The 288,358-nt window shown below is 40.9% G+C and overlaps 2 protein-coding genes across 3 annotated transcripts; both read right to left on the minus strand.

Annotated features, from left to right (window-relative positions):
* Window positions 1–527: 527 nt before the first annotated feature.
* Window positions 528–130,522, minus strand: LOC115572077 (cadherin-12-like). Of its 2 annotated transcripts, XM_030401875.1 has the most exons (14): window positions 130,357–130,522; window positions 83,149–83,343; window positions 82,668–83,063; window positions 68,152–68,276; window positions 64,215–64,384; window positions 59,503–59,622; window positions 58,827–58,994; window positions 58,476–58,663; window positions 43,254–43,507; window positions 40,848–40,984; window positions 35,908–36,029; window positions 31,091–31,205; window positions 27,104–27,355; window positions 528–1,423 (listed from the first exon to the last, which is right to left on the minus strand). In XM_030401875.1, the coding sequence occupies exons 3-14, from the start codon at window positions 82,968–82,970 to the stop codon at window positions 813–815; spliced, it is 2,565 nt and encodes an 854-aa protein (XP_030257735.1). In that variant the 5' UTR covers window positions 82,971–83,063; window positions 83,149–83,343; window positions 130,357–130,522; the 3' UTR covers window positions 528–812. The 2 variants fall into 2 exon arrangements, with proteins under 2 accessions (XP_030257735.1, XP_030257734.1); XM_030401874.1 differs by having other exon boundaries at window positions 82,668–83,343.
* A 58,051-nt stretch (window positions 130,523–188,573) lies between these two features.
* On the minus strand, window positions 188,574–197,334 carry LOC115572319 (general transcription factor II-I repeat domain-containing protein 2-like). Its single transcript, XM_030402253.1, is given in 3 exon segments — window positions 188,574–188,876; window positions 194,650–196,182; window positions 197,146–197,334. Coding segments are annotated over 3 exon segments (2,025 nt in total).
* Between the last annotated feature and the right edge of the window lie 91,024 nt (window positions 197,335–288,358).

Genomic DNA, 288,358 nt, shown 5'->3' on the forward strand with positions numbered 1-288,358 from the left:
AATGGGCCAACAGGTGGGCTTGAACCCTAGGGTGCTGCAATGGGGACACAGCCTCTGCACATGGGGAGCACACTTCGACAACTGAGCCCCCAGTGCCTTTCCTAGCATGGCTAATGCCCTGATTCCATTGGGCATGATGTCGTGTGCATTGTGTGGTTTTGTTACATCCTACCACAGCGCCAAACCTCAGCAGAAGCATTTCATATTGTTGTCTCGCTGATACTGTATTAATTTTGTCATTTTGCCTTCAGTTTTGTGACTCTGCCATGGGTGAGTACAACTGAAGTGAACCCCATCTGCACAGGGTGTTGTATTTTGAAAATTGAACAGATGTTCTATGCTGTTTCTGGGTCTGACTTCCTGGCTTGGTCTGATCTGTGAAACTAAAATTGACTTGGTGCATATTGTCTGGGAAACCACATCTGGGGCACTTCTGCCTGGTCGAAGGTCTAGAATAGTTGCAAGTGGTTGAATCACTTAGGAAATGTTTTGATGAGACTTAAGAATCTGATGTTGAAATCAAAATATTGGTTGAAGATATTTTTTATTAAGTTTCATGAATTAAAATACATGTAAACATACATATAGTACCTCAGGCACTTTGAGGAGCTATCAAGTTAACCTTTTCTCGCAACTGTAACTAAATTCTCAGCTCTCTAGGAAACCAGTCGACGACTATACTTACAAGGACAGTTTTCTAAAAAGTCCTCACATCATTCTAGCCAGTGCCTGCCATAGTAAAAAAACATTACTAGAAAAGAATGCTTATTCCCACATGGCTGCCCAAATTCTCTCTGCTGTGCAATTTCCTCTCAGCTCTCCTCAGTCAGAGTGGGCGGCGGTTTTTCTAGGATACTAGCCAGTGTTTTGAACGGTTGTCCCCAGTCACCAAGTGAGCTAAAGTCTCCTGTATCGTCAATTACCCACGTCTCCTCGATGGAGCTGAGCGAGCCAGCCACTGAGCCCTCACCCTCATAGGCGTAGGTCGCCAGAGAATCATAGGGCGGGGCGGCATAACCCTGCTGACTGTCCTCCAATCGCTGTTGGATGAACTCCTTGATCAGTTCAGTATCACCCTCCGTCACTCGGCCACGGTAAGACAGTGGGGCCTTGTTCATGCCAGCAATGACACTGGCTGTTTGACAGTGGATGTCAGGTGTCCTGATGTCGTCAGAGCGACTTCTGAGGTGCAGCAGAACCCCGTCTCCGTAGCCATTTTTTTCCTTTATGGAGGTGTTGCTGTGAGTGCTGGTGCGTTTTGAGTGTGTGTTGCGCAGAGTGCCCATGTCAAAGGCACGAGTGTCTGCCTCGCCGCCTCCCTCATCGTCATAGTGAATGACATTATCCCGGATGTCCTCTTTTGATGTCATCAGAGTCTCTTTCTCTTTGTTGTGCCTCTGGCTCATGTATAATCCTGCCATAACTGCAAGACACAAAGAGAAGCAAGTGACAGTTTATTTGAAGTTATGTTGAAGAAAAATTTGGACAGTCTACTTCCAATTTTTTTTCCTCTTGTCAATGAGTCAGCTCCTACTGAATGTCTGTTAAAACCTGTATGTATAAGTGTTTTTGATTATAGCGTCTTTGAATGAATAATGAATGAATGAATAATGGTTATTCGGACATGTTAAAAGACAACATAAGACAATAAAATAAAGCAAACAAGCTTTGAAAACATCAGGCATAGAGCAAAATCACTAAAGCCCACCAGAGAAAAGCAAACAAACAAACAAGCAAATATTTCATGTCTGAAAAGGAGCAGGAAGGAAGGGTGAACTTATCAAGTCCTACCCCTTTTATATCTTTATTTCATGTTGAACTTTATGATAAATCATTCTTTTTTTCTGTTTCAATTATCAGGCACAAATCAAGCATGAAATTAAGGATTCAGATCATAGAGATAATGAATAAGACATACTTAAATAAAGGAACAACCTACGCATCTTATTCCATCATATATTCGTTCAGTATGTTGTCTTTGAACATTTGTTTGAACTTGTTTAATGATGTATATGTTTTCAGTTCCTTGTTACAATTATTCCATAAGGTGACTCCTTTGACTCTAATACAGTGATATTTTTGTTCTCACTAGTTGTTTCTTGAATATATTGGTTCCCCTCATGCTGTACCGATTTTCTCTCAATTGAAACAACTCTTGGATACTGCTGGGTGATCATTTATTATTATTATTTTTGGCTTTATACATAATTTGAGCTGTTTTGTCGACCAAATCGTTTCATTTTAGAGCTTCTAACTTGATAAACAATGGATTCGTTATTTCTCTGTAAGTGGTTTTATTTACAATTCTTATAGCTCTTTTTTGAAGGATAAAGATTGGTTTAGTATTTGTAAACTTTACATATGCTGTTTATATATAATACAAACAACATTGGTCCCAGTACTGAGCCCTGGGGCACCCCACAACTGACCTTCTGAAATTATTAATATCATTTCTACACTCAAAGTGGAAACTGTTGCAGTCGATGTGTCTATCAACCAAATAATCTCCTGAGGTCACCAAAATTATACATTTTCTAATCTGACACAGAGTTGCCCTAAAATTTTATCTGCCTATTTCAGTGGTGGCATTGATCTCAACCTCGTCCACCTATTTATCAACTTTTTCCTGTAGTTCTACAATACTTTAGTTACTCCATCCTCATAAAAGAAAAGTGAACTGAATGAGTTCATAGTTACCCTGTAGTTAGCCATCTATTCTGGAAGTAAAGTGTTTCCTTTCTGCTGAGTGAAAACATCTACTATCTCATGGAAGAGTAAGCAGTGACAGTGGATTTGCTTAATTTTTGTAATCTCGGCGACAAGGGAACAACAGTGACTTCAATAACATTTCCTCCCCAAACATATACTTTATTTACACTGTGTGACACAACTCTGTGGAGGACTGAAACTGCCAAAATCCTGAATAAATAAATAGGTTTTGGTACATTTAATTGCGTATTCAGTGCTTCTTTGCAAATTTTATATTCATTTGTTGTTTGTTGTCATCAGTTGGTATTTGTCTACTTTTGACCACTCCCCTTTTCACATCATGGTCAGTCTGGTGTTGCCTATTATATTCCATTACAGAGATGTCATGCCCATCCAAAGTGGCAGTGCACCAGATTTTTGAGCTACACTGCCCGGCCTAAAAAAAAGTTGCACACTAATATTTCATTGGACCACCTTTTGCTCTGATTATGGCTCACATTCGCTGTGGCGATGTGCAATGTTACAACATTTATTTTCATCCAGAGTTGCATTCATTTTCCCACCAAGCTCAATGGGGTTGAGGTCTGGACTCTGTGGTGGACAATCCATGTGTGAAAATGATGTTTCATGCTCCCTGACACAATTTGAGCTGTTCTTCTTGGCATTGTCATCTTAGAATGTGACTGTAACATCAGGGAAGAAAAAAACAATTGATGGAAAAACCTGGTCATCCAGCTATATATTCAGCTCATTTTATGGGCACATAACATTGGTGAACCTCGACCTGACCAATTGAAGCAACCCCGGACCATAACATTGCCCCCACAGGCTTGTAGAGCTGAAAAAGTCAAGGAAGTCCTTCTTCTCAGACATTATCAACAAAAACAACAATAATGTTCATGCCCTGTTTACTACTGTCGACAGGCTAACAAACCCTCCTGTGCCAGTAGCCTCTGAACATCTATCTACCAAGGCATGTAATGAATTTGCATCCTTCTTCACTGCCAAAATACAGAAAATGTAACAAGTGGTCAGTGCCACTGTACTAGGTACAGGATGTGTGTTGTTGTTGTGTCTATCTAAAAACAACTTTAGTACCATGACACAATTTCATCCAGTTAATGCCAAAAACGGCATGTGTGAGATAAAATGAAATGTGAGACATAATCGCACTCCTGCTGCCTTGATATTTTACTAGCAGGGTTCTTCAAAAACATTTCAGACTGCATGACTTCAGATCTGCTGCAGATTGTCAACATGTCTCTTCTCTCGGGTGTCTTCCCCTAAGCCATGAAGACTGCAGTCTTAAACCACTCCAGAAGAAGAATAATCTAGACACATGATTAATGAATAATTATAGGCCCATATCAGGCCTCAAAATTTTAAATAAAATCAAAAAGCTGTTTTCAACAGCTGAACAATTTCTTAATAATAAATGGCTGTTTTGATGTCTTCCAATCAGTAATTCGACCACATCACAGCACTGAGACGGCTCTTGTCAAGGTCCTCAATAACATTCATTTAAACACAAACAATGGAAAAATTCCAGTCTTAGCATTACTGGATCTTGGTGCTGTGTTTGACATAGTCGACCATAATATACTACTGGACCATCTGGAAAACTGGGTTGGACTCTAATCCCATACAAACACTGAATAGATGCATTGAACAAATCAATGATTGGATGTGTCACAGTTTTCTTGAATTTAACAAAGATAAGACTAAAACAATTATTTATGGAGCCAAGGAAGAATGACTAACAGTGTCTGCTCGGGTTCAATCTGTATTATTGAAAACTAGAAACCAAGCCAGAAACCTCAGTGTAATTATGGATTCTGTCCTGAAATTTCTTTAGGCACACTAAGAAAATTACAAAGTCAGCCTACTATCATCCTTAGAATATATCCAGGATAAAGGGAAAAACGTGTCCATGCATTTATCTTCAGCAGACTAGACTACTGTAAGGGTGTCTTTACAGGACTCTAAAAAAATCCATCAGACAGCTGCAGCTTGTCCTAACAAGAACCAAAAAACATCACTCCAGTTCTTAGATCTTTACACTGGCTTCCTGTCTGTCAAAGAATAGATTTTAAAATCCTGCTGTTGGTTTATAAAGCCCTAAATGGTTTCGGGCCAAAACTACATTTCTGATCTGCTGCCACGTTATGAACCATCCAGACCTCTGAGATCATCAGGTACCGGTCTGCTTTCAGTCCCTAGAATCAGAACTAAACATGGAGCAGCAGCATTCAGTTAGTATGCGCTACATATCTAGAAGAAACTCCCTGAAAACTGCAGGTCTGCTCCAACTCTCACCTGTTTTAAATCAGGACTGAAGACCTTTCTGTTTACCAAGGATTTTACTGCACTGTGAATTTTGTCTCTTTTAAACTTTTTAATTTTTAGCCTACTTCCCTATTTCCTAAATTGTTCTGTTTTGTTGCTTGATGTCTTGTCACTTGTTTTTAAATGTATTTTAAATGCAATTTCTAATTTCTTGTAATGTTATTTGTATGCCCCTGTAAAGCACTTTGAGTTGCCTTGTGTCTGAATTGTACTATACACATAAACCTGCCTTGCCTTGCATGGTAGGCACTAGGCATGATGGGTACATCACTTCATCTGCCTCTCTTCTTACCCTGATGCGTCTATCACTCTGGAACAGGGTAAATTTGACGAAAACAAGACCTTTTTTTCAGATTCGCCTCACTCATAAGTGATTTCTTTAAGGCTCCACAGCTGTTTAGTCCCAATCCCTTGAGTTCTCTTCACACTGTGTGTGTGGAAATGCTTTTACTTTCACTATTAATGTGACGGCTCATGCCTGTGGGATGGCCAATTTACTGCCAATTTAGTGCTCCCACATAATAAAAGCCCAGCCCTGCTCTGGGCTCTCACTCTCTCTCACTTAGTCCAGACCCAGCCAGCATCATCCACTCTTTGCTTTGTTTGGTTTTGGTTGTGTTTTCCCACTACAACACCACGCACCTCATCATTCCTCCTGTTATTTCCTTTATTAAAACAAATACTTTAAATTCTCAGTCAACTATTTTGTCTATCCTGTATTTGTCATGGCCTAAGAGCCGGATAATGACATTTTACATATCTGCATGTGTTACTGTTGATTTTTTTATGATTTGATTCCACCAAATGTTTAAGTGATCTCCAATTTTGATAATTCAAGACTTTTTTGCGACTGACCCTGTCCTCTTCTTCGCTCTCGTATTCTGCGCCCCACCCCCCCACCCGGTTTCTCTCTCCTTACTTCTTATTTTCTTTACTCTCCTTCAAAGGACCATGAGGGGGTCCGTCGCTGCCCGTGTGCGGCGGTGGATTCTCTACAGAGCTTCCCCACAACGCACTCGAAGAACTCGAAGAACAAACGTTTTGTTCCTATTAAATTGTTTAAATGCATCTTGTTGACGGTGTGGTCCTTGCTAGTGAATCAGCTATCTATGGACGAGGAGACAGCAACTACCAGCAGCAGATGAAATTAGAAAAGGATGGACATGCTAATGTTGCCTGCTCTAAATGTGTACCACCAGGGTTTTATCTTGCGGGACAACCCTGTCCCATCACATGAGTAACAATATAGGCAGATGTTACACATTGGTCAGTGGGTCCTGAGTGTAGCCATTTTATACAAGGATATCTTCACAACCACCTTGGACAGAGTTAATGATTGCAATGACCAATAAATCTTTCAACAAACATGTGCCAGTTGAGTTCATATATTAAGGATCACAAGTGCAAAAGGTAAAAAAAGATTACTTGTCAACACTCGTCAGCATCCAGCTGTTCTTTCAGTTGTTATATGTCAGCTGACAAATGGAATATCCTGATGGTGGGGTCTAACAGGGTGACACTTTTCTACCAAGTCAGATCCAGGGTCATTTGCTATGCTGTGAGCTGGAGTCCGCATGTGAGTGATACAAACTGCTAAAACTGAGCGCAAGTAGCTTTGAAAATAGTGAGAGAATGAAGCACCGCTGCTCCCTCAAATCATGTGATTTCTCTTTAGGCACAAAACATTTTCACACAGAGACTAGCAAAGGCTCGCCTTTTTTGCCTGGCTTTGTTTGTTCGCACTGAACCAAGCAGCACCGATGTGAAGCCGCACCAATGTGTCAGTTCATACAGCATCACAGCGATGCAGAACCAAAAGAGGCATGACAGTACACATCATGACGTTGAGATCCTTGTGGGGTTTTTTTAACGTGTTTCCAGCTGTTACATGTCACCGGGTTGTAACCTGGAGTGCCACATTTATATGGCTGAAAGTTATCAATAAAACCTTTAAAATCGGAAAAAAATGAAGTTGGAATCCTGAGGGACGTGTCATAATTATAACAAAGTCAACAGATCCAAAGTTACTATAAAAATATCTATTAATGCAGCTTAGAAACCCTCCTTTCCATCATAAATGAAAATAAAACGGATATGTAAAAGGATAGAAAGGAAAATGAAGTCTGAAACAGTATTTTGATTACCTGGTATACAATAATACCTTAAAAACACTAGCACTGTTGTTATTGTGTAGGGGAGCTTGACGATCTGCCGATTAATTTCAGGTAGAATAACCTGCAGCTCAGTTGTCAATAATTTGCTGTTGCTGTAGGTTGTGAGAACCTATGTAGCCACTTGTGAGGGATGGACTGTATAATATGACCATTTATGCTTTGTATTGCACAGCTTTCAGTTCCCCTCACAGAGAAACATCAACCAGTTTCTGTGTTGTGTCGCCGAATTTTGCCACAACAACCAAAGAAAAGGCACAAACACGGATTAGTGAGAACAGAGAGCCGCTTTAGAGGCGGCTGTCTGAGAACAGAGCAACACACAGTGCTGTGGATTAGCTTCCAAACTTCAGATCATTCAACGTCAACAACGAGCCTTTTTCATTAAGCCTCTGCTGCAAGAATTAAAAGTAATTTATACAGAGAAGTGTTTGTGTTATTTAGTCTATCCTCAGTGACATAAGTGGGTATGGAAAAAATAATAGAAACAACCCTTTATATATAAATTAAACAGCACCACAAACTACATCCTCTAAAATGGGCATACAGTTAAGGCAACACCTCTCTAAAGTAATTTCAACAAAAGCTGAACATTATAACCTTTATGAAGTGAGAATTAATTGAAGATGTTGTACCTATTCAGTTAGAATCAGAGCAGACACATAACATTTTCTTACATTCATTCAGGATGTGTAACTGCTGGAGCCGATTGCAGCTGACTGTAGGCGAGCAGCGGGGTACACCCTAGTTCATCACAGGGCTGACAAACACGAGAGTGACCGATTAACCTAACTTGCATGTCTTTTAGATTGTGGGAGGAAACCGGAGTACCCTGAGAGAACCCATGCAGGCACAGGGAGAAAAGGCTAACTCTGCACACTGAACAATGCCACAGTGGGATACTGAACCCAGGAGCTGCTTGCTGTGAGGCAACAGCACTAACTAACCAACTATTCCGGAAAGGTTTTGAAATGATATATTGTAGGACTGATTTCTCGAATTGATGATGTTACAAGCAGCACAATGTCCATCATGGCATCTCCAGACTCTTTCACAGCTGTCACATGTGTTCAGTGCGAACCTGATTTCATCTGTGAAGAGAACGGGGCACCAATGGCGGACCTGCCAAAGCTGGTTTTCTCTCTCAGAAAACGCACATGTTTTGCAATGTTTTGGCCGACCGTCCACACAGATCCTGAAAACGCAGCGCCCGTAAACGCACTTTTTTGAAAACGGGTCTCAGGGTCGAAAAATCCAAAAACGTAGCCCTCCCGTTCTCGTGTGGACAGCGAATCCGCATACTTTCCGAAATGATGACTCCATTGCCCCACCCCTCGACCTCTAGCCTTCGACCTCTGAACCCTGCGACATCTCATAATAACAACAACAACAACAACAACGGCAGACTACATGCTTGTGTTCGTGCCGCAGAAGATATTGAGCCTTTCTTGCAACTGACTCGCCTTGTAGTTGAGTGTGAGTCGCAGCAGCAGTTCGACCTCATTAACGGTCCACAATCCACGATTCTGGTTTCCTTGCACTAGCCATTGTCATCTTCTTCTTGTTGTGTTTGGTTTCTCTGTCTACTGTCTGTTTGCTTACAGCGCGCAAGCTTTACGCGCATGCTCCATCTCTTCTTCTCTATTTTTGGTGAATTTCAAGTGCCACCTATAGGCCTGGAATATGAACTACAGCGTTTTCGGTCGTTTTCAGTGGATCCTTATGGACGCCAATATTCTTGAAATGACGCGGATGAAAAAAAAGATTGTTTTCATACGTGTGGACGAGCCCTTAAATGCCAGTCGAGCTGTAGGGTGCTGGGCAGGTCCCACTGGAGGATGTCGGGCCCTTATGCTGACAGTTTGGTGAGAAACGTGCACACCAGTAGCCTGCCGGAGGTCATTTTGAAGGGCTCTGGCAGTGCTCCTCCTGTTACTCCTCACACAAAGGAGCAGGTAATGATCCTGCGGCTGGGTTGATGCCCTTCTACGGCCCTGTCTTTCTCTCCTCATGTAACCGCTGGTCTCTTAGTATCTTCTTCACGCTCTTTAGACTGTGCTGGGAGACACAGCAAACCTCGTGGCCACCGCACATATGGATGTGCCATCCTGGAGGAGCTGGACTACCTGTGCAACCTGATTGGGCTGCAGGTACCAACTCATGACACCAGTAGTGACAAGGACACTAGAATAACACTACACTAGAGAAGAAACAGTCATGGAGGATTAGGAGAGAGCAACTGTCTGTGGCCAGCACATGCAAACCCATTCCCTTGACGGGGGTTGTCTTTTTGTTTGCCTCTCCATTGCACCTGTTGCTGATTGTATTTGCACCAGAGCAGGTGTACTTGATTCACCGAATCCCTTGTGCTTCCTAAATGGGCAGATTGATATCCCTGAAGTTTAACTGACCTGGTGTTATACTGTGATGATTAAGCCCTTAGTTGTTTTGAGTGGTGTATGTCAGTTGGCTCTCTGTTCTTCCCTTTAATCTGGTTTACTTCTCACGCTTTAAAATGCTAATTCACTCATCTTCCACTTTTGTTGACAGGTATTTATTTGTCCACTGTGTGTCCTGTCCACTGCTATATAATCAATAGGAGCAGGAAAACAAAGGCAGAGCTTTAACCAGACAATCAATGAGTTTAACCTGCTCTCTGGGGCCTCTTCTACACTTCCACTGATGCTGCTGACAGAAATACACACACACACACACACACACACACACACACACTTCACAGACACATCAGTTTTTACCTTTTAAGGCATTTTTACTTCATATGAAGTACCAATTTAACTGCATAAAAAGTCTATTGTGTATTCTCTTTTCTAATGGGTGCTGTCCCCCAACCCTGCAATACACACATTCAAGACCAGCTATGTTAAAATGAAAGTGCATTCCACAGTTAGTGGCTGATGATAGTGTGCAGTACTTAAACACATGTACACGTATAATTGCATTAAAATGCTTCCAAATAAAACTGTTATTTAGTTATCAAAAACCTTTTTTATAATGAAGCAGAAAATTAAGAAATGTTTGGTTGTCATCAGCAGTAATCTATCACAGATCCTAAAAAATAAACTGGAAAAAAGTGTCCAGTATACTCTTGTGTATATGTTATGTAACTTTTCTGAATTGTATACAGAATGGGGCCAAGAACCTTGGTATTCAGTACTTAAATTCAATGGCACACAGAGATCTTTGACATTTGTGGGAATTCTGCTTTACATACGTTTTTAAACTATTGGTGTTTTGTAACAAATATCAATAGAACAACTTTCCTTATATATCAGGAACATTTTTTACCAAGCAACATGAATCACTGCAAGCTGTTTTGAGAACTAAAAATAAATATAAAAAATACCAAAACATTAGATAGCTTACAGTGGTAAACACTGAACATTGCACCTATTGCAAATTGAAAATACATGTTAGTGGCGTGCCATGAACTGACCGATTCGCAGTACCAGCACTTACACATTTTTCCCACGAATCGGCACTTCTCAGAAGCTGCCAATACTATTATCTGTGCTCTCCATATCATGGCATGGACACCCAGTCAACAGAAGGGCCGCAAAGCATACCAGAGCGCTGCCCACCTTCTTTTGGTGCATGGAGAGCAGAAGTTATGCCCCTTCCGGTTTGCCTCATTTGGGGGAAAAATGTACAGTAGTCAACAAGGAGAGACAAATACATTTTTGGTCTTGTTTAAGTTTTGTCGTAAACTACATATATGAATTTGGCATTTAACAAAGTTGCAGTTTTTGTAAAAATGCCATTTAGTGTCGTGTTAAACCACTCAGTGAACTACAACGTCTGGTTGAACACAGGTCACCAACACCAACACCCACTCAGCACAGAGAAGAACTGAGAACGATGAAAATCACAACAAATGTAGCCACATTTCCTGTATGTGTAAGGAGAGTTGGTTAGTTCTGTGAGATGTTAATATACAGGAGAAATTCTCCAGTGTTTAAGTCACAGGTTTTGGTGAGATGTTCTACGAGACAATGTAACTGTTGGCTGCGTAGTCTTTATGATTGCACATTTTCACAGTCTTATATTTCATTAGTATTATGAAAAACTGTGACTTTCTTGACTTGAAATTGACCACTATCATATGTGTAGTTAAAGGAAAAATTCAAACAGGATCAAAAAAATTGTTTGTCTCTCTCTATTTACTACTATACATATTTTTTCCACCTGAAGAGGCGTGACTTCGGCTCTGTATTTGGGCTGTCATTTGGAGCTCCATAGTGTTGTGTTGGGCTCCATGGGTGGCTCATACTCTGCAGCGATTGTTTCAGTATCCATTCTATTTCTTCCATGTCCAAAGAGCACAAACACACTGATGAAAAATGATGTGACTATTAGTATTTGGTTGTCTTTATGCCTAACTGTTACGGCTCTGGTTCTAAACCATCATGGTCTTGGGCAACAGGAGACTCCAGAGGAGGTAAATCCTCTACTTCAAACAACATTCTGTCGGATAAATATTTGTGCTGCTGAGCTAAATCAAAGCTAGACAACCTACAAACCATAGCTAATATGCTAGCTCATATAGAATATTGGTGCGATTGTGTGTATGTATGTGCATATTTTATGTGTTTGTGGTAGCATGTGGTGGTGGTGCTGGCTGCAGCTATGGGTAGTGCCACAAAGGAGTGAACGGGCATTTGTCTTAGCACCCCCTCCAAACTTGCCAATGTTCATAACTTGTTTCAAGTTCTAGAGCCATTTGTGGAATTCCTAGAGAAGAGGCACTGCAGCTAAAACTATTGGGTTTAGTTACCTTTGCTATTCTTTGCCATTCAGACATAATTAAGTCTATTTCAAATTTCTGTCATTTCACATATGTCTGATGTTCGGAGGTACAAGTCAAATATCACCAAAACCGGTTTGAGTTTAGCAAGTAAAACTAGCGAACAATCTAATTACTCTCTTGCTTAAAACTCTATGTGGTATAATCTTAAAATAAGCCAAAGCAATTAGTATTTTCGGTAGATCTTTTTCAAGCTACCCAAGTACATTTTTAATGGTAATTCTTTATGAATATGACAGGATTTCTGCTGTGGACTGACTATTAAAATGACAGTATCTGGTTTCCATCTTAAAATCTTAAAAGATAATCCATCGAAGGAAGACAGGGCTGTGTTTTGGACTGAAGTCAGAGAGCCAATGATCAAAGATCTCATAATCCAAGATGATTTTACCCCATCTGCTGAAAGTCCTCACTAGAAGCCCTTCATGCAGATTTTATGCAATTATGCCATCCTTATATGTAAACTGCACCCCCTCACCTCCCTTCATTAGAAAACCAATTTCCTGATCCGTGGAGTAGATCAGTGCACTGGGAAGGAAACACAACAACATCCCCTAAGGCTATGTGCTATAGAAACTAAACAAGGTCATAGTAGAGACTAGGGGCTGGGTTAATGGAGGCTGCTAGTTTGTACTGTAGTATATTGATGTTTCAGCATGTTCAGCTCTTTGGGAGATTTAATACAAAAAAAACATCTTGTGTGAGCATGAGGGCTTTTTTGCAAACTGGTGCTGCTGGAAGAAAGACTCACAGATTGGTACAATTGAGGATTGTGAAAAGGAACCAGTGCTGTTCCAGAAATAACAACAAAGGAGCTATAGTAGGTCAGTGGGGATTTTAAATGAGAGGACACACGGCTGTCTGTTCACTGAAAGCCATGGGTTATTTATTAGTTTTCTTTGTGTTTCACGCATCACTAAATAGTTTTAAAAGTGCATGAAATATACACAAAATGGACCACATTGAAAAATATACAATCAATGTACATTAAAAGGCAGAATGCTGTCAAATCATGTATTGGATCCTGATTCAGCAGCATCAGCACTACTGTATCCTCGTGCAGGTGGTAGAATAACAGTGTATGAGCATTAGAGGAAGATTGATTTAGGGTTGAGAGATGGGGAGGGGGGGTTGTTGGTTTAGTAAATTACGGAAAGTTCACCAGGCTTTAGTGTAGCAGAAAGCCACTTTCTGACATAATAGAAAAACTCACAGCAGCTTCTGAGCCAAACTGAAGTTAAAAATAGAACTGATCTGACACTGGCAGCAATGAATGAAACAGAGATTGTAATTGAAAGTATAATTATTTTGTTAAATCTGTTTTTAATCATTCATTTTTGTTTATAAAAAAGTCTATAAAATGTCAAAATGTAATGAAAAAGTAACCTAAAAAATGCCCAGAGTAAAGTCTTTAAATGTCTGTTTACTATAACCAACAATAAAAAACTGAACCGACAGAGAAAAGCAGCAGACATGTGCTGGACATGTGCTCATATTTATGGGCATATGTTTCCTAGGCTCTCTGGAAACAAATGTATAGTTGCTGGCTTCACATTGCTTATGCCGTCTGTTACTCTGCTGCTTCAACACTGGCCAGAGCAACACCAATGGGTCAAAACTAAATGGGCTCAACGGTGTCCCCAATATTGGCCAACCTCTACATGGAAGAAGTTGAGAGCAGAGCCTTCACAGAAACTGCTCCTAGCTAGAATGTGGATGACACCTGGGTCAAAATCAGAACAAGGGAAGTGGAAGCCTTTAGAGAACATAAATGTTGTGGACAGTATCATCAAGTTTACCCAGGAAGATGTCAGAGGAGACAGTCTGCCCTTCTTGGGCTGTGCAGTCCACATTGAAGAAGAAAGAAGCCTCAACACTGAGGTGTACAAAAACCCTACAAACACAGAGCAATACCTGTTTGATGCTCATCACCAACTGGAGCACAAGCTGGGGGGTCATCAGAACCCTAAACCATGAGGCAGATGCCATGCCCACAAAGACAGAGGGGAAGGAGATGGAACAGAGGAACATCAGCATAATTGCCAACATTGGGTTGTGAAAAATAGTACTAAATAACTGCAATAAAATACATTTTGCAGAGGAATGCGTCTCCTCTATTCACTTCCATTCACAAAATTCACCCTGTGCGCTCTTTTTTTTCCTTCGTGCACTCTTTGTCTGTGGCTTAAGCCGTGACCTATAGCCTACCTGACGTCACCTACCAACGAACACAGTTGCTCGATGGTCATTTCCCCGGCTAGACAGTAGCTCTCAGCATTGCAAGTTTAAACTTAGCTAACATAATGTTGAATCACTTTTCTATTGTATTGTAGCATATACCACCAAAGGAGATATGAAACGAAAGCAAACTACACTGTTCGAGTGTTTTCGTATGCCTGGCCCTGATGCTGTTGCTGCCGCTTCGGATGACACTGCAGAAACGTTACAGAAAAGGAGCCTGATGCTAACGTTACACCTGCTAGGTGAAAGTCATATACAAGTTAGCAGATATTATTGTAACAGCAGGGGATTGTTGGTGTGCATATTGAATTACATTTACTGCAGTACCATATCTAGTGTAACTGAAGTTAACTATCTGCGAGCGATGATTTCAACATCGGGCCAGTCAGTGTTTAATTGTTTTACCGTGAAATCTAGCTAACTCACTAGCTAACCTTACTAGCTAGCTAGCGAACTAGCTAAGCTACCAAGATAACGTAGCTAGATTAAACACTCATTGTTTGTCTTTGTTCATGGCACATTGCTCTAATGAGCGTCTCTGTTCGCAAGCTAGGTAGATAACGTTAGCTTGCTAGCACCTTTCTTTATTGAGCAACCAAGGCACAGCAGCAGTATCAATCAGCAGAGACAGTGGTACATGTGTGTGTGTGTGTGTGTGTGTGTGTGTTGTCTAGTCAACAGAATAGAATGCTTTTATCCCTCTGTATATCTCCTTGTTTGTTTTAGATGAGAACTGGCCAGCCTTGTGGACAGAGAGTCAAGCTAGGGAATTTAAAAACAGGCATCCTAGGTTAGAGTGGAGGGACAGAAAGTCAGGTAAATATCAGCCAACCTGCAAAGCTGTGATATAAACAATTGAAATTCATAAAGTCAATTACTATATGCAAATGACAGTAATAGTTAATTCATGGTCATCTTAAAGGGTAGTGGTCGGCTGATATGGGTTTTCAGTGGCCGATATCATGTTGTTGTTTTCTATGTTGTTGTTTTTTAATCTGTTAACATACAAGACACAAAATTGCTAAACTTAAATGAACATTTATTTTATTTAACACTAATGTTATTGTCTGCATTGTCTCTGTTTGCTTAGGTGTTTGCATAAATCTGCACTCTGACTGCAGTGCACTTATTTTAAATAAATTTTTTTGAATAAATGTCAACAGGTAATCAAAAAACTAAACTAAACGCATGAATGAAAAATAAATAAAGTTTTAGCAAGCTTAACATCAGCATGTACCAGCAGATAGCAGCATCTCCTTGTTTGTGAGAGAGAACGTGTTACCTTACATAAATAAATAGAAAATAAAAAAAACAATGTTAGTGCACGCAGTAGCACCCGCAAACAGGATAGAAGCATTTATTATCTACCTATGTCCAGTGTAAGTTCTTTGGCACCCAGCAGCATCTCTTTGTCATTACATTATTACGTAGCATTACGTTATTATGCCGCAGATTTTTTTTAAATATATTTTTTAAATTGGCAGATATCTGTCAGATATCGGCTCGAATAATCAGCTTACAGTTGTGTACAGACTTTAACACCATTAAATTAATTTTTGGTATGTCAGGTATCAATAGTTGTCAGATAATTAGATCTACTGAAAGAGTGGAACATTTGTATCCTTTCGTCTCCTTGGTGTAAAAGATTGTAAAACAATTCATTAAATACTTTTGAGTAGATTATGGCCTTGTTCAGCACTAGGTGATATTGCCAATAAAGATACAAAAAAGGACAACTTGTATGATGATGATAGTCAAGTTGTTGTTTACTTCCAGGTTGTGCTATTTGCAGCACCACAAAATCAACTGGCGTCCTCACAGAAAAAAGAGTGTCCATATCTGAGGAGTGGGTTTCCTCCAAGATCCAGTCCTCAGGCTCAAACAAAAACAAAGAAACAACCCTGGCCTCCTTGAGGAACAAGATTCAACAACATCAGACATCCAGGGCACACGAAATAGCGCAGGACCTCTCTGAAAAGGGTGGACAACATTTACTTGGAAACATGGTGAGAGCTGTGTCTGAAACTGTGTTTTCTGAGACAGATGCTGTATTCAGACCGCATACTATCTAAGATGAACCGACCCTTCACTGACCATGACACTCTCATTGAGCTTCAGGAAAAAAATGGTGTCAACATGGGCACTAGTCTGCACTCAAGGTACACTTCCACAAAAATCGTGGAACATAGCAAAAGAGATGCAGAAAAAAATTGTTAGCAGCATTGTGTCTTCTTCAAGCAAGTTGTCTGTTCTCATTGACGAGGCTACATCTCTCAGCCACAAGTCTGCCATGATTGTCAATGTGGAAGCCTCTGTAGATGGAGCTACTCCTGAGTTTGTGTTTCTGGAGCTGGTTGAGCTGGAAAGCCAAAGGGCAGAGGGCATAGTGGAAGCTGTATTGGACTGTTTGGACACTGCAGGCTTCAGTAAAGAATGGATTCAAAAGAACTGGGTCTCATTTGTTTTTTGATGGAGCCAGTGTCATGTTAGGCAAGAACTCTGGAGTGGCAACCAGGCTGACTGCAAGGTACCCTAACATCTTGACAAGGCACTGCATGAACCATCCTCTGGAACTGGCTGTATCTGATGCTGTGGATGAGGTTCAGTCAATCAACCACTTAAAAGCATTCATGGAGAAGATCCACAATCTCTACAGTCAGTCCAATACAAATTCACAGCATCTTCTGGAAGCAGCACAAGAAGTGGGCTCACAAGTCCTGAAAATTGGCAGACTTTTAAATACACGATGGGTGGCCAGTAGCCTCCGTCCTGTAAAAGCTGTGTGGAGGTCGTATGAAGCACTCAACAGACACTTCAAAGATGCTGCGCGAGACTAAACAAGAAATGGCAAAGAGAGGCAAACTAACAGAAGCTTGGCACATCGTATGCAAAGCGAAGAATTTCTGTGTGACCTTGGACTCATGTACGACGCACTGTCTGAACTTGCAAACCTGTCTCAGCAACTCCAGGTCCATTCAGTCACACTTTTGAGAGCAGAACAGCTTCTGAAGCGCACCATCCGAGTGCTGGTATAATTCAAAGACTCTCCAGGAGAGATATCGGAGGAGGCATTGAAAGCACAGGCTTCAGGACATTTTTGATCTGTTTCACTGGAGTCAAATGCAAAGCTCACCCCAATCAATGCAAAGCAGTTCCTACAAAACCTAATCAACAACATGGAGAAGTGCCTCTCATTTGAAGGTGAAACACTTTGTGATCTCAACATTCTGGACACAAGCAACTGGCCATCAACACCTGGTATATGGCAAGTACGGTGTAGGAACACAAGCCTTGTCTCTGCATCTTAAAGTGGTCTCATTTCGGCCATGATTACGTTTAACCCAAATTGACTCCTTTTTACAGCATATGGGACTGAAAGCCCCCATATCCTGGCCTGGCAAATCCTCTCCTCTCCACAAAGTGAGAGAATGTTGTTTATCTTGCTATAAACAGATCACCAGAGATCTTCTTTGTAATTTACAACGACTAAAGCACATCTGGCCTGTTCCTCTTCCTCCAAAGAAGATGAACCCCTGTTCCTCAGGTCAAACAGGGTCAAGCCCGATAGAGTTTTCTTTGGTCACACCAAAAGGAAGAAGGACTGGTTTCTAACATAGATGTGGTGATTTAAGATGTTTTACTAATCTACGTGTCTCTTCCTCTGGAACATTCTCCAGTGGGGGAAGGCTTAATGGGAAACCTAATCCGTGTGTTCTTCTCCTCACATGTCCAACTGTTATTTACGACTGTTGTTGTTCCTGGGTCTGACATACCATTCCCCCCTTTCAGTCTTCTGTTCTCACCCAAAAGTCCTAAATAACAAATAAACTACATCTCAATTTCTTAAATTTAACGGATCCCGAAATAGAGTAAGAAGGTCATTCAACAGATCTTTCTTATGTTATTGTGAAGCCCAAATGAAGTTTATTACTCAATAAGTTTGAGGTCAACAGAAACCCCTCCCCTTTGTTGATGGAGGAGAGATTTGAAGATCATCATTCCTTGTGTAATACTTGTATTATTTACCAGTTAAATGTCTGATATGTTTTGTTGAAGATAGAACTACAAGGAATATGTATAAGTCCTTGGTTCTACTGTGTATTGTATACTTTATTGTCATATGTTGTATACTTAAGTGCTTCATGTCTTAATCAGGTTATAATTCTTTTGAATGACAAATGATCATTATCATGTTGCATCTTTTCACGAAGGCAAAAATTAGACTTTTAAGATGGTGAAGTTTTGGGAAGGTTAAAACACGATTTCAAAATGTTAAATACAATAGTATAGTTAGATTAACTTTTGGGAGCCTCAACTCAGATCACAGGAGGTGTGACACTGTCAGCCGGCCCCTGCTGCAGGTCATCAAAACAGACACTCTCCCCTTCTCATGCACTTCTTCACTTCTTTTCCTTTTTCTCAGGACACGTTTCTCTCCCTGTCCTTTTCTCCCCCTGCTTCTTCTCCTTCTTCTTTCTTCTCTTCTTTGTTTTTCATTTTTATTTTATTTTTATTTTTAAAGTAATCTTTACTTTTATTTTTGCAACAAGCTAAGACAAGCGAATTGAATCCCTACTTTAAGTATTCACTTTTATTCAAGTTTTTAATAGAACAAATTCTTTTCTTTTTGATTTTATACTGTTAAAGTATCACCGCCTGATTCAGAAGAAGTTGAATTAGTTTCAGAATCAGAACTTGAGTACCACTATTTGAAACCACCAACAAAAGTCTTTTTCAAGACTGTGATCATCTGATGAAGAACGTTGAAAGCCTTGCAAAGAGTCCAACGAAAGAGACTTTGTGTGCTCCCAGCCGAGACCGACTCTGCCCCCAGCGCTCCGGAGGCGGAAAACCCGCTGGGCCTTCGGACCAAGAGTTCCTCAACAGAGTACTGGCCTTCCCTCTGGCTACTGGACCGACGCGCCGTGCCGTGGTCCAACCCAGAACTCTCAAAGAGACCAAGCTTCTGTGCCTCCTGACGCCCAGACAAAACAGGCTGAACGTCTTCATACAGCTGGATCCACACACGTGAGAATGAGTGGTGTCTAAATTTCTGACTTCTGTCTAAAGCTCTGACTTCTGTCTCAGGTTCTGACTTCTGTCTAAAGTTCTAACCTCTATCCTATGAACTTAAAGTTGAGGTAGGGTCTCGTTAGTATTAAAAGATAACTCCCGTAATATTTAATATATAAAAACCCGACCCTTTAACTTTACCTTCTACCGACGGTCACACGACTTTAGTACTTTCCTAATTACAGTCTTTACCTTTTCTGTTATCTGTTGTTCGTCTAAAATTGTCATGTCTTTTATTTTACCCAAATTATTTAGTCAATAAATATATAATCGTTGTCTTTGTCTGGAACTTAATTTTAACGTGGAGAACCGATGGATACGTGCAAAGAATTCACTACTTCAGAATATTGAGACTGAATAAACTGATTTTGAATGGACTCTAACTGTCCAAGCCAACTTGTACAGTTAGGTGTTTGGAATAATGTCCTCCGGATTATTCCAATAACCAAACACGGAGGTGGTGCCCCTTTAACGAGTGTAATATTAATTGCCAGTGATTAATAATTATATATATATATCAAAGTAGTGTGTGAGCAGTGTCTCCTACATTATATATTTATGGTGCTGCCCATGCCAGGACCACATACCATAGTATCCTACAACGGTGAGTCACAAACGACTGTGCAGGCGGTTCAATCTTTGTGAAGACCAAACAGTTAATGGTGTGAGAGATTTCCTTGAGCACCCACACACTGAGCCTGAAAGCCTTAAACCAGTCATACGATGCATGCAGACCATTCCTTGCAGCATAGCTGAGTGTGAAAGGGGTTTCAGTCTTATAACAATATATGCACGGACAATTTTGTTGTCCAGTGTAAACAAATGGGTGATGATCAACATCAATGGGCCCCCTGCAAGCCTTTTCCAGCCAAGGAAGAACATCACAACATGGCTGAGAAGCAAGGAGGCAAAGCACACCTCAGACGCCTGAGTACAAACATATTTGGAAAGCTTTGTAGACTACCAGGCTAGTTACCCCAGTTACATAGCGATAAGTTACATATACATAAGTTTGACAATGAAGATAAGCACTGGTGGAAAGTAATTTTAGTACATTTACTTAAGCACTGTGCTAAATTATAATTTTGAGGTACTTGTTGTTTACTTGAGTATGTACATTTTATGCTACTTCATACTTCTACTCCAATTCAGAGGGAAATATTGTACTTTTTAGTCCACTACATTGATTTAACAGCTTTAGTTACTAGTTACTTCTCAGATTAAGATTGTATATAAAAAACATGTTTATTGGTAGTTGGTAGTTTATTGGTTTATTGACTACAATAGTAAAATGTGTCTTATAATAAATTGTTGATGATACATACCCAGTCCCAGATTGCTTTCAATTATGGGTGGATCCATGTAGCGTATTGTATGCGTTAGTGAGTGTGGTGGTGCTTATGGGGTGTCGGACCGGGACAGGTGTGTACGAGGCTGGGAGGGAATCATCACAGTATACCCACTACAATAAACTAGACTACACCACTGGCTGAAACGACTTCAGTAGAAACACCATGGAGTTTTTTGTTTGGTTAAAATAAATCTCTGCAGGGCACTTTCAAAAAAACTACATTATTGTTTATATAAACTGTATGTACAAGTATGACTTATGGCCATCATTTCTCTCAGAAAAAATATTATAAGTGATTTTACCTCCATGGTGGAATGGACAGTGTTTTAATCGAGCAGCACTTGGCCTGCACAGTCATACTCATGGATCCACACAATTTATATACAATGACTATATCAGATATTCTGTCAATTCAGTTTTGTAAACTATGATTTTGTTATTCTGGTCTGTACATGTGACATCTATTGCATGTTTGTCCGTCCTGGGAGAGGGATCCCTCCTCTGTGGCTCTTCTGGAGGTATTTTTTTCTCTCCATATGGCAAGTTTTCCTCACTCTAAGGATAGAGGATGTCGCTTACTGTACACATTGTAAAGCCCACTAAGGCAATGTGACTGTGATTTTTAGCTATATAAAATGTATCTGATTGGATAGGAAAAGAAACAGCAGCAGTCAGGCAGTCAGACAGAGTGAAAAAAACAGACAGCATATCTGAAGGGAAAAAATTATTGAATGGTTAAATCATATAATGAAATATTGAAACTGATTGGAAACATTTATCACAGTTTACATAAGAGCTTCATGCTACTTGTTTGACTTACTATAGACTACTTACTGTAGTTGTATGCTCAGTTTTCAGATGCATTCACTTTAAGTTTGACTTTACAAATGGTTTTGACAATCTGATCATCATTATTTTGATGTCTGGTTGTGTTTCCTATCTCTTTGTACTTAGTTTTAATGGAGGGTTAAAGGGGGCAGCACAGTGGCACAGTGATTAGCAAGAAGGTCCTGGGTTCGGAACCCAGCTGAGGTAGCCCTCTGTTGTCCCCGTGCCTGTGTGGGTTCACCCGTTCCTCTTTCTCCCACATTCCAAAGACATGCAAGTGAGAGTAATTGGTCACTCTAAATTGCCTATAGTTGTGAATGTAGGTGTGAATGTCTTTGTCCCTCCATCTCAGCCCAGTAATGAACTGGCAAGTCATCGGCTGGAAGTCAATCAGAGAGGCTATCAGTGATATTATTTTGGGTGGTGGCAATAGTATGATCAGTCACATAAATGATGAGCCATGCTGTAATAAACCACAATAATCATTTAGTGATGGTTTAATAAATTCAATATCAATTTCACACTTAAGTCTCTGTAAGTTTAGTTCAGTCTTTGATGTGGTATTTGATTTGAATATTAGCTTTGAATATCAGGTAAAAGGGTAGTTCAGTCATGTCGCCTCCAGACAGGAGACTTCTCTGTTGATCTGGAAAAGGTCATGTGCGCCTCAGTTCTTCATGCTTGGATTATTACTCCAACAGCTGTCGCCCAAAGTGCTGCAGCCCTTTAACCAAGACTAGGTGACAGAAACAGAAATACTTACAATGTCCTCCTCTGAACTGGTTAGGTTTTTAATGCCATGCTGCTAGCCCTTAAAGGTCAGCAGAAGTTCTAAGACCAAAGTTTTAATACTTTTTGAGCGTCTATAAGCCTGTAATAAATATGCAATGTTCAGTTAGACTTAAAATGAAGCTAGCTGAGAAACATTTCACATATTATGAAATACGACGACTTTTGGACTTTAATTTACATTGTGAAATGGCCAGATTTGGTTGGGTTTAGACACAAAAATTACCTGGTTAGGTTTAGGAAAACAATTATTACAATTACAATCCAACCACACCCCATCTCAGACTTTTCGCCTCAAGGAGTGACACTAGATGGGTGACAACTGAGTGAAACTTAGACCTCCCGAGACATGTATCATGTTTCGATACAAATAGGTGACTAATAATGAATGATGGAAAATAAAGTGACAACAATTGAAAACTGATGAAAAAAAATGTTTTTCTTAATTTCCAAAACAAAAATGCCAAAAATGTGTTAGTTGTAACCTCTCAAATGTGGAGATTTCTGTTTTTGAACTGTTATATACAACATAACCTCACACCTACAGTATATGATGGAATAGATCAATAGTCAGTGACTCCTTAAACACCATATCACTGTTCCCAAAGAAACATGACTGCTGAAGTGTATCAGCAACAGGCATACTGGCCTTTCGCTCACTTTTTGGTTAGGTTTAGGAAAACATTGTTTGGCTTAGAATAAGTATGTTACAATGTAACTTAATGTATGTTATATGCATGAAATGACTATGTTAATAAGTTAAAATATCTCACCGTTGACACTTGACATGAACAGTGGTATGCTGAATGAAAGTCCTATGTTTTCTTATCCTGACTGTCCACCCCAACCTCTCCCTGAGAACTGTTGCTCTTTATCAAACATAAAACTGTGACATAGCTAACAATAACAGTGTGGACTGACTTGGTTTATATCACTGAAAACTGATGACCGTGTTTGGGTTTTGAACTGTTGGTTAGACAAAACAAGTAATATGAAGAGGTTAGTTTGGGCTTTAGAGTGGTGGGGAAATATGGACAACACTATATTTTATTGACTAAACAACAATAACTGCAGAAAAAAATCCACAGGCTGATTAATAATGAAACTGATTTCCACAGTACGTCCAGTCTTGATGACTTTATGTTGTCTGGCTCATTTTTTTGTTTTTGTTCTTTTTACCTAGATCCCACAACTGCTTTTCTCTTAAAGGAGAACTTCAGTCGATTTAAACATGCAGCTTCATTGCTCAAGCTACCCTTGACTTGCCAGTACCGAAGACGCGAAAACATTTGGTCCAGCCATTACAGAGCTCCGTGAACGGAGACTTAGCATTGAACGCTAACAGCATGGGGTCAGAACTTTACACTGTGTTTTAAGCGTCTTAACATGCTCCACATCTCACACCAAAAGTTATGCAACATCAGCAGACACCTTAGCACACAGCACTGTAGCGTGTATGACTCAAACTGAATATAAAAGTAGTTAAAACAGTGTGTTTGTGCAAGCAGCTACTTACCTGTTTGTTGACATCCGCGTCTTCCGGTAGCTAGACCAAACTAGTCAATCTGTCGAGCGTGCACTTACTCCCTCACTGGCAGAGACGGAAACGTAATCCAGCATTTTCGTGTTTATATTCATAATGTACATGTCCATGTTACAGCCTGTCATGAGCCATGAGCCTTACAATAGCCTGTTAAGCCTGTTAAGTGCACACTCGGTGGATATGCTAGTTTGGTCTAGCTACCGGAACACACGCATGTCAACAAACAGGTAAGTAGCTGCTTGCACAAACACACTGTTTTAACTACTTTTTTATTCAGTTTGAGTCATACACGCTACAGTGCTGTGTGCTCAGGTGTCTGCTGATGTTGCATAACTTTTGGTGTGAGATGTGGAGCATGTTAAGACGCTTAAAACACAGTGTAAAGTTCTGACCCCATGCTGTTAGCGTTCAATGCTACATCTCCGTTCACGGAGCTCTGTAATGGCTGGACCAGATTTATTCACGTCTTCGGTACTGGCAAGTCAAGGGTAGCTTGAGCAATGAAGCTGCATGTTTAAATCGACCGAAGTTCTCCTTTAAGGTAACACAAGCTCACAGGAAGCTAATCAAACAATGGAAAATGCCAAACCAAAAAACAAGTTCTCAGGAAGACACAAGCTTTGGAAACTATTTCAGATTACTGTGTTGTTTAGCAGCAGTGTCAGTTGTATCTTTTCCAGTCAGCCTTCTTTTTCAAAATATGGTCAATTTAGTCATGCCATTCAATAAATGTTAAGAAACTAATACTTCAGACATTAACCCTATGCCAGGATTCCTTTAGCCATTACTTCAAGCCCCCCCCCCCCCCCCCCCCCCCCCCCCTTCTACAGTAAAGTGCTCTGTTGCCATTCTGATATATGAGGAAGTGATTCTCTCCATCAGGAATGAGAAAAGGTGGATGTTATGTGTTAGCAGCTATTAGCCCATCCTCCATCCTCCTTCTTTATGTCCTCTTTCTGTTAGCCTCGCTCTCTTCAGACACCAATAAAGAAAGCACAATGCCCTCAGGAGGCAGTGATTCTTCTCAGTACACAAAAAAACACACACATGCACGCACATACAAACACACTCACAGACAGACCTACATGCATGTGGTGAATCAGTTGCAAGGGCAGAATAAATAACTGTTTTTACACTGCTTTAATTTCATTTCTGCTGTCTGAAATGTAAAACACATATGACATGTGTATGCACAGGCACACAAACACACACACACACAATGAGATGCACAATGAGAGCCCTGTACATGTGGCTCCGCGTGTTTTCACTATGCTTGGACAGGTGGTTATGTAACTATATTTCTCTGCAAAAGGCAGAAATTAGATAATGGAGGACTCAGCCTCTCTGGGTGTACTTCAACATCGCCATGTGATAATTAGAGGCTTTTTGCAGATTGCTGGTGCCCTCTAGTGTTACAGCACATGGTTTGATCCACTTGTAAAATACCTCTCTTCATCATATACCGCCATGGACTAGAAACCTTTAAAAACTTTAACATGAACCAGCAGGAATATATTTAAGCAGTTTAAGGTATAAACTTGAGAGGACAGATAAAACTCTCCTGAATTAACATAATTAAAATGTCAATAATCTTGTTGTAAAAAGTCAATGGCCAGTAAAGTATATGTTTTTGGAAAACTATTTTACACAAAAGCTATGAATAAACTATAATACATGATTCAATTGAATTAATATGTTGTTATTTTCATAGGTATTTTGGGGTTTTTACGAGCACTGACCAGCTCATAGACAGACTCCCTCCTAGCATGCCTCAGCAGCTAGGCCACTGCCCTCAGTGATGTGTCAGCAAGCATGCAGAAGTTAACCCCTTAGAAGAAAGAAAGCTTGCTAACATCGGTCACAATAATCATAGCGTTTGGCTATTGTGTCACATGAAACTTACAGCCATTCATATAGTTGAGTAGAAGTGCTTTTTCAAGGGGGTTTGGTGTACAGTGGTGCTTGAAAGTTTGTGAACCCTTGGAAATTTCTGCATAAATATGACCTGAAACAACATCAGATTTTCACGCAAGTACTAAAGGTAGATAAAGAGAACCCAATCAAAGAAATTAGAGTATAATATTATATTTTGTCATTTATTTATTGAGAAAAATGATCCAATATTACATATCTGTGAGTGTCAAAAGTATGTGAACCTTTACTTTCAGTACCAGGTGTGTCCCCCTTGTGCAGTTATAACTACAACTAAACATTTCCGGTAACTGTTGATTAGTCCTGCACATCGGCTTGGATACATTTTAGCCCATTCCTCCGTACAGAAAAGCTTCAACACCAGGATGTGGGTCAGTTTCCTCACATGAACATTTCTCTTGGATTAAGGTCAGGACTTTGACTAGGCCATTCCAAAACATTAACTTTGTTCTTCTTTAACCATTCTTCAGTAGAACCACTTGTGTGCTTAGGGTCGTTGTCTTTCTGCATGACCCACATGCACAGACAGATCTCCTGACATTTTCCTTTAGAATTTGCTGGTATAATTCAGAATTCATTGTTCCATCCATGATGGCAAGCCGCCCTGGCCCTGATGCAGCAAAACAGGCCAAAACAGACAGATTTGATAAGGTTCTTATGCTGGAATGCAGTGTTTTCCTTTCTCTAAACATAACACTTCTCATTTAAACCAAAAAGTTCTATTTTGGTCTCATCCGTCCACAAAACATTTTTCCAAAGCCCCCAACGCTTGTCCAGGTGATCTTTAACAAACTGCAGATGGGCAGCAATGTTTTTTTTGAAGAGCAGTGGCTTTCTCCTTGCAACCCTGCCATGCACACCATTCTCCTGATGGTGGACTCATGAACACTAATATTAGCCAATGTGAGAAATAGAACAGGGCGTCCACTATTGGATCATTTTCCTCAATGTATTCAATACGTCTCATTTGTTTAATTGAGTTATCTTCATCAACTTTTAGGACTTGTGTGAAAATCTGATGATGTTTTAGGTCAAATGTATGCAGTGAAAGTTTTAAAGGGTAAATATGACCACTTGAAGCATTATCTGCAGCGTTTGGTTTTAGGTTCATGACAGCCAGCATTCAGAGCCAAAAGATTGGTTACAGAATTTTACAGCATAACCTGTTCCAGCTGAAAATTGTCATCTGTATAGTATGATGTGCTGGTTTTAGTCTTATTAACAGCGTTTTGGTGTTTTTTTCAATCACTTGTTGTTGTTACAGAAGAATGAAGGTGATAAGTGAAAGATAGACTTACCAATCAGCAGGATGACACAAAGCAGAATAGCCATCAGAGCTCCAGTGCTAAGGCCCACAGGCAGGAAGATGGCCTCAGCTGAGCAGGTGAGTAGTGAGCCTCCAGCCTCGCAGGAACACACTCGTATAGTGAGGGTGGTTGTGCTGCTCTGGGCAGGGTAACCACTGTCTTCAACCACAACCGGAAGTACATAAACATCCTGCACTCGCTGCTGAAAGCCCGAGCGTCGAGTCACAATGCCAGCTGTGTTGTCTGGAAACCAACAGAGGATGATATTACATCAGTGTCCCAGACAAACTCAAATACGGTAGTGCAAGTACACAGATAACACTGCTGGTTTGAATGTTGATGAAAACGTCTTAACAAAAAATGTCAGGCGCACACTGCGCTCTGGAGACGGTGCAGTCTCCACACACACACTCTGCATTCTCCAGTCAGTTCATCTAGACCATCCTCACCACCTGCGAATATGGTTCTTATGATTTATGAAAGTCATAGACAGCTCTCACAGAATTGAGACACTCCATATCCTCATTGTGAGTCCTAATTATGATGCAGGCTGAGTTCACCATAATAACACACCAATGAATAGATAGTGTTCACTTCTCAAACTTCCATTTTCAAACGATATCCCTGGCTAAGGGGTACCACTGATTGTCGTGTATATTCAGGGCATGTGAAGAAAAAACATAAGGTACATCTTTTTCTCCCCATGTCCCTTTGGGGGCTCCGTGAAATTAAGTATAGTCCTTAGAATCATTGCCGCATTTATTGTTCTCACTCTTTTCCCTCGTCCCTCCCGGGTGTTAGGTTGGAAGGTAAAATGAATTAAAAAATGTATTCACTCAATCAGCACTGAATTAGGAGACTAGTCAGTAAACTGAGATGACATCAACCCAGTCACAAGAATACATGTTGGCAGTGTATGATGATGATTATGATGATGATGATGATGATGATGATGATGATCGATGATGATGATTGATGGTTGATTTCTATTTTCGTGTCATGCAGACATAGTGTCAGACCATCATGGATTTACAGGACACTAAAAGCACAGTTGCAGGAGTCAAACAACATTCTATTTCATTACAAAATTACAAATAATTTCACAGTTCAGGTTTAAAAAATGTTTATGACTTCTCTCGCTTGACAAAGAGAATTTGCTACAAAAAAGGTTCTCTTCCTCAAGCACAGCTCAACTGTTTCATACTCATCCAACCTAAAGATATCAGCATAATGGAAGACATTTACATTTACATGTACATTTATGCAAACCATGTAATTGTAACTTTACTTGTCTTTATTTTACATTTAGTTTACATTTCGTGAGAATCAGTTTTCAATTTTATGTTGTGACAATGCTGCACTTATGGTCTTATTAGGGTTAGGCACAAAAACTACTGTGTAAGGGTTAGGAAAACATCATGCTGTTAAAAGATGCTTGTTTCGGTGAACACAAACACGACTGGAAATAACCAATGTCTCATCAAAAATATCCAGTTTTGGTTGCAACAAACCGACAGACATCGAGAAATTGCAACTACACCTGTCTAAAATATCCAGTGGTGTCACACTTAAAAAATCACAAAGTCTCAAACTGTGTCACTGGCTTGGCAGCTTTCTTGCCTTTAACTATTCCACTCTAGTAGTTTCACAACATACAGTTACAGTTTTTCACACTATTTTGCTTCTATCGTAGCAGCAATCATTCAGCACAAAACAATTAATAACACAAAGAAATATTACACAAAGAAGTGTAATACCTTTTATATTATACTTAAAAAGAGGATGTGCAGCGTCTATACAGTAGAGAGCACAGGATTCAAAATGTTTCTATCATCCAAACAGATGTAGACACGCGTGTGTGTGCGTGGGTGTGTGTGTGTGTGTGTGTGTGTGTGGGTGTGTCAGAAAAGATTAATTCTACTGCAGTGGACGGAAATGTAGCCTGACAAGGTAGACACCATTAAGGCACCTTGTTCCTGTCACACACACACACACACACACACACACACACTCCAGTTGCCCTTGGTGGCTGTAGGCCTGTGTGTCTGACTCTATCAGATGTGATGCTGACTGTATTGGTTCAAACATACAAAAATGTAACAATGCTTGTAGGTGAAGTGTTGCAGGGGGAAAACAAGAAATGTCAGGAGAAGATTTGTACAAGCTGAACATCCCACAGCAACATTCAGAGACAACAGAGGCAGACTCAGGGCCCTATCTTAACGATCTGAAACGCAAGTATCAAACGCAAAGCGCAAGTAGCCTTGTGGGCAGATCTCAGGCGCTGTTGCTATTATGCCGGCGGGATAAATGACTCTTGCGCCCGACGCAAATCTAAAATGGGTTGGTCTGAAGTAGCTACATTATTCATAGGTGTGGTTTGGGCGTAACGTGCAATAAACCAATCAGAGCGTCATCTCACATTCCCTTTAAAAGCAGGCGTGCTTGTTCCATGGCGCATTGCTATTATAATGGCGAATTTGCCAGGCGCACGCCAGGAGCGGTTCACAGCCGAGGAGACCGACGTTCTCGTCAGGGCTGTAAAAGACCGAGAAGTGGCCTTGTATGGGGATAAGAGAAATCCATCCAAATTAGCTTTGGTTAAACGGGCGTGGGAGGAAATTGCCACAATTGTTTCTAAGGCTTGCATCCCCAGGACATCGCACCTGGCCTCGGGAGCAGTGCGCACGGGCCGAGCAGTGCGCAACGGCCAGCTGATGAGGGAGCAGCGCAAACACCAAGGTGCAGAGGATCCGGACCCACTACACGCCGTGGCAGCATTGTCAGACCGGACCGCACTGTCCGGGATGCGGCAAGGTATTAATGCCCGTCTTGACCGGGTGGCGATGTTGCTGCGGCCGCTCAGGCGCATCGCCTCACGTCTCCAAACGCACCACCTGCTCCTGTTGTGCCCCTTCCTCCTCCTCCCCCAACTCCATCTCCGTCCACCCGCTCCACTAGGAGCACATCACGCATTGCCACTCCCGGACCCTCACGGCTACGGCGGGCGCGTCGCATATCAGAGGGAAAAAGAATTAGTTCTTCTGTTTAAATCTTTTCAACTTTTTTGTGTATGGGTTGCAAAAACGGGAGCTGCTTCCATGTAGATGAGAGAAGCAAAGTGTATGCACGTTAAGCACACGCTACATTATGGCCAAGCATGCGCCCTTAAAATAGCATCTGAATAAGCGCCACTGACTTTAGACTAGGTTTTTCCTGGTCTGTGGCGCAAGTGTTTTCTGAAACAGCAAAATAGCACCAGTGAACGTTTGCGCCGGAACACGCCTCCTCTTTTCGCTGAACCGCCCCCGGAGCGCAAAGTCATTCCCTAATTTAAGGACGTGCGTCTGCGGAGGGAAAATTCCAATGTGCGCCGAATGCAAAATAGGAATTATACAAGCGCCAGTGTACAAAGTCAGTTGCGCTGAGTGCAAGATAGAGCCCTCAGTGTTCATTCATCAGGAAAGATAATGAATGTGTGTTGAACAGCAGCAATTTTGTTTTGTTTTCGTTTCAACAACAGAAACTCTTTAAGTAAGATGAAACCATAAAAAGCAGCACTAAGCATCATTTCTCTCTGGTTCATATGTTTTATGACATGCTTAATTTACTTAGTCCCATTCTTTTCTGCTCTTCCTTGCACTTGAGCAGTACTGCATGTGCAGTATTTAGTGGAACTGTCCAGCAGTGAACAATAAAACGAGCAATGAAGATAATGCTTGCAACTGCAGTTAGATTAGTTATTTTATCGCAAACCACAAAGCTTTACTTTAAACTAACCAAGTAGTTTCCTTGCCTAAACCTAACAAATCTACAAGTGTTAAATAAAGGTCCCGTACGCCGGTCACTGGTACACTGCTAGTGCCATGTAGTTTTTGGGAGTCACGGGCAAATGACCTATTCAGGCATTAAAGAAGTCACAATACAATCAAATATTTCTAACTATCTTGTTCCCTTTTAATCCTTCCTCTTACTTACTTCCAAAATCTCGAACAGTGAAGTTTCTATTTCGAAGCTCTTTTGGGGACTTAAAGAAGAACCTCTGTCCAACAGGAGGAAGGTCTTTGTCCACAGCGCTGACCGTCTGGATCACCTGGTCATGGAGCAAACAAACAGAGAACCTGCTTAACATACCACGTGTTGTTGTCTTACGAAATGTTTTCTTGTCTTTTCAGTTCATCAAACACCATATTCGTCCAGTGTGCGTCAGCATAATTCTTACACAACCCTCAAAGTCTAAAGATTTAATCAAGCATTGTTTAAAACTAAATTAAAGCAATAGCAATTACATTAGTTGATCTATGGAAAATGAAACTATGATGGACATTTTCTTTTCACTCTTTTAAGATGGTTTTTTTAGACCAAACAATGTATTGAGGAAAAGGGGTTTATCGAAAATAAAACTAGTTCAGTTCACCAAAACCTTCATTAACTTTACATTTAGGCAACTTTAGGCAAAGTTGCAGAATTATGGCCAAAATGGTGAACGGTGAACCTGCTAGTTCACCTCATTGCCAATGCACAAACTTTTTTTGTTTGTGCATTAATGAGCAATTTGCACTCTGGAGTAACATTACCAGAGAAGCTCAGGAGGATGCCACGCACTACTATACCATGTTTGTTGTTGAAATAATTTCCTTTCTGAATCAAGACAAAGCGACAACACATTTGTTTGTCTTCCAAGTGAGGTAACATTATTAACGACTGTTCTGTATGCTGTTTTCTAGACTATTCTAATTATATAGGTGTGAATGCTGAAATTAGCTAACATTACTGAACTGTGGAAAAATTACTATTGCTTGCAAATAATGCTTTAATGGTTCAGAAAAAAAGCTTTGAAACAAAAAGGTTTCTGGGCAGTCGCTGCCAAACTTGTTCATTGGCACTTCTTTGTGGCCGGAACGTTTGTTTGTAGTGGCCACAAACCGGCCTTTCATGAGTACAAGAGATTTAAATTACTTATCAGAAATAACATCTTTCTACCGAAAGGCTATGAAAACCAAACCAGTCGAGGCAAATGGCAGCCCGCCCTGCTCAATATTTCTGACTGTTAAAAGGCTATACAAATAAAGATTGATTGATTGATTGATTGATTGATTGATTGATTGAGAACTGGTGCATACAGAATTTGGGGACCTATGAGCTAAGAGATCATAGAGAAAATGATTTCACTGAAATCTATGAATCAACTAATCAAGCAAATGTTTGCCTACAAAGTTTCAAGCAAGTTAACTGTCACAGCTAATTGTTTCATTCCAGTAAAGGAGGAGCACAACACTGAGCATCCGTCCCTGACCATTTTTCTTGGTAACCTGAGGGATGCTAAAGACCTTTCTGGACCTTTCTATGAACACTATTGATCACACTCCACAGTAGACACTCCACAGTAGATGTAATGTTAATGTCTATATCCCACTATGATTCATGTGTTTGAATGTCATCACAATGCGCCAGTTAGTTGTGTTTGTGAGTAAGTTGGATATAAGAGTGTGTCTTATTTATAACATGAAACTGAATGAATAGTTGAAGATTTTGGGAAAGTTAAATGTTCTGTGTGTATCGGGATTATGTGATGGGGCTGTAGCCCTACCCAATTAAGGATTTTAACATTTGAATCTGGTTTGGGTGCTCAATAAATAGACAACAATTCATCTTTTTTTCAGTTCAGCACCATACTTAAACATCTAGACCAGAAATGTTATCAGCCTATATCAGTATGTTTTACCTGCAGCTTCAGATTCATGTTATAAGACCTTTCCTTGTCATCTGTGATATGAAAGCATACAATTTTCACACAGTTCAGTAATAAAATCCCAGATGAAATGGAGTGTCTCTTTTCGTCGCTCCGACAAGGCTGGGGCTACACATTTTGGGGCCCTAGAGGAGATTGGGATTTGGTGCCCTTGAATTGCAGCTTCTCTCATCTGTTAAAAGCTATTGCATACTGTCAGTTGAGTCAGTCAGTTGTCAGTTTTCTATCTATAATTCCTTGTTGAGATGTTATCCCTGAGCACTTTTGTAAGCTGCTATGTTTTATTTTGTTTTTTGGAATGTGCTCCGACTGGCTGCCATGGATGTTTTGTTTTGTTTTCAGGCTTGGGATTTTATCAATTTTTAATTTGTTTAATTTTCAGATACATTTTCACCAAATAAATTACCATCATTAAAAACCATTTAACACTGTTAACATGTTTTCAGAAATCACAAATTTCATTGGAAACCAACCAAATTTTCCAGGGACCCACTCAGATGACCACTTGTGGAACTCAATATATGGAAAACATCTCACCATCACTGGATATTGGCACAAGAACCTGCTTAGACTGCTGCTTGCAAGATAGGGGGAACAAATGGGGAGGAGGCAATGTGATGACTATATAAACTTTAGTTGTTCTCCCTTTTGAGTGATATTATAAGGACATGATAAGGAGGGTCTTAATCCTATTTGATGATAGATACCAAAGATCTTACACTTTAGTGTCCAAAATATATACAAAGGATGCTGGACAATAAAATGGATGGAAAATTATAATGTGCGTCATAGACAAATTTGTGTTCCTTGAATGCACACGATATTCTATTTTAATTTGACTGACTTATATCAGAAATATATTCAGAGGGATACTGATGGTAATGTGAGGTTAAAGTTGTTTGTTTTGTTTTGTTTTTTGTTTTTTTAGAAAACTAAAACTGTTGTGTTTTCAGTGGGGAGTTGAGAATTCAACTAAATAAAGCATTTAAGTTGTGTCAGATGTTGGTGTTTTGTATTTTGTTAATACAACTTGGTACAAAATTGATTTCCTCAAATGAATTGAGTAGCCACAACAGAGTGTTGTTATGATTCAGTTTCTTGTTGTTCTTGTGTTTTCAGTTTTTTTTTCTTTTTTCATATCAAGCCCTCATGTTTCACTTCTTGCTTTTCAGTTCCTTCTGTCTGATATTATATCCGTCAAATTACCTGCTTGCCCCCGGTTTTTTATTCTAGGACTAGTCCCAAGTGAGAAGGAATGTCAGAGGCAAATAAAAAGATTATCATTCTGTGCTCCCTTCAGGCTAAACACTGTATAGCAATTTCTTGGAAGAGCCCTGAGCCTCCCACAGTTGAATATTGGTTAAGAAGCCTTTCCAATACCCTAGCCATGGAGAAATTGACATACGCCACCAAGGGAAAAATTCAGAGCTTTTTTAAACTTTGGGGACAATTCATTGAATTTCTTGAAAGCCACCAATCAAGAAGTTGAATATGTGTAAAGGACACTGAAATACATAAGTAATTGTGATATACATCATAATAGCTGTATAGGAAATACAGGGTAATAATTCTATTTTTTTTTTAACTTTCTTTTTAATTATTATTATTTTTTATTATTATTATTTATCTATTTTTCTCTCTCAATGTCTTTGTTAATTTTTTTTTTCCCCCTTTCAATTGAGGGCATGTAATCCCGCATTCACTTCTGTGTTAAGATAACTGTGAAAATTCAAATAAAAAAAAAAAAAAATTCAGTTCCTTCTGTGTGTTTTTCCCTCCCTGTGTTTTTCCGTTTGATACACTACATAGTGACTACACCATTTTGTAGTGCTGTCTGAATGTCTAGTGGGAATTATTATACCCTATATAGTGCACTCAAAGTATCCCACAATGCAGCGCAAAAAGTAGTGGATAACCGATGGTCACTAACCAAGCAATATTTACCATCATGCACTGCGCTGCGGATGAACGCATGGATGTCACGGAGAGGGAGCTGATCTCCGCATTTTCACGTTTCAACTGCACGACAGTAGTGACGTAATTAACAGCGCCTGAGTAATGTCCACAAGTGCGTTTTTCTTTCTTTCTGCTGATGACCTTCCCATGAAGTAAACTATGTTGGATTCCTTATGTATTGACTAGGGAGTAGAGAATGAGTGGGTGATTTTGGACACAGCCTTTGTTTCCCTCAAGTCCTTGTCAGTTCGTTCTGTCTTCCTTCACGTTACTTCCTCTTGCGTTGTTCCGTCTTCCCCGTATTCCTGCCCGAGTCCCTGCCAGTGTTCCAGCATCTACTTTATTTCTCATATTTGCTCCCGCCTGTTCCTCTTGTTACGGCCTGGCATGTTTCTGTTTTTTTGTTCCTCTTGTTTGGTCATGGATTTGTATTTTACTTTTGTTTGCACTTTGTTTTAGCTTTTTGTTGCTACTTTTTCTTTTGTCCTTTGGCTCATTTTTGGTTTTCGTCGGTCTCTGTTTGTTTTGTACTTTAGCTTTGTTTATTAAAGCTTGCCTTTGCTTCCCCTATTACCTGCCTCCTGTGTGTGTCCACAACATAACAGTTTGATGTTGTCACAGAATGATATAATTTGCTGCTGTAGAAGGAAACAATAAATGCATCGTTTGTATAAATAAGATGCATTCAAGTTACTCTCACTTTTTTATTCAGATTATATTAACATATTTGAAGTAAGTGTAGATTAATGCTGCATCTGAGTTCATTAATTAGACAGGATTCACACTATTACCTTAAGTCACCAAAGTTACCACAGCTATAAATACTTGAGTTACTTGTACTCAGGAAGTTTGTAATGCTTACATTGTTTGAGTTAATAAACTTAAATGGTTTAAGGCAATCGGTTTCCCCAAAACATTTTATTTGAACTAACTCTCAAGATTTTACAGTGTAGATTTCAACATCAAGTGGAAAAAAAACATTAAATTAAAACATGTTTAGTATATGTCCCACACTGTTGTCTTACTGTTGTCTTACTATCTTATGTACAATCATCATCTCATTTCAAGAAGATCCAGAGCTGTTTACCTGTCCGACTCTGGAGTTTTCACAGACGAAGGTATCTGAAGGAATGGTCAGCTGAGGGGGGAACTCATTCACATCCAGCACGTTGACTGTCACAGACACTTTGGTAGACAGGAGAGGTTTGTCTGTAAGAGTCACCATAAAGACATGTAAAACGTTATTTTATTTCTACACTTTGACACAGCCGAATGTGTTAATCCAACATACTGACAGTCTATCAGTGTGACCTCAGCAGAAATGATGGTGACAGTGAAGAGAAGGACAAGGACAGTCTATAATTCCAATAAAAATGCCTACACAGGTTCATCATTATACATTATTTTGTTTTAAAACTCTTGAAAAACTTCATTTTAAATCCTCTGTTTTCAATATTCATGACCTAATGTAAGGTGTCTAAGTTTGGAAGAACTGGAAGAAAACATCTTATAAGTTTTATTTATCGAGCTTTTAACAGTTTTATAATGAGTTAATATGCTTCCTTAATTCTGTGTGTGTTAGCATTACCCAAGTGGTCATTCAAGACGATGAAGATGTTAATACTAGATGTGAACAAGGTTAGGGTTAGGTTAGTGTTAGAACAGTCAACTTGGGACCACAGATGTATGTTAATACTGGTACCATTGTTTCATAGAGGAGACTAGCGTATATAACTTCTGCTATCTTCTGCTTGTTTGTCACTGTTAACACCAGTTGGCCACTATTGGGCCCATGGCACAGCCATGCTTCTGTCTGCAGAAACCTTCACTGTACTGGAAGTAGGTGACTAGGGCTTTCACAGAACATAGAAATGCTGTCGACAATAACACCAAGTTTACACTGGAAGATGTCAGAGGAGACAGTCTGCTGTTCTTCGACTGTGTAGTACACATTAAAGAAGACCGAAGCCTCAACATTGAGGTGTACAGAAAACCTCCCCTTCAAGGCTTACATTTTCCTGATAGATATGAACTAATCATATCTTTCAAAGTGCAAGTTAACAAATTGCTTTTTCTGCAAAAACGAAAAGAAAAACATCAATACGCCAAAACAAAGTTTTTAACCTCCAAATTTAACCAATTCTTGTATTCCCTCTTACCTTAAACTAGTTTCCAAAGCAAAAGTGAAAAGAGAGATGTGGCAGATTCTCTCTGGGAATGAGAGTGGCTGCAACTTTAAAGTTATATATTCAAAGTTGTGGCTCTGACTAAAAAGGGGAAAATAAAATGTGTGCTTTTCCTTTGAACTACTGTTTTCCCATATCAAATTATTTATGTAATTTAAAATGAATACATACGTAAGTTAAGCACTGAACTAGGATATTTTCAGCTATTAGATAACCTTATTGCCATACTTGTCCAACTTGTGAAAATCCAGTTATTAGACGTACATTAAGTCTAACATTTAGCCATCTGAAAATTAAGTCTTCATGTCGGCAAATTAATTTCTGTATTCTTCATATACTTTTATACCCCTGCCAGTCATTTAGATGTCACCACATCCATGAAGATGTGCAGGTATTTAATTGAGTGTTTTTTCCCTGCAGCTGTCCCAGCTGTCTTGTGGCCATTTGCTCCAGTGGTTTCTTCCACTTGAACTTGAATCCCAATCTTCTGGAGCACTGGCACAGCCTCTGATCATGTCTTAAAAAGTCTGTGTCAATGTCAGGGAATAGTTTTAGTCACGACCATATGAAGTCTGAGACTCACTGTTCTTTTCTTAAATTTTTTTAATGATGTCTCACACCTGCCCCCTTTTCATCTCTGTTTCATTAGTGTAATCCTGGTTGAAATATATGTTGTTGTCTTTCACATAATAATCCAGAAAGAGAAAGAAAAGTGTCATCCCTCCTTATGGCAATGGACATCCAGTGTGTTCTCTCAATGTGCACATTCTAATTTTCTGTTAGTTATAGTGAGGGCCAGATGAGTTCAGGACAATCATCTCCTACCAATCAGTACAAATGTTGGCATTTGTAGGCCCACCTGAGCTTCATTAAACAAATAGTTGAACATCACAACATTATTCAGCCAAACCTGTCTGTCATGCCAACGCCATCTGAAGCAACAGTTTTGGCCACTAGATGGAGTCAGCTACTCATCAGATATTCCCATGCTCCCTAGCTGTTTTTGTGTTTTGTTTTTTTTTTCCGTTTCAAACACCTGGCAATCATCTCCTCCAATCAGCCTACCATGTAGCTAACAAAGGCCTTGTGTTTCACTCTATAACTGACTGTAACAGAGTCAAGAGATTTATGTTGTTGTTAAATCTAATGAGGAGGCTTGGCAGATGTGTGACTCTACCGCCTCCTCCTTGCCTCCTCAAGATCCTTACAGGTGGAAATCATTTGGAGGATGCACAGTCTGGATTAGTTAAACTGCCTGCTTAAATTTGCTAAATTTAGTTTCAACCACGTCAATTCCCACAGTCATTACAGCTGAACTTCAACCAAAGGTATAGAGGACTGTGGGAGACACTGACACAACTGAAATTTCCCATGAGATTAGAACAGGAACAGTGGTTTGTCTTCATATCTTCTTCTTCATTCTGTCACATGTCACATTGCAGAATGCAGAGATTGTTAAAGTGAATACACTGTTTGGTAATTTGTGTTTTATCCCATACTACTAATCACTTCTTCCCTGCCCCATCAGCTGATAAAAGGTCACATAATAGGATCGAAAGCTTTACAACACTATATGGAGTGAGACTGCTTGTTGTTCAAAGTGGACAAACTTCATCTGCTAATGTAGGTCAGATATGTGATGTGACGCTCAAAAGCATCAGAACAGTGAGCAAATGGATTTGGGGTGTGACTGTTTTTCTATCCACAATTTGCTCTAATTATGTGATCAATTACAGTGAACATCAAGTCTGCATTAGTTTTAGACTGCATTTCCACCTGTTAGTACTAGTATGATTATTAAAGTTTTAATACTTCTGCTGTAAACCATACAACCTTTGATTCTATACTTTGTTGGGTGGTATGCTTACATTATCCCAAATGTTTCTGACAATGTTTAAACCCAGAGAATTTTGTATATTTATTAAAGGTAAAAGTGCATTAAATTTTGTTCATTTTTAACTTCAGGGGAGAGTCAGAGTGTCAAGTAGGTCAAATGTTGCAGTAGCATAAAGTAGCAAGTAAAGACAACATATCAAGTAGAAAAAGTAAATGGAAATACAAATTGAAATTGGAAAGATAAAGATAAATATCCCCAAAAATAAAAATAGGAGGTGACCTTGAACCTTAAATAACCTTTAATTCATTGGTCTGCTGTTCTCTGTGAATGATGAAGCAGATCAAGCACAGGAGAGACACACCAAGTCCTCAGACTATCAGACAGCAATACATACCAAATCAGTGGATTGAAAGTTGTCTTTGTGCACAAATAAGGGGAGAGAAGCATAATAACTATACAATTAAGAAAATCCAAAGACTGTGACAGGAGACTAGATCCAAACTTTGTTTCGGCTAACTCTCACACTCACAGAGGAATCATACTGTGGCATTGGCCCTCTTAGGAGAACAGCAATGTCGACCAATTAGTATAAATAGAGGCATGGACATAGTGTCAAAGCATTAAGATAAAATTCTAATACTATATCATAGGCAACTGGACATGTTCCAGTTCCTTGAAAATGTTTCACTTCTCGTTTAAGAGGCTTCTTCAGTTCTACCTAACTGGAGGGGAGTTTGCAGTCTTTTAAACTCTGTGTGGGAGTGTCCTTACAAAGTCGTTAAGAACACGTGTGAGCTCTAAATTTTAGAGTCGTTAGGGCCACGTGTGGCTAACCCAAACACCTTCATGTGGGTTGCCAGGCCTAGGTGAGCCCAGGTGTGAATGGTTATTAAGCTGGAGGGAACTCGGTACTGCATTGTAGGTGGGTGGTAAGTAGTAGTGCACATTAATTATGGAAAAGAAAAAGCCACTTGGATGAGAGGTGAGACATCAAAAACAAGTCCAACTTCATACGATACAGCACTTAAAATTACCATGACCTGGCTGACAGTGAGATAAATCTGTATCCTTTCCTACATTTAATCTCATGAGTGTCATCTGGCCTAATATCATCGTGTTGGTCTTGTTCCTAGAACATTAAAATGAATGCTGTTCCAACATTGAATTGCCTTGAATTGCATTGTTGTGATTGTTTTGTTTGGTATTGATTTTACCTTGTTAGAAGTTGTTAATCAGTTCTTATTGATGATAAGAGAGTTCTTTTGAATGAAGAGTTGACTGACCTAAAATGTACCTGTATGTGTTGAGTCAGTTTCACAGATATTTTTGAATGTTCTTGAGCATAGACCAGTCTTCATTTTGCTCTTACATTAGTCCAATGTAAGTTAGACAGTTTCACAGAAATACACTCCCCAGGGCAAATAATGGCAATGTCACCAATGTTATGCAATAAACAATCAGAATGGAGTGTTTTTAGAGAATACAGCAACCTGTTTGAAATATACAGCAGCGAGGAAATCATCAGTCATTTATTTGTCTGAAAAAATCCTGAGACTGATATGTAAGCAGAAGTCCTGCCACATTCAGCTCTGATACAGTCCTGACTGTTCTGTGTATTAATGCTACTTAAAGTTTATTGTGCTGTTGGCTATTTGTGATGATTTTTATTATGATGTGACTGTCTTTGTAGGCTTTTTATAAAGATGAATGGTTGGAACATCCCCAATTCTAATAAATACACCGCAGAGATTGAGCATCGGTAAGCAAGTGGAATTGCATTACAACAATGAAAGCAACTGTCTAAAGAGGTATCAGTACAAGTGATGGCTGTTGTATTTCTGAAAGAAAAATGGCAACTTTAAAGATTGCGAGAAATGGGGTTTTGTTTGAAGTATTCTAACTTCAAAAATGTGGAAATATGATGTCACAGACACATTGTTTTATCTTAGGATGAATGCACTGGGCACTCTATGATGGAGGATGTTTTTGTTGTTGGTTACTTACTGACTTTGGTTGCCACCACAGTGATATCGTGCTGAACAGCCTTCTCTCTGTCCAGATAATCATTAGTGGAAATGGTTCCTTCAACCGTGTCAATATCAAAACAGCTGTCTGACTCTGTGTGCCATTCCAACGAATACCTGCAGACAAAAGAGCAGTTCACATTAGTCCAGCTGAGAGGGAAACAAGTGACAGTGGTGGGCTGGGTACTTTGTCATCAAAGAAGCCACAATGAAAAATTCCCCTAATTCCAGCAGTGGGGCACAGTTAAGAAAGCTTTGTCACATAAGGGCCACTCAAAAACAACAGAGTGTATTTCTGCAGCAGCAAAACAATTTAGTGTTATATGGTCCACTTTGGGATGCCAAATCAGCTGTCATATTACATTGTAACACATGTACACAAGTTCATCTTCAAGACACTTCTGCATGTAAAGGTATCTACTTATTGGAGCAAATAAATAACAGTGGCAATGAGCCTGATGATGCGCTATTAATGAAACTATTTACACTTTAACTGTTGGGGAGATATAAATGCTCTGTTGCGAATGTAACTAATTAATTCCCATAAACTGAATTGGGATGACGTTTTTAGTTGTGTGTGCAGAAAATTCTACTTCCGAAGTTAAATAAACTCTTCAAGAACCCTGTTGGCTTTTTTAAAGATAAAATGCATCATCCTAAACAGGCTGTTTTTTACAGATCAGTGGTTCTCACAAGTAAGCCACACTACAAAACATAGGATGATCTTAGAATATGATAGAATAGATAGTAAACTGCCCAACAGCATATAAAGAAGTTAAAATGAGCTCAACCTTAAACATTCACATTAGTCAAATGCAACTTACACATTAATGTAGCAGTAGTAGTATTAGTAATATGAATCCAAAAGCATCAGATCAGCATCAGTTGTGATATCATTAGCTCACTATCATTTGTTCACTTGACTGTTGTGTCAGAATAATTAGTTCCTGACCATAAAGAAGTATTTTAACAACTTTTTTGGAGAGTTCATGTTGTTTCCAAAATAACAGCTAATGAAGGTAGTTAAATCAACAGAGCTCGAAGAATAACCTTGCAGGTCTGTGTATGAAATCATCTCAGGAGCATGTGCAAGCCACCAGGTCATGTATAGTCAGTGCTGGGTGTAACGCGTTACAAAGTAACTGTAACTGTAATCACATTACTTTTTTCAGTAACGAGTAGTGTAAGGCATTACTGTTCTGAATGTAGTAATCACATTACAGTTCGCCAAGCTCGTTGCTTACGTTACATTGCTAGGTCAATCAATTTTAACAACATAGTCGCATGCATCACACACAACGGGCTGGGGGGAGGGGGGAGGCCGGCAAAAATTGGAACAGTTATTGGCTGGGGTTTGGTATCTTTTACCATAACTGATTGGTTAGTCGCTACCCTTGCCTGAGAACCCCCAGCTGCGTCAAGCCCCTTTTGACGGTTGGAGATACGAATGTCACAAGTAATGTAACTAGTAATGTAACAAATTACTTTTTTCAGTGCAAGGCCCCCTGGAACTCATAGAGATGTGTTGCAAATTAAGCTATTATAACAGCACAATGACACGGGAGCACACAGAGGCAGAACTACAGTAAGGTTGAATGACTACTCTTTTTATAACTACATGATTGTGTTGCTACCCGCTGATCATTTGTCCAGGATCTTGTACAGCAGTACAACATACAGTAAATGCAAGCATGTGAAGTCACAAATACATTTCCTTGCTGGAGTTAATTGCTCTGGCAATTCTTATATCGAAAGTATATCTGTGAAGTCCAAGTTTTATAACATATATATATATATATATATATATACACACTGTATATAGCTATCCAATCATGCTAACCTAACATACGTCTAACTGGCTAGTCTTTCAGTCTGACATTTCGTAATTTTGGGAATATTGCATTATTTGTGAAATGAATTTGCGAAATAGAAATTTAAAAGCTTTACAGTTGACATTACTGAACAGAACTTTGATGACATGTCAACTTAAATATGTCGACTGGTCTTCGTTTAACCTCTTTTGCTCCTGACTTAAGACACTGGTTCTCAACCTGTAAGAAACACAGCTATAAAGGAGGTCATATTACCAAGCTAACATTAGCTATGGTAGTGTATGGTAGTGTGTTTGCTAAGTAACAATTAGTAAAAGTAAAATATGAAGCAATTAATAACTATTGTCTATGTAGGAACTACTTTATGTTGTGTAAACTATTTCAATAAAGTGAGCTAGTGCAACTGGCTCCATGGTTAGAAATAAATGAATACTCATTGCTAATACTAATTCTAAATCATAAATCTAATGGAAACTTTACGTTTTTAAGGTCTCTTTTGTACTTGGCACATGCGGCACAGCGTATTACTCCCACTAACAAATGAGGATATTTACCTGACAGCACTGCTGGTGGCATCCAGGTCGTGAGCCGTCACAGAGCCAATGATGGTTCCTGGAGGAGTGTCCTCGTACACTTCCATAGAGTAGGAGGGCTTGGTGAAGACAGGAGGCTCATCCATGTCCAGGACATTCACCTTGACTGTTGCTGAATCCTTGAAGGGCCCAAGATGAAGGAAACGGGGGTCCAGCTGTGTGTTTGACGTCTCAACCTTGAAGGTGTAGGACTTCTTTGTCTCATAGTCAAGAGTCTGCAGAAACAAAAGAGTAACGAAAGAGAGAGACAAATAGGGATGAAACCTTAAGAGATTAAAGCTGCACAAATAAATATATCTCAAACACATGTTGGATTTTTTAACATTTTTTTTTGTCCTTTTTGCCTTTATAAGGTAGTGGAGAAAAATAACCATATAGATTGACTATGAAAGCAGCTTAATATAGCCCATATATACCTTTCTTGTAAGACAGCAACCTATAGTGGCAGTGGTCATTACAACAACTACAAAAGAGGAAGTGAGGATAATAAGTATTAAGCGTGAAGAGTTAAGGAGGTCCGGAATGAACAGTTTGGTTAAAAAAACACTGGACTTTCATTCAGAAGACTGTTTGTGGCCACTGTGAAACCAACAGTCCACAATGACTTATTTTTAACATATTAACATGAATGTGAATAGAACGGAAGTTACTTAAGTAATGGAGGTAACTTAAAATACCATATGTAGTGGACCAAACACAGGAATATATGAAGAAACTTAATTATTTCATAAATAGCTTACAGAGCTAATTGTTAAATGATTTTTGCTGTTATTGATCTTAGTGAAGTATTCTCCTCTTTGCATTTTTCAATCGTTTTTGATAACATTCATTCATTAATTCATGAATTCTGTAGGCAATAGTTTAATTCATGCCTCATCACTCATCCACTCTAGTTGTATATATGTTCATATCTATATAAGTGATGTGGTCCTTTCCATTAATCATCCATCCAATTAAGCTGCTGTATTTGTGTTTTCCTTTATGACAGAGATGGAGTTCAACGTAATCATAAGTTCAAACTTTCAGATGTAAGACTGATTAACTTGGTGTGATTGTTTTAAAATAAATTAATAAATCCAGTCAATAAATCACTGGGGTGTGGAGTTCAGAAGGGTGACAGACGCAGGGAAAAAGCTTCCCCTGAACCTGCTAGTCCGGGTGCGGAGTGACCTGTAGCAGTCAGGTAAGGATGCTCTCGATGGTGCAGCACTAGAAGTTCACCAGAATCTGAGGAGACAGATGGACCTTCTTTAGTCTCCTCAGAAGGGACGCTGGTGAGCCTTCTTGATCAGATTGGAGGTGTTGAGGATCCAAGAGAGGTCCTCGGAGATGTGGACACCCAGAAGCTTGAAGCTGGTGACACGCTCAACCTCTGTTCCGTTGTTACGGATGGGGGTGTGTGTGCCATCATTTGACTTTCTGTAGTCCACAGTGAGCTCTTTTGTCTTCTTGGTGTTGCGAGCCAAGTTGTTGTTGGTGCACCACGCTGTTAGGTGCTGGACCTCCTACCTGTAGGCCAACTCATCATTGTTGCTGATGAGACCAATCACCGTTGTGTCGTCTGAGAACTTGACAATGGTGTTTGAACCATGTGCAGGTGTGCAGTGATAGGTAAAGAGGGAGTAAAGGAGGGGGCTCAGCATGCATCCTTGTGGAACGCCAGTGTTCAGGATGATGGTTGAGGAGGTGCGTGATCTAACCTAACAGACTGTGGTCTATTGGTTAAGAAGTCCAGAATCTAGTTGAGGAGAGAGGTATTGATGCAGAGGTCACTGAGTTTGGTGATCACTTTGGAGTGGATGATGGTGTTGAATGCTGAACTGAAGTCAATGAACAGCATTCTCAAGTAGGTGTTACCGTTGTCAAGGTGGGAGAGGGCGGAGTGAAGTGTCGGAGAGATGGCATCTTCTGTACTCCTGTTTTGGCGGTAGGTGAATAGATAGGGGTCCATTGTGGGTGGTAAACTTGTTTTGAGGTGAGCCCGGACCAGCCTATCGAAGCACTTTGTGATGATGGGGGTGAGTGCAACTGGGCAGAAGTCATTAAGGCTTACTGCAGTGGAGTGTTTTGGCACCGGCACGACGGAGGTGATTTTGAAGCACATGGGGACAGCTGCTTGGGCTAGTGACAGGTTGATATGTCAGTCCTAGCCTCAGTCAGCTGCACAACACAGGCCCTGAGGACACGTCCGGGGACACCATCAGGACCCGCAGCCTTCTGTGCATTAACCCTGCTCAGTGCCACACACATGTCACTGCATACATGAAGATGAGCACCTGGCTTTTGTATTGTAATTAACACTTCCTGGGACACACATGTTTCATACATCCACTCACTTCCAGTGACCTTGTTGGAAAGAAACATTCAGAGACCTCTGAGTGCTACTGAACGAGCAACATGCAGTCCAACCCATTACAGTAAGCAAATCCTGTTAGACTGACCGCCCCCCATACTGGACAGCAGAACACCGTAACAGAATGGTAGAGGAATGCAGACAGAAAGGAGAGAGTAAAATATTTCTTTCCAATAAAGTTTCTAATAGTGACCTGAACTTGTCTGGTGTAGACCTGCGACATGATTCAAAAGGCGAGAGCTAAAATCACTCCTGGATCAATCAAAATTCACTCTGCATTTCACTTGGCTGACCCTGAAACTTGTACGGTTTGGTAAGGTGAAAGGGAAATGGAAGAGGGCTGACTGGCAGCAAGAGAGCCAGAGAGGATTTAACTGATTGCCATCTCGCCCCAGATGCTAGAGAGGAAGAGGACAGTGGAGAGAGGAGAGTAGTTGGCCTGATATAAAGTGTCTGATAGAGCTGCAATACGCTACTACTCACATTGTGATTAAAAAAAATTCTTGAATCAGTTTGTGTCTGCTACCTGTGTGTTCAGCTTATTTTTCCCACTTGAATGTGTCTTTTCAGCGGTGTCTGCAATTTGTCCTGTTGACATCGTGGCTTTTATGATGAGGCTGGCGGCCATAGAACAGAGTCCTCTGAATGAGGAATGAATAAGGACACTGAAGTAAAGTTGATTAAGAAAAGGGCAACGCTCAACATATAAATGAAGCATCATTTTTCTTTTATTTACAGATATGCTGTGTCTGTTGACAGCCTCTTAAACCTGAAGTTGCCTGGATGCTGGCTGATGTCTTCTGCTCCTGGGTAAAAGCCAGAATGCTGCCTTTCTTTACCGTCACATTATCTGACTTTGCTCATCCTAAAATACCAAACCTTAATCAGATAAAGGTGTGTCAAAGAGGTGCATTAATGGTTTTTGTTTGACCACTTTGGGGGCAACAAGCTGTTAACTAAACAGTGACATAAATATTATCTCCTTCAAGTTGCTATGTATGAGTGAACAGGTGCACAATTACATCTCCAGCACATTTACATCCACATGGAGCTACATTGAGCAAGACACTAAACCCCAAATTGCTCCTAATGAGCAGCTGGCATCTTGCATCACTGTGTGAATGTGAAAAGTATTGTGACAGCTTTGAGCTGTCAGAAGACTGGGAAAGCACTATAAAAAAGTCAATCTATAAATGTCCCTGCTTGTTAATTCATACTTAATAACAAATACCTTAATTTGTCTCTTTCCGTGTGAAAAGTGCCAGTTTGTCGCAGCATCACTATATCAGCCGGTCTGTTTCTGTCTGAAGTGCATCTCACCTACCAACATTTAGAAGCTGTTTGAACACACTGTTTCAACCGTTTTTGCCTTTTGCTTTAAATTTATGAAAGAATTTAGTTGACAGTAGACACATTTTCAAAGTAACTATCATAGGCTACTTCTTTGACGCCCTTGGAGAAAATCATAGCTCAATTCTTTGAGTTACTGAGTTCTTGTTTATTCAGCATTTGTTACTCTGTGTGTAATTATAACATTGTTTTCCTTTGTTCCAGTAATATACAGAATGTGTTAAAGCGAAACTCTCGCCAAAAAGCAACCAAGGCTTTATTTGGGATTGAATATGAGTCAAACCTTAGTGTGAAAGCATAATTACGACGAAAGAGGCACTTTTAAAGATTTACTGTAGTAAGTGCATGGGGCAGGACATGCTAGCATCAAAATCGCTATTTTTAGAACACTAAGAAGGCTCGACACAACATGAAACTTTGCTCGTAGCATCACCAGGGTCTCTACACATGAACACGAGCATTGAGAACATTGTTTGTGTACACAGAGTTTACTAAAAAGAAGGTTTTTGAACAACTCACGTTAGCTGCTGCGCTCCTGCGCGTTGCCGTCATGCCAGACAAAAAGTGTTGATCCCCGAGTGCGACCTGACAGGCAGGAGAGTAATGGTGAACCGCTCCTCAAGCGTGCCTGTCAGGTCGCACTCAGGGATCGACACTTTTTGCCTGCCATGACGGCAACGCGCAGGAGGTGCAGCAGCTAACGTGAGTAGTTCAAAAACCTTCTTTCCGATGATGCTGCTAGCTTCCATTGTTTCTGTAGGTTAGGTCCCTGTACAGTACACGGAGGAGGCTCCCCTCACCTGCGTGGGCGTGGTTCCAGCGCCTCTAACTGACACGCCCCCAGTGTTTCACAGCAGAGAGAAGTGCTTGTTTTTCCATGATTTTGAGACCTAATTTTATATACTTGGCAATTTTTTTAATCTTTCAAATTTGGCTCAGTGGTCAATGACACATGTTTCTGTGGTGTGACAAACTCATAACACAAATTTATTTCTGCTTTACACGGACTTTAACTTCAACTTGATATGACAATTTATGGAATTTCAATTGAATTTTATGAGTTTTCAGTATTACAACTTCAGTGTTTAAGTCACCTCAATGAAATGTAAATTTCAGGGGCCAAATGAAATTCAGACTGTAAGTTGTACATATTGCTATGTCAGACTCTGTAAATGTAATGTGCTGGCTTTGTCCATTGGAGAACAGCACCCAGCTAGTTACTTGATGGCAGTAAACATACATGATTGTGAACCCAGCAGCAAAAAAAACAAAAATTCTGAAGTCAGTCAGATAGCTCCTTCCATTTTAGCCATCACGTCAGCATAGATTTGACGGCATGCTAAACTTAGCTATAATGTTTCTACTTTTTCAGCACCAAGCAACATCAAACAATATTTTCTTAACGTAAAGAGACATTTGAGAAATAAAGAGACTGTGTACTGCCCTTTTTTGGGAGGTAAATCTAAGGCATTTTCTATTTTTACTGCTCATTAATGTCAGTATTATCAGTCTACTGCAACCCTCTATGCAGCGCCGCTGCTCCCACCACGCGCATCACACCCTGTGCGTAGCGCACCAAGTGGTGAGAGGGCACCAAAAATAGCCTAATGAAAAATCATCATCGTCATAATAATGCCAATATTATTTCTGTATAGAAATATTAGGCACTTTTTAGGCATGTATATCACAAAACAGGCAGAACAAGAGATATGTTTAATTTCTCAAGATAGAAATGATGGTGCCCCCCCAAACATACACACTCAACTTCCCAGCTCCAGGTGGGTGCGCTGCCTATCTCAGTGGTCTGAAGGATTGCGCCTGACTGAGTTTGACAGCAGGCTGTCAACTTTTCTGGAAATGGCCCCGAAAAGACAGCAGGGGTCAGGAGCAGAGAAAAGAAAGAAGAAGAAACTGTGAGATGATTCCTGTGCAAGTCCATGTTTAATCATCCTTAAATACAGGAAATGTGTTGCTAATGTGATGGTTAGCTCAGCATACACCTCAAACTAGCTGACGTTATTGCTAATGTTAGCAAACTCTCATATGTTGTAACATTAACTTTGGTGCAAGCTAAATTGAGATTTTACTGTTAACATTACCTATGCATTTTACAAGTAAATGACACCAGCTAGCTGTTACTTTACTTCAGATATTGAGCAGTAGTTTATGGTTTATTTTGACATGGTGGTGGTCAGTACTTTCTCAGTAACAGTTAGCAGTCAGTGCACAAGGTAGGCTAACAATTCCTCTTGCTTCAGACCATTTATTACCGTGTAGCATCAGTTAATAGGCTTTAGCCAGACATTTAGCAAAGTGTACCTAGCATAGTATTATTTGAGAACACATATTTTGGTGTTTGCAATGCATAATAAGTCCACGACCATCTTTAAGATTGTCATTCATGTGGAATTCAGCAGAATGTAGGCTACAGTCTCACACAAATTAGGTGAGGTGTCGGATGTGCAGTGGGACAGACAATGGCTATTGATAGGTTACACCCTGCCTTTCCGAAACCTTGCTGTTCCGAACATAGACTTCAATTAATCGTAATGGCGGGGTTTCCCTCTTTTTTCAAAGACCCCGCTATTCCGAAAAGGCTATTGGGGAAACACCTCCATTCCGAAACCCAACCCCCCCCTCCGAACTAACCCTTACCTTAACCCACTTCAGAAATGTGCGAGTGCGGCTGGAAGTGGGGATTTCAGCACCACGGATAGCAGTGTTTAATTTCAGAACAGCTGTGTTTTGGGGGGAGGGTCGGAACAGCGGTGTGTCGGAGTGGGGGGTTTCGGAATGGAGGGGTGTCGCAATGGAGGGGTGTCGGATCTGAAGGCTGTCCCCCTCTTGATAATGTGTGAAGTCTGAAGAACTCAGACTTTTAGTGTTACTGCTACAGCTAGCTTAGTTACAGCTGAATGTGACAGAAGCTACATGATAAAATGAACTAGCGTTTGATTGCATTTATGTCAGGATGTAAAGGCATGGACAACATCTGCCAGTGAAATTGAAGAACATTTTGTAGTAGACAAAATGCTCTCATAACCATATTTAAGTTGTATTCAATTAAATGGTAAAATAATGTTTAAGATTTAGAAATGTTTGATATAAATAAAAAATGTCATTATGAATGATATAAAGCATTATTGTTGAATTGTGTGCACTATTGCAACTCATTCTATTATGCTTTTATATTAGATTAGATTAGATTTGTCAAATAGTTGATAAATATGTAATAAAGGGAGAGCTCCCGAACACATCTTGGACAGCAGACACAAGATGAACTGATCCAGTAGTGTTGTGTCGGTCTTGAACATGGCGTTCGAACGAACAAATCTTTTGACTGGACGAACTGAACGGAATCACTTCATGAACTGATTCGTTCCTTTCTCAGTTCAGTTGAGCTCAGCCGCGACCATGCCGGCCAGGAGTGGAAATGCATGCACATAGTGTTTGGTCTTCACAAGGGAATACATGATATAAAATAGTGCATATAGTACCCTTACATTAATACAGTCTATAAAATCTAACCGTCACTCACTCGCCTGCACACAGAGAACTGTGAGGACGTGATTCATGTTCGCACTGTGATCCGTTCATGATTCAGGAACCTACTGCACACAGAGAACTGTTGCTGAGGATGTGAGTCTCGTTCACGTACTGTGCTGAAAGTGGCGATGTGTCACTCACTCACTCAGGGCAGAGGAGTTGATTCATGTTCAGTAACCGTACAGCTAAAACTAGCGCTGTGTTGCTAACATCCGTGTAGCATCATGTTAAGTGATTTTACTGTGCACAGAGGACGAATGATTGTGTACTATAGTCCGTGAACGCACCGTCCCTCAGTAAGTGAACGTGAACCTCAGGGCTGATTAATGAACTGAATGACGGATCGTTTGGCTGCTTATCAGTTCAGGGAGTTGGAGAGCACTGAACGATTCGTTGAACGAATCTTTTGAACGAATCATTTTAATGAACTTTTTTAATGAACGGATTCTAGAGATTCAGTACAGTAAAAAGAACTGCCGTTCCAATCACTATGATCCAGATCATCTCCACCAAAACATTACAAACAATCCAGACACTGCTTCAAGAAGCGAAATATTTCTCCATTATTCTTGACTGTACACCTGATTTTAGCCACAAAGAACAAATGTCCCTCATCGTGTGCATTGTTGATTTGGTGCCAAAGCCAAATATCAAGGAGTACATCCTTAGCTATGTGGAGGTGGTTTAAACAACTGGCCTGAACCTGTCCGCTGTCCGTCAAGACAGTGTTGAAGGAACTTGACATTCTGTTTGATAATTGCCGCAGACAGGCCTATGACAATGGAGCAAACATGAAGGGGAAAAAGTAAGGAGTTCAGGCCCGACTGCTACAATTTAATTCGAGGCCATTGTGTGTTCCGTGCGCAGCTCATTCGATGACGCTTGTCATAGCTGAAGCTGCCAAGTCGTCCAGGGATGCCACTGGCTTTTTTGGTTATTTGCAGAAGCTATTTTGTTTCTTCTCAGGAGCTACACAACGATGGAGCATCTTGACAAAACACGTCAACCTGACTGTGAAATCATGGAGTGCTGTGAGGTGGAAGAGCAGGCTTAAGAGTGTCACAGCTGCCAGAAGTCAAATTAAAGAAATCAGAAATGCGCTCACTGAAGCTAGGGAAACTGTCGATGATTCAGTCGCAAAAATAGACGCTCAAGCCCTGGCGGAAGAGGTGGCCTCTTTTAGATTTCTGATCTGTTCTGTTGTCTGGTGTGAAATTCTTACGACCATTAACCAAGCAAACAAGCTTCTGCAGACTAGTTCAATGCAGCTCGACATTGCTCAAATTGACAGTGCCAAAACCTCCCTCTCCAGATACATGAGGAAGTGTCAACTGCCAAGGACCTTTGCAAGGCCATGAACATAGAGCCAGAGCTCAAGGAGAAAAGGACTGAGATGGTTCAGGAAATCACCAACCTTCCTCAACTGTCACCACAGACAACCTCCTTGGAGTTGCTCACATTTCTCCATGAGAATCGCCTTAAAGAGGTGTATCCAAATCTCTGGGTTGCTCTTTGAATTGCATTAACCCTCCCTGTTACAGTTGCCTCTGCTGAGCTAAGTTTTTCCAAACTAAAGCTCATTAAAACATACTTACGTTCAACAATGGGGCAGGAACGTCTAAGTGGTCTTGCTGTCATTAGCATCAATGGTGAAGTGTCTCAGAAGCTGTCATATGATGACCTAATTAGTGATTTTGTAGTGAGGAAATGCATATGTGAGCCTCTATAGAGCCTCCCAAAACTGGTGGAAACGCTTGATCCATACAGAATAGCATTACGGCTCTCTAAAAAATTATGTCTTTGGTTTATTTTGATAACATTTGGTCTAAGAAAATTTTGCACTGTACTTGAATGTGTGTTTTAGCTGTTCTACATAGCCTACTGTGTTTACAAAGTAAGTAAAGTTGTGACTTTTCTTCCTCTAAATCTTTGTTTTATTTAAGAAGATTGACTATTCTTGTTTGTACTTATTGATGATTATTTAATGTAAATTATTCAAAGTAGCATTGAATTTGTCTGGTTTATTTTGATACAATTCTGTTTACTGAAGAAAAGTTTGCACTTTCAAATGTGTTGTGTGTGTTGGCTATTCTACATAATATGTTTACAAAGTCAGCAAAGCTGTGAAGATTTTACTTTCTTTTTGTATTGCTCTAAAGTATTATACTTCGATGCTGCTATTGTGAGTTATCTGGAACATTTATTTCGCTTTTCTTATTTGATTTTATTGATTTGTGAAAATCTTTGGTTTATTTTATTTGAATGCGTGTGTTTTAGCTGTTCTACATAGTGTGTTTACAAAGTAAAGTAAAATTGTGTGACTTTTCTGCTTTTAAATCTTTGCTTATTGAAGGAGATTGCTCACTTGTATACTTCTGCTTTTAAGTTTGTATTTATGGAGGAATATTTCATTTCTATGAAGATTTTGCACATCCCAATACTTGTGTGTATGTATTGGCTGTACTGTGTTTAGAAAGTGGAGTTATATGTTTGGAAATAAAAAGTTAAACTGGCAAAAACAAACAGCGGCACTGCCTCTACATTTCCCGATTTAAAACCTGAGCTTGTTGTTAATTGTCACAGTCAAGCCTCTGTAAATAATGAACAGGATGACCTGGATGATGATGACAAGGCTGCAAAGGCATCTAATGTCTGCCTGGGAAGTCCTACACAGTAGGGCTGCACAAAAAATAGTTAAAAAATCGCGATCTCGATTCACACATACACGTGATCTCATATCTACACACAGCGATTCTGAAGCATTTTATATCTCGAGCTGAATCACAAACAAATGCTCCTGTTTTCCTCCCGGATTTTTTGAAGCGCCCCCAAACGCAGCACTGCCGCTGCCTCCGCCCTCAACCTGTGGTAAAGCGTCTTTACAACACGTGATTCAGTGGCGGAAGCCCGCCCGCAGTTAAGTGTATGGGAGGATTGAGTGAGAAGCCGTTTTTAGACGTGGCAGCAAGCCGCCAATCTGCCCGTCCTTTTGGCTGCTAGGTCCGTGGTTTTAGACAGAGGGCGGCAAACTGGGGGTCTGTTTTGGTCCGCCGATTTCCCGCCTCGGAGGGTACACTTATTTCCGCCTCGCCTGCTAGATGAGCAACTGGACAGCCGCTGAGATCAGGAGATGCTAGCGTCTCCTGGATCTCTAGCTGTATGGTTGTGTTAGCTTGTTGTTGTAGCCACAATCTAGGAACGGTCGCTACTTTCAAATTAAAAGCCCCACGCTGAGAACCCAGCTCTAAACTCCAATGGGGTGTAATGTAAAGCTCTTATTTTGAAGACAAATTCGTTGTCAACTGCTCACAGCCCAACGTCGGGCTTCACGTCACGTCACATGTTCACCTCTACCTCTGAGGCGGCTTTTGGAAAAGGAAGAAAATTATGCCTCCGTTTTAGAAAGCCGATCACAGCAGCTATCACATATCACCTAGCTTAAGATACGGCCCCAATAAACATTGTACAACATGAGGTATAAAAGGATGCCCTCTCATCTTGGGAGACTATTTTTTTTTTTTTTTTTTTGTGTAAAAATAATTTCTCATCCAATGATAGAACTTGAAATGAACAAAAAAACATTGCTTTGGCAGAGGCATAGTAGTATCTGCCATACTATCATGTTTTTGTTTTTTTTTGCTCAAGTTCATCAGTGCAATAAACATTTTGTGAAAAAAATCGTGCCAGAGAATCGTGATCTCAATTCTAAGCAAAAAAATCGTGATTCACATTTTTTCCAGAATCGTGCAGCCCTACTACACATTGGTGTCAGACAAGCTATCTTAAATAGATTCAGCAATGTTGACACTGTTGGGCTGACCCCTAAGACTTTCACAAATGGAACAAAGTATTCACAGGGAATGATTCTTTCTGTTGGGGGTACAAGTGGACCACCGGACTTTGGTAGTATTTTGGAAATATGCATCGTGCTGGGTGGTCACATTTGCTTAATTGAATTGAATTGAATTGATCATCATTGAACCTTTCACTGCGTACTATGTGGAGCATCTGCAGAGTTGACATCTTGTGAAGAAATGCCCGGCTGAATGCCTGTAAAACCAGAGGATCTTAATGACTACATGCCACTTGTGTCATATCTTTTTCAGGGGTGGATGTTAGTCACTCCCAGGACATTCTTGTCGAATTAAACCTGCTGTAAGTAACTGTTTTTGCCCAACTTGATTACAATGGCCAAATGCCTTGACAGCATTACGTTAATGTCTTGCGACAGGACACTTGTCACCCTGATCCTGAAGAATTGATGCTCTATGGCAGTGTTTCCCAAATCTCTCCTGGAGTACCCCTTGACCTGCATGTTTTTTAGATCCCTCCCTGATTCCTAAAGGTTCAAATACTGATTTCATTGACACACTTGCAGTACGTAAAAAAAATTGTAAGTTTCCTGATAGGAATCATAACGAGAGTGTAGCCAGAGCACTCGCAGACTACAGCACTACTGTCAGGATTCACCTGAAGAACGTATCCTGAAAATGTGCAGGAAACGCAGAAGTTGATGGAGGTGGAAATGCTGCCAAAAGACCTTTATCACCAGCTGGTAGACCTGATGACAGCTATGTTTTCCCAGCACATAAAATAGATTATTGGAGATCAACCACTCATCCCAGAAGTCACTTTCAGGTGGCTCTCCAGTTTAAGGCAGAGTTCAAAAGAATCATTACCACAGACATTCTCAAATCTTTTCTTGATGGACTTGATGGCCTAGTACCAAGACTGCTGGAGGTGTACAAAGCAGCAACCAGGTCGGGAAAGAAGCGGGAACTCAAAAAAGAGAAAGATGTAAGTGGTGGAGCTGATGGGGCACACATTAGCTCAGTTGGTAGAGGCTGTTGTACAGAGGCTTTGTCCTTACTGCAGTGGCCCTGGGTTTGAGCCCCGTACTTTTTCAGGCTAACAGTTAGACCTTGGATTCAGCCTTGAAGGGGATGCAAGTTGGCCTAATGATTGGCTACAGAGGTCCAGAACAGGATGCCTATACATGTGAGGTCTTCAATGTGGCAGTTGTCGTTGAGGAGACCATTATGCTACACAACTTCGAAGATGTGCTATTCAGCTTTGCTTTCCTTATAGGTATTATACTTAAACTGTGTGAATCTGGAGTATCCACAAGCCATGAAGTATTCCTTTGAGTTTCTACAGAGAATGGTGATGAAGATCAAACAAGACCAAGCCTCTGCCCAAGTTACACAGGCAAACTCCTGAGGTAAAAACTGTGAAACATCTGTCAACTTGCTTGGCGATGGGAATGGATGTTACAAGTTTAAAATTCATAGAATCAGACATTCAAATGCATACAATGAAGAAAGGGGATTGATAACATTTGCTACACACAACTTGCCTGTTGTGTGTAGGAGATTTATAGATTGTCTTTTAGACATGTATCTGTTGGGAAAAGTTATCGTTGCTTCTTTCAAGCAAAAAAATAAATGTGAGATTTTTGCATCAGGAAATTGTGGTTTGTTATAACTCTAACTTGTAAATTGAAACAATACATGCTTTTAGATAATCTTAACTAGAAACGTTATGTTGAGACTCATTTTAACTAAAATAGTTAAAGTGGTTTAAGTGGACAGAATGTATTTTAAAGTTATGCATATTTTGAATTTGCATTGCAAAGTTGAAACAAGTCATTTATAGTCATGTTGACTTACAGTGATAAATCCAGTGCTAAACTAGACTCACAGTAACTAATTAAAATTTGTGTTTCTAATTTGGAACTACATGGATTTTTATGTCAGTGAAGTTCATCTAGAAGCCACATAAATCACTGAGGGTTCAGGCAAAGCAACTGGAGGAAAGTAGAAGGAAAACCAGAAAGCGTTGTGTACATAAAATGAGATCCAGTTTCACCAAATCAGTAAATAAAGTTATTCATTTGTGGCGCGCAGGTGGTCGAGTGGTTAGAGCGCATGCCATAAACGCAGTGTGTTATAATCAACTGATATAACATATCAACCGTATTCTTCCACAAAATAGTGAAATTATGATGTTATCTGCATTGTAATGTTGTACTAGTCGTTGGCTGTTAGAGATCTGGTGAACTTAAATTATGGTTAAGCATAATTGGGTGATTTCCAATTTTGGGTTATAAGGCTATCAACTTTGATATTGCATTGGATTTGATTGAATTAAAGGGGATTGTTGGTATTAACATTGAGTGCAGTTCCAGTTCAGCATTTACATTCAAATTGGATGTTTCATCAAAAACGCCAAGATTTTGGCAGTAATCTCACAAGTAAAAAAAAGATGCAGAAACACTGAACATGAATATTGAACTGATGTGGTCCAACCATGCCTGTCTGTTTTATTACTATTTTCATCTTCACAATAATAATTTCTGCATTGACAGTGCTTTGAAAAAAGGAGTTTGTTTAAAACCACTTTGAAGAACATTTTGGTTCAGTCTTTCATAATAGTGGGTCAGCTTTCTTTTAATGCTCGCCAACTGCCTCTTTGTGTTAAAACAATCAGCAGAGACGTCAAATCAGTTCTGAGAGCCATGGATTTATATCTTATCTCATTTCTAAAAGAAGAGGCAAAGCTGGGAAAGTTTCGTGCTCAGAAAGTAGCTGTCGTGTCAGTTTTGATTTGGAGGACGGTTTGAAACAAAAGCCTTTGTAGCTCTCTGATGTTAAACTGCTTGATGCGATGTGACATGAGCGCTGCGTGTTCCAGTGTGCATTTCTGTGTGTTTGTGTGAGTGTGGTATAACGTATATCTGTGGTATCTCTTTAGTTGGAGCGTTTAACAGAGTTTAATTTTCTGGAGTCCTCATATGACTCCTTTTGAAAGAGCTTTACAGAGATCTGATTTCCAGTTGCAAGTTTTTGAGGAGTTAAAATTGGGACAAGTTCAAGTTTGTGCTTGAAGAAAAAGAAATGCAGGACCTCATCTGTCCATTCTTTATTTCTTCCCTCTTCCCCATTGTTCCAATATATACCACAGATGTTAAGTCATCAGTGTAACCCATTCGCTGACACTGCAAAACAAAGCCTGTTTCTTGCATTATCTAGTATAATAGCTTGGCTCAGTGGAAGGTTAAGAGGCAGAATAATTGGGATCATAGCCAAATCAGCACATTCCTCCCACTCTGAGATCACTGACAGTACAACACAAGCAAAATGCTGATGTTTGCAACATTTGCCTTTGGAGCTGCCTAAGATTTTATCATTGGATAATTCAGATTTGTATGTATCTGATTTGGGGGAATTATAATTTTCAAAGAAACTTTAAAGGCACAAAGCTGTTTTTTGGTCAGAATCCCCTTTTTGGACTGATGATTATGTATGCTATTTGGTAAGAGAGAGTTTATATCTTTACATGAATGAATCTAGCTTTCAATTACTCAGCATTTGTTCAAGACACCGTGTATTTTTTCATCAGCAAGATGTGACCTAATCCCAGTCAGAGTGTATATCAGAGTGGACCTACAACGAGTGCGACAGCACACACATGTGGGGGTAACCCCTGTTTTAACAGTGGCAAGTTTACATACCTAAGTCAATCATAACTGTCCCCATGATTAGATGTTACAATGACTTCTACATGTTAACAATATAATGTGGAAATCAGCCAAAACATCTGTTTTTTAATGATAACATGCATACACATACGTAATTTTACTTAGTGTAAGTAATAACTGAGAACATTTTATTTCTTCACTTCTTCGCTGAAATTTTCTGCACCAATTCTGTCAGCCTTAAATCTATTGGTTGAATTAATAATTGAAAGCAGTTTTCTGTGGTTCGATTAAAGTTCTGATACTTGATACCAGCTTTATTTTTTTAAACAAATTTGCTATTGGCCTTAAATGTAAATTGTTTTAGTCCATCGTCCCTTCATCATGCATAACAAGCTGGCGCAAGCCACCATATGTACTGTAAACAGCTACTATGCATGTGATTATGAGTAAATACCTTTTTTAAGACTACAACTCCATCTTGACTTTTGCCATCAGAGAAGATGTCAAACATGTTGCCCTCATCTCCTGGAACAATGGCATATTCCACCTCTGCATTGCTGCCAGCATCCGGATCATGGGCTTGAATCCGACCCACAGCTGAGCCAACTGACGCCGACTCTGGCACCCGCAGATGGAAAATACCTGGAAGAATGAGAGAGGCCAGGGACAGGAAAAGTGCAATTTAAAAAAGATCAAATAGAACCTTTTCGTTCATCCATCTTAAAAAATAAAACCAATCAACGACTTATTCATCCCTCCAATCAATCAATCAACCATTCAGACATCCACAGTGAGACTTTCTTACTCTTTGCGAAGCGCGGCGGGTTGTCATTGACGTCACTGAGGGTTATGTTGATGGTGGTGGTGGAGGCAAGCCCCCCCAGCTGACCTCCCATGTCCTTGGCCTGGAGAAGAACCTGGTACTCCCCTTTTACCTCGCGATCCATGTTTGATAGAGCTGTCCGGATGACCCCTAGAGGAGGAAAGGTTTTAAAAGGGTCCTCATTTTGTTATTTAGTAGACAGACAGACGCAGAAGATTGTAAATCTAACCTTCCTATAGGCAAGCATATTACTAATTATGCTTAAATGTCTCCTGTCTGTCTCTAAACAGAATTTTGATAGGGACTGATTCATGACAAAGTTGAAAAATTCAGGCAAGGACAGCCAAAGATACTGTGCACCAGCAGAGGACTAAAAGGTTGGTTAGTAAGACATGCTGCTCCTCAGAGTGAAAATGAAACATGACATTCCATGTTCAGAGTAATTACTGGTCGGTTGAGATGTCTGTTAAAGGACTGAACTCTTTAAGTGCTTGCTTTAGCATGCAGCGGACGGACTGAGCTCACTCTCAGAACCATGCACTGTGTCATTACCAATTGAATTTCATGTTTTCTGGTAGGCAGTGAAGACAGCAGGAAGTGTGTGTTGTGGGTTTATGCAGAAATCATAGAAGTGTTTTAAAAACTTCAGTCTGTTCACCTGTCTTGGGGTCCACAGAAAAGTATGGCTGACCATGAAGGATGCTGTATACGATACGTGCGCTGTTGCCATATGTAGGGTCATCTGCATCTGTTGCAGTCACCTGGGTCACATAGGTTCCTGAAAAAAAAAACACATGCACATTATGTAGTAGTCAGTCTTATCAGATATGCTTTCCCAATGGTTGACCAATCTCAATTTTAAAAATTGATTCTGGCCTTGTGGCTAACATTTTGGCTAGTAGCCCTCATCAAACCTTGGAGCCCTGTGTAGTTGCAGTCTGGATTTTTACATGACAATGGTTGGTTTTAATATTTACTAGGAGTTTCTCTTTAAGTAGAGGTGGCACTGTTGATAGAAATCACCGCGATGGTCAGCCCTCCTGACCGAGACTTCAGTGAACTTTCCCCCAGAAAACAGCCTCCGTCCCCGCAAGTGACAGAGTCACGCAGCGACCTGTTTACTGATGGTGATTATGTAATAATGTCATTTAGCAGGTTCTCAATCACAATACACATTATAAACGGTCCGCGGGTTTAGATTAACGGGGGAACACCTGGGAAACACCCCGACATCGTCATCATGACGTGTACCGTCACATCTCTTTAGGAGCGGCAGCGCAGTTTTCTGTGTGAATTACATGACGGTTCGTCTTTATTCCAGCGGTGCTCCGCAGGTACTTTTTTTTTTTTTGATTGGCCATCCCGATTGGCCAGTGGGTGCTCAACGTTGTCAGCGGGTGCTCGAGCACCGGAGCACCCACGGGATCGGCGCCTATGGCACTGGTTGCTCCTCATTTGCATAAAGTAGCCAGATTGCCCCACAAATATTTTTTTTCTAATTAATTGAGATTTCAACTGGAACTCCCATCATCGAAATGCAATGCTTCTCTACCAGAATACATTGCACAGCTTCCTACATTGACAATACATTGGAAACTTAGAAACAAAGGATCCTCTGGACATGAACCATGAGTAACAGAGGAGAGGCACGTTAGGCGGTCTAGGGTAGGTATTTGCAGCAACATCATCACACAGAAACCTATGTTACATCATGTGGGAAAAAGGTTTGGGAAGATAGCTTTATGACCAAAATTGAAATTTTCATTTTAAATGCAAGCATTTGAAACTATAATCATCCTTCAGTCCAGCAGGTGATCATTGTGCTGAGTGTCAAATCCAGCACATCTCTCTCTGAATGAAAAGCTTTAGTAGGTTGCCCCCTATGGCTGGAAGAATTACATACGCAAGTCGAATAAAGTCCAGAGTGGCTGGAGAGCCATGGTTGGCTTCATGATCATGTTTGGCAATAGCATATTAGACATAACGTAATACTTTTACACACTATTATGTAACAAATAGTAACCTATACCTATTTACTGTATTCATATGTTCAGTAGAACTCTTAACATGATGTGCCAGATATTCTTTTCCTTCAAGTTAATTGAGGTCTAAACATGAAGTTATCTGCTCCACCAGAGATCTCAAGTGCACACACACCGTGGGCTGCAGAGTGCAGAGGCTCTGTGGTAGATCTGTGCTCATATAGGAGTTAATGGGCTCTGCCTCCTTTACAGCTACAACGCAAATGCATGTTTTGGAAAAGTAAAAAGATTAAAACAAAACCTCAGCCCTGACTCAAACAAAATAAGCAAACCTGTGCTGTATGAGGCTCATAATCATTGAAAAATTACAAGTTAGTTACTCCTGTGAGAGAATTCTCAAATGTCCCTTCTGATTTTGATATTTTGTGCTTACATATGAAACTTAACAATATAGATAAAACATTATTATTTAAGGTAAAGTCAAATCTTATTGTGTGTGTGCTTCCAACATGAGTTCTGTCTTGTGATGGCTATGCGGTTGCAGAGTAAGAATGGATATATTCATGTATTGTATATGGTATAATGTGCCATGAAAATTAACATAAAGGAACTTAGATAAAGAGTTATCCTGAAGGGGGGCTAGTGAAGCCTCTTCTATGTACAAGTGTTTTGACTTTAGGTTGACTTACGACACAAAACAGTGGTTAAAGTGTATAAGAAGTGTCTGTGTATTATGAGCTGAAGGTGGAAATGATTGGAATAGTGTTTTGAGAGAGATCATATGTATTCTTGTGACTGTCACAAATGTGCAGTATTGTATTGTTTTATAATAATTATAAAGGCTGAGGAAAGACTGTCTCTCCTCAGTCAACATCTGTGCTCCGCTGGTGTGTGGCTCTTGTTTGCAGGCAATAAAGAACTTCTAGCACATAAATATTGTGTCTGAACTTGGTGTTTGACCAATTCTCATCTGCACTAGACAAGCGACTGGTTTTCAGTCGCTACGACATTTTACTGAGAAAAAAAAACAGAGCTTTGAACAGAAAAAATATGGCAGCATCTATTCTTGGTAGTCAGCTTCTCACAGATAGGATTATGTTTTCATCATATGGATACTTGTGCTGTTTGCTACCATAACTAATCCCCCATACAATTTGTTACTGTATTTGACAGCAACAGAGACATACTGGGGTCAAGCCTGTGCACTCTCAGAGCACTTTGGGTCTCAGCTGAAGCATTAACAGCTTAAAGCCTAAAGACCTTGACTGTTAAATTACCTCTCAGTAATGGTATTTAGCAGACAGATGGGCCACTAAGTCTGGCTTAGTGCACTGTGTGTGTGTGTGTGTGTGTCTGTATGTGCAGCTACAACTTAATACATGCAAACAGACTGCAAAGTGAAACTTAAGAACTGAACTAAACCAAACACCTTTTTAAAAAAAAATGTTTACATTTTATTTAAAGTTTAATTTAGTCTAACGTGCCATCAACACATGACAAAATATTTTTATTAAATGCAACATTTTAAAAACTAAAGATAGAAATGTAACTTTCTCATCGTAAAGACTTAATGTGAGAACAGTTAATACCTCTTGATTCCTCTAGTGTCATCTCCCTGTAAAGTTTTAGATTTTAGCACAAAAAAATTCAGATTTCTAGGAACATTGCTACCCACTTGGTATACTTGCTATATTTATCCTGTCACAGTATGTGAATGCAGGCCTTTGCATTTTCAGATGGTATAATATAAAGCATTTCTTTAACACTTGATTGTGTATTCATTATGATAACATTTCAATATGCAATTTAGGTAGGCTGGGTGGTGAACTGACAAACATTGTGCTGTCAGAATGAGAATGGCAGGAAGAGGCAGAGTTAGTAGGCCGGTCAACACGTTGGATCGATTTTATTTATAAAAAAGTCAAACAATATATCACACTTGCTTGAGATCCACACCACATCTACATGCTGTCTGGCTGTTTCATCATGTTATAATTGCAATACTTTCTGCACGTATTTACACCTGCTATAACATGTTTTTACAGTGACACATCACATGGTAATGGGAATTGGTTATTACTGAGATAATAGTGCCTGGTCCCTCACTGATAAGCTTTCAGGACCAACAGATTGCCGAGGATGTCGTAAACACTGCACTCCTCCCAGTCTTCACACAGATGAGAATAAGAACAGGTAGATCAGAATTCAGTTTCTTGACTTCAGTCAATCTCAAACATGAAACTAATCGGAAAATCTGAAATGCTTGGGTACGACACTCTGTAACTGGATATTCGACTTCCACAGAAAAAAAATCATTGGTAGCCATCTACCGTGCATCAGTGAAGTGACAAAAGAAATGTCTGCACAGATTCAACATCCACCCCAGCCACAGTATCCTCAGGGTGTGAGACTACTGAATTCATCCTCTACTCTCCACCATGAATAATTCTATAAGTCTAGCTTGATGATCATTCATTGGTTTTCTGTGTAACATGAGCACAAGTAACTTTTGTGTGTATGTAGTTTTGGGAATTACAAACAGAAATTTCATCAAACAATCTTGTTTTGCATAATGACAATAAAATTAATCTATATCGTTTGTTGCCAGAGCAAGCGGGAAATCAAACTGTCAACAGATGTTCTGAACTGCAGGCTGGCCTTAAAGTTGGTTGAGGTTTTTTTTTGGCCTTTCAGCTTAGAGAGGTGACAAGACCTGGGATGAGAGAGGGGGGATGATATGCAGCATTCATAGCATTACATTTGGCTGAATCCAACGGTACCCGTGAAGCTGTCCAGAGTATTGCAGTTGGTTGCTAATGAATTCAACCAGGACCGCAAGGTCAGTGTACGCTTTGCGACGAAAGAGTCCCTTTGCTTTTAGTAGTCTCTTCAGATGTCTCTCACTTATGAGAAAACCGTGTCTACTGCAAAGCACTGACTTAATGTCTTTATATTTGAGGCCAATCTCAAAATCAAACTCTATAAACCTCTCCCAAGGGTGTGCACGCTCCATTTTTGTCTTGTTTGTTTTGTTTTTGAAAAAGTACAGAGTACCAAACCCTAGATGTGACCCATTGCTTCTGGACTCTCTTCCCCGCCATTTCACAATCATCTGTCCCATCAACAACTTTGGGCATGGAAATGACAACTGCGTCGGTCTGAATGAAACTAACAATGACATATGGTGCTGCAAAAACAAATGCTAAATTGTCCATTTTGGAAATGTACAGAAATTGTCAGACACAGCCCCCCCCCCCCTTGAGAGAAGCATACTGACATTTGGATTTAATATTCATTTCATGTAGAATATAAATATACTGTATTCAGAGAGGCCTAATGTAAGCAGTGACAGGTATTTTCACCTTGTCTCAGTCTCTAGTTGTCCTACCTGTCGGAGACATCTCAGAGACATTGGCACTGTAGGGACCATCAGTAAATCTTGGCTCGTTGTCATTGATGTCCTGCACCTTGATGATGAACTCAGACTCTGGCTCCAGAGGGACACCTGTGTGCATGTCAACAGCCTGGGCTCTCAGGGTGTAGAAGGACTTTTCCTCCCTGTAAAATATCAAGTACCACATACGCTTAAAATTGATGTTAACATGTCATTAACAGAGGCCACCTGATGATAATGTAGTCCGGCCTAAGATATTTGTTACATGGCATTTAGGTGTCCATATGGTTTTGATGTGAGCTTGTGTTAATGTCAACACTGTGAGCTTAAACACAATAATACCAGTATGAATGAGCAATAAATACCAACAAGCAAAAGAGTTGCAAACTGCTACAACTACACCTATATAACCACACAGCAAGAATGTATGGGTTTTCAAGGGACTGGGGTTAAAGGTGTCATTGTCACTCAGTTGGACACTGAAACTGATTCCATTAGAATTGTATTTCCATGGCAACACCGGCACGGTTTCCTTTTATGCATCTGCGTCCCTCCACAGTGTCTCTGAATGTTTATTACACTGATTACAATTAGCTTAGACGTCTACTTTGTTGTGTGTTCACCATTTTGTAGGGTTAATCTCTACTACTGAATATTACCAGATATACTAAATAGGAGATTCAGAGTTTTTGTACAAGGCAATGTACAAAATAAAAAACATAATGCAATAGAGCAAAAAAAAAAAATTAATGGCAACTTCCAAAATGGAAGAAGAATGGAGTATTTTTTTTTTATATGAGTGTCATCTGACAAACAATATTTTATACAATATAATCATGATATGTAAATAACAGCAACATTCTGTATGTTCTTCACTACATTAGTCATTCCGGGTTGAGTGATTATAGAATATTTTAAAAATCCTGTATCTGTGGCTGTCAAAGCCTCCAGTGAGCCTATTAAATGGTTTCATTCGGTGCACGTGAAATAACTGGACAGGCTACCTGTCTGTCTAACTGTGTACCTGCCTGCACCCACTCTGCCTGTGCACTCATTTTACATGACTTAAGTCCTCCCCAAGGATGGGAAGCTATTATCAAGCTAGTTTTACAAGTAATGCCAAAGTTTCCCAATAGCAACTGAGTTGTTAAACTCAATAGCACAAAATAACCAGCCAAAGAACAGAGCCACTGGGCAGCAACAGACTCATTCAGCTGTGAACCCAGTTTGCACAAAGCTCACACCTACAACAGTGAGTAGCAACTGTTGCACTGAGATACCTCTTCAGACTGATGTTTGTTGTAAAGGCTATGACTATGGCTTTTAACAAAGTTCTGTATTTATGTACTTTTTAGACTACAAAGGCTAAATAAAACTTGTTGAACATAGTGAACTAGCCACTTTCACACATCTCCCAGCTTGCCAGTGAGAGCTGGCAGTGTGTGACTGGAACAAAAACTGTGATTGATCCATGAACCTCAGTCCAGGTTATGTTGCCATAGGGTCCAGTGTGTATAATTTAGTAACATCTTGGTTATAATCTGAGGTTACAAATTGCTACAAACTGAATACCCCTCATCTCATCCACATGAATGTCCCTCTCTAGAGCCAGTGTTTGGTTTGTCTGTTCTGAGCTACTATAGAAACATGGCAGTGCAACGTGGTGGACTGTGTGGGAGAAGACCCACTCTCCTCTGTATATGAAAGGCTGATTCTAGGGTTTCTAAGTTTCATGTGATTATACACTAACGAAAACAACAGTCATTTTGAATAGCGAAGGCCGCTATTGCCAAATCACACTGGACCTTGGGTCTAAACTTATCCATAAAGGTTTTGGAACATAAAGCCTTTGGAAGACCAAAATTACATAGCAGTGTTCATAGAAATCATATCAAATGATATCTAATTAACATACATAACTACCTGATGTTTTCTGCATTACGCCTGCAAGCTTAATGACTTCAAGTTGAAGGATGTCAAGATTTGCTACAATACAATCTTGTAGCTTGTATTACCTTTGTTGAAGAGACACAAAAAGTGAGCAAAGATGGGGAGCAACTGTGCTATTTTGCATATCTTATACAGTAAAAATACATGGCATTGATGATGCTATACATTTGCAATCATTGATTAGATTCCAGTCACTCTGGTGTAAAACATAACGTGTGCGGGGGATATAGATTTTGAATATTTAAATACATTTTGGATCTTATGGCTCCCAGAAAGGCTATAGAGGCATTTTATGTCCTGTTTTTTGGGTTGTTGTTGCTTTTTTATTTTTTTAAGACAAGTCCCCAGCTACTTAAGCTGTTTAGGAAAATGTTGCAACGCTGTTTTGCTGTGAAGATCCAGACATGTTTTGTAGACTATGAAACCTGCAGTGGTGGACAGTAACGGAGTAAATTTACTTGAGTAGTGTACTTAAGTACATATCAAGAGGATTTGTACTTTACTTGAGTATTAGATTTCTTTGGTACTTATTACTCTTACTTGAATACATTTCCAAGACAAATATTTTTACTTTTACTCAAGTTAATTACAAGAAGGCTGAAAAGTACTCGTTACTTTCAGGTCTGCTCTTTTTTTTTTTCTAAAATACTATTGGACACAAGCTGTGTTTGTCAAAGAAGGAAACCTATCACAGTGCATGCTCTTCACTGGGATCTACGTAAAACCGGAAATACGTCATCCCTCCCCATACGGATACCACCAAAGTAGCCACGCTCTTGACTGCGTTTGTCAAACACAAAACCGCGACAATGGCTGCATCAGATGTAGTTTTTTGTAAAGCAGTGATTCTCAACCAGTGGTCTGGGCACAACATTGGTCTTTGAGGGGGTTCCAGTTCCCAACTTAGCTAAATGATAGAGAGTTAGTTGGACAGTGCAGGTTCATTTGGTTACAGTTTTAATGATTGTTAATAAACATCTGCATCTGCAACATCTGCTGTCCTCCTGTGATCCCATTCATTTGATTTGTTTTTCTAGGTGTTTCTGCAGGCTTTATATAACATTGTGGTTCTAAAAGCAAGCACATCAGTGCAGGTGGTTTCAAAGAATTCTCAGAAACAAGAGTTAAAAGGTCCTTACATTCATTTAGAAAAAATTATAGTAATTAATTGATGTGAAAAATAAGAAATGTACTCTTACTCTTACTTTTACTTAAAGTAAATTTAAAAGCATGTACTTTTGGATACTTAAGTACCTTTAAAAGCAAGTACTTTTTTACTCTTTCTCGAGTAACATGTCAACTGAGCTACTTTTACTTGTAATGGAGTAAATTTTGACCAGTAGTATTTGTACTCTTACTCAAGTACTGGGGTCGAGTACTCTGTCCATCTCTGGAAACCTGACCTGACTTTCCATCAGAATAGGAGTGAGTAATGACTGAATGTTCAATTTTAGCTAAGCTATTCCTTCAAGGAGAATGGCAGCTAAGTGCATTTGGACAGTTTCAACCATCTGTCATTATCATATATTACTTTAAGGTTTTTATTTCTTCACTCAACATTGTTATGTCAGCACAGTATGTTACAGTTTATTCCCCTCTACTTGGCAAAGCAGTAAAGTAACATGCCAGTAACATGCTTACTCAAATATTAATTTTTGACTTAAATTATGAATGAATAAAATGTTAACTTTAAAACTTGAAACAGTCAATGTGAGCAGAATAATTCTCAGTGATACAAAACTGCTAATATTACAAAACTTCATAGCTTGATGTGTTACTTGATGTGCATATTATCTTTGTAGTGATTACAACATTATGAAAAGGGACAACCTAATGAACATTAATGATTCAAGAATCAGTCATATCTCTTTAATTAAGATCAATTGGGGGTTATTAAATGACAGGAATTTCTCTATTAGAAGCTCTACACTGCAAAATAGACAATATTACTTTATTGTTGTAATTATTAATTAGTACTGACCTGTCAAGCCCCACCAGTGCATGTATATCTCCTGTAATTTGATCAATGGTGAAGATGGACCCAGCTCCTTCTCCTGACAGAGTGTATTTGACCGCATTGTCTCCATGGTCCATGTCTGTGTGGAGCTGACAGAAGCAAATATACACAAAACATTAAATCATAAAGCTCCTGGATGGGCTGCAGCTGCATTCAGTCACAATAATGAGCAAAACAGAACATGTGCTGTATCAACACTCGTATCACCTGAAAATAGATTAAATATTCACACATAAAAAATATTCGCACAATGTATAAAGAACTAAAATCCAGCACTTAATAAAAAAATCTGAAGGTGATAAACACTGACATATAAGCAGTCGTGCAATATTAATGTAAATGAAACAATTATTGGTTTTAATAAGTGTCGTTTATTATGGGATAAATACATTCTTCATAAAACATGGAAGAAAAATGTATAAGCACATAATGTAAACAGTGAGTTCTTTCATTTGGAGTTATGTATCACATTATATACTAGAAAGGGTAATTAGTCAACATGCTCTTCTCCACCACGTATAGCAGATTGCTGAATTCTCAAAAACTGTATAAATCCTCAAATTAAATCATTTATTAATGAAACCCTTCAGGCAGACACCCATCCTCAGCTTACTTATAATTTTTGGTTACAGCATGCATACAAGTTTACTTAAATGTGTTATTTTTACTGCTGTCCTACAAACAACAACGTTTACTATATCTTATGTCTGCTGAATTACAACATCATATACTTGCATGTAAAAGCAGTTAGCAGACTCAAACACATAGTTTCTAGACTAAACTACCATTCAAGAACAATGACTGACTGAAAAAGACTACAAGACTTAACGTTTTTTTAGACTAAACTGCAATTTTAGATTGAAAGCTGTTACTAAACTTAACAACACAGTTCTAGACCTAACTGCAATTTAAGACTAAAGAATGCAGTTACACAACTAAATGACAGTTACTACATTAAAACTACTAGTTTAAAATACACTCAACAATTACATTTTTTCAAGACTTTATTACTTCGTGCTTACTAACTTAGGAATTCATTTCTAGGCTAAACAACTAAGCAGTACAATATATAGATGAAAGTCACAAACTATTTATACATTTATAACAACAAAAATTGCTTTACCAGAGGATGCAATTTGTTCAAAACCACTAATGCTCAAAGGGAGGTGATGCTTTCCAACAGCGAATTCATTACATATTTCCAAAAGGGGTCCACTGATGTGAAAGCCAACATTTTACCGACTAAGACCCAGTGGGTTACAAACACTGATGTGTAAAAGGACCTGAATATTGATGAAATTTAATGAAAATTCAGTGGAGATGAAATGTTGTTGGGAAAGTTAATAAGGATAAGAGGAGGCCAAACACACAATATAGGAGCTGAGCATTACAAAGTCCCCTGCTTGAGGTCAATGCACAGAAGAACTGATGTTGAATTATAGCCACACAGTCACTCACAGTAGCTAGTAGCTTTTAAATAATAATTTCTTAATATATATTTCAAAAGAAAAAGCATATGACTGATACATGCAGCAGTTGGGTTTAAGGACACTGAATAGCTGATACACTTGTGCGCTTCACTATCAAAAGTACAGGTTAAAGATGATTACATATATATTTAGATGTATATTTACTCCGATCAGGCATAACATTTTGACCACCTGCCTAATATTGTGTTGGTCCTCGTTTGCTGCCAAAACAGCACTGATCCATCAAGGCATGGAGCTGAAGGTGTGCCTAGGTATCTGGCACCAAGATCTTAGCAGCAGGTCCTTTAAGTCCTGTAAGTTGCAAGGTTGGGCCTCTATGGATCGGACTTGTTTGTCCAGCACATCCCACAGATGCTCGATTGGATTGAGATCTGGAGAATTTGGAGGCCAAGTCAACACGATAAACTTTGTGTTGTGCTCTTCAAAGCATTCCTGAACCATTTTGGCTTTGTGACACGGCACATTTATACTGCTGAAAGAGGCCACAGCCATCAGGGAATACATTTTTCCATGAAACGGTGTACATGGTCTGTAATAATGCTTAGGTAGGGGGTACGTGTCAAAGTAACATCCACATGGATGGCAGGACCCAAGATTTCCCAGCACAACATTGCCCAAAGCATCACACTGCCTCTGCCAGCTTGTCTTCTTCCCAGAGTGCATCCTGGTACCATGTGTTCCCCAAGTAAGCAACGCACATGCACCCGGCAATCTACGTGATGTAAAAGAAAACATGATTCATCAGACCAGACCACCTTCTTCCATTGGTCTGTGGTTCAGTTCTGATGCTCACATGCCCATTTTCACCGCTTTCGGCAGTGGACAGCGGTCACTTCACCTGTCAGTGGTCATAATCTTATGCCTGATCGGTGTATACTGTATATTATGGGCTGACTGATTACCCACCGTGCTGATTATCAGATCTGATATAATTTTTTTTAATGATCAGAATCAGTGGGCTTGTTGATTAAATAAAATAAATGTAATTTCAATGTATTCAAAATGGGGTGAAAGTATGGAGTAGCACAAAACAGAAATACTCAAGTAAAGTACAAGTACCTCAATATTGTACCTCATGCTTAAGTAAATGCAATCCTCGAATCTTTGCTCGACCCCAGTGTTCATGTCACAAAGTAATAAACCAAGAATGTGTGCTTGCGTGTATTTGATTGATCAATACAGCACCTTGTCAACTGACTGTGTGGTGCTTTGTGGGGATAATTGATTCAGTTCAACTTTATGTTGCAGCCTTCTTCTTTGGTACATTTTCTGCGTCAACGGACGGGCCTCATTCAAAAGAATTAAATCAATTTGAACTTCAACTCAACATTACTTCCAGTATACTAGAAGTCACACCCATCACTACTGGAAGTAATGTGCAGACTTAACGGTATTTGACCTTGAATGTAATGCGTTGTTGCATCAATAAATCATAATATTAACTTTACATATCAGCTCAGAGAGAGGCTCTGAAACTCATCTAATTAGAAGCATCCTTACACCTACTTACATCACTTCATCTTGATACTGAATAACTCTGACATACTGATGGCCTCACAATATGTTCTAGGTCAGGCATTTTGTTTTGCAATCATACTCTACAGTGACAGATGGAAGTGCCACAGCAAAGTTCAGATAGACATATGTAATGAGGGCAGTGAGGTGATATGTCTTTATACCCAAAAGACCACAAGAGCTTAACAAAAATTCTGCTGGGAGATGAACAAACATGAGAGTATATAATTCCTGCAGCAACACAACACACTCTACAGTGTTGCAGTATGACGGGAATGTAGAATATGAAAATACTTGACTGATGTAATCGTGTCCTTTTGTCAGTTCTAACTTGTCAAATGATGTTATTCTACAATTCTTTCCTGCTATATGCCACATCTTTATTAAAGAGTCACGGTTCTCCAAATCATGATTTAATTTGATCTTAGATATAAGCATTTTTTTCTCACGTTTTTCACACTGATGGCTTTGTTTTTGTCTGACAATCACGCCTAAGGATCGTGGGATTTATTCCCTGACAGCTTTCATTTACATTTTACATTTTTAAAAGATAGGAGTATTTTACAACCACAGCTTGACTTTATCCTGGTAGATTTGCAGGATAGGGTTAGGCGACTTCAAGTAATATTTGCCAAAATCATTAAACAAAAAAAAAGACACACTTGCAAGGCTCAAATGTACTGAAAGCAAGTCGGTCTGTTCCCTAACGTAATTGCCGTTCAGCACAGCCTCAGTTTTGAGAAGCAGAGAGCCGCTCCAGCCCAGATGCTCAGCTTTGTACTGCAGTGAACGGGGTCCAGGGAAAAAGCGAAATTTAACCACCTAAAACAAGGCCCACCTAAAAAAATCTATAACAGTTCAAGTGTATGTTATATAGAGAAAATTCACACCGCTTTACATTGCCGTCAGACCGCCCTTTCTTTTGGCACTACATTTTCTCAACCGTAGAACCTCCGGATCCCTACGCATTAGCGGACCGGGCCTCGCACTGTATTTCGCCGCCCGCAGATCACCTGTTTGGGTCAGAGTTTCAGCATAGGGATAACTTATGATATTTTCCGAGAAAGTTGCCACTGACACCCAGTGTACATATTTGGCATTACAGCAAATGCAAGGGCTTTCATCAGTAGGCCATAGGCTCAATCGCCATTTTGTTACCTCATTCGGCTATAGATAGTGACTTATAGTCATTGACATGAAAATCGCTGAGATTATTGCTTTAACATAACTAATGTACCATTCAAGTAACGTAATAAAGTTAATAATAACGTGGAAAGTTTTTCATAAAAATGTGATCATTTATATTGTTAGATTGTGCAAGGTATTATGTAAAAATGTAATAATCTATATTATAATTTCACGTTGTAACACGATAACTTACAATGTTATGACTCATATTCATGATTTGATTAAGTTCAACTTCATGCTTGAGTTGAGACGTTGCAAGATTTTGTTATTGAGCACGGTGGATGAAATAATTCATCATTAATGAGGAACATATTAATGACATAACCTGCAATGGACTCCAGCATCAGAAAGTCCGTCTCCCCCTTAAGAGAGAAGATGTGCATATTTACGCATGAGACGGAGTAGAGTTTAATTGAATTGACAATTGAAATATGACAACAGGACTGGTCAGTGTTTATTATTGTTCTGTGTTCTTCCTGATAGCCCAAAATCGTAGAGTGAAATGGTTTGGAGTAAAGCAGCCTGCTCCACCTGATAAATCATGAGCTCCATTTTCGCTGTTTCCTCTTGAGAGTATCCTATGTCATTATATACAGATTATAGTTTGCTTAAATGAGCCATGATGTTTGCCACCATATGTGTATGGAAAGGAAACCGTCTCTAATCATTAAAGCACAGTGTACATGTGTTGTAAACCCGCCTATGTAGGCCATCTCACTATATGAACACTAAGCCCTCTATATAGCAGGTAAAACACAGCAATGCTGACTTTAGATTAGGGGTCCTTGATATATCTGCAAACACTTTCTGCTGCCTTGTGATGCAAACTGCCTGATCACATCTCAATTTAAGACCCTTGTCTAAAACTAGCAATGACACTTCAGCAGGGAATGAATGGGCCCTGATGTTGGAGGATCGCTGCAGGTTACATAATTAATACTGTATGTTCCTCATTAAAAATGAATTATTTCACCCACCGACACCGCACCCCTATTAATCTGAGTGATGGACCTTATGACCTGGCCTACCCGATCAGTGGACTGAGATCTGCACATCACATAATGCACGCAGAGACATCACAACACTTCTCCTTTCTCAAGTAAAATAGGTCTTTGTGCCCTTACTTCAGATTGATAGAATATACACAGATGTAGAGTGTGTGTAACTCCAAATTCAGAGTACTTTCCCCAACAAACTGTACTCAGCTAAAGTACTTCAGTACATTAATTTAGGATAAACTAAACCTCTGACTGTGCTGCTATAATGGAGCATGTCTTCGGTTCTTCTGATCAGGCTCTATAGAGACCAGCATTTAAACTTTAACCCAAACTGGCTGATGATGATTGGTGCCAAATCAATCAGACCACCCTCACAAATTACTCTCCCTCCGGTGGAAGGAGGACTGATTCTTTCCTCTATACAGCTCCATGCATTTTGAAATCTCCACTTTGCTCAATTACAGCAAACTCTCGCCAGGTCTCAACCCAAACATGAAGTAGAACTTAATTAAATTATGAAAATGAGACATTATAACAATATCACATATCCTGAAAAATACATTTTAACATACCTTATCTTGTCACCAACATTGACTGACAAGAGGAAGAATCTGCTCCCGGCCAAAAGAACACAGATTTCCACAAACACACTTACACACAAACAGACACCAACAGAAATGTTTACAACCCTTTTTATCACCATTTGATAACCATTGAACAGAGAAATCCAGCTTCCACTCAGCCTGTACCTAGGATATGTATTCAGCTGAGTTTCAGTGTGTAAGAGCATAGCACATAACTTGTTCATGGTGTGTATCATGTCACAGTGCAGTGAATCTGTGCTGCCCACAGTACAGAGACCCTTTCTGCAGAAGTGTTTATGCAATGGAAGTACAGCTCTGTGAGTTTTACTCTTCACAGCTTTCTTCACTCCTTCAACACTAGCCCCATTCACACTGCCGTTTGGATGCTGGGATCCTGCGCCAATTCTCCGCCTCCTCTTCTGTGTGAAAGGTGCATCAGAGGTGCAGTATTGGCGAACCGAACCAGTGTGAATGGATAAGCCAGCGGCGCAGAGTGGGGGCGTGTTGGCCTGACAGTCTGATAACTACACCGGTCCTTCACTCACTAGGATTAAGAGAAATGTCCCACAAAGCAATGTTACAGGACCAAATAACTGTAACTGTCTTAAGTGAACTTTCCGCCAGAAAACATCCTCTCTCCCCACGAGTGACAGAGTCAGACAGCGTCCAGTTTACTGATGGCGATTATCTAATTGTGTAATTTAGAGCGAAAAATTTAACTTTGTCACTTTCCAGGATGTTTGGTGGGTCAGGATCTCAATCACAACACATTCTAACAGCATCCATGTGATTATAAACAGTCAACAGGTACATGTTTAGATTAACAGGAGGACACCTGGAGAAACACCTTGAAAAAAAAACACAGAGACATCATCATCATGACGTATATCGTCGTGCCTCTTTAGGCTCCGTGGCGCCGGCTTTCTGTGTGAATTACCCAGTGTTCCATCTTTACGCCGCAGTTGCTTGGTTCTGTGTGAACAAACAACGGTGGAGAATTGGCGAACCGCCGTTGCGGTGATGATGCAGCGTCTCTGTGTGAAAAGGGCTATGGTTTCTTCTTTCTTGCTAGGTTTCACCTGCCTGCCTTCAGTCTTAAAAAAGGAAATGTGTCTTTATTATTTTGATACCAATAAGATATTAAAATAATATTATTAATGTTACAGTCCCATTAAAAACGACCTCCAGATTAAACTCTGTAACAGCAGTAGGACATCAGATGCCTATGCCAGCTACACCAGTGCTAAAGTGTGCTATAGCCACATCACAAATCTGTATAGCCCCAGTTAAGCCCTCTCAAGCATATCAGTAGTCTCTTTTACCATTAAAAGTCTTTCTTTCCCCAATGTGTTTCCTGACAGCACATATACCCAGCTGACAGGCATAGGATCATAGGTGGTGGGTGAGGCTGATATAGGGAAACCAATATTTGAACAATTATTATACTTATTTTAACAACCCCAGAGGACACCATCATTATGTTCATCACCAAACTATCATCAGACACCATTAAGTATTTAGCAACATGACAGCATTGCTCATATGTACAAAACTCACTTTCTTCAGGCATCACTGAGCAAGCTCACAGTGTTCTCGCTTGTTCCTCTCTCGTTATTGCAATCCTTTTTTAAAATGCATCCAAAAAGCTAAAAGTGTGCATTAAAGCACACAGACGTCATACTTGCAGTTTCTGCTGCTGGAGGATCGCTACAGGTAAAGTAGGCTAATTAATATTTTCCTCATTAGAAATGAAATGTTGCACCCACTTTGTGACTCTACTGTGGGGTATTACTAATTTTGCTTCTTGTGTTCTGATATCCATCGTCCAGAATATTATTATAAATGTACAGTGACAATAATGTACCTGTGATAAATCTGAATGCAAGCCTGTACTCACTAGAAAAACAACTGGCAACTGGAAGTTGGGTGATGTAGTACAAAGAGCCACACAGTCTGCATAGGGAGGAGACTGCTGACTAATCAGACAGTTGTTCATGTTCAATGTCAAACATGAAGTTGACAGTGAGTAATATTAAATCACTAATGCAGTCAAGCACAGTACGTATCTGAAGATGTGTATGTAACATGCATACTTTCGATCCTTAACCTAGCAAGTCTTTATATAACTTCATTATCCACTGTCCAAGCCAGATACATTGTCTGTAGACATTCTGTGCTGGTTGCAGTTTAGTGTGAGGGGAATAGTTTTTTTTTAAGGGGAAGCAGTGTAGCAAATGTAAAAAGAAAACATGTTCCTTAATTTTGTGTGGCATGTTTGCCTGTTAGAGGTAATTAGTAATTGATGAGGTGTGTATGTGTTTAGTTGTAACTCCCTTTAGTCTAAGCAGGACTGCAGCTTGAACATAATCTTCTAAACCTGCCTGTCTGCCACAGATTCAACCAAAGGTTTTACCACTTAAAGCTCTCACTCAAATTCCAAGTGGCATAAGGTCATGTGAGTCCCTCCTCCTCCTCCCTCCCTTCAGGCAGCCCTGCACCCTCCAGTGATAATCAAGCTGTGACCCTGCTATTAGCACCAACAGCAGATTAATCTGAAGCCCCTGGGCACAAGTCGTCTCTGGCTTGGCACGAATGTAGCCAAGCTTAAACAGCCTGACTGTCCTGCACGTGTTCTCCCTGAGTGTAGTAGGGCCAACAGAGAACTATAGAGCTTAGAGAAGTTGGTTGCACAAGTACTCTCTCCACTGTGGTGTGTGATGTCAAGTGTGGTGATCCAGGCTAATAGTGCGAGCTCTCCTGATAAAAGTTGGTCTTAGACCGTATAAAGTGGGGCTTCTTAAAACATATACCATGTGCCAGATCCAGACTGTATGTCACTAACTTGAGTACAGACAATACATTAGCTACACAGAATTACCTTGTCTTAAATATATTTGTCTGCATTTATTCTGGTTCACAAAAAAGGTGTAATATCATAAATATTAAGATGTCTGTCTTAGTCAGTGACATAATCCCAGAACACCCCTTGCCCCTACCACCTACCCTGATAGAGTGAAGTGTGAAGTGTTAGAGCAGCATGGCCCTCCAAACAAAGGTTTTTGTTAAAGGAGGACATCAAACCAATGGTTAGGAGAACTCTCTCAGTTCAACATATTATGGTCCTTTTCTTTATAACGAGCATTACAGAATCACTGCTAGTTTGCTGATGCCTCTGTTGCTAACTAGCTAACTACTTAACTTTAGTAGCTTTAGAGGAGTCAGGTTTTATGTGTTACATCATTCAGTTTTTCCTGAAGCATTTAGCCTAAATATAGTTCCCAGTGTTCAAAAGAAATAACAAGGGTTATTAAATGATGATTTCACAATCGTAATTTCTCTGAATACAGAGGTTAACATGAATAAATATCCTGTATAAACACATTCTGCCAGTTGAAAGGGTTCCTGCGCCGTATAGACTACCGGCTGACAGTATAAATACAGACTGCAGGTTGTTCTTCATGTGCAGCTGTTTATTAAACAGACGCAGTTTGAACTTTAAGGTTAGGGGTTCACAAAAAAAATCCAGAAGAATTTTAATTTGTTTAACAGACGCTTCATTTGCACGGAAATTAATATTCAGGATATCAGTAGGTCCATCACATCCTGACATGTCTAATGAGTGATACAACTGTGACAATGAAAACTAAACTCCTACAAACCACAAAGTCAGACAGCAAAGATGCAGATCCAGCTGTAAGAATTTCTCCAGATATCAGCCTTTAAAACAGCAAAGTGATCATCTGATCTGTATTTTAACCCATGAATCAGGTTCATCACAATCCAATTTACCATCCAACTATATATCCTATAACCTTAATCATGTAAATGTTTGAACTTATTACACTTAAACTGCAGACACAAGTTTGCTTTTATCCCTTTAGTGATGAGCGGATCACAGGTATATCCATGGACACCATGGAAAATCTGTGGATTGGTTGGTCCAGGTCATAAAATTAAACATTGTGATTAATATCAGATGAGTTGCTGGTGGGTGAAATAATACCATTAATGAGGAAAAGACACCACATAACCTGCACCTTAACTTTTTTGATTATTTCAATCCCTCGACAATTTTTTTGTTCTGTGTTATAATATAAGAATTATAGATAATGGCATTTTTGGCATAAATTCATCCACCATCTCTACAGCTATAAGATCTGACTGACCGCGGATCCAGCAGGGATCAGCTGCAGCCATCATCAGCAACAGATGAAAACAAGACATAATGTGATCTCAGTTGGAACATAAAGTGGATCTGTGCTGTTCAGATGATATGTCGTGGCAGTTGATTATAGCTAACTGGGCAGCTCATTCACATGTCACTGTGAATTCTACTTCTATCTCCCTAACATGGAAGAGGACCTTTTGGAACTTTTGGGAAAAGCCACATAATTAACGTAAAGTAAAACAGTAAAACAAAGTAACATGGAGCGACATGTTTGTAGAGTATAATGGATTCGTAGTGATGATGAGTCATCCACCTAATGTGCCGCGACACAGAGGCTACTAGAGGTAAAGAATTCTCAGTTGCACAGTTATGGTGAATTAATCATCGAAAACAACACATACTAGTGTTATAAAGCACCTGCATTACATCATGATTATACAAACAGTTTTGACAGAGCAATCTGTTTGGGGAACTAGATATTTAGAGAATGCTCAAATTAGCATGGCAGCAACAACAGCAACACTGTAACCAGAATTGGAACAAAAATCTGTTTATATTTTGCTATACACAACCAACAGTTAGATGAAGGATCCATGAAATATAACTGAATATTTAAATGTCAATAGAAATGAGTCAGTGATGATTTGAAAATAATTCATGTGTGGAGTTTACATTGTAGAACGTTGACCCAGGTCATGATTCAGGTAACTGTGAATCATGTTGCAGAGAATGTTACAGGTTTGGCAAGAAACAGCTGCTAACTTTGAAAACAGATTTGAAAATAAGGCTTGTATCAAATCATCAACAATCAAGTCAAGATAATTCAGTCATCCTCATACGAAGAAAAGAGCCTGTGTCTCTTAAGAGTATTTTTTTTCTGAGTCGCATATGATACTGAAGTGTTTGACATAAATCAGGGTTACTTGAGTTACCAACAGAAATCCTGGTCTCTCTTTGCATCTGACCCTCTCTTTACCTCTTGCTCACACACACACACTCTCTTTCTGTGTGTTTGTGTGTTTGCCAGCTGGAGGTCTGAGATCTCCTGCAGAGAAAAAGCTGCTGCCGGTCTGCAGTGTTAGGTCGGCTGGTGGAGAGCTGCTTGCCAAACTGATCACATCAGCAGCAGCACCCTGAACTCTTCCTAATACTTTCAAGGATGTCATTTGAAGTTGGTGTTAGGGAATTTCCTTCTCAACTAACTGTCTTTACTTTGGTTAAATTATTAGAAAAAGGCAGAGCTGAAAACATTCTGCTTTCTTGACTTGGAAGGAGTTCTGCAGGGTTGATATATTTGTGTAGGCTAACCCAGATATAAGCTGGATCCCTTGTCAAAAAGGGAATTTTCAATGGGAATTTGAATTTTGGGAAAAAAAAAAAAAAGCTCTATGACAAACAAAAGTATATGAAACTTACACATTTTGTTGACCAAGATAATTTTCACAAATAAAAGCACTTTTATGATTTATGAAGCATACATGAAATCAACAGAAGTAGAAAGCTAACCTTACGTTATAAACAACTACATCCAGGTCGCATGACTCCAAAGTCACCTACATTGATCTTCCTACTACATTTTAATATACATTAACTGTATTATAAATTGATCAATCAATAGATGGACTTGCAATAGTCTGTGACTAAAGTACACCTACAAAGACAAACTAGAGAGCAGATGAATCTCTGTGTTTGGCGTGATGAAGTTTCACGTCCCCAGCATCGTCTTTCTGGCATCTAACTGATTCTCAAAAAAGCTCTCTCAAAAAACCCAGTGACTTCAAGATGAGGGAACCAGTCGTGTAAAAATGCTAACTTATTTCCAGGTTTTAGGACTAATACCTGGTACACACCATCAATATTTGTATAAATAAGGTTGTTTCTTTTTTTCATCAAGTCAGAATAGGCAGTACAAACTAATAATAACCATTAGCTACTCAAACCAGTTATTTTAGAGCCTGCTATTTAGCACCTTATTTATCTTGATTTCCAGCAACATATTCAATGTTCATAAATGGGTAAGTTATTTTAAGTACAACATTTTTTACATAAATTTTAAAGGTGCACAATGTAGTTTTGCGGAGGAAATTTTAATCAGAAGAGAAAGATCTTCATTGACTGATTTTCTATGCATTGATAAACTAAACAAACAATCTTCAATTTTCATGACCAAATAAAATAAATAAACAAACTGACCGTAAAGGACAACACACTTTCATACTGTTTTCTTTGTTTATAATTGGAGGACCCTGGCAACTTTCTAGCTACAATGTTCTGGGGACCTTATTTTCCTAAACAGCTCATTTATTCAGTTTTGGAAATATACACATTCTTTGTATCATTACCTCATTAATATTGTTAATATTAACATTCTGAGTTTGAATTTCTTGAAAGTACGTGGTGCCCCTTTAACATTGCAATCTGAAGAGCAGAAGTTTTAGATTTATGGAATTTTTACTGTCCCAGCACTCACTTTCCTTACATTCATTCATACTTGTATTTTAAACTCAGATAAGCAACTGTGGGAGACTCTCATTTTCAACTATTGATGGACAATCAGAAGCAAACTAGTTAAAATAGAAATACAAACACAAAATAATATCAGTTAAAAGATTTATAGGCTGATAGTGGATAGTTACTTAGTATAAACCTGAAGCATCCAAGTGATACAAGACAATAGTTTTAGGCAACATTGTAAGAGATTTGAAGAGATTGCCGGTAATTTATTTACCACTTAGATTCCTGCTAAGTATTTAAATGTTAATGTAAATTTGCCATCGAGCCAAAAGTAAAGAGATATGAATTCTGTAACCATTTTGATATTTGATTTGACAGTAGAGATATTCAGAGATATTGCAGCACACCCTTTGATACAGGCAAACAGTTACATCATTTTTTAAAAGCATTCTTTTTAAATCAAGTGTATCAAAAGCTTTACTCAGTAGGCAGTATATTACTACAGTATATTACACCTCTTCAAGTATGTATAACCCTGCTGTCATTATTTTCCATGAGGAGTGATGCACTCTCTCAAGCAGTCACATCAACCACAGCCCGATACACTGTCCTGACATTCAGTCAGGTTTCATTTCTAAGGTAAATTAATTAACCCTCAATGTCCAATGACATCAAGGCTGAATTCATCATCAAATGACCATTTGACAGGAAGTTATGACAACAACAGCTTCACTGTAATAATCATGATGACAGAAGCTCAGAGTCCTTTATTAATCTGCAATGGGGCAATAATGAGTCTTTTAGGTATCACTCTCTGAGATCACAGAGTGTAGACTAGAGTTGAGACACCAATGGCTCAAAGTCTTTGACTGCTGAGCTTTGTAGCCTCAGGCACACACACTCACATCAACTGCAGTGAGCTACCATGCAGGGAGTTGGTCTGACCATCAGGAGCATCAGTGACATTTTGGGGGGAATTATGGGAGACACATTTCAATTGAAAAGACTCACCCAAACACATCTCATGTGTGTTTGAATCAATGAAGCCAAATCCTAAGTGTAATTAGTGCTGTGCATTATTGGTATCCCTATGGAACTAGTTGTTTCATAAATGCTGTTGATGAGCCTAGTGATTCTTATTTTTTAATTGTTGTTTAAGTGTTACAGTCATTGTGGACCTTGTCTTAAGTAATCCCTGAGTGAGTCTCTTGTGGCTGTTATTTCATCTACTAGCCTTCCTTACTTCTTCCCCTTGGATGCTGACTTCAATTACTAAGCAGTGCAGCTATCGATCCTGGAGGCACAGTCTTCAAAGAGGAGACTCAGACAACAAAGGCTTCAGAACTCTGTCCTCAGCTTGACCCTAACCCCTCAAACACCACTGTCAAAGATAAATGGAGGCTTAAAAGGTTTGAAAAGGCATGCACTTCTGCCGTCATTATCGATGGTCAATAGGCTTTCTGACTCTTCATGAGTATGAAAGGAAAAACTGCAGGAAATTAGATTCAACTATATTCATTCTGTAAATATAAGAATAAGTGAACAAAGATAGCGTGACCTTATTGGTTTTTGACTAATTGCTTTAATGCCAACAGATAAATGAGAGGTTTTATCCTCTCTACAAATCTTCAGTCACCTATACAACTATACAACTACAACTTGGACTATACAAGTAATTAGTTAGTTCAGGTTTGAGCCATTCTCTGAACCCAATTAAGAGCTAAAATCATCTAGCTAACTGAAACCTATTAGGTGGGGGGCTCTGTGTGGTTGGTCCTTAAGCTAGATTCAGGTATTCATTTGTAGTATTGTAGTTGTGATGACCCCCTCTAAGTTGGACTCCTTCCTCCAGTAGGTGACATCTGCCAGTTTTTTGTTTAGATGACTTAAGGTCCTCTTAGTTTTTTTTAACTATAACACTAAATAATTTAAGGTACAAATTAGTCTAACCTTTCTTTTGACCTTTGAAATGGGACTTTTAGTTTAAATGTACCACTTGAAGTTCCGTTATTTGTTGTATTCCTCTTCTTTTTTTTTTTACCAGCTTCAGTTCAAGTGTCAGATGTTAACAGTATTTCCTTACCTTTCCAACATACTGAGGATCAGACCCCATGTACTCCTCAAGGACAAAGAACTGGTTCCACACCCATCCTCTTTTAACACGCTGGATTTTTAACCTATGTCTCCTTAGCCTTGTCCTGCCCTCCAATGATGTTACTTGCTCCAACGATGCCTTCACTGTCATACCTCCAGTCTGTCCCTGGGCTGACATTCCTCCAGCCTTAGTTCTGCTCTGGAACTGAGCCTGTAGGGGGACTTGGAAGCTGTAGTCCAACAGGAAACAGGAGCCCACCAGAAACAGAGTGACATATTCCCTTGTGATCATCAGGGAGTATCGTTGTTAAAAAGGTAGTAAAATGTTCAAAAGGCTGGCTATATCCAGGTTGGAGAGGGACATACATCCAAAGCTGGATTTGCCCTGCAGGTGAGCATTGGACAAATTGTTTAAATTCCTATATGATCCAAGTTGATTAGAGGAAAATCTTCTAATGTACTGTACTCACTTAAGTATGAGAGTTGATGATGATCATTGTGTTGCTAAGGGAGTCACTGAACACGCTGATTTGATGTTCTTTTTCTAAGGGTTTGTGTTGGAGAAAAAAGTCTTTGGTCTGGTTTTGTGATATCAAGGTGATAGTTGGAGTGTGAACACAAAGATGACCACCTCTTCAGCTCTTCTCTGTCAGCCACTTGGACACCTAGAGGGAAAGACAAAGATAAAAATGTTGAGCATCAACGTTTATTCTTATTCGTGATATACTTGCATGAATTCTCCCCAATGTCTAATTTCCTGTGGTATCCCACAAGGGTACTGCCTCATACCATTGATGTTTTGTAAACAAACAATCTTCCTTGAGTGTTAACTGTATACTTTATGTTTGCAGAGTAACTGAATCACAAACTGAATTGCATGAATATTTTTCAAATGACTTCAGATGTGTCATCAGATGGGTAAAAAATTATACATTAGAATTCAAAACATTATTGTATATACAGCAAAAAAGAGAACGCAGTTGGAGCCATGATACTTGACATATGGCACATGATTGGGAAGGCTATATAAGGTAAATACTTAGAGGTTAAAATACAAACTCTCATGGATAACTCATATTAGAGGATTTTCGAAAAAGAGTGATGATGGTGGGAATGGTCGAATGAAATGCAAATATTTTATTGCAAGCTATTGTCACAGTATCATGTTATTGTCTTATCTACAGTCACATTAAGTATTGCTGTGCAGTGTGGTGCAACGCAGCTTAGAAACATTTGAAGAGACTGTATATCAATTTCATTGTACCCTCCTGTACAATGACAATAAAGACTATTCTATTCTATCATTTCTATAATTTTGAGCTACATAATATAATGGAGTGGCCCACAGCAGTAGAGCATATGAGACAACATTCCAATGCAATTATAGAAACAATTAAATCCAGGGTAATTAAAGATAAGCTGTTACTAGTACATGATAAACATCAAATTATTATATAGACTAAGAGAAAAAAAACACTGTGCGCTATCAAATGTAAACACTGTAATAGGGAGACAGACTTTTATTTTCAGAAGTATTAAATTATGGAATTCATCACGATAAGTAACTTAAGAAGAGTACGGTTATTGTACTGCAGATTCCGGGTTGTTAGCAACCTGAAAAGTCTGTAACGCAGGGAAAATGTGAGAAAAAGCTAGGTCCCCAAAATGGATGGCCTTGTCATCTAAAAGGGGTAAGTTATGTTAAAGATCACAGTATCATCTAAATGATAATTAGTTCATCAATTAGCATTATGAACAGGGTTAGGATTCAACTTCAAATAATGTAAGTTATATTATTCTTCAAATATAAATTGTAGTCACTGCTGGCTGGTAACTGTGATGTTTTTTTATTCGGTTTATAGATTGGCTTTCTTTCCATCTTGATAAATAATGTAATATTGATGATACATTTATATTATATTTATATTGCTATTGATTAGCCTGTTTGGTTCAGTTGCTGAGATTCAACTCTGGCTAGGAGAAATGGTTTTAAATTTGTGTTGAGCATTGTTGAGAGAGTTTGAGAATAATGGATTTAGTTTTTATTTTGCTAGTACTGTCTCTTCAAACACCCTGCTGCTGTTAAATGGAATGTAACAGCTTTCTCAACTTTAAGAGACAATCCGTCCTTCCCTGGCACAGAGTGTCAAACCTGGCTGCCCTGAAGTCATTAGCATGTACATTTGAGTGAGTACAATGAAGAGACAGAGTCCCTACTTAACAGTGATGGGAATAAAAAAAAAGGCGTTACTTTTTTTCAGTAACGGGTAATCTAACTAATTACTATTTCCATCGTTACAACGCCGTTACCGTTACTGACTTTTAAATGTGGCGCGTTATAAACTAAAGCTACTCATTGAAGCTGTTGTCATCCGACTTGTCTCTCAGCCACAAGAGCTGCAAAGCTGTTTGTTTTTTCTTTTCGGTGAGGGAGGAGGGATCTTGGTGAGCCGTTCCTTTCAAAGAGCCGTTCAAAAAACTGGCTCATTTGACTGATTTTAAAATTTATTAAGTTTTAAGAAGCCAGCCTGGTGGTAACTTATTTTATCTTGGAATTAATCACTGGGAGGTATGATGGGGTGAGATTTGGAACAAAACTGTCCTCCTCCTAATTAAGACCGCTGCAGCTGCTCTGCTCTCCGAGGCAGGGCAGTCACGTGTTTCTGTTTTTTTGGGGGGGATTTTGCGCAAAGGCAGCGTGCACAACTCAGGTGGCATCATGCTACATTTGCATATCTAATAGACACCGTGCAGCTGGGCTGCGCTCCTCCCCATGTAACTTCTCTGTCCCACTTAGGGGGAGGAGCAAAGGAGGAGCACACAGTGATATAAAAAAAGAAAAAAGAAATTCAGAACAGTTCCCAGCTGCGACTCGGATCCCATCGTTCATTTTAACAAGCCGTTCAATAGAATCAGTTCATTCGTGAACGTCACACACAAACCACACACGTGCACACAGGCACATTGTTTCCATGTTTGCTTCTGATATTCCACAGGCAAACTAGCCCTGCTTTTCAGAGGAAAACAACCCTAGAACTGGAGGTAGAACTCCTTAGAGCACATTATTCTGGTTTCCTCCCTGTAGTTCAGATACAGTGCCTTGCAAAAGTATTTACTAGGGGTGGGAAAAATAATCGATTCTTAGATGAATCGCGATTCAGACGTGGAAGATTCTGAATCGATTCACAAATGTCAAAAATTTATTTTCTGCAGGTTAATTGACAACGTAATGTTGACGGAACGCAAGAGGCAGAACTCGGAAGTGCGGACGTGCAACGCCCTGACAGTCGACGGCGTGCACACAACAAAAAACATGGGATGTGTCATGAATGTCTATACTCACAAACAACTCATGGGTGGAACAGTCTGAGGCATTTGTTCAAGCCTAGCGGTTCGAGAGCAGCGTGGAGACCGCTGTTGGCTGTTAGCTGTTAGCTGTGGCATTGAGTGCGCAGCGTCCAGGTAAACTTGTGACACCTGTAACTATCGGGTATTTCTGTCATTCCGCACTGCGTTCAAATGGTTACTTAAAGCCACCGTTCCCAGCCACATACATTGTTATTAAGCTGCATCCAAGTCGATGTAAAACTGTACACCGTCATACAGCCCGCACAGTATGTTGAAATCCAGCCCGAATTCAGCGTGAGGTCAGTCAGCTGTGGCAAAATGTGAGACGTCCAGATCAACCTGTGATACAAACACCTGTATCGACCGTATCGATGTATGCTGCTACAGGAACACTTTTCTTTTCCTTTTGGTTCTTTGCAAAGCTGGATTTTTGCTAGCAAATATAACCTTCCAGCTGACTGGCCAAATTTCTTTAATTTGTTATAATAATTAAATATATTGGAAGTAAATTAAATATGGATCATTATAAATACTTTGCTTTGAAAGTACCAAGTAGTCACACAGTGAGAAAAAAGTAGGAAGTGATTAGCAAACTCAGATTTAATTATTTTTTATTTTTTAAAATCATGCATGGAAATAATAAATAAAAAAATTGCTGCATCAAGATGCATCACGAATCGGTTTAGAATCGAAACGTTGACCTCTGAATCGGAATCGAATCGAATTGTGAGGTGCCAAGAGATTCCCACCCCTGGTATTCACCCCCCTCGAACTTTTCCACATTTTTTTCACGTTTTAACCAAATGTAAATGTATTTTATTAGGATTTTACGTGATAGACCAACACAAAGTGGTGCATAATTGTAAAGTGAGGGAAAATGATACATTTAAATTTTGTTTTACAAATAAAAAACAGAAAAGTGTGGTGTGCAACAGTATTCAACCCCCTTTACTCTGATACCCTTAAATGAAATCCAGTGCAACCAGTTGCCTTCAGAAGTCACCAAATTAGTAAATGGAATCCACCTGTGTGTCATCTAATCTCAGTGTAAATACAGCTGTTCTGTGAAAGCCTCAGACGTTTGCTAGAGAACATAAGTGAACAAACAGCATCATGAAACCCAAGGAACAACCCAGACAGGTCAGGGATAAAGTTATGGAGAAGTTTGAAGCATGATTAGGATATATAAGGGATAATGCCCGATGAGGTGTCCATAAACAGGAATTAATGGATGACACGGAGGCCTAAGAACCGTCCGACGTGCAGCGTTTATGGACACCTTGAAGGGCATTATCTTGCTTGTACCATGGTCACTTGCCAAAGAAAAGAAATTAAGACCAATTATTTATATTTTCATGCGTTTTACAATCAAAATATAAAGTTTTTCACAAGCCATAACGAAGTTTCCCTAGTAACGCCTGAGGGTTTGACTAATACCTGGAACAATCATTACCCTCCCGTAAGGTTCTTATGCAACTGAAACATTGTTCACTCCTCCAGTAAATAGGACAGACCATAGATTCAACTTGGCAACGGGAGATATTCTAGTCCGCTCAGCGATGAGCCAGAAAGCTAACGCTATGCTAGCAAGATTCAAAGTCAATAACATTGCGTACGGTTGACAAACAGTAAATATAATTTGACAGTATGTTTAACAACAAGACTAGCTAGCTATTCAGTCATGTCATTGTTCCCAAATCAATATCAAGATTTTCACGAACAAATGATCGGCCGTGTGTAACGTTACTGTGGCTGCAGCCTGAAGTAGAGAGCTGAACAGCGAATGGGATGTGAGATTATTCGCGTATCAATAAGTTTAGAGTGGAAGTGTACTTTCTGCAGCTTGTGTTTTACAGTCGCCATCCTGTGGTGTTGAAATGATAAGGCACTGAAAGACTGATGGACTGCACTCAGTGTGGGAAACAAAATATTCAGATTTGATGCGCCAGCTAGCGCATAAATTTAGAGCGGTGAACAGACAATTTGACCGAACTACTTAGTAGGTGTCCATATATCAGCGGTTAATGGAAACCCTGCAGCCAATCAGAATCGAATACTCCCCCAGACCATGGTATAAGAAAAAATATCCCAAGCTTTGAACATCTCATGGAGCACTGTTCAATCCATCACCTGAAAATGGAAAGAGTATGGCACAACTGCAAACCTACCAAGACATGGCCATCCATCTTAACTGACAGGCCGGGCAAGGAGAGCATTTATCAGAGAAGCAGCCAAGAGGCCCATGGTAACTCTGGAAGAGCTGCAGAGATCCGCAGCTCAGGAGGGAGAATATGTCCACAGGACAACTATTAGTCATGCACGCCACAAATCGGCCTTCATGGAAGAGTGGCAAGAAGAGAGCCATTGTTAAAACAAAGCCATGCAGTTTGCCACAAGCCATGTTGGGGGCACAACAAACATATGGAGGAAGGTGCTCTGGTCAGATGAGACCAAAATGGAAGTTTTTGGCCTAAATGCAAAACGCTATGTGTGGCTGTCTGAACACACCATCCCCACTGTGAAATATGGCGGTGGCAGCATCATGCTGTGGGGATGCTTATCTTCAGCAGGTACAGAGAAGCTGGTCTGAGTTGATGGGAAGATGGATGGACAATCTTGGAAGAAAACCTGTTAGAGTCTGCAAAAGACTTGATCCTGGGGCGAAGGTTTACCTGCCAGCAGGACAACGAGCCTAAACACACAGCCAGAGCTACAATGGAATGGTTTAGATCAAAGCATATTCATATGTTAGAATGGCCCAGTCAAAGTTCAGACTCTCTGGCAAGACTTGAAAACTTCTGTTCACAGACACTCTCCATCATTTCAGACTAAGCTTAAGCTATTTTGCAAGGAAGAATGGGCAAATATTTCAGTCTCTATATGTGCATCGCTGGTAGAGACTTACCCCAAAAGACTTGCAGCTGTCATTCCCAACTGACCCTAATGGTCTATCATCCAGCAGGGTTGGTCAGTACCACCTGAGGGGACTACTGCTCATAGTGATTTTTGGCAAGGTATACATTCGTAGAGATATAAAATGTGTGATGGCCTTGCAGTGGTGGTAGCTTTATGTGTTTTACAAATAAATAAAAAGTTCTGGAAAGTGGCCAGTCGTAAGCGGCCAATAAGGATATTTTAATGCCAAATCAGTCTAAAAGCACCACACATTGGAAGGCTTCTTTTTATGATTGAATTAATCTGGACCCAAATTTGCATATTTCTAAGATGACAATTACCCGGGAATGTTTCACCATAACTTTCTAGAGCACTCCAATTTGCATGTTACCAATATGGCCGTCATCCCAAAAATTGGATTTAACATACATTCATCCAGATTGAGTGTAGAGCTGCAGGAACAAGGTAAGATCAAACTATTAACTTACAAATGCAATTTTACTAAAACAATTTTATGTATTGATACATATAATAGCCAGACATGATAAGACTTCTCTGTTTTCTAAACAGATAACTACGGGTTGATACTCCTCTCTTGTAACATGGGTAGCATGGAGAAGTAGGTGGTTATCTGCTTTTTCTTGTCGACACTGAAGAGCCAACACCTCTTCACTGTCTTGAGATGTGATTACGTAACATTTGTTATTCTGTCCCCTGCATGCGTGGCTCTACACGCAGTGACAGATAGCTAAACAGGTGTACTAGGCACTGGAGGGGTTAAATGATGACTCAGACAGGGAAATAAAGTTAAGGGCTGTTTACTTGTTTGCCATCACCATCTTGCTTTCTTGCAATGCTTTCAAAAAACTCTGTAAAACAAAACAAAAAAAAACACACAAGAAAATGTCCTTAATGTAAGTAAAGAGAGTGCAAAAAATGTACTGTAAATACTAGCTTGATACTACAGAATTAACCAGATGGCTGCTCTACACATGGCAGAAAAAATGTCTTGGTAATTAACCATAAATCTCCACAAATGTGAAATAAAACAAAAACTCTGTGAAGACTCTGCCTTGATGTTTAACTCTCTCATGGTAGTGATTTACAAGTACAGTAGCAACGTAACTGTGGTTGGAACAATGAGAGGAAGCCTCTCCTCCATCTCAAGTGGAGACTACTGAAGCCAGCCACCTATTCTCAGGACTCCATTTTCATCACAGACAGGGTCTAGCTTCCTCAAGGAATTGCCTTTGGGAATGACCTCAATATCTAACTCTGGATTGTTGATTAATTGTTATAGGATGTTTCTTCAGCTGTGTCTGTCTCCACAGAATCACCTTGCTGTCAGTATAGAACTTCAGACAGTCAAGTTTAATGTCAAGCTCACTCACAACCAACTCGGCAATCTCCACTGCAAGGACAGCAGCACCTAACTTAAGCCAACCAAACCAAGAAATAACAAAGGCAAAGCCGAAACAAAACAGAACAAACACAAGAACTAAACTGCTGCTGCTCATGCTGGACAAAGGAGAAGCAAGAGAAGTACAAGCCACATTCCTTCATCTTTATAGGTCCTCCCCTCAATCATCAAATTAGGGCCACCTGGGAGAAAGCGCAAACAAATCAAGTCAATAGAATATCAGGTTATACATATCCCATCCAGCAGGGGCGGGGAATATGTAACACCATGATGAAGCCAACATAACATTTCCTTCGGTATCCATCACCCTAAGATATACCACGGCTGCAATGGCCTTGATGGAAGCCTCTGACAAGATGTGGATCAATATACGTTTAGTGGAGAGGGAGGTTGTGGTGTAGGCTCAAGGAGTTTTGAAATGTTTAAGACATTTCCAATCTCGCCAAACAATCAATTCTGCCTCCTTTTCGGCGGGGAGGGGAGCATCCCAGTTGCTGGTGTCACTGTCATAGTAGGAGCTTCCCCTGGATGGTAATGGGAGCCACAATATCAAGTGGGTCGAATAGGCTGTTAATGGTTGCAAACACTGAATTGCTTCTTACTGTTGGAAACACAGACTGTGAAAGTGTCACCAATAAGGTCCCAGCTTAATCCGAGACTGCACTGCACGGGAGGTGAGTCAATGTCTAGATCAAGGTCTTTTATGTCCTTTGCATAGTCTGTTGAAGGAAAGGCTTGGATAACGACTGAGCAGTTGGCTGCTATTTTAAGGAGGCGCAGGTTGGAGGTGGCAAGCATCCCTTGGGCTGCTGTCAGTAGACTGATGGCTGCAGTTGCAGATGGCAGTGACTTGAGTCAACTTAAAGGTCCCTGTGTATGAGCTGCTTTGCATCCTCACCAAACTCAGCTTCCCCGTGTAGAGCTGCTCTCTGTAGCCCATAGGAAGCAACCACTGGTGAGGGGCGATTGCCAAACATATGGACGTTCATCCTGTATTCCACTGCTTCTTTTGTGGTGTCATTGTCTTTGAACCACAGGAATCTGAGGAAGGTCCTATGGTCCTCTCTGACAATGAAGCTGTGGAACATTTGTTCAAAATCTGCTGTGATGGCTACTTGCTCACACCTAAACCGCATGAGAACTCCCAGCAGGCTATTGTTTAAGTCTGGTCCTGTCAGCAGCACGTCGTTCAATGAGATGCTGAGAAGTGAAGCGCTAGAGTCAAACACCACTCTGATTTTGTCAGGTTTGCATGGGTCGTAACCAGTGTTGGGTGTAACGCGTTACAAAGTAACGTCACTAATGGAACAGTGATTGGTTGGGGTTTGGCACGAGGTTTCTTTCAACATCACCGATTGGTTAGTCGCCACCTACAAGGGGAGATGGGATAACAATGGCAGCGCTAACAACACGAGCAGAACATGCTGCTGCATGCGACTTGCCTGAATTCCCCCCGCTGCGTAAAGCCGCTTTTGATGGTTGGAATAACAAACATTACTTTGAATTTGTTGAACGTAAGGAAAATAACTGTAAGGTGCACACTTTGTCCGTGTTGGAAACTTCTCTCCACCGCTGCTAACACTACCTCAAACTTAACAAAACACCTACAGAGACAGCACGCACACACAAAGCTTGTTGCTAACATGAATGTGGAGCAACATGAATGAGACACCAAGCAAGCAGCCAAAACTTTCTTTTCAACAGAACCACAAGGTACTGACAACATCGAAATCTGAGATGAATATGCTTGTTACCTCATACATAGAAAATGAAATGTTACCTCTTTCAACCGTAGAATCACCGCTTTTTCGAAAGATACTCTGCAAAGTACAGATAGCAGGGAACGGCCAGTCGTATTCTGACAGGAAAACCTTTGCAACTTACTTAGATAAACGTTACGCCAAGATGGAAAGTGAGCTGAAGAAAACCTTTGAGAGCATTGAGTATGTGTCAAACACCGCTGACATTTGGACTTGTCACAACAAAAGCTACATAGGCATGACTGCCCACTGGATTGATCCAAGCAACTACCATCATGAGAAAGCAGCCCTTGCCTGCAAAAGAATCAAAGGACGACACATGTACGACGTTGTGGCTACTGAAATTGAGCAGATTCATTCAGCTTATGGACTGCCACAGAAGGTCACCGCAACAGTCACTGACAATGGCTCAAATTTTGTAAAGGCTTTCAGGTCAGTTCAATAAAAGCTTACCTACTTGCAATTGAATAATGAATGGTTTAATTTGATTGCATTTTAATCAACACACATGTGATATGATTGCATTTTAATTGAGTAGGCTACACATAATTAATGTATTTCTTTTTGTAACTTCCACTTCTCACATTCAGGGAGTATGAGCCCCAGCCAGGTGAGCCAGCAGCAGCAGCAGCCGATTCTGAGGATGAGGGGACCAGGGAGGATGAAGAGGTGACATTAACCGATGTGCAAGAAGTGCTCTCCACTGAACAAGACTCATGACACTTTACTCTCCCCCCTCACTTAAGATGTGCCTCTCACACGCTTAATCTTATTTCAGCTAATGACATTGAAAAATGGTTGACAATGACAACAAACACAGGCTCCATCCAAACAACACAGACAACCAAAACAGTCTACAGAAGTGCCACTGCCAAGTGCTCTGCCCTTTGGACTAAGGCTAGCCGGTCTACGGTAGCTGCAGAGATAGTTGAAAGTGTGTGTGGAAAAAAGCTCATCTTGCCAACAGCGACAAGATGGAACTCTTTCCGAGATGCATCAGCCCGTATCACTGAGATCCCCATGCCGCAGTTAACCACTCTCTGCAGTCAGCTAGGTTTGAGAGCCTTTTCTGAGCGGGAGTATACATTCCTTTTGGAATACTGCAAGATCACAAAACCACTCACGAAAGCTTTGGACTGATTACAAGGTGAGATGAAATACACGTAGGTTCCTGTAAACCTATGGCTTCTTGCCTGTCCTTTTTGTTTGTCTGTTAAACATTTGAATTAAACAAGTCCTTCATTTATTGATTGATTCATTCATTCCAGGTGAAGATGATTGCTATTATGGTAATCTACTACCAACAATAGAGTCTCTGATGTCGAAGACCCTGGCACTGCGTGCTGGCCTCTCCCAGATGACGGCAGGTCTGCCTGAATTCATAGTGCAGGTAGGCCTTGTGTAATTTCTGTGTGTGTGTGTGTGTGTGTGTGTGTCTGACTTACTGACTGTAACTTTGTGTGATATGGGAGAAACCTGTCAAAAGCACAATTGCACATCCCTCCACTATCACAGTATTTTAAATTTCACACTGAAATAAGCTCTTAAAGAATGTAAGATTTATATACTGGTACTGTGTTTCTGAAGACCTGGTATAGTCAATATGTGTGTTGCATCATTCACCTGAAATCTCTTTCTCACAGGCCATCAAAAGCCGCTTTGCCTCTATTTTGGACAGCAGGGAGGCTCTCTTGGCCGCAGCCACTCTACCAAGGTTCAAGATGCAGTGGCTGAGGGAAGAGGCCAGGAGAGATGCCCTGAGGACTCTGCTCATAACAGAGTGTTGTGCTTCCCCCATGGCTGCCCCACACAAGGAGGAGCAGGAGGTAATGCCTCTTTAGCAAAGCCCAGCCTCCAGCAGCAGCGAGGATGACTTTTTTGTGTTTGAGGGAGAGCAGGATGCAGGATGTCTTGATCCTGACAGGGAAGTGATGGACTACCTGAAGTCTGGGTCAGAGATGGGGGTCCTGGAAAACTTCCCCAGAATTAAGAACCTGTCTTTAAAATACAATACAGCGCCAACATCCAGTGCTCCGGTAGAGAGGCTATTCAGCCTGGGAAATCTTGTTCTAACTCCAAGGAGGAACAGGTTGGGAGACAAGCGTTTTGAGAGACTCCTCCTTATGAGGTATAACCACTGCTTTGATAAGAATCAGAGCAAATAAGCTGACACATTCAGAAGATCATATTTTGCACTAGAAATATGCACTACAGTAGTTACAAATGCCAACTTTATTTTCATTGATTTATTTTGAGGCTATTATGCTTTAACTCTTTCCAACAGCCTACCTCTGCACCGTGTTTTGCTTTTATTTCCAACATTTTACCTCTCCTCTACATAGTGTTGGTAAGGCCAGTCTTTTTATTTTTTTTAAGATATTTTTTTGGCATAGACACCTTTATTAAGCAGTAGACAGGAAATATGGGAGAGAGAGGGGGATGTGACATGCAGCAAAGGACCTCCGGCCGGAATCAAACCGGGGTCGGCTGCGTTTATGGCATGCGCGCTAACCACTCAACCACCTGCGCGCCCCAGTCTTTCTATTTATGGATATATTGTTTTGAGGAAGTTGATATTTGTTTGTTTCTACTTGTTTGCACTAGACAGTGTTTGTTAAACACTGAGGGAGTAAATATTTGCACTAGAGTTTTTGTTAAACGGCATACCTCTCCCCTCTGCCCAGTGTTGGCAAGGCCAGTCTCATATTATCATCATCATATTATAATGTTTTCATTTACAACATTGGACACAGTGAAATCATCTGATTGTTGGTTGTTCAAGAAATGGCCTGTTGGCTTAATGGTAATAAAGAGCCTAAAGAACACTCCTTCTTTGTATGTTCTCTTTCCATCTCATGCATCTCAGGCAATTTTATATAGCAAGTAGAAAGAATGTAACGAGTAATGTAACTAGCAATATAACTAATTACTTTTTTCAGGGAGTAATCGTGTAATGTAAGGCATTTCTATTTTTGAGAGTAATGTTATGTGTAATATATTACTTTTTTGAGTAACGAGCCCCAGCACTGGTCGTAACCATCGAAACATTCCTCTTCATCGTATAGCGGTGGAGCCAATTCTGCATGATCCAGTTCAAATATTTTTTGCATGAAACCTAGAAAAGGGCTCCTCATTTTAGGCTTTCTTTGGGAGTATGGCAGAGGCTAGAGAAGTGGGTCCAAGTTAGTTCTCTGTTGTTGGGGAGTCGTGGCCTTGGTGTGCGCAAGGGAAGCGGAGCCACCCAACTGTTAGCATCATCAATGAACATCCCTTTCTCCATCAAGTGAATGAACTGTCTGTTCTCAATCGATGGTACAACCTTGTTGTCATTCTCTGTTGTTTCGCAAATCTTACTTCCCAGTGTGCAGTCACCAGCATTCACCGGATTGTCAGAGGAATGAGAGCACCATAGGTTTTGAGAGTTTAGAGGCCTTGTGTTTGTCCTTACTGTGAGCTTCTCCTGTAAAACGTGGTGGTTGGGACATGGGCTGAAATAAGAGTGGCAGCCATTCTCCAGAACATTAGTCTTGTATGCACTGACTTCTTTAGGCTTTAGGCTTCTTTAGAGCTGCATCTAGACAGACATCTCCAACCACAACCCAGCCAAGTTCAAGCCTTTGGCCATAAGGGGCACTGTTTGGCCTATTACACTGGTCTCTTACTTTGTGGACTTGTAAGACGTCCCGGCCAAGGAGAGAGACGATCTGTGCATCAGCGTCAAGTTCAGAGATAAGGTGAGCAATAGGCTTAAGGTGAACATGATGTTTGGCAGCATCAGGAGTAGGTATTTCTGACTTATCATATGGCATATCGTTGCACTCTATGATTGTGGGAAGACCCACGCTGAGACTTCCATCTATGGGCTGAGGGACAAAGCCAGTTCCTCTTCTCCCTCTGTTACTTCAACACATGTGCGTATAGTGTAGGGAGACTCTGCACCTTCACGGTTGAACAAGTCAGAGAACTCAGACCAGGCAATAGACCTGTTACTCTGGTCATCAAGTACAGCATAGACTCTCTTCGATCTGCCCTTTTGGATGCACCTTTATGAGGCAGATATTAGAGCAGGAGCGAGAGCTACTGTCTACACCACACAATATTTGCACTTAACCCTTAGGAGACTGGGGTATAATTGGCCGTTTTTGACAATTTTTGAATTTTACCATGATATTTCACCTTAAAAACTATTTATCTTGGCTTGTTTGGTGTCATTATTTTCAGCACATCCTCACATGTGTGACTGTACAGTTATTTTTTCATTTTGAAATACTGTATTAACACAATGGACCTAAAATCACAAATAAAACATAAAATCCAAGTAGGAAAAACCAGAAGAACCATTTTATTACTTATAATGCAAATAAAAATTGTTGTTTGCTAAATCTGTGCTTTTTTGAAGTTTTTGAATTTTACAAAGTTATATGTAATATTTACATTTAAATGAAGGCAATGCTTCAGGCTCAGGTCTGCCTGAGCTCCCTCCAGCTCAAAGAAGAGCTGCACTGCCTGCTTGACATTCAGCAGTCTCCTCATTGTTTTGACTCATTAAACAGAAAAAAGACTCCACTACACACTACATAACAAACTAACTATGCACTCCAAACACGCTAAATGCCACAAATCTCTCAACTCTAAAGCTCGCGATCTCTGTGGCTGTCTCTGTGACCGGCATTGCTGCTTTCGACCTCAGAGGGTTAATAGGCATTTTACAGTCTTTAGCCATGTAATTGCCTGAGGAGCAGCAATGGAAACAGATCCCACTCTCCTTCAGAAATGTTTTGTGTTCCTCCAGTCTCTTAGCTCAGAAGCCTCTGCATCGCTACAGGGGATGAGGCTTTTTGTGCAGTGGACACTGTCTGTCAGTGTCCAAATTACTGCTGGCGGCCTCCATAGATTTTGTGGCAGGTGTGATTTCTGTTTAGTAAGATGAGACCAGGCCTTTAGTATATGTGTACCTTTTCACTGAGTTTTCTAGCTCTCACAATTTGAGGGGGCCTTTGTTTCTGATTTTAGGGAACCTCTCAAGCTTGTCCAGAAGAGCCTTTTTGATCATTTCTGGTGACCCAGACACACCTTAAGACGCGTCCATGCCATCTTGAGTCTGGCATGAGGGTTACTGAAATGAACAGCTCTGATTCCCCTAACCTGCTCTGCTGACAAAGGGCCCATTCACCTAGTTAGCAGGCCAAGCTCTTCATTGCAAGTCAGTTTCAGTCCTTGTATGACATTCATGAAGGTTGATTTCCAACCCAAATAATTGTCTGGGCGGTCATCAAACTTTATGCCTCCCAAAGGAGTGTGTGTGGGGCTCAGGTCCCTTCATTGACGAGAAACCGTGTGAGTCGCTAGCCTGATGCTTGACCTGAGCAGGAAGGACGTATGGTCCATCTTTGGCAGTGTGAATTGGATTTTGGCTGCTGTCTTGGTTTAGTGGAACATCAAGTGGCTGGGTGTGGGAGACTCGAGATGGGACAACTGAGGATTAGAGTGCATTTTAGAAACACATTCAACATTCAACATTCAAGTCATGGGGAATAGCTGCAATGTCCATAGCCTTCGAGTCTGCTGTAGCTTCTGGTCCTGCAGCAGCTGATTCAAGAACATCTGCCTCAGCTAAGGCAGCAGCAACATCTTTCTCTTGCTTCAGTGTGACTAATGTGGCCTCCATGCGCACCCCCTCTACTTTCAACTGGGCTTTTCAACCATGAGATCAGTCTCTCTTTTAACAAAGATGGAGCGAGCATGTACTTCTTCGGTTCTGGCAAGTGCTTTAGCTTCTGCCCGGCTTGAGCTGTTAGAAAAACTAGCAACAGATCTTGTTATATGTGACTTTACAGATGCACTGCGAGATGGAGAGAGTACACATGGCAGAAAAAGTGTCACGGTAATTAACCATGAATCCACAAATGTGAAATAAAACAACAAAATATACATCAGTACTTATCCATACAGGGTGTAATATGAACTTACAAATAAAGCTTCTACAAGGCTCAACACAGGTGGATGCAGAGGATTAAATAGAGGGAGTTCTGGAATATCTTACTAGGCAGATCTCCAGGCAAAATGGCTTCTCTCAAGAGTACACTCAAAATGAACTTTTTCAAAACAATCACTAGGAGGTGCTATAATGCACTGCATCTACATGTAACATTGTGTTTGTCACACACAGTGGCATACAGAAGTTCTCCTTGTACGTGTCAAACACACAAACTGTCAGAAACCGTCTCAGGGAAGCTCATCTGCATGCTCGTCGTCCTCATCGGGGTCTCGACCTGACTGCAGTTCATTGTTGTAACTGACTTGAGTGGGCAAATGCTCACATTCGATGGCGTCTGGCACATTGGAGAGGTGTTCTCTTCACGGATGAATCCCGGTTTTCACTGTTCAGGGCGTGAGGCGTCGTGTGGGTGAGCGGTTTGCTGATGTTAACGGTGGAGTTATGGTATGACAGGTGTTTGTTATGGATAATGAACACAGGTGCATTTTATTGATGGCATTTCTCATGCACAGACATACCGTGACGAGATCCTGAGGCCAATTGTTGTGCCATTTATCCACGACCATCACTTCATGTTGCAGCATGATAATGCACATCCCCATTTTGCAAGGATCACACCAGATATTGACTGGTTTTCTGACCCCCCAGACCCCCCCAATAAAGCAAAACTTCACATTTTAGAGTGGCCTTTTATTGTGGCCAGCCTAAGGCACACCTGTGCAATATTCATGCCGTCTAATCCACATCTTGATATGCCACACCTGTGAGGTGGGATGGATTATATCGGCAAAGGAGAAGTGCTCACTAACACAGATTTAGACAGATTTGAGAACAATATTTGAGTGCAATGGATCTTTTGTGTATACAGAAAAAGTTTTAGATCTTTGAGTTCATATATATATATATATATATATATATATATATATATATATATATATATATATATATATATATATATATATACATACATACATACATACATACATACATACATACATACATACATACATACATATATATATATATAAAATCATAAATATGTGGTGTTGTTTTCTCTGTTAAGTCTACATCTTTATCATGCCTGTGGAGATGTCCTGCTATATTTGTCATAATACCTGTGGACGCCACGGACGACAGGATGGAATGTGGGTGGGTGAAATAATAAATCTTTAAATAGGAACATATTAATAACATAGCGTAAAATTGAGTCCAGCATCAGACACATTAAGTGCATCTCCCCCCTAAGATAGGCGCATTTGCACACAAGACAGAGAATAGTTTAAATTCCTTGATTATTGAAATGTACCAACTTATGAACTCCATCACTGCCGTTTCCTCTGTAGAGTAACCTCTGTAGTCCTACAGATTTTAGTTTTGCTGTTTAAATGAGCTATGATGTTTGGTACACTTCAGCAGGGAATGAGATGGGCCCTGATGCTGTTATTTATATGTTTCTCATCAAAGATGAACTATTTCACCCACTCACAACCCTTCCCCAGTTGATCAGAATGATAGTTCTTATAACCTGTACTGTCCAATCAAAGGAAGGACTGAGATCTGTGCATCGCCTTACGCATACAGACACGAACCAGAGTGTTCCTCCTCCTCCAGTGAAATAGAGAATTTTGAGTCAAATATAGTCAAACAAAGTTGTTGTCATCATCTTAAATGATTGTTGATCACTACCGAAGGCAATCTCCATCTAGAAAGATATGACTGTCAGTTGCTGTGCTGGGTTGCTTGTATCCATGGTGCCTCCAACTGAACAGTGTGAAGGGGACAAAATCTGTGCGTATGGACTGTGAATCCAAAAACACTGTTTACAAATCCATTTGCACGGAATTCCAAATGCAGTATTTTTTTCTACCATGTGATCCAAGAGGGGCTCCGTAGATATGGACTGGGTCAATGAGGAAATAAAACAGTGTGTCTGGTTCCAGAGGGAGGAGAGAGAAACTCAGGGCCCTGATGTATTCACAGCTCACATGTGCCACCTGCTGGTTGTTGAAACATCTGTATTTTGGGTAGCTCAAAATATACATTAGACTCTACTTTTTTTTAATCAGACCCTCACGGAGAGGAACATACAACTGTAGGAGCACAATCCCTGTCTGTCATACCAGCTAGATCATCCCTGAAAATGTCCTAAATAGGTCATGGAAAAAAATCTCTAGAAAAGAGAGAAGACCATTTGATTGTAAAATGTAGCTGTTGTAATGTTGGTATAGTCTTGTTTATTGGTAGCAGAGGTGGGAGACTCGAGTCACATGACTTGACTCGAGTCGGACTTGGGTCGCAAATTCGAGGACTTGAGACTTACTTGACTAACACCGATGAAAGACTCGACTTGACTTTGACTTGGCATTCATGACTTGAGACTTGACTTAGACTTGACACAGATGACTCGAAAGTCTTGGCTTTTCTTTCTTTGTTTGTTTTTTTTGTGCATATTGAGACGTTCCGTTTTTGATACTCTGCCCTCTGCCACTGTATGAAGCGGTGCGTGCAAGCCTGGCAGGTGGCGGGTGTGTCAGAGTGGCACTGTGGTGGACAGGATCAGAGGAGGAGAGGCAGCATGGAGGGAGCTCCGAAAATAATAAAATTTTGATTCAAAGATTATTTCATGCCTGGGTGATTTTGGCCGCTGTCTTGGTTAAAAGCGTGTGTGTGTTTCAGATATAGCATCTTCAGTGCGCAAAAAGACATTATTTAAAATGTAGGCGCGCATAATGCGTGCTCACAACTCAACACGACACCGTATCTGCACAAATTCGGTGCGACACATTTGGTTTTTTTGTGCATGTCCACGATGGACCTGCTTCACCCTCAGGTGTCTTTCCTACTGTTTCTCACAGAGCTCTGCCCCGTTTGAAAGGAGAAGGGGGCCGTATGTGTAAAGACGTCGCATTTGAGATGTAGAATGTGTTTTATAGAAGAGAAACGCACATTTCAGGACAGAACAGACATGTCCTGTGATTTTCAGCCTCCTGTTATAGAGGGGGAGGGGGAACAACACCTGAGAGTAATATTCTCAGCTGTCAGGATGTGCAGTATGGTGCAGTTCCAGGGTTGATATTAATTTAAACTTATTCTTGTATTCATGGGTTTGAATTTTTTTTTTTTATTGATCAACTATGCAATTACATCATATTATTGACTAACCACCCTCTTCTGTTTACTGTATCTACAGATATGAAGAATACATTCATACGAACTTCTTGTGACTTGTTTGACCGTAGACATGACTCGACTTGACTTGCTTGAGTAATAGCAATGACTTGACTTGACTTGTTTGATTTTCATCACAGTAACTTAGGACTTGCTTGAGACTCGAAGGTTAAGACTTGAGACTTGCTTATGACTTGCACGTATGTGACTTACTCAAACCTCTGATTGGTAGGCTATTAAATGTGAACATTATGAATAGGTGTCTAAACAGTATATAGGTACATTAGAGTATGGGTGAAAATGTATAGGTTAGACATGTTTAAGTATGCTTGTATGGATATGATATGTATATGTCAGCAGTTACATGCTGACATTTTTTATACATACATATTAATAAGGACCCTTTGAAGATTAGCCGACAGGCTAAAAGAGACTAAAATCAAATCAAGCCATATACTAATATATTATATACTTAATATCACATGAACAAAGTTTCACTCTAATGTCCCATGATGGTAGCTGTGCCAACCCAATTTTAAGAGGGATTATTTACTTATTTTTAAAATCAGAATCAGAGTACAGAAAACTGTATTTTGCCTTCATTGTAATATATGCAGGACACATATGTCAATCAGAACTTTCCCCTCACAAATGTTATCATAGCAAACATGGACCTGCTTCATGAAACACTTGAAGTCAACTTGATGCAGGCTTGCTTTTTCATATTATTGTAATTCATGCAAGACATCACAGAGGTGATGTAAAGTGTTTACTCTGTTACTCAGTCATCACTGGAAACATTGACACCGACAGGCCAATGACCAAGCATCAAATCATATCAGAGGGCTCTAATTAGAAAAAAAAAGGCTTTAGCAGGGGTGGTTGGCAGCCTTGATGGATTAGTCTGAGAGCTGATGCATGGCTGAACGTGCAGACGTGTTTTATTGCATTGTAGCAGAGTGCTCAAGTCTTTTATTTAGCTTTTCTTCTCCACAGTACAGACCGTCCCTCACATCTACTTCAAACTAGGGCAACACTGACATGCCATCACTCATCAAATAAGGACAGAATGAGTTCTCTCATTTGTCAACATACTCTTAAGTACTGTAGGTTTGACTGTTGATTACTGGTCTCCAAAATCTGAATCAAAATCTTCAAGATGAGAAATGTTTGAGTCTGCTTTGAAATACCCAATGTTTTGATCACATCATTATTTATTCCAATATGATGAATAAAAATACAAATTTAAATAATGTCCCCTGAGGATCAATAAAAGGTTTATTTATGAACAAGTTCTGTGTACACATACATACACAAAAATGACACTGACCGTATGTTTTTGGAAATGCTATGCCAATGTTTGTATTTCCTTTTGCAAATACCAAGTTGTATGTGTCGGAGGGAATGTAATTTCCAAATAAATGAACATCGTATGCTTTAAGGAAACCCCAGGTAATGATCCCTTTTTTTCTGTTGTTGGTTTTTATTTCAAATGCCATCATTCAGAATGCTTGTTTTCTACAATATCTGTTCATGCCACCTTAGGTGTAGTATATATATATATTTTTGGCCTTTTATGGCTTTATTGATAGTACAGCTGAAGATATGACAGGAAACAGGGAGAGAGAGAGGGGGAGTGACACGCAGCAAAGGGACCCAAGACGGGAGTTGAACCCGGGTCCGCTGAAGAGCCTCGGCACATGGGACGCGCGCTCTACCAACTGAGCTAAACGGCACCCCACCTAAGGTGTAGTAAAGGTTGGGGCAAGATTAACAACATAAAGACCCATCCACCAACCCAATCTTTGTATTGTGAGCAATCTGTGTCTCTTTGCTGTGTTGTCCACAGTCAAATTAAATTCAAAGTGTTTATTTTAAAAGCACATTCAAACTTAACAGCTCATATGAATCATTAACTTTAAGAGGGTAGCAGGCCCTGACCACTGAGGTCAGCTCTGCCTCTGTACCGTCTAAATTTCCTGCAGGTTATAGTTCTACTTGACTTGATTTACAGTAAATCTCCTCTCAGCTTAGCAGAAATTCTACACTTTCAAGCTGCTCTGTTTCTATTATTGATCTGTCTGAAACTATCACATTCAGGATATATTGCTGATTGACTGGTGTTTGCCTGGTGATGCACAAGCATTATGAAATTGGATTGATAAAGGAAGATTCTCAATCAATAATACAGATAGAGCTGTTATGAAGAATAGTGCTATGTTTTCCAAAAATCCACTGTCATCTTTAGGATGTGGACCTCAGAGAGCCTTTAGCTCAGGCACATAACCTGTCAGAGTTTAAATAATTTTGAACAGAAAATGTAAATGGTGTGGTACTTCAGACTTGCGCCTACTTGCAGGTGTCTATGATCTGGACCTTTCGGGCACTTTGTACTATAGGCTACACAACAATTGTAGCCTATAGTACAAAGTGACATCACTTGTACTATATTTTTACTACAGCAAGATACTCTACACACCAAGGGAGTAGGTTTTATTTTGAGATTGGTGGGGACACAAAAGTGCTCCAAGGCAGCACTCCTGAAAGTTGACGTTTGTTTTTACATTAGCAATCATAATTTCACGTCATGCAGATGTTATAGGTTAAAGCAACTAATGAAAGAAAAGGAGGCAACTTCGAAGAGTTCTCATCTTTACTCCAGTGTTGTTTTTGGAAGCCATTTTAGATTTAGTCTTAGTTTTAGTCTTTTGGACTAAAATGCTTTTTAGTTTTAGTCAAATTTTAGTCACTTCTATATGTAATAGTTTTAGTCCAGTTCTAGTCGACGAAAACTCAAACAGGTTTCAGTCTAGTTTTAGTCAGTTTAAGTTAAAAAAACAAAACAAAAGAGGAAGTATAGTCTTTTATCAAATTAATTTAGGTCAATAAAAAGATCTACAAGCTCACAATGTGTTGCAATGTGTTGGACTTGTAGATCTGCTTTTTTCACAACTTATGTGTGACACTCTTGAATGATGAAGTAGGGCATCAATTCATGAAAAAACAGTTGAAATGTGCTGATATGTGCTGATTGTAATTCTATACCTTGTTCAATAAAAAAAAAAAAAGTGACTGAATTTGTCTTCAAAATAAGAGCTTTATATTGCACCCTACTTGAGTTTAGAACTGAGGTCTTAGCGGGAGGCTTTTAATTTGAAAGTAGCAACCGTTACTAGCTTGCTGCTACAACAGCAAGTGAACAGCGAAGACAGAGATCGAGGAGACGCTAGCATCTCCTGGATCTCATCGGCTGTCCAGTTGCTACACGAACATTAAGCAGAAATGTCATGCTTTTTGAACGTCTGACAGACCACCCACTAACATTTACGTCCATTCTCGTCTCGTCAAGGAAAACTCATACACATCTCGTCATATTTTAGTCATCAAAGTGGCATGTTTATTTCGTCACCGTCTCGTTATCGTCATGAAAAAAAGGGGCGTCAACGAAATAATTTCGTCATTGTCATCGTTGATGAAAACAACACTGCTTTACTCTTTAGTGCAGGGCTGTAGGGCTGTAGTGCAACTGTGAATACTGTCAATTAACATAGCCTACTGTCCATCAACATGGGAAATACATAAATGCAATACAACATTGTAAATAAAAATAAATGAAATGTAAATGTGTTTGTCACTAATACTCAGATACAAGCAGATTAGTGTCCACTGGTTGTTCCTATTTGAAAGAGCCAAACACATGCCTACGCCGGTCTGTAACAGAAATGAACTGCTGGCAGATTTCTGTCAGGTCAGTATTGTCCAGTTTTCCCTGATGGACATGGCACACAGCAAGATTGTTCAGTCTTACTTGTGTCATGGTGGTTCTAAGCCATGTTTTAAGACTCCTAAGAGCACTGAAACTTCTTTCAGCCTCAGCTGATGAAACTGGGATGACTAAAAGCAGCCTAACAAGGGATTCAACTTGATCAAACAAGCCTCTCAACTGTCAAACCTCGCATTATGTCAGCCACTTCAACACTAGATTTGAAAGTGTATTTGGACCTAAACATGGCTAGTTGGACCTTTAATCCGTCCCTGTTTAGCTCTGGGTATTGATCAACAATGTCCTTCACTTCTCCAGTCAGGAGAGTTTCCTCCAGCTTCTGCAAGACATCTAGATCTGGTTGGTTGAACCTCTCCTCAAACTGAATATGTACACTATCTAACATTTTATAGAACTCTGTTCTATAATGCTCCTCAGCTGACTTGGGACTGTGCTGGCTCACCTCACTAGTGTATCGTTTTGGTGGCTTTCTTTGGTGAGGAATCTGGATGGGCTCAATCCCAAGGGAGTCAACCATTACCACTGCTTTCTCAAAAACCTCATGAAAGCTCTCCACACTTCTTTTGCCATGTACAGTAGATCTGACACAATCTATGGCACTTCTCATCCCTGCAACAGTTTCAGTCCTTTTTTGCAGAGATGTGCTCAGACACTCCAGCTCCTCTATCACTTCTAAAGCCAGACAAAGTCCAAGTACAGTTTTCCATTTCTCAAATCTCTCTCGAAGACCATTTGCTCTCATGCCTGTGTTAGACCCACTTGATGCCATCTCCTCCAAGCTAGACAAAACACGTTCATACTGAGACAGCACTGCTCTAATAGCTTTTCCTCTCACTGTCCACCTGGTTGGGCAAAGTGGTTTGAGTGACTTTACTGGTCCTTCTGAACTTACTTCTGCAGAAAATATGTTCTTGAATTTTCCAGATTGTTTGCTTAAGGTCCCTAGCTCATGCACCCATTGCAAGGAATCATTTATCAAAGGACTGGCTCTGTATGCAGACTGTGTGATCAGGTTAGGGCAGTGTGCCCCACAATGCACAAACAATGCCAATGGCTGCTGTCTCTTCAGTTCTGCTTGTGCTCCAGAATATTTGCCTGACATATTCGCAGCACCATCATATGTCTGGGCTCTTAACCCAGAAATGGGAATATTGAGCCTCAAGAGGACATCCTCAGCCATTTTTGCAATCTCAACTCTCAACAGTGGTACCAGGGACCTCATACAAACCAATAAAAACCTCATGTGGTACCAGGTCATGGTCCACATATCCTAAACAAATAGACTCTTGCTCTGTTCCTGAGACATCTTGTGTGCCATCAATAATGAGTGAGTACTGCAAAACTGGTAGCAGCTGGATGGACTGTGCAATACTCCTGACAATACAGTTTCCTAGCATTTGCAAAAATTTCATTTTGCACTTGAGGAGAGGTATAGTCATGACAGTGAGCTAGCCAAGCACGGAGACGTGCATCATCCTTGGCTTTGAATTTCAAAAGCTAAAATAGATTGCTATCTTGTGTCTCATGGCCTCTCAGTGCTATGCCCTGCCTGGCAAAGTACTGTATTGATCCCACAATATTTTGCAGGCAGTGCCTAGCGTCCTCTTGTTGTTGTGCCCATGCACTCGAGAGTTGTGAATCTATTGGGCTTCTCTCTTGAGCACTAACTGTCATGGCATGATGGTGGGATTTGCTATTTTGATGCCGCTGAAAAGTGGCTAGTGCATTCTTCTTGTGCATTCAATTATTGAATCCCCTTGATGAAAAGGCAGGGTCTGCCTTTTTGGACAGTTCACTTTTCTTTATGGTGTATGTTTTCACACAGTGAAAACACAGAACACACTTGATGGAGGAGCTATAGTGCAGCCATGGATACTGCTTGTACCAACTCGCTTGGAAATGGAGGATCATGTTTGATAGCTGTTGAGCTGGAATGTTATTTGGGTCAGGTTGGTTGGGCTTGTCCAGAATATCCTCCTGATTACTGCCACTCTCCCTGCCACTCTCCCTGCTGCTCTCCCTGCCACTCTCCCTGCTGCTCTCCCTGCTGCTCTCTCCAGGTGGACCAGTTTCCTTAGGAATAAACCACAATATAAATTTGACGACTGTATAGCAACTACTGTAAACACATACACACAAGTAATACATGATGAGGCCTCTCATGAACACCAGACTTGATATTAAGCTCTGATTTTAAAGCCACATGGGTGAAGCATCTCTATTCAGATCATCATCACACTAACATTTTTCACAGTGCTGAGTCTCATGACTAACATATTCATCATAAATTTTAACCTCACCTGTGAATTTCCAGCCTCTCTTTCAACTTCTCCTCCTACATCTCCTCCAGCTTCTCCTCCTCTACCTCCTCCTGCCTCTCTTCCTCTACCTTCTCTGGCCTCTCCTCCTCCATCTCCTCCAGCCTCTCCTCCTCTACCTCCTCCTGCCTCTCTTCCTCTACCTTCTCTGGCCTCTCCTCCTCCATCTCCTCCAGCCTCTCCTCCTCTACCTCCTCCTGCCTCTCTTCCTCTACCTTCTCTGGCCTCTCCTCCTCCATCTCCTCCAGCCTCTCTGCTGTCTGTCACCTTACAAAAATATGTTGATGCATGACATATTAACAGATACATTAGGGATACAATGATCATAGAGCTTGATGGTACAGTTATTGCCTGAGCAAAAAGGCTTTTACTAAATATTAATATTACTTAATATTAATCAATTATATTTTATAATTATAAAATCACATGATCATCTAGAATGTGAGGTTTTATTGTATTTCCACCACAAAGTTTCTTCATTTGTGCTTTTAAACCGTTGCTCACTTCTACACAAATACATGAAAATAAGAATTAAAAATAACTTTAAAAAAGTGTATTTCTTTGGCATTAAATATTCTCTTTTATTCAATATATGTGTTGTTGAGCCTCTACCTATACACCTTGAAGTAACTTACACTTTGACTCCTAAAGAAGTCTCTTATATCCCGTTTTCTTTTCTTTGACATCCTTCAAGTCCTATACAGCACACATGTACGCACACAAGTACACGCACGCAAACATACACAAACACAAATGTAAATTACACCACAGATATTTAAATCCATCTAGCTGACGTGACCCAGGAAGAACAAATGCCGATCATGTTGACAACTTACACTTGCAGTTGCAGATGACATGCACTGCCTCTCGTCCGGTCCAACTAGCAGGTTGCATGTAGCTTTTACAAGCAGAAGGAGTGACAGCGGGGACAGCCAATAACATGTAAGTTAGCGAGAAACCGGCAGCCGATCAGGGAGCGATATTTAGGTTAGAGGCGGGACTTCTAGCAGAGGCCGACATTTAACCCTTTGTGTGCCATAATCAAAACACTACGGACAGCGGTTGTATTGATAGTGACTACACAGTACCGGTTGAATATTGGTACTGTGTAGTCTGCAACAAAGTGTTTTTTCACCTTATTCTTTGCTTGTCGATCACCTTCTCACTGGCCTTTCTCTAAGATTTGGGTTGGGGTCCTCTCTACCCCACTGCTACATACACAGCAGAGATTTTGAGTCCACAGTGAAAGATTCAGTTATTAGAGAAAGAGGTCTCCAAAAGGGTATTGTATCGGCCCATTAAGTGGAATCTCATCGGCATTAAGTGGGATTCAAAAAACAATTTTGTGGTGCGCCAGACTTTTCAAGTCAGGAACAGCCGTCCATATGAAACTAAGTTTCGAGGCGCTCTGCTGATTTACATTAAACAGTGCTAGGATCCCTCATTGCTTCACCTGCTGGATGATTACCTCCTCATAGATCCTCCTCATGACAGTGCAGGCTCATCCTGGCTAAATTGAAACGCTGTTTTCAGGCTCTTGATGTCCCCCCCCCCCCCCGTCAGACAAAAAAAACACTGGTCCCAAAAATTTTGTTTCTAGGCATCACCCTGGACTCCATTGAAATGAAAGCGTCCCTTCCAGTGAAAAATAAATAAATAAAATAAATGCGTGCATAAGTCATTCTGCTCGCTGAAAACTGTTTTTCAGAGATGCCACTCCATCTGTGGTGTTGAGGGGGTTCTTTCAAGGGCAGTGGTTGAAGTCGCTGGCCACCTTAATTGTCACATCTCAAATTGTCCTCAGTGCTATGCAAATGTATCCCTTGTCTTCACTTGCCACGTGTGGGTCAGCATTGGAAGTGCAAACGCACCTGTGATAATAAGCCATCAATATTAGAAGGTGCTCCACATCAAAGGATATTAAGCCTCACATGGTCATCTATTGCTCACAGCTTCATCATCATGGTCCGTTACATGTCAGTCATTTCAACACACTAGCTGATTCACACTCTGTTTCAATCTTCAGGCCTGCCAGAGCATCTGTCTAGAGTCCTACCAGTACATATTCAATCCCCCCTTTTCAGCTTCTGGCTATGTACTAAATCAAAGTCCCCTGCATAGATATTTGAAACTACAGACAGATGTATGAGGCTGAAACAGCTTCCACCCTAAAAATGCATGACTTTGCTTAGAATACTCTGCAATGCCTATCTCAATTTCTATGCCAATTAAACCAGTACCCATATCGTATGTGTTATCGTATTTTAAACTAAAGTACATCACAATATGTTGTCGAATTATAAAGCCCCATGTCATCATTGCGAACTACCCACCAAAACTACCTACTATCATTGCAAACTATCTCGTAAAATTCCTCAAACTTGAGCAGCCTGACTTAATAGTTTTTTTACTAAAGTGCACTGATACCATAGGAATGTAGCTGAGAATGGAACACTGGGAATAAACTGCTTGGAATTTTCATGGTGAAAACTTGCAGCCAAACGGACAGGTGTCCCGTGTAATATTCCATGCACCACTTAACACTAACTAGCTTATTAATGACCCTGTCAATCACACATCAAGGGCGACACCCACAGAAGAGCAGAGCAGTATTCCATATTTGGAAACTTTCCCTTCTCCTGAGTATTTGAACCAAAAAATTATAATGAAAACATTACAGGCACAGCAGGAAGGATGTCCTTTTTTTCTTTAGTTTTTACTATTACTTTTAATTTTATATTATGATCTGAATTTCCAATTTCAAGTTTACAATGGCATTAATGTAGTAATGATTTATGTTACCATGCGACACATTTTCACCCATCACTCACTCTTTCTCCTTAACACCTCAAGCACACACTCTTTACCCATCGCTGGTATCCAAGTATTATCACACTCTTTTGTAGTATGACACATCACAGAATGACCTCTGGCGCTGCTATAGGCTGTTTGTGTATCACAATTAAAAAGTGCAATACAACCCTTCAAATGTTTTAAGTATGATCCATAAATTACAGGATGGGTTATTATACAAAAACTGTGAGAGCTCAATAACTGCACCAGTGGCAATGAGATTATAACCACACAGATTTGTTATTCATATTATTATGTTAAACCTTGTCATTGTAATTGTGAAGAGAAAAAGAGGAGATCTTCTTACCCGTACCTTTTTAATCACCAGAGACTGATGAATAAGTAAAGATACAATTTTTATTACAGCAAATGATATTTGATGATGAGAATTGTCAGAAAGTCTTTTACACTTCGATTGAAAGGTGTCTGTCCTGAGTGTTAGCAAGAAGAATCTCCCATGGAGTCCAGACACTGGAAAACGGGGATTCCTTATTAGTTGCAACCAATTGATATTCTCAGTAAGTAAATGCCGGCTTTGCTAGGCTTTTCACTTGTTATCATAAACCTATTTTAAAATGTCTTTAAACGCAAAAATGCTCACAAGATATTTTGTCTGTAAGTCACATATCAAAAACTGCATTGATCTAATCTACAATATTTAAGGCTCTGCCACATCAAGTTTTCATCTGAGAAAAAGAAAATACTGTGTTGAAGACGCTTTTGGACTGTAGGTCTGGTGGGACAACATCTTAAAGCAGCCATCTTACCAACAGGAGCTTTAACAAACATCAAGGGAAAAATATGAAATAACAAAATCTGGAGAAGTCAACAATGTCAGACTGGCACAATGCTCCACTTCTGAAACAGTCCCAGTGAGATATGAAGGCATGTAGAGTACAGAGAAAAACATTGCTGCACATGCAGGTAACAGAGCAGTGCCCTGGGGAAACAAGGTGTCAGACCCTATGCTAAACAGTAGGTTTCTGTAAAGGTAAGTCCACCTTTCTGACATTGTATGTAATAGGGAATTTAAACGACTTAATCTCTGAGTCCCAACAAATTGAATCAAATTAAACAAAAGTGTCTGCATTAATGGCAATGTTGGAACATTATCATGTTCCCAGTGAGACAGTGATTATGTGTTTCTTTACATTTTTGTTTTTACACAACAATGGAGCTCTATGGCACAAAGGAAGAAGATGGTGTATTTGAGGCCTTGGATAACACATACAATACTTATTAGGAGGATACATTTACTGTTAGCTTGACTCTGCACAGTGGACTTTTACCAATGAGAATTTACAATCAATGTTTTGGACAAAACTGAAAGTGAATCTCAAGTGTTCCTCCTTCTTTTTGAGACACTCACAGCAGAGTGTACCAATCACGAGTTCTTTTTCATGATTGGCTCACTTCATGAGGACTGCTGTGATAAGCCACCCACTGGCAGACTATGTTTCATCTCCAGCCACCCTCATTTCTGGTTTCCCTGTTTCACCATTTTCTTTCTGCCAGAACAATAGCTACAAAATGATGATAAACTCCAGCTTGTGTGCTTAAGCATGCAGTAGATTGTAATTTTCTTCTTTTGAACTATCTGATAAAGATATTAAATTTACACACATCAATTAACGTTACACACACTTCATATGCATAATGTGTGGGTGAGTATGATGAACATAAAGTGTATAGATTATTTGAATGTATGAAAGGGATCTCAAAAGTGTGTATAAATAGACCTCAGTGAAGTATGTTGTTACAAAGGCTTTGTTTGGCAAATGGCAGTTTGCTCCTTCAATATGCACCCCTTTGTTCTTATGACAAGGCAGAATTTCTTTTAAAAAAACTGTGGTGTTTTAAGTAAAGGTCTCCTATCACCCTGAACACCTAAACAGGGTATTTAAATTCAGTATTATAATCAACAACTTCATACACACTGAAGAACCCAAAAAAGTACATATGGCATACAACATATGACAGTCATTCAACTTAAGCATCTTAACTAATTCATACATAATAAGAACCATTTAATTATCTCACGGAACTATTAACATTTAAAAAGTAAAAAAAAATTATTAACGTACTAATATGATTATAATATCAAATCCTGTGTGTACAACTGAACTAACTAAAACAATACGTGTATCTTTGTGTGTGTGAGTAGTGTTGTAGTAGTAGGGGCATCCAGTCCAGTTCCACTGCAGTGATCTTTAAAGACCCAGACAGTGTCACAGTGATTCAGGCTCAGCAGCAACCTACCAGGCCACAGCAGCAATTTATAGCTTTTTAGGCATGTGTGTGTGTGTGTATATGTATGTGTGTAAGAGTATATAAAAGACGTACTGTTATTCCCTGACTTTACAGATGCACTCTGTTTGCTGCATATTTTATTCCATGCTATATTTAGGTTGTGGGCACGATTCAGCTCATATCCTATACTGTGTTCCTACAACAACACATTCAAACAAGACCAGGAACTTGCAGCAAAAATAGATTATATCAAATATTTAAAATGAAGGGCTGTCACATGTTTGACATGTCATACAACAGGTACTAGAGGACTGTAAAGTCTTAAAGAGGCCAAAGAGTACACCGAGGCTCAATCACATCACCAATTTTAACTGCTACACTTGTTTAATTCTCCTATGAAATAAGATCACTTAGGAAGAGCTTCATTCATCATCAGTTGTGGTTGGAGTTTATGTAAACAGACGGTACCGTCTTCAGCGGTGAAGATTTATCTTGCGTTCCCACTACAACCATGGTATTGTCACAATGAAAAGCGTGGATATTAACAATTGATTCACAATTTCATACTATCAATTAAGTCTTCAAATAAAAAATATCGCTGCTTTATTACATGGCCACTAGCAGTGCTTTATAGGCTAACATTAGCAACCTGTGTGCCTACCCTGCCAGTCTACACTGATAATCAAGAAGCAATACCAAGTGAAGCAACTTCACCACTGGACTAAATTGCTGGTGTCATAAATCATGCACAGATCAGCAATAACAATATAGCCTTAAGGTAACTTGCTAACTAGTTAGCCACCAATACATCATCAAAAGCAAGTACCAATTGTTTTACGCATATTAAATAACTGAAAAGAATTCAAGTTAAAGGATTCTTATATATTGAAACCATTGCCACAGAGCAAAATAGATTGTGGTATCATGATACTGCAAAATAACATTATTGTCACAATCATATGGCTGCAGTGTGTGTGGGTGTTGTGTTTTTGTGCTTGTGTATTTTTTGTCTGCTTGCAGAGGTGCATTGGAGAGCTTGGCGGAGTTACAGTCTCTGGACTGCATTGAATACCGCATTCTAGCAGCAGAGAAAAGCTGGAACAAGCCTGTGCTCGTAAGCTTCTTTAAACATGGACTTTCAGAGAATTTACAAGACGAGTTAGCAGCCAGAGAGGAGCCAGCTTCTCTGGAGCAAATTATTTCTTTAGCTATCCGTCTTGACAATCGTTTAAGAGAGAGAACGAGAGAGAGAGGCTCCCACAGCCGCAGACTATCTAGCTCCACCCCCAGTCAGTTCTCTCACTCTCCACCAGGACCGATGAATACCTCACGTTCCTCCGGCGTTCCCAGGGCTCTCCCTGCTGTTGTGGAGGAACCGATGCAGCTGGGGAGGTCTCGCCTGACTCCTGAGGAATGACAACACTGAAGAGATCTTCAGCTGTGTATCTACTGTGGCCAGGCTGGTCACTTCCTCGTCCTCTGTCCAGCTTTGCCAAAAGGTCCGGTTTGCCATTGACAGAGGGCACCTTGGTGAGCCAGACATCCTCCTGCCCCAGGCCTTTAGACCGCCCATGTCCCTGCGTCTCTCCAGTGTTCTCTTGAGTCCATACCCATCCAGGTGTTCGTGGGCGCCGGTTCCGATGATAATTTTATTGACAGCCCCCTGGTCGAACAAGCTCTCATCCCGGTAGAAACCCTCGACATCCCTAGAACTGTGAACGCCCAAGACGGGCGAAGGCTGGCGGTGATCACCCAATGCACATCACCTGTCACCCTCATAATCATCGGGAGGTAATTCAACTCTTTGTCATCCCTTCCCCCTGTTCTCTGATGGTTCTGGGACTCCCCTGGTTGTGACTCCATAACCCCCACATAGATTGGACCACAGCTGCCATTTCCAGCGGGAGCCCCTTTTGCCACACCCACTGTTTTCGCTCTGCGGTTCCCTCACATGGGGTGAAGACTCCGCCCGTTCCTAAACCCCAAGATTTGTCACTAGTTCCTCCAGTTTACCACGACTTGTCTCCTGTGTTTGTAAAGAACGTGCTCTGTCCCTGCCACCTCACCGCCCATACGACTGTGGAATAGACCTGCTCCCCGGTGCTACTCTCCCCTCCAGCCGCCTTTACAATCTGTCGTGCCCCGAGAGGGAGGCTATGGAGTACACTAACAGCTCCAAGGATGCGGGCCTCATTCATTCATCTTTGTCTCCCTTCAACGCAGGGTTCTGTTCTTCTGATGTTACAGAGATTGCTCAACAATAAACTATATGTTAAGCCGGAGAACTGTGAATTTCATGTCCCAGAGATCAACTTCCTGGGTTTCGTTATCACCCAAGGACGGATTCAGTGACGTCGGTAATAGAGAGCTGTTAGAGGTTATTTTGGCCCTACAGGAGTGGTGAGATTGGTTATAGGGAACATGGGAGTCATTTCTAATTTGGACGGACAACAAAAATCTCCAGTACCTGCGCTCAGGCTGCAGATTGAACTCTCGCCAGGCGCGCTGGTCTCTTTTTCTGAGTTAATTCAACTATACCCTCTCTTTTTTCGCCCCGGTTCCAAGAATGGGAAGCAGGACGCCCTTTCTTGCCTCCACTCCGATGACACACTTCCTACGGACCCTGAACCCATCATGCCCTTTCCCCAAATAATTGGAGCCACTACCTGGGAGATTGAGACCATTATACAGACGGCCCAAAGCACTTATCCCGACCCTGGCACCGGTCCACCTAATCATTTATTCGTACTGGAGGAGTTTCGTTCCCAGGTGCTTAAATGGGGACACTCCTCTAAGCTGAGTTGTCATCCCGGAGCTCAGCGGACATTACAGTTCCTTCGCTAACATTTCTGGTGGCTTGGTCAAGCCAGAGACGTGGTGTGGTGTGTGCTAGATGTAAAGCATCTGATCGTTCCCCCACAGGTCTCTTTCGACCCCTACCCATTCCTAGTCGTCCCTGGTCCCACATCGAGGTGGACTTCGTCACTGGGCTTCCACCCTCAAACGGACACAGTCATTCTCATGATCGTGGACCGTTTTTCTACGATGGTCCGCTAGCCAAACTCCCCTCCGCCACTGAGACAGCTAATCTGCTAGCCCTACACGCTTTCCAGCTCCATGGACTTCCAGATGACTCAGATTGGGGCCCCCAGTTCACATCTGGGGTCTTGGCGTTTGGTACAACATGCAGCATGACGTCCACCCACAATCCAACGGACAGACGGAGAGGGCTAACCAGGACCTAGAGACCACTCTCCACTGTGTAACGGCTCAGAATCCCTCCTCCTGTTCCTCCTTCCTCACCTGGGTGGAATACTCGCACAACTCCCTTTCCAGTGCAGCTACAGGTATGACTCTGTTTATGACTGCCTATGGTTATCAACCCCCTCTCCTCTCTGCGCAGGAACAAGATGTCGCTGTCCCCTCCATTCAGGCTCATGTCACCCGGTGTGCGGAGGTATGGAGGATGGCACGAGAGGCGTTTACTGTTGCCAGACTGTCACCGCATCCCCGCTCCCATATACCAACCTGGACAAAAGGTGTGGTTGTCCTCATTGATCTCCCCCTACAAATGGAATCCCAGCAGCTGGCTCCACGTTTTGTTGGCCCAAAGTGGAGAGGTGCCCTGTGCTTCTCCGAGTGGCTCGACCACGCAGCGCTCCAGCTCAACTACAAGCACGCCGCCTGATCTGATCTGAGCCCATCTGAGCGGCTAACCACAACGCCGCTCTCTAGCCGCCATCAGCTCGCTACCACTTCTGAGTATTCATTGGTTTTAATAAAGAACCTTTACAACCTGCTCCAGCTTTGAGTCCAACCAGAGTCTCTGGTGTAACAAATATCAAATTTGATATCCTGGGCAACACTAGGGCAAAATCCTCTTGATTTTTCAAAAAACACAATTAGAACAAGGCTTTTTTGTTTGTTTGTTTGTTTGTTGTTTGTTGTTTATTAAGTATGACAGCATTTTATTTAATTTACTTTAGACCAAAGGTATTTTGAGGCAAACCTGCCTGAAAGCCGAGTGTTGCTTTGATTGGTCAGCTCAGCTGCCTCGCCTGACCAGGCACGGCTCACAACCAAATTTGCTGTGTGAGCACCTTTCATTTGCAGAGGTACACTATATTGCCAAAAGTATTCACTCACTCATCCAAAAAAACTGAAATCAGGTATTCAAATCACTTTCATGGCCACAGGTGTGTAAAAGCAAGCACCTAGGCATGCAGACTTTTCTACAAACATTTGTGAAGGAATGGGTCACTCTCAGGAGCTCAGTGAATTCCAGCGTGGTACTGTGGTAGGATGCCACCTGTGCAGCAAGTCCAGTCGTGAAATGGAAATTGGAACCACAGCAACTCAGCCACGAAGTGGTAGGCCACGTAAAATGATGGAGCGGGGTCAGCGGATGCTGAGGCACATAGTGTGCAGAGGTCACCAACTTTCTGCAGAGTCAAACACTACAGACCTCCAAACTTCATGTGGCCTTCAGATTAGCTCAGAGCTAGAGATTAGCTGCGTAGAGAGCTTCATGGAATGGGTTTCCATGGCCAAGCAGCTGCATCCAAGCCATACATCAGCAAAGCTGATGCAGTGGTGTAAAGCAAGGTGCCACTGGACTCTGGACTAGAGCAGTGGAGATGCATTCTCTGGAGTGACAAATCCTGCTTCTCCATCTGGCAATCTGATGGACGAGTCTGGGTTTGGTGGTTGCCAGGAGAACAGTACTTGTCTGACTGTATTGTGCTAAGTAGGATAAGCAAAAAAAATCAAATAAAAAAGACAAGACAAACAAACATAACTTTGTTAATGCCGCGGTGATAAGCGGTTGTTGAGCAGCCTTCGTTTTCACTCCTGTCAGTGAAACACTGATGTCGCTTCAAATGCATGGCCGTGCTTGATGTGTTTCCACTGTCATATGGCTTTCTTGTGCCACAGTGCCTACACACCGTCACGGTTTTATCCACTAACCTCTTTCCTTCATCATAATATTTGACAGGGAAGCCAAAATGCTCCCATACAGGTGATTTAAAAGACGCGGGGCGTTCAAGCTCCTCTGTTCCCCCGCTCGCCATGACCACGCTGCACAACAAGTGTGTGGATTGAACATGCACACAACTTTTTTCATAAATCAATCCGCGGATCACGTGTGTGCCGAACCGAAGATATTGATCCAAACGGATCACGGATCAGTGATGATCCGTTGCACCACTAGTGCTAAGTGTAAAGTTTGGTGGAGGGGGATTATGGTGTGGGGTTGTTTTTCAGGAGCTGGGCTTGGCTACCTTAGTTCCAGTGAAAAGAACTCTGAATGCTTCAGCTTACCGAGAGATGTTGGACAATTCCATACTCCCAAATATGTGGGAACAATTTGGGAATGGCCCCTTCCTGTTCCAACATAACTGTGCACCATTGCACAAAGCAAGGTCCATAAAGACATGGATGAGAGAGTTTGGTGTGGATGAACTTGACTGGCCTGCACAGAGTCCTGACTTCAACCTGATAGAACACATTTGGGATGAATTAGAGCGGAGACTGAGAGCCAGACCTTACTGTCCAACATCAGTGTGTGACCTCACAAATGCACATCTGGAAGAATGGTCAAAAATTCCAATAAACACTCCTAAACCTTGTGGAAAGCTTTCCCAGAAGAGTTGAAGCTGTTATAGCTGCAAAGGGTGGACTGACGTCATATTGAACCCTATGGATTAAGAATGGGATGTCACTTAAATTTATATGTGAGTCAAGGCATGTGAGCCAATACTTTTGGCAATATAGTGTATGGAGCTTTGCTTGCATATGGGCACTCTTGTATCCTTTCCCTTTCCTATACATTTGCCTAAAATGCTAAACATTTCCTAGCAGCACTCCTGTTGCAGTCTTTGTCAAGCAAAACCATTGCAGAGATTCTGCACTTGCCATCTTTCAAAAACCAAAATCCAAAAGAGCAAATGAGACCAGTGACAACAACCCTTTTCACTAAAGGCATTGACACCTTTATTTGACAGTGGATGGATGGGAAAGGGGGGAGAGATGGGGGGTGTGACATGCAGTACGGGTCCTCCGGCCGGATTCGTACCGGGGTCCTTTGCTGACGTGGCATGCACGCTAACCACTCGACTACCTGCATGCCCACAACAACCCTTTTCAGATAGAGATTGCGCAATATTATCACAAGGAAGGCTCACCTCTACACACCGTTTGTATTTTCACACTGAACCAAGCAGTGCCAGCATGAAGCTGCCCCAGTGTGTCTTTTCATACAGCATGCGTATGGTTCGTTTGAACCAATAGAGGCGTGGTTTTGTAATGTGGGCCCACCCAGTTTCCACCTGTAAATCTAAAAATGTATCCACTGACTGTTTATAATGATGTGGATGATGTTATAATGTGTTGTGATTGAGATCCTGAGCCACCATCATTGTGGAAAGTGACAAAGAGAAGTTTTTTGCTCAAAATTACATCACATAGTCATTGCCAGTCAACTGCGAGAACCACCTGCTGTAACATCCCTGTCCTTTGCTGCCAGTTCACCCTTTCACAAATTCAGAAACTATATGTATTGAAAATATGCAGTCTTTTTTTCCCCAGGCAACCACAGAAATTTGACATTTTCAGCCCTTGAAGCAGAAAAATAATCTGCACAGAGCATGAAAGCACAGAGCATATTAGGAAACCAGTCTATTTCTAATTTGCACGAGATGAAACAAAAGCGGTTACAGTGATAATAATGAAGTCATTAATAGGCCTGGTGAAACTGAACAGAAAATGTTTAAGTGGCTGTGAGCTTCTGGACAGGAGACAGATTTTTGTTTTTACATATAGTTACAAGTATGTTACCAACAATTATTAATAAACGAGATATGGATACCTAACAGGTGGAGTTATACTTTTTACATATTCATGTACCTTTTTTCAGTTGTACCTTTTCCAATGTTCGCATAAGCATCAGTTCATGACAAAACAATGTGAACTTATCCTTCAGCTAGCCACTAAATAACATGTGCATCAAGCCTGCTGATGAAACGTACGTGTACTCACTCTCTTTAAATGTAAAGATGACATTTTGATGTATTACACTAATAGTGACTCTCTCATTAATATTTAATAATGATAATAAAGTCACTGAACAGGAGAGAGAGCAGAACATGTAGAGGGAAGGACAGGGGAAGAGAGGGAGACAGCGGAGGATAGAGGAGTAGAAACCGGTGTGAATCCCAGATCCCAGAAGTCATCAATCTTCCACTGAGGCAGAACAAGGCGAGCTGGCCCACTTGGAGCCACACAGAAACTCTCCACACTGTCAGTGTGTTACTCTCATTCATTTCCATCTGCACCAGCACTCCCTTCACCATGCCAAGATCAATCTGACAGGAAATGTAGATAGAATTTTAAATAGAATTTGTTTATTTTTTTTTTTACATATCCATGGTCTACTTATTTATAGTGTTGCAGTCTTGATTTACAACGGATTGTCCAGGCCTTCCTGACTTGACAAGACACTTCTTGTACGAACGCTATGTATTCAGGCTCACTGTCTGAATGCTTACTGCTTTATTTAATCTATAGGAGATGGCTGCTGAAGTTCATCTGAGGCAAATTACTTGCTTGATCATTGAACTTCATAGCATGTCGAAGTAGAAATAAAGCTATGAACTCCAGGAGTCTCTCCAGGAACCTGAAACATGCAATTATCAACAGCAACAAACAGCAAAATTAAATTGATTTATCCTTTATTGACACAGCACCAGGTAAAAATATAATATAATATAATATGATATAATATAATATAATATAATATAATATAATATAATATAATATAATATAATGTAATGTAATATAATAAAATCTTTATATAGTTATGATGTTAAAAATTTTACATTAAAAGCTGATAACTTATATTGTTTAAAAAGTTTCATGTTAAAACTCTTTTGGTGCTGAATGTTAAAAAAAATAAATAAACAGACAACAAGTGACCCAGCCCCATGGTGATAACATCAACCGGAGGACATCTGTGTACTCCAGAAGCATGCCTAGCATTTACCTCTATTGACTTGAGTGGAGTGCCACTTTTCAGTTTTTTACTGCTGTAAAGATGGCTTTCCCATAAAACATGGCTGGCTCTGCAGTAGAGAGTCACACATAGGCATGAATTGGTGCAACATGACTAGAGAAAAAGGAAAAAGACATTGGTATTCCCTTTTGCTTAAAAGGATGAAAACCTACAACAGTGCTATGCACTGTGCCACACCAGACCAATAAACACATCTCCTGATGGGTAACCTACCACTTGGTTTTGGCTTGTCATGCATTTTGAAACAGGAAACAGTAAGTCAGCCAGCTGGCCGCAAACAATATTAAATCTCAACAGTCTAAACACAAAAATGTGTTTTTGAAAACATTTTAGACAATAAACAGAAAAAAAAAACAGGATAGTGGTTCAGATTAATCATAACTGCCTTATTTTACAGTTTGATCTGAATTTTTCAGTCTCTGGTTTTACAATACAGAGGCAATAAAGCAGTCACTTCCAGTTCATGATCTTTCTCGATTGCAGCTAAACAGAAACTTTCTGAAAACCTTTTAGGTAAGAAATAGACAGTGTAGTAAAATAATCTTGATTTATAGCTCTCAGGCAGTGAAGACGAACCGGAGTGACTGAGTTTGTGTATATATGTGTATTGTCTGTGTGTTTAACACCCACTTATTTATGACAGAGAATCTGTTTTTTGTTTTTTTTTATTCTTACTATAACTTTAACTGGTGTACATTCTGTCACAAATATATAATGTTTTAAAGTTGTCAGGCATTTTAGCGTGAGTGGCCTATAGTGTAGAGGGCCTCTTTCTTTTTTTTTTTTTACAAAATTACACATAGTGGTGTAATTTCACCATGTATTGTTCTGTAGTGTTCTGAAAAGGGAAATACTACTACAGAATAGTAGAGGACACAGAATAAGTGGAGTGGAGTAAAATGAGACATGTGCCTCGAGGTTTCAAGCCAGTGTTCTTTTGAGGGAGGGATAGCTGAGATGCAGGTCATTGTCAGGCTTAGTTTTTCTAGGAGGTGTCCCAGTTTTTGTCTATAGCCACAGCTATAGACTCAGTCAGAGCTTTCAGCGATTACTGGTGTTTGACTGTTTCTTTCGAGAGGTTGAGAGACTGCCGATTATTAGTCATGCTCAAATGTTCAACAAAATTAATTTCATCATTAATAACCACCTCTGAGCTCCCCCTGTTGATGAAGGCAAACACTGCTGAATTTGCACTAATATCACTGTCATTCATCTGGTCCATATGGTCCACTGGGGCATGAAGTCAGCCGTGATCAGAATCTGTACATTAAAAGTGTGGAGTAAAGACATTTTACCATTAATAGTGTGTTGTACCCGGCTTTTTCTGATACTGTGATTGAGGATGAACTTGAAAATAAGAAAAAATCACATTTGGACATCTTCAGAGAGGTTGTGAACCAACTTTATGTGTGAATATCTGCTGGGGACAAGACATGACTGATTTAAGATGGCATTGAGACGCGCTGTCGAAAGTGTAGATTTCAAACTATATACCAGTTTTTAAATTGCGTTGATTTTATCAAAGATTTTTTAAGTGCATAAGTGCTGTGATTGAAGTGCTAACAATACGAACATACAAGTGCATGCATTTTATTTTTTGACATTGGTTGGGAGTTCGTTCCACCACTGAGGTGCCAGTAATGCGAACTCCTGTTCTTGCTCGGCCTTGACTGCCATTCCGTCTGCCTCTTTATGCATGTCTCGATGCTCTTCATTATTCTTTGCTGTTTTGTTGTAACATTTTCCATTTCACGGTGAAGAACCTTCTTTTTCTTTGCAATTTGCAGTTTGTTTTTTCTGTTCTTTTCATCCTTCAGGTACTGCACACTATTGACAGAAGAGCTTTTACTTATATTAGCAAAGCTTAAGGCTACATACATCCGCATCCTGTGGAATCAACCAGCCGGAATATGGACAGTGCCACCCTGCCATTGCTGAGCACATTGAGGTCCAATGGAGTCATCAGGATTTTACAATCATCGTCAGGATTCAAGCCCTCTGCTGCCAATTAGCGTTTATAGTTATCAAGTGCAGCCCTCCTTTTACGACTGCGGGTCACTGCAGTCACGCAGCAGCAAACAGATCAAATGAAATGAAAAACATCTTTACTTCTCAGGTTTTCTGGAGGATTTGTCATGGCCCTAATTAAATTGCATTACCTGGGGGCAACAGGTGATCCGTTTCTCATCTGCCTGCTTTTCTCTTTAGGTGCTTGAGGCAATTTGTGTGACACACTTTAAATATCTGCCCCACTAATGTTAAAACCCACCCATAAAGTCATGCATCTGTGGAAGAAAGTAAAAAATGAACGACCCTAATTGACCGAGACAAGGAAACAGGAAATGTGGGAGAGAGAGAGGGATGAATAAACCTGTTTAGAAGTAAGGTTCACTCTGGTGCTGTCCTTACAATTTATATGGCAGCACTGTTACTGCATAGGAAAAAAGTTTTTGGTTCAACCCGTTTCTTTGTTGGTTTCCTCTTCCTGATTCAGCCCCCTCCCACATTCCACAGACAGACAGGTTAGTTGGATATCTGTTTATGACAAGAATACCAAGGAAAATAAGAAAAAAATAATTTGGTTCAATCATTTTTTATAGTTTATTCATAGTTTTATAGTAGCTGATGTTTAAAATAAGGCTTTAATTTGTTTTTTATATTTTACTTGGTATTGACCTAGGTTTTCATTGCTTTTAGCTTGTCATATTTGCTTGTGTTTGATCTGGTTTTTGTAAACTACTGAACTACTTAGTTGCACTACTGTAACTGTAATAGTGCAATATAAATAAAGTTTATGATCATCATTATTACTTTGAGGGGTGTTGCACACTCTCTAGCAACATAGTTATTTCTATCTTTTTGTATTTAAATTTTAGATGTTCAATTTTTGTCAGTTTCTCTAGAGACAATAATGAATTAGAATACAATGAAGGTAAGCAGGAAGGTAGAGCTGAGGATTCCTGCTCAACTTTATTGTCTCAATGTTGCCTGGAAAGCATCTATAAATGGTTTCTATGAAGACAAACATATGAAATGACAGTGCAGTTTGCCGCTCATCTAGTCATCGATTTCTCCCTTCCCTTGCAATCAACTTAAAACAAATCATAATCCAGTCAGAATGTCTACAGAATCTGCATTTTTGAATGTGCATGCTGCTTGTTATAAATAAACTGTTGCTTGTAGATAATTAGCTATCTTGGCATTGAACATGAAAAAGAGTCATAGATGCCCTAGTTGCTTTTCACAGCTTGATGCCCTCACTGTTTTAGACTGGAAACTGTCAGAAAAATTATATTATATAGATATTATTGAGGCCTAGCAAAAGTTATTGTGGCTCACCCAAAACTGAAATCCTGGCACTGTACCTGGTCCACTTATCACTTGTACCAAAGCTTGCCCGGTTCAGAGTCTTAGTCCAGAAGTTATTTAGACGCAGATATCAGAAACGAAAATGGTTCATTGTAACCCAGACTTATTCAATAATATACATATATCAGGGCGACAATGCTTACAGCAGCATTAAACAATTAATCAGTCTGGTCTATCATGGATGGCTGACAGTCATGAGGTTGAGTGAGATATTACTGTCAGAGCAACAGTTTGAAGCCTTGGTGTGTACAGTGGTAAACTGATAAGCCACTCATGCGTGAACCCTGAAAGCCCATACTACCCCCATATGCAGAAATATTAAACCCACAACCCCCACCCCAAAAATACAATGAAATCCATCATGATTTTTCAGTATGGACGTTGTCAAATGCCAAAATAGTAGTACTCACCTTACCCTAAATTAATGTTACAATTTTTGATACAAATTTATCATTTGATTGACCTTTTCTATCACCTCTAATCAAGCAAGTGACAGTTCATGTTTTAATCAGTGTTTCCATGGGCATTCTTTTAATTCCACTCTGTTCCTCTTTTGAGTTTTGCTTGCTTCCTTACCCACTTCTTTCAGATTACTTACAGTGTGGTTGAGCCTATTCAAGTGTCTTGACTGTTTACACTCTAATTGCTAATCGAACATTTATGATCACAAGTGAGGAGTATTAACTCCTCTGATGCAAGTTTCAATCCATTCAAAAAAAAGCTTTCATCCTTGGATGACAAACAGATCCCTCTCAGCACTGATCGAAACTTAATACAGTTAACACAAGAATACATTTTTGGAATTAAATGAATAATACATTTTTAGAATTGGTTGCTGAGGCTTCAGACTTAACTTACAAAGTTTTTTAATCATGAACAGCTATCAGACAATGTAGTCACCAGAATAAAGTGTTGGCCATTAACTATGAAAGTATTATTGGTGCAAGAGGTTTGAGCACCTGTAAAAGGGGAATTTGTAGTTGTGTGCAGTGATTGTGTATGTGTATCAGTAAAAAGGTCCCATACTCTATGAGTTGTGTACTTGTAGATTTTTTTTTCAGCTTCACACCGTACACCTCAGCAGTAACCCAGGAAATGAACAAGCACCTCTTCAGCTACCAGTCCACTTTCCATATTGTGGTCTGTAGCAGGACTTGAACCAGCCACCCTGGTATGAGCTATTGCTGCATATCTCAATGCATTCGTGATTTGTAGTTGAAGGAAACCAAATATGTGACTCGTGGGGAAGATTAAGCAGTTGTTGTTCTTATCGATTTGTGTTTGTGTTTTAAAAGAACAAAAATATTTTTGTGAGAAATTATTTTACATACATTGAACATTTATTGCAGAAGTTCACATTCAGATTTGCACATATTCAAATTTTGTCCACAACTTAACATTGTTTGAAACAGGTACACAAATATGTTTTGCACCAAATATACTACAACAATAGGAGCAAAAATATGAATGTGTCAGTTTTTTAGTCTGTGACTTGTAAAGTAAGATTTGTGCACCTGTAATTAAGAATTTGTGAATGTGTAAGTGTTGTGTTGTATTTGTAGAGAGAAAACAAATCTACAAGTACACAACTCATAGAGTATGTGACTTCAAATGTATTGATACACATACACAATCACTGAACACAACTACAAATTCCACTGTTACAGGTGCTCAAACCTTTTGCACCAATAATACCTTCATAGTTAATGTTTCTCCAAACCACTAATATGTTCATATTGATATTTCTACAAATATGCCAAATCACATTCACATAACATGTGTATGACCTGACTGTCACATTGGGAGGTTCAGGACAACTTGTGGAGACAGAAACTGGGTCAGGTAGAACTGAAAAGTTCTGACAAACTCACTTTACAATGCCCTCCCATTTGACCAAGTTCTCAACTAGCTGGTGAATTTTACACACACACACACACACACACACACACACACACACACACACACACACACACACACACACACACACACACACACACACACACACACACACACACACACCACATCTGGATCACTATGTTTTTGGGTCTGTGGTAGATATAAGCATCTATACTCATATCTGTATACTACATATACATAAAATTGATACAGGTATTTGTTTTTTGACTACCATAATTATGTTCAGTTGTTATTTAATTTTTTAGTGAGCGGACAAGTGAGAAGGCTGTAAAGAGACACACCTCTAAATAAAATACTAGATATAAATCTATTCTGTGCAGACAAAGTGCCAAGAGATGCATTATTCAACAGTGCTGTGTGAAAAAATGAAAGTCATATGGGTGAGAAATGAATGTGAATGTTAAACAGTAATAAATAACTGTGCAACTGTGTCACAGAATAGACTCAAGTACTGAAACACACCAGAACAAAAAAGACACAGTAGCTCTATTCAAAGAGGGGAGTTAGGATAACAAACACATTAAAAATATGCAGATGTAAATGCAAATATCAGATTGTTTATTATCCAGATAATACATCTGGATACAGATCAGATTTTAATACCACATGTAAATGGGGTAAAAGTGGAGCATTTAGCAGCTCAAGATACATTTCCTCAAGAGCTGGTGGAGACCAAGCTCGCCTTAAACGAGAACATACGACTGTCTTACTACAAATTTGGGATCACAACACTTACCGCTTACCAGATACATGTGTCAGTTTATTGAATAAACTTAATTTGCATACCGACACACTGTATGCTAACCCAAAAGCAGTCTGAGGTAAAAAGTTAGACACACTAAAAGAAGCTCATGATGTCAAAATATGTAATGCTGCAGTTTAAAAGTAGCGCTATAGTTAACTGTACCACATTAAGAAGACATGGCCTGCAGCCATGTCCAAGGATGGCTTGCTGCCAAAGATCATGTTTCTGTGGGCCAGGGGAGAAAGTGCGATGCACTGGTCTGAGGAGTAGGGCTGCCAACAATTAAAAGCTTGGAGACTAATTAATCAAAATTAATTGCACACACCAATATTACTTAAGTATTCAAAAACTATTTTAGTGCAAATATATTTTGGTCGATGAGTGAATCAATGAATAAATGGACATTCTTAACTTTGAAAAGAAGTGATATTTCAAGTCTGAAGTACTACAAGGGTACAAAAATTCCTTGTGGGACTTTTATGTCACCCAACAAGCTTGTCTTCTTGCGTTATAATAAAAGCTGACATAGGGTTGTATGTAGACTCTACACAGGGCGGTGCCATAGCCTACACAAGGGCCGACAGAATAGTGAGCAATTATGCATGTGAGCTGGCGTTTCTGGCAAAGGTGAGCAGACAGCAAGCTGACTTTCCCATTTAAACACACCAACCCATCCGTCTCACAGCTGTGTCTCTGGGCTAAAGACAGCAGACAGGTAGAATGTCTGCAGAGAGGGCAGTCCGCTCCATACAAACCCAGGTCGAGGACTTGGTTTTGGCAAGCCTGCTTTTGCCACTAGGCTGCCCTTCAGCTCGCAGCCAAGAGAGGCTCTGGAGGAGGACTATAACCCAAGGAGAGCAGCCAGCTGGTAAGGAGCGACTGCAAAAGCCGATTAGTGCAGTGTATTTATTGGGGAAACTTTTCCCAAGTGAACCAATCAGTCGGCACAGCCCACGTTGTTGCAATATGCAGTTGCATTTCTGGGGAGGTGCACGTCAGAATAGGATGTTGATTTGGCATCGATTCAAATATAAACCACATCTCTAAGTCTTGGTTTGAGAGGCATGTTAAAAGTCATCTGCCTCCATCATGTTTACAAAGCTGCTGGTCAAGGGGCATCAAAGGGCATGATTAATCTGCGTACATTTTTTTTTACAAGTCATTTCTTATACAATGCATTAATCAAAATGCATGATGCAAACAAATTATTTTACTGCTCTAATTAAAGGCTGGACATCCTCGATGTGTGTTCAGCACTGCTGCACGGCATTATCTTTCACTTTTCATTTAACAGGTTAGACCGGTCACACTGGACACCTGAAACATGCCTGAGACACGCATGTGTCAAGCATGACTGCTGCATTGCTTCATCTACATTTATATTTAGGACACTTATCAGACGCTTTTGTCCAAAGCGACTTACATTCATTCATACATTCATTCATTCATACACTGATGGCGATGGCCATGCAGAGTGCCGACCAGCAAATTGAGAGTAGTTTTGGGGTTCAGTATCTTGCCAAGGACAATTGACATGCAAACCAGGGGAATAGAACCAGCGACCTTCCACTGGCACTGGCTCTACCCGCATTTGTCAAGTGTGGCTGCTGCCTATCTTTATCTAGAAAGTCTTGCCTGTTTAGTGTAGAATATGTCACAGACATGGAGAGAATACACAAAACAGGTGAGGGGCAGTTTATTTCCTATGGACTCTCTTACTTTCACTTTGTCTTTCAGAATCAGAAAGACTTTATTGATCCCCGAGGGAAAATTGCTTTCATTACAGCTGCTTCCATTCAGAAATCTTAGAAATATGTAGAAAAATAATAATAGCAAGAATAATAGAATACAAATATAAGAAATGTACATTCTACTACAAATATATAGTATAATAAATAATGCACATTATTTGTCATAATTATTGCACATTACTTGGTTTGTCAACTGAAACAAATCGTCCAGAGTCTTCCTATTGAACAGCTTGATGGCCAAAGGCGGGAATGATTTCCTGTGGCGCTCTGTGGTGCATCTTGGTGGGATCAGTCTAGTACTGAATGTACTCCTGTGGCTGACCACCATGTCATGGAGTGGATGAGAGCCTTTTTCCAAGATGACATGCAAGTTGGACAGCATCCTCCTCTCTGACATCACTGCCAGAGAGTCCAGCTCCACCCCCACAACGTCACTGGCCTTGCGGATCAATCTGTTCAGTCTTTTGGCGTCCGCTACCCCAATAAAATGACCCCAAACTGACAACCCTACTTCACATGAAGGGCTCTGTCCATTGGATGAGTAAATGTGCAACTGTAAACACATATAATTATGTAACAGTATGTTGTGTTTAAATCTATTTACACTGCACAGAAGTGGCATTACACAATTAAAAAAGAAAAGAAAAAAAACAGCTAGAGACCATCTTGCAATGGGATCACAACAGCTGTATCAGCAATATTGCAAGACAACACCTTTCTTCAAACCTGGTCTTCATTATGATCCAAACTACACACCTGTAAAGTTTCCTAACTGCTTATGTGGTAGTCTTTCTACAACTGGTGTCTCTAGTACCACATTTTTCAGTGACTACACGCACAAACACACACATCGAGACTCACACACGGAAGCAATACCATCAACTGTGTTGCAGCTGGTAAAAATGCTGTGATTCTTTTGGCTCAGTCAAACTGAGGAACCAACCCAGCCTCCAACTCCACTGTGACACCTGTTGTATAAACCTATTTACTATTTTCCCAATTCCTATCATGATGTACATCCATAAATGTTTACTATGAGTTCTATATCACATACAAGATACAGACAGTGATATTGGGGATATCTCAAATACAATGTTAAAGATAAAATAACTCTGAACCGTTACAGTGTTTCTGTGAAGAAGAGTAATATTCTTTATTCTGCAGGTGAGCGCTGCTAAAATTATTTAACCATCAATATAATGTAATGCACAGAAAGATTTAATGTGTGAATGTAATGATGATAGTAGTGCAATCTGATACGCTATAACATCTGTTCTTCCAATATAAGATGACTATACAGATACAGTAACAACATAAATGAGGGTTATTACATTACTGGGGAATGTAAATGATTATTGCAAAAATTGCTCATGACCTACTGTATAAGTTAAAGATGCCAGTAAGAATGTGGACTACTACATTTCCCTGCAGCTCAACTCAAGTCATATTGAAGTTATCAAAGAACAACAGTCAATGTCTTAATGTTTCATGAAAAGGAATTATATTGCACAAACAAGTAGAAACAAGTCATAAAGAACTGGCTGAGCTTCACCCTTCTGTTACCATCAAAAAGTCTGCTCCACTAAATGCTAACTTCTTCCATCCACTTGACTTATAAACAAGCCCTACAGCTAGCTTAAAGAATGCTGGACTTCCTGAGAAAAACATAATAAGAAACTCCAATCAAGCATCGCATCACATCACATCACATCACATCACCATAAACTGATCAAAGGGCTTTAATCACAGGCATGTTCCTCCACAGGCTTTCCCTTTTAGGGATGCACAACATGTCCTGGTTGCAGCTCCTCTACTCTAGCTGACACTTCTTTAATTGATTTAAGAGAACCTAAAAGCCCCAATCACCTCTGACTTAATGTCAAACCTCTCACGTTGAATACTTCAAGAATAACCTTGATACTTGGCAACACGTGACAGAAAGCATTATTTAAATTTCTGTGTAGAGTCAGTGCCCTTTTGTTCAATTTCTCATTAACAAGCAGTGTAAGGGGAGGAAAGCAGAGCAGTTACCTCGCTAAGCCTTTCAGTGTCCCTCGGTGCCTCCAGTGTCTAGGTCCAAATATTTCCCATTAGTCTCTCTCTGTGGTGATTTCCCTGTCCGTTAGTTCACCCTGTTGAACTAAAAGCACGGTCTGTCAGCCCTGCTCCCTCTCTTCCCTTCTCTTATCTGTGGATCCTCAAGCTCACTCTCTTTTACTCTTTAAGTCCCTCCCTCTCTCTCTCTCTCTCTCTCTCTCTCTCTCTCTCCCCCCCCCCCTCTCTCTCTCTCTCTCTTTCTCTCATGCTCTCTCTCTCTTTCTCTCATGCTCTCTCTCTCTCTCTCTCATGCTCTCTCTCTCTCTCTCTCTCTCTCTTTCTCTCATGCTCTCTCTCTCTCATACCCCCCCAACCCCCACCCTGTCCATTGCTTTACTTTCATCCAATTCTCTCCAGAGTCATGTCCCTATCATTTTCTCTCTAGGTTTTTATCTAGAATATATATTTGTTGTTAGTGGTTGGGCCTTATTAAGTATTGTGTTAAAAATCAGGTTGGACAAAAAATAAAATAAAATGTTAAAAATGTAAAAAAAAAAAAAAAAAAGTATTTTTTTTAATATTACATGAAAAGGTCAAAATAATTTTAACATCTGTGTGTAGATGGAAGTTATGAAAAACCTTCTGTCCATTCTAACTAGAATTTATTATTTCTGAAATGTATACATATTGGTAGTGTAATTTCATTTGAAAGTAATTTGTGTTACCATTCACTGTAGTCCAACAAGGCCAGTATAATGGAATTAAGGAATACGGTTTCAACTACTATAGCCTCAGTGTAACCTATGGAACTTTAGGCAACCGTATGATTTAGTTTTGGCTAATTTTGCATCACACTTTTTAAAAGCTTGTGATCTAGCCTTCTGTAGGCAGCTGCATATCTCTGACGACATTCAGTTGCAAGAGTCCTTACTGGTAAAATAAATTAATAAATAAATAAAAAAGTACCTTTAAACAGACAGGAACCTCAGAGCTACCTGACATTCTAGACTGGTTGGGTCAAGAGAGAGAAAGAGAGAAGAGAGAGAGAGAGAAGAGAGAGAGAGAGAGAGAGAGAGAGAGGAGAGATAGAGAGAGAAGAGAGAGAGAGAGATATAAGAGAGAGAGATAGGAGAGAGAGAGAAGAAGAGAGAGAGAGAGAGAGAGAGAGAGATAGAGAGAGAGAGAGAAATTCAACTTCTGTTGCTTCAGCTTGCTCTCACAATCCTCATCCTGTCTCTACTGCCTCTCTTGCTGTTCCTTGAATGTGAGGCTTAACAGTCTTCCAGTGATTCTTCAGGTCACTTTTGCCAGCTCTTGCTGCAGGTAGTTCCCTCAGCTTCCCACCACATAGAGTGGACTTTACTGTGATATTTTTGTCCTTTTCTCTGATTAACTAAGGAATGGAAGTGGCCAACATAATTTTTTTGGGAGGATATTTTTCTGGTGGCACATTGGTAGAAGTGACTGATGTGGAAGCACACTTTATTGTTGGTGATAGCCTGATACTACACATAGTGACTGTAATCTACCAAAATACTATTACATTTGCAGGGCATTAGCACCAACACTGCTGATGTAGTTATAGTGTATCATAGCTACTTTTATTGTTAGGATGTTATTAGTGTGGTTCATTAACAAGTGAAACCAGATCCAATTTCAAATGAACTTATTTAATTATTTTTAATATTATCATATAATATTTAAATGGTATAATTGGAATTCTTTATTTTATTTAACTTGGTATTGCTAGCAATGTTAAAACAAATGTCTTTAGACAACCCTGTGGTTCAAACTGAATGTGAATTTTAGAGATGGCATGATAACATACATTTAACTGTCAGTACCAGGAGTGTACACTGACCCTGCAGGGTGAAAATTAGGGTGACTATTGTGCAAGCTGAGAAGGTTTCAACACGCTAACAACCAACTGTGGAGGCCCAAAGGCTTTATGACTATACTGAATATGTACTGTAACAAACAAAACAAGTGCACACCATGCTAGCTTGCTAGAAATAAAGTCTATATAATCTGTACATTGTGACAAATAAACAAATTATCTAGGCATCACATTCGGACAATTTCAACCAACGATGAAAGACTTTCAAAGGGCACTTTTTTTGGGCTGCTTTTAGCCTCCTCACTCAGTGCAACCACAACGGGATGGAACGACCTGTAATTAGTCAGCCACGCTTCATGTGATGCTGATTAAGACTTATATATCATGCAATTTGATGTTGATACGGGTAACATTATCAACAATCAAGTTCCCTGAAAATACATGTATAGGGATATTGCTAATTATAAGTGCCAAATGAAATTGAAAAAAGTGTATGGATGATGCTGTAAAGCTCAGTTTATGTCTATAATCTCCTGTCATTGCAAAGGCACGCGTTTATCAGCATATTCTGTGATTGGAAACATCCAGAGTATCTGTGATCATGGAAAGAGTGCAGAACAAAGACATGGGCTAATAACATAGTCAGAGTGGACACTTCCTTTGCTGCACAGTGTAAAGCAGAACAACAGGATCTGAAAAGGCCTTCAGACATGTGGTCAATGTAATCGAAATTTTGGGAGCGTAATGACTGCCCAAGGTGACAGAAACTTGCACAAATGAAAGCATTTCGGTCTGCTTGAATGAACAATGTGTGAATGCTTTTTAAAGGAGCACATTGAGAAGCATGGCAATAAGGCTACAGATTAGCCCTTTTACTTGTCTGTGACTGTATGTGAAAAATGTATTTCAGTCACGCGTGAAAGAACTAAACAAGGATTTGCTGAGGAAATCAGACAAATGTGCCAAATTTTCAGGTTAGAATCAAATTATTGGGGTCAAGTTATGATTATTTGAGCAACATGTCTGGCAAATACACCTGACACCTGAAAGCCCACTACCTGATTATACACCATGCTCTGTCCATTAGTTGAACACTGGGGTCAGCAGCAATGATAATTACTGTGATGAGGTCAACTCTTGTCTTGTCTATGTGTAATAAGCAGTGACTCAACCCCTCTTTTCATCTTAATCTTGGAAAGAAAGTATCAAAGCATATTTCCCAAAATTATCAAAAAAAAATATGTCAATGTGTAGGGTATGCATTCTTGGACAGAAGAAAAGCCGTAGTTAGTTCAAAGTGAATCATCACATTAATAAAATAAAAGCAGGAGATATATTCTGAATGTAACAGATTCTCTCCGTCTCTGTGTTACTGGTTCTCTTTCTGCTCAGTCCGTGTCACAAAACTTCTATTTCTCTCTTCCTCTGGCAGAGCCTCTGCCTCTTCCTCTCTTTTCATTTTATCTCATTCCCTTGTTCCCTGCTTCCCCTTCTTCTCCTCCCACCGCACAACACCCCCCCCCACGCATCCCTCCAGGTAAAGATATTTCAGAGTTGTTGACAGAGTATCAGTCGTGAAGATTCCAGGCAAACAGTCTGTTTCTCTATCGGCTGTTTCGCTGTATTGTAGCTGAGACGCTATCTGACTGCCTTTCCCCTGAGCTTCTCAAGCAGGGTTTCTCTCCCAGCACTTAATCACACACACACACACACACACACACACACACACACACACACACACACACACATACACCTACACATACACACAAGCACAAAAATACTCATAGAGTTACAACTGTGCCTGTTATGACAGCCAAGCACACAAACATTGGCTCTGGCATAAATATGAACACACACACGGGATGACTTGTGTTGATGACTTATGTTCTTTTATGTATGCACACAAAAGAACATAAACACACTAATAAACATTAAATAATCCAAAGATTTGTTATGTATGGCTTGCATGCAGACGTGTGCACACTGAAACGCACACAAACAAACTTCTGATGTGACATGCCTTCATGGCCACACATGCAGCAGGTGAACAAACAAAAACAAAGACTAATTTGTGGATTAGCATCACCCCCCTCCCCCATCTTAAACCCTGACACTGCAGGTCTCCTAAAGACCATGTCTTTCTGAACCAATTACAGACTTAACATGTGAAGAAAAACATGTGTGTGTTTATGGGGAGACCTTGTTGTCACAGCTAATACATTTTTCAAATGTTTATGTTGTGGTTAAGTACATGCAGCCTCATTACATGACAGCAGCTCCTTGGCCGAGTAGTTTGACAGATGATCAGGTCAGCTGTATATCTATCTGCTATATCTCTTTTTAATCTAACTGCTAATCAGAAAAGCCGCAGCTCTTGCGTTTTTGATGGAAATGTGATGGATAACAGTCATTCACACTCACAACATTTAAAAAAAAATGTTTGTTGTTGTTTTGTATTAGATGACACGCCACTGAAAGTGAGATAGAGGAGGGGTGGGGGCTGGACATAGCAAGAATGGCTGTAAAGGCAGCGCCGCCGCTCCCACCACACACATCACGTCCTGTGCGTAGGGCACCACGTGGTGAGAGGGCACCAAAAATAGCAAATAGATGAAAAATCATCATAGTCATGATAATGCCGATATTATTTCAGTATAGAAATATTAGGGACTCTTTTGGCATGTAGAACAAGAGATATATTTAATTGCTCAATAAAGTAACGCTAGGCCCCCCTCCCCCACAACACACACACACACATACACACACACACACACACACACACACACACACACACACACACACACACACACTCAACTACCCAAGCTCCCCGTGGATGCGCTCCCCATCTCAGTGGTCTGAAGGATTGCGCCTGACAAAGTTTGACAGCAGGTTGTCAACTTTTCTGGAAATGGCCTCGAAAAGACAACAGGGGTCAGGAGCAGAGAAAAGAAAGAAGAAGAAACTGCGAGATGATGCCTGTGCATCATTTGCAGGTAAGTCCATGTTTAAGCAATCATAAATATGGGAAATGTGCTGCCAATGTGGTGGTTAGCCCAGCATACACCTTGAACTAGCTGATGTTATTGCTAATGTTGGCAAACTCAAATATATGATAACTTAGGTGCTAAATTGAGATTTTACTGTTAAACTTTATCTACAAGTAACTGCAGCTGGTAGCTGTTACTTTACTTTAGATATTGAGCAGTAGTTTATGGTTTATTTTTGGTCAATACTTTCTCAGTAACAGTTAGCAGTCAGGCTAACAATTCCTCTTGCTTCAGACCATTTATTATAATGGATTGGATTTATATGGTGCTTTTCAAGACACCCAAAGCGCCTGACAGGGTTCCAGGCTCCATTCATTCACACACAGTCAGGTGGTGGTAAACTATGATAGTAGCCACAGCTGACGGAAGCGTGGCTGCCATTCAGCGCCCCTCCGACCACCACCTCAAACATACAGCAGTCATACACATTCACGTGTCTTGCCCAAGGACACAACATCCATGACACAAGTGGAAAGGGATCAAACCGCCGTCCCTCCGAACATTGGGGCAACCCGCTCTACCGCCTGAGCCACGGTCGCCCCAATTACCGTGTAGCGTGCGGTCAATAGTCTTTAGCCAGGCATTTAGCAAAGTGTACCTAGCATAGTGTCAATCAATGTGATCTGATAGTATGTGGAGGGCTTTGTTGCTGCCGGGAATATTTGCGTACACATGGTCCAGGATATTTTCAGAGTCATCAGCCGAGACTGGAGAGGGACCTCAACACCAACAATAACAATATGCGGCAGGCAATTCAAAATGTCACAGGCTACAAAAGTAGGAGTGCCCCTTTCATGTGAGAGGCCACAATGCAGATAGGCTGAACACAATCCATGCTAGGTTTGATCTCCTGAGCAAAGACTCACCGGTAATGTCTACTCTGCCTCCAGAGGACCAGCCACTGTCAGTAAGCACAGTGGATGTGAGAAAAAAACTGCTCAGAGTGATTACTGAATAAGGCCGCTGTCCAAATAATACTGAATACCTGGCCGGGTACTAAAAACATGTGCCAATCACCTAGCTGATGTTATTACTGACATTTCCAACGTCTCACTGTCACAGGACACTGTTCCCTCCTGCCTCAAGACAGCCATCATCGTTCTTGTACCTAAGAAGTCTGCTGTGTCTAGTCTTAGTGACTACCGCCCTGTGGCTCTCACCCCTACCTGATGAAGTGCTCTGAGAGACTGGTTCTATAGCACATCAAAGACAACATCCCCTGGGTGCGCAGGTGGTTGAGTGGTTAGAGCGCATGCCACATACGCAGCCGACCCTGGTTCGAATCCGGCCGGAGGTCCTTTGCTGCATGTCACATCCCCCTCTCTCTCCCAAATTTCCTATCTGTCTACTGCTTAATAAAGGTGTCTATGCCAGAAAAAATCTAAAAAAAAAAAAAAAAGACAACATCCCCGCCAGCCTGGACCATAACCAGCATGCTTTTAGAACCAACAGATCCACAGAGGATCTCATATTTACTGCTCTTCACTCAGTCTTCACGCACATGGAGGGAAAAACAGCTATATCAAAATTCTTGACTTCAGCTCTGTATTCCACACAATCTCACCCATGAAGCTGATTGGAAACTTAAAACTCTGGGTTTCAGTACAGCACTCTGCAACTGGATATTGCACTTCCTCACAACCAGACCCAGAGATTGCACTCCTAGACAGTCAGAGAACTACATTGTGAAGTATGTGGATGACATCGCCATCATCGACCACACTATAAATAATGATGAGAGTTCATTCGGGGGTTTCGGGAGGAAATAAAAAATTTGCACAGAGAAGCATCTTTTGCTCAATGGCAAAATTGACTGTTGAGCCGATTGTTGATTTTAGAAAAAAGTAGACAAACAATCACACCCCTGTCCATGTCAGTGGAGATGAGGTGGAACAGGGGAATAGTTAAAGGTGCCTTTGAATTACCACCACAAAGAACGTATCCTGGTCATCACACATCACTACCCTAATTTAAAAAGTACAAAAAAGGCTCTATTTCCTACGGAACCTGGGGAAGGCTAAATTCTTTTTTTAAGTATTTTGGGGGCTTTTATGGCTTTATTGATAGTTCAGCTGAAGAGGGTGACAGGAAACAGGAAGAGAGAGAGGGGGAGTGACACGCAGCAAAGGTTCCCAGGCCGGGAGTCGGACCCAGGTCTGCTGCAGAGCCTCAGCACATGGGACGCCCACTCTACCAACTGAGCCTAACAGCACCATCTGTCCAACTTTTAAAGAGGAGCAATAGAAAGCATACTGACTGTAAACATCACAAACTGACATGGTTCTTGCACGGCCCAGGACAGGAAGGTTCCACAGTGGATTATTAAACATCACTGGTACCATCTACAGAGCATCATCCACATTGGTGAAGTAAAATGTCTGCACAGAGCCCAAAGGATGCAAAACATTTTCAGCAGATTATATAATTTTTCTCTCAGCTGGTGCATATCTCTTGGTCCACTGCTGATTTGATGCTGAGTACACAATGAATTTGGGGAAAAGGATGGTTAACAATTTTATTGATTTTTACTAATGTAAGGCATTTAGGATCATCCACCAGGTCTGTAGCAGTCACACCTGGGCTGTCGGAACCTGCCATGATGACCATCTGGAGAACTACCACAAGGAGTTCATCCAGGAAAACTCAACACAAGGCTCTCCTAAATATAAATGAGAACAAACTTTGACAGAAAGATGTGCACAAATACTAGACCTTCAGGTTATTTTGTTATTATACATATACAATGTCCTAATGATTATAAATGAATATATTTGAAATGTTTTTTCTGCTCATAGATTGACTGCTAAGCTTGAGGAATTCCAGAATAGACCACCTATGCTGTCCAAAGATGGCATGAAGTTTTTAGTTTCATATGCACACAAGGAAATTGAAATAAAAATGTCCATACGCAAAAAGTCAGATGTATCAAAGTGGATCCAAGCACTTTTCCTTTGTACATCCCAATCAATGTGGAATTGAGCGCACATGTAGAAGTGCAAAACTCCTCCCTGTCTACGCCCCCACTTAAATATGCAAATTAATTTAAATAGGGCCTGCACCGGGGATTCCCCTCTCTGCACCATCAGATTTACACGATGAGTAAAGGGGAGAAGCGCAACTTCACCGAGTCTGAGCTCAAAACTCTATTAAATGAAGTCGAGACACGAAGATCTGTATTATTTGGTAGCCTCTCGTCAGGGATAAACACCAAAAAAAGAAATGTGAGTGGGAGCGTGTGTGTGACTGAAATTTAATTTAAAAAATGGTCTGACGTGAAGGTGGAGGTGAAGCGGAGGATTTAGGCCCACTGCCGAAGCGTGACCGCAACGGTTGGGACAGGAGGTGAGGAACTGACCCCCTTTGAATGGCAGCTATTGTGGGTGACACAGCTCTAACCAGAGTTGTGGGGGCCCATGAAGGCGACACAGATCATCCCCAAGGTAAATGTGTTAAACTCAGAAATGTTGTCATTATACTGGTCATACACTAGGCTGCTCACATTACACATGCTCGTGCGTAAAGTTGCCAGGATATAAACACATTGACTCATGTTTAATTACTTCATTTTCTTATTATCATTATTTCTGAATAGACGATGAGCCAGGAGAGGGCACCTCCACCTCCACCGGCGTCTCCACCGGCTCCTCCGGCTCAACCAACCCCACGCGCCCTGGCGACTCCACACCAGCTGCTGACAGCCTGACTGGCTGTGTCCTCACACAAGCGGTGCTGTAATCACAGGAGGAAATTGTGAGAGCAATCCATGGCGTCAGCGATTGTCTATATCAAATTATCAATGTCCTTGGAGATGTGTGTTAATTGTCCATTAATGTGTCTCTGATGTGGCCATTACTCTGAGGACTAATTGTTTTTATATAATCAACAGTTTCCCAGCATCACCTCTAAGTGTCGCCAAAGGAACAATAGCTGTAGAAACGTGCGTACACCAGCCATGAAGCTGGCGTGGGGCACCGCACATTTCCACAGTCATTTCACTTTTGATACATCTGAACGTTGGCGTTGAAAATGAGGTACGCCACGTTTTTTTTGTGTATGCAACATTGATATATGAGGCCCCAGGTGACTACAGGCCAGGATTAAGGCAAAGAAACTGTCCTCAGGAATGGGGATACCCATCGCCCAGATGACCCATCTAAATTAATAAATTGTAAATTGTTTTTTTTGCCTCAGAAAAAATCCATCTTGACACTTACACTTACTGGTCATACATTCTAAGGGAAAGTCCGGTGTATGAACCATCCAATCACCCCTACTCAGACTTGTCTTATTTTCTACTTCTGCATTTGAGGGGTGCTTCCAGAAATAATACTAGAGGTGCAGTCATGTGAAAGAATTAGGACACCCTATGAAAGTCTGTGTTTTTTTTTACATAGCTGGACATATGGATATTTAATATCAATTTCAACAACACAGAGATTCAAGCAATATGACTTAGCAATTAAAGTGAATTAAAAACGTGAAAAAAAAATCTGTGTCACAGTTCATGACTCAATGTCTTTGTGATGCGTCTTGTTTTGTCTTACGTGTTGTTTCTATGCCCTCTTGTGTCTTTTCTGTCTTTGTAGTGTCTCCTCTTTGTTCTCTCCTCTGTGCCTTCCCCTTGTTATCTCACCTGTCCTCTTCCCTCCTCTCTCATCACCTGTTCGCTGTCCCCTCATCAGTGTGTCTGTGTACTTAAGCCTTTGTTCCCCATGCACTCCTTGTCAGTTCATTCTGGCAAAAGGTGGGGGAACTTGGAGGTGGACCCAAATGCAGAATCAAGGAGACAAGATAGGGGAGAACAAAAAGCAAGCTTTATTTACCCAAAGCTGAAATCTACAAAAAACAGGAGCACATATTAAAATGAGTCCAAGGACTAAAACCAAAGTAGCAAATTAAACAGTTAAACAAAGTGCAACAAAACAGCTTCCACAAAGTTCAAAATCCAAAAACACATACCGGGGAACAGGAAACGCTGGCAGAAACACAAGGAACTTGAAGTCGCAAGGAACTTCAAGGAGCATCACACCAACAGAAACAGAAACTTACTCCATCCATCCATCCATCCATCCATCCATAAAATGGCTAAAATCACACACAGGTGTATCACATCAAGTGCACATGATTAGAACATTGTTCATCAGCATTTTGAAGGAGGCTTTTACTATTTCAACCTCAGACATTTAGTTTGGTATGCTCCTGACTGTTGAAGTGAGGGTGAATGACATGGTGAAATCGAAAGAGCTGCCTCAGGCCTTCAGAAAACGATTGTAGCAGCTCATGAGTCTGGTAAGGGATTTAAAATGATCTCAAAATACTTTCAAATCAGCCATTCGACCGTCCAGAAAATAGCCTACAAGTGGAGGACATTCAAAACTGCCAGCATGCCCAGGTCTGTCCGTCCAAGCCGATTCACCCCGAGAGCAGACTGCAAGTTGCTAAAAGAAGTCACCAAAGACCTTAAAATGTCATTACAAGACCTACAGCAGGCTCTTGCTACTGTTGATGTGAAAGTGCATGCCTCTACAATCAGAAAGAGACTACACAAGTTTAACTTTAATGGGAGGTGTGCAAGGAGGAAACCTTTGCTCTCTAAGAAGAACATGTAGGCCAGACTGAAGTGTGTCAGAGAGAAGGTAGACAAATACCTTGACTTCTGGAATAGTGTTATGTGGACAGATGAGCCTAAAATTAATTATATGGACACCAGAACAGAGGAATGTTTGGCGTAAACCAAATACATCATTACAGGAAAAGATCCTCATACCAACTGTGAAGCATGAGGTGGAAGTGTCATGGTTTGGGGATGCTTTGCTGCAGCAGGACCCGGCCAGCTCACCATCATGAAATCCACCATGAATTCTACTTTGTATGAGAGGATGCTTGAGGAACATGTGAGACCATCTGTAAAAAATGTAAGCTGAAGTGGAACTGGACCCTGCAACATGAACACGACCCAAAACATACCAGTAAATCCACCAGGGACTGGCTGAAAACTAAGAAATGGAGAGTCATGGAATGGCCAAGTCAAAGCCCAAATTCTTCTCCCGTGAGATGCTGTGGAGTGAAGAGATTGGTCACTGGGATCAAAATGCAGTTAAAGATCATTGGTGGGGGTAAGTCACACAAATGCATAAGTCAAAAGCAAGTCACGTCATGTCACAGATATTTTAGCAGAAGACCTTGCATACCAAATGGGGAGGTCAGAGGTCAGGTTTATAAAGTCTGTATTTTCTTAGTTAATGGTCTAGCTGTCTATATTTTTCCCTGTTTTTGTTTCTAATTAAGAGTAACCCCTTCTTTTCATTATCTTCAAACTTACAGGAAAAAAGCCGGTCGGCTCAATTAAGCAGTAGTTGTCTAAGATTGCCATACTGACTTTTAATGAAAACAAATTAACATAGAAAGACAGCGTGAAGCACATCGACAAATCATCAGTCATACACAGAATTGGTTAATCTATGCTACGGCAGAGCAGGTTCTTTGTGTTGGCAGAGGTATTATACATCTCTGAATGGCATTAGTAAAGCAAATCTCCTCCATCAGCACAAATGAATTAAAAGCTGCCTATAGATTGCACTTAAGCCACACTATATAGTAGCTGCTGAAATGTGTGAATTGTCTTCTCTGCAATGTCAGTTAAGGTGTTCTACGATCAAGCGATTATGAGTAGACTCGTGTGTGTGTGCGCGCGCGTGCGTGTGCGTGCGTGCGTGCGCCTGTGTGTGCGTGTGTGTGCTGTAGTCCGCCCCTGCACAGATGGTATGGCATGCCCCTTAAGAGATGCACAACTTAATCCCTCAAACACATGGTGGGCTTAATCAGTGTGTGTGCGCGTTTGGAGGGTTGCTGGTATGTAATGCACACAAATAAGTGGTAATGGCTGTTAATATGAAATGTTAATATTAGTATTCTGGGTGTAACACGAGTATACACCAGCTTGTCAACAAACCTGCGGTATTACATGATGCTCTTTGGTTTCTGTGTGTGTGCTCCCCATCCACACACATGCATACACACAGCTTTCCACAAGTGTGCAATATATTGTATAATCCTCCAACTTGTAAAATAACTAGAGCAACAGTGCCCCCTAACTGGTTATCAGTATAGTAAGTGGTGATGGTTTGTTTGGATGAATGAAATGCTCTGGTTGGAAATGCTGCCACACACTTTATTCTACCGCTTTGGTCCTGCCATACAGTGGCCAGCAAAGGCAAACATGCAGCAACTTAAGAAAACGAGCAGAATAGACAAAAGACAAACAGATTAGGAAAACATCAATTTGTCAACAACTGCGCAGCATTAAGGAAATGAACTGCAAATACACACAATATAACCAAACACACTAATGTGCTGCAAAGGCCTGAACAATTTAATTGAATTTGAAAAAAACATGCAAAAGCATTGCAAGGTAAAAAAAAAACAAAAAAAAAAACACAAACCCAGTAAACACATGCAACAAAAATATGCTGCATATCCTGTCAACACAACAAAATTGCTCTGTGAACAGAAACAGAATAGGGCTTTCCTCCAGATTTTTAAATCTGAAAGCATAATCAGATACGTTTTGAACACCAATACAGCCATACACCAGCTGTTGGCACATATTATACGGTGACACTTCTTATTGTCCAGCTCGTGATTGCCCCTGCTGTTGACTTTTTCACGGGTCAGTCTGTCTTTCAGATCTGCTTTTACACCACACTGACCTGTGTGATGTGAAATACTGTCTGTGTCTGTACTCCTTCACACAGGGGACAGGTTAATATGAAAAGATCATCACCACCTGTGACTTGGCAACAAGGATGGCAAGGGTGCACAAACATGTTGGGATCTTTCAGCTCTAACAGCCCCTTAGATGCTGTGAGTGCATAGAACTTTGGTTAAGAAACATCACTATTGCCATAAACCTTTCCTACTTAACCATAACTAGAATCACATTATGTTAACAGAACACTTGATGAGAGTGATGTGTGCATGATAACGGTGTAAAATATCAATATAGTTGAAAAATAAGTCGACTGGTCTTTCCTTTGAATGTGTGTCTTCTGGGCCACAGTGTATTGATTTCTATTAAGACCTCTGGAAGGGGAGAACACACTCCTTTTCCCAGATTGGAACATGCTTCTTTACTTTAAGTTTAGTAAATCACTTGTCTTTGACCTGAGGTGGCCTGCCTCCATCCCAGAAGACACAGTGTCTTCCTGATGGAGGAGCTATCTCAGTTCAGTTATTGTGCTTTGTGCTGCAGGCAGACATGGAATGGGAGTAAATACAAGCTTTAAGCTGTTAAGATTATTTTGGTCATCATGCCAGACAGAGGTATATCTTACTTTCTTGAGCTCATACTCCCAAAAAGGCTCACATTTCATCAGTCTTGCTCAGACTGCTAAAAGTCTTTTCAAGTACAGAAAAAAGTTGGTTCACTTTTTCCTTTCATGCCTGTGCGGTGGGGGGAAAGAGTATTTTTTTTTGTCAAATAACTCCTCAGAAAGATAACTAATGCAGCATGTAGCATGTTGTCCAAACATTAGCATGTCAGCATTCTTTGGACAAATCACTGAATTTAACAATACACATTTGATTAGCACATTGTTATTTTAGCCACAGCTAAGTGATGATTTAGTTAAGCTGTCTCAAAATCCTGACTGTGTTGAGATCTCACCGTATGGTCCGAACAATAAAGACCACCAACAAAGCCTGAGATCAAAGGAAAAGGGCGCCAAATCCCTTAAAGAAATTACTGACGTCCAGATATTTAATTTATTTTTGTTATTGGAGCTATATATATATATATATACATACGGAGCCCTGGAGGTGACATGGATAGGTTTTTTCTTTTTTTTATCTCGCGAGTGCGACTTACTATCTCGCACGCGCCAGTTACTATCTCGCACGTGCGACTTGCTCGCACTCGCGAGATAGTAAGTAAGATGCAGTGGCACTCTGGCTCAAATGATTGAATGAAGTGAACGTTGTGGTGTTAACTCAACAATGATGGGACGCTGGAATCATGAACAAGTGCCGTTTACTTCAACAACTTATACTGTAACATTGTTCTCAGTAGCAGCGTCGTATCGTACATAGTCGCCATGTTGTTGCACTCTGACCTCTCTACGTGCAGCGTGTTAACTATGACCTGTCTTATATAACAGCGCCCACTTGTGGTATAAAGAGCAATAGTATATCTGTTTTATATAAGAACAGAAGACAACAAACATGTTTATTGTTACTGTGAAAGCCGAGAGAATGTGGTCTGTGTGAGAATGTCGTGGAAAATTGAAGGTATTTTAGTAAATGTAGGTTTTCTGTCACAACTTTCACATGAATATGATACTATATGCACCTGCATCCATTGTTATTCGTTTGTCCTGATTGCCAGTTGTGACTGCTGCAACGTTATTTCATAAATTAATTATAACCAAACTACTATTACCTTGACAACTCCTCCATCATGGCAAGCATAATAGCCATTAAAACAGCTATTAAAATAGCTATTAAAACACCTGAACACTCATCGTGGATCATCAAAATACCTGTTACATGTACCTCTTACCGTTACACAATAACAATAACACACTTTACTAACTTTAATTAATTCATCAATTAAAATTCTGAGATGGTCTCGATCCATGATAATAAGCATGCATTTAACCGACTGCACTGTTTAATTACGTCAAAATGCGCTTGAATTAATATCTCGCACGTGCGAGATAGTAAATCGCACTCACGAGATAAAAAAAAAAAAAAAAAAAACCCATCCATGTCACCTCCAGGGCTCCGTATATTTATGTGGATCTAACTGATCTGATTATTACAACCACAGATGGTCTTCCGTTGGTTAAGGTTATGAGGTGAACAGCCATCTCTATTTATTTGTGATGAAGTGACAAATTATTATCTGCTGACTAGATCAAATGGCAGATATACACCAGGATAATAGTCCCTGTTTGTATCTCTCAAGTGTGAACAAAATATTACCTATTATGATAATGAAACTCTATTAAGTTAAAATTATATTGTTTGCTTGTTGCCTACTATATTATTGTGTGTATGTGTGTGTGTGTGTGTGTGTGTGCGCGTGTGCGTGTGCATGTGTGCATAATAGACCATGTCTGTTATGCCGAAAATAAGGGTAATAATAACAACAAAATTCCTTAAACTTTGATAAATCCAGTATAGATGACCCAAGTCGCAGTGTGACCCCCCCACATCTGATCTGTTCAATCACAGGATGACAGTAAGATTAGAGATGTGGCCACATCAGTGTATTATCTTTCTGAATATGTCTCATGAGATGACTCATCTGACTTCATGTCTTTACTTTTACCTGAAGAACCTCTGTGGTTGAAACATTATATCACTAGTTCTATTTTCTTGTGCATAATTTGGTGTCTGCTTTTCTCTTCATCAGGCTGCACTTATGATTCTGACTAATTAAATGCACACGTTAGCTGGAATATTTTGCTGAGATATGGCAGAAGGCAGGAGTGATATAAGTTTTGAATCTGGACCTTGTGTCCTATCGCATCATAAAAGAGAGTTGACAGCTGCATCATGTAATAGGTTAGATGGGAACAGGTGCAAAGTGTACATTCAGTATGTCTTTCACAAAAAAGTAGAAACTCCTCCAATGTCAAAGGGGGCTAACCTCAAAGTACAGAGGGAGGTCAAACATCAGGAACATAATCATGTTTGCCTAAGGGAAGAACATTTAAATTAAGTGTTTCTTTGAGTTTAGAATGTGACCGTCCACCCAGTGCAGGCGAAATCCACCAGGGTACATTGTAAAATATCCTTCACCTGACAAGGACATCGGAGGATATATGAACATTCCTTAATCCTCCTTGGCAGAACAAACAAAAAACAAACATGTTTTAGGATTAAATCTAGAGACTATTGTAATCCTTCTTGGCCATCAGCAGGTCAACATTTTTAATTATACTGTGAATTATCTCTGCATCTTCTGGAAAGAGTGATAGTTAATAAATTGATACGATTGTTATGGTTTCCAGATGATTAAACAACCCAATTGCCAGAATAAATTACAACTTTTGTTGCCACAAACCAGGTGTAGCTTGAATATGAGATCTTATTAAAGCTGATGTAAGTGATACATTTTTATTGAACAGTAATCCAACAGAGTGTTTCGTCGGTAACCCATGTCATCCCTCACCCTACTCCTGTAGTAAAAGAGAAAAGACAGCAGAACATACAAGTAAACTAAAATGAATATAACATAATATATAAGAAAGAATATCTGGTGGTGTCATGCTACCAAATGTTGAAATGCCATGTCTTGCACAGTGATCACCAGCACCCACCATCACCTTCACTTCCCAATATGAAATTCAGGTCATAAACATGTATCATAGAAAGACATTTGAGATGTACAACCTTGATGTATCAGTGGTTTCCAAAAACTTTAACCTCCAACATTTAATTCTGGCAAGTGGGCTTGATCGCTGCAGGTTATGTCATTAATATTTTCCTCATTAAAGACGTATTTCTCCCCTCTCATCCCACTGTTATTGACCAGAATAATACTTTTTATGACCTGTCCTGCCTGAACCAGGATACGCCCTTTCCCCTCTTCAGTTTATTTTTGTTGTTGTTGATGGGACAAATGACTGTTAAACAGTGGAGCAGAGGGTCCAGCAGTCAAGGATCAAATCCATGTCCCTCACTAAAGACAAGTGCCACTGGTTAATATGTGCCAGGCTCTGGCACACCTCGCTCATAAAGGGAATGAGAGACGACACTCGGATTGGTTTGATTTATGTTCCACCCAAAAACACCCATGACTAATATAGAGCTTAAATACAATCCCTTTGCACCTTGTGCATAGTCTGCATGTATAATTATTTAAATGAGAATATCAAATTAAGAAATATTTTTAGAAAAAGGTAACATGTTTCATTACATATAACTCATCCATTTAGGCACACATTTAGTTTGGGATTGTCATCAGGCTCACCTCAATAAGTTAATGTTGCACAAATTGGACATACAATAGTTTTTTTAAAGGCTGATTACACTTCATGACCCGTCCCTCTCAATATTCATTCACAATAGTAATACTTGCATTGATTACGTTTCATTTTATCTTCAATAACAATTTGCTGCTATCAACCTCTGCTCATCATTCTGAGCCAATCAGGTCACCTCTTCTTTTTCTTTTACAAGTGTGTGCACTTCCCACTGTGGTGCTCTGACAGTTTTGTAATGGATGAGGAGACCAGGCAGCCTGCAGCAGAAAAGCTTTTCCCAAGAGGGAACTGATGTCCTTGGATGCAGATGGCCTGCCGCCAAGGGCAGATGTTCTTTTTGAGCTGAATTCATATTTCTGCAGGCACCGTATTTCTCATCATGTTTAGCATTACTTTGTCATTTCCCTCCAGTTTGTTTTACTTGAGTGATTAAGATGGTTACATTCACTTAATTCCTGAAAACACTAAAGGCAATAATGATACAACATCCAATATTGCAAGCAATGGCTGAGGCTACTTTCACAAATCATTAATTTAAAGATAAAAGAAGAAAGGTTACAAAGAACATCAAAAACAAAGTTTATAGAGCTCCGGACATCACACGATAGTTTATAATGCAAAACTTGGCAGATTAAACATTACTGACCCTTACAATGCTCCAGGTGTGCTTTTCACAAGTATTGAGCAGGAAAATGTTGCAGACCTGCAGTATCCAGATATCTACAATTTACCTGATCAACTTTCCCTCGTCCTACTCCAGAGAGTATCTGGAAACCTACAAGAACCTTGAGGGGTACAAATGGACCCAATCTGGCTTTTTGATGACTATTCATTTTTGGAGACTATCAGATAAAAACTGTGTTTTCGTCACTGGAAGGGTAAGTGTCTGTTGATCCCAGTGACAGACAGAATATAAGCACTTATGTTGATTTTTACAACCAACAACCGAGCAATTTGCGTGTCTAACTCTGAGCGACGACATTGAGAAACACTGCACTGCTGGACACACTGAACTTCACCACGGGGATGAACCCCCCCTCTCAGATGTCTCCGGGGAGAGGGGGGAGTATTTTCGTGCAGAGGAGGCCAGCCTATGAACATCTCTCCTTTCGTTACATAACGACAGGAACTGAATCTGAACAGCCAGTAAGAGCTCTGTTTTACCAGTGGGTGGGCTGCAGAGACCATGCAGGACTTGTTTGCTTTCCTCATTCTGGGAGTTGGTAGGCTCAGGGAGGACCAGCTTATATATGTAGAGACCAGGGGAAAACATGCTTTTCATAATATGGGACCTTTTTTAAAACATCCCAAACCTGTAAAACAGGTGATGGAATGAGCCAGGCGACAGATGCTTCTGTTTAGTACAGCTTCCGTCCGCAGAATGAGAAAGCAACGTCCATGGGAGAGAAGCAAATCGGCACACTGCCTCCCGCTGGCAATACTGAAATGCTGTATCATAAAGAAACCTTATGCTCTTACCAGGAAACTATAATTCACCATTATGGCTCATATTACAACATTTCTCTCATAGAAATAACACTCCCAAAATAAAAACATAAACAAAATTACATAAAATGTGACCATACATTCGGTGTGCGTCACACACACAGACAAAAAAATCAAGTGCTCTTTATTGCAAGATAGTACACACCAGCTGTGTGTACACATACATTGTTTACTGTTTGTCAGCAAAGTATTTTTAAGAGAAAGAGACGGCCTTGCTTGTATCTTTGTCTTAATTTCTTTATTAACAATCACAACTTTTGTTGCGTACGGTGCAAGTAATTACAGTGCTTCCGTTACTACAGAAGAAGCAGTCATATTACACTAAACATACTCCACTACAAGCAAAGACTGAAAAACTTAATTCAGTGAAAGTATGCAAGTCCAGTCATCAAAATGTATGCAATGCAACAGTGCTGCTGGAGACGTTTTACTAGTGAGCTAGTCTTGACAGCTTCATGTAATTTTGGTATGTGTTAATCTACAGCAATGCATCACATTTATCATATGTTTGCTGCAAAGAAAATCTCTAATAACAACACAAATTAACACTTTCCTGCGGTAATTTCAAGTATCTTTTCATCAGGGATTTTTATCAATCCATTGCTGACAGCTACGGGTGTATCCACTTTGTGAGGCAATGACCAGTAAGTACAAGTCCTGACCTTTTGCATAACTTGGTGGACAACTTCATGCTGATGCCCAAATGGGTTGATTGGAGGGCAATTGCAGAAGACTACTGTTGCGTGTGGCCATGACATCACTCACTTACTCACTCAGACATTCATTCAATAACTGTGCTGTGCCTAAACCACCTGGTCTTTCATTTCTCATCAGGCTGGCACACTCAGGCTGACACACCTGCAGCAGATCCAAAATCGCTACCGCCCAATTACCAGCCTGCTATATAAGCCAGCAAGTTCAGTTGCTTGAGAGACACAGACCCAGCAACATCTTAGTCTCACATTATGATTCGTTAAATACCCTTTTCTTTCAGTAATCTTTGATTTAGTTATTTTATTTTGGCCTGGAGATGGCCGGCAGTCCTACTTTTCCGTTTCGTTTTTAGTTTATAATTTGGTTTTGTCAGGCAGGGAGGGGGGCCAGCTTCGACGTCCCTATAGGGGGTGGCCTGGTCCCCCCTCCATTTTGCTGAGTTTGGCCGGTATCTCCAGGTCCCTTTTGGTTTGCTGACTTCTTCATCCACTAAAGTATTTATATTGCATTCCAGTTATGGTTTCATTTGAAGAATATGTTTTTCTTTGTGGGAAAAGTTGGTTAATAAAACCCACTAAAATGTCCTATTTTCTGGTGTCCTTCTTTTATGTTGAGGTCTCCAATTTGAGCCACGGATTAATTTATTGTTTGGATGCCGTAACACTACATATAGCTGAGGAACTTTCCAAAATGCAGTGGAGCTGTGTGGCACTTTGTATCAAAGCACTGGTATATTCAGGTTCTTTGTTGTACAACCGCACAGGCTACTTTTCAATTCTCTTTATGGCAGTGGTTGTACCAGTTCCACCGGGTGGACAGCGATGGAAATACACTGTCAAACTTGGTTTGACATGAATATATTGCTATTGATCAACATGAGCGTCCAATGCATCAGTCTTTCCACTCGATCCTTTTCTCAGAGCTCTGCGTCTGTGTTTCTATAGCCATGAGATTCATTGCTCTTCCTTGTTGAGAGTATGCACAAATTAATACAACTCCATACCAGGTTGGAACTACATATTGACACATGGCACATACAAACAAATGCGCCACAAATGTAAACTGGTCATTGAAGTGCTGAGGCCAGGCAGCTGAGTTGAGGCAGATTACGCAGAGAGAGAAACAAGGGATGAAATGAAGGGATACATAAGAAAGTGAACCAAAAACAATAAGGGTAAGGAGGTGCTCCAGGTGACCGGCATAGTGGGTCAAGAGCTATCTATACAAGAGATCCCAATATGTCAAAATGGGTGATAACACATCGACTAGCTTGGACATAGTCTGTGGGGTCCCACAGGGGTCAGTTCTGGGTCCAAAGCTGTTTATACTATATATAAATGATATATGCAAAGTGTCAAATATTCTGAAATTAATATTATTTGCAGATGATACAAATATTTTCTGTTCTGGGACTAACCTGAACCAACTTGTGGAAACAGTAAATCACGAAATGGCCAAACTTCATGTGTGGTTTAATATAAATAAATTATCATTAAATCTTGAGAAAACTAAATACATGCTATATGGGAAAAAAGGCTGCAACAACAGTACTAACATTCAAGTAAACGGAGTGAATATTGAAAGGGTACATGAGAACAAAGTACTGGGAGTAATCATCGACGACATGTTAAGTTGGAAGCCACACATAAGACAGCTAAAAAGGAAGTTGGCCAGGAGTGTGTCCATACTCTGGAAAGCACAAAAAATATTAAATCAAAAAGCACTTCACCTGTTGTACTGTGCACTCGTCTCTCCACACCTGCAATACTGTGCAGAGGTGTGGGGACACACATATAAAGGCTCCACACAGCCTTTGTTAATACTCCAAAAAAGAGCTCTGAGAATCTTACATTATGCCAACTATAGGGCACACACAAATCAGTTATTTATTGAATCAAGAATACTTAAACTATATGACTTAATAAACTATCGCACACTACAAATGATGTACAAAGCTGCTAACAAAAGCCTCCCTCATAATTTGCAAATACTCTTCCTAGACAGAGAAGAGAGACACAATCTCAGAGGGAACATGATTTTCAGGCAAAGTAAAGTACGAACTACGTTAAAATCCTTTTCTTTATCGGTCAAAGGTGTTAAACAATGGAATGTGCTAGAAGAAGATGTCAAAAAATCAGCAACACTAAGTGGCTTCAAAAAAAAGTATGTACATTCAATCGTTGATCAGTACAGATCAATACAGGAGGGTTGATAAAGGTCAGAGGCACGAATCAACAGACACTGTGCAGACACTTTGTTGAGACGGCATGTGAGCATAACAAATACCATTCTGTACCCAAACAATAAGTTGAACCTGAGAAAATTGTATGGTCCAAGGCCAATGCCAGTTGTACATGGCAGGATGTTGTTATAATGTGTATCAACAATGTGAGACAACTTAGGTACGAACACTGTGCCACTACTGTGAGTTATCACAAGTTCTTTTGAGCTGTGAAGGACTCAACCCTGTAAATCGGCACACAACAGTCATTCGATTGAGATTCGTCTAATATTGTCCAACTACGTTCTTAACCAATCAATCAATCAATCAATCCACGATGGAGTTGCTGAGCTGGTCAATGAATGCCATCGACAGAGTGTTCTCAACACGGCGTGCGGGTTCTGGTGAACCGACATGCCCGGACGGGACCTTTATGTCCGGCTACGTTAAGGATGGTTGGGAAAATTGGAGAGTCCTCTGCCTGGCCGCACTGGATGTGGAAGATGTCGAGGACGTGTACATGTTCACGTTCATGACAATTGGAACGATCGCTTTGGGATTTGGAATCTTTATGCAATATTGGAAAATGAGAAAGATCGCTACTGAGCAGACCAGTGCGAGGGCGGACAACGCCAATACTCGGAGTGCTGTGGTCGGAATACGCTCTGACATCTCAACAATCCGCGACTTCATGATACAGATGCGAGTTGATGTAGCCACCAATCGGGAGGACATGGCGAAGCTAGCAGCCATAAAAGCTGCAGAGGAGACTGATGAATAACATGAAAATGTATTAAAGGGCTCTTACACCATCCCAACACCATCTCAACAAATAATAAATACACTGGACTTTTGCTCTCTCTCAATTGGATATTCTGACTTTGTGGCAAGCCTGGCTATAAGATGAGGCCATAAGATGAGACTGTTGTTCACTCATGATGGACTAATATGGACACATGTGCAGACACACATGTAATCTGTATGTACTGTCTAGAGCTTGAATTCAGCTCTATATGCTACTGCTGTAATATGTTTTGTCAAAGGTCATAACAAAAGAAAAAAAGAGAAGAAAAGAAAAAAAAGTAATTTGCAAAAGACAAGAAAAGATCAGAATGAAGATTTTATCCTGTGGGTAATGGGGGCGGGACTTGATAAGCTTTGGCTTCTCCCGCTTTTCCCTTTCGGCCATGTGTGTTGTATTATTTGAACAATGATGAAATGTGATGCTTATGAATTGACATGTCCGAAACAAACAACATAAATAAATAAATAAATAAATAAATAGGATGCTGGTGATTGGATGCTGTGACCAGCATAGGCACATGAAGTTACAATGAACACTGAGCATGTTTGGGATGCTCTGGATCGGCGTATATGACAGCGTGTTCCAGTTCCTGCCAATATCCAGCAAATCCGCACAGCAATTGAAGAGGAGTGGATCAACATTCCATAGGCCACAATTAACAACCTGATCAACTCTATGTGAAGGAGATGTGAGGCAAATGGTGGTCACACCAGATACTGACTGGTTTTTTGACCCCCCCCAATAAAGCAAAACTGCACATTTCAGAGTGGCCTTTTATTGTGGCCAGTCTACGGCACACCTGTGCAATAATAATGCCGTCTAATCAGCATCTTGATATGCCACACCCGTGAGGTGGGATGGATTATCTCAGCAAAGGAGAAGTGCTCACTAACACAGATTTAGACAGAATTGTGAACAATATTTGAGAGAAATGGTTCTTTTGTGTTTGTAGAAAAAAGTGTTGCGTTTACATTTTTGTTAAGTGTATTACAATTCATCTTTATTTCATATATGCTACAAAAATAAAGGTGCCAGTAAGTCATTTAAAAATGTCATTTTTAATGACACTAACAAAAATACAATCCAACAGGCCAAAGTGCTAAACATTCAGAAATTATTGAACAATACAATAAAACAAGGTCATAAGAACAAGCCTGGGGTCCGTTTCACAAAGCACGTTCAACAAACTCTGAGTTGATCTACTCTGAAATAGGAAACTCTGAGTTTTCGGTTCCAGAACAGCTGATTTGAGTTAGTTTAACTCGAGGTAGTTTCACATGGCGTTAAGCGCGTGCGCCACAAGTATAAAAAGACAGCATCAATGGAGCCCCGATTTGACGAGTCACCATGGCAACGGGGAAGAGGAGGGCTACGTTTTTCACCCCACTGGAATTGGAAATATAAATGCGCTCATACGGTGAGTTTGAGCACGTTTTTTAGAAGGAAGAGCAACACCGCTGCAGCAGCAAAAGAGAGGGAGAAGGCGTGGGAGAACATTGGTGCTCGGGTCAATGCGTAAGTTTAAATGTAGTCCTTTGCAATCACAATAATATTACAGGGGGAAACTGCTTGAGTGGTAGCCTATTAATTTATTTCATTTAGGTGCAATCCCGCGGGGGAGAAGCGCACTTGGCAGCAGCTTAAGATGAAACATAAAAACATTGTTTAAACAGGTAAGACCTCGGCATAATCTCATGGGGGTACCTCATTTTGATCATGTTTTACATTGTAAAGTAAATATTAAGTGGCTGTTTTATCCCCAACATATAATGCTGTTTTCACACACATAAATGCCTTCTCATCTATATCACGTTCTGTTAAATAATTAAGCCTATTTAAACTAACACAGACTTCTACTTAGCCAACAGAAAGAAAGCAGATGCCCGTAAAACGGGTGGTGGCCCAGCACCGCCACCTCTAACGGAGGCAGAGGAGCTGAAAATGATAAAGATGGGTAGTAGCCGTTTCAGGGCGAGGCACACTTTTCTGACCGCTCTGCATACAGTTGCCTTGCTCAAGTGCTCTGCATCTCCGACATTGTATAAAAAACTCCCATTTGCAAAAAAACGCAGTGCAACACACAATATCTGCTGGGATGTGAGAGCATGACTTCGGTTGGTAATGTAAGGACGGATTAGGTTGTGTATTTAAATGATGGACTGTGACGTGAAACGGTACCACTCAAAAAGATAATTGTCTGGAAATGCAAGAACATCTAGAATTAAATATTTGTCAGGAGATGATCAGACCGCGCTGATCATCTCCTGACAAATATTTAATTCTCTGCGCAGTAATGCTGCACTTTCATCCACAGGATCATTATCAAAAGGACATGCCATGGTAGTGAAAATAGTCGCCACCTAATATAACTTCTAATGTAGGCCTACTGACTGATTTTTGCAATGATTTTCTGAAAAAAACAGATGGCAGAACTATACTATGCCAAAACTCGCCTGCTAACTGAATGAATGAGGAAATCAAATACCGTGTGTGGCTGAAAGAGGGCGGAGACAGAGAGAAACTCAAGGTTTGTTAAGAAAAACCTGGTCCTGACCAGAGGCCTGTACTGCGAAGCCAGTTTAGTGGGTTAGCGAGGTATGTTGAGTCTAAAGCCAGGCTTCCCTGTACTACAAAGGTGGCTCTCTTTTAACCCGGCTAGATCACCATGGTAACTTATGCTTAGCTCATAACCTGGTCCCGACCAGGTTATGTTCAGAGTTTCAGCTTAAAATCGGCTATAAAAGCGCCGCTGTTTCACTGTGTAATCATTCGGAGATGGCGTCACCATTCATTGAGAACCCGGTGGACCTGGGAGCAAGAATAATTCTGGCAGCACTACGATGTGAGCGGCTTCTTCGAGATCGCGCTGATCCGCTGGCATTTCCTGATGAAATTCTCTATGAGCGATATAGATTTTCAGCCGAGGGAATACGGAACATTTGCTCACTTATTGAGCCGAGTGTCAGGAATGCCACTCGAAGAAGCTGTGCGCTCACTGTAAGGCAAACTGTTTGTGTAGCCCTTCATTTTTTTTTGCCACGGGAACCTTTTTACATTCAGTTGGTGATGCAGCAAATCTGAGCAAGAACACTGCGTGTTGCGTGTTTGTAGTGTTCCCAAGTCATTTGAGCACAATGCTTGTTAAGGAAGGATTCTATAAAATATCTGGTAATGTAGGCTACTTTCATACCCCTCTACATCATCAGTATTACTTGCTTGCATAATGAAATCTTCCCCTTTTCATTCTTCTTCCTGTTGGCTTAAGATAGTGATATATTAAAATAAAATGGGAAACAGTATGTTATCCACACTGACAAAATGATGGGGCAGCTTGGCTACATACCACTTTGAATGATGTGTTTGTATTTGGCTCTAACTTGCTGCCATGTCCGACTGCTGCTTCCACATCTTAATAAAATGCAATATGAAATATTAATTAGGCCAACCTAGTATTTATTTGTCACAGATAATGAGCAAAGTTAATTATTTCTTTGATGTGGCTTGAATAAACTGATGAACTGATCAATGTTTCACCCGTTGTAGGGCAGTGTACACCCAAACACAAATCTTACAGGCTTGAGCGATTTTCACTGTCAGGAAGCTCTTTATTGTCATTGTACAGGGACAGTCGCTACATTTGCTTGTTCATCCCGACACAGTAATAAAAAAAAAAAAAACACCGAGCCTACGCACACTCGACCCGCTTTCAATAAAACACACACGCGCATTCTATAACTGAGATCAGTAAAATGTGAAAACAATATAGACATCATTCAAAAATGAAAAAAGATAGTTGTTACTTCAGTGTATTTATTTTTTAAATGGATGAGGGTTAATATGTAAAAGTTGCACAATGTTGAGCTTTCAGAAATTAAAACACTAAGGGCTTAATATAATATTTATCTTAATATTAATCATTGTTAACTTACGCATTTACACGGTCAGCTATTTTCTGCCAGCAGCCCTCCCTCGCTCTACTGGCGGCGACAGTGTTACTTTTTGCCGTGATTGTGTCCTTGAATTCTTCATAGTCCTGCATAATAAGAATCTGCTCATCTTGAGTAAAATATGTGGCCCGGGATCGATCCATTTTCGCACGGAAGTAGAATAATATGACGTCAAACGCCCCCTTTTACATGTACGCGCGCAGAGCACAAAGCAGAGAACCGGACTTGACAAAGTAAGTTGATAACCACCGTCACAGTACCGTTTAACTCTGTTTGGGGACTTGGGGCTTTGTTGAGCTGCATCATGAGCACAAAGCCTGGCTATGTTGAGCCCCCTTCGCAGTACAGGCCTCAGGTTAGGTTCATAGAGTATGTTACCCAGTCCTTGACATCCCACAAAGACCATGTTGTTGTTATTATTGCTGCCAAGGATGACATGCCTATCAGCGTGTTGAGTTTAAGGGGGTAACGGCTGCCTGGTGGCGTTGGTGGTGGGGCACTCCTTCCCTTTAAGGCTCCTTTCCCCTTGTGATTCAGTGCCCCAGATTGCCACTGCCAACTCTTCTACAAACATGGGATCTCTATTGTTGCTTTGGATCCTGGACCAGACCTCTCTGCGTAGGCGAACCTCTCCTCCCAGGTGAATCTGAGAAAAATCAGAAAGAAAATAATCAAGGTTTTAAATATTACATATGCCTACAAATGACAAACACGTGTGTGTGTTAACCAATACAGAGACACAGAGGCCTTTTTTTTAGTTCTGTACACTATATTATTAGTAGTTAAAGTTTTGCAGTTATGCTTGCAGTGGCAATGTGTATATATATATATTGCAAACAGGACAAATGTTGTACCTTGTCTCCTTTGGAACCAGATATGGATGCATCCACCGATTGCTGCTGCGAGATTCTGCAACTATAGAGCATAATGCAAACCTACCCACTTGCATCAGAAAAATATATACATTTTTTTGATTTATAGGGGGCCAGAATACCATCGTTGGTAGACTGGTCACCCTCCATCCACCACCAGTGCAAAAGCAGCCTGTAGCGTCTCCGTACGTAGCCCAGAATACCATCGTTGGTAGACTGGTCACCCTCCATCCACCACCAGTGCAAAAGCAGCATGTAGTGCTCTCCGTACGTAGCCCTTTGTTTTGACCATCCGCAACATCACGTTTCCGGTCTGCATTCTTCAGTTCAGAGGATCTCATTGAGGCCTATAGGTACCCGTTTTTAGTTTGGCAATCCAGAGCCTCTCGGCCTGTATTCTCTGGGCTGCAGGCCAGTGGGGTGGGCTCTCCAGGCCCACATTGGCTTCCACCATCTATAATGTTGTGAAATGTTATTGCAAAAAGATGTTTGTCTGTTTTTCTAGTTGCTGTGTTTTAGGGGTGAGTCGGTCTGAACATTGTATCAAAGGCACATATTTGTGCATTCGGGAACGTCCTCCGAGACAGAGCCACCAACTGTTGAAACTGTTTAGTAATAGAATCCAACACATTTTGTAACAGGGTAGACCTGTATCGGTAATAGATTTGGTGCATTTTGTGTGACACTAGTGGTGGATTTTGTTGTGCATGTGTGGGTGTGGCTTTACAGAGGGAGTGCGTGTGTGTGCGCAGTGATTTAATGGTGATGGGCTAACCTGAAACAGGTGTGCTGGGCATGATTTCAGCCAGCTTAACTACCCACACACACACTCCTCGAGTCTCCCTCTGCGACAGTGTGTGACGTGGGCTGGAGTAGTCTTAGGACGGTGGGTCGGACTAGAAGCAGCAGCAGCACCTTGCAGCCACACAGTGGAGTGCAGCAGTCATCAGCAGCACAGCATGCGGCGTCGGCAGCAGTAGCACAGCCACAACGAGCCAGTGCATCAGTCGATGAGCCGGATCCAGCCTACCAGCCTGGTGACAGTGAAGCCCGGCCACTCAGACTGCTCGCCCTCCATCCACCACCAGTGCAAAAGCAGCCTGTAGTGCTCTCCGTACGTAGCCCTTTGTTTTGGCCATCCGCAACATCATGTCTCCGGTCTGCATTCCCCAGTTCAGAGGATCTCATTGAGGCCTATAGATACCCCAGTTTTTAATTTGGCAATCCAGAGCCTCTTGGCCCGTATTCTCTGGGCTGCAGACCAGTGGGGTGGGCTCTCCAGGCCCACAATTCTCAAATTATCTGCCCCATGTGTCCGGAAATGATCGTAAAACACTGACACCTTAGTTGTTTTAGCCGGTCCAGCAACTTATTTTGTGTTTATCTGACGTACAGTTTCTTACACATTCTACAGTCAAATAAACCACATTCTTGGACTCTTTGCCAAACCGAGGCATCCGATGCTGTGTATTTATCTGAGGCAAATGTGATCGCCCTAAAGTGTTTGTTTTTATACTGTGGTGTGTTAGATTGTAGGGAGGCATGAACCAACAAATCTTTTACATTTTTATTCCTTTTGAAAGCAGAAATGACTCTAAAGTTTGAGAGTAATTCTGTGACACTTTGTAGCCTTTTAAAAGTTGTTTTAACACGAGTTTAGAAGGATTGGAGGCTGAGGAGAAGTTGTCACCAGAGGAACCAAGTTTTTATTCTGTTCTACTCTCCACCCTCGAAACCTCTCTCCACATCTACCTTAATTGACCTCAAAAAAGTGCCAAAGAGTGTTGTCGTAGCCCTATCAACATCATGTTGCCTAATACAAATCCTATGAAACCTTATGAGTTGTGATTTTACAATCCCCTTAAAGGTATGTGTCTGATGAAAACTATTTGTATGTAACAAAGCGCGTGTGTCTTGTGGGTTTAAAAAAAACACACTCGTTCCTAGTGTCCACTTTATGGCGGCATCTTTTATGATAAATCTTCAGTGTCCAAAAACTCAATGTTTGAGACTTGTAGATTGTAGTTAACTCTTATAGAGTCGTGATGGCTGTTCAAAGTGTCAATAGAGTCCAGACTCCAAATATATCATCCAGATACCTCACATAGAAAAGAGTTTTAAGACACTTGGGGAAGAGAGTTTGTTCCTAGTTAGCCAAATAAATATTGGCGTATGCTGGGGTGAACTTCTTTCCCATGGCCGTACCGTGGATCTGGAGATAAAAATAAAATCATTTCGTGTGAGAGCTGGAGAAGGGCCTCATCAGGTCTCTGTGAATCTGGATCTCTTTCAAAAATGTGCTTCACTGCCTTCAGGCCAAGTTTCGTATCTATATTTGTGTACAAAGCATCAATGTCCACACTTAAGAGCATAGCTCCGGCAGGGACAGTAATGGTTCGGATTTTATTCACAAACTCATACATATCTTTAATGTAACTCTCATGCCTCTGGGACAAGGGTTCAAAAACTATCCACATACTCCGCGACTCTACAGGATTCACTCTCACAGTCGGAGACAATCGGCCGGCCCGGGGGAATTGTGTGTCGGACTGTCCAAGTGCTCGGATCCTTATGAATCTTTGGGAGCAGATAGAATTTTCTTGGACGTCGAGGATCTTGACCAAACAAATAAAATCTTTTGTTTTTAAGAGATGCATTTCTTCCTGTACAAGTCCTCCACAAATCCCTCGGCCCAGGACATGAGTCTCCGACTTTAAGGGGGAGAGTGTTATGGCTCCTGCCGTCATCTGTATGTAGTATATGTGCGTGTGTGTGTCTGTCTGTCTTTTTTTCGTGCAGAGGGAGCGCTCCTGTCAGCCAAAGATTGTGTTGCTCCCACACGTCATTGGCTCCGCATTCCTGGCGTGGCAGTGAGGGATTGGCCTGCACCAGGAGCGGGGGATTTAAAAAGCCGATGCTGGTCAAGCGACGCGGGTGTGGATCGCTATTGCGGAGGCATCTACCCCTGACAGACTGTACTAAGAAATTTCGTGTGACTTACTTAGAGTGTGTTTGTGCGCCTGAGTGCGGGAGTGTTTGTGAGTGTGCGTGTGCTCTGGGTAACCAGAGCAAGAGAGTCTGTGTTAGAGAAGCAGTAGGGGTGAGCTGCCTTTTCTTTTGATTCTGTTTTCTCCTGTTTTGTATTAGGTTAGGGAGTTAGGTTTAGCACTTGTCTTTTGTTTCGTTTTGTTTTCTGTAGGGTTTAGATAGTTTTCGGGCTCTAGAGGTTAGATTGATTTTGTTTGTTATTTTAGGCCTGGGCTCACCCTGAAGCCACGCTTCATCACTGTATATATATACCGCACCCATCACTGTACATATTGCACCTGTTGTCTTGTAAATAAATTGTTTGTTTTCCCTGAACTTACACCGTGTTTGGGTGTCGGTTATTTATGTTAGGCTCGGCTCCCTAGATCGAGCCTAACAGGTGTGAGAGAGTGGTTTATAATGAGCCACATTATGTAGCTGCCTGTTTGTCTCAATGAGATACTGGCTCTCATTTATCAATCTTGCGTGAAAACGGGTGCAGATCTGAGCGCAGAATTGGTCGTACGACAGGACACGTGATTTATGAAACATTCGTATCTGACCAATCTCAGCGTACGAACGAGCAGGTCTTGATAAATGCGACGGCTGAATTCGATCGTCATTAACATGTTACGCCCTTAAATACGGACTCCGGCTGATGTGACACAGACGCCAGAGCAGAATGGTAACTAACAACCCCCTTTTGCTTGCATTGTAAAATCTATCAAACTCTGACTGTTCACATTTCTTACACATAATTAGGCTTACACATGTTAGATGGGTATACATTTTTATTGTATTTTTAAATGTTTCAGAGCCAGGCACCAGCATCATGTCGGGGAGGTCTCCTCCCCAGAGCGCGTGCCCTCTGGCCCCGGTGCTGCGCCCAGACCAAACATCACGGCAGAGGTCCTGGACAGACAAACAGAAATATGCAGTTTATTGGCCTCAGTTGTCGGCACACTTGAGGCAATAAATAACACATTAAAAGAAACTAATGAAACTCTAAAAAAGCCTTAAAGTGTAAAAATGACTAAATGTTGTCCATTTTCTGTGTTTATTATGCCTTTAGCCAATTCCACCAATACTTCACATTACTGATTAAATACTGCAGAGCATTTGCAAGAGTTTAAGGTATGCTTTACGTTTTAAAGGTGATGAATGAGGTCCTGTCTCCTCCGTATAGCCCCCAGTGGAGGCTGTGCTGGCCACGGTTCCATGGGCATTGGCTCATCTGGCTGCGCGGCACATCAAAGGCTCCATTCACTAATGCGATGTTTTGCAAAACTTGACTGGCCACAATAATATCGCACACTTTCTCTGGGGTATACAGCAGCGTTCCCCCTGCTGGTCCGAGACAGAGCCACCTGTGTGCGCACTATTGAATCTGCGTTTCTGCTCTGTAGCAGGTTTGGCAGTGGGGTTATTAGGTATTCTGTTTTTTAGTTATCATGTTAGGCTAAATAGCCTAACATATCATATTTTATTTTACAAAAAATCAGTAAAAACGTGGGCTTTTTAAAAAAAGTTTTTGTTTTAAGAATCCATTTTGATCTAATCTAAATATGTGACTGCTTATGCTTAATGAAAGCTGAGGTTTGTTATTTTCAGACTCAGCCAGATATTGCTGTGCTGCACCGCAAATCCACAGACTCAGATTTGCGTACACAAGCTCAGACCTGACGTGAGATTTGATCATAGCTCCCGCTCACGTCCAAATTGATAAATGCTGAAGTTTGCGTGGAAATGGTCGTACGCAGGGTTTTCTGCCGTACGTTTGTTTGATAAATGAGGGCCATTGTGTTTTGTCCATAATAACGATCTTGGACCCCTTGTGTGCAGACTTCACAACTACATGTTTTTTTAGAAGGTTATTCAAAGCTCCTCTCTGTTCCCTAGTTAAATTGTCTATATCTTTCTTAGGGCCATTGCTCCTTTTTTAGTTTTCTCCTGTCCCCGCGTATGAGTTGTTGCAGCGGTTCTAGGACCAAGTCCCATTCAGGTTCCCATTTAGAGTGTTCAATAAAGGGTTGAGGGGTGGACTCCACAGAAAATTTGAAATGATATAACAATTTAAGACGCCTGTGATACTCGAGTCTCGTTTAAGCACATTTTTATCCAGCTGTAATGGTGTCGGGACAAAAGAGAGGCCCTTCTCCAGCACCTCCTGTTCTTCCTGGTCCAACACAAATGTTTCGGACAAGTTTAAAATATATAAATAAGTTTATCCTTCCCCCAACTTTTAGATAAACTGTTTCATCCAATTTTTAAAGATCTCTAAAGCAGTTTTGGCTGTCCAATGCACAGGATCTCGGTCGTGCACCGTGAAAACATTGGCTTCCATCTGTAATGTTGTAAAATTTTATTGCAAAAAGATGTTTGTCTGTTTTGCTAGTTGTTGTGTTTTAGGGGTGAGTTGGTCTGAACATTGTATCAAAAGCACATATTTGTGCATTCGGGAATGTCCTCCGAGACAGAGCCACCAACTGTTTAGCAATAGTATCAAACACATTTGTATCAGGGTAGACCTGTATCAGTAATAGATTTGGTGCATTTTGTGCGGCGTGTGTGTGCAGTGATTTAATGGTGATGGGCTAACCTGAAACAGGTGTGCTGGGTATGATTTCAGCCAGCTTGACTACCCCCACACACACACACTCCCGGAGTCTCCCTCTGCTCTTCTCTGTGACAGGTACCTGTGTGCATGTGTTCTGAGGCTTCTATCTAGGAAACTAAGTTGAATGTCTTATCTTGTGTTGAGTCTCTCTCTGCTCTTCTCTGTGACAGTGTGTGACGTGGGCTGGAGTAGTCTTAGGACGGTGGGTCTAACTGGAAGCAACTGCAACGGCTGAGCAGCAGCAGCACCTTGCAGCCACACGGTGGAGAGCAGCGACAGCAGCAGTAGCACAGCCACAATGAGCCAGTGCATCAGTCGACGAGCTGGATCCAGCCTACCAGCCTGGTGACAGTGAAGCCCAGCCACTCACCAGGCCACACAGAACCCACACCTTCAGCTATCCCTCGCTAGTATTTTTTTATTTCCCCTGGATGCAATTAAGCTTTTTAGGTATTTATGGATGTGAATAATAAAGGACTCATTTAAATTATACCTCTGTCTTGTTATTGTCTTGCCCACTATCCACTGGCTGGTCGAATGCCCGAACCAAAGAACACTTTACAAATTCTCTCGCAGGCAGTTAAGGTCAACTGACAACACAGCTTTCTGAGTAGTAGTGCTCCCTTGAGATGATGGATTTGGGCTCCCGGGAAGCTCTCAACTTGGACCGACGGATAGCCGTGAGTGGGGATCCGCAAACAAATCAGAATAAAATAACACTTCTTTGAAATCAAAATCCAAAGAACACACCATTGGGAGACAGGAAGAGCATGGACGCAGACAGATACATACAGTGACCGGACAAAGACAAGAGGGAAAGCAGAGAGTTAACACAGACACTAACGATCAGACAAGGAACAGGTGAGGAGAGAGAGGCGGGAGGAGGCCAGGTGTGGTAATGAGCGGATTGAACGTAATTCCCCTCTCCAAAACTTCACTTTCAGCTTTACTAAGCTGGTATGACGCACATAAATTCATTATGTTGGATGAGAGGGGATAGGATATTTCCTCATTCCCCTCTATAAGTTTAACTGATCTGTCCAAGCCTCAAAGATCATTTTGGCTGTACTAGGGGTCCAATGGACATTATCCTGAGGATCACCGTATAGGCCCACCGAGTTTAAGTTAAGAATTGGAATGACAGGTAGGCATTCTATAGAAAACTTGAGAGACCTAAAGAAAGTATCCCAGAAGGAGGAAGGCAAGGTAACAGTAGGCGATAGTCCAAATGAAGGCTATTATGTGAATGTATTCCAATCAAAACGGGAAGCAATCCTGGAGGGCCAAAAATAGATAAATTAAATTAATTTCATATCGGATATCGTATTTCAAGGAATCTTAAAGTATTTAAGGGAAAAATCATGCATAAGAGATAAATCACAATCAAATGAAAAATAAAACAAGCAATATCTCAAATATATAATATACCTACAAGGTTCCTATAAACAAAGAAGTCTGAATATATTAATTAATAAATAAATCAACAAATAATAAATATTTATTTATTATCTTAGGTGTATAATAAATAGAACACCTGTTGCTATATACATTATAACAGGATAAATAGAAGACGTTCTGTCAAAGCTCCTTTTCCTAAGACCACTCTCCTAGTAACCATACACTCTAAAGCCACCATATAAAAATAATATCATTCATAAATCTAAGGTTTTTCATTAGGCTTCCTGGTGTTATTGTAGATAATTTCTCAATTATAATATGCTCCCGTCGTTTGCGCTGATTCGTGCTCCACAAGGGGTTACTCTCCAGGCCGATGTACTTAAAGTTTTGGATGCCTTGTGATGTAAAATGGGCATACAACGTTGTCTCCACACTAGCATTACGGATCTGATTCAGATGTTCATAAATGCGTGTCTTTAAACTTCTACCTGTTTCACCTATGTAGGAGACACTACTTTGATAAGAGGGGTAATTAATTACTGGTAATTAATCATACACTTTTAGACGGGGCACCACCTCCGATGGTTCTATGTGCGACTAACTCAGAGGGAATTAGTCGAAATATTAACTCTCCAAGTTTGGCTTGAACACAAAAGATCAGTCTCGAATTGATCTGTTGAATTAAAATTTGCCCTTATTCTGAAGTCATGAATTCTTTCCACAATACCATCGATTTCCCACTTCAAATTAAAAGAGCACAGACAACGACATACGGTTAAATATGTTTATTTCATTCAGGAACACTCTCGTCATTTGCTTGAATCATTTATTGTGACAAATGATATACAGTGTGACTTGGCGCTGAAGGCTCCGCTCCCCGGAATTGACAAGCAGCATGCTAGGTTAATCTGGGGAGCGCAATGCATACCCCCGGGCTGGAGTCAAAGCTGCCAGATAAATCAGGCCGTTTTGGACTCGGAATAAGCAGGTGGAGGCTGGGGTGGTGGTGGCAAGCTTGCCGGCAGCAGTGATGTGCGTGCAGCGGTGTTGAAGGGGAGATCAGTGAATGACGGCTGGTTTAAATGGACCGCCTGATTTGAAAGCGCGGATATGGTTGGTCGGAGACTGGTGCTGATCGGTCAGCTGGCTGTCAGCTGGCTACAGCTGGGGCTTGTGACTTCCGTGTCCTGCATGAATTTGAGCTTGAGCTTCATTTACTAAATAAATGCAGAGTAAAGGATGTGAAAGAGTAATTCAAATATGTGACAACATAACAGAAATTGTGAAATAAAATGAGGACAAGATGAATTCGAAACAATGGTGGGTTTTAGTGTAAGTAACCGATAATTTACCACTACGGAATTAATGTTTATTCTATCGAGGCGATATGGCGAGGGCTTTGAATTTGTGATATATATATATATATATATATACACATACATATATATATATATATATATATATATACACACATACACATACACATACACATATATATATATATATATATATATATATATATATATATATATATATATATATATATATATATATATATATACACACATACATATATATACACATACATATATATATATACACATACATATATACATACATACATTTTCGAAGCTTCCACAAACACCAACTCTGATCTCATTCGAGTGTGACTCTTGTCATGTGAAATGTTTAGCCTACTTTGGTTGAAGAAGAGCGGGGTCCCGGACTCCGGACTGTCTAGAGCAGCTTCGTCTCTGTGCAGAAAGGCGGCGGCGGTTTCAGAGCCGCTGTAGAGTCTCTTTCTTGAGCTGATTATTGCGGAGCTCCGAACATATATCGATTAGGTTTCTTGTATAAAAATAACGGGGAAAGAAACGCCGGCCGGACGAGTCTTAGTTAATGAATACAAAAACAAAAATAGCTTCTTATGGCTTACTGAGTTGCAATACTTGACGATATAAAGAAATATAAAAAGGGATTAATCTCGTTCTTGCTTTGGTTTCGAAATGAAGTTATTTTCAAAATAACGGCGTGTTGCTTGGGCTTCTTTTAATGTTTTGCTAAAGGCAGAATCGAGGGCGTACTGGCACGCCTCTTCCTCCAGTGACGTCACAGCTCATATTACGAACTTATTACATATTGAACCCGATTAATGGTTTAAAAGTATTTAAGATCGCGATTGTCTTATTCATCGAAATCCACCATGGTCTTTACACCATCATTTGTTATATGAAAACAAAACAAAGAAGAACATGACAGAAATTGCCTAATAGGAAAAAGGGAAGTTATTGGTTATTGCAAGTCACACACACACAAGTACATACGTTTTTAGCAGCACTGATGGCTTAAAAACAGTTTTCTTTTCCGCTTTTTCCGTGAGGGTCGCGGAGATGTTTTATCCCCCCTTTTTCAGGGGAGGTTACTGGGGCCAAATCCAGTGACTGTGGGCGAAGGCCAGGGCACACCCTGAACGAGTCGCCAGCTCATTGCAGGACCCTTGCTGATGGCAGTGGCTGCCACACAGGTGCCAACTGCGCATCAGGAGCAATTTTGGGGTTCAGTATCTTGCTCAAGGATACTTCGGCATGTAGCTCAGTTCCACCCCAGGGGAGCTGGGATTCGAACCAGTGACCTTCCGATCACTAGTCCAGCAGCTCTACCCACTGAGCTACAGCCGCCGCCGGTTCCATCAAACTTAAAGAAATTAACCCTGGAGTCCCTAATTGTAGTTTCCTTCAACTCCCAAAAGGGAGAGAAAAGGTATTTGAGTTCTCATCCAGCTGATTAAGAATATTTTGTCCTGCAAAGGATGAGATTACATTTTAGTTCTTTTTAGCATTAAGACAGAAATTAAGCTCTTCCTTTCTCCTGCTGGGAATGTAGAGACACTCTGGCCGGGTTAAGTGTAGTAATTCACAGGCGCAACACTTTGATGGCTCATGCCAGATGTGGGGGAGATCTGTGGGTGACAAATCTGCTATGGACACAGGAAGGTTAGACTTGATCCACTGCGCACTGAATTATAAACAGTCCGTCAAAATGAATGTAGTCCAGATGTTTAATGAGACCTTTGAGTCTTGGATGTCCAGAGTCTGTTAACCCTCTGAGGTCGATTGACGCGCCGGCGCGTCAAAATCACGTGACTAATTTCAGATGACGTAGCAGCGAGACAGAGCCTCTGTGAGTCTCCGTTCCGACTCTGTGTTAGAGCAACCTTCAAACTATATGCCAGTTTTTAAATCGTGTTGATAGGCCAAGTAAAACCGGAGTTACGATGTATTATGTACGCCACACTTTTTCGCTAACGTTGCTGTCACGTTTGCTGCGCGTTTGGTGCAGGAAGAGACGGAAAAGAGATCGGGCTTTCCTCACGAACGTGTCCGCAAGCAGGAAGTGCAAGCAAAAAAAACATGTTCCTATTGGTGGAAAAAGGCACCACACCAGCCAATCACAAAATTACATGGCAAATCACGTGATTTGGTTGCTGAGGGTGGGGGGGAAGATTTGGAAGGGACGGGGCGGAAAAGTGAAAGCAGCAGTGCCGGTCAGAGAGGCAGTGACAGAGATCGCGAGTTTTGAGAGTTGGGAGATTTGTGACATTTAGCGTGTTTGGAGTGCATAGTTAGTGTGTTATGTTGTGTGTTTAGTGTGTAGTGGAGTCGTTTTTGTGTTTAATGAGTCAAAACAACAAGGAGAGTGCCGAATGTGGAGCAGGCAGTGCAGCTTTTCATTGAGCTGGAGGAGCTCAGGCAGACCTGAGCCTGGGGCGTTGCCTGCATTTAAATGTAAATAGTTACATATAACTTTGTAAATTTCTAAAACTTATGCACAGATTTAGCAAACAACAATTTATATTTGCATTATAAGTAATAAAAATGGTTCGTTGAGCATATTTGTGGTTTTCACAGTAAAAAAACTAACTTTTTCCTACTCGGATTTTATGTTTTTTTGTGAATTTAGGTCCATTGTGTTAATACAGTATGTCAAAATGAAAAAATAACTGTACAGTCACACATGTGAGGCTGTGGTGAAAATAATGACACCAAACAAGGCAAGGTAAATTGTTTTTAAGGTGAAATATAATGGTAAAATCAAAAATGGTCAAAAACGGCCAATTATACCCCAGACCCCAGAGGGTTAAGATAGGCTCTATATAAGTCAAGGAAGAGAGAGTTTAAGGTGACAAATGATCGTCTTCCCCTATTCAGTGATAATCCTTGGGGGTCTGGTGACCCCCCCCCCCCCCCCCTGAACTCAGGAGACAGTTTCTTCTGTTTATTGCCCAGCACATGTTGTTGTTGTTGTTGTTGTTGTTTCACAATCAGAGTGTGAACGGAAAAAGGGGGAGAAAGAGAGCCAGGCCATTATAGTGTCACACAAAGTAGGTCAGAGGGGAATCTGCATGGACATGAAGATTGCATCTCCTGTGATATAAAGATGAGAAAAAGGACATGTTCCTACACCTATATATAATAGTTTACAGTGTTGGCATTGTATTGCATAAATCACATTACTTGTCTGCGCCGTCAGGATCTGCTTAATCGGGTGACCCGCCCCTGAACCTGCACTAGAAAGAAAGGGAGTGTGACTCAAAAGCCACGGATTTTCCCTTGTCCTCTTCTTATCCAACAATGTATGTACCAACATGTCCTTTAAGTTTTTATTCCTCCTATAAGCTGTAATCATTCTGAAATCATTTAAGGGTAAACAAGATTTCTGTGCCTGTGTAAAATTCGCTCCAAGTTTGATGTTAAATCCTCCTAGACGGTGTGAAAAAGTCTCCACAACTGGGATTAGTGGGAGACTCTCCCCCTCCCTCTTATACTCCTTTTGATTTATAAAGATCGAATTTACGTCAGCTTTGATTTCACGAAGGAAACGTTTGGAGTAGCCCCTTTTGTGTTAGAGCCGCAAACAGGGTTCTTGTTGCCTCTTCCACATTGTCAGGAAAGGTGCAGATTCTATGAAAGCGAATCAATTGGGATTTAATCAGCCCGCGAAAATTGTGCTGAGGATGATAGCTGCTTTTGTGTAAAAGTGCATGCCTATCAGTAGCTTTAAAGTAAACCTTAGTGGCAATATTTTTGCTACCGCCGCCTAAAACCAGATTGAAAAACACCTCAGTATCCAAAAATTCGACTTTCTGTTTCTGCACATTGCACTTTAACTTTAACTTTATTTGGGGATCATGGGAGTGAAGAACAGCTACAAATTCCCAAAAAGGATGTCTCTGAATCCGACCACAGGCCAAAGATGTCATCGAGGTACCGTAAGTAAAGTAAAGGCAATTTAGTACACTTGGCAAACGCAGAACTCTCCCACTCCGCCATATAAATGTCTGCATACGCCGGGGAATATTTCCTACCCATAACACACCCACATACAATCAAAATCATTACATGTTAAAATAATCTTTAATAACTCCAACAGCTCTTCGTCTGGTCAGTCCTGTCTCAGATGTTGCTGAAACGCTGATTTAATAGCTAATAAGCCCCGTTCTGTTTCAATATTAGTGTAGAGTGAATCTACATCAATCGAGAAAAGAAAGGTGTTCGTGGGGACAGACAGTGATGACAATTTCTGGACAAAATCATACGTGTCTTTGACATAACTCTGGTGTAATTAAGCCAAAGGATTAATATAATAATATATATATTCAGCCACCGGATATGATTCTGACCCACAATCGCTAACTATTGGTCTACCCGCAGGAATCCTATTTGGGGCCAGGATTCTGGGGACTTACGGATTTTCGGCAGCAGATAAACATACGATGGCGTGGGTTCTCGGGACCGTACAGGTAAGAGAGCTGTTTATATGTTAAAGATTATATTAATTTTAAAGTATTAACTATGGGTTGTATTTTCTGGTGGGTTTCAGGTTGTAAAAGCTGAGCCAGCGGGATGTAATACTTCCGGTCGTCCAGCTGTCTATTTGCCTCTATGAGGTAACTAGTGCGATCCTGGAGGACAATCTGGCCCCCTTTATCTGCCGGCTTGATCACGATGTTATCCAGCTTCATTAAAGTTGTTAAAGCTCTGCGTTATTCTTTTGTGATATTACTTGCTGGTTGATGCTGTTTTTTACGAGGTAATTTCAATGACTTGAATGCTGCTAGATCCTGTTTAAATAAATCATTAGTAATTGTGGAAACAATATTATCTGGTTCCCACGTTGATGGGTTGGTAAATTGTAAATGTAAACAATCTAAATTATAAGAGAAATGATCAAGAATCTTTATTATTATATGATAGTCATGTTAATCCCTTCTAAGTTCTAACTTATTAAAAAAAGGTAGATGTCGGGATAAATGTAAGTCCCCTCTCCAAAACTTCCCTTTCTGCTTTGCTAAGTTGGTATGACGCACATAGATTCATAATATTGGATGAGAGGGGATAGGAAATGTCCTTATTCCCCTCCTATGAGTTTAACTGATCCATCCACATGGGTTAGGTAATGGAGATGAAAGTGTATTCGGACTCTTAAGAGTCTAATACAGCATTGGCACAGGATTCTCTTTATGTATTCTTATTAGAAACCTGAAATTATGAGGTCACAGTGATTCGAAAAATAATCGAATTTAAAAAAAAATAAAAACAAGCGGCGATAACATAAAACCAACCAAGGAACTCAAAGGAGGGCGTGATGTTGGTGGGTTAAGTTTAGATATAAGTTCAGTAGGGTTATGTTCAGGACACCTGGTCCGGCGATGGTTATAATTAGGATAATTGGAGAGGTGAGGTTGTATTAACACCTATGGCTGAAAAAAAAGGGAAGATAAGGAAGAGTTTTATGACGCCAATCACCTATAGGTTATGTTTAGGCATTAAAACAGGATTCGTTAAGAACGTGATGGTGATTTGGGTTTAGGTCCGGGTCCAGAGAGGCTCAACTTGGGTCACACAGTCCAGCAATGATCGATAATAGGAATAATTATAAAAGCGAGATTGTATTTGGCCACTAAGACTAATGAAAGAAGAAAACACCAAATACCTGACACAGATCAATACAACTTATGATTAGGCATTACTACCAAAGCTGTTTAAGAATCAGGGGTCAGGGTCGGGTCACCACTGATATATAGGCCCCTAAACATAAGATTTGAGAAAGAAGATTTAAGAGGAAATGGAACATATGCGGAGGCAACTGGACACACATCAAATACATCCCACAATACTCTATAATAGATTATATTTTTTAATAATTTATGGGGAGCTCTTCCAAATAATGTAATGAGGAATCATCAACTGACAATCATCTACACAATAGCACAAAAATAAGGTTAAGCAATTCATAAGATTTAATTATTCAAAATAAGTACTTTAAATCATTTGAAAAGTACAAAACAAGATAATTCATGCAAACTTTCACCATAAATCATATAAATTAATAAATCATGCTATGAAATCCTAAGATCCAGGCTACCGGATCAGGATTTAAAAGGGAAATTACAACCACAAACAAAGCAAAATACGATAATAATTTTAATCATTGTCAGTTGTAGTTTCCACTCCTCTATGTTAGGGGATTTCTCCAATTAGATTTTCTAAGTGCTTTTATTTTGACGGTAGAGAAGTATGGACCGACAAGTAGTTGCCTAGGAGATATGTCATTAATATCCAATCCTACATGTAATAAATTATATCCAATCCTACATGTAATAAATCATAAGTGCTGTCATTCAAAAATAACATTCAATATAATTGAGTGAATCAGGAAAATCTTTAGCAAAATCCAGTATTTCATAATAAATAAACATGCATACAAAAGATCACGCTGAATAGAATAAGAAAATATTGTAAAAAAAATAATTCAAATATACAATTAATTATGCATTTCTGTAAATAAGATCCTGTTTACTCAAATAATTATCAGAAATGTAGGTTATCCATATAATGAAGAGGTGTATAATTCATAAAGCACCTTCTCCCAGAAGCATAGTATGCAACTATTCAACATGTCTATCAAACCTCTACTTATAAATCCTTGTTGTTTATGAAATATATCAATGCGCGTCTCATATTGCCATCCCCGCTCCATCTCAAAAAGAAGAAAATGTCAAAAACCGGGAGGAGTGGGCCATATTCAGCTGTCTCTGAAAAGCATTGGAACAGTTAGTAGTAAGCATTCTAAGGTTTTTCATTTAATCCTTTGGGTGTTATAGTGGATAACTTCTGAATCATAATATGCTCGAGACATTTCCGTTTAGTGCTCCATAACGGATTGCTATCTAAGCCGATATATTAAAAGTTATGTATACCATGTACAGTAAAGTGCACATACAAAGCGTCTCCCTACTGCCCTTTCGAATTTGGTTAAGGTGTTCATACATACGGACTTTAAGAGGTCTGCCCGTTTCACCTACATACAATAACTTACAGTGTTGACATTGAATGGCATAGATGGCATTACTCGTTAGCGGAGTTAAGATCTGTTTAATAGGATGACCCGACCCTGATCCCCTGTTGGAAATAAAAGGAACATGATTAAGTAGCCAAGGATCCTGTTGCGGTTTCCTCCTATCCAGAATTGTATGAACTAGGAGGTCCTTTAAATGTTTGTTCCTTCTATAAGCAGTGATAGTTTTAAAGTTGGTGAGTGGTTGACATACTTGTTGCGTTCTTTTAAAGTTCGCCTTAAGTGTCGTATTAAATGTCGTATTAAATTTTCCTAAATGATGGGAAAATGTTTCAACCATGGGGAAGAGCGGGAGGCTCTCACCCTCTCTCCTATACTCGTAATGATTCTGAAAAGTTGCATTAACGTCTGCTTTTATCTTCCGAAGGAACTGTTTCGTATAACCCCTGTGCGACAGTGCCTCAAACAAGATGTTGATGGCCTCTTCCACATCATCCCGGTAAGTACAAATCCTGTAGAAACGAATAAGTTGCAATTTAATTAACCCTTCATAAGTGTGTTTTGGGTGATAACTAGTCTTATGTAAAAGCGCATGTCTGTCTGTGGTTTTAAAATAGACTTTTGTAGCGAGCTTCTTACAGTCCCTGTGCCACACCAAGTCTTTCAGTCTTTCAGCAAAAGACTCCTCCGTGTCCGCCCAAAGCCGAAAATGTCTTCCAGGTACCTCAGATAAAAGATTAGCAAAAGCAGATCTCTCCCATTCAGCCATGTAAATATCCGCGTATGCCCATCGCACAACCACTAATCTGTAAATAATATTTGTTGTTGAATTCCAAATCATTCCGGGTTAAACAGATCAGATCAGTAGCTATAAAAGTTTAGAAAAACTGGCACAGCGGCCCACATGTTCACAAACACAATTTCAAGAAGAAGTAGCCTACTATGGGCCTACTCACCACTGTTTGAAGGGCATATGACAAGCCTTGCGCTCTGCGAACTCTTCCGCGATGCTCTGTATGTCCATTTTCTTTGCTCTCTCATGCTCTCCTGTCCCGCTGTGCTCCTCAAGTGGTTTTTAATGAGTTTTAACTTGGAGAATGAGCGCTCAAAGGTTGGAACGGTGATGGGAAGAGTAAAAAATAAAAGGAGGGTGGTGCAAACATCACTGAATGTAGAAGTTACTGCTGGGTGGTTGACAAGGAGCATTTTTGCCAGATCCGCAACAGACTTTTGCTTTATCTGGTCCCTGAAAGAGGTTCTAATACAAAGCAGCTGGCCTGGGAAGCTGTGGGCGATGTCCTGACTGTAGTGCTCACTAAGCCGCCGGACAGCTTTGTGTAACTCCTCATCTCCTGCTTGCAGCAGTGTTGTTGGGGTGATTTGCCTCAAACATATTCATAGTTCCATTTAAGCTGGTGAATCTTTGGGACAGTTGCTGGATGGTAATATCAAGACAGGCATTGAAAACGTTCACCCGAAAGTTGCTCTCTGCGTCACTGAGGTGGCTGTCTTCAGAAAGTTCATCAAAGTGACGCTTAAGTTTTCTGGCCCTGGTTGCTTCAAACTGCGTTTGACTTCGCCATTTTGTAGTGTTATGGTCCAGCTCGGTGAACACAACAAAACAACCAAACGAAGAAAGGATAATCAATAATAAACATGTGAATTGTATTTACAAATTAAGGAATAAGTGTGAACTGAACCATAACCAGAATGCAAAAAAAAAAGGAAAAGCAAAAGTGGCTTGGGCCAAGCTTCCAGCTAGTACTCAGGAGAGAGAGCCAGAGCAGAGAGGACAGCCATCTTTTATAGACCAGGAATCACGGCCGCAGGTGTTCCCGAATCCGCCTCAAACTACCGCTACTGCAGGGGGGAAACACACAGACAGACACAGGCAGCACAGACAGCCCTGGGCCGTCACCCCCCCCCCAAATCAAAACAATCAGACAGGAGCACGAGACAAGGCATCAGCCACCAGGTTGTCCTTCCCTTTAATATGCCTTACATCCAAAATATAAGCCTGGAGAGACAATGACCAACGAATAAGCCTCTGATTCGGACCCCGCAATGAGTTCAAAAATGTTAGAGGATTATGATCAGTATAGATCACATTACACATACACTTCAAACTGTTGTAACGCCCATATGAGAGCCAAGGTCTCTTTTTCCACCGCAGAATAGTTCAGTTGATGTCTATTAAACTTCCTGGAAAAGAAACACACAGGTCTGTCAACAGCAACATCATCTTCTTGTGATAATACTGCCCCAGCACTGACAAAACTGGCATCAACCTGCAACTTAAACGGTTTATCCAACCGAGGTGCAGCCAGAACAGGAGAGTCGCACAAAATCGCTTTGACATTCTCAAATGCCTGCTGACACAAAGGAGACCAGATAAACTTCACTTTCGCCTTCAGCAGGTCAGTCAACGGCGCAACAACAGTAGAAAAAATGCGACAGAAACACCTGTAATAACCAACCAAACCCAAAACATTCAGAAACAGCCTGGACCTTTGCCAGCAGAGGGCGCACCTGGCCCTGCCCAACCTGTTTACCAAGGTAAGTTACTGTGGCCTGAGCAAACTCACACTTTGCCAGGTTAGGTGAAGTAAAAGAGTACTCAAAGTCTCTCCCTTAGTAGCCCAACGACAAAAAAGTTTGTGTGGTGAGACAAAGGCAAGGCGCTGGCCGACACAAGTTAGTCCCCATCCCACCTCCCACTTGCCAGCATGAACCATGAGAGAGGAGAGAAGAAAAGATGGAGGAAGAGTAGGCTGAGAGGGGGAACACATTAAGCTAACTTTATGCACAGTGGCACGACAAATCCAAAAGCACACTAGAGAGTCCAGCGGCTGAAGAAATAGTTTCATAAATATAACGCAAAATCCTGGCTCAGGCGTGTCCAGCGTCAGGCCCAAAAAGGAAGAAGAGGTTGGGGTTAGGCATAAAGAAAGGGAGAGGTTGAGGTTAGGATAACCATCTGGTATGGGCATATTTGAAACCCAGAGGGCCAGAAAAACGCCGAAAGAGAGTATTGAAAGTCGAAAGGCAAAGAAAGTTATGGAGATATCATGAGATAGCTGAATAAAAGTAATATATAATTAGAGAGTGTTGTTTGTGAGGTGAGTTGGGACAGTGCCGGAGGTGTCACCCTGTCAGCATACGGCACAAGTGGAATACTCTGAACAATGCCGAGGACCACGGCCTGTCACCCCGAAGGGAGCAGGAATAGCCCCAAGACATCATGACAGACATTTCCACCCGTTGTCTGAATTTAAGGGAACGTGGGGCAGTATGTCGGCCTGCGATGCCCCAAAAGCGAAAAACCAGTAGGGAATTTCGAGTGATGACGTGCAAAGTCTGTGCTCACTGGGAAAGTATTGGAGATAGGAGCTTGTTGAATAAGAGTAATGCATAATTAGAAATTGTTGCTTGCTAAGTGAGTTGGGACAGTGCCAGAGGTGTCATCCTGTCAGCATATGGCACAAATGGAATACTCTGAATAGTGCTGAGGACCATTGCAAGTCATCCGCAACAAGCTCTCATGAGTCCTCCAGGCACACCTGTTAAACCTGAATCCCTCCCGTCGGCTAAGACACCAGGGGTACACACAGCCGTAACGGGGGATCTGGCCGCATGCGTCTGGTGTGCAAAGCCCCAGGAGAGAATGTGGTGGGTGCAAGGAAGAGCTCAATGAAAGCTGAAGGGAGCAGGAATAGCCCCATGACACCATGACAGACATTTCCATCTGTTGTCTGGATTTAAGGGAACGTGGGCCAGTATGTCGGCCCGCGATGCCCCATATGCGAAAAACCAGTTGGGAATTTTGATTGATGACGTGCAAAGTCTGTTCTCACTGGGACACATCCTCAGTTGTGTGCCTTGGGATCATTGGGAGTTTCGACACCTTACCACAAGACACCCTCACCCAAGGAAGGTCCCGCCGAAGGTCCGCCTTCTTCGGGGTGTGTCCCTTCCTATGCTGCTCTACACTAGCCACTTGTCGTTCAAAAGCTTTTGTTTTAGAAGAGTTGAGTTTTTATAAACATGAACGTGGGTTCATTTAAATGCGAGCGTTTAGGAAGGTTTTTAGTGTCAAAAGACTTGAGTAGAAGGAAAAATGCCAATCCTGATAAGTACAAGCCTATGGTCGTGTTGCATCCAAAACTCAGTCTCTAAACCAGACAGAGACAGAAAAACCTACGTCCCGGTGCGTCCACGACTCAGTCTCTAAGTCAGACTGAGGGACATTAAATTTGGAGGAGAATGACAATTTGAAAGACGACCAATTGAAGTGTTTAACAAAAAGGGATAAACTCCACCCCTGGATTATGTCCTGGTGATCTGGTGACCTTTTGTTACAAAAGGGAGCCTCCAACATCACCTTGCCCCCAGTGTCCTGTTATGGTGATCTGGGGGCCCCACTGTGAAAGATAAGTTAATGTCTAAATTATTTTATAAGTTAGTTTATAAAGATAGAGTTTGTGAGGAACGTATTGGTTGGGTTTAGGCATTTAGTGAGGTGGAGGTTGGGGTTAAGGTTAAGTAAACTATAGAATCACAGTGAGGGTGTTTAACAAAGTTTGTAGTACGTGTGGGTTGGGTTTAGGCATTAGTAGAGGTGGAGGTTGGGGTTAGGGTAAGGCAATCGGGTCAGGGATAGCCAGTGTGTGGGCAAAGAGGTTAAAAAGTGGAAGAGTGAGAGACAAAAGCAACCAAAGGGAGGAAATGAGTAGCAGAAAGGGGTGAAGCCGGCCAGTACAATGACCCAGGCACCCAGGTAATGTCAAAAATGGAAAAGAGAAGGTGTAAATTGGAAATGCAAAGTGTAAGAGATAATGTGGTGGTTTGTTAAGGAAAAAAAGTGAAAAGAAAAAGAAAATGGGAAGGATCAGTTCATCTTCATCTCCGGTCCCATTTTCAAGCATCACCTTCCGGTATCGTAAGGATTTAAATAGAAGGGTGCTGTAAGTGGAAAAAAGTGTATATTATAAAAATGTGTTTTACAATAAGTAAAGAAAAAGAAAATGGGAAAGATCAGTTTAGCTTCATCTCTGGTCCCGTTTTCAAGCATCACCTTCCGGTAATTTAATTTAAATGGAAGGGTCCTGTAAGTGGAAAAAAGTGTATATTACAAAAATGTGTTTTAAAAGAAGTAAAGAAATTAAAAAGAAAAAGGGAAGGATCAGTTCAGCTTCATCTCCGGTCCCATTTTCAAGCATCATCTTCCGTTATCGTAAGGATTTAAATAGAAGGGTGCTGTAAGTGGAAAAAAGTTTTGTATAAAAAATGAAGTTAGGAAAAAATGATAAAAAAAATATATTCAAAAGTACTGTCAAGGACAAATATAAATATAAATAGCTAAGAAAAAGGAAAATAAGAAATGTGTTTTAAGGTTAGGGTTTTAAGGAAATAAATAAAATTGGGTTAGTAGAAGTAAAAGGTAGTGCAGCGCGAATATTCACAGCATGGTGTGTCAAACACCGGGGTTGGGGCAAGTCAGAAGTCATTTCCGACTGTTGCACGGCTTCCTGTTGTTTAGGCCGTGTGGGTAGTAAGTGTTTAGGCGTTTGATCCAGGTTGCTTGGCGACGTCGACGTTCCGCCACTGTCCAGTGTGGGTTATGTTCCAGTGGGCACATGAGCAGGTTCTGTAGACCGTGACGTTGAAAGTGGGCCACTAAGTGGGAGGAGGAGCCAGTACGTGTTCGGATAACGTACTTGTGATGGGTCAAGCGTGCGTTGAGCGGGTTTCGCGTCTCTCCGACGTAGAGCTTGCTGCACTGACAGCATTTTATGATGTAGATGCAGTTGGCTTGCGTCCACGAAATATGTTGGGGTAAAGTGTAGGCATAAGTATTGGAGGTGTTCCTAACTGTCCTGAGTGTGTGGGCTTTTCGCAAAGTCATCTTCACAGGAGGAAGTTTTGCCCGCACTAGGAGCTGCAGTAAATGGGACTCCTCCGATAGGCGGATATGAGTCTGAAGCATCGGCCCAGACGAGTGGCTGAAAGAGTGCTGTTAAATGTCGCTTTGAGTGTCTGAACAGCCTGTTGTGCAAAGGAGGAATAAGTCACCACCAGTGGGATGAGCTGTTTGTCATCTATAGCTGGCTGTGTGCGCGGAGAATGCAAGGATTTCCAAGATGTCCGTAAAAATGATCACGAGTAGCCACGTTTCCGAAGAGCTGTAAATAGTTCCTTCGTCGCATAGTCTCGATCTTGAGGTCGAGTACATATGCGAGAGAACCGTAACAGCTGTGATTTTAGGATGCCGGTGAAAACATGGCGGGGGTGGAAGCTACGTCGGTGCAAGAGAGCGTGCGTGTCGGTTGGTTTGATGAAGAGTTTAACGTCTAAAGTGCCTGTGCAGGTGAAGTCACTCCCCTTAAAGGTAGTGGTGTCCAAGAAGTTGACCTGAGTGGCATGAATTTCAGGTTCGACTGTAATTGAAGTGTGACATGCATTTCAAGTTTGCACAAACGCATCGAAATCCGTCTTTGAATGGGTCCAGACTCCCCAAATATCATCCAAGTAGTGCAAGTAGATCACAGGCAAGAGCTGACATTTAGGAAAGACACTTTCTTCCCAGTCAGCCATGTAGATGTTCGCATAGGCAGGAGCAAAGCGTTTTTGATTTGGAGATAAAATTGATCCTGAAAAACAAAATCATTTTGTCGCAGGCTGATGTCAAGTAGGCGTAAGAGGATGTCATCTGGTCGAGACGGGTCGGGGTAATGTGAAAAAATGGTTCGCACAGCTTGTATACCGAGTGGGATCTCTATGTTAGTGTACAAGCTGTTAACGTCCATGGTGAAGAGAAAACGGGGATCTCGGAGTTTCAAGGAAGCGACTTGTGCCAAAAAGTGTTGCGTGTCCTTCACGTAGCTTTTGTGATGTACACATAAAGGTGTAAGGAAGTAATCCAGATATTCTGCCACGCCATAGCTTTCACTGCCACAATCAGAGACTATGGAACGGACGGGGGGGACGCGGTGTGGCACGGTCCACTTATCCTGTGGTTTGTGTATTTTTGGCAGGAGATAAAAGTGGTGAGGTGGGGATTGGCCGACAAGGTATGTGAATTGTTTTTTGGTGATAGCATTAGACTGCAGAAGACCACGCAGCTCTTCAGCAATAATCTCGGCGGTTTCTGTGTACATTGGTGTAGACAAGGGGATGTAGTATTCTGTGTTTTCAAGTTGGCGGAGTGCTTCCAAAACATAGTCTGCACGGTCCATAAGCACGACAGCGCTGCCTTTATCAGCGGGCTTTATTACTAAGCCTCTTGTACTGATAAGGTCGCCCAGTGCTTGTTGTTCCTCAGGCGGCAAGTTTGGAGCATCCGGAGTATATGATAATGTGGAGACGTTAGCGCAATTGTCCTTCAGAAGTTGAAATAAAAGTAGGGGCAAGCGCGAGGAATGCGGTTCCCATTCGGAAGGAGCTGTAAAGGTTTTCTTCCGGCTGTAGGGTGAGGGGCCAAAATACGAGGTGAGTTTTAGACGGCGATGATAAAGACGCAAGTCCACGGCCAAGTCCTGGCATGCTGTTTGGGAGGCAGACTTAGTGGGAACAAAAGAGAGGCCTCTACTGAGCAGGGAGAGTCAAGGTGAAATGTTGAGAGAGGTTTAGGACAGATTTATCCGAGGTGGAAATGCGCAGGCGATTTGGACGCGGCGTTACTCTAAAAAATCCCTCCAGTGTTTCCACATAAGCCGTGCAGTTTCTGGGATCCAGTGGATATTATCCCGAGTTGTTTGAAATTGTTGTTTGGTCAAACGAGGAATGAAGGAGTTGTGGGATTTTATCAAGTCACTGAGTTGCGCCACTTAGGTTAGGGTTAGGGTTAGTGCCTTGATGTCGGCAGACCACGAATCCGTAAAAACGTCATCCAGATACACCGCACAACCTTCAAGATCACCAACTACTTTATTCATCATATGCTGGAAGGTGGCAGGCGCGTTTCTCAAACCAAACGGCATGACTTTATAGGAATACAACCCAGCCGGAGTGACAAAAGCAGAGATCTCCTGCGCTCTCTGGCACAATGGGACCTGCCAGTACCCTTTTAGGAGATTGAACTTGCTGATAAACCTGGCAGAACCCACTTGATCCACACAATCGTCCATACGGTGCAATGGATAGGATCCGGTTTGGTAACGCTGTTAACTTTCCTATAATCTGTGCAAAATCGTTGCGTTTTATCTGGCTGGCATGGTGACGCCCAAGCGGAGGATGACGGTTCCGCAATGCCATTTGACAACATGTAACCAATCTCAGCATCCAACAACACACACTTCTTGGCACTTACCCGATAAAAATGTTGTTTTATCAGCTTGGCTTCACCCACCTCAATGTCGTGTTCCAACACATGTGTGCAGGACGGAGTGTCCCCAAACAGACTGGGAAATTTAAGAATGAGGTCGACCAACTCTGTGCGCTGCGCCTCAGACAGATGCCCCACAACGAGATCCAAGTTCGCCAGCATCTGGGAATTTTTCAGCCGACCAGTCAACACAGCGAAGTCAAGCTGGGGTAAACCATCCTCACAAAATCTGTCACCTTTTCTTTTGGGCTGAGCCCAATTTTTCTTTTGCCAGTTCAGTAGCCACATAAAGACGGTGTCTGAACCCATTAACATAGTGTATTAGATTTTGAGGAGGTTCTTCCTCCTCCCAGCCACTCTTCAGAGCGGCCAGTGGGCCTCTCAGTGTGTGCCCAAAAACCAACTCATTAGGACTGAACCCCGTACTCTGTGTAACCTCCCTCCCCACCAGCAACAACCATGGCAAACTTTCCTCCCAGTCAGCATTCAACTGCACACAATAAGCCAGCAACAAAGATTTTAATGATGGATGGAACCGCTCCAGCGCTCCTTTGCTCTGTGCGTGATACACCGAGGACTGATTGTGCGTAACGTGTAGTTGTTTTAACACTTGTGCAAATAAATGTGAGGAAAAGTTAGAACCCTGGTCACTTTGAACAACCTTTGGTATGCCAAAGATGGAAATTAACTGGCTAAAACACACGTACCACTGCCTTAGCTGACAGCATGCGCAATGGATACGCAGCAGGGTACCTACTACTTTGACACATCACTGTCAACAAATACACTATACCAGATTTAGAAGGGGAAAGAGGGCCAACACAATCGAATATCAGCTGATCAAATGGTTCACTCACAGCAGGAATGGTACACAATGGAGCCACTTTAATGACCTGGTTTGGTTTTCCTGTCACTTGACAGGTGTGACACATTTTATGTATGCTGAGACACTTTTCTTAACACACGGCCAAAAAAAATGCAGCAGAGACCAGTCAAATGTTTCAGTGACCCCCATGTGACCAGACTTATCATGAGCGACACGGATAACCACTTCACAAAATTTGGAAGGTATCACAACCTGATACACGGGCTCCCCCATTAAAACCCTCTCCATGTGGCACCCACTTCCTCAACAATACTCCTTTCTCAATGAAATATCCCTGTGCCAAATCCTTCACCTCACCCACAGGACGCACAGACTGGAACAGCTCTGCTAATGTGGAGTCGGCCTTTTGTTCTTTCACCAACTCACTGTGGGACACAGAATATGGACAGTTAGACAAATGTGAAATCAAGGATTCAGCAACCAAGACTTTCTGTTCAGACTGATCCGCACCACCGGCGTCCAGACCAGCTCTCATCATCGTCCACGTCACAGCGCATGCCTTAAACACCTCAGGAAAACGTTTTTCATTTTCATCCGGCCCACAAGTGCCAAGCAGTACCGGGACAACCAGCGTATGGGCTGGCTGATCAGGCCAGACGCGACCCCCAGGAACATCATTCCCCAAAATGACCTGGATCCCTTCTACAGGCAGAGCAGGACGCACACCCATTTTCACCACCCCACTGAGCAGGTCAGAATGCAAGACCAGTTTGTATAATGGCACACGGAAAACTGACATACCCATGTCCCTTACGGGAACAAAAGAACCTGTATCCGTCTCATCGGAAAATGGCAGAGTAGACCCCACAATGAACGAATCAAATGCCGCCGTATACCGAAACATTACCGGGACTTTGTAATGGCTGCCCACGAGAGACACGTGACCCTTTGAAACAAACGGCAAAAATGATTTCAAATCAGGATTTAACAGAACGGACGATGGAACATCCCCACTCTGTTTCACAGCACCAGCTACTGGTGCAGCCATGGCAGCTGGCTTCACAAATCCGCCACCATGCGTAATATGTGCTTTACGTACGGGGCATTTTTCCAATGTCCTTTTTTGTTACAGAAATTAAACAAAAATCATACTCGCAGCCCCGAACCCCTCTCTGAACTCCAGGCCTGTCCCAGGAGGACACCCCCCCACTGGACCATCAGCACAGGCAGGGAAATCCCCTCTGCCTTTCTTATGGGTCAAAAAGTACTCATCAGCAAGAGCGGCCGCCTCTGCCGCCGTACTTACTTTCTTTTCACTAATGTACATTGCCAATCTTTCAGGGACCAAGTTTTTAAACTGCTCAAGCACGATCAGGTCACATAGCCCACCAAAGTCTGTTACACCCACAGCTTCACACCAGCGGTGAAAATGCGTCCCCAACTCGCGTGCAAACTCCAAATGAGATTTATCCCCTTTCCTCCAGCTCCGAAACCGCTGTCTATACGCCTCGGGAACAAGCTCATAACTTTTCAAAACCGCAGCTTTAACCTTTGAGTAGTCACCACTGTCAGGCGCAGGCAGTGAGGAAAATGCTTTCTGTAACAACACAACCCTTCGGGACTAACCGTAGACTACTCACAATATCACCGGAGTCACCTCCCCGGCCACCAGGCAATCTGCCCTCTTTGATGAGAGTCATCCTCTGAGTCTCCAAGTCCAATCTAGCCAACTCAGTGTGCTGTCTTCATTTTTCCAGTGCCACAGTCTTCTCCAAATCAGCTTTTCACCTCACCTGCTCCAATTCCAGTTCCTTTTGTTTCTCTAACTGGAATCTTAACATCAGCAACTCATTTTGTTGTCCAAACGTTAAATTTGAGCCTGCATCCTGCGCACCAACACTCACCGCAGCCGTTCTCTCATCAAGTGGCACAGTCGTGGACTTCAAAACACCCAGATCATACAAATTTGCCATCACAATTGCTTTCACATTTTCTTTCAACCTTTTATCCAAGACATACACGTTATAATGCTCTGCCAGTTTCAACAACTGTTCCTTTTTGCACTGTTCCACAAACTCCGCTGAGGGAGCCCTCACAAAATCTTCTACTCCTGCCATGATAACAGACGCGCAAAAAAAACAGAATCACCAAGGAAAACAAAGGAAGATACGATTATGACCTCAAACCATACCAGACAGTACAGTCACAAGAATCTCAGTGGATGGACACCCCAATCTCCACAGAAGCAACATTATTCCACAATCGGACGAGCCCCCAATTGTTATGGTCCGGCTCGGTGACCACAACAAAACAACCAAACGAAGAACGGATAATCAATAATAAACATGTGAATTTTATTTACAAATTAAGGAATAAGTGCGAACTGAACCATAACCAGAACACAAAATAAAAGGAAAAGCAAAAGTGGCTCGTGCCGAGCTTCCAGCTAGTGGTCAGGAGAGAGAGCCAGAGCAGACTGGATAGCCATCTTTTATAGACCAGGAATCACGGCTGCAGGTGTTCCCGAATCCCAGGCTCCGCCTCAAACTACCGCTACTGCAGGGGGGAAGGGAAACACACAGACAGCACAGACAGCCCTGGGCCGTCACAGTAGCTAGAGCAAGAGCGGCAGACTTGGCCTCATCAAATTGCTCCCGAAACTTCACCAAAACACTGATGGCGTTTTGCAGAAGAGTAGAGGCTTTCAGAATATCCGCGTCCTTAGCTTGCAGTAACTGTGAGGCAGCGTTTATACACTCAAGAATCTCTGGTCAGGGATATTTTGACGAGGGCTTTTATAATGTCTCCATATCTGTGCCTTAATGCAAAAAGCGCATCATGTCGAGATGACCAGCGAGTGGGACAGAGGTGTTTTAATGTGACAGTTCTGCTCTCTGGCGTCATTAACTCACTGAGGAGCGCCCATCGTGTGATACCGTGACCAAAAAAGTTGTACAGGTTCTCTACAGTGTCATAGAACTGCTTCACTCCAGGGACATTTTTAACAGAGTCGTTGAGAGCAAGGTTGAGGTTATGAGCAGCGCAATGAACATAACGGGCAAGGGGCTCCCTCTCTGTTATTCTTGCCTGTACACCTGAATACGCACCACTCATATTTGTGGCCCCATCATAGCCCTGTCCACAGCATTATAACAGATCTATTCCATTTTTCTCTATAGAGCCCAGGAATTGGTTTTCAAGCTCTGACACTGATGAGCCCACAGTCGCTTCAAAACCCAAAAACACTTAATTGATCTGTATATCTGTTGCACCATCCATGTCATTTTTAACAACAGTTACGTAACAGTACACCTGGCTTAGCTGGTCTATCTTTGACACATCTTGCGTTGTATCCATGATAATGGAATAAAACAGGGCTTTGTTTATTTCATTAATTATGTCAGCTTTCACACGTTGAGACAGGATGTAAATAATCTCATCTTGAATCTGGTGACTTAGGTATTCATCCCAACTTTAGTGGTAGAGGTGTAATAACTTTCCGAAAAACTCTGATTGTCGTTATCAGTGGGAAATGGACCTTTGGGTCTGCATGGGCCCATCTTAAGGATGTATCTTTTAATGTTGGCGTCCTGGATGTTTTCAGCAAAATTGGCCAGATCAGTCAGAAAACATTCCAGAGGAGGGTTTTCATCATCCGCATTTACTTAAGAAGGGGATATAAGCTAAGCGGCTGGGCTACTACAATTTACAACCACCAACAGTTTACAACTAACTCACACATTGGCCCTCATTTAGCAGAAAAACTTGCATACGACCATTTCCACGCAAACTTCGGCATTTATCAATTTGGACATGAGCAGAAGCTATGATCAGATCTCACGTCAGGTCTGAGCTCGTGTACACAAATCTTAGTCTGTGGATTTGCGGTGCAGCGCAGCAAAATCTGTCTGAGTCTGAAAATAACAAACCTCACCTGTCATTAAGCATAAGCAGTCACATATTTAGATCAGATCAAAATGGATTCTTAAAACGAATAAAACAAAAACATTTTTTTAAAAAGCCGTTTTTACTGATAGGCTACCACTTTTTTGTTATATAAAATATGATAGGCTAAATAACCTAACATGACAACTTATTAACGGAATACCTAATAGCCCCGCTGGCAAACCCCGCTACAGAGCAGGAACGCAGATTCAATAGTGTGCACACATGCACACGGGTCACAGTGGAGTGCTGCTTCGGGTTGCTGAAGGGCAGGTGGCTCTGTCACTGACCAGCAGGGGGAACGCTGCTGTATACCCCAAAGAAAGTGTGCAATATTATTGTGGCAGGTCAAGTTTTGCACAACATCGCATTCGTGAATGGAGCCTTTGATGTGCCGCGCAGCCAGATGAGCCAATGCCCATGGAACCGTGGCCAGCACAGCCTCCACTGGGGGCTATACGGAGGAGACAGGACCTCATTCATCGCCATTAAAACGTAAAGTTTACCTTAAACTCTTGCAAATGCTCTGCAGTATTTAATCAGTAATGTGAAGTATTGGTGGAATTGGCTAAAGGCATAATAAACACAGAAAACGGACAACATTTAGTCATTTTTACACTTTATTAAGGCTTTTTTAGAGTTTCATTAATTTCTTTTAATGTGTTATTTATTGCCTCAAGTGTGCCGACAACTGAGGCCAATAAACTGCATATTTCTCTTTGTTTGTCCAGGACCTCTGCCGTGATGATGTTTGGTCTGAGCGCAGCACCAGGGCCAGAGGGCACGCGCTCTGGGGAGGAGACCTTGCCAACATGATGCTGGTGCCTGGCTCTGATACAATACAAATACAATAAAAATGTATACCCATGTAACATGTGTAAGCCTAATTATGTGTAAGAAATGTGAACAGTCAGCGTTTGATAGATTTTACAATGCAAGCAAAAGGGGGTTGTTAGTTACCTTTATGCTCTGGCTCTGACGCAAGTGCGTCTGCGTCACCTCAGCCAGAGTCCGTTCCTCTGGCAACGCTGTTGACAGCCTCAGTTATTCTCTTCCATACAGCGTTTTTATGAGCTCCATTTTTCAGACTGCCAAAAAGCACATCTTTGTTTTGCTCACCTCGGATGTCAGGATGCCAATCTCCATCTCGGAAGAGTTTATTTTCTTGCCAGTGTTTCTTCTCTCCATGTTTGACCTCAGTGGGCGAGGCCTCCGAACTAGGAACATTTAAGGGCGTAACATGTTAATGACGATCGAATTCAGCAGCCGCTTTATCAAGACCCGATCATTCGTACGCTGCGATTGGTCAGCTACGAATGTATCATAAATCACGCGTGTGTCCTGTCGTACGACCAATTCTGCGCTCAGATCTGCGCCCGTTTTCACGCAAGATTGATAAATGAGGGCCAGTGTGTATAGTGATTGTTAGAATTGCTACCTGTAATTAGCCTGGCTCCCTGCCTGTGCTGGCAGTTTTGGCAGGCCTGAATCGCTGCCAACAAAAAAGTTTTGTTCATCTCCAGGAAGACGAACAAAATATGTGTCCAGTTTTTGTAACTTGGCTTTTTCTTGCTCTCTTTTTTCATTTTCTTTTCGCTTTGCCGTCCCACTTTTATGTTTATATGAAGTGCCACTCATGTTAACTTAGTCCGTAAAAATCTGTTGACAAGTGACTGATGATGACGTTGGTGGACGGTTGGTGACAAGTTTTACCCAAAATACACTTGGAGACAATAACGGCGATCCACTTTCCAAATTTGCACGTCACAAAGTTTAATGTGAGAGTGAAAATAAAGCCAGTCATGCAGCACAACATTTTATTCAATATTTTACAGCTACTACATCACTGAAGTCAGTCGGTCTTGTAAAGTTTTTAGCAACCATGACTCAATGCTGACTGGGGCAACCTATATAACCCCTGTATGAATCTGCATGACAGGTGATATTAAGCAGACTGCGCCCATACTCAGGGCTCCTCTGGGGACAAGTAATGGGATAGCCAGCCTTCTCCAGCTCCCCTGAGCTGTGGTAGAGGGCCCGGTTTCCTCAATTCCTGGGCCGGGGTCGTGCCGCCCTCCCAGCCCCCCCTCGAAGCCCGACCCCTGATACATGCATAATAAATAGATATTAATATTCAATGATAATGACATACGAAAGGAGGATACGAGATAAATAAGTGCCTGGGTGCTGGTACCAATGAGTTGACCCAATAATGAATAAGTGCTAAGATGGTTGAGGTGACACATAAAAAGAGTACTTAAAACACATTAGGATGAATAAAAAACACACTAGGATGCATAAGAACCCGAGGGTAAAAAGTGAAAGGTAAGTGCATAAAAGTCATAAGGATAAGTGCAATAAAAGTCAAAGGCACGTCTAGATATGTAAAATAAGGGTTTGTTTTATAAATATAAGTGCATAAAAAGGTAAAACAATGTATACACAATCATAAGAGAAATGTAAGAGGGGGCATGCATATCTTGTAGAGTGTGTATATTAAATCAAGTGCTGGGTTGTTGACCGGCAGGCATTTAAATATCATAGAATTATATATACAAATATATACGTAGATGAACAAGGCGAAGGGTTAGTGAGACAATGAAACAGGAATGTATACGAGTAATAGAACAACACTGCACACAAAAACAGCATTTCTTTAATATTAGTCATAAATATATTGATAGGGACGATACGACGATTCGTCACCATGGGGTTGATTACGGGGGCCGCAGGAGATGGGGTACCCGGTGCGGGAAGGATTTTTGTTTTGTAAAGCCACTAGTGGTCATTGAGGTTGTGGGGGAAGATGGTGCCCAATCCCTGGATCCAAATTCTTTCTGCTCTTTTTCTCTGCCCGTTGGTCCAGCGGTCATTGTTTTCAACTCCTGTGATGATGAGGTTATTGGTAGAGTGGGTTTGGAAATGGTTGACCAGGTGTGTAGAAAGTCTACCTTCCCTGATGTTACGTAGGTGCTTCTGGAGTCTGGCGAGGATGGTGTTATCTGTTTCTCCTACGTAGTGGTTATTACAGGTGGTGCAGGTGATGATATAGACTGTTTTGTGAAGTGAGTGAGTAGGTGCCTAGTGATGGGAGACCGGTTTTGCTATGTGGGTTCTGGTACAGGTTCTGATGTAGTGTGGGTTGTGTCCTGCTGTTGGCCGTGAATTTGGAGTGGACCAGAATGTCATGGAGGCTGCAGTTCCTACGGTGTGCGGCTATGACTCTGTGGTTTTGTAATGTAGGGCGTTGTTGTTGTGTATGTCTGTAATTGTTTTTGATGATGTGGTGTAATGCTGTGGTTCTGAGGGAAAAGTTGGCAACCATAGAACCCTGGACAGAAATCCCCTATGTTGTTTACACATGACATGATTTGGCGTTGAAAATGAGACAAATGTCAACGTCAACAAATGCAAATTTGAACCATGGAATCGTGCTTTTTTAGGCCAAGGCTTAGCGACAGGAAGTGCCAAAATTTCACACATTGTGCATCGATGCAAGGCCTATAACCTATGACTTATCGGGTGATGCTGAAAAATTCACCTGGGAAGTATCCTCTGGAAGTCGATTTAGACTTCTGAGTTAGGTTCGGGGGATGGAAATGATACATTTTTGAGGTGGTCTATCTCCTCAATGGATGCATCCTGGAGTAAGATAAAGACATATTTCGAGAGCTCTTCATGAGCTCTACAACATATGCCAATGACATGTATGTGGCGCTCTCCTGGAGCAAAGTCTTTAATGGAAAGAGATATAAGAAGGGGAGTAGAATATTCTGAAACGCCTCGAAGAGACGAACGCGAGGATACCCCACTTGTATTCCTTGGTTGTAGCATTAATGTTTATACAACTCCACTTCCATATGTTCATGTACATGTGTCTGAATAGATGCAAATGAGGAGGTGGGAAGTTTTCCCGACTCCACATTTGAGTTTAAGCAAATGAGGCCCCCCTTTTGATGTTAAGCACCATTTGTGGGGCCCTTCCTGTTGGTCTATATCAGGAGGTCCCCAAACCTTTTTCGGTGGGGGCCGCATCAACTTTCCTTTCTGTGGTGGGGGGCCGGTGTCAGTCTATAACAGGAAATGATATGGGCCAACTACCACAGTTCAGCTATTAAACACCAAGTCCTTACCACGGCACAGAACAATTCCCCATTAATCTCAATGTCCCAATTCAAAATGTTGCACCATAACTGCATATGAAAAACAATACAAATGGATCTACCATGTTAAATCAAGTTTATTTAACATTTAATTTATTTTCATTAATTGTATATATTAGTAACTGAGGAAAACATCAACACTTATAGAGAAAATATAACACTTATAACATTGAATGAAAAAATGCAATACTGCTGTTACATGACTTTTCCTAAAAGTGTCTGTATTTTAACTTGGAATAGTTTGATATGTTAACCTGTTTCGGCCATAAGCGGTCAAACTGACCACACATCACTTTGCGGGGTTTCATTTTTCCATTTTTCGCATGGTTTGCTGCTTTCATTGTCTCTCTTGTCTCTAACTGTGTTAGTGGTCTCCAGCTGTGCCTCTTTGTGAATTTACTTGTGAGTTAATAATTATATAGCTAGTTGTATTAAATAGCCTGGGTGTCACCAGGTGCCTCGCGATACGATACTATCACGATATTTTGCCCACGATAACAATAATATCACGATACAGCGATTCTGTGATAATCAATATATTGCAAGAAATTTCATCCACGATACATCACGATATCTGTGTCACTGAAGAAATTCAGAATTCATTGACTGCACTGAATCCATTTCACAGGAATTACAAAACATTGTCAATCAATTTCACATGAATGACAGCCAAGTAAACAAAGAGTGTATTGCACAGTGTCGCTTCTTAACACACACACTGACTACAACTATCATTAAAAAAATTTTTTTATTTTATTTGGTTGTATACCTATGTTTGAATAAAGATAAAGCTGTCCTCCGAAGAGGGGTGGTGGTGGTGGGCCAAAAAAAAAAAAATATTTATTTTTTTTCACAATTTTAAATATCGATATTTGGCACCAGTGTATCGATAACGTACCTCAAGACAAAATATCGCAATATATCATAGTATCGATATTTTGGCACACCCCTAACATAAAGGTGCTGAAATGATGCGACCCTGACTGTGTACCAGCCAAGGAATAATGTCTGCATCTTGAGCACCTGCACACAGGTGTGGGCACCTTTAGTGGGGAGAAGGCAATACCAGAGTCTGTGATGTACAACAACAGCAAGTATGGCATGGACGTCCCGGACCAGATGGCGAAGCCATACTCCGTCAAAGGCGGAAAGATAGCCAGTGGCGGTCTTCTATAACATCCTCGACCTGGCTGGAATCAATGCCCGCATCTCATTCAAGGAGCACCAGCAGCAGGAGAGGCCGGAGGAAAGTCTTGCAGCAGCGGGCAGAGGAGCTGAGGGCAGAATACATGGAGGGGAAAGGGGCTGCGGCAGCCGGCACAAGGTGGGCAGCAGCGAAAGCAACCACCGCAGCAGCAGCAGCAGCAGACACGGACACGGAGGCAGTGCCGGTCCGAAAGAGCTGCAAACAGAACCAAACCTCGGACACTTGAAATGCCACAAGCCCGTGTGTGGTGACTGTGTGAGGAGAGCCGAATTAATCTGAGTAGACTGTGACCAGTGATCACAACAGCTCTTTTTTTGTTTGAGATCAGCTCGTTTCCAGCTTTTTCGATTATTATTATTTTTTTTAACTTATATATTATTATAAAATCATTCATAATCAAATAAGTTACTTTTAATTGTTCTAACTTTTCACTATTCAATTATTGTGTAAATATGCAAAAATAATGGTTTACTATGTTATTAATAAATGTATAATTAAACTTGTTAAAATGTACATGTACATAAGAAAAATATATCATGACATAATGAATGCATTCATCATTCAATCGGGTATTTACATGAGAGATTATAGAGTTTAAAATCTAGCAGTCCAAATGACCGCTTACGGCCGTTCAAGTAGTTTGTAGTCAAGTAGTGGATTTCCGGCCTTCTGAAGTCCAGCTGACACTTTGGTTGAATCAGAAACATATAATTTGACCGGATCTAACTCTTGGGTCGTGTAAAGCGCACTGTTATCCCTTAACCAAAATATAGATCATTAAGATTATTTCGATCAGATCTGATTGGAATGAATCCGTCACAGTTGCTGATAAACTGATTCAGTTCACCCACCAGGCGCCAGCACACAAATTCCCCCACATTTGGTGGATGACGGGTGCTAATTTCGATCCCTGCAGTGTAATGAAGACATACATTCATTCTTTCCCCGTTACATAGTTAGATATGATTATCGAGAGCTCTCTCTCTCTCGCTCTTGCTCTTGCAACGAGGATGGCGCCCGACACTGCAACACGTTGCCAAGCTCTATAGGAAATGCTATTTTAAAAAAATAGGCACGTTTAGAGAGATTGTTTGGGATCGTTAAGCGTGCCACTCCAGTTGTTTAGTTTGTGGACCCCTGGTGTAGAGGAAGACAGTATAAGATGGCAGAAATGCAGCCTTTGGTCGGGAAGAAAGGTACAGCGAATTCTGTGGTGTTGAACCACTTCAGTTTCGAGAAGTCTGAATTGGAACAAACAAAGATATTGTGCAAGATATTTCAAGGGAACACAAACAATTTATTTAATCATTTAAAGTCCACACACAGAGTAATACATGACCAAGCAGTGAAGGAACAAAAAAACTCAAAAATGAAAAGCTACTCGACTCCTGCCACCGCCACACAGGCCTCAATTAAGGACACACTTTACAATGCCACCACATATCCACCACATATCCACCCAGCTCCCACAGGCATAAAGAAATAACAGATGCCGTCACATACATGATTGCCAAAGACATGTGCCCTATCAACACCGTAAGTGACCCGGGGTTCTAATAAACTGATTAACACATTGGACAAGCAGTATGTGTTACCATCACGTCACCATAACAGCAGAATTGTTCTGCCTGCCCTTTATGAGGAATGTTGCAGAAAAGTTGCAAAAGAAGTGTCAACAGCATTATATTTTGCCACCACAACGGACCTATGGTCGAACTGCACCGGGATAGTGTTTATTTTTTATTTTTACATATTATTTAATTCATTTTATTGATATATTTTTCTCTTATTTATTTGCATTTTTCTTGTTTTTAGGTCAAACTTATCGTGTTAAAGAAATACCAGAGTTCAAAGTTCAATAAGTGCTTGATCTCAAATCAATTAATAATCTTCTTTAGTAATCGGGATTACAATATCAATCAAAATAATCGTGATTCCGATTTTTTGCAATAATCGAGCAGCCCTGCAATATAGTATAAAAAATACAAAATACATAGAAAGCTCAAATAAAGAAAAAAACATGTAGTCTTTAAACTATTTGTGTGCTTCAGTGTCTTTTTGTATTTCTGACGACATGCATACCAATATCAGCTGATAATATCAGGCACCAATCATGGTTTTCATCTATCAAATAACCACATATTGATTTTACATTACTTTGTTTGGTTTGTTTGTAAGTATGTGATTCTTGTATTACACTGTATTTACCCAGTTCACCCGCCCAGACGACTCAACCACAAACTAACTAACCAGCCTGCACAAACCAGGTGTGGAGTCGCCGTCAAATGAACTCAACCTTTCCACGCTATTTTCCCCAGAAGGCCCACAGCTCACGCTATTAGAGAAAGGACTCACCTTCATCCCAAACCCGCACAACTGGGACCGTGGGGAACTCCAAAGGGACCTCCACCAATATCACGGCAGAATCAAACTCATCGACTACTTCTACTCCAAACCCGACAGAACCCCCACCCCATTCACTAACTCATCCAACTGGGAACCACCACTTTCCCAGTTGGGAAGACTTGATCTGTGCCGACAGACGGGCCCTGCGCACCTATCGACCCCCAGCAGATGTCCCAGACAATCTCACTGGGGCCAAGTGCAGGGCTCTGAAAGAACTCACACAGCACCCAAACATCATTATCAGAATGGCAGACAAAGGTTCAAAAATAGTCATCCTAGACAGGCAACAATACCTACTGGAAGCCAACAGACAACTGCTTGACACTAAGTACTACAAACCCATACCGGAAAGCATCCAACCCGACACACAGACGAAACTTAGGACAATTATAACATCACTCCACGACAACAGACAGATCACCGCTAAACAACGTGATTTTCTTTTTGGACCAGACGACCCACGCCCCCGCCACTTCTACCTCCTTCCCAAAATGCATAAAGATCCCCAGACATGGACGGTTCCCTTTGAAGTTCCTCACGGTCGACCCATAGTCTCTGATTGCAACAGTTGCTCATAAAACATCTCCCGCTTCATTGACCACTACCTTGGCCCCCTCTCCACTAGACAGCCCAGCTACATAAAGGACACTTACCACTACTTGGAAACAATCAGACCCATTACTATCCCCACCAGTGCCTATCTGTTCACCATAGACATAGAAAGCCTTGACAGCAAAAGACCAGACACAGCGATCATACAACTCCTCCAGATATGCCTCACCAGTAAAGACTTTCTCTTCAACCACAGACATTACTTAAAGATACACGGGACAGCCATGGGACAAAGATTCGCACTATCCTACGCACATTTTTAAATGAGCGAATGGGAGTGAGAAGCACTTGCCAAATGCAACAACAAACCCTCTTTCTTCCTCCATTTCCTAGACGACATCATTGGAGCCTGGCCACATGACATTTCCGTCTTCCCCAACTTCATTAACAAGTTAAACAACCACCGCTCATCCATTAAACTCAAATACACAATAGATGCACACCAGGTAAACTTCTTGGACACAACCGTTTTCTTCGAAGCAAATTTGTCCTTCAATTCTACATCACACTGCAAATCAATGATTTCAAGTTGCATGTCAACGGGCACATCAGAAGCTCTGACTGTGAATGGTGAGCGAAAAACTGCGAATTCTGTCTCGAGTTCGCTAAAGACCTGAAATCGTTTCTCAAACTCCCTCAGCAACCCTGAATTCTTGTCTTTGTACTGTTTCACGTCAGGATTAATGCTTGCTGCGCACACATCTCTGAGACAGGGAAAATGAGCAGGGTCACCGCTTGCCATCTGCGTCTCCCTTAACGTGAGCTTTAACTTGAATGCACGTATGCTGTCATAATACTGTGTTACAATTTTTTTGCGTCCTTGCAACATTTTGTTCAGATTATTCAAGTGCTCTGTAATATCAACCATAAATGCAAGGTCCTGCAGCCAAAGTGGGCACTGTAATTCCTTAACAGGTTTTCCTTTTTTCTCCATGAATTGTCCGATTTCCACACGGAGATCAAAGAAGCGCTTCAGCACAGCACCTCTGCTTAACCATCTTACTTCAGTGTGGTATGGCAGACCATGGGTAATGTTACAGTCACTGAGAAGGCTGTCAAACAGACGATGATTGAGACCTCTGGCTCGGATGAAATTAACAGTTCGGACAACCACCTCCATGACGTGATCCATTTTTAACGCCTTGCAACATAATGCCTCCTGATGCAAAATGCAATGAAATGTCCAAAAATCATCCCCTCCATTTGTGGCTTGTACTTTCTCTCTGAACTTTGTCACAACACCTGCCTTTTTCCCGATCATTGACGGCGCACCATCAGTAGCCAGGCTTACGGCGCGGGACCAGTCCGCCCCGACTCTGTCCAGCGCTCCAACGACGGAGCGGAAAATGTCCTCAGCTGTTGTGGTGTCGGTCATAGGCACCAACTCGAGAAACTCCTCTGTGACAGTCAAAGTTTCGTCAACTCCACGAATGAATATGGCCAGTTGAGCGATGTCCGTAATATCAGTACTCTCATCAATTGCAACAGAAAATGCCAGAAATGACTCCGTTTTGCGTTTTAGTTGGCTGTCCAAATCTGCCGATAGTTCCGAAATCCTGTCTGCCACGGTATTTCTCGTCAAGCTAATATTGGCAAAAGCTTGTCGCTTCTCAGGACACACAATTTCGGCAGCCTTCAGCATACAGTTTTTGACGAAATCCCCCTCACAGTATGGCTTTGAGGCTAATGCTATTTGGCTTGCAATTAAGTAGCTGGCTTTCACCGCAGCATCAATGACCTCTCGGCTCCGGGTGAAAACAGATTGCTGTTTCCTCAGACCCGCCAACAATTAATTTACCTTCTGTTTTCTCAGTTCTCCGTGCAAGCTGTTGTATTTTTCACCATGCTGAGTTTCATAGTGGCGCCGAATATTGTATTCCTTAAGCACCGAAACTTGCTGCATGCACACCAGGCACACGGGTTTCCCATTCACCTCCGTGAACATATAGGAAGAGGTCCATTTTTCTTGAAAAATCCGACACTCTGTGTCCACTTTTCTCTTTTTTGACAAAGACATTTCACTGAAGAGGGTGCCAGGGTCAACAGAAAAAGCGGGTAAAGCAATAGAACTGACTAAAACACAGCGCCACTAGCTGACAATATAGGAACTGCAGATTTTAAAGAAAATTAAGTTTATTCTTATTTTTTTCAATAATGCAGATTTATCCCGCGGGCTGGACTGAACCCCCTGGCGGGCTGGTTCCGGCCCGCGGGCCGTACGTTTGACACCCCTGATCTAAACAATGCATAGTGTTAATTGTACTCCACTCATGACTATTAAGTTTTTGTAAGATCTGTTGTTGGTAATTGTTATTTGGAAGCAAAGCAATTGTCCTGAATTGTTTTTTGTATTTGTAATGCATTGAATTAACAGTTTCTTGAGAAAATGCACAATGTCTCTGCTTCTGTTGTTCAGTGTTCACAGTGGCCCTAAAAAACACACAAATCCCTCATTCATTTTCTGTTTTCAACTTACTGATAATACATGGATAAATTGAAGCCATAGCAGAGAATCAATATTCCAGATTCCCATCTAAAGCTTCCATATTCCCATCTATGAAGTGTTATGAAACTATTTAGCTGCATTCTAGATTAACATCTTTTGCTTCCACATTTCAATCTACAACAATAGCATGTCGTAGATGAAAAAGTGGAAGTTAAAGCTAGTTAGCTGCATTCCAGATTAGCATATTTAGCTTCCACATTTCAATCTACAACATGCTATTGTCGTAGATTGAGACGTGGTGCTAAAGCTACTTAGCTGCATTCTAGATTAACATCTTTCGCTTCCACATTTCAGTCTACAACAATAGCATGTCGTAGATGAAAAAGCTTTCAATGCAGTCTGGACAATGTCTTTGCGTACCCGTGATGTTACCCGTTCCTCGGGCATCAGGTATACAGACGTTCTCTTCTAGATGAAGTAATCTTCCGCTGCTGTGGGCATCCGCCAAAGTCTTACTTCACACTTCAGACCTAGTTTAAGTTGCTCGGGGGACTTGTTACTTTTAGTGGAGAAGTCCAGCTTCTTCTTCGATTTCGGTTTTGGCTGATGATGGGGGGTTTGGGGGGAGTCGTCCTCTGATGATGAAGACTCGTGTTTATCTCTGTATTCCATCGTCTTCCTTCTCTTTTGGGCCATCTTGACCATCTCCGACTAGGAGGACAAAGAGGAGCCTGAGCTGGATGCATCGTCCAGGACAGGTTCCTCTTGCTTGGAACTGGTCTCTGGGGTGTCTTCGGTGTGATCTTCACCCAAAGTTGACGAGTCATCTGAGCTGTCCTTTGGCTTGTTTGATTTTGCCAATGCCTGTTTAAGGGCCTTCATGCGTAGTCGCCTGGTTTCATAATCCATCTCTTTATCTTGGAGCGCCACGTTGAATCTTTCTGCAGTTGCCGGATCGTGGCATATGGCACGTGCCACCTGGCTCCGCTCCTTCTCTGTCAGGTGATGCTTGGCCTGTAAACACAAATGAAGACATGTGTGTCATCATCTGAAAGGCTTCCAAATTCCCAACTGCCACATCCAGATTCGGATCAAGTAAGCTGGAAACTTGGAAAATTATAGATGACAATTGTGAAGTACTTAGCTAAATTTCGGGAACGATTCCATGACTCTAACAACTATGACATTCCTGAGTACTTACCTGAGTGGAGACACTGCTCTTCCCATCTTCCCAAAGCTGATCGTCCCCGTCAACCCGCTATGGGCCCAGGCCATGTGCAGGAAAAGAGCAGGCTTGACGACCGCCCTGCCCAAAATTGTGTGAAAGACATGGGTGATGCCGTCTTTGTTTAAGCAGCAGTCGCCCAATGCCAGTTTACGCAGCCACTGGTACTCTGTCTGGTTGAGACAGAGGGCGGCCTGTCCGAAAGACCCAGACATTTTGTGCTCGTCCACCTAGGGAGAAGATGCAGAAAATTAGCTTACTTCTGTGGATAGGCAGATTTCTCTCTCTTCCAAAACATAGTTTAAATACTTACCAGAATCCAAAACTTTGTACCATCGCTCCAGGAGTCTGCCCCAACACCTGCTCGCGGGTCATGTTCGTGAAGACTATGGACCGGTGCCCAGTCAAGATACTCAAGTACCCTATGACGTAGCCCATCAGCTGGCAATGCTGTTTTCCATGGCTGCCGTCGTCGGGCAAGAGTTCTACAATAGATAACACAGATACAAGAAGTTTAGTGAAGTCAGGTTTATGTTAATTCTCCTCTCTCTGTCTACAAATTTAAATATGCACTGAATTGTACTTACGAAACAGTTCTGGGATTTTCACTTTTGCCGCCTTGAGGAACTTGACCTCACTGCTTACTTCTAACTGTTCATCTGTGAAAATAGTGTCATATACCACCCATTTTAGAGGTTCAAAATCCCAATTTTTGAGATGACAGAATATAAACACAACAATAACACAATAAAGACATAACACATTACCTGTCTTTTTTTTTGAAACCTTCTGTCTGTGGATGACCACCTTTTTATGGACGTTGGCGAGGAGCTGCTTCAATTCGTAGAGGATCTTGGGGAAGTCAGCCGGTAGGAGTTTGCTCTCCGCAGCGAAGGAGCACTGGACATGTTTTATGAACTGTTTGACGTTGTTCATCATATTGCGCACGGTCGTCGGCACGTACCCCTTCTGCCGCAGGTACAGTGGCCAACTACAAAAGAAGGTAAGCAGGTAGAAGTGATGAAAGCTACCTACCTACCTACTTCACAGCACCTAATTCCATTGTCTGATCATTCTAACCAAAAAAACACACTTACGAGCGCAACTTGTCCGTCTGCATAATAAATTTCAAGTCCGCCGAGACGGTTTTCGGCGGAAGTGTTGCAGCCATATAAAGACAGAACCTGAGGGCATGGCTCGCCGACTGCCTGGCTTTCTCTTTCTCTTTTGCAGCCGTCTTCGCGCCGAGACGGAAATTTCGGAAATCGTCTATTAGCCACTCTGTAATGAAACATACAGAAAAAGTTAGCGGAAGAGTTCAAAAATACATCTATTGTAATACACTGGAACGTCGAAGCCATACATTATAATCTGGAATATTCTACATTGCTATGTAAATACATGTGAATATGATAACTGTAGATAAGAAAAAGGAATCAGGCTGTTAAAACTCACGAAACAAGCGCTCGGACTTGGCCAACTTGCCCACGTGTTCATATTTCTGGGCGGAAGTGGTGATGGTGGATGGCACGCCTCTAGGCGTCTCGGGGATCATCGCACATGCTTGGCGTTGCATTAGTTGGCTCACCGTTTGCTCTAGATTCTTGACTCTTGCTGCCATTTCGGGGCAATTGCACGTGCATGTGTGAGGAGGCCGACCCGAGGAGGAGGTCTGGCTGAATGATGACACTAGGCCACTGGAGGAGGCAGTGGTAACGCCTGAGAAGGAGGAAGTGAGGCCACCAATGATTACCTCTGAATTATCAAATTTAGAGGTGAGATCAACAACATTTGAGGCTTCAACTGTATCAGATTGTTCTCTTTGTGCTTTATTCAGTCTGGCTGGCTTTTCATGGTGCCCATCAGAATTGGTCTGTCTCTGCTGCTCTACTAGAGTGACACCAACCTTGTCCATTTTCCTGTCCACTTCTGTGTCAGATGAGTCTATGAAGCATGTCGTGTTTAAGTAGAACTGTAAAATCCTGAATTTTGACACTGTGTACAACTCACCAACAGTACTGCTCTCATCAAGGTGTGACCCCTTAAAGTCATAAATGTCATGTAGGAAGTCTTCCCATTTTCCTTTTTTCAACTCAACACCTGGAAAAAACAGTTCTTTGGCATGTGACAAAAATGTCTGTTTTGGTTGAATATTTGGATACCTCAAGTACCCTCGTGCCACCACTAAAACGTTTCTTCATTTGTTTTCCCTCATGGATTCACCCTAACTAAAAACTTTAAACTTTTTATTGAATTCTTGACAGCATTTTTAGAACGATCACGGCTTGTTTTTTTTTTGCACTCTTTGCAGGCAAGGGTTCCTGTTTGGATTCCTCATCTTGACTTGCTGTTGCTGTCTTTAGTTTCTTTTCAAAGTTTTTCAAGAAGGGACTAACCTCCTCTTCTGCTTCTTAACCTCACCCCTCCTCCTCTGCCTCTCTCCCCTCCTGTCTTTCTCTACCTCTCTCCTCCTCCTGTCTTTCTCTACCTCTTCCTCTCCTTCTCCTCTCCTGTTCCAGGACAGAGATGGCCTGATCTAAAATCATATTTGACATATATGACAGTTTACAGGGACCTGTTTGGTACAGATCCCTGTAAACTCACATTAGAACCATACATATATACTTCAATAATACATATTTCAATTTAAATTGGAATGATATGGTGTAAAAATTAGTGGAATAACAGTCAAAATAATTGCAATTAGATATATTTTTGTTTAAATTGTGCAGCCCTATTATATACCAAACAACTGCAATCATGGCTTTCCACACTTTTTTTCAACGTTGTCATTTCACAACTTTTACCAGCAGGAAATATTTAGCCACAGTAAGACACAATAAAGTTTTAAAACTACACACAGTCCTGGATTATTAAGTTCCTCATTGCGTCAATACGTGTAGGCTATAGAAGGCTTTGTAATCATACAGGAGAATTTCGGATGTTCAGTAAAGCCATTTTTTTCTGAAACTCCAAATCTTCTCTCTCCATATTCAACAACTTCACCCCTTCTTAAAGTCTACAAAGAGTAATACACAGACTTTTACTCCACAGACTTTATCAGCTCATAATTGAAACTTGTCCTAAGAACTTGTTAATGGCTAATAAAGTTAATAACACTTAGCGTTATTAACTTTATTAGCCATTAACAAAATAAGCCTTTAAAAAAATATGAGGTTCTACTTTATGCTGCAGTCACACAATAGCATTACATTGACATATTTATTCTATATTTTGTGTATGTGTGTGTGTGTGTGGTAAGTTATCGTGAATACAAGGTGAGAAAGTGTGCTTCATGTGCCCTCTAGATGCAGCAAACACAGGCAGTTCACCTCCAGCTGATCTTGCTGACTGGCCTCTTCATGTAACAGACCTAATGAGAACAGAGTGGGTTCAGAGAGGGCTGTATCTTGTACCACCTGATTTCATTTTTGATATCTGGGTTCTTGCCATGAAAAGTGGAAATAACCTTACCTGCAACACCTTGCTTTCCAAGAAAATCCCATAAACCATTGTCATGCGACGTTTGACCTGCCATTTCCTCGGCTTCCTGAAAATGTTTTGCTGCTTCATCAACAGTCGCCAGTCTCCTTGTTAGCTATGCTAGCTTAACAACAATAACAACAACTCAATCATACATGTCAGCCATGCCAGCTTTTTTGGTGCCATGGTAACATGGAAAAAGGTAACAAAGCCACAGTTGTAAATAAATAATTATTTATTAATAAATAATAACGTTTTTAATTTACTCATATAGACATTTATATGAATTTACCTCTTCGATGATGTGCAGTTACTGTTTCTGAGTGAAGCAGTGGCCAATGTGACACCATTCCTCATTCCTCAGATCCTTTGCACTTCCGTAGAATGCCAAATTGACAGGTTGCATTGGGTAGATGAGTGTGGACAGTGGGGTACGTCATGTGTATAGAAGAGCAGCTCGAGTATCCTGCCTGAACTACCTTGCAGACATCGCTCCGTTTCAGTCAGACAATCCATCCTAAAATGTTTATTAGTTTGGCGTCCAGGCCCCGACGCCATCACTCCCTGTGGATATATTTACGTAAAGATAATCAGAGGTCATCTTGACTGACTTTTTTTCCACATGTTCATAATTTACACAATCTATATGTGCTGGTTGTGAAGATGCACCGAGTGAGCTGACTGGAGCTGAGTGTGTCTGTCGCAGCCATGGCCTTGTCTCACGTGCGCTCTGTGTGGACAGCATGCACCTGACAGCAGAGTTGATGGTGTTCACTGCGGCGATTTTACCTATAATTAGCCTACATAAAAACTAAAATCATACCTGTTATGTAATATGTATACAGTATTCATCATTTGATGATATCTGATGTAATCATTGATTTATAAAACCGATAATGATAATTTTGTTATCAAACAGCTGGCCCCTCTCCGCTGAGCTCCCGGTGTTTGAATGTGATAGTGAGACAACGCTGAGGAAATACTGATTTCAGATTTGAGTTAGCTGATATCTTTAACATTTAAAAGGTTTGTATGAAATACAATTCACTAAATGCACATGTACAAATGACATTGCTGGTTTGAATGTTTATGATAACGTGGATCTGTAATTAATGATGTGAAGTGAATCAATTGTGAGATGTATTGTTATGCACAGAATCATTATATCATTCAACTCTCACATTTAATTTGTACAGTCTGCTTCAATACACTAACCCACCGTTTGTGTAGCCAATTCCCCTTGCCTCCAAAATGGTTGTATGTATTGGTCAGAGTTTGCTTACAGGTGTGCACATTGTCCCATCAATTTTGATTTTATAGAGCACAACTTTTGCCTGGGAAGTGGTGTCCGTCTCTTTCATGTCCTATTTTGCGCAATGTTTTTTAAATGAGAACCCTGTCCATTAACAAAACGGCTTTCTAACATGGAATCGATATATGGTGAAATACAAACTTTTCTCAACCTTGACATCAACTTGTGGTTAAAAAGCTCCTTAGGCTGTGTGCCTTACTTTGCAACTAGCTTATCCGATGACTAACTAGAAAAAAAACACGCCCAAGGAACACTTACGCCATGCGCTTTAGATTCACAGATTGTTAAAATAGGGTCTTAAGAGATTCCATTGAGGTGAGTGGTGTAAAGTGTGGGAATATAGCACAGGGAGAAAAACATTGGCAAGATCATTTTGTGTGTACATGTGCTCTCTTGATATTCATAATTCATAGAGATTTGGTCTTATGTAGCTCAAAGAGGACATAGGCCTCTAATCCTGCCAAGGGGCTGAGAGTTCAATTCCCTCTGGAACCTCTAACACTAAAAATATAAGCACTCACCTTGGTGAGAGCCAGTTAAGGGTCTAACAAATAGCCAATGTTAAGTAACACAGAGGAGAACAACAAAAGATGGGTTGTTTAATGACTGCTGGTGGATAATGAAAAGTACAGGCAAGGCTGAAGGACAAATAAACAAGACTGTATCTTCTTTTCTGTACATCACACTTATATATACAGCTAGACCCTTACATTTCCATCCCCATTATGAACTACATACACAGAACATTGTATATTCACAGTAATACTAGAAAATACAAACATTCACCCTCTGATGGGTTAGGGTTATTTTCGGTACAATGCTATTTTGCAACATTCTGTCTTGTGAATGGTAAAATGGGTGACTTTTGACAAGATTGACATCTATTCCTATCATAATATAGTCTAGTGTGCATCTTTATTACATATCTGCAAGGAGGTTCTGATGTTGGATTATATGACTAGCTTGGATTACTAGCCAGGCAAAGAAATCAACTGCCATTGTCCCCAAAATCCATGGTACCCCTGAAAAATCTAGGCCCACTGGATGGTTATTGGATTTGCTGATAAGATTAACGTAAGGGAATTGCCCCACTTCAGAATAATTTTTACTAAAGGGTTCTACATTAAATCTCTTCTTGTGGCCTTGTCTTTTTCACTGTGCCAAAAATTAAACCTAAATATGAGAAGGCTAAATCACTGATAAAATCATCATTATCAATGTTCTCGATAGGAGGAGAACCAAAGAGAGATGAAACTCCAAAAGAGAAAATACTGTATGACGAACATAATCTTTTTTATTGAACCTAAAACACATTACAGATGTAGATCACTGCCATGTTTAAGACACTTGTGTTGCAGAAGATAGGTGGACACGAGGGTTTGAGGATGCACAGTTGGGGGGAGGCAGCTGCTGAGATTGCCAAGGGCACCAAATATGGCAGGACCATGAGTGCTGCTGACAGTCTGATGCTCATGAGACTCAGATGCTCTGATCTCTCCACAAAAACATTCTGGAAACTGCAATGTGATGCTGAGCGAATAATGTCAGACCACAGACATGAAAGACACCAGCTGGTCAGACTTTTGGCAGTCCAACCCTGCCACTTGTGCAACATGAGCATACACACACACAGACATATAAGAAAGATGTATCTGAAATCACCATGTTGGTATTCCTGGAACATCATGATCAATGTTGCTCCAGGACCATCATTTCCATCTAGGAAAAAAACTATGAAGTCTGTATCTATAACAAGACGTTATGGCTGATTGGGTTGACGTCAGGAATCTCACACGAAGACCAGGCTTTGTATCTTGTTTTGAACATATTATTACACTGTTTACTTATCTTTTCTACAGGTTCAGTTATTATTTTCAGTTTATTTCCATTTTTGGCCGTTTTATTTTGTTTAGGTAACAAAAATACTTGGTAAGGTTTAGGTCCCAATAATATCTGGTGAGGTTCAGGTGACAAAAATATTTGGTTTTGTTGACATGACCCTTTCAAGCACCTGTTTGAAAGAGTAACTTCCTGTGTGTATTTCTCTTGTCTTTTTTATTTCCAGAGTCACAAGGCTATGACATTGCAAATATGGATCAGGAGCACCAACACACTATTTTTGGTAGAAATTACATTTCTATATTGCCAGTAAGGTATAGTAGAGTAATAGAAAACCAATAGACCCAACAGTCATAAAATGCATGCTGCTGATTCTGTGTGAATCATAATTAAAAAGGGGCACGTTCAAAATAATAGCAATGTGGAGTTCAATTAGTGAGGTCATTCATTCTATGAAAACACGTTCCAGACACTGTTCAGAAGAACAGCATACTTTGATTAAAATGTTGATTGGAGAGGGAAAAAGTGCAGAAAATGATAGGCTGTTCAGCTAGAATTGTCTCAAATGGCAACCAAAACCAGAAAGACTGAGAGAAAATGGAAAACTACCGTTCAAATCGATCGCAGACTAGCCGAAATGGCAAAGACTCAGCAAATGATCAGCTCCAGGGTGATCAAAGGAGGTCTAAAGTTACCTGTGAGTACTGTAACAATAAGAAGATGCCTATGTGAAGGAATGTGCGGAAGAGGTTACAATTTGTCAAAGAACACTAAGGGAAATCACAACAATTTGTGGACTGATGAAAGCAAGATTGTTCTTTTTTTGGGTCATCACGTCTCCCAAACACTGAATTACAGCCACAGTATACTGTGAAGAAAGTGAAGCATGGTGGCGCATGCATCATGATATAGGGATGTTTCTCATACTAGGGTGTCGGGCCTATTTATCACATGCAAGGGATCATAAATAAGTGTGACTACATCAGAATACTTGAAGAGGTCATGTTGCCTTTGCTGAAGAGGGAATGGCCATGATGAGGAATAGGTGTTTCAGTCAACGACCTCAAACACACCAGTAAGCGAGCAGCATCTTGGTTCCAGACCAACAAGATTGGAGTGGCCAGCACAAAACTTGTTGGGTGACATCAGAGAATGCTGTTTCCTAGGCGAAACAAAGAAATGCAGAAGAATTGTGGAATGTAAGTCCAGTCATCCTGGGCTGGAATACCTGTTTGCAGGTGCCATAAATTGGTAGACTCCATGCAACACATATGTAAAGCAGTTATCAGAAAGAGTGGTTTAAACTAAATATTAGTTCAGTGACTCACAGGAAAGCTAAATATTTAAGCACTGTTCAGTTTATACAGTAAAATGTGGAAAAAAATTACACGCTTTCATATGCATGAAAAAACAGCTAACCACACATTTAGTCACCTAAGATGTGGACACAAACACACACACACCAGTATGCCTCAGTGAAGTAAATTAGAGGCATTTGACACGATTAACTGAAGGCTCATTATTTGATCAGACTGTCATTTATTCACCATATACACTATTCAAACAGACGCACTTTGTATATTTAGCTGTATGAGTTAAAAGATGGGGTCAACTCTTCATCTATACCCCACCTTTAGTACTGCTAATGACACTTGTACTGTACAATTGTATCTTCATTTAGTACTGCCAATAATATCTATATACTGTACATACTGTACCTAGACATAATCCACTCTATTTATATACTGTTAAATAGATAGATCTGTGGTAAGAATGTGTAAAGTGTTTCATATTGTATTATAATATGTTTCTTACTTTTTGTATTTTGGCACCTAACTACTGTGCATGTTCAGCATCACAGTTGAATCCAATCAATAAAGTTAAATCATCTAATTTCATTGTATGTTACAACATAGAACTTATTGAAGACTGCAACTAAAGATGTTTGGTGTTGCTGAATCGACTTTCATATTATGTACAATTCTGCTCTCTAGTGGGCAATCTCTAACATGGTTTGTCAGCCAAGGTACCTGTGTTCTGTTAACATCACTGGCATTAAACTAACATGTCAAAATTCTCAATATTGTAATATAAATCGATATTATGTAGGGTCCCTTGCAAAAACAACAACAACAATTTTATAAGATCTTCTAAGAAAGTGTACAGCACTGATTACTGGCACCTGTCTTAATAAAACTCAAATACTGGATAGTTATTGATAGTCACAACACAATATGGAGATGGTAATAATACTGTGAAGGACGCATTTGCAGTATTATTAAATATGTAAATAGATTACAGATACAGTCAGTAAAAAGGAGATTGCTACAGGATTACAATTTCAAAATAAAGATTGTTAGTCTGTAACCATGTACATGTTCACACAGGTCAGCACCTCACAAGTCTCACACACTATCATGTTGGTCTTAAGTGAAACCAACTACACAAGTGTGTATTCTTATAATCAGCTCATGTTGATGTAAAACACTTGACTGTGGACACTGACAGCTGTCTTCCGGCAACTTCTAATTCATTGCAGACTTGCTTTTTGGGGTTTTTGGTTGAATCTTGACCACCCTGACCAGTTTTCTCACAGGAGCAGGTGATAGTTTGTGTTTTTTGTTTGTGGCAGTGACACAAGTGTGTCATGCACTTCATACTTACAATTGTTTGCACTGTTGATCTTGGGACCTGTAACTGCTTTGAAATGGCTTCATGTGACCTTCCCATTAGAATGTTTGTGGTCAGTGAGTCTAATGGGTGTATCAAACAAGCCCTATTATAATGCGCCCAGAAAAAGCAAAACGCTGATTTTGTTCACAAAGCTTCTATGATCACCAAAATGGGTTTTTCAATGTATACTTTTGATCAGTCACATTTTCAGAGGACTTGTAATAAATTAAACTTTGAACCAATTTTCATTAATGTTTTTTTTTGTTTTGTTTTGTTTTTTGTGACAAAGTAGTATGTGTTCTTCTCAGTCCCTCACAGATAAATGAGAACTGTATAAATCACTGGAACTATATTCATGTTCTTTACAAGTTTATGTAAACTTTTGACCACGACTGTATAGCTAAAAAAATGATTTATGGAACATACTTGAGTAAATCTACTCATACTTACACTCCATTACTGCTGGATTACTGATTCAAATTTGTTTTTAAAAAGTTTAGACATTTATTGGTAACATCTCCATCCATTTAAACATGTAAGCAACCATTTTCTTCATAATCTGGTGGAAAATCACTTTTTATTCTTCTGTTGTTCTTTATGCAATATCACAGCATCATACTACTGCATTCCACATCATGGAATGCCTGTTTTCTATTCAAACTGTGATTTAAAACTTTATTTAATCAATTTCAACTACTGCTGCCATTACTTTTTAGACATTTCACTATAGAATGTTAAAGATGCAAAAACGACCCATATAAATAAAATAGGTCATTCTCTCGATATTGGCCAATTCTCTAGTTATTGGCCAATATCGGCACTGATTGGGCCCTGCTAAGAGAGAAGGTCAAGGAGTCCCAGCCAATATTATCAGATTATTCACCCACTTTTAACATCTTTAGATGCTACAATTTCTATTAAAACATTGCTAGCTTGGTGAGTAAAGATATTAAACTCAAAAAGCTTGATGTACTTTAAAGCTGCAATATATAATACAATGTCATTTATTCTCAGTGTTTTAAAAAGTACCCTGATTTTGAGTAAAAAGTCAATGTGTAGTTCAAAATATGAATTTGATAATAGGGAAAATCACCAATATGAATAGGACTTAAGTAAAACTACACTGGTATTACTCTTGACACGTATCAAGAGTAATGTTCTGTCATGGGGCACTATGTAGTTCAAACTCAGAATTTTGTGGCAGGGTCCGGCAAATATAAAATAAAGTATGGAAAACAAAATGTGAAATTGTGTTGTCCTTTATGGTCAGTTTCTATCAGTCTAGAAATGTGATAAAGGAATTAAGAAATATATTTCCACCTGTTATCAGAACACACAAATCTGACATTACAGACCAGAAATGTCCTTCCTAAACTGTTGCCACAAGGTTGAAAACATTGTTTAAAATACCATTGTCGGTCGTAGCAGAAAAAAAACAGAAAACCAGACCAACACTAAAGATACACAAAAGTGGTCACCCCTGTCCACATACTTTTGGCCATAATACATTTTAGGGCTGCTTTATCTTACCTTGACAACTAGAGAGCACTCAAGCTCTTTGCTCTCAAGTTCTTTACTAGCAGCATGTTTTCATGTAACCTTGCCAACAGCACACAGTCAAATACCACCATACTTACAGCTGTCATTGGGATGCTAATTGCCTCTGTGCTGGTAAATGTTGAATGTCTCAGCATTAAAAGTGTCTAAGGGTGCACTCACTCTTGGCAATCTGACTGTGCCCATACATGTTTGACCCTAAAAGGATGAAGTGTGCTTCAGCATTGTATGGTTGCTCCTGCAGGAGCCCAAACACATGAGCAATGTGGACATGAAGTATAATCATGCCTATGATTTGCCTTGCTTAATCAAGAAATCCAGGAATGTGAGAGGGCCATCTACGGCCAAAACGACAAAATAAGCCACAAAAAAGTCAGTAAAGTCATGTTCTCTGTGTTGTTCTCCATTGGACTGTGACTGTGCTACAACGTGACGACGTATGTACAAGAGGTTTGAAGCTGGAATGGTGACTGGTTCAGCATGTAATATAAAGTAAAACAGTATGAAATTGTGTTGTCCCTTAAGGTCAGTTTGTTTATCAATTTTAACAGATTCAATAGGTCTTCGCACTGGTCAGTGCTCGGGCCCTAATAATCCCGACAGACGCAACACAACTAATGACTGACTGAATCAGATGTTTGCAGTTCTACAGTACATAAATGCTCCAGTATCGAACTATATATTAGAACAGCAATATTGATACTTTGCCAATTATGCTAGAAATATTTAATTGCTGGCCGCAGTGATTTGGGAGTCAAGTCATGTATAACAGCGATTTGGAAATACAGTATCTAGTCTGTATTTGGTTCTGTGTAATTCTGTGTAGTCACTAATATACACCACACTAAAATGAGAAAAACATCCAGCTTAATTATTTTTTTTCTCAAGTTTGTTCATTTTGCAAGTTAATTTAAAAACTGTGTGTTTTCGTATTCAGTGCAGCACAGCAACTTCAGATAAAAAAAACAAAAAGAGGTATCACACCCACAACTATTTTTACCCTTGGTGTCATCAGTCTTATTACCAGCTGTCATCAAACTTACTTTTATGCGAGAAAAAACAACCAGAATAACCTTACAGTTCATTTAAAACATTTTTTCACACATTTTTATACAGAGCCGTGGAATCTGTGCGATATAAAACAGGGTGTAATTAGTTAATTAACACCTGAGTCACAGGTTCGGACCTCAATTAGGTTATCAAGTGATGCTGAAAATCAGATGAAACAAGACATTATTCAAATAAAAAAAACAGACATAGGTATATAAACACAAAAGAAAAGCAATTTTCCTTCCACACCATCCTCCTGTCTTGCTACTTTGCAGATGGAAATCAAAAACAGTTTTCTACACACAAAACAAGCAGCCACCGACTATTTTTAAGAAATAATCAACAAAGAAGAATCAACCAATGGAAGCTCTCTTAATAAATGCACTCGTATTTCTATAGCGCTCAGTCTACTGACCACTCAAAGCCGCTTCACAGCACTTGCCAGATTCACCCATTCACACACACATTAATACACTGATAGCAGAGGCTGCCATGCAAGGTACTGTTGGGACCATCCACATGGTTCTGACATCAGAGCTGCGTGTAGCCCACAGCTCAAATGCAGGCTCTAACAATGCACTAACAAAGGAAAGTGCATCCACCCTTATGTCGAGTAGGTGGCGCCTGCTTGACACAGACACCCTGGATCGAAAACTCCCATCTCCCATTGTCAGACAGCGCACCTGAATCCATCGTCAGTTGAGTGGATGGATGAACGGAAAAAATAACAGCAACTCTTCTCTTCAAGGCCAGCTGATTTACGTGTTGCTGGAAGCATCAGCTTTAATCAGAGCAACCATTACTCAAAGGGAGCAACCAAATGTTTGGATTTTAACCGCCAAAGGCTGCAGTCTTTCATCCTGCTGGATGAGTCAAAACTGCCCTGTGTTACCGAACAGGCTCCGGATCCAGAAAAGTCGCTGTGCAACCTAGACCTAGAAGCTAGTATTTACTAAGGGGGTCCTACAGAAGATCTCTAAGCTACTTACACTTAAGCTACATCTTCTCGTAAATGCTGACAAGATCTTTAAGGCCCGCAAAAAGAAATATTATTATACGGAGCAGAAATGATGTACTACATACGGTATGGTGAGTTGGCATGCGGATATCCTCATGCTGTACTGACTTAGACTTAGACACTTTAAAAAATGTTTTGAGAGGCTGCCTCAAGGAAAACTAAAGCTCATGTCACAATGGCACTGTTATGCACATATAGATAATATAGAGATATAGATATATAGAGATATGAGATATATATATATATATAGATATATATAGATATATATAGAGATATAGATATAGATATATAGATATATATAGAGAGATATATATTATATATAGTATAGTAGATATATATATATATATATATATAGATAGATTATATATATATATATATGAGATATATATATATATATATATGAGATATATATATATATATATATATATGATATATATATATATATATATATATATATATATGAGATATATATATATATATATATATGAGATATATATATATATTATAATATATAATATATATATATATATATATATATATATATATATATATATATATATATATATGATATATATATATATATATATATATATATATATATATATATATATATATATATATATATATATATATATGAGATATATATATATATATATATATATATATATGAGATATATATATATATATATATATATAATATAGATATATATATATATGAGATATATATAGATATAGATATATATATATATGAGATATATATATATATATATATATATATATATATATATATATATATATATATATGAGATATATATATATATATATATATATATATATATGAGATATATATATGAGATATATATATATATATATGCATTTTAAAGACTGGTCTCCTGCATGTTGGTTTCAAAAACTTTGACCTTTTACATCGTTTTGAAAAAAAGGGGAACTTGGTGTTGGACAACACTCTGATCCAGGGATCCATGGATTAATTTGTCTTGACTTCTTAATGCGGCGCAGCAGAGCCGCAACACAAAACAGAGGTAGCTTAAATTTTCTTGATGCAGTTGTTATCTTCTATGTTGTTGTTCTATGAAACAGTTTGTTTCAAACTTTATTTTCAGACTTGTTAAAAAATGCACCAGCGGCACAGCAGAGCCGGCGCACAGAATAAGTTAAATACTGTATTCGAGTTATGTCTGTGCACTGCGCAGTAATTAAACTTGCATGGTGCCTCTCAATAGGAGCATTTGAAACGAATGTGTCTGAAACCATAATTCAGTAAATGCTGAAGCTGTCCGTTTCGTTCGATTTTTCTCATTGAAAAAACGATACAAATGGCATTTAGGTGATATTCTGCATAAAAAATGAAGTGAAATAATAACACTATAGCAATCAACCGCTTATAGTGATCAAATTGGATCTGGACCAACGTGATCACTATAAGCGGTTTCCACTGTATATATATGCAATAATATACATACGTACATATAAAATATACATATAATATAAAAATATGTATAAGAATAGAAATACGGCCGTCGATGGCACCAGTAGTCTGGATCCAGAGGGTGGCAGAAGAAGAAGAAAGGGAATCAGAAGAAGAAGCAGGGTTGGGAAAAACGCGGTGGACTGAAAGGTGAAAGCGAAAGGAAATGGAGAAAGGACTTATGAACAGCAAAATCACTTTCACTGCCAGATGGTTTAGTCAATAGGACAAAGGTTATCTGCGCGTACTGTTGACATGAAATGAGTTACCATTGAAGTACGTCGAGTCTCAGATATCATTTGCAAGCCCAACACATGGCAGATACAGAGAGCTAGCTCTGGGTTGTTTTGATTATCTAATGCTTCAATCACGAAACTCTAGCGTCGTCCACAGGTTCTCTGGCTGGGCCAAAATGTGTGTTATATCCTGGAAATATGCAGCCCTCAGGTGCCTATAGTATTCTTTGGTAGAGTCATGCTTCTCTTGCATGGTGGCTAAGCCACAAAATATGGCAGAGGCAGGGTCGTTGTACAATGAATACTCATCCCACAGAGCATGACAAAGTGCAGAATAGTGGTCTCGGGTTCCTGGTGGGAGTGTCTCCATGAAGACGTGGATGCTCCTGGTTGTCGTCTTCCAGACCAGCTTAAATTTCTGACGTGTTGAATCATGAGGAAGTTTGAAGAGACAATGCTGGAGCTCACGAAGTTAGTTAACAATGTTTGACTCTGGACTGTCTAAGTTAAAGCGCTCTATGTCTCTTGCCAGGGACTCAGTCTGATGAGTGCGCAGGTCATGTTTTCAGGATGGATCTGTGTCATCTGAACTGCTAGAGTCCCTATATTGTTTAAAGCGATTAGAACAGTGCTCCCCCATTTGCGGTGGGGATGGAGTCCGTTCAGGAGCCGGGTGTGAACCGCAATGTGCATACAAATCACATGTGAATGGGGGTCCAGAACCAGTGATGCTGTTCTGGACACTGTAGTAACCTTGTTCCCTTTGGGCAAGGGTTGCAATGTTACAGCATACGGTGGCCCAGCCGTGACTTGACTCGGGCACCCTACGCTTGGGTGGAGCACCTGTGTCCACCAAGCGGGCCCTTGGTGGTGCTGGGTGGCCGTCAACTGTCAACGGGTCAGGGGCAACACCACTGCAAGCAGTTGTGATCCCTAAGTTAACTAGGGTTTCCTGCTTGTGTGTGGATTGGAGTTCAACTGTCTGTTGAACTCCAAACCGATATTTCCATATACTGGAGGTCTCATCCTTCAGGAGGGAGTTATCAAGCTGCAAAGCAAGCCGTTTCTGATTCGCTGCGGCTTGCAATTTGGCTTTGCGCTGGGTGCATAGCGCTAATTGACCAAGCACCTCGGGTAGGGTGCATTGCAGCTTTCCAGCTGAGTTATTGATATAGCTAATTAGCTCCTGTAATTTCTCATCACAGGTGCTAATGTCAATGTCAATGTCAATGCTATTTAGGTGGCCTCTCTCCTTGATGGAGAGGCAACGGAGACCAGCGATCGCATCCTGCAGGGCTGGGTCATCTGGCTCATAAGGAGCTCCGGCTCCTGTCACACTAGGGTTTTGTCTACTCATTTTACTGAAGTAGCGGCGACAGCCAGTGGGTTCAATAACTTAAGCGAGTGGCTGTTATGTTGCTGATGCACAGGTGGGAGGCTTAACCTGTGACTACTACTTAGTGACTGCAGAATCTAAATAGCATACAAGCTATTTAGGGTTTAAAAAAAACAAACCAATAGTACACTAAAGCACACCACAAACCACAATTGAAAATTTGGCAAGTTGAGAGTGCTTAATCTCCAAGCAAAAATTAAAACATTTAATTCTGGATTATTGTGCATAAATATTGCAATAAATCTGGTTTAAGATCACATGGAGCATCATTTTTGGGAACTGATGGTAGGGCAGGTGCGGTTATTAGAAAATAGTAATTATTGATCATAATTATTTAAATGAAATCAATACAAGTTATCAAAATTATAATGAAATCATTAAACGGGGCACCATCCTAGAATCAGGGACCAATAACCAGACCAAAATAGTCTCAAAAGAAGGGTTCACTTTAAATGTAGATTTTGGCAAAATATTTACACTTCAAGGAACAGTAAAGGAAATTAATCTGAGTGCTGACCATCACAACCAGGAATTATCACAAAACATATGCATAAAATAATCGCAGAAAACTGCTATGTACAATATAATATCATTTATTAACATAAGCACATTGATCAAATCAATAATACTTCCAATGAAGAAAGTCCATCACTTGACTAAAGCAGCTAAACTATGAAACTAGAACAACAAACAAATTCAAGCACAGATAACAAACAAGCATTTAGAGAGCCAAAATTTGGGTCACTGAACCTGTGTTGTTTGATTGATGTCAAACAACTGCAGATTAGTGCTCTGCATGACTGTGGTATTACCCTGGACCAGCTGCCTGATCTTCCCGTACTCAGTGACAATCACAGTCCATCTTGTCAGAGCGTAACTGCCCTGTTTTTTGTGGTTCTTGTGAATGCTACACAGCTTGACACAGATGGACTACAGACGACTAGGAGCAGAGGAGGTATTAGAGGAGATACAGGAGGATCTGGCAGATGACACTTCTTATTTCCTATTTCATAATTCAAAAAATGTACTTATATAGACATGATTACAAGCCACTGATGAAGAATGCTTGTTTTAAGTGTAGTGAAATGTCAATGTGAAGAAAACAAGTTCATTTGGCTTCTTACAGCTCTGGCAGTGGCTGGTGGAATGAAGGAAGGTGAGGCAGTTGAATGCACAGGAGAGGGAGGAAGTGAAAGAGGAGAGACAGTCTGAACATCCAGCGGGAAGGAGAAGTTTGGATCGCTCAGACGTTCCACTGAGGAGAGAATAAGAGCACAGTTATATTAATATAATACAACATTATAATAAAACAATTTGGCATTTATAGTTAGAGGACCAGATTGTTTAACATATCTTTGCTGAATGAAAATCCCACTTTAGTCACCCAGGCATGAAGAAAAACAATGCATATATTGCAAAATCAAATTCAAGCTGTGTCACTCTCCTTACATTACCTTAGTTGTTTGCTTCCCAGCCACCAAACTGTGGCTTTGTAAACTACCAAAAAGAAAAAAAGCAACCTTAAGTGGAGACCAGTACATTTTAATATAGTTGAATACATTAACAATATAAATATCACTATAGGTAAATCCTCATTACTCACCGATGACAAAGTTAAAATGGGCTTTTGAGGTATCTGCCCAGGTTTTATGGTGGCTGACATGGGAGATGCAGATGAGGGTCCTGGTTGTGGTGTCCCTGAAGAAGACACAGGAACAGAGCTGGAAGGCTAGAGGTTCACAGACAAGAGAGTGAAATTTTAATAGTGCAGAATGCAACACCAACACCTCATAATCATACAAGAGACCTCTGGTACCGTGTTTGTATGGAAACCACAGTTAGAGGCCTGCGTCCCTCCAAACACAGACATTCATCCCCTGTGCTGCATCGGCCATTTCTCAATCTGTAATATTGTTTGACAGTGAATCATGAGAATGTGTCTCCTTTTAATATGACATAGCTTTGTGTTTTGCACAAATCCCTTCTATCCAAGTTTACCTTCAGATACAGATCATGCAACTTTTTCTGGCATGGTGCCTGTTTCCTGCCTCAGAGACCCAGACCTCCGAGGCAGCAAACTTACGCAGGTGGGACATCCACTCATTATAGCCCATAGATCTGTGCTTCTTAGGTTTTGAAGGTTCCGTCTGTCATTAATAGAGAAAGAAAAGTGGCGTTTAAACCAAACCAACTAAGGTTTATAAAAATTAAGCTCATTACACAATATAACAAAATTGATGTGCACAGTTATTACACTAATATATTTCTATTATATTACACTATTATAAGAGAACCTGCATACAGAGAAACACATTCTAACACATTTCAGCTCAGTGTACAATGAAGTAGTACACCATAAGTGCTTGTTACATACAATCACACAGTTTATTATCAGTTAGTTTAACACATTCAAGTTAAGCATTGTCACAACAGGTTCAACATCCGAATACCATACAAATCTCATTCATAATATATACTGATTTGCTTGAACATTATACTAATGTTATGCTGTACTGTTGAGAATGAATGAATGGAGGTACTGCAGTACAGTAGTGTTATGACTATATATTGTTCTTGGAGAAAAAAACAAATGTGCACTCTCACATGCATGAATGCTTAACGCTTCAAAACTGGCGCTAAAAAGAGGATTACTGTATACATGCCATAATATACAATACTCACAATAAGTTAGGGATATTGTGAGAGACTCAGTGGATTTCATACATACAGTGTTTGTTTCACTTCAGAGAGTTTTGGGATAGGGAGGCAATTGTATTGGGGTGATAGACACACCTCATTTTGTGTTTTCCACGTAATGGTCTGACTGGGTACAGTGTGCCTTACATATCGGGGCCAATACCAAAAAACTAAAAGACAACCCTTTTCAATGTGGCATCAATTTCAACATTCTGTTGGTATAAAAAGCTGGTATTGTCAGTAAGTCATTCGAAGTTCATCATTCAAACAGCCATGAACACATGACGTCACTTAACGGATGAGCAGCGCCACCTGGCCATAGCGCGCCTTCGGGTCAGTGGCAGGCAGTCAGATGTTGCTTGTGAACTTGGTGTGTCTCAAAGTGTCATCAGCAGACTTGCATCAAGACACAGAACTACTGGCAGAGTTTGTGACAGACCCAGGAGTGGAGCCCCACGAGTGACAGACCGCAACGATGACCAGTACCTAAGGACCTATGCACTCAGACATCGTTATGTAACTGCCACACAGCTGCAGGCCCAGTAACGAGATGTGAGGGGTACTAGGGTTTCCAGACAAACCATACGAAACCAACTCTTTTGGCCGCTTTGGCTTTAATGCCAGACGACCGTTGCAGGTGACTCCACTGACACCAAGACACCGCCGTGAACGTTTGCAGTGGGCACAAGACCATGTGACCTGGACAATGCAGCAGTGGTCTACCGTCCTGTTCACTGATGAGTGTCGGGTCACCTTGCACAGAAATGATGGTCGTCTGTGTTGCTGGAGAAGGCGAGGTGAGCGATACGCCGAGGTCAACATGGTCCCCAGGGTTCCCTTTGGTGGAGGAGGTGCAACAGTCTGGGCAGGCATCACCAGTCAGTGCAAAACAGATTTGGTTATTGTAGATGGCTCAGTCACTGCACGTTCTTACCTCAGAGACATCATAGAACCCATCATCATCCCCCAATTCCGCCAGCACATCCCCAACTTTCTGTTCATGGATGATAATGCTTCACCACATCGTGCCAGAATTGTCACAGCTTGACTTCAGGAAGTCGGAGTGCCTCATATGGTATGGCCAGCAATGTCCCCTGACCTGAACCACATAGAGCACATCTGGGACCAGCTGAAGCAGAGACTGGATGATCGTACCATGAGGCTAGTGAGGAGCATGAGACGTCGCTGTCAAGCTGTCATTGCGCCAAATGGTGGAAACACCCGCTACTGACATTATCAATTTTTGTTATTTGGGGCTATCCTTGTTATTGTCTAAATTTTTGGGGTAATAAATATTAAACTAATGAAAATGGTGTTTCTTCTCATTCATTATTTGTAATATCAAAGGGAACTTTTACTTATTTCATTAAAATTCATACCAAATAGGAAAAGCACTCATGTAAATAACAATATCCCTAACTTATTGTGAGTAGTGTAGCTTATCATGAGCGTAACGCGATAGTAAATGAAAGCAATGTTATCTTGACCAACAGACACTGTGATCGTATGCAATGCTAGTGAATCATATTGATATAAACATGTACATACAATGTCATACTGTGAATTATAGATGAAACCCCTTTTAAAAACACAACCATCAACAACAGCGATGTGAAAATCTTTTCTCTGTATATTCGTTTCTCTCTGTAATAAATACGTAATACCTATCGGTCTAGCGAGTTGACTAATATACTAATAATACAATAATATAAACGGTACCTTACTTTTTTGTGGTTGAAGATGAAGTTCAACTTTTATCGCCGTCTTTTGAATTTGAGCCAGCCGGTCTCTTGGAAAAACACATTCTGCGGACTTTCTGCGGCTGCACAAACCCAATTTTGGAGAAGGGCCACTATGATTGGCTCTCAGCAATAATGGAAATAGCAAGCCCCAAATGGTCAGCCATCCAAATTTTCACACTCCACACACATGGAACATTTAACCATGTACATTTAAACTTGATACAATTATACCTATAGGTCAGTTTAAGACCTTGATTTTAAACTACTAAGCATTTGAATGTAACTGTTTTTAGCTATGTTCTGTCCTGTATGGTTGTCTGCTATTTATCTTTAATGCACCTCAATTTTATTTGTGTTAGCTTGCAGTCAATCATTTTCAAGCACTTTTTTCAGTTTTGTTGGTATTCTGTCAAATTGCTTCTTATCTGTTATCGTTTTTATGCACCTACTCTGTTTATTCGCTATGTGATTATATTCGTTTCTGTTTGATATCACATTTTAGCAGTTATTCTGTTTTTTATTTGTGCTTTCAACATCATTGAAAAAGAGGGTTTGCCCTCTGACTTTTAGAGACTTAAATAATCTTGAGGTTGAGTTATATGCCCATCATGACAGGCTGCCACCGTCACCACCAGTAGCAGCCGCCATGACCACCAGCATCAGCCGCCGTGACAACCAGCAGTAGCCGTCGTGACCACCAGCAGCATCCACTTAAAATAAAGCGCAGTAGCCTACATGAAAGAGAGTAACAATGTTAAATTGAACACGGAACAGTACAAAAAATCAAGTACAGCCAAAAACATGTCACATAATGACAAGTTAGTATATCCCAAAATTCAATGAAATATGAAATGAAATATTTATCACAAACGCCCCCTTATTTCTACTAGTGCTAGCAGCTAGAACTAGTTCTATATCACACACATAATCGACTAATGATGGCTGACATCGTCAGGTTCAAAGATAAAAGCCAAAATAAATGAAACCCCTTGATAATACATGTAAATCTGCTTGTAAGTTACCAAACATCATTATTATAAAAGTTGCTATCGAGCTAGGCTAGCCATAGAGCCAGTGTCCCTAGAGTTTGCCATTGACCTGGACCTTGAATCACATGGAAAATCAGCATGGGCAAGAGGGCTCAGCTCAGTCTGGTTTACAGCCACAAGATGACAAGGTAGGCATGCAGTTGGAGAAGAGTGAGAAAGAGTTGGGATTCAGCAGGTGAAAACAGTGTATAGAGCCGTAATATTTTACATTTTAACTGAATTGCAAGGGGGGTTTTTTAGCTAGAGGAAATTGTTACTTTGTTCATGTCGAGTTTGAATGACCTGTGCTTTTCAGTAAGTTAACAAGACAGTTAAGCTTGTCATAGATTGGCAAAAGAGAGAAACTTGAATTCAGAAGGTGTACTCTTGGGCTGTTTTCTTTTCTTAACATTTTGTGAAATGTTTTTGTTAATTTATTACACTAAAAGCTAGGAGAGCGTATTAAACTTAACAAATATCTGCCAGCTGAAACAACATCTGTCATCTCTTGTGGCACAAAGTGGTGTCGACAGACTGAACAGGCTGGGGCCTGCTGGTTAGCATGCTGTCGTGGAATCTCCATGCTTTTGCACGCGTTTTAGGGGCACCTACTCCAGAGGGGAAAATTGAAATCGAATCAACAGTTTCTGAAGTTATCAGTCAAATATCGAAAATCAGGACTTCTACATTAAATTGATCTCTATACTCCATTTCAAAATATATAAAAAGAACAATGACTGCGTCTAAATGAAAGTGTTTATTTACTGAGTAAATGCTAACAGAACTAACTTAAATGAAATGATTATCAGACATTAATTTTTACCATCTACAAGCAATCAAAATGATGATGAATGAGGAAATGGAGAATGGTGGAGGAAATAAGCTGTTTGCTACAGATTCTAGTAACTAAACCCGATGGAAGATGTGAAATTGAAGGTTGAATTACTGACATGTAAGTCAGTTATAATAGAAAGTTATAATAGAAATATTCGAAATTCTAGGTTATTCAAACACAGAGTTTTGTGTCCTGAAAATACATACATATATCTTATCCACCATGACCCAAACAAGGAAGACCAAAAACAAGTATTATGGGATTGAGCTTTATGTGGAAAAAATATTCATGAAATTTTAGTTGATATACCAAAAAAAAAGTTAAGATGTGGATAAACAATCTCATGGGAGTGCAATCCAAGATTACCACTGTAGCTGTCTTGCAGGAACCAGAAACACAAAAAAATTGAGGACAGTCTCTACTTTAATTGGCTCACAGCAGCATTTTCCCTCTCTTTATCTGCATGTGTTTCCTGGCAGACAAAATCCAGAAATAGGCTGATGCAATGACATGCTTAGGGTTGTCATGGAACAATTTCTCTGGGTGTTTTTTTAACGAGTGGGAGGGGTAGGGTGTGGAGGGGGTTTGAGGGGGGTAAAAGAGGAGAAAAGGGCAGAGCAAATATTGCATTTCTGTTTCTGTCTGTCTGGCTGGCTTGGACTGAACCTTTGATGTGGTATACAGGGTGGATCAAAGAGAGGAAATCAATACCAATATTTCTGTAGTCTGACCATCTGTCTGATCGCCTGAATGCTTGTTCACCCACCTGTCTTTATCACTACTTTTCCTTTTTCTCATCTGCCTGTCTGATGACCATAATGTATGTACGTTTATTCACTTGCACGTGTGATGGTTTCATTTAGCTGTCTGTTGACTGCCTACAGGCTTGAATATGTGATACCTCACATCTGTATGATTAGATGCCAAGATACAAATTTTTTGACATTTTTTGCTTTTTTGTTTTCTCTTTCATTTGGCTTTCACTTTGAATGCATCTACCTAGATAGTTAACTTTGTTTAGCCTTCTTGTAGGCTATAAATTCATCCCATTATCTAATTGACATAACTGCTTGTGTTACACCCCTGAAACAGGGGAGAAATAATCTCAGCAGTGATAAAGCGTCTTTTCCTCTGCTCATAGTTTACTGCAATGAGGAAAATTACCTTGAATCCCGCAAGTATATGGGTGGAGCCAGAAGCAATCGATCTCGGAGTCTTAGTCAAGACCACTCCATAGATAACAGATCAACACTACTTTGACTACAATTTAAGAATACAGAACTGATATGAATAATATCAAATAAGCACTCTTTTGGCATTTTAACCAAATTTTCAACTCTTATGAATAATCTTCTTTACTTCAACACATATTTTTATATTATTACAGACCGTGAATGTATGTCCTTTTAATCTGTAACAAAGTCTAAGTGTATTAGCTTTTCAACCGGTCACACTTGTCCTTGAGGGATACTGGACAAGACAGGTCTGAGTTACAAGACCTGGTATCAACATCCATCCTGATTATTATAGAATGCCTTCATTGTCACTGCACAACATTGCTATGAAATGAGTGGATCCACTTGGTGGCACACAGAATACACAAACAGTAAGACAAGGCAAAGCTGCTGCGTCTGCATGAACCATACTAATGTGACCTTATCATAAGTGTGAGTACAGGTGCCCCTAGGACACATTGAGGGTGCATTTGAGACCTGATCAATCAGACCACATTCAGAGGCACATGTGGACACATTCTTTTAGCAGTATGTATGCACATCCTGTGCCACATTGAAGGACCACCTACTCAACTGATGTTCTCTGTGTAACAAGAAGAAAAAGCCACAACAACAGGCTGAATGGATTACTCTTTGTCTAAAATGAAGCATTGCTGTACCAGCCTGTCTGCAGCTGTGTCTAAAGTGCATCTGAACTGCCAATATTTAGCAGTTGTTTGAACTTACTGTTTCAGCTGATTTCACCATTCACACTAGATTTATGAATAAGATAAATTATGCAAACGCTCACCAATAAAGGGTATTTTGTTGTCTGGGAAGAAAGTTCCCAGACTTCCTTTAAACATTATTTGTTTTTGTGAGCTGTTGAGTTCGGAGAACCTTTATAAACTTTGTGAAATGCTGTCTACAAGTCTTAATTATTTGTGACTTGTAAATTAAGCAACATGTTAAACATGTTGTCATTTTTTGATTGATGATTAAGCTTACAAGACTTTATATAAATACATATATGCATACAGATAGACATGTACATATATACACACACACACACACAAACATCCATCCATACATGTATACATACATACAGTGTCATGATACTATGTCCCCCACCTGTTTTTTCTTCTTCAATCAGCCCTTCTCTTATTCACTTTTTGTCTCTTATTTTTCCTTTCTTTTTTATCTACCCATTAATAGTTGCTGATTTTTATTTATTATATATATGATATTTATTTATCTACCACCACAAACTATTAATGCTAGCATAACTGATGGGGCTGTCCCAGGCTCAATTTGGGTTAATACGGAGGTTTTCTCTGGAATGGATAGCATGGCGAAGGTTGGCTGGGTCAGGCTAGCTACTCATTAACCAACCGCTAATTTAGTCATAAAATACATTTTATTTACTGTAACTTCTTTACTACAAAAGCCGCCCCATTATTTCATCATCTAAAAGCATTTATTATGAAGCAACATTACAGGAAACGTTTTGTTTTCACCAGCAGCAAGTTAACATGACTCCCAAAACAGCAGAAAGTTATGTTTGAAAGTACAGGACAAGAGAAACTAAATAGATTCAGCTGGAGGCTACAAAAGTACTGAGCACTGAACATACTTTTGATAAATGTCTTTCTCTCATATTGGCTGTCTGCAGGTGTGCTGCTGTCAGTGAGGAGCAGCTAGCTGCAGCTCATCTTCATAATCAAGTCCACTTCAAAGACTCTGACCAGTCATCTCCACCCTGCTAGTTTGTCGTTGCTCCTGCTCTCCCGACTCCAGCCCATAAAAAAACTTACACTGATTTCCTGGCTCCCTTGTGTTGTTTGCAGTAAATTGTACAGCAGTAATCTGTACATCACCTGTACAGCCAGGTGTGAACTGACAGGCTTAGAGCTGTTCACTTGGGATCTTTTTACTCAGGATGGGTGTTAATACCATAATAAACTTTATGACTATAGCACTTTTCAAAACCAACGTTATGAGGTGCTTCACTGAATAAAGTACCATACAATACAAGAAAAGCAAAGAGCAGTAAACAAGAAATATAAAACACAGAGATAAGACAAAACATAAAAGAGCAAGATTAAGACTTTCAAAAACACACCTGTACAAACAGGCATTTTCATTTCATTTGCATATGCTCTTTTCAAAGCTTCTTAAGTTTTGGCACTGACTGAGCTGCTCTGATATTGAGGTGGAGTTTGTTCCATAGTGGTGGGGCGAGAACCATAAAAGCATCCCCATCCCCCTTTGTTTTCAGTCTGGACCTGGTATTGTTGGCACGATTTGGTTCCCTGATCCAAGGAGTGTTAGAGCAGGATAAAAGGAGAGTGCATTTTGCAATTGGCCGTTTTTGACTACTTTCGAGTTTACCTTAATATTTCACCTTAAAAACTCTTTACCTTGCCTTGTTTGGTGTCATTTCTTTCAACACAACCTCATGTGTGACAATAGTTATTTTTTCATTTTAACATACTGAGCTAACACATAAAAAAAACATGTTTAACAAACCTTTTTTATAACTATGAATGCAAATATAAATTGTTGTTTGGTAAATGTGTACATACACTTTTTTAATTAACAACGTTATATACAACTATTTACATTAACATGCAGGCATGACTCAGGCTCTGCATCTCTATCAGCTCCTTCCAGCTCAAAGAAGAGCTGCACTGCCTGCTCCACATTCAGTCGTCGCCTCATTGTTTTGACAAACACAGCAAAAATGACTATACTACACACTAAACCCACTACACACTACACTACACACTAACTATACACTCCAAACACGCTAAATGTCACAAGTCTCTCAAATCTCAAAACTCACTATGGCTAAGCTTTCTCTCTTTTGCCGGCCGCCCCTCCCACAGCTTTTTCCTCCTCCTCAGCAGTGTTGGGAGTAACGGCGTTTAAGTATAACAGCGTTACTAACGGCGTTATTTTTTCAGTAACGGAGTAATCTAATGAATTACTTTTCCCATCGTTACAACGCCGTTACCGTTACCGACTTTAAAATGTGGCGCGTTACAAATTCAAGTTTCTCACTGAAGTTGTTGTCATCCGACTGGGCTCTCAGCCACCGGAGCAGCAGGGCTGCTTTATTTTTCTCTGGTGAGGGAGGAGGGAGGGGCGGGACAACCGCAGAGGTGATGATTGGCTCTCTAAGGTAGAGTGAGAGTTCGTAAGCCAATCAGAGGCTGTGTTCGGTTTACACACAAACCACACAGCCTCGCAAACTAGCAGAGGTGAGCTGCAGCAGTGGCCAGTCCAGAGGGAAAGTTTACGTTTTCAAAGTGGAAGTACAGACACTACTTTAACCTCCTTTGTCCACGACCGTTTTAAGCAACTCTAATCTAATGAAGCATCTCTCAACTGCACGCGGTTCTACAACACTAGTGGCCCAAAACTCCGTTGTTGACACTGTTGATGATGATAGCAGGTGTGGCTAACGTGAGCTCCGCTAACACAGGAGGACACGGAGCTGTCCGAGCAGCTAAAGCTGGATGTTTCTGCTCCAGTTTCACTAAAACTTGTGACACAGACTGAACTGAATGCAATGATAGGCAGGTATGTTGTTGAGAACATGCTCCCGTTATCAACAGCTGACCCAGACTCCTTCATTGGCTAAATACTAGGGAGAACAGGTGCCGGTCCGCCATGCAGAAAGACATTTTCTAAATACATAGATGCAGAGTACATTAAAATCAATGCCGAGCTCAAAAGGGGAAGAAAATAAAGTAACGCAAGAGTTACTTTTCCTGGTAACTAATTACTTTTATATTGGAGTAATTCCGTTACTAACTCAGTTACTTTTTGGGAGAAATAACTAGTAACTATAACTAATTACTATTTAAAAGTGACGTGACCAACACTGCTCCTCAGCAACCAAATGTCGTGCATTGCCATACAATTAGTCCCCCCAGGAATCTGCAGAGAAAAGTTTAAATTCTGCAGAGAGCAATTCTTGATTCCGTGGCTTGAAAATTAAAATTCTGCAAACATTAAAAAAAAACATACTTTCTTTTAAAAAACATACTTTTTTAATGTAATAAGGAATTAAATATTCTCTTATTAAATTAATTGCAATACCAGAACACCGCAAAACATTGTGGAACCTACTATTACTGGGTTTAAAATAATCAACATCAACATTTTCTTTGTCCCTGTTGGGCAGATTTATTTACAAGATAAAAAGTGCAAAACTTTTCACCAAACTATGGGTGAAGGTTTAGGAACTAGCGGTGAAAACAGTTCCTCTGAAGTTCTGGTGTCACTGCAGGAGAGCTGGTGTCAGTGAACACAGAACCAGACTGAGCTGCTCATCAGAACATTTCTCCACACATTGAGTCAGCCTTCCAGCAGTGGAGTGATTGACAGCATGTAATTAACGCGAGCTCGACAGCAGTTCAAACTGTGACTGTACAGTCAGAGCTGCGACACGTTTGCTTGACGATGATTCAGGTGTTCTTCACTCACCTGGTGGATGGAAACTTGAGTATGTCGCTTCACTGCACGTTGATAATAAAGTTATTTTCATTATCAATGTGTACTTCTACCGTGAGTCTAGAGCCCAGTCTATCTGACAGCGACATCTAGCGGCCGGGATGAAAACTATATGCAAAATGTGATATTCCGCGGAGGGTCTTTGAATCCGCGGACGGCCGAGAAATCTGCTGTAAATTCCGCGATTGCGGAATCACGGATTCCTGGGGGGACTATATAATGTTTTGATTGGGTGAAGTGGTGCATTTTTCCACCAATAGGAAAGGGGAGTCACATATTTTTTTGCTTGCAAGCACTTTCAGCTTGCGAGTACTTTCCTTAGAATAGCCTGTTTTTACCACTTCTTCCTTCAAACGTGACGACAATATTCAGGAAAACATGATTTTGACCAGTAACCAGTAGCCTACTTCAGTCTTGTCTGTGGTCAGCTGTAGGAAGTTAGAGGACATCCAGTCCTTAATGGCAGCAGGGCAGCAGTGCAAAGATCCAGGTTATTGTGGTTTTCTGGGATGAATGAAACCTAAGCCAATCCAGTTTCCAAGTCTGTTGAGTAGGATTGCATGATCGAGTGTATCAAAAGCTGAGAGTCTGTGCTCATTATTATGTCATTCACCCTACGTAAGGCTGCTGTTCTGTGGTTCTTTCTAAGACCACATTGGAATTTGTCAAATAAATTGTTTCCTACCATTACTTCTAGGAGTTGCTTAGCAACCACTTTTTCAACAATTTTTGAGAGTAAATTTTATATATGAGATGGTAGTTATCATGGAGAGTTGGGTCTAAGGGTTAGGGTTAAGTTTAGGGTCCCGGTTTCTTAAGAAACTGGATACAGCCTCTTTCTAAAGAGGCTGGATACAGGCCTATTTCAAATAGTCTGGGACCATGCCAGATAAAACATATTTAAAATGTTGAGAAGCCAGGGGGCGATCACTCCAAAAGTCTATCTGACTTGAAGAATGTAAAGTTTGCAGTTGGTGAAATTAATACTGGAAACAATGTCAGCCAGATCCTTTTGGGTTATGGGTTTGAACTTATTCAGCAGTGTGGTGGAGGGTGGGGGCTCAACTGATGGTAAAAGTGAACCAGCTGGAGTTATAGAGGTTTTAATATTTTCCATCTTTATAACAAAATAATTGAAAAACCTCTGACAGTCTGCAGAGGTAGTAGAAACAGCATCTGGAGCGAGATTTACTAAGCTGTAAACGGCATTAAATACAAATCTTGGGTTATCCTTTTTTGATTCTACTAAATTAGAGAAGTAAGAGTCTCTTGTTCTTTAACAGTGAATTAAAAAAAGATAATAATTCCCTCATGTATTCTGTGAACTTCGATTTTTGTGTTTTTCTATCTATATTCAGCTCTTCTCCATTCTCTTCTCCACATTTTTCTTGTTTGGTTTTTCTAATATTCTCATTTATCCAGGGTCTTTTCCTCTGTCCTAAATAATTAAATATATTTGCATTGCTCACTTTCTCTTGAACATGTCAAACCAAATACAACAAGTCTACACAAAATGGTCTACAGATAAACAACAATTTTAATTATTCAAACACTCTCTGTATTTGTTATATTGTGTTTAAGGTCTAAGGACAGAGGATGTCGTTAACTGTACAGATTGTAAAGCCCATTGAGGCAATGTGATTGTGATTATGGGCTATATAAATACAATGTATTTGATTTGATTTAAACCATGTACTTTACCTTGTTGCACTTGGTAATGCAAATCCAGCAAAGAGAGGCAATTAATTTCAAAACCCAAAGTAAAACTAAATCGAGCCTGTTGCCCAGGTCATGTGTAGGAGATGATACATGCTGTTTCACATTAACAGATGTAGTTAAAAATTTAGATGGAAAGCTGTTATTATAGGGTTGTCAACATGGATAATAAAATTACAAGCCAATAAAGTGTGATCATCACTGAGAACAATGGAAATTCAGATTAAAAACAAGTATTTGGTAAAGGAGGGTGATAGGCAATAATACAGCACACAGGATATTAAGAGTGATTTTATGATTGTGAATTATGGTTTTGTGAATGATTTTGACATCATTATTTCGAAGCTGGGGGGTTTTTCCGCTGAGATGAGGGGACAGTGCACACGTTTTTATAGGCAACTGCAAGTCCCTCTCCCTTACCACTGAGACTAGGGGAGTATGATGAGTTAGTCCGGCAAATGAGCTTGTATTCATGGTGGTGAAGAAAGAAAACTTGAATTCACAACACTCAGATTGTGGAGTCAGCTGGCAAGCTTTGTGTCACAGCTGCTGGTGCTAACTGAGCTGGAGTTCTAGCAGGACCTTGTGTGACTGCTGTAGGGAGAAGTTCTGTGGGCCTGCTGGAACGGCAGCTGGCAGCTCTCAGCAACTGTTGAGCCCAGGAGGATTGGAGGAGAAGATAAGAGATGAGAAGAGAAGACGGAACTGGAGTTTTGACGACCTGGTCTGTGGGGGGCTCTGTCACCCTGACCAATAGGGTGACAGACCCCCACTGGGTCTCTTGGCAGCCTTTGCACCTCGGCTTGCACTGCACGAGTCGTGCACACAACAGCACAGCAGTGGAGAAGTCCAAGACAAAGGAAAGTTTGGAATGCTCTACTTGCTGATGAAATACAAATATGCGAGTACAACTTAGAACAGAGAAACTGAAACAAATCCCTTTGTATTGATCCAACTGACACTCAAATTGATATACAAAAGGCGCACAGAGTATTGGTAGTATCAATAATTTGGGATCAATCCACGTACCCCTAGACTGTAGCCTGATGCTACTTCAGTAATTAGCAGGTTTCTATGATTTTACAGCAGCCAGCAGCACGAGGGGCACAGATCGCTGTAAAACTAAAGAAACAGATGGATGGCTATAAATAAAATGCTCATGTTTTTGTCCTTTTCTCTCCTATGGCCCTCTTCCCCGGCTTTGTCACCATCTCTCTGAGGGTTTGTGCAGTGCATGGCAGCTGCATAGAGCTGCTGCGACTCACTCATATGTTTGTGTTTACGCAGGCAGAATAACTGCTGCAGCTCGGCTCCTGCCTGCCCTCTCTGTTTACATGGAGTTCACCTTTGATCACTATCAATAAATATGATGTGATGACATAATTTTCCTTTACCGCTGATGAAAGAGTGAGAAAGCCAGAGGGTGAAAGAGAGAGAGGGAGGGAGAAAAAGAAAAAGAGAGTATGCAGGGTAAAACTGACCTTCACCTGTTCTGTATATTCTCTTCATGTCTGTGACATATTCTACAGATTCAGACATGGTGATATTCTGCTTTTTAAGTTTGTGCCTTTCCTTAATTGTCTGTAGCAGTTTTGTGCATGTAAAAGGACAGCAAAGTGAAAAAGTCGGGCAATTGACAGTGATCCTCTCCCACAGAAAACACTGCTCCAGCACTGCCTAAAACTCCTGGAGCCTTTACGTTCGTAACTTGCCACTTGTTAGATCATAGTCTAACAAGGTTTTTAAGATGTAGACAGAGAAAATAATTGTTTCACATTCCTCAATTTAAAAAAAAAAAAAAAGTGACTATTTTGCTGACCACTACACTTCATGTCTATAATCTAAACCACGTACTCTCTGAAACTTTTTGTTGTTTCTGCCCCAACTCAAAAGGAACATTGCATTCCTTTTCAGAAGAATAGACTACAAATGACAGACAGCAACATCTACCAAAAGGTCTGGGGTTGCATTCCTCCACTCTGAAAACGTGAGTGTCAAAACCAAAAAGGCTTCCCATAAGGTGAGCCAGGCAGGAGACCAAAGATATCATCGGTGAGGGGTAGGGGGAAGGGGGGGTTGAAGGAAGGGAGATGGATTGAAGGAGGAAGGTTTTGTAGTCTGCAGCCCTCCGCTCTCCTTGCTCCTTTTCATCTAATCCTCCTCACTCTGGCTGTCAGCTTCACTTCCCTGCACTGCTCTGTCTAATCTGAGTAGAAGGCAGGTGAGACAGGCTGATGATGAGACATCTCCCTGCATGAGGGGGAAGAAGAGAGGGAGGATGAGGAGGAGGAAGAAATGGAGGCAAAGAGACAGAATGTGAGATACAAGACCAGTCCAAGACCAGACTAACCAAAACTTAAACAGGCTGTTAGCTTTGTACAGTTTAGTCAGTACAATGTGTTGAAGACTAATACCAACATTATTACATTAAAGCTACAGAAAGTTTACACCTTTGTATGAACTGTGGGGGGAGCAGGTATATGAGCTTTTACCTTCTTTTGACTGAAACACTGTGACATCCTGCGGACAACAGTGACTTCAGGGTAGACAACTGGCAGTTAATTTGCAGTGTGGAGATATGTGAATCAGCGAACTTGTTTATGTATGTTGTCAATTTCAATTTCAAGATATATACTTAAACATGATGACATTTCTGCTGTGCTTATTTTATGTAGTCTGTTGCATTGCTAGCATCTTTGCTAGCTACCCAACACTAACATCTCAGGCTGTGACCGAAATCACTCACTCATTCACTACTCCCCAGTCACTACACAGGGAGTCCAACATAATGGACTATATAGGGAACTCATCCGCAGGAAGAAAAAAACACTTTGGGACACTACTCAGGCGCTGTTAATTACGTCACTGCTGTCGCACAGTTGAAACTTCATACATCAATGCAGGTTGTGGACTATCCATAATAAATACTTAAATATATGATAAAATGTGTATCTAAAGGGTTTACCGTTAATATCAAGTCAAAACACAAGCATTTTTATGTACATCCTGATTATATATTGAATAAGCCTATATATATTATACACATGTATATATGTATACACACCATTTTTTGCACCACATCTTTTGTCTCCTTTATCCTTTTCTTGTACTGTGTGATCACAGAGCTATAGTTCAGCCCATTTACCTCGCATTTGCAAAGAGCTCCCCAAAATGCCCCCAAAATAAATGTATCTCTATTCTTACTTAGCATCATCCAGATGATTTTGATCATAAGATTAAGAATAGAGCAAACAAGAAGAAGAAGAGTGAGATTTGCAGCTCTTGCTCATTTAGCAAGACGTCGTCAGATTGTAAGTATAAAGATGAAGGATTTCACATTTATACAAGACATCTAAATCATTGTATTGTCAGTGTCAATAATTCAGTCGTATTGTCAGACCACAGGGTTGTAATTCACAGGGTTGCTGACAAAATAATAAAGAACAGAGTCATCCGCTTTCTGCACCCTGATGACCTGCAACAAATTGGTGCTGGCTTTGCACGCTTGGCTGGATCACCAGCATTCACCAGGGTTGTGGACAGTATTGATGGCTGCTATGTTCACATAAAGCCCCCTAGTGCAGATGCTCAGTGTTACTACAATCACAAATTGTCCTATTCCATCCAATTGTGTGACCACCAGTGCCAATTTTTGGACATATTTGTCGGCTATCCAGACCCAGTGCATGACTCTAGAGTCCTGAAAGATAGCCCTCTTTATGTCCGGAGCCTGTATCCACCTGAGGGCTACTGCATTCTAGTGGATGGTGGATACCCCTGCATGACCCAACTAGCTACCCTTGTAACCCCCTACAGAGAGGCAGTGAGAGGTATAGTCGCTGGACGTTTTAACCAGCACTATGCAAAGGCCCGTTCAGTCATAGAACGGAACAGCGATCGTGAAGGTGCACCCTGCATTTGCCATCAAGGTGATTGCCTTTTGTGCCATTGTGTAAAACCTCTGTATTAGGGATGGGGACATACTAGAGCCTGTGGAAGAGGTGAACAGCCTCAGCAGGACCTGCATTATGGGGAACAGCCACGTGGGCGTATCGCTGCTGTTCTGTCTACACTCCTCAGGTTCTTCGAGAACATGGCAATTGTTAAAAATAAAAAATAAGAGAGTACAAAGTCAAGTTTTTTTTTTGTTAGTTTATACTTCTTGTAAATACTTTCAAATGATAGTGTAATGATTGTGATTTCTTAATTGATTTGAATTGATAAATGTTCACATTGTGGGGTGACATAAAAAATGCTGTTTCTGAGGCACGCACTTCTTTTTCACTGTCACAAACTGTATGCGGGAGAGAAGAAACAAATTAAACAGGATAAACTACACATTTATAGAGTCGATGGTTGTAACAGGACAAATGTTTTATACACGTATTTTAAAGTCTATGGCTAACATAATCGGCAAAGTATCAGCAGAAGGAAAATGGATCTGTCTACTAAAAACCATAGACCGACAGGTATGTAATTATACATCTATTTGTTTTATGTGTGATAAATGCATGGCCCTGCTGGCACTGATTAATGGCATTCCCCTCTTTTATAGCACTTACAGGTCCAAAACAGAGAAGTCACTGTTTAAAACACACTAAAATTTCCAAGGGACTTGCTTGCACAGGGGATCATCTTTAATCAGCTCTATACTTAAACTATATTTATACTTAAACTAACCCTATACTTAAACACTAAAGATAACCTTAACCTTAACTGTATCCCTATTACCTATAGGACAATGACAGCCAGACAAGGAGAACAACCTCAACAAAGACTCCGCCTCAAGAGGACCACCCACTGTCACTAACCATGGTGGATATGAGAACAATCCTGAAATGAATATGTTAGGCTGCTGATCAAGATAGTGTACCTGGCCATGTACTAAAACATGACTGCACTCCCAGACATCAGAAGAACTCTATCGTGAAGTATACAGTTGACACCTGGTTCATACCTGGAGGACATAAACAATCTTGCAGAGTGGTGCGTAGTGAACAGTCAACTGCTCAATGTCAGCAAACCCAGGGGGCTGATTGTTGAAAAGAAAGCAAAGACACACACCCTTGTTAACATTAGTGTAGTCAGGGGGTACCAGGTGAACAGTTAAAGGTTCTGTGAAATTACCATCACCGAGAATCTTTGTAATCACACATCACCAACATTTTTTTTTTTCAGTTTTTCAGTTAACCTGAGCACGTTGGGCTGAACCCTCTCCAAAGTCCTTGGAGACTTGTGCTGAGGGCATTTTATGACAGACACTGCCTCCGTGTTGCTCCTGTTTGCATCATTCTCTTGCTTTCCCACACATGTCCCTGAAAAACTGAATTAAGTGAAGATGGTTAGGAAAAAAATATTTGTTGTGTTTCTGACAGATATTGTCTCATATCAAAGGCCAGTGCAGACGCTTGGAGAGCTGCTGTATGGTTGATGCACAAATATGGTTGGAACAGGCCTAAAGGACCACAACCACATTTGCCTATACTGATTAAGTTGATTTACTGTACCTCTTTAAAAAATAATACAGTCATTAACACCCTCCAAAAGTGAAAGATCCATCTGCTGTCTGTTTATAAAGCTAAATCTGTGAATTTTGTACAATACAAGAAAAACAAAAATGCCAGAGAGTGATGAGCCTGTTCATTTTTACATGATCTATATTTTTCTGTCTCTGAATATGGGATAGTATTTATTTCACTTACATTATGTTGTATTCAAGCATGGAGCACTCTGGGTCCCTGGCTGTTTTGGTGCATAGAAACACATAAAACAATACTTTCCCCACTGACAGCTAATGCTTAAGAATTCCAAATGCAGATAAGTCAAGAACAAGACGATGTCCGTGAATCACAACTATTATCTTCAAAATCCATGCATAACAACAAGGTTATTATGATGCCTGTTTCACCCATCAAGGTATTGTGAATATCACATAATCCTTTAAATCCATGCAGCAGGCCAGAACCTTGTTAATCTCAACAACATGGGGATGAAGAAATGTTCTTTGAAGAAGAAAAATGGAAAATACACCCTTTATTCTATTCTGTGTCTGCAGTACAGGAATCAAACCTTAACCCTCTAAGACCCACTGTTGTAATATTGCAACGTTACCTTTAGCCACCCTAAAAAACAATCTGTTATATTTTATCTTGTTTTTGAAGTCATATTTAGAGATGAAACTTCAGTGTAATCGGCATAGAATGGAAGTTCTAGTAGTTAGGTTGTCAGGTGAAACAATATGAAATTTAAGGAAACAACATAAAGAGTTCTTCATATATAGAGCCAGAACGGTGACTTTAAAATTTGGCATCCAAAAAAAAAATTGGCATTGAAAACAAAACCAGTACTGAAAAAAGAAACATTGTCATTGAAACATTTGTATTGAAAACAGTTGTATTGGCATTGAAACAAGTATTAGCACTGAAAAAAAAAAGTAATTCAAATAATTCAAATCCGAAAATCTTATCATTTTATTTTATTAGGATTTTTTTTTATTTTTCAATGACAATCTTCAGATTTTTTCTTCATGTCACTTTTTTTTCAGTGACAGATTTTTTTTACAATGTCAGTTTTTTTTTCAGTGTCACTGATTTTCAGTTTCAACTTTCTGTCACTGTTTTGGCGTCGAGAGGGAGGGGCCTGAGGGGAGGGGCAAGTAGAGCGTGGTTTGCATATCATTTGAGAAGGTAATGGCAGCAGCCTGCAGGAAGGCGGGGCTGGACAGTCCAGCCATAATACCGTTATAGCCGGCGGTCTCTGAGCAACACAGAGTCCAACTTCCTCGCAGACTTTTCTTCAAGCTCTCTCCTGATGTGTCCAAGTCTCTGTGTATCTGGTTCTGTCCCGGAGCTCCCTAGCCCCGCTCCTATATGCGTATGGAGTGTGGTAGTAGTAACGGGGCACCGAGCACGGAGCATTAGCCACAGTTAGCACAACAGTAGAACAGCAGGCTGTTCTCGCTTGTTGTGTTGCTCTGAGCCAGGGCTGCAGCGCCGACAGCAGCGCTCTGGTCTGCTCTTCGAGCTCTGTGCCACATACCGCTGTACACACATACAGAGACCGGACAATAAAAGAGAGTGCTTGGAGAAAAGTCAGTCAGTTATGAAAATATGTGTCTGTTACTTGATTACAGCCGTCTGTTGTACTTTACTATGAACCACAGTAGCACAATCACAGCTGACTTTACCCGCATACTGACTTGTTGTGTTTATTCGCTTCAACTCAAAGGAGTCATTGTAGGAATAGTGATATTATTTACATGAACTGAGTTTATAGGAGAGCTCTGGTCTCTGGTCTCTGGTAGCAGAGCTCGGGGAGCAGACCAGAGCGCTGCTGTCAGCGCTGCAGCCCCGGCTCAGAGCGACAGGCTGTTCTACTGTTGTGCTAACTGTGGCTAATGCTCCGTGCTCGGCGCCCCAGTACTACTACCACACTCCATACGCATATAGAGACCGGAGCTCCGGAGCTCCGGGACAGAACCAGATACACAGAGACTTGGACACATCAGGAGAGAGCTTGAAGAAAAGTCCGCGAGGTAGTTGGACTCTGTGTTGCCCAGAGACGGCCGGCACACGGATTGTACATGGTGTCTAATGGCTGGACCGTCCAGCCCTGCCTTCCTGCAGGCTGCTGCCATTACCTTCTCAAATGATATGCAAACCACGCTCTACTTGCCCCTCCCCTCAGGCCCCTCCCTCTCGACGCCAAAACAGTGACAGAAAGTTGAAACTGAAAATCAGTGACACTGAAAAAAAACTGACATTGTAAAAAAATCTGTCACTGAAAAAAAAAGTGACATGAAGAAAAAATCTGAAGATTGTCATTGAAAAATACAAAAAAATCCCAATAAAATAAAATGATAAGATTTTCAGATTTGAATTATTTGAATTACTTTCTTTTTTCAGTGCCAATACTTGTTTCAATGCCAATACAACTGTTTTCAATACAGATGTTTCAATGACAATGTTTCCTTTTTCAGTACTGGTTTTGTTTTCAATGCCAATTTTTTTTTGGATGCCAAATTTTAAAGTCACTGTTATGGTTCCATATCCTAGCCCCTATAACCTACACATCAGTCTGCCAGAAATGTACGGAAGCCCTAAACGGCCATGCATTCATACATTTTATTTCTTTCGTTTTCCCATGATAACGAGATAATTTCCTCCATTTTCCTGAGATAACGAGATCATTTTCTCAAGATCTCGAGATAACGAAACTTTGTTTTCTCGTGATAACAAGATAATAAGGTGTGTGTGTGTGTGTGTTAATTAGTCAGTCAGTTAGTGTAACGACTGTAAATGACCTTTAATGTGAATTGTTAATAAGAACATCTTGTTTTCATTTAGTTAACTGATATCCTTTGAAGCCAGGTTATTATTTCATTAATTATATTAGAAACCAAATGCGGGACTTTTATTTTGAAAGCGTCTCGCTGTGAACCGAGAACATCTGTGTTCCTGTGAATCGTGCGTGTTTGAAGTGTGCCTGCATGATTTTTGCTGAACGTTATGAAATGATTTACTGTGCACCTGGCTGATAGAGGGTACAAGCTCTTACTGTGTGTCTGAAGGTGTGTTATCTCGGGGAAACAAAGTTTCGTTATCACAAGTTCTCGAGAAAATGTTCCCGTTATCTCGGGAAAACGGAGGAAATTAACTCGTTATCTCGGGAAAACAAAGTTTCGTTATCACGAGATCTCGAGAAAATTATCCCGTTATCTCGGGGAAAACGGAGGAAATTAACCTGTTATCACGGGAAAACGGAGGAAATAAAATATATGAAGGCATGGCCGTTTAGGGCTTCCGTAGAAATGTCCACATGTACCGAAACAATCATTTTTTCCTCCGTCTTTCTTGATATCATTTCAAGAATATTTGCGTCTGCACAGATCCACTGAAAACGATTCAAAACGCTGTAGTTCATATTCCAGGCCTATAGGGGCGCTTGACATTCACCAAAGACGGAGAAGAAGAGACAGAGCATGCGCATAAAGCTTGCGATCTGTATACAAACACACAGTAGACGGTGAATCAGAACACAACAAGAAGACGACGACAATGGCTACAGCAAGGAAACCAGAATTGTTCGTGTGGACTGTCAATGAGGTTGAACTGCAACTGCGACTCACACTAAACTACAAGGCGAGTAAGTTACAAGAAAGGCTCAATATCTTCTGCGGTACGAACACAAGCATGTAGTCTGCCATTGTCGGAGGCTAGAGGTCGAGGGGTGGGGCGATGGCGTCATTGTTTTGGAAAGTATGCAGATCCGCTGTCCACACAAGAACGGGAGTGCTGCGTTTTCAGATGTTTTCATCCTGGGACCCGTTTTCAAAAAAGTGCGTTTTTAAGGCGCTGCATTTTTTCTGAACCGTGTGTACGGTCGGCCAAAATGATGCAATACATGTGTGTTTTCGCAAAAGAGCGTTTTCGTGTGGACAGCCTCTGAGGAAGAGGAAGAAGAAACACCTTTTCCCCTCTCTACCCCGTAGAAGATGAACGCCCCCACCCGCGGTTGTTCTGTCATTTGAAATAACCGTCGCTTCGCGCTTGATCCATTCTGGCCTGTGCTTCTTCGGTGCAACTTCGTCGTGTATTCAAGGTAAGCGAGTATTTTCTGTGTTGATGTAACGTAAACTTTTCCATGTCCATGTCTCCGTTGCTAGTTTAGCACCATTTGCTGAAAAAATTACCATGGCTTAGTTGCTTCGTTGAGACTAGCGTTAGCCGTGGTGATTCTGTGATATCACACAAATATCTGTTCATTTACATATTTGTATACAATCATTTTATTTTCCACACACATACTGATAACTAGAATATTGTTAACCTACAGATGCCAAAGGGTAACTAGCTCTAACACCGCTACCCACCATGGTGCCACAGGCCTTCTATAGGGTTGGGATGAATACTATCTGGCACTCCACTGAAGAGTCCCGGAGAGCGTTCATACACCAAATACATGTAAGTGCAATGGACCAGTTTCTCAGCACCACTCTAGAGAGAATATTCTTAATTCTAACTATACTGCATGTGTGAAAGAAGACAATCCAAGTGACATGTTTTATGTTAAAGCTAAAGGGTGAATCCTGATTTTTTTTAAAAACCAACTCTAAGGTTCCTCACAGTTGTAATTCTGTTTTGGGCGATTCCATCCAAGGTAAGAATCTGACTAGAAAGTGAAGTTAAAGATGTTCAGATTTATCACTCAGTGGGTCTCAACCCACATTTTCTTGTACACATTCATAACCCACTCAAAATGAACACACCAATTAAGAACCGCAGCTCATTTGGCTTCCTTGTACAGTTAGTATCAGCATTATAACACAAACTTGTAGTCTATTATCTTGCTTACAATTCACCTTCTCCACAATTTTCACTTTCTTTTATCTATCTCTCTGTCTCTGTCTGTTCTAGGTTGGAACAAATATGGGGGAATACCTCCAGCAATCGAAGCCATTCCCTTCTGTCCTGGCACTGGGAGATCCCAAGCAATGTGGCTCTCAGGCATTTGTGATATTAGCTGCTCAGGCACTCCCTCAAAGCACACTGCTTGGGGCAGTTGATGTGTGCTTCAAGGCATGAACATGGGAGTTTCTGCAGCAAGTAGTGTATCAGATTGAGGGATCTGAATCATAACCAGTAAAATGTCTTAAGACTGCCTTGTTAATTGCAGAACTGTTTAATTGTGTTAAGCTGCAGTAAATGACACAACCAGTGTTTGAAGACTTTAAGCCTTAAGTCCAGTCAAGTTATTGAATGTTGTCGAATGTTTGAGAGAGAATGTTTGAGAGTTGTTTATTTTTCTAAAATTCCCATTTACTGAATATTATAATATCATACATTTTTAAAATAATTTAATAAACATGTAATATAATGATTTAATATGTATAATTAATATTGTTATTACAGTGTAACATAAAATAAATAGGAAAATAAATAGGTCAGAGTGTTTTTTATATAGATTTTAATTTGTAGATTTTGGGCATAGTAACCCAAATTAACCCAAGTTAGGTTATTTTTGATCCAACTCCTGGGTTAAAAAGGGACCAAATAACCCATTATGGGTTACTTTGGCACACTTTGGCACAATAACCCATTATGTGTTATTTTTGAACCAGGGGTTTTTAGTGTGTGTTCTACTCCCTTCAGCATGGAAACGTGTTATTTTAGCTTCCTAAAATGTGTGACTTGTTTTTTTGTTGTATGTCCCTAAAATAATATGTGGAAGTGCATCAGTACGATGCTGATTTGATTTATCATGATTTTGTTGAAGATGAGTTGGAAAAGATTAAGTTCTTGCAGAGCCACAGAGCCTGCATGCAACATTTTCTTTCAGTTAAAATGCAGAAATGGAAGTTACATGCTAATATGTTCTGCTCTGAATACAGTGAGGTGTCTCCACAAATTGAGTCATTAATGTAAGATATCACACTTTCAAAACCAGTAAATTTGCTTTAAAATATATTGACACATTTCCATTTAGGAAATTTAAAGAAATTGGTGCTCTAACATAGGTTAAACTGTTGTAATAACTCTGAGGAACTCTAATTTCCCTGTGGGGAGGGCACAGCAGCTGTAGTCTACCTGAGAAAATGAAGTCACATCTCTTTGTTCATTAAAAAGTTTCTGGTGAACAAAAAGAACATAGCCTTTTTTTCCCCAGAGGAGACAGCGAAAGCCCCTAGACCTACGTGACACTACAGCTCATTAAAAACACTGACTGTCCCCACTGCTGTTTTATAATCGACCATTTCCTTTCTCGGTCAGTGCCAGTCTGACACCTTAAAGGAATACGAATGTGTGTAAATGCAAGTGTATGTGGGGGAGAGGGAGGGGGAGTAAGAGCAACAGAGTGATACAGAGAAGGTCTAACAGAGCCTTTGTGGACTCTGCTAAATCAACTTAACCTTCATTTTGTTTTCCTTTTCCTTCATTTGTTTCCGCTAAACAACAAAATGGACATGCTGCAATCGTGGATTACTTCACACAGGCTAAACCACTGTGTGATGGTAATAAGACAGATGTGGCTGGACCAGCACATCCCAGACGCTGCGGTCGCACTAGTCGGCTGCACTGTTTACTGAGCGGACAGGACTGATAACTCTGGTAAGAGCAGAGGAGGAGGACTTTGTATTTATGCGAACAACGCCTGGTGTAAAAACGCCATGGTCAATGAAACTGACTGCTCTCCGGACATAGAGTACATCATGCTACAGTGCAGACCTTTCTACTTGACCAGGGGGTTTACATCAGTAACTATCAGCTGTTTATGCACCATCGCAAGCTAACGGCAGACAGCATTGTGATAGCAGTAAGGGACTTTAATCATGCCAACTTGAAGTCTGTCCTGCTGGAATTCCACAAATATGTGAACTTCTGGACAAAAGAAAGCAACACACAGCAGGACAGACCTGGAGGGATACATGTCAGCTGTCCTTTCATTCATTAACTTCTGTGCTAAGACTGTTTCTGAGACAAAAACTGTCAAAGAGGTCCTCAACCAGATGGCAAGGTGAGGACACAGAACTCTGCGTTTAAGTCTGGGGACCTGCAGGCCTACAAACAAGTATGGTGAAGCCTGAGGAGAGGCATCAATGAGGCCAAACGAAGGTACAAGCAGCGCATAACACTCCAGAGCAGACTTCTGGAGGAGGGAGTGGCCGTACCAATTTGTTTTCCCCAAGAGCAGCATGTCCAGGGACCGGTTTGAGGCCATCTTTTGGTCTCTTCATCTGTCTGATGTTACAAAAGATGAAGAGAATAAAAGAAAGAGAGGGACACCTCAGTTCGACAGGCTATTCAAAATTAAGCCACTCTATGGCGAGATTGTGAATGCTTGTAACTCCCTTTTTCAGCTGTATCAGACCATCACAGTTGTTAAAGATAAGCCAACAAAATTCGGCTACAAAGTGTTTGTTTTAGCAGACTCTAAAACTGGCTACACTTCCATTTTTTTTTGTTTTTCAGGGTAAAGATAAGAGTAAGGTCAAACTGAGGGGACAGAAGGATGATGGCCTCAGTGCCACATCCGTCATGGACCTGATGAGGTTTGACCTCCTTGGAAAAGGATATCATCTTTATGTTGATAACTTTTACAGCAGTCCACTCCTTTTCAATAAACTTTTAAAAAAACAAACGGCAGCTTGTGGCACCATTAGGACAAATAGAGAGGGATTTCCAAGGACGACAAACAACGACCTCCCAAAGAAGCCTGAGAGGGGAGACATGAGGTGGATCCGTGAGGGCAACCGCCTATTTGCACGGTGGATGGACACTAAAGTGGTCAATCTCTGCAGCACCTTTCACAAGGCGTACAGTGGAGCCACTGTACTGAGGAGGGTGAAGAGGCCAGATGGACACTGGCACAGGGCTCCTGTGGATGTGCCTGATGCATGAAGGGATACAACATCAACATGGGTGGGGTGGACCTCTCAGACACCCTCATCCACTACTACTCGGTGCATGGCAAGACAATGCAGTGGTACAAGACGTTTTTTTATCATTTCATCGACATCGCTATCGTCAAAAGCTACATCCTGCACAAAGCTGTATCCAGCAGTCACAACCAGACCCCTGTGTCCCACAAACACTTCAGAGAAGTTCTGATGAGGGAGATGGTTGAGCAGGCTAAAGCTTTGATTGCTGAAGCCACCCCCAGCCCGAGCCACACCAACACCTGCATGCCTGTGTTCAGAGGGAGCACTGGCACTCAGGACCGCAGGAAGTGTGTGGTCTGTGCAGCCAAGGAGAAGGTGAAGGCCAAGCAGATGCCGGGCTACAAAATCAGGGATATGAAGACACCCCTGTACTGCTCAAGGTGCAATGTGTCACTTTGCCTTGTTCCTGACAGAAACTGCTTCCTCGAGTACCATGGCATGGGACTTCAAAAATGAGCCTGCTGCTGGCAAGCCATCCCTCCCACCCCCTTATAGCCCATTGTAAATAGTTGCATTTGTTGCACTTTTTTACTCTGTTTGTTGCTAGCTGTTTGTTATAATTGCTGTTACAATTGTTCTTTTCAAGAGTACATTATTTTTCTCTAATTGTGATTGTTGTTTGTTGTTTGGTTTACTTGCACATCGACGTTCTTGCACATTGACATTCTTGGCCATGTAAACAGTTTCATTTGTTGCACTTTATTTTTACTCTGCTATTGTTCTAATTGTTGTTCCAATTGTTTTATCAGGTTATTACTGCTAATATCTGTTACTGTTTTCATAAAACTACTCCATGTGGAGACAAAATGATACATTTTGTTGTTGTTTTCATTGATTTTAATTATACAAATATTATGCACAATGGTACAAATTGCTGAAGCACAAGGTAAATGTTATATCAAAAAGCTCCAGCAGATGGCATTACACTAGTCTAATGGACATAAGTTGTATTTCCCAGCCAGTTTCCATGGGAAGTGGAAAGTAATCCATTTGGCACACTTTGGCACAAAGTGTGCCAAATTGTGCCCAAATGAGTGTCCGCTTGGTCCTTACTAAAACCTTTGTGGAGGCTTAGCCCTTTGCTCAAATTCTATCAAATTTGAGAAATATGTAGTCAAGAATTTGCTGAAGGTAATCAATGGCATCTGTCTGCTTGGAATCATTGTTGGCATAGTTTTAGCCTCTGTCAAATAGGGGGGAAAATCAGGCGAGGATAGAAATTTCACATTTTTTCACTGGTTTATTTCAATTTACTCAGGCATAGTGGCAGACACAAACATTTTTACACTGGGAATACATTCTGAAGTCCCTAGATGTCCAAGGACACCAAGAACATGCATATGAACGTTTTTATAGTGGAGTAATTCTTCATTTACTTTGGGTATGTCTTTTTCAGCATTTTTTCTGAAAATATGGCCAGGGCTTAAGACGTTTTAATGTGAAGACTGTGGTGTTTAAGCTCTAGGACAAGATAGTTTTCAAAGTAGGCATGAATTTGGGAAAAATGCCACCACACATCAAAATGGCTGACTTCCTGTTGGAGTGACGGTATCGGTCCCATGACTTTTTTGTGCGTCTGGTCATGAGGAATCTGCGTAACGAATTTCGTTCATCTATGCGCATGTGGAAGGCACGCAAGAACAATAGGGGGCGCTACAGAGCCTGCAGGTCATGCCCACGCCCAATGACATTGAATTATAAAAAATTTTGCCAGGTGTGACGTATGTTCAAAATTTTGTGAGTTTTGGGGTATGTTCAGGCTTCCAAAACAGCAGTTAAAGCACAATTACAATAGGGACCTCACAGGTCGATGACCTGCTCGGGCCCTAATAAGCACTGCATTTTGAAAAAAATAACAGTTATTTCAAAAATGATTCAACAGTATAGTTGATAATGTAGATTTAGTAAGGTGGAGGCCGGGGTGGTGGCGGCAAGCTTTCCAGCAGCAGTTGTGTGTGGTAGCTTTAGAGTAGAAGCGGTTATGACCAAGAAGTGAGCCATTTTAGAATGGACCTCCTTGTGGTGAGAATTGCTGTGATTGGTGTGCAACAAAGTGAATAATCTTTACTTATTGGCAGGAAGTCAGATGATTACAGCTGGCACGTATGACCTCTGTGTCCTTCATGAACTAACACTAAGCTTCAGCTCAGTCAGGAACACTGTCATCATAAGTTTAACATTTCATTGCAACAAATGGAATACAATAATGCTTGGCGCTGATGGCTCCACTCTTAAATGCTTAAAGCCTGCTGCCTCAGTAGACCTCAGAAGCATGAGATAATCCCTGGTTTACATCGAGCAGGTTTCTAGGTTTCTATGTTCATTGTAGCCACGGAGCAGAGAAGGACCGAACATGGACAATCCCCTTTGATTGTTCTTATAAATAGAATCATGGTCAAATAAATGTGGCCTTTTTTGATTAATTTATTGCTTAAAAATACTTAGGATTCTAAAGTACATTTAATATCACATAATACGTTACTCAAGTACTATTCATAAAGGTGACTATCAGTAGTAGTAAGTATTTATTTATTTTTCATTTATTTATATCACAAAATCTTTAAGATCAAGTATGACTTTGGATAGGCTATTTTATTCAACACTGCTTATTAGGTTAAGGTGGAATAAAGACAGTTTGGGATTGTTTTCTTTAAGGACAACTCAGACTTCCCCACAGTCAACAAATTGATGGCCTGGGGTCTTATTACAACAGGAAAACTTGATGAGAGAATGCGTACACCTGACCAGACTCTGGCCCATTATGATTACATGTGGGAGGAATTAGATGGTGAGTTAGTGTTCTGAAGCCATTTGTAAAATGAAGTTCATGAGCCATATTTATTCCAAAAACACCTGTCAATTGTACAAGATATAAGAAAAGCCAAATCTCAAATCTGCTAGATATTTCATCGGTGCTGTCACACCATCACATTACAGCAATGGCAGGTAGGAGGAAAGACATATGTTGAAGCTGCGGAAACTGCGCTTCTGAGGGCATTATGCAGAATGGCGTCAAATGGGAGTGTGTCGGCTGTGGGGGACAGTGAAGCTTTTTGAATGTTGCTGTATCCGTAAAGTAATTCATCTTCTGTGTGACAGGTGATGAGCAATTTGAGGCATTAAAAAAGCTTTCTGGATAAAATGGAGCAGATATAACCTAAGGTTGATGCTGGGACTACAAAAAAAAAAGCTCTGGGAGGCAAGAGCTGTCTCCAGAAAGTGGCCTCTTCCTGTCGTCTACCTACTGTCAAGCACTTGTCTATATTTCTGAGCTGCTCCATACCTATCTCCTTGATAAGTCATTCAGGTCCTCTGACCAGGGCTTACTGGTTGTGCCGTCCAGTCTCTGTTGAGGCGTTTAAAAAAACAACTGAAGACTTATTAATTCAATTGGTGTTTGTCTCACCTGCTGCTGTCTCGTGTTCATGTTAGGGCAAGGGTTAATCTTTACGATGAAAGAGGCACTTTTAAGATTTACTGTAGTTTTTTTTTTTGGCAAGCTCATTTTCAAAGGAGTCCTGGGCAGTGTTGGGAGTAACAGAGTTTAAGTATAACGGCGTTACTAATGGCGTTATTTTTTCAGTAACGGAGTAATCTAATGAATTACTTTTCCCATTGTTACAACGCCGTTACCGTTACCAACTATAAAATGTGGCGCATTACAAATTGAAGATTCTCATTGAAGCTGTTGTCATCCGACTCGGCTCTCAGCCACCGGAGCAGCAGGGCTGCTTTATTTTTTTCCGGTGAGGCAGGAGGGAGGGGGCAGGACAGGGGCAGAGGTGATGATTGGCTCTCTAAGGTAGAGTGAGAGTTCGTAAGCCAGTCAGAGGCTGTGTTCGGTTTACACACAAACCACACAGCCTCGCATACACAAACTAGCAGAGGTTAGCTGCAGAAATGGCGAGTCCGGAGGGAAAGTTAATGTTTTCAAAGTGAAAGTACAGACACTACTTTAACCTCCTTTGTCCACGACCGTTTTAAGCAACTCTTATTTTAACAGTTGTTTACAGATCACTAATCGAGTCAGTCCTTACTTACAACATCTCATCCTGGTACACCTTTCTTTCCGTCAGAGACAAATCCAAACTGTCACGCATCATCAAACACGCAAGAAAAATAACAGGCACCACACAGTCCTCCCTCTCAGACCTCCACACACAGGCAGTCAGACGCAAAGCCACCTCCATCATACACGACCCTTCACATCCACTCCTCAACTCATTCCAACTCCTTCCTTCAGGCCGTCGCTACAGGGTCCCACTAGCTAGGACAAATTTAGTGAAAAAATCATTCATCCCATCCGCCATCAACATCATCAATAATGCACTATAAAATCCTTTTTAATGTCCTCATTCTGTATTGCATGTATGCACTGTATTTATTTTATTTTATTTATTGTGTTGCTGTTTTTATGTTAACTGCACATCTGTGAACACGTCAAAGACGAATTTCCACTGCTTTTTGCAGGGGACAATAAAGTTTTTCTGATTCTGATTCTGATTCTCTAATCTAATGAAGCATCTCTCAACTGCACGCGGTTCTACAACACTAGTGGCCCAAAACTCCGTTGTTGACACTGTTGATGATGATAGCAGGTGTGGCTAACGTGAGCTCCGCTAACACAGAAGGACACGGAGCTGTCCGAGCAGCTAAAGCTGGATGTTTCTGCTCCAGCTTCACTAAAACTTGTGACACAGACTGAACTGAATGCAATGATAGGCAGGTATGTTGTTGAGAACATGCTCCCGTTATCAACAGCTGACTCAGACTCCTTCATTGGCTAAATACCAGGGAGAGCAGGTGCCGGTCCGCCATGCAGAAAGACATTTTCTAAATACATAGATGCAGAGTACATTAAAATCAATGCCGAGCTCAAAAGGGGAAGAAAATAAAGTAACGCAAGAGTTACTTTTCCTGGTAACTAATTACTTTTATATTGGAGTAATTCTGTTACTAACTCAGTTACTTTCTGGGAGAAGTAACTAGTAACTCTAACTAATTACTATTTAAAAGTAACGTGACCAACACTGGTCCTGGGGCCCTTTTACGCTAGTATCAAAATCGCTACTTAAAACACTAAGAAAGCTCATCACGACATTGAACTTTGCTCATAGTATCACCAGGGTCTCTACACATGAACACGAGCCAGGGATGTGCACATAATTATAGAGGGGCAGGGGCAGTACCACATTTTTTTTCAGGCCTTAATAACATAATATTTAGATTAATTAATGTAAAATTAATAAACAAAGTTCTTATAGAAAGCTAACTTCTTAGCTGTGTATCATGTATAGCTGTGACTGATATGCAATTGCCATTTCTTTTGTGTCAATAAATTATTGTCAACATGAGTTTATTCACATTATCATAAAATGAGATTTGGAAGACATGCAATTCAGCTGCAATTCTTAAAAAGCAATGAAACACTGGTTTATTATTAGGCTATTTATTGGAGGGCAAGTGCAAACTAGAAATACAGGCTACACATCTAAACATGTTGCAAAACCAAGAAATGACTACTGTGACTGTTAGTAGGAACAGCAATGTTTACAACAGCAAAGTCACAGTGAGCTCAGACAGCTGTCAGATTATTCTTAACTCTCATTAACTCGCTTAAAAATCACAAATGGGCGTTTATCTGAAATATGACTCATATTTAAGCACGTCGAATACCAAAGGCGCATAAAGGGGAAAATGATCCCGAAAGTCATACACTTTCTATTGGGAGCCAGACGGAGAAGGAGGGAGAGGTGGAAAAGGCAGAGGCGGGTGGAATAGGCGGATTAGGAGGAAAAAAAATAAATAAAAATCCTCCAATGAGCTATGACACATCTAGGTTGAAAAGGTGGAAAAGCCATACGATAACCAATGGGGATGTCTCGTTCTGCTGTCGTCCCTCGGTCAGGTTGGTCCCAGAGAACCACAAGCGTAACGCACAGTGGTGATGGGAACGACAGTTCTTTTTACTGTACTGAATGTCTAGAATCCGTTCATTAAAATGATTTGTTCACCGAATCGTTCAGTGCTCTCCAACTCCCTGAACTGATAAGCAGCCAAACGATCCGTCACTCAGTACGTGATTCAGCCCTGAGGTTCACGTTCAGTTACTGAGGGACACTTTCTAAGTGTTCACGGACTATAGTACACAATCATTCGCGGGAGACGCAGCGCTGCTTTGAGTGGTATTCATGCACTAAAATTATTACACGGTGAAAGTGTCCTCTGTGCTTGGTAAAATCACTTAACATGATGCTACACGGATGTTAGCAAAACAGCGGTAATTTTAGCAGTACGGTTACTGAACGTGAATCAACTCCTCTGCCCTGAGTGAGTGAGTGAGTGACACAGCCCCACTTTCAGCACAGTACGTGAACGAGAATCATGTCCTCAGCGACAGTTCTCCGTGTGCAGTAGGTTCGCGAATCATGAACAAATCACAGTTCTCTGTGTGAGTCGCGGCAGTTCCACTCCCGGCCGGCATGCTCGCAACTGAGCTCAACTGAACTGAGAAAGGAACGAATCAGTTAATAAAGTGATTCTGTTCACTTCGTTCACTCAAAAGATCCGTTCGTTCAAACGACACATTCGCAACCGACACAACACTAACGCACAGTAGCTGCTCCTTAGCCTCCACAAGGAAGTTATGTTCATGGATTTATAACTCACAAATGTTCATGTCTCATCTTTGTGCACGGTGAAGTTCTGATGAGGCAACGGCTTTTCTCTCTCTCTCTGTCTCTCTCTGTCTCTTTCTCTCTCTGTGAGAGACAGAGTAGAGCTGCAGCGGACAGAGAAGCGGCTTGAGGCTCACTCACAACACCACATTACATACGAAATGTGTACGGTAGATAACTGTGGCGTTTTTAAACCGCCGTTTTTTCACATCGCTATGCTCAACAGGAATTTACTTATTCATTAAAAAAACACACAAAAAGGGTACTTTTTAATACAAGGTAAAAAGGGCAGGGGCTCAAGCACCCCTTGGGCCTTATGTGTGCACGTGCCTGACACTAGCATTGAGAACATTGTGTACACAGAGTCCAAGCAACGTTTTTGGACCACTCACGTTAGCAGATGTTTACTCCGCTCGCAGTCATCATGGCAGCCGAGAAGTTTTGATCTCCAAATGTGACGTAACATGGACGAGATTTAAAGGGATATTCCGGTGTAAGTTTAATCCATGGTCTAACACACTGTGAAACTGTGTTAGACTCCCTCTCGAGAGATAAAGTTTGCAGACCGCTAGCTAACGTAGTTTTAGCATCCTCAGAAACGACCGCACGACAACATTACATTGCAGTAAATGGGTCCAAATATAAAACTGCCATCAAAAAGCCACAAATAATGCTCAGAACAGCACCAACCTTCAGCAACATTAGAAACAGGGTCCCAGCACATATTTCAAGGCATCAAACATTTGATATCATTGCCGAATTTGTCGGAATAGATAAACAAATCTCACCACCTGAGAAGCCTTCCTTGTTTCAAGCCCTCAGAGTCCATTACCGAGTGCAGTAGAGTTCCACAGCTCAATGATTATCATTACTACTAAACTACGTTAGCTAGCGGTCTGCAAACTTTAGTCAAACGCAGTTTCACGGTGTGTACGACCATTGATTAAATTTACACCGGAATATCCCTTTTAGGTGGACCGCTAAGTGTGCCGGCAACAACTATCCACGCGATATCTCACGTGACTTTTCTGGCTTTTTATTTTAGTAGTGTTTCTTATATGAGGCTCCTTTTTCAACTTCAAGGTCAATATTGTTTTTCGCTAATGAGAAAACAATAAATTATCCGTGCATTTATATGGAACTAAGCTTTAGTGGTCCACCTTAACTGTCCTCTATGTAAGTGATTCTTAACCAAACTTGGGCCGCGAGCGCCACCTAGAAGGCCACAAAAAACTTTCGGTTTTGCACCTGTGGGCAGCGAGGGCCTAGGGACTGCATAGGTTATCAACTGAAGACACCAGAAAAAAGCTGTTACCCATGAGACGCTCAGTTGCAATGCAGCTTCCGACCACACGTGGTGGTAATGCGTCAGTAAGTTGCATATGAAGCTAACAGAAGAACAGAAGAAGACATTCAGATTGCCACTCACCTGCATGATATCAAAAGTGATGGAGAAGTTTCTTAAACAAAAAAATGAAGACAAAAGTGGTGCCGGCCCTCCAGAAAAGACTAAAATTGTACGCAAGTACAATCTGGACATCATCAGGTATGGCTTTATAAACGGAGGTAGTGAAGTCAGAGCCGAGAGCCCAGTGTGTGGAGTGTGGTATGACGCTGTCTAATGAAGCATTAAAGCCCTCAAAACTACAGCGGCATCTAGAGACCAAGCATCCAACACTGGTGGAAAAGCCAGTGGATTTTTTTAGGAGAAAAAAAAATGGACTGCAGATGCAGAAAAGGTCAATTGTGTCACTGACTGGCGACTGTAAATGTGCATTAAAAGCCAGCTATCTCGTAGCCAGACATTTGGCACAGAGCAAGAAGCCATTCACCATAGCGGAGGAGTTGGTTCTCCCTGCCGCTGTGGATATGTGCCGTGAGATGATCGGAGAGGCCGCTGCCAAGAAGCTGCTGACCATCCCGCTCTGGAACGTGGAGGTTCATCAAGGTGTCATCAGACAGATCCTGGATCGTGCACCAGAAGCTAAATGGACACACTGTTTTCTCCACCATGAGAGCCTTGCAGCTAAAAAGATGTCACCAGAGTTCCACGAGGTGATGACTGTGAGTGTTAAAACCATCAACTTCATTAAAAACAATGCTGTGAACTCCAGATGTTTTGCCAAGCTTTGTGAGGACATAGAAGCAGATCATGTCCAGCTGCTCTATCACAGTGAAGTGAGATGGTTCTCAAGAGGACTGGTCCTCAAGCGTTTGTTTGAACTGAAGAATGAGGTCTTCACTTTTCTCACTGAGAAAAATTCTCCTTTTGCATATTACTATGCAAACACAGAGTTCACAGCAAAACTTGCCTACCTCTGTGACATTTTTTCACTCCTGAACCAGCTGAACATCTCTCTTCAAGGAAGAAACAGCAACATGTTTCTTGTTGCAGACAAAGTTCAAGCTTTCAAGAGGAAACTTGCTTTGTGGACCAAGAGGGCACAGGAAAAGAGGATGGACATGTTTCCACTTTTGTCTGATATTTTGAAAAAACTCCCCTCAGGTGAACATCAGTGACTCAGTCTCTCAGCATCTCTCACAACTGGCGGAGAAGTTTGATGAATACTTTGCTGAGGATCCCAGAGAGGGACATGTGGATTTTGGACCCATTTTCTGTGGATCCCACTGCAAATGATGTTGCTTTGCCCTCACATCTGGAATCCCAGCTTCTGGAAATTTCCACTGACAGCACTTTAAAGTTGCAGTGGGGCAAACTGGACCTGGGCTCCTTTTGGATTGCTGTCTCAAAGGAGTACCCATGTCTTGCACTGAGGGCTGGGAAACTCCTTCTCCCATTCACAACTACATACCTGTGTGAATCAGGATTCTCCATTGTGGCCACAACCAAGACCAAAGCCCAAAACAGACTCGGAGCAACACTGGAGGCTGAGAGTGAGCCTTTCCCCCATTCCACCCAGACTGGATCTCATTGTGTCTCAGAGGCAGGCCCAAGTATCTCATTAAGAGGTGAAGATACAAAAGTAGTTGTAGCTTCTTAAATATGTTGACTGTTTTCCTGTTCATTGATTTGTTTGTTCATTTGTCAAATATATAAAGAGCAATATCTGGTTCTGCCATGCAAAAATGAAGACTGCTGAAGCAATTGTTAAATTAATTTTAAGACTATAATGTCATTTGCACTTTATTTTATTTATTTTATTTTATTGCCATTTTATTTATTTATTTAATTTAAATATCATTTTGAATGTATTTATTTTATCACTGTCTTTTTTATTAATTGGTTGATTGATTTTTATTCTGAGTCCCTCCTTTTTTGTTAAAAGTCAAATATAAAGATTTGTCTTTTTTATGAATAAGCCTGACTTAAACCTTTCCATTTTTTTTAGCTTGAATTGTTCCATGAATTATCAGCATATTGTAGTGACCGGAGGAGTACCGTTTGTGGCTCATGGGAGCGAAAAGTGTTGATGAGACTGTTATTGTTGTTGTTGTTGTTTAAATGTAAGTTCAGTTGTTGCAGCTGTCTAATGGATCATTCAGTTTTGTCAGGAGCTGCCACATTTATTCAGTGGTTAAGTGGAAACCTTTGCAGATCATTCAAACCTACTCTATTGAACTGGAGCATGGAAATGTATCTGTGGGAAAACAAAGAAATGGTGCCAGACAGTCCGGAATAAAAAGCCTTTTGTTAGCATGTTTTTAAACCAAACTGAGGATTTTCTGTTTGAATATATAGTTTGTACAATTCAAAAGGTTTCAAAAGTTTGTAAAATGAAATGCAAGTTGTAGTCTTCCTTCATGCTACAAAAGACCAAATATTTTTCATGGCGGATATTGATGATGAATTGAGGAGTCTTGCAGTCTGGGGAGTGAAGCTGCTGTGTAGTCTGGAGATACAGCAGCAGATACTTCTGTATCTATTACAAGGTACAAAGTAAATGTATCCGAGGAGTAATGTTTGCAGCTCATGGGAGCGAATTCTCAAGTGTAAATGAGACTGTTGTTGTGATATGTTTCAGTTTGATGCTTCCTGTACATGTTCTGACTGTTGTTGTTGTGTCCTGTTGTGTTCTGAGGATGTTTGATGTTGAATTGCCATAGACATTGATTTTACAGTGTGCCACCATGACCGGGCAGGTGGTGATGTGCATCAAACGTTTGTGTCTGATGGAGTGAATAAATCTGTGGTCCCTGCACCTTGCTGCGGCAGTAGCACTGGACCTGTGTTGAAATTCAAGATCTGTCTCGTGAGACTTTCTTCTGCTCCAGCTCGCCACAATATGTTAATAGAAGTTTAATAAAAATCTTTGTGGTGGTTACATTTTATCATGTAATTTTATTATTTATAAAACTTTATTAAGGTTTTACCATGTTAAACTGTAAGTGGATTTGGTTTATTATTGAGTACAAATAAAACCAAGAGTGAGATCAATTAAACCCATACAGTGTTAAAATTGAATGGGCCCTGGGCCACTCTGCACTGAAAGAATTGGGCCTTATGGTCAAAAAGGTTAAGAACCCCTGCTCTATGTTACATCACATTCGGAGATCGATACTTCTCGGCTGCCATGACAACTGGGAGCGGAACAAGCCACTGCTAAGGTGAGTTGTTAGAAAAACTTTCTTTTTAGTAATCTCTATGTACTCAAACAATGTTCTCAATGCTCATGTTCATGTGTAGAGACCCTGGTGATACTACGAGCAAAGTTTTGTGTTGTGTTGAGCCTTCTTAGTGTTCTAAAAATAGGGATTTTATGCTAGCGTAAGAGTGCCCCTTGCACTGAAAAAATGAACTTGACCCGAAAACGAAACCACGGTAAATCTTAAAAGTGCCTCTTTCCTCTTTATTATGATTTTACACGAAGGTTTGACTATACATTCACAAAAAAACCCAAGGTTGCATTTTGGCGAGAGTTTCATTTTAATGCATGTCTGAAAGCAGTCAGTACACTTGTTATTGTGATCAGATGTGTTTGGTACTTTGACAGGATGTGATGTGTAGTCCTATCCCTCTCAATAGGCTGTGATTGTTTTTGTTTTTCTCTACTTCATCCGCTGTCTCGACTACACGTGATTGCGACAGGTCCATCATATGCTTCACAACTTTTACATTAAGAAAGGTGTCATTTTCTGGATTCAATGCACTTAAATGCAACAAGCGCACTAGCCAGCTGTGAGGTGCACTCACTGAATCTGTGATCCATTTCACCAAGCACTGAATCAATAGTGCTGTAGTACAATCTCTTCAGTTGTCATCAGTCACTGAAATTACATGCCACGACATATTCATCCATAGTTGTGTTCACTTCTCCGATTTGGCAATGCTGGTCTCAATAATATGCTGGCAGCTGCTGCCATCGCTCACACCTTGTTATATTCCTCGCCACAACAGAGTTTCCGGACACAGAATGTTGCACTAGCCACGACACTCAAACCTGTCATCATCAGTGTCCTCTCTCTGTTGAATCTTGTTTTGTATTGTCCTTATTTTTCTATTCTTGAGTATCCTTTGCCTATCAATGAAATATCTGACGTTATCTGAGTCGCTCCCTGTAGCCACCATGCATAAACCAGTAGGTAAACCAATGAGCATAGTCTACTTTAAATCAAATGACCTTCTACAAGTTAAACTTTGCACCCAAAGCCGGGCTCTCAGGAATAAACAGAATAAACTGTGTAGAGCAACATTACGGATCTTTAGCCATGTACCAATGTGCAGGCTAAGGAGCTATTGTGTGTGTGTGTGTGTGTGTGTGTGTGTATCTTGAAATGCTGATATACTAATCGTTGCTAGCTTGCTAATGCTACAGCCTGTGTTAATGCCATGCTATGTCATCAGAGATATTTTGGTCTTAAGTTTTATTTTACAACTGGGTTTTTATAATAAGTGTCCACACAAGAGTGTTAAAATGCTTTACTGCATTGTGGTTTACAATGAGAAAGACAATTCCAGTGAGTGGTTTTAGTTAAAAATATGAATAAGTTTGATGTATATTCATAAGGCATGATTCATAAAGGGTAATAAAAAAAAGTGCATATGAGTAGACACAGTGGAACATTGTTCAAATACTTTTATGGTTTTTTAATGCAAGATGAGTTAGATATTGCTGACATGTATGTACTGGAAAAGATTAGTTACCCAGCTTATCCTGTTATTGTTACTTAACTGTAAAGCCTGTAACAGAGAGATTTGAATGTTTTTGAGTACTTATCAGGTAGAAACAGCATAAGTTACCGGTAACAGAGGATTTAGATCAGTACAGATTATCATATGTGTTTATGGGATTTTGCACCTGATTTGTACGTGTTTTGTACCTAATATTTAGAGTAGGAGCCTCAGTATGTGATAATTGAGTTCAAGTACACATGCAGAAACAGTGCTCTTCTGAACTGAACTGTATTCCCATTTTCCAACAAAGAAAAATAAATGTGTTTCACCAGAGTGAACCTCTCATCATTCTTGCTAGTGTAAAATTAATAATAGATTATTGATTAGTGCAGCTGTAAGTCTTGTTTCCTAACTAAAATTTAACAACCTCATGGACCAGTGTATGCCTTAATCCAGAGATGATAATTTATGATCGTCTTCCATAATAATTTATAATAATAATTTTAAAAATAGCTGAGTACTCGAAAGCCATAACAGTCAGACTTTCACGCTAGAAGTATTTCTATTCACATGATAAAGAAGTCAGATGTCTAAAGATATTAATAGTTGTTGCATAAATCCAAAGGACTAAATTAAGTATTGCTAATTCATTTCATACTGTGGATGTTTTTTTTATGGTCTGATTGTTTGGAGTTACCTGAAGCAACCAATTTCCCCTTTACTTTGGGAGCTATACAGTACTGCTATGGCTGTGCTCCATGATAGTGCTTAGAGAGGTGCGCCCTGACAGTGATCACCAGCTGCTGTCTATCAAGATCCACCTCCATCCATCCTCAAACAAGATGGATTGGTGTTGAGGGTAGAGAGAGAAGGTTGGGGAGGAAAGAGCAGGGAAATGTGAGTGCTAAAGGGAGGGGGAGGCAGCAAAATGTAAGAATAGACGAGGAGGGGAGTTTCTGTCTGGATGGAACAAAATGCTTTGTTTCTATTTCCAGCACACTCCTCTGATACATGCTCAGCTAGACTGTGAGTGAACAGCTGTAGGATTTAGCAGAGAGCCAGCCTGGGAGATCTGGATTGTGACAGCTGGTCATTCATGCTGGGTGCTGGAAAGCCAAAGTTTGTTTAGAATTAATGCCTGTTTAACTGTTTTCATCTGCAGAAAGTGGTTTCCTCTTACTGTCCTCTGACAAAGGCTGTATGAGGCAAGATTTCTATGGAAAACGTTTGTTGGCATGTTTTCAAGTTGGAGCTCATGAAGATGTAGAACAGCAGTACTTCTGTACATTGAATGGAAATAGCTTCTACCGTGTAGAAATCCCTTTTGTCTTTCTCAGTCTAACAGCAGCGGAATCTACACCTTCATCAGGAGCAGAGAAGGCCATCCTCAGCACTGGGAACACCTGCATGTCCACTGAAGCACTTGTGTCCAAGGTCTCCTCTTTTGTCCATACAATTCTCACATTGACTCTCTGAAATGAACAAATACTTTTTTGCCTTTTTCCACAAGCAAAGACCACACCATCAATGAGGTGGGGGAGGAAAAAATATAATAAAACATAAAAAAAAACAAAAACTATTTTTTACCAGTCCTATTACTACTATTTCAAAATATTAGTTATGCCCACAGCAACATAACTTCATATCAAAGACTATCAAATAATGGAGAGGCCTTTTTTTGGGTTCCTGGCTCGTTCCTCTGTACCTGCCTTATGTGAGGGCGATGGGTCTGTGAGGCCAGCTGCCTGCATCTGACCAAGACCCCAAGACCAAGAGAGAGATTTACTGATACTGTAGCAGCATCACAATGTCCCAACGACTGAAACCATCTGGCGCCATGGTAAAGAAAAGAAGGAAAGAAGAGGAAGAAAAATGTGAAGAAGATACAGGTACAGTCACGTCAATGTGATGAAGTGAATGAAATTAATAGTTTAATGCACTGCACTTACCGTTGTTAGAACAGAGTGTTAGCTTGCTAGCTTACTTCAGACAATAGCAGCATTGTTTAATTAAAGGGATATTCCGGTGTAAGTTTAATCCATGTTCTAACACACCGTGACACCAAGTAGGATCCCCCCTCGAGAGATAAAGTTTGAAGACCGCTAGCTTGCGTAGTTTTAGCATCCTCAGAAATGACCGCACGACAACAATACATTGCAGTAAATGGGTCCAAGTATAAACTGCCATCAAAAAGCCACAAAAAATGCTCAGAACAGCACCAAACTTCAGCAACATTAGAAACAGGGTCCCAGCACATATTTCGAGGCATCAAACATTTGATATTGTTGCCGGATTTGTCAGAAAAGATAAACAAAACTCACCACCCGAGAAGTCTTCCTTGTTGTGGGGAAGCCCTGTGAGTCGATTACCGAGTGCAGTAGAGTCCCCAGTAATGATCATCATCTTTCAAATACAGCCTAGCCCTTCTACATATAAAGTAGGCACTTTACAAATAAGATTTATTTAATTTAACCTGCATTTGAGAAGTATCACGGTTAAACTGTAAGATGCAGTAATAATAAAAATAATAACAACAACAATTTTGAAAATATTAAAAATATCACAGCAGTGCATCAGGGACAAATAAGAATACGAGAATAAGAGAAGGACAACTGCTGCAGCCTGGAGACTACTATTTGCACCAGTGGATCAACATCAAAAAATATTCCCTACATGTGAATTTGCATAAATAAAATAAGAGAGGTTGCACTACAATTAGTTACACATGCCCAACAATATAGTTTAGTTTGTCCATATTGGTATGTGAATTTCAGCGCAATGTCTAAAATCTATGTAGGAGGAGGAACACTAAGCAGCAGCTGCAGTTAACCATCTTAGCAGCCAACATACCTTCATTATATAACATTATTCCCTAGTTTTGCTTAATTTTAATTTAACCTAGCTTGTACAAAAGAAAAAGTCTTCATACAACACGGTATTGTTTGTAACATACCTCTATATTGGGATTCATTCATTCATATTCATTCATTCATTCCTCCTCTTTTCTCTATTTTTCTAGGCTTTCTAGGCTTGGGCATTAAAATGCAAAAATAGAAACCTGTACCCTGCCTCTTGACATCTGTCAGTAAGGCTGGCCACTCTCTCTCCATATAATTATAGGGGTTTTTTTGTCTATAAGTTAAAGTCAACATTTCATAGACTTGTGAGGTTTGGGGCCATCAGGATTGGTAGCAGATATTTCATACATCATTTTCAGCAACAACCACAAGGGTCCAATGTAATGGTCCGACCACACTCGCTTCCTAACAAGGCCAACATTTGCGTCCACTATAACTTAAACGTCTCTATTAAAGCTCCTGTACGGAGTTTTTAACTGGATATAGAAAAGTCTCTGGTTTCTGCTTATGTGTCTCTGTTACCTACAACAGCAAATGAGCCCATCAGCGTGAAGATACGCTTTTTCTAAGTAGTCTAATTCTATACCTCTGAAAGGCATTGGTCAGGTCGGACCACTGACGGAACGATTTACGGCAGTCAGACCGGAACTGACGACATTCAGGATACGGTGTAGCTGTTTTGTTGCTACGCTAGCCAGTGCTAACCGAGCTAAAACTTTTGTCATGGCTGATAATGAGACAAAGAAAAGAAAAATAATTCGAACCGAAGACCAACGAAAGGCCAAGAGGGAATCCGATCGAGCTAGGGCTAAAACACGGATAAACATTGGCGATTCCTTCCAGAGATGGAGAGAGTTGCGGGGCTTGAAGGGAGGGTCGGATCCAGAATTCGCCCGATTCCTCCTAGACAGGTTTGTAAATTTTATTTCATTTATGAAATGTAATGCGGGACATAGTTTACAGCAATACATGAATTTATGTTGTTACAACAAAGCTGGCTAACGTTACCACTAGATTAGCTCTAGATACTACACTTGTGAAAACGACAACAAACGTCTTAGATCACGCATCCATTTCAGCTGTGTGTATCAGCCCAGCCAACCTGCAACGATGCATCGGTAATATCTCTGTCATTATAAATGATTCAGTTTCTTACTTAGAACAAAACATCCATCACAATCACTGTGACTTTGCTGTAACGCTAGCTCTGTAGCACCGTGGGTAATATATATAGGTGGGAAATTGCAGTGCAACAGCAGCATTAAACACAGTAACAATAGTGAAGTCTTTGCATGTTTAGCCTATGTCACAGACATCACGGTAATACAGTTAGCTTACAACGTAAGATATTATGTTGGCAATGCTACTGCAGTTTTTTCCAATTACTTTGTTTCACCGGCGGCATATTATATTAAGTAGAAATACAAATAGACACATTAACCTCGTCCATATGCACGCTGCAGATAGCTGCTAAAATAAAACAAAAAAAGTTTTCAAAGCAAGTCCCGTCTTCTTTCCGACGTTTCCAAAACAAATCTACACGCGACGGCCAGACAAACGTCTTCACGACAGTGGGCGCTAGAGCTCATGGGAAATGCAGTCTTCATTCCGGCAAAACACTACCGCTTTCGTCCAGCGGGGCCGCCAAAATCAACACTAAATGAAAAGTCTGTACAGGGGCTTTAACCCAGAAACCCTGGCTTTGTGTCCAGTGCATTAAAAAGGGTTAAGGTCAGGAATACAACCAGGGAATATGTTAATTCAGTCATAAAACAAATACTGAAAGATACACAAAGACATATTGTTTCTCTTTCTTCTACTGTTTTACTACATTTTGCAAGAAGTGAAATGCCTAAACTGGGATATGGGTTGTCCCACCAGGGCTCCATAACGTGTAAGCAGAAGTCGCTGAAAACAGAGTTTCATATCTCACCTTTAAGCCAATGGTAATATCTGATATTGTTGACTAGGAACTGTTATTTTTTCCCTGTAAAATAAGACACATGATCATGTGTTTATTTTGTACAGTATAATCTGAGATGGTTCCATAAAAGCTTGCTTTTAGTTGGGGTAATTAATGATGCAGTGCAATCATAGAAGAGAACAGGATGCATATGTACATTTTCACATCCATGTGGACTGTGGATTCAGTCTTTCACGGAAGTAAATGAAATGTAGCTGCACAGGCAGGACTTGAGCTAACCTCTGACAACCTGACAAACCTCTTCAAGTTTAAGGTTGTTCCACCAGCTTAGGGTGTTGCAAATAGCTCTATTTTTAATCATTTCCTGGTGCAACGCCATGCTGTTATTTCTCTAAACTATTTCAACCGCTTCAGATCGTACTGAACACAAAATGAACGTTATAACTGTCTTGTCACTTAAAATACACTTTTGCTAACCAGTAGCCATAAAAACAAAGCTAAACACTGAAGTTAACACACAAGCTAACAAGCTAGATTTACCAACAAGCTACATAGCTCAACTGCAACATCGTAAGGCGATATGCACTATTGTAAGTATCAATGTAACCACCGCCATCTTAGCCTTGTGGTTGAAAATAGAATTAAACATATATCAACCAGGGGTCTTTACTTGTCCAGCAGAAAAGTGGCTAACTCTGCATCACTCTTGAGTCCTTATAAATCCTGCAGCTCCTCCACCTCTGAAATGACGCTCCAATATTTATCCTAGTTTTCTCTCAGGCTCGGTCCAATTCTTCTTTTTACACTGCTTTTCTTCGTCAGCCTTCTTTTCTCTGCTCTGTTCTGCCATTGTTCGCAGTTTCTGCTTGAGCTTGAACATATCTGACAAGGTGCGAGCAAGCGCTGTGCAAGGGAGGGGCACTGCGTGAGGGAGGGGGGCTGCCAACAGCGTATACAAGAGTATGTTGACACTTCTCAGACACTCACCTTGTCTGCGATTGGTTGTGTTGATTCGGGAGCGGTGGATTCCTGCAAACCAAATCACAGCCACTGGTTGGAGCCACAGACAGTGAACTTAATCACCGTTGACCTGTGTCTTATTCTTCTGACAGATCATAATGACAATTTTTGCTAATATAACAAAATAATAGTTACAGACTATATTTCAATGTGAAACAACAACATTTGGATACAGCTCTACTTGGAATGCCACCCCAGCTTTGTTGTTCAAAAGCTAAAGTAACTGGAGTGCACAGAACACAAAAACTATGCCAACAAACCACACAGTTGTCTTTCGACACAAATGTATAGTTTTCAGTTTTTTTAACTTGTAAGGGGGAGAAATTATTACAAACACCCTTCTAACCCCCTGCCCTGATGAGGCCCCAGGTGTAATGTGTAGGCCTACAATTACAAAAAAATATGGGTGTTTCCCTTAGATATTTTTGTAGCGAGAATTTTTTTTAAAAATAACCCTTTAAATGGTGACTACTGGTGAGGTTTTTTGAAAAAAAACTTGACATATTGAGACTTACAAAATGAGTCTCATTCTTACAAATGACATAACAACCAACAGATTCAAGGCATCTGCTGAGACCAGATCATTGTACAAATGTGCCTTGAACTGGGAAGAAACAAAGTTCGATATTTGTGTTAATTTTCAGCTTAATTTTCTTTGATATTTATCATAAGCCTTAAAAAAATGAAGTGGCACAATGCGAAAAAAAAACTATTTGTTTGATCTAATTTATTTGATATACCGCTGCTTATATACAGCTAGTTTGGAGTCAGTGGGCCACATGACATGGAAGCTATTGACTAAAAATCATAATCATTAATATTCATATAAAATAGAGGAAGCACCCAAAGACAATAGAAAGAGCTGTGTCTTATTCGTCCAATGTACTCATACAATCTGATGCTGGTTTGGAGTCAGTGGGTCACATGACATGGAAACTACTGACACATAAAATAGAGGAAGCACTAAAATACGATTAAAAAAAACGTGTGTCTCATTTCTCCAGTTTAGTAATACTATCTGCTGCTGGTTTTGAGTCACTGGGTCACATGACATGGAAGATATTGAAAAAACTGCAATTATTTTGTATTTATATATTTATGCTAAGTAATTTAATGACGGCCCATAAACCAGTTTCCAGCGATTCAACAGGAATTGCCCATTACTGGCCGAACGTCAGTAATGTCGTTTTGCATTGTTTTGCCTAGAAGTGTAGACAGCAGGTCTGAGGGGGCTGCAGACAGCTCTGTAAAGTTTACCTAGCTAGCTGCTAGCAACTTTTGATGCAAGGTAGCAACTGGAGTCGAATAAATGTAAGGTTAATCCAACAAGCGCAGTACTTCGCTCGCGACATGGGGTAGACAGTAAAATCAGAGACTTTTAATGCACTAACCTCCTTAGTTATATCTAGACAACAGTTGTACCCTTTCAACACATTATGACTAGGACTGCAGTTCTCTATTTTTCACATACTTTTCACCATGTAGGAAATAAAAGAGGGTCTGTTTTATATGTGGCTGGCTGGTTGTATGAGAAGGAATTCTTATTTTTTTTATTATAAAGATAGGACACGTTGTGTAGCCTACTGCTCTGTTTCCAACTGACCACTTCACAATTGCAGTCTATTAGTTCTTGTTGATTGGTCAATCCACTCCAATGCAGACCAGGGAATTTAACCTGCAGGTTAGCCATATAATATAATAAACTTTATGTCTAGGTGGTTACCATATTGATGTCGTCCAGGTAAAAGTGAGGGAGTTTTGTGGGTTAAGCTTCTGTGCTTAAGTATGAGAGAAACTTTGAACGAAATAGAGTCATGAGGGCAAAAATTTGGACAACAATGGCCAGATTGTAGGGAATGGTTCTTTGAGTGAGTGAAATAGATCTGAATAGACTCTTGGCTTTAAGAGGAAACCATTTACCAAAAGCTCTCCTATTATGTAATTGCTATGTTATTCTCTGCTCCACCATGTGAGGACAGTGTTGAGCTAAAGGCTCTCACAGTGAATTCAATTCATCCCAGTACACTCTGACCAGCATACAGCCAACACCCACACACAGGCTGCTTGTGGAATCTGTGTGTGTGTGTGTGTGTGTGTGTGTGTGTGTGTGTGTGTGTGTGTGTCTGTGTGTGTGTGTTACTCACACTCATCTATGGCCTTCTACCCCATCTTCCCATCCCTCTCCCCTCTGTCCCCACATCACTCCATCAATCTCAGTGTTGGTAATATCCTTTAAAAAAAACTCTTTGTGGCCCATAAAAACCAGGTTGTGTCTGTCTGATGGCTTAATGGACCTAATGTTGTACATCCTCTACAGATTCAGCATCCTAACACACACATTGATTAACATATAATAAGAGGGACAGAGGGAATTGGCTTTTTATTGAATTATTTGGCTGTAGTTTGTTAAGTTGTAACTAGGACAAAACATCTACTATCTTGTGTGTGTATATATATATATATATATATATATATATATATATATATATATATATATATTCATATATAGATAGATAGATATTATTGACTTCTATACTGTAATGTATTTCCATGCAATTCTTTGGCTGTAGGTTGTAAAGTTGTAACTATGACAAAACATTGCTATTAGTGAGCTAGTCGTACAAGAATGGAAGAGAAAGTTTACTTCAAACTTAGCAACCGCATCTTTAATTTTGTTGCACAGAGTAAATTGAGCTGATTAACAACCTGATATTTGTATGGCAGGCGAAGTATGAAGCTACAGCTAGTAGCAAGTTATCTTAGCTTAACTATGTGAAAAGACTGGAAACAGGGGCTCTGCCCAAGGTCAACAAATTTCACCCACCAAGTCCTCAAAGGCTCACTTCTTATAAAGAAGCACTCTCCAACAGTGGCGAATCCAGGACATTTTTACTGGGGTGGCTAAGATGGGTCACAAAGCTAGTGTGGGGTGGCCATGGTATAGCGAAGATTATCCTTTATCCTTTGCTGCATGTCACATCCCCTCTCTCTCCCATGATTTCCTGTCTCGTAACTGTCAAAAAAAGGTGTCTATGCTGGTAAAGAAAACTTAAAAAAAAAAGTATTTTTTTTAATTCCATTTCCACCTATCACAGTCTTCAGGAATCTCTGGTTATTTTAATAGGTCTATTTTGACTCAATAATTATGTTCAGGATAGGTTACACATTTTCTAAGAGCCATTTCCTTGTAGTGGATTAAAGTCCTCATCTCTTCACAAGTTAGATTAGGGTAGCAAAATTCAACTGCTCTTAATTCATCCTATAGAATATTATTAATCATTCATCAGCCCATCATCTGTGTCACCTTTATTGTTACCTGTGTTTGCTTCACTAATTGAGGCGCATCTTGTGGTTACATAAAAACACAGCAATCCAGGAAACAGAAGAAAACAAAAAACTCAAATGAAAGCTTAATACTTAAAGATAGGCCTTATTAAAAAGTGTATCTGTAAGCAAAAGATGAACTAAGCTTGTAAGGAAAAAAACTGAACTATTTGTTGTTCTTTACATGCTTAGTTTATGTCATTATTTAGCTTAGATATCATTTGTTGGAGATACTGGAATTAGATTTTTTTTGGTTTGTTCTTACAATACAGGTGACACAGATGATGGCCTGATGACTGAATAAGATCATTCTATAGGATGCTTTGTGATGTATGAAAATGTACAACATGTGGTTTTCAACCCAGACAGTATTCATGTCCAGGACTGTGATGAAGGAATAAATTGAAACATTGGCTTTGATTAAGCATAACTTATTAATTTATTCAAATCAAACAGTTAAGGCTTAGAATGATAAAGGCTTAAGATGCTTCTTCATAAATTAACTTGTGAGAAATGTACATAAACAATTGTAACATAAACCAAACAAATCTTAACTCCAAACAAAGTATATACTATGTAAACCTTCAAACTTTCATGAACAATATAGGATTCTAATAATAGAAACAAAGTACAATAGAGGTGATGTGAAAAACATCCTTATGAGGTTCAAGGAACACTGCAAGTTCAACAATACCGGACAAGTTCGGCATTCCACTTTGCTATTTTCTTTGCAAAAGCCTACTTGTCTGGTGTAGTTCATGACTGAGATCGTCACAGTCACTTTCATAAATTTCTTCCAGGCGAAAGACTGCTTCCTCTTGAAGGAAACTTGTGCTTTTGGGGTCCAAAGCTTGTATTCTTCTCATTATATCACCTTGGAGAAGCGCCAGTTTAACTCTCCAAGTATGGTGTCCACAATAGGGTAGAAGATTGTCCTCCTGAAGGAATCCTTGTCACCATCGCTACATTTGCGCTGACCCAATGTAGAGGTTATGATAGACCCACCAAGTCTGGAAGTAACTTTTTGAGACCTCTTTTTCTCTGTATTTTCAATTGCTATACTGCACTTTGTTGCAGTGTCTAGAGTACCTTTCCACAGATTGTCAACAAATGTTTCACTTTTGTACCCCTGAAACAAGTCATTGAGTGCACTTACTAAACCCACTGCCATGGCAAGGTCAAGTGAAGGAGATTGGAGGGTGTCAGACAGCACCTTTGCATCCCCAAGGAGCCTTCGAAAGGTTGCAAGAAAATGACAAAGGTTAGGTCTAGCTGAGTCAGCAAACCTCGAGCATCTACAGATCTTTCCCCACTATTTTCTGTAGCAATTTCATGCAGAACACGAAGTACAGCAGGTAATCGGTAATTAGATTCCTGCAGGTCAAGTATCTACATGCCCATCTCATGTCACCGAGCTTCTGCAACTCCCTCGGCTGACCTTCATACATTTCCTTCTGCACATCCAGCCACTTATGGTGAACATAGATAGGACCCACACATATACACATAAAGCTGCTGCAGGAGTGCAAAAAAGCAATCAGCCTCTGGGACTGCCTTCACAGTATCAATATGTACCAAATTCAGGCAATGTGCATTACAGTGTACATAAACTGCATGTTTTGTGTTTATTCTCTCTGCCACTCCAGAGTGTTTCCCACTCATTACTGAAGCTCTGTCATAGCCTTGTCCAACAAGATTGGATCTGTACTCAAGTCCATATCTTTCCAAACAGTGGATGATTTTGTCCTTGAGTCCTTCTGCACCTAATCGTGCGGCTTGTTGAAAGTCAAGAAAAGTTTTGTGTACTGCCCCATTGTAGTAGTACCTAAGTACTAGTGAGAGCTGCTCCTTCTTTTTCAGGTCTTTGGTTTCATCAGCAATCACAGAGAACACTTCACTTTCCTTCACTTCCTGAATTATCTCCTCACCGACCATATTTGCCAAGCATTCTAGGATTTCATGTTGTATTACACTGCTTGTGTACTTGGCATTCTGCTTTCCCTTCATTTTTTTCTGTACCACTGGGTCATGCTTTGCAGTCATTTCCAAAATTTCGAAAAAGTTTCCTCTGTTATCTGCCTCTTCTGTCTCACAGTGACCTCGTTGTGCAATGTTTTGTGTTGCCATCAAAAGAAGTACTTCAGCCACTGTTTTAATGTATTTTCGATTCTCTTGGACTTTCTTGTTGTATGCTTCATTCAGGGCATCACGTAGGGAAGAAGATGTTACTACTGCCTTCTTGTGCTCACCCCATGCAAACATGGCATTGACATGACCCTCTGACTTTTCATGTACTTTAAATCCACCATCTTTGTACATTGCCTTTTTCCAATGAGAGAATCCCAGTTGTGATGTGAATACAGATGCTGGGGTGTTTAGCAAAGAGAAGTGTCGACATGCAAAACAGTAGGCAGAGCTTTGGCTTTGGGAGTACTCAAGCCATGAGTGCTGTTTATGCCACTCACTGTTGAAGGTCCTCTTCCTGTTGCCTTGCATGGTTCGCGGAAATACCTTAAGATGAGGCTGTGTAGGACCTGCTGCTCTGGACTGTGAAACGTCTGTAAATTTTTAATAATTGTAATCAGTCCTTCCTTCAGTTTTTATGAAGTTTCATTCAAAATGATTAGTTACAAAGTGAATTTGAGGTCAGTATTACGACTTCCATGTTATTTAAATGGAAGGCACTCTTAATGCCATGTAAACTGAAAGATAAAATGTCAACATACCGTGAGGTCCAGGTGGGGCAGCATGTACTTGAGGACATGAGGAGCCTCTCCATCATCAGTGTCAGCATCACCTACTGACATGCCCTCTGAATCACTAGATGAAGTACCTGAAGTAGTAAAAACAATAACATTACGCCCATAGGCTGTATGTGGACAGATTAGTGTCACACATTTATTTTCACTATCACTATTTCACTATCACTTTTAATATCACAATTAACACATATTGTATCTCAAGCATTTGAATGCAATTTGCTCTGCCTCTGCCTATTTAAACGTCTAAAAATATGTTAACTGTGAAGATGAGCTAATTGATACTTAACAAAAAGTCTTTTATCCTCAAGAGAAAAAAGTCTTTAAACAGCCCTTAAATCACACAGCAAATAAATAAATCACAGCTTGTTTTTGTGTTATAGCTACTTAAATTTAGACTGTCACACTATATTTCACACACTGGTTGGTCAAAAATATAACATTAGCTCTACTGAACACACACATTTGCAAAAAACACTCTCGGTCTTAAGTCCAGAAAACAGCATTTCATATTTCATGGCGGTATCCAAATAACAATAATTTAAAAAACGCTAACGTTAACATTAAAAGCTAACTTTTTGGCAGGCTACCAAGCTAGCTAATGTAGTACAGTGTAGTTCGCCTTAGCTAACATTAGATAAAGTTTTCCTACACATTCAGAGGGAACTACAACATAACTTAACATTAAATTACCATACCTCTCAATCGACAGATTTCATGGCTCACCTATCAGACCTGCATGGCCATTGGCCAAACGTCTGCTGAGCAGAAATCTGCTCTCACAGCCTCAGTACGACCATTACTGTGTTAGTTAAAATTTGTAAAACTGGCCCGAAATCAGCTGATCAGCTGTCATCATTGATTGACAGCATTTCTCTTCTTTCTTGTGTTGACGAACTTGAACAACTACCTATCAGATCTGGGGGGAGCCACCGGGGTGGCCCCCAGATCGCCATTGCTCTCCAAGGCCAAAACAAACAACTACACCACCCTCGTTGGAGACCAGCAAAATAACCCCAGAATGTTTTTATCCACCATTAACTGGCTCCTCAGCCCTCTCGATGTCCCCCAGCTTTCTTGTGCCCCTGACCTCTGCTTCAGGTTCCTGGACTTCTTCCAGGAAAACGCGGCTACCATTCACCAGCAACTCCAGGCATCTGCCAACCAGGGGCGAAAATCCCATTTCATAGTTGGGGGGGACAATAAACAGTAAAATTTTAGAGAATAATTCCAGGGGGGTACAAGGAATAAAAGTTGTAGCCTGTCTGTTATACAGCATCTTTTAATGCAATTTGAGGCTTTAGTCTCTCTATCTCTCCAACAGGCAGGCAGAAGACCTTTCTTAGCACTGGCTGAGTCCACCTGCACATGTCTAGATTTAAAACAAAATGATTGAAATCAAATTAACATGTACAAATGCAATCAATAAACTAATTTTCAGGCAAACATCTAAGTTTGTTTATCAGATTTCTCATAATCAGATAACTGCCTTTTTCCAGATGAGAAATATCAGATTATGCTATTCTCTCTCTCTCTCTCTCTCTCTCTCTCTCTCTCTCTCTCTCTCTCTCTCTCTTTTTACTGTCAAATGTGTACAACTCCAGGGTGAATATCATGTGTAATAATAGGATCTGACACTGATCTGTTTTAAAAACAAAGTAGATACAGTATCTACTAGTTAACTGAACATATTTCAAGACAATTAACTCTGGATAACTGGATAAAACCTTCCTGTAATGTCAGTAATATCTGATTCTGACATTTATATCCAGACAGTCTTTTAGAATGACAAAAATAATAATTACTGCTCTTGTCCTGTCCTGTCCTCTCCCTCTCCTCTCCTCTCTGTCTGTGACTATCACTATCTGTAGCTTTTAACTTAGCTTAAAAGCACTCGTAATTGAGTAGGCTTTTGACCAATGCAGGATAATTGTTGCAGACAGCCTGGACCTGGCGCATTTTGTAAATGGGGTGTGTGTTGTTGTAACTTATGTAACTATGTCTGTGTGGTATAGACCTCTTACCCCACGAAGCATGGTGTGAGTAGCAAGTAGTGTTGTGACGTTCACAAACGAACCGATTCTTTTGAACGGCTCGTTAACATGAACGATGGGATCCGAGTCGCAGCTGGGAACCGTTCTTTTTTTTTTTTAACACTGTGTGCTCCTCCTTTGCTCCTCCCCCTGAGTGGGACAGAGAAGTTACATGGGGAGGAGCGCAGCCCAGCTGCACGGTGCCTATTAGATATGCAAATGTAGCATGACGCCACCTGAGTTGTGCACGCTGCCTTTGCGCAAAACCCCCCCAAAAAAAACAGAAACACGTGACTGCCCTGCCTCGGAGAGCAGAGCGGCTGCAGCGGTCTTAATCAGGAGGAGGACAGTTTTGTACCAAATCTCATCCCATCATACCTCCCAGTGATTATTTCCAAGATAAAATGAGTTACCACCAGGCTGGCTTCTTAAAACTTAATCAATTTAAAAATCAGTCAAATGAGCCAGTTTTTTGAACGGCTCTTTGAAAGAAACGGCTCACCAAGATCCGGCTCCCCTCAAAGAGCCATAAATCCCATCTCTAGTAGCAAGCTCTGTCCACACGCTGCTGCAGCTGCTAGCTCCACCCGTTGAAAAGAGTGTGGGATGGACTCAACCATTTCTAAGAATAGGAGGGGGGGGGGACGAAATCTTTAAAGATGTAAATAGTACATTATTGCGTGACTATAATGAGCACTGCTTACATTGTGCTTTCAATAAATGCTACTGCATTGTTCAAAAAATATTAATTGTGTCTCAAATTATTCTGGGGGGGACAGTTTTACTGGAGGGGGGGACATGTCCCTCCTGTTCCACCCCCCGCCCACCCCCCCCGGGATTTCCGCCTGTGCTGCCAACACCCTACCATATGCACCTCAGACATGGACAACTGAACCTGCTACTTTTCGCCTGCCCCAGTGCTCTCTCTCCTCCTTCTCTCTTGTGGACTCTATTTCTATTTCTACAACTTTGGTGAAGTCTTCCCTGCTTGCCCTATACCCCCTCATGGGGGACATTATCAACTCATCCCTAGAATCTGGCATGGTACCATCCATCTTCGAAACAGCTTCGGTAACCCCAATCCTCAAGAAGCCAGGTCTGGACCCAGATGACTTCTACTAATACTGACCGATCTCCAGCCTTTCTTTTCCGAGCAAAATCCTGGAAAGAGCAGTTGCCGCCCAACTCCAGCAGCACATGTCCAACCATGAGCTCTATGAACCCCTTCAGTCTGGCTTAAGGGCAGCAGAAACTGCCCTCATCAAGGTCACCAATAACCTTCTCATCGCTGCAGATTCTGGCCACATAAGTATTCTGATCCTCCTGGACCTCTCTGCAGCCTTCGACACAATCTCCCACACCATTCTCCTTACACGCCTTTCTGACTACCTTGGCCTCATTGGTACAGCACTCTCCTGGTTCCAGTCCTACTTAACAAACAGGAAACAGTTTGTCACCATTTGAGACTCCAGTTCCACCCCAGCTCCAGTCAACCAGGGCATGCCTCAAGGCTCTGTGGTTGGACCCCTTCTCTTCACCAACTACATGCTCCCCCTTGGTCAGATAATTTGCAAATCAACTTACATTCCTATACTGATGACCCTCAATTATATCTCTGCACCAAACCATCCACCCAGCTACCCCCACAGTTACTTGTCAACTGCCTGCATGATATCAAATCTACTCAAACTAAACACCAATAAACAAAGCTCATGGTTGTGGCCTCCAAGGCACTGCTCCAGAGGGTTGGAGATCTTTTCCTGGATGTGGACGGCTGCTCTATCTCCCCATCCATGGAAGTCCGCAACCCGGGTGTCATCCTTGATTCCACGCTATCTTTTCAATCACACATAAAATCCATCACAGAATCAGCTTTTTATTATCTCAAAATTATCTCGAGACTCCGGCCCCCCCTCTCTGAACCTGTGGCTGAGACCCTCATCCATGCTTTCATCACCTCCCGCCTGGATTACTGTAATGGAGTCCTGTCCGGGCTCCCTTCCAAAACACTGGACAGGCTCCAGTATGTGCAGAACTCTGCTGCCAGGGTCCTCACCCGCACCAAGCCCTGGCAACACATCACCCCCACTCTCATCCACCTTCACTGGCTTCCAGGTAAATCACGCATCACTTAGAAAATTCTCCTCCTGACCGATAAATCTCTCCATTCCCTCACCCCCCAATATATGTCTGACCTCCTCCACCCTTATACCCAGTCTCAGATGCTGCGCTCATCAGGCACATACCAGCTCTTCATCCCCCACACCAAACTACAAACCCTCGGTGACAGAGCCTTCTGTGTGACAGCCCCCACTCTCTGGAACAGCTGAAATCCGCAAACTGACTTTTTGGAGACCTTTAAAAACCATTTTTTTAATAAGGCATATCAGCTCTAGACCCAGTCCCATCAAATCAATCAACTTTTCTATTTTTTTATCTTATATGTATTTTTTTGTTTATCAATTTATTCTTTTTGTTTGTTTGTTCCACTTTGTTAAGTGTCATTGGGTACCCTGAAAGACGCTATATAAATTAAATGCATCATTATTGTTATTATCATTATTATTATTATTATTATTACTATTAACATGTTACATTGTTTGTTTAATTTGTACAATAATTGAATTCGGAATCCCTGAGCCATCCAACAATTAGTATCCTACATGACATCCATAAAACCATTTGTCATTTTTTTTTTTTTTTTTTATGTTTTTGTGGTCTTCATGCTAGGCTAATCCAACCAGTCCAAGTCTTAGCTCAAATATGCTTTGGTTTTTTTAGCATGATAAAAACTGAACAAAAAACTGTTTCCTTCTAATCAAGTCTAGATCATTTTATTTCCGTCCTCTGCCTATAACAGCTTCATCTGCAGACCTCTTAACTGGCACTACTTAACAGACCAACAACAGGGCACTAACAAGTTATTCCAAATCATTTATATGCTTCGGTTTCTCTTGGTTTGAACCTTGGTTTATTTTCGTGTAAAGTGAGTCAGCAACGGTAAACTGCTTGGCCAATGGTAACATGAAGTCGAAGATGCTTTCACAGAACCCTTTGCTGTGGACGAAATTCCCTTGATAAAAGCATGATCCAGTAATAACAATAATTAAAAAAAAACAACTATGAGGCATCTGCAAAAAGTTCCAATATCCATTAACCAAAATTAATTACATATATTGTTTTGTTCCCTCTTGTATCCTGCTTCCTGTTTTTTCTCAAACCTCTGGACTTTTTTCTGAGTCAGGTCAGGAAACAGACAGCTTCCTGGGAGCCTCAGTGTCCAGACCGTCCTTGAAGCCAACACTAGGACAGCCAGAACAGGAAGTGAAGAGGCAGTGATGTCACACATGGGGCAGGAGGTGGTGAAATATGAGCGAGAGCAGCTTTTTGGTTCACAGGTGTGGCTTGGATTTAAATCTATCATCACCATCAGCTGCTGCCCCAAACAGCAGATTGTGGCCATGGAAGCTCTTCCTGTGGGAACAGCTAGCACAGCTACATCCTGTTTGTCAGGCAGGCAGGTGATGAGGTGATCTTTTTTTGTTGGGAAAAAAAATCCATTATTTTCCTTTGACCTTAGAAAACATACAATAAACTCATTTTCTAAGAACCCAAGTCTCTAAGTTGAATGAAGCACAGAGGGAAGTATCATTTAAACTGTGATGAAAGTGGTTTGTTTTGTAATTATTTTGTCTATGCTTTTCAGGGTTTATTACTGTTCTGCCTAGTTGAAAGGGTAGCTTGGAGCCCAGTCTGCTTAATGAGCTCTGAAAACCTGTTTTGGTTTCATCAATTCATTCTTCGAACAATATCTTACCTACCATGCATTGTGTAAGAGGTGGAGAACAGTCCTGAAGATGCCACCGACAGACAAACTGTCCATGAGAGTGTTTGGTCAAATTTGGTCAAAGTGTTTATATATACAGTAGACTGGACTTGCATGAGAGGCTTTCCACTTGGTTAAATGTCCCATTAGGTTTATATATACTGATAAAAAGCAGCAAACAAAACACAAGAAATCATGGTCAGCATGCACACCAGCCTAGCCAACATGTTTTAAATGTATTTAAGTACATTTAGATAAATTCTCACTAAAATACTTATGTTACACCTGAGATAAACCAGCCATGCAGCACCTCCGTGACAATCCTAACCATCTCTGCGCCAAACCAACCAAAATCGTAAACACACTATAATTTTAGATTAAAATGTACTTAATATCTTTAGGTTCATGTGCCACAATTAGAACAATTTGTATAGTATGACTAAATCTGTGATAATTCTTACTCCTCCCACACACTTAATTTATTACATTAAAATAAATGTGTATCATTTGTAATTCTAGTTCTCACATATTCTTAATATTACAGTGTAAAAATTATGATAGTTAATTTTTTATATTTTACTATACCACAAAGTTCATGGTTTCTCATTTGTAAATATGAGCGGTTAGTTTGATTTGAAGGCCATACTCGTAATGCTTTGAATTAAGTCATGTGGAGGACAGTCAACAGAGCTCTTGTAGACCTGGGACCGGCTGACTACCTGCCTTTTAAAAGTTTAGTAGTGCCATTGTATCCAATTGAAATGGACCTAAACCTAAAGTAAAGATTTTTATAAAATAAAAAAAATACTCAAGTAAAAGTGTCTTTCCTTATAACAACTCCAAACAGTACAATTTGCCCCAAAAAGTTACTCAAGTACATGTAACAGAGTAAATGTACGAATGTAATGTTTTATCTCTAAGTTACATCATTAAATCAGCATTACAATAATGCTCCTCATAGAGCCAGCTAGAACAAAAAACTAATCTGAGTTGAACATGCGCTTCCTTTATGAAAAAATGTGAGTGGGTGTGTGTAACTGTAAATGACAGACTAGGACAACAAGAGAGAAAATGCGGGAGACCTGTGTTTGAAGTTGAGTATGTTTGAGCGGCATCTGCGTGAGGAAATGCCGGACAGTCTTTCTTTGTGGGGCTGCATGTGCTGTTTTGTATGTGTATTTTGTGTGTGGTGTGTCTCTTAATGTGTGTGCATCTGGCCTGTCTCCCCTCCTTATATTGTTTCTGTCTGGACAAAATCACCCAGAGAAATTCGTCTGACATCGGATTTTACGATGCCTAATTTCTGTTAATCCCCAGAGACAGGGACACAGGCACACACACACACAGACACACACACACACACACACACACAAATGGCACCCAAATGGAGTCGTATCAAGGACCAGCATGTATTGCAGAGAGAAGGAGCAGAACAAGTTAATTTCAAAAACACTAATTCCTTGTAGCGTTTATTTAATTTCCATTGTGGGAGTAAAGGCAGCTCCTCTGTGACTTACAGTTCCGAGCTCTGACAGGCCGTCAGCTGTGCATGTGCATATCCCTGTTTATATTTGTTCACTCATCACCGCTGTAGTGGGAACCAGCTTTGAGTTTGAAAGATAATTAATAATACATAAATACAATATAAAATTACCCTACTACACCAGATAAATTTAAAGGGGCAATGTGTGTGAGTGCCTTGGTGTGTGTGTGTGTGTGATCCAAATAGCAATATTTTTCAATTGATGCCTCTAATTAGGTAGAACAATTAAGTTGCTGTTGCCAATTAGGAACAGACAAAGCGAACTGACCAATAATAAGCAGAAAGGGCTAATTGTTAAATCACAGAAGCTCTGCTGGAATAAGAAAGACAACTTGTAGTATATTGTGACCACCAACAGCAGTCATATTGCATAAACTCACATTTGCAATGGCTTTTCACTCAAAGCCACAAGCTGTTAATCAATGACTGCCTGTTTCTTGCCCAATTGGACCTTGCAACATATCTCATGTTCAATACACAGTATAGAAACTGCCTCCTCAAGCTGATAAATTAACCCTTTTTAGCAGCTGAAAGGAATGAGCGCAATTAAAATAAATGTACCAGCCCACAATAGGTAACTCTGCAGTATAATAAGAAGAATTACAGATGCAATATAGCATTTACAGTTCTTTATTTTGCTAACATCCGACCGCAAACTGGGCAGAGGCATAGTATTACCCACAGCTTTGACAATGAAAACAGTACAACAAGCACTTGTCTTCCTGGCACAACTTGCATTTCACTGTGAAGCTGTTCTTGTCCTTTTCACCCAAAAATGCAAAGAAATGGTAATATTTCCATGAAGTTAATGTTGTCCTCTCAGCCATTTCCCTATATTGAATAAGCTAGCTATGCATGTAGATTTACCTTCTGCTGGCATGCAGTCAGGGACGCCGCAGGGATTTTGGGCCTCATGAAAAGAAATCTACTCTGAACAAGAATATAAATGCAACACTTTTGTTTTTGCTCTGATTTTTCATGAGCTGAACTCAAAGATCTAAAACATTTTCTATATAAACAAAAGAACCATTTCTCTCAAATATTGTTCACAAATCTGTCTAAATCTGTGTGAGTGAGCACTTCTCCTTCACCGAGATAATCCATCCCACCTCACAGGTGTGACTATATTTGAGATAAATGGTTCTTTTGTGTATATAGACAGACATGGGGACAGACATGTCTTGATGAGCAGCAGCCAACCGTTAAGCTGTTTGGAGACGCATCTTGGCGGCACCTGCAGCTGCAGGGGTGGACTGAACCATTATGTATGTAAGGGGTGAGAGGGGCCTCAGACAGCCACTACTTTTTTTTTTAAATAATACAATAATAAAGTCTGTCATGTGATTGATTCTGCCCATTTTACGTTAGTTATAACACGTATTACTTAGAAATTAAACAATAAAATAAAAATAACATTTTTAGTTCAGGCCTTTCAAGGGCCCCCTCCCCCATTGGGGCCCTGGGTAACCAGTCCCACTTTCTCCCCCAGTTCAATATCATCGAGCTGCAGCGCCGGAGAGACCTGGCAGTTTCAGACTAACGCATGTGCAAGTTCCATACCCACCGTTTTAGACGTATGCATACGCGAGTTGAAATTGAACCTTTAAGACTGTGTACTGTGTTGCCTAGATACGAGAGAGCAACTTCATCAGATAGTGCCTTGTATTTGTTGTGCTAGTTGAGCGGCGCACATGCAGATGCCTAAGTTCTTACATTATGTTAACCAACTACTGTGATGTTACATGTCAGTGTACACGGCATGTACAACGATCCCAAACATCATTGCGTTTTTCGACTCTGGTACCTAAGTACAACTTTACTGTTTATGAAGTCCAGTATGCATGCAAACAGTAAGTTGAAAATGTACTGTATTTAGCCTACATCTTAAACCACCGTTGTTGTTGTTCCGAGTGCACTGTATCAATTCCATGGGATAGAGATATATAATACCTTGTTCCACCAAATTAAATGTGCATTAGGCTGCACAATAAAGGCTGGCCTTTTAGCTAGCTAAGTGTGCTTCTAAGCTAGCAAACATTTGATAATGTTTGATTAGCGCTAAGTTAAGTATACTGCTGTCTTAAAAATTTCAACTAGGATAGGGTTAGTAGCTAACAGGATAAAGTAGCATGCCAAATAAGTAACTGTAACGATTAAATTTCTTTGTTCTTGTTTACTGGGTGTAGATGTTAAAGTAAGCAGCGTCTGTCGGTGACGTCTGGCTGCGTGTCGTCATTACACGGTTGTCGAGGTGAGTGGTTAAACACGCAAAGATGGGGAGGAGCACATTGAACGACAAATCGATGGAAGAGGATATATTTAGGAGGTGGATGAGGCAATATGCAAATTCTGCAAAAAGACTTTTTCGTTAGGGACCATGGGGCTCAAAGCCGTCGAGTCACACATGAAAAGAGGAAAGCATCAGCGGTACATGAAAGCAGCTAGCCATAGCGGGGCCAGGCTAATCCCTGCATTGTTTGCAGCACAACCTAATTTCACCGCCAGAGACCCAAAAGGCAGAGGTACTGTGGGTTGCCGATACTGTGTTGAGGCAAGTAATGTTACAATTGTGTTTGAAATTGCATACTATTTTTCTATTCAGATCACAGTCTATGTTAGCTTTGACAGTCTATCAGGTAACAACACATTAGCTCAGAGTTTAAGGGGTGTAACTGTTGGTAGATGTTGTTGAAGAATTTGTGTAAATATGCTGATTTGGGATTTTATGGGTTGCTGGTCGGACGGTTGGGCAAATCTAGCTAACAGCTGTTAAGGTCGGCTAACACTTGTTGCCATAGCAACAGTAAACATTCACGTAAGGGCTAATGAGCTGTAAATAGAGATGCAGAATCAAGCTATGTTGTAAATACAGATTAGATATGTTGTATTTTAGCACAGAGTACATGATTTTTTACGAGTTAGTAAACCTATAGAAAATAATTAGTCTAATTTGCAAAATTGACCATTAAATGTATAGGCCACACACAGAATGATTTTGTATCTGCATGTGTGTATGTATATATAAGCAAAAAAATCATCATTACACTAATGGAACCATCTCATAACCTAATGTGGGTTACTTGGCACGTTGAATTGATAGTTTCCTCTTTTTTTTTTTCTTTTTTTTCCCCATATGTGCAGGAAGGTACAAAGGTGCTGATGGATGGGCCCATTGTTAATTGGAATTTAGTTGAACTCTTACAAGGGGAACACAGAGAGCAGTGTGGTGGAGCCCAACTACAAACAACTTTTGGCTTGAGACAGGCTGTTTTGAGGACTTTCTTTATTGAGCTTATTTACAGTGGAGACTGCTTTAAGTGTTGGAATTGTTATTATTCTGCCTCCTTGTCTGTGTAGATGCTGTCTTTTATTTGGAGAAAAAAAAGGTCCCTAACGAAAGTATTTTTGCAGGATTAACACATGACTCCTACTGAGCCATGATGGAGACTGCTTTAAGTGTTATTATTTTATTATTCTGTGTGGTTCCTACATGCAATGCAGTGTGTTGTTTAATGTAATGTTATGTTTGCTCTGTCCTGCATCACAATGGAACAAAATGTAAAAAAAAAAATGAAAAAGCCAACTGTGAGCTTTGATTGTGTTTACATTAAAATAAATGGAGTATTTTCTACCAAAGAAATTATATTAATTAAATTATATTTATTGAGGTCTTAAAAAGCATTAAATTTGGCTTTTAAAATGGTGCAAGAACCCTTGAACCCTTCTGTATGCATGTATATTTGTTTACAATTTGTTCATGATTACAGTTATTACATTTTGTCCACATTTGGATGAATAAGAGCATTATACCTCTTTGTTTGCCCCCTATGTTCTCTAACCTGAACATATCCTTTACATCTTTTGTGCTGTATAAGATGGACAAAGTGAGATAGCAGAAAGTCGCATGCAGTGACAGAACAAGTACCACATTTGACAATAATTGGATAATAGTAACTATTACATGGAAAAATATGTAAGTGAATTGAAATCACACAGCATTTGAAGCGCCACTCGGGAAGGCAATTTTTTCATTTTCTTTGCCTCATACAAAGACAGATTGGTGTCAAATTTCACAAATCATTCTCTCATCATCTCCGTCAACATATAGTTTGTGCATGACATAAGGTGATCAGACTTCAGAGATCAAAGACATGAGCCTGAGACAGTCGGTAACATTTCTAGCTTGGCCATCAATATAATTTCAAAGTCTAATGATTTCTTGTCATAAAACCAGGGACAGAGGTGGTTTTCCTATGTTTTCCCTGACAATAGGGAATGTGCCCAGACACTGAGGACATCTATCTGGTCACCCTGGAATTATTTAACGGGTGGGTGGTTTACTAAGGCCTATGACAGTGGTGGGAAATCTAAGGTCTGGCCCTGCAAGGTAGGTCACATATGGCCTGTCTTTTTATCCGGCCAATGTCTTCATGATCAAAGACCTCAGGTCGGATTTGTCATCATAGTGTTGCATTATTCATGAAATACACTCAGCCCCCATTTATTCTAAAAAAAAAAAAAGAAAGAAATGGCCTCATGGTGAGGAGACCGTGAAGCTCAAGGCATTTCTCGGTCACTCTCCGGAGGTAAGGCCAGTACTTGCATGCCACATCCACAGCAAAAAATGTCACTGACTTACAGGCAATTTGCTTTTGGAGGTACAGGGGGTAGGCACAAATCTCCCCCCGCACATATTGAGGGCACAAAGGAGAACCCCATGACGACACACAGCGAGTTCCAGGCCCTCCTCGTCTGTTTTTCCTGATGACTTGTTAGAGGTTTCACGTGCCGCTGACCACTGCCCTCCACCTTTTCCAGAGACCTATAACATGGAAGATGGTTTACAGTCCAAACTTGTTCAAACAATGTCCTCTTTGTTTTATAGGTAAATATAGTGAAGTTGTGCAAGTTTACATGACTTGTTAAGGAATGGACATAGTCCACGCATCTTGCAACGTCATCATCTTTAGTGATGAAGACGCCATCAAAGATGGCTTGTTCCTCAGATCTATATAAAAGACTTTTCAAATTCACAACAGTTACTTTAAAAATGATGAACTGTCAATGCAAACACAAGATTTAGTAATTACCTTGCTGCACTCTTGAACCTATAGTGCTTGCGGTTCCCATAAACTGAGACAGCAAGCATGTCTGGGCTGAATGCTGGGCAGTCAAAGTGGTCCTCACTGCACAATTTCTCCACTCCAAAAAGCTTGTCCGGAAGCTGTCTGCTGTGATGTTTCCAGTCTGTTTCAATAGAGAACAGTAAAAGTGAACAAGAAATTAAAGAACTGTGACAAAGGGTCACAGGTGAATAAATGTTAATGTAGTGTAATATAGTGTTAATGTTCATATATCATGTTCATATCATTAGCATGCCCTCACAGTATTATCTCTTGAGTTACTCTTCTTTGATTATTTCCACAAATACTTACACGTCCAATGCAGACAGTCCGTCTGTCCAGCATTCTTAAAAATGCTTGGCTTGACATCCCTGGTGCTGCCATCTTCACCTCTTCAAAAGAAAAAAGGATGTCCAAAGCATATACTGTTGAAAAGTGAGAGGTAGCAGGCCAGTAGTCATTGGAGATTCTGTCATCCAGTCCAGGACTCCATGACGCTTTACATGCTTTGCTTCGAATCTCAGGCAATTTGAGATCACATCGCCCTGGAAAAAGAAAAAAAAAAATATATATGTAAGGGATAATGGATGACAGGGCGAATATCAAAAGTTAATGCATGGCCGAGCTAGTATGTGCTTATGTTTATGGTATTTAGCAGATGCTTTTGTCCAAAGCCACATACAAAAAAACAACAATCAAAATTAACATCAAATTGTAATTTTAATTATTATGTAAAATAAAAAATCAGCTAAGAAGAGAGAACAAAGCTATACAATCCCAGTAAATAGGAACAGGTGCTAACACCAGTAACCCTCATTGATGTTGCAGGCGTTAAAAATCCATTTTGCAACAAACATCACTCATAGAAACCAGATCCTTGATTGGTCCTCTTCATTGCTATGGCCTTTCCTGATCCATCAGCAACAAAAAAGACTAAAAAACTAACGAAATGACAAACAACCAAAAATACTTATAGCTACCAACAATACCAACAAATATCACTACATACGACTCAACTATTTATGTCTAAATATGACTAGGACATTTAACTGGGTAAATATAAGATGAACAGATGTGTCTTCAATCTCCTTTTGAAAGACTGTCAGCAGAGCGAATGCTAGTCTACAACTCATTCAACCACTGAGGTAGCACAAAGGAGAAAAGTCTAGACTGAGTCCTCTTGTTGACATTTGAACAACATAAAAGTCACTCATTAAATGAATGCAGTCACAACATGAAGCGGAGTGGTCTTTACATCTCGGAGTGTATTAACTTTTGATATTCGAATGTCATGAAGTCCATTATCCCCCAAAAATTACGCTCATTAACTGCCAAAATTATGAGATGTGCAAATATCTGAATTTGAATGCACGTTAAGAACGCATCACAATGGGAAATTCAGCTAAGCATTGGTATAATCATGTACAGACAATACATTTGCAGCATCTGCATGATGCCTTCATGTTAATATGACCCAAAGCTCATGTCTAAGGAATGCTTCCAGGACAATGCTGAATTAATACCACAAAGAATTAGGCTCTTCTGGGTGTGGCAAAATACCATCTAACCTGTACAAGCTTGACTTACCCTTTTCATTCAGTTAGGGCATTGAGGAGTGACAGAAAGTGAGAGGGAGAGTTGATATGGGGGTGATCAGGAAATAGCTGTGGGTGAAATTCTGCAGCCACTTCTACAGAATTGACCCCACCCCCAAAGTTCTTCTTACCATTCATTGCAACCACAACTATGGACTTTCCTGCGATGACACTGGATGATCCTTGTGGACAACTGCATATTTTCACTGGCATCTCCAAAAGTATAAGACATTCTTAGAAAAAAAGAAACATGTATGAGAAATAAAGCATAATATGTATTTACTGGCAGCTATTTTGAAACCAGATGGACTTCATGGCTTCATCGACTGATCAGAAATCAACAACAACACAGGTTGTCAGAGGCAATGGTTGAAAGAAACCATGCGTCATCGAATCCTTGTTGTGGAAAACTTGATCTTGATGGACCCTGACATCACACTGGCCACAGAGGAATGGGTGTGATCGGCAGTCGTAGCAGCGGGTAACCGCTGGGTGGTACTGACATTGTTGGCAGACTCGAGTTGCCACATGTTGTTTGCCCACCATGGTGTTGACCAGCTTGGGTCTCTCTTTCGCCCACCACCCTGAGATCAGACTCTTTCGAGTTGACCAGTTGGTTGAGGCTTGAGGTGGTGTTTCATCCACATACAGGTCCTTACACAGTGAGCGCTCATGCAATTAACATATTGTTTTGTACCAGTGCAGACAAAATAAAGAACATACCAGCAGTAACTGAAGGAAAGTCGCTGGTCACTTTCCCACTGGTTTCCGGAGCCATGACTTGATGAGAGACACCAGTCCCTCGACTCTGGCTGTGAATGGGACCTGCTGTAGCAAAGAAGCTGTTGCTTTTTACACTCAATGACACAGACTTTTAGGGTCTCAATTTTCTTGATGCTAGGTACAGGTATGTAATAATAACCTCAGATACGTTCTAATTCAGACCCAAGACTTGTTATCATGTTGTAAACCATTCCAAGATGAACAAGATCTGGAGATAAAGCCTACATTGTAATTAACATGAATGTAAAACAAATCTGACCTGCTTGTTTTGGGGATGATCTGGGCCTGCCATAAATAATGTTTCTATCGCTGTCCCTCTTAATCAACCTAACATCTTGCTTGCTGTTTGATGGCTGGTGGATGGTTCTGCCTCCTGGTGCATGCTGATAAGCTGTTGGAGGTTTTGGAGGTGAGCCTGATGTTCAGCCTGATCGACAGGGTCACTCATCTCCTTCAGGAGCCGGTTCAGATCACGATCAGGATCAGACATATATATATATATATATATATATATACATACACACATATATATACATATATATATATATATACATATATATATATATATATATATATATATATATATATATATATATATATATATATATATATATATATATATATATATATATATATCCACCGATGAGCGATTTGTATTAAAATCTGACCCTCTACGTTGACAACTGATGCAGAGGAGGTACCCTCTATGTCGGACATCGACGCCAGGGGGAAATGATCAAACGTCAGTATGTGACGAGTAGGGATGAGACTGTGTTGGTGCAGCAGGAGAGAAACAGAAACAATGCAAATGCTTCAGGGATTTATTTATTTATTTGTTTGTGGCAACAAAAGGAGAGGAAATAGCAGCAATCTTCTTTCAAGTAACAATTACTTTTATGAAGAAGTAACTACATAACAGAATACTTGGATTGCAGAACTAAAGTGTTACTCTAACAGAATACTTGTAATGTCTTATGCTTTGGAATCAACCAAAAGTCCCTCTCCCACCTCCAACTCGTCCAGAATGCAACAGCTAGACTTCCTACTGGTTTTGACAGATGACATCACATCACTCCTATCTTAACTGACACCCTGGACATTTTGATTTGATATTCATCTGTTGCCACCTCCCACTCTCCAGATGACTCCTCGTCACTTTCATCTCATACCTCATGTGATACACACACCTCCTGAAGATCCTCCGCATGGCCCACAGTCTTCCAGGTGCCCCGGTTCTTTTACGATGCCGAAGTACAGCTGGAAAGGGAAAGCGACCAATGCTGCTTTCAAAGAAACCGGAACTTTGTTGAACCCTGACACTAAACTTAAATCTTCAATTCTTGAAGGTTTAATTGAAACCATCATTCAGTACAAAGTCTACCTCTCTGACCGTGAGTTTGAGGAAGCAGCTGAAGCTCTTGTATCAGCACAGCTAGGGGTGGGAATTGAAAAGTTTTTATCAACATCAATGCCATTGTCAATTCTGCCTATCAATCCAATTCCTTATCAGTTCATTGAGTGGCAAAAAAGGAGTTCTACACAGTCTTCTGCACCAAAAGCAACCATTTTATTTTTTACCAAAATGATGTCAGTAAACAGAAGAAACAGTTCAGTAAAATGAATTAACAGTGGACATACAAGTCCTCTTTAGAAAAATACGATAACATTTTTAAAAAATGAGCATATTGTTGATTTAACTTACTGTAAGCTTAACCAAATGTAACCAACATTATAGCTTAACAGTCCTTTTCTAAAAAAGGATAGAAACTGTGAATGAAACAGTGAACGAAACAATGAACATACCTACATCCACTTTCTACAGTACACTGAATGAACAACATCAACAATTCTTATGCAAGAATACAAGCATATCTGCCTTTTCTGGGAGGATTCTTGACCTCCACACTAATGGTATCACCTGCTGTGGAGAATACCCTTTCTGAGGGAGTAGAAGACGCCTGAGTGCACAAATACTTTTGTGCTGCACAGTGGCGTGCAGAGACTTTTTGAAGGGCAGGGGCGAAAAGAAGGGCACTTTAGCGCGCGTTTTGGCTCCCAAGATGGCACTTTAGCACGTGTTTTGGCTCCCAAGAGGGCACTTTAGCACGTGTTTTGGCTCCCAAGAGGGCAGTTTATCATGTTTTAACCAGCCAAGGGGGCAGTTTAGTGTATTTTGCCAACCAAGAGGGCACTTTGGCATATTTTTTTGGCTCCCAAGAGGGCACTTTAGCACGCGTTTCCCTCTTGTGTCCCTCTTCTGCCACCACCACAGAACAGGGTCAGACGAGATGGAAATAGCAGGAAGGCCTCTGTACATCCCTATTTCTAAGTCAAGACGCTCACCAATGTTCTGGGTCTCTTGGGGTGCTACCTGTTGCATATCTTGCTACTCCTCAAACAGCTCCTCTAGGGCCGAAGTGCTTAACAGGTAGAGTCTGAAATTAAAAGGACCATAAACTTCTGTTTTAGGTGCGCGGTCTGAATGGATTATTATGAATATACCATATGGTCATCATTATAATGAACTGCGCTTACATAGCCTTCCTCCTCCTTGTCTTCTTCCTCCACATCCTCATACTGCATCTGGCTCTGTGTTTCCTCTGGCACTGAGTATATAGGCATCACAATGGAACTGTACCACAGACTGTGAGTCAAATACCTCGTCTGCTCCTGTGAGCATCTCTGCTACTGCTGAGGTCCTCAGCCTGTCCCAGATGGCATCAGCGTTGTCCATTTTCAGCATGAACCTCAGGTCCATCACTGTCACCTCCCCCAGGAAGGTCTGGATATGTTCATCCTTAATTTTAGAAAGCAAGAAACATTCATGTTCAAAAACCTGGGGACACTTTTGCCTGGTGACAAGCAGAGAGATCAGTCCACATTTTCTCTTTTATGTTTCTTGCAAAAGCAGAGTCCCCTGCCTTAATGCAATAGTGGTGCTCCAACTTCTTTAAGATGGGTAGAATTTGACCACTGGTTGGACTTTTTTCACTTGAGACACAGAGTGTTGATGTGTAAAGCACATGCATCAGCTGGACAAACTCCTCTGCCTTCTTGAAGTCGTCGTACTGCAATTTCTCCATCGGTCTAAAACGGCAAATAATTAGCAATAAACACATACGTCCTCTTGCAGTCTTATAATCCACAGTTTTAAAATAAGACCATTTTAGGTTAGTTACAGAATGTCAGGTCGGGGTAAAAAGGGAAAACTAAGGAGATATAGGAGTTGGACCCAAACGCAGATAATCAGAGGACAAGAGGCAGCAATGAGGGGAACGAAAGGCGAGCTTTAATAAAACTAAAGCTGAAGTACAAAAACCAAAAGGAGCAAGACCGAAAACAAGACAAAAGCAAAGTAGCAACCAAGAGAGCTAAACAAAGTGCAAACAAAAGGACAAAGTACAAAATCAAAGGTGCAGATTGCAAAACTCAAAATCCAACACATACCATGGGACATGGAAGGAGGCAAGGCAGGAACATGGACAGGCGTAAGAACAGACACTGGCAGAGACAATGAACGGACAAGGAGTGCAGGGGATTCACAGACTAAATACACAGACTAATGACCAGAGAAGGAACAGGTGAGGAGAGAGGAGCCCAGGTGAGGTAACGAGAGGGAGGAGCATGGAGGACAAAACACTGACAGACAGAGGGAGACAGACTGCAACTAGGAAAATACACAGGAGAACTGAAAGAACACATGACACAAGAGGGCATGGAAAATCAAAACATGAGACACAAGACACACAACACATGAATACAGAGACATAAACCCAGAGTCATGACAGTACCCCACCCTCAAGGGGCAGCTTCCAGATGCCCCAAAGGAACCCATTACACAGAGACCTAAAGAAGCCGGGAGGGTGGAGGGGGTTCGGGAGGGGTGCCAAAGTCCAAACGATGATGGGAGGAGGAGGAGGGCCAAGGTTGAGATCCTCAGGAGGTCTGTGGCGAAGACGAAGGTGGTCTGGAGGTCTGTGGCGAAGGCAAAGGTGGTCTGGAGGTCTGTGGCGAAGGCGCTCTGGAGGTCTGTGGCGAAGGCGAAGGCGTTCTGGAGGCCGGCGGCGAAGGCGAAGACGAAGGCGTTCTGGAGGCCGGCGGCGAAGGCGAAGACGAAGGCGTTCTGGAGGCCGGCGGTGAAGGCGAAGACGAAGGCGTTCTGGAGGCCGGCGGCGAAGGCGAAGACGAAGGCGTTCTGGAGGCCGGCGGCGAAGGCGAAGGCGTTCTGGAGGCCGGCGACGAAGACGAAGGCGTTCTGGAGGCCGGCGACGAAGACGAAGGCGTTCTGGAGGCCGGCGACGAAGACGAAGACGAAGGCGTTCTGGAGGCCAGCGACGAAGACGAAGGCGTTCTGGAGGCCGGCGACGAAGACGAAGGCGTTCTGGAGGCCGGCGAAGACGAAGGCGTGGGCTGGGACCTACTGGAGGCCGGCGACGAAGACGAAGGCGTGGGCTGGGACCCACTGGAGGCCGGCGACGAAGGCGAAGGCGTGGGCTGGGACCCACTGGAGGCCGGCGACGAAGGCGAAGGCGTGGGCTGGGACCCACTGGAGGCCGGCGGCGAAGGCGAAGGCGTGGGCTGGGACCCACTGGAGGCCGGCGACGAAGACGAAGGCGTGGGCTGGGACCCACTGGAGGCCGGCGACGAAGGCGAAGGCGTGGGCTGGGACCCACTGGAGGCCGGCGACGAAGGCGAAGGCGTGGGCTGGGACCCACTGGAGGCCGGCGACGAAGGCGAAGGCGTGGGCTGGGACCCACTGGAGGCCGGCGGCGAAGGCGTGGGCTGGGACCCACTGGAGGCCAGCGGCGAAGGCGTTCTTGAGGCCGGACCGCTGGCTGGGGAAACCTCCTGGGTCTTGGCCGGGCCACCAACAGGGGTATGCAGGGAGCTGGTGGCCTGGAAACTGATGAACGGTGGGTGGCAGCGGGCGACCTCGGCCGGGCCTCCGACCGAGGAGCTGGCACTGGACTTGGCACTGGACTTGGCACTGGCCCCGGCCGGTCCTCCGACCGAGGAGGAGACACAGGACTTGGCCTGGGGCTCAGCCGGACCTCCGACCGAGGAGCAGGCGCTGGACTTGGCGTGGGACTTGGCGTGGGACTCGGCCGGGCCTCCGACCGAGGAGCAGGCGCTGGACTGGGCGTGGGACTCGGCCGGACCTCCGACCGAGGAGCAGGCGCTGGACTGAGCGTGGGACTCGGCCGGACCTCCGACCGAGGAGCAGGCACAGGGCTTGGCGTGGGACTCGGCCGGGCCTCCGACCGAGGTGCAGGAACGGGCCTCGGCCGGGCCTCCAACCGAGGTGCAGGAACGGGCCTCGGCCGGGCCTCCAACCGAGGTGCAGGAACGGGCCTCGGCCGGGCCTCCAACCGAGGTGCAGGGTTTGGACTTGGCATGGGACTCGGCCGGGCCTCTGACCGAGGAGCAGGGACAGGCCTCGGCCGGTGCTCCGACCGAGGTGCAGGAACGGGCCTCGGCCGGGCCTCCGACCGAGGACTTGGCACTGGACTCGGAGCAGGAGCAGGCCTCGGCCGGTCCTCCGACCGAGGTGCTGGGACAGGCCTCGGCCGGTCCTCCGACCGAGGCGCTGGGACGGGACTTGGCATGGGCCTCGGCCGGTCCTCCGACCGAGGCGCTGGGACGGGACTTGGCATGGGCCTCGGCCGGTCCTCCGACCGAGGAGCAGGGACGGGCCTCGGCCGGTCCTCCGACCGAGGCGCTGGGGCAGGACTTGGCATGGGCCTCGGCCGGTCCTCCGACCGAGGAGCAGGGACAGGACTTGACATGGGCCTCAGCCGGTCCTCCGACCGAGGAGCAGGGACAGGACTTGACATGGGCCTCGGCCGGTCCTCCGACCGAGGAGCAGGGACAGGACTTGACATGGGCCTCGGCCGGACCTCCGACCGAGGAGCAGGGACAGGCGCCATCAGGTCCGCCGACTGAAGGCCACAGGCAGGAACAGGCGCCATCAGGTCCGCCGACTGAAGGCCACAGGCCGGAACAGGCGTCATCAGGTCCGCCGACTGAAGGCCACAGGCCGGAACAGGCGTCATCAGGTCCGCCGACTGAAGGCCACTGGCAGGTGTCGACCGGGCCGCCGACTGAAGGCCACTGGCAGGTGTCGACCGGGCCGCCGACTGAAGGCCACTGGCAGGTGTCGACCGGGCCGCCGACTGAAGGCCACTGGCAGGTGTCGACCGGGCCGCCGACTGAGGGCCACTGGCAGGTGTGGATGTCAGCCACACCTTTAGCGGTGCAAACCCGGCAAGCGCTGGCTGTGCAGTTGACAATGGAGTTGGGGCTCCATTGCCAGACTTCAAGGAGCCAGGACGCTGCCGAGAATGTCGCTTTCTTGGTGGAGGCATTTTGTAGGCCAGGCGGGTTCCACAAAAAGGGGACATTTCAGCTGAGGCTGGAGCTGAGGCATGAGCTGGTAGCTTGGCTGTGGCTGTGGCGTGGGTTTGGGCTGAAACACTGGGAGCTTGCTGGGAGTTGCTGCTGCTTAGTTTGACCAGCAAGGTTCTCCTCAGGTCAGCAACTTCAGCAATTAACTCCACGGCGCATGGAACTGCCCACAACCAAGGCCTATCAAACATTGTCCTGTTAAATTCAGCTATTATCTGTAGCATTTCCCTTTCATCAGTCTTGACATCAAGATCCCCCCACAATTTTTCCTCAATGTCAAGGAGCTGTTTTCTGTAGTCTGCTGGGTCCATATTACTAGGTCCGTTCATTCTGTCAGGTCGGGGTAAAAAGGGAAAACTAAGGAGATATAGGAGTTGGACCCACACGCAGATAATCAGAGGACAAGAGGCAGCAATGAGGGGAACGAAAGGCGAGCTTTAATAAAACTAAAGCTGAAGTACAAAAACCAAAAGGAGCAAGACCGAAAACAAGACAAAAGCAAAGTAGCAACCAAGAGAGCTAAACAAAGTGCAAACAAAAGGACAAAGTACAAAATCAAAGGTGCAGATTGCAAAACTCAAAATCCAACACATACCATGGGACATGGAAGGAGGCAAGGCAGGAACATGGACAGGCGTAAGAACAGACACTGGCAGAGACAATGAACGGACAAGGAGTGCAGGGGATTCACAGACTAAATACACAGACTAATGACCAGACAAGGAACAGGTGAGGAGAGAGGAGCCCAGGTGAGGTAACGAGAGGGAGGAGCATGGAGGACAAAACACTGACAGACAGAGGGAGACAGACTGCAACTAGGAAAATACACAGGAGAACTTAAAGAACACATGACACAAGAGGGCATGGAAAATCAAAACATGAGACACAAGACACACAACACATGAATACAGAGACATAAACCCAGAGTCATGACACAGAATATATTCCTTACTTTTCCTTCTCAAACTGCCTCTTTATCCTTGGGTCATCACTGCAGCCTGAATGGCAGTGAACTGCTCCATGAATCTCTCAATCATCAGATAGAGATAATTCCACCGTGTTTTGACATCAATGATCAGTGACGCAGACACACATCTGCATAAGCATATCACACATAACAATGAACATTTAATCATAAACCATTTCATAGTTTGTTGTGGATCACGATATGTTAAGTGCTTATTAGAATCTAGTGAAAGTTATGCATAGATACTTACTCAGGAGTTGCTGCTTTTCTCTGAGGACAGTTTTGGCCATGGAAGACTTCCTCATCCACTTCACCACAGTGCGTGCCCTTGCTGCCCAATTGTTGACAGC

Source organism: Sparus aurata, chromosome 21, assembly GCF_900880675.1.
Source record: "Sparus aurata chromosome 21, fSpaAur1.1, whole genome shotgun sequence".
Taxonomy (NCBI): Eukaryota; Metazoa; Chordata; class Actinopteri; order Spariformes; family Sparidae; genus Sparus; species Sparus aurata.

Coding starts and splice junctions, on each gene's coding strand:
- LOC115572077 (XM_030401875.1), bottom strand. CDS start 82,970: ATGATCACAAGGGAATATGTCACTCTGTTTCTGGTGGGCTCCTGTTTC. Junction 68,277..82,667: donor ATCCTCAGTATGTTGGAAAG/GTAAGGAAATAC, acceptor TGCTTCTGTCAG/CTCCACACAGACATGGACCA. Junction 1,424..27,103: donor TTGTGTCATCCTGCTGATTG/GTAAGTCTATCT, acceptor TGTGTCTTGCAG/TTATGGCAGGATTATACATG.